General features: G+C 55.1%; 2 protein-coding genes, 1 long non-coding RNA gene and 1 other non-coding gene across 9 annotated transcripts; all 4 read right to left on the bottom strand.

Annotated features, from left to right (window-relative positions):
• Window positions 1-26,913: 26,913 nt before the first annotated feature.
• LOC142069733 (uncharacterized) lies at window positions 26,914-28,738 on the bottom strand. The gene is made up of 2 exons (XR_012665684.1): window positions 28,430-28,738; window positions 26,914-27,574 (listed from the first exon to the last, which is right to left on the bottom strand). It is a non-coding gene; the product is annotated as an uncharacterized LOC142069733 (long non-coding RNA).
• Window positions 28,739-47,264: 18,526 nt separating this feature from the next.
• KIF21B (kinesin family member 21B) lies at window positions 47,265-135,026 on the bottom strand. Of its 5 annotated transcripts, none has more exons than XM_075122023.1 (36): window positions 134,944-135,026; window positions 92,389-92,611; window positions 91,824-92,006; window positions 87,219-87,368; window positions 85,343-85,477; window positions 85,072-85,227; window positions 84,624-84,739; window positions 83,671-83,866; window positions 82,089-82,278; window positions 81,868-81,931; window positions 80,462-80,683; window positions 79,937-80,012; window positions 79,208-79,307; window positions 78,549-78,740; window positions 77,532-77,731; window positions 76,568-76,675; window positions 75,320-75,388; window positions 74,317-74,546; window positions 73,873-74,020; window positions 73,540-73,734; window positions 71,577-71,678; window positions 71,044-71,209; window positions 70,515-70,575; window positions 69,951-70,008; window positions 69,020-69,225; window positions 68,387-68,461; window positions 67,615-67,728; window positions 65,776-65,814; window positions 63,918-64,054; window positions 60,551-60,731; window positions 59,580-59,744; window positions 58,601-58,718; window positions 57,379-57,549; window positions 55,998-56,197; window positions 55,148-55,344; window positions 47,265-54,560 (listed from the first exon to the last, which is right to left on the bottom strand). In XM_075122023.1, exons 1-35 carry the CDS (start codon window positions 135,021-135,023, stop codon window positions 55,245-55,247), a joined length of 4,926 nt encoding a protein of 1,641 aa, XP_074978124.1. In that variant the 5' UTR covers window positions 135,024-135,026; the 3' UTR covers window positions 47,265-54,560; window positions 55,148-55,244. The 5 variants fall into 5 exon arrangements, with proteins under 5 accessions (XP_074978124.1, XP_074978125.1, XP_074978126.1 ...); XM_075122024.1 differs by lacking the exon at window positions 134,944-135,026 and adding an exon at window positions 134,349-134,635; XM_075122025.1 differs by lacking the exon at window positions 65,776-65,814.
• A 13,275-nt stretch (window positions 135,027-148,301) lies between these two features.
• Window positions 148,302-238,270, bottom strand: CACNA1S (calcium voltage-gated channel subunit alpha1 S). 2 transcript variants are annotated; one of them, XM_048826884.2, is made up of 43 exons: window positions 238,023-238,270; window positions 227,839-227,944; window positions 215,618-215,757; window positions 214,883-215,016; window positions 214,161-214,313; window positions 213,001-213,206; window positions 211,597-211,700; window positions 210,200-210,348; window positions 208,603-208,684; window positions 207,617-207,777; window positions 206,939-207,164; window positions 205,288-205,495; window positions 204,962-205,082; window positions 204,422-204,536; window positions 204,168-204,261; window positions 202,851-202,920; window positions 201,836-201,968; window positions 201,360-201,489; window positions 199,136-199,195; window positions 196,472-196,578; window positions 195,208-195,295; window positions 194,691-194,798; window positions 193,826-193,878; window positions 190,274-190,420; window positions 189,840-190,041; window positions 185,698-185,856; window positions 185,000-185,110; window positions 183,662-183,745; window positions 173,903-174,031; window positions 173,212-173,277; window positions 172,617-172,708; window positions 170,880-171,039; window positions 169,473-169,600; window positions 167,854-167,950; window positions 166,417-166,519; window positions 165,346-165,447; window positions 165,058-165,182; window positions 163,292-163,420; window positions 161,144-161,334; window positions 153,289-153,365; window positions 152,338-152,432; window positions 151,005-151,142; window positions 148,302-149,717 (listed from the first exon to the last, which is right to left on the bottom strand). In XM_048826884.2, the coding sequence occupies exons 1-43, from the start codon at window positions 238,181-238,183 to the stop codon at window positions 149,391-149,393; spliced, it is 5,571 nt and encodes a 1,856-aa protein (XP_048682841.2). In that variant the 5' UTR covers window positions 238,184-238,270; the 3' UTR covers window positions 148,302-149,390. The 2 variants fall into 2 exon arrangements, with proteins under 2 accessions (XP_048682841.2, XP_074978005.1); XM_075121904.1 differs by having other exon boundaries at window positions 151,005-151,172.
• TRNAE-CUC (transfer RNA glutamic acid (anticodon CUC)) lies at window positions 218,322-218,393 on the bottom strand. Its single transcript has one exon. It is a non-coding gene; the product is annotated as a tRNA-Glu (tRNA).
• Window positions 238,271-245,531: the final 7,261 nt, after the last annotated feature.

The raw sequence follows: 245,531 nt of genomic DNA on the forward strand, positions 1-245,531 counted from the left end.
ACGCCAAATGGGGAAACCAAGGCACAGAGACTTGCCCCAGGTTGCCCAGCAGGCCAGTGGCACAGCTGGCAACAGACCCGAGGCTTTCCGAGTGCACGTCCAGTGTTCTAGCCATCTGATTTCATTCATAACATGCAAGAGGGGAAGGGTCACGGTTCAGGGCAACTGCACCGGACTTTTTCCTCAGTCGTCCGGCGAAGACGCCCACGCTTAGGTTTCCAGGTCCCCTGTCCGTTACTGTTCTTGGTAGAGCCCTGGTGTCTCTCTCCCTTCCAACTGGGGTATAGCCAGGCTGAACAGGGTTTTGCTTTCACTGTGTTATTTTCAGCAGAGACAGGTTCCCCAAGCAGACCTGCTTGCTCTGTAGAGACCATTAACAGTGTGGCTGCCCACAGTTATAATTACTGCAGGGCTTTTTTTAATGCAAGCCTATTTTAAGGAAAAGCACTACAGAGAAAACCTATTAAAAGTAGTAAAAGAACCGACAGGTACGGTAATAAACTTACCAGAGCTCACCCCAGCCCTAGCATGGTCTCTGGCAGGAGTCATCCTTCAACACATCCCCTTTCCACAACAAGACGTACACAATTGCATTTGGAATACAATGGATCCCAAAGGTAACTAACCCTAATTCATTGTCAGAAAGTGCGATGGGATAGTCAGGTCTAGTGGTCAGAGCCATAATCAGGCAGCCAGAGTGGGCTTGGAGCAAGGCAAGAACAAGGCTGGAACAGACTAAAGCCAGGGGAGTCTGTTGTCACGATCAGGCGAGGCCAGGGGGAGAACCCTGAAGCAACCTTGAGCAGACTGAGTTACTGTTCCAGCCTCTTGTGAGGCTTATATACCTGCCCTGACAGTCACCAGACCAGGTCCTGGCTTGTGGATTGGCTGGAGCCTAGCACCGGAGTGACACATCAGTGCAGGTGCCTTAATCAGGCTCCCATTCGAGGAGGACTCATTACCTTGCAATAAATGAGGCAGAGTTCATCTAACTTTTGTAAGGCGTGTCCAGGGGATTGTCAGATTGTCACAGGTAGGTGTTCTCAGCCCAGTTCCTCTCTACCACAGGCGTTTATAGAGTACCATTGAAGTGCTGATCAACAGGTGTCCATGTCCCCAAAGAGCAGTTACCTTTGTCAGGAGCATTAGCCGAGAGGGGCCAAAGATGGAACGGGCCACAGGGGCTGAGCTTCCCTCTCAGAGGGGCTCTGGGGTGAGCGAGACTGGGCGGTGATGAGAGACCTTATCTAGGTTATAGATATTAAAATAGGAGACTTCACGCCCATCCTGGCCCTTCTCCCACTGCCCCACACAGCTGTTCAACAAGCCCTGCCCCTTCTCTGGGGGTGGGGCTTTGCCACCTGGGCAGGTGGGTGGTCAGATACGCCAGCAGCTTTTTCACCTGGGGGGTGCCACTCTGGTCCCTTCCCGCTGCATCTTTGACCTCACCCCAGCCGTGCACGTTTGCTTTGTGATGCCGTTATCGTTAACTCCTTTGGCTCCTCCCTTCAGGGGAGGGGGGGCGATCACTGGTGTTCCCGTAGGTGACCCCTTTCGAGGGCTATCCCTCCAACCCAGCTCAAACAGGCCTTTCCCCAGCGTGCATGTCGCTTTCAAATGCCACGGTTTAAAGAGGACTCGGCAAGTGCTCTCTGCCCTTCGATACTGCCTGCCTCAGCTGTTGCTGTCACTCCTGGAGCTGCCATCCCCCGATGCGGAGAAACCACAGCGCCCCTGAGCTCAGGCTTTGTCAAGCCAGTGAAAGGGCTCCAGATGTTGTACAGCCCCATTCTGTGGAATGTAACCTCTTCTGGTTCTTTTCTCACCCGCCTCTGCCGGGCTTCCAGCAATGATCATGTGGCTTCCTTCTTTCGCTCCCTCCTTCCCAGCCTCAGTCTCTTCCACCTCTCTTCGCCCCACCGGCCCTTACTCACCAACTCACATCTGTTGCCCTGTCTACTCACCATCCATTCATCCCTCCCTCGCCACTCACACCCGTCTCCCTCCCCCTTTATCCTCCAACACACTCATCTACTCTCCCTCCACCCACCTGCCCTGGCCTTATCCTGGGCTGTGTTCACCTCACCCATCCAGACAAAGGGGAGCTGCAGATGGTTTCATTTTAAAGGCCCATTCTTTCTCAGTTCTATTTCCACCAGAAGGATGGTGTCTGTGGTTAATATCAGTGATTTAGATCGGGGCAGTTCTTAGAACTGTGTTGTTTGGTTGTTTCATTATGTTCCTAATTTGAACAAGGCAAGCATCCTCAGTGCTCTTTACTTTATTAACCCTACACGCCTTCTTCTCGTCTCCCTGAGAACAGAAGCATGTCTGTCATTTCTGTCATGGGGTTGGGTAGGGAGGGGCCTTGTTTGCTCCTAGGGTGACCAGATGCCTCAATTTTATAGGGACGGTCCCGATTTTGGGGTCTTTTTCTTATATAGGCTCTTATTGCCCTCCACCCCCTGTCCCGATTTTTCAGATTTGCTGTCTGGTCACCCTACTTGCTCCCTTTGGAGGATCTGGGCCACAGGGCTACAGTTTTCAGCTGCAGGGGCTGAAGTAGGAAGTGGGAGCCCAGAGACCGGGGTGGTGGGGGCAGGGAAGTTTCATGGGAAAAACCGAGCCTGAACGGTGCCTGCTGGAGCACTGGGCTGTGAGCCAGTGGACGGCCTCTCCAATCTGGCTATCCCACCATTCTTCATCTCCCTCACCCTCCTACAGACGCTGGGGAGCACCACCCTCCCTCCATCGCAAAGCTCCCTCTCCTTAGCTGGTGCGTGGGCAGGGCAAGAGGGGAAGCAAAAGCAGCCGGATCCTCTCTGAGGCCCAGCTCTCCATGTACAACAGCCGAGGAGTTAACCCCCTATCTGACACAGCCTCGAGGCCTGCTCCTCTCCAGATTCAAACTCACTCTCCGGCTCCTTGGAGGATTCTGTGAGGCATCCCTGCTGAGTGGCAGCTGGGGCTGTTATATCAATTGCTGTTTAACGAGTGTGACTGATGCTTGACTCAGGATCTGAATTAAAATCTCCCCATCTATCTGGAAAGCCACTAAGCAGCTCAGAGCGGACGTCCAGGTTTGTCATGAGTTCTGAATGCTCTCCCACAACCCCAGCTCCATGTGTGCCTTGCAGATGATTTGGAGCAGTCAGCCAGACCAGGAAGTTCTTGCTACCCTCTTCCTGGGGCACTAATGCCCCTGTTTGCAGAACTGGGGCTCACCATTAGTAGGGTTACCACCTGGCTGGCATTTTTATGGATTTGCCAGTTGCCAGGTAAATAATTTAATCTGTTGGGGATTTTTTTACATGGATCTAAAGAGTTGCATGATTATCACAATGCACCGGGATATCTAATGCTAAAAGTTTCTGTGTCCAGCTAAAGAGGCTCCAGTGTTCCCACTTCCGCAGTTTAAGCGAGAACGGGTCAAAACTGTTGAAAATACAGCAGCCGTCTGCCCACCAACATGCAAGTGCACCGCGTGGGTGCGAGAGAGGGTCTGAGTCAGGCGAGAGCAAGGAGTGGCTGTTCGGGGGTTGTGGCGTTGCCTTGTGGTTGGGGTTGCAGTGGGCTTGCGTTGGGTGGGGCGGTAATTTTGCAGTTCAAAGGTGGTAACCCTCCGCTAGGGGCAGGATTTTTCAGCACTGCTCAGCTCAAAGGTTGGCCAGAAAAGGAGGATTCCGCTGGGTGCAAAATTTGGCAGTTTCAAATTTTGTTTTTGATCTGATGCAGAAGGAAAACGAGACCTTTCAAAGATGTTCATGGTAAAACATGAGAAAGAGGCTGCCAAGTAAAGCCAATAGCCCAGTGGTTAGGGCCCTCACTGAGCACATGTCAAGTCAAATCCGTGCCCTGAATCTAGTGCAGGAGGGACTTGGACCTGGGTCCTGAAATCAATGTCCTAACCAACGATCTATTCTGGGGTGGGTCTCTCTCTGCTTCTGCCCAGAAGTTCCATTGTGGACCTAGAAAATTTCAACAAAACCAACAATGCTGCTGTGAAAAGGTTTGGCTTCAACAAACTGACATTTTCCAGCACAAAAACATTGTATCAACCAATTCCTGATTCGCTCGACCCAGCTGCCAGATTGTCAGGCTTGCTCCTCACTTTGAGTGCTGCGCCCTTTGGAAAATTTGGCCTTTGTTTGGATGCCTAAATGGGAGGAGAGCTCTGGTGAAAGTCTAGGTTCAGTTGTGGATGGTGAGTGTTTGGATAGCTGGCCCCACATGATAGACATTAATAGCACGGCTCAAATTAGAACTGGAAAAATATCTGGCAGCTCACAATTGTTTCCTACTGTGCATCTGGATAGCGTTGTCTAGTGCAGGGTGCCAGGAGGCATGAATCTTTGATCCCTACTCTCAGTTCTGCCACATGTGAGACCTTGGGCAAATCACTTAGCCTTTGTGCTTCGATTTCTCCCATCTGTAAAATAGGTATAAACAGACGTCCCTACTTCTTCATATCTGAAGGGTCCTGAGGTGTGCCGACAGGGCAGCCACCTCCTAAGCATCGCCCCCACCAGGGCCAGCGGTGGCCCTACAAGCAGCAGCGCCCTGCCTCAGTCTCCCCACTTGGTTCTTCAAATAATCCAGACAGGGACTTTAACAAGTCCCATGGCAAAAGCCCTCCTTCGGGACTGGTTTATTAACTGAAAGTTCAAAATTAAACACACAAATCTTCCCTCCTGTCTTAAGCTAGGCACAGCCCTGGCGTCTCAGGGCCTGCCCTGCTTTAGCAGGTTACTCCCAGCCCTTCCTAGCTGGGGGAGCTCTCCTGGTCTCAGGGTTTTCCCTGCAGGACCCTGTTCTACACACTGCAATTTCCCAGGCTTCCCCATCACTCCACAGCTTCCTACTGCTTTATAGGTGAATCATCAGGGCCACCCCCACCCCCATACCTAGCTGTTTCTAATTAAACCCCACATCTCAGCCCAGATGTGGCAGACACGGCGAACTGTATGGTTCTGGTCAGCTCTAGGCTTTTAGCCCTTAAAGGGGCAGGGCATCCTGCTACAAGGTCCATGCATGTAAGGTCAGCATTTTATCACATTTCCTAGGTTGCAATCTTTTTTTTTTTTATGTAGCACCTCCCATGCTGAATGGCCCAAAATGTTTTACAAGAATCATTTCACCCACACACCCTCCGCTGAAATGCAGTAAACTCTGGGGTGGAACACAGGGGAAAGGTTGCATAACACCAAACAGCAGTAGGACGCTGCTGTCCAGGACAGGAAATGAAGACAAAATCCTGCATCTGCCGAAAGCTGTAGAAGGAATTCTAGGGCGGCAGAATGTGCTTCCTCAAACTCAAATCTAATCAGAACCCTGCTATCGTGAGACACATAGCCAGCTCTTTAATAAGTGCAAGTGATCAGGCCTCAAGGACTGCATAGCCTTTTACAATCTTATTTCTGTTTGTGATTGTTTATGCAATGCCAGCATCCTGTGCAGCTTATTGACATAGCAAACAAAGGAGGTGGCTACTCAGATATGCTCTTGGCATAGACTACGCAAGGCACCAAATTCTGCTCCCAGCTACGCCTGTGCAATCCCGTCACAGTCCCTCTGCATATAGCTGGGGTGAGGGAGTTCATAGGGGAACAACAGAAATGACCACCAGGGCTGGAGGGATTGATTTAAAAGGGGAGATTAGTAGCTCATTATGTCTCGCCTGGCTGGCCGATAGCTGGGTTAGATGGTCACTGTCCAGACATATCAGAAGAATGTAAACTCTTATAGAATCTTGGAGTCTAGTCCAACCCCCTGCTCTGAGGAGGGAGAGTCATTAGGAGTGGGGCCCTGGAGGTTTCACATTGAGAAATGGGATGAAATTCAGAGCCTGACCCAACTCCCACTTGAAGTCAATAGGAGTCTTTCATTGGCTAGGAGTCAGAGCAGACGTTCAGAAAAGGGAAACGGGCTGAGAATCAAGAAAAATGATGAGATTTCTCAGGCTGTGGAATACCTCCCCAAGGGAAAGGGCACGTAAGGCTTGGGTTGTCAAAGGAACTTCAGGGAGTTCGGCACCCAAATCCCATTCAGTGGGAATTTGAACTCCCTTTGACAATCCAGCCTTCCCGCAAGGCTGGAGAAAACACTTAAATACAGTGTTGGAAACAAACTGGCCTTGACTAAGGAGAGGTGGGCAGGCTAGATGACCTAAAATAGGAATTAGAGAGAGAACAATAAACGTATGATTAATAATTCCAGAGGAGGGACGTTTACCTTCACAGGCCAAGAAGACATCAGAGGATTAAGAATGGTTGATTAAGCATCTTCAAGAAATGACCCACTGCCCCTTTGAACCATTCCTTGCTCCAGGGCCTTTCAAGTTTCAGCTGAGAGTTATTTATTGGCAATGAATAATAGTATATCCTAGAGGGCAAACTCAGTTCTAACTGGAAAAGGAGTGATGTCCCTTAATTTCTGCAACAGATTATTTGCATATGGGAAGCAATTATGGGGGGGAAATCAGCCTGAGGAAAGCCTCATATCCCTTGGGGTTGCATCTGCTGGGGAAAAGGACCAACACATCTCTGCTTTCTCAACTTGGGTCCCATGAGGCTGAATCTGGCGGTATCCAGCAGTTGATGGTCTCTCTTGTTAAGAGTCCTGCATTAGTTCTGTGCAGTTGCACATTTGAGCCACAGCCCAGCGGAAGGCCTGGGGGGAGGATTCAGGTAGCTCAGAGCAGAGTCAGGTGATGAAAACACCTTAGCCCTGTTTACACTGACACTCCCTTTGCTGATGATGGGTCCTGTTTTGGCTAGTGAAGAGACAGCCTTGGCTAATGAGGGCTCTAGAGGGAAATTCCAGCTTCCATCTCCAGCATGGCCAACCCCATGTGTTCAAAATCAGGAGTCAGGCCCCCAAAAATCACGAGATTGGTTTAGAAATTGGGAGATTTTTTATGAGCTAGCAAAGGTGGAGTGCTTTCTATTTGGCTTCTGGGGCTTGTGTGCTCTGGAGTCACCTTGCCAAGCTTTTCTCGGCAACCAGAAACTTACTCTTTTCTTTTAAATGCAAGCTCATGTTCTCCTTTAATCACCTGATTCCAGCCGCTGGGGCTTGAAGGAACATGCCAAATATTGCGAGATTCGTGCTAAAGCCACAAGAGCTGGCAACACTGCACGATTTATTTGCTGCATTCTCTTCCCTCCGTGATACTGCAAGCCCTTGGCATTGCTCTTGTAGTCAGTTCAGTGTGGCAATCCTGCAACTTCCTGGGTACTCCCTGCCTGGTGCAGAGCACCTGATGGGAGCTGGGGGAGTGGGGGTGCCTCTGGGAGCCTGATACTGCCACTGAAATCAACAGAAGCTTTGACATTGATTTCAATGGGCAAAGGAGCAAGCCCTGAACAATCAGTGGCCTGAATCAGCTGTAGAAAGCCCAAGAAGTGCCAGAGTTTCTACGTATCCTTAGGCCCTGACAGCAAACATCCTGGTGGCTACAGTTGTCACACACTCACTCGAAAACAGCTCTGTTGCTGCTGTTTTGGTTTGTTTGCTCTCATCTCCAACGCGACGCAGGAATTGGCCTGCCGAAGGGGCCTGTTGCTCTGACGCTTAAAAAACAAAAAAGGGGGGGAGGAATTAATTTGATGCTAATTCCTCTCAAAAGAGAAAACCCGAGAAATGGAAACAGAGGAAAGTTTCCTATCTTGGGCTGCTGCACATCAGAGCTAACATATGAGAGAAGAGGGATTGATTTACTCCCCTAGAACTCAGGTTGCTGGGTATTAGAAATTGACCTGACGCACAGAATTCAGATCTAGATTTCAACCACCTCCCCATGTGCGCGTGCACATGCTCACAAAGCCCAGCATATTCGGATTTGGGTCTTGGGCCCGAAACATTTGTTATTAGTCAGGCTTCACCGGACTGTTCGGGCAAATAATGTCGAGTCCAGATGTTGTTCACAAAGCAAATTGCTTCAGCTGCCTGTGGTTTGTGTTATGTGAGTGGTCACCAAGTCATAGGGAGGTGATTAGGCTTCCTGATTGGATTGTCAGAAACTTTTAAAAACTGGAGAGCTGTGAGTAGTGGAAGAGGAGCAAATAATCCTTGTTGCTAAATATGGTGAAACTTTTGGGATCCGTGATCATTTTCCTCAATATCTGATGGCCATCCAAATCCTTGTGAATAACAAATAACACAACCCTATGAGTCACAGTCAATGGAACACAACACTTCAATTTGCAAAACTCTTGGTGAATCGACCTAGTTTACTATCCAACCAGCTCTGCCACAACATAACCTGGTCTTTCAATGTCATGGTGACCAGCCGCTGTTCTCCACTGAGGACATATGGTCATCCCGCAGGGACAAAATTGTTTCAGATTCTTATTTGGATAAGAGCTTGGGGTCTGTGGGTAGGAAGAAGCATGGAGCTCTGCCAAGAAAAGAAGAGCAAGTTTCCAAAATTCTTCAGAGTTTTTTTCCCACTACTCTTCTCCAAAAGCGTACACAAAACATTGCAAGGGAATCACCCGCCCACCCCATCAGTGGGTTGGGCAAATGATCTGGGGGACTCATGAAGCCTGCACAAGCTTCCAGGCCAATTTCTACTGCAAATAGCACATGGGAAGTAAAAATGTGGAGCCCAATCATAGAATCATAGAATATCAGGGTTGGAAGGGACCTCAGGAGGTCATCTAGTCCAACCCCCTGCTCAAAGCAGGACCAGTCCCCAACTAAATCATCACAGCCAGGGCTTTGTCAAGCCGGGCCTTAAAAACCTCAAAGGAAGGAGATTCCACCACCTCCCTAGGTAACGCAGTCCAGTGTTTCACCACCCTCCTAGTGAAAAAGTTTTTCCTAATATCCAACTTAACCCTCCTGCACTGCAACTTGAGACCATTACTCCTTGTTCTGTCATCTGGTACCACTGAGAACAGTTTAGATCCATCCTCTTTGGAACCCCCTTTCAGGTTGTTGAAAGCAAATCTGCCATCATTCGTCTCTTCTGCAGACTAAACCATCCCAGTTCCCTCAGCATCTCCTCATAAGTCATGTGTTCCAGTCCCTAATCATTTTTCTTGCCCTCCGCTGGATGCTTTCCAATTTTTCCACGTCCTTCTTGTAGTGTGGGGCCCAAAACTGGACCCAATACTCCAGATGAGGCCTCACCAATGTTGAATAGAGGGGAACGATCACGTCCCTCGATCTGCTGGCAATGCCCCTATTTATACAGCCCAAAATGCCATTAGCCTTCTTGGCAACAAGGGCACACTGTTGACTCATATCCAGCTTCTCGTCCACTGTAACCCCTAGGTCCTTTTCTGAAGAACTGCTGCCTAGCCATTCGGTCCCTAGTCTGTAGCGGTGCATGGGACTCGGGACTCTGCACTTGTCCTTGTTGAACCTCATCAGATTTCTTTTGGCCCATTCCTCGAATTTGTCTAGGCCCCTCTGTATCCTATTCCTACCCTCCAGCATATCTACCTCTTCTCCCAGTTTAGTGTCATCTGCAAACTTGCAGAGGGTGCAGTCCACGACATCCTCTAGATCATTAATGAAGATATTAAACAAAACCTGCCCCAAGACTGACCCTTGAGGCACTCCGCTTGATACCAGCTGCCAACTAGACATGGAGCCATTGATCACTACCCGTTGAGCCCGACAATCTAGCCAACTTTCTATCCACCTTATAATCCATTCATACAGCCCATACTTCTTTAACTTGCTGGCAAGAATACCGTGGGAGACCGTGTCAAAAGTTTTGCTAAAGTGAAGGAATAACACATCCACTGCTTCCCCCTCATCCACAGAGCCAGTTATCTCACCATAGAAGGCAATTAGATTAGTCAAGCATGACTTGCCCTTGGTGAATCCATGCTGACTGTTCCTGATCACTTTCCTCTCCTCTAAGTGCTTCAGAATTGATTCCTTGGGGACCTGCTCCATGATTTTTCCAGGGACTGAGGTGAGGCTGACTGGCCTGTAGTTCCCCGGATCCTTCTTCTTCTAAAGCCCTGACTCAGCTTTCACTCAGGCAGAATCCCCATCAAAGTTAACGATAGGGCTAGTCAAAAAATTTCCATTGACGTTCATTTATGACATTATGAACTTATTCATGAAGAGTAGCTGCTCTCCACAGAAAATGTCAATATTTTGATTCAGAAATGCTGCCGTGCCATCCCATTGGCATTATCGTTAGGTTGTCTCATGTCTCCATTCTCTTCTATGGGCCAGGCTCCCCAGACAGACTACAACTCCCATGATGCACCATGGCCAGGGATTCCTGTGATGCACCACCTCCCCTTGCCAAGAGGGAAAACTGTAGTTCATCATGGGATATGTAGTTTGACCAGACAACTTGGCCTATAGAGGAGAATGGGAGCATAGAATAATAGAATATCAGGGTTGGTAGGGACCTCAGGAGGACATCTAGTCCAACGCCCTGCTCAAAGCAGGACCAATCCCCAGTTTTTGCTGCAGATCCCTAAATGGCCCCCTCAAGGATTGAACTCCCAACCCTGGGTTTAGCAGGCTAATGCTCCAACCACTGAGCTATCCCTCCCCTCCCATGAGGCATCTGAACTACAACTCCCATGAGGCATCACCCAAATTGAAATATTTTGAGTTTCAGCCAAAATTTTTCAGTATTCAGATTTCTGCCAAGACATTGACATTTTCTGCAGGAAAAAAACCCCTCATTTTCAAGGAGCCTGAAAAAGGATCTGACCTACAGAAGTTAGAGATGGAAGATATGGCATGGTCATATGGCACGCTCTCTGGAGCTTTTTCAATTTAGTTTTAATCAACTCAAGCCACCTCCGGTACATCTTGAAAAATAAATGGTTTCCCAGGCCCGCCTGCTTTAATTCCTGGTCAAGATCGTACCCCGCATTTTAGGGGGCTGTGACATTGTCTAATTAAAATATAACCATGCAAATCGTTATTGCTACTACTGTTACATAATTGCAACGAATCTTATACAAAGTATAATACGTGGCCAGAAATGGTTAAACAACTTGCAGGCTGAGTGCCCCAGAGCTCACCTTTAAAGTCATGTTAGAAAGGTATGTGAATGGCAATGAGGGCCATTCCTGGTAAATAGACTAGAACTTTGAAATTCAAACCTAAATTGTTAGATGTAACACTAATTGCGTGCATTTTAAATGCTACCCCTGTAAACAGACCGTTCCTATCTGTCACTATAGCTATTAATTCAGAGATCAAAATGGAATATTAACATTGAGATGAATCTTGGGTGAAATAATGTCATTGTCTATATGTCTCTTTGAAGTTTGTGATAGACCGCCTAATGGATAAATTGCCCCCGTTAATTTGTGTAACTAATTACTGGAGGAGTTTAGAAAACAGAACGTTACATCCAAAGCATATTGTTTACTCAGGACTGTGTGGGCAAGTGGATGCTAGAACACTGTATAAAAGACCGCTGGGTCCTGATTCTGTCATCTCAGACCTGCTTAAGGTTGCATGCAGAAGAAGCCTAAGCCACAAGGACCGAGATCCCAGTTCTCACTGCATAGCCCTGAAATATAAGCATTGGACTGTAACCTATGGGCTATTTCTGACAGAACTCTTTGCAATTACAAAGCTCACCATCTCTGCTCTGAATCTGATCCTCAACGGATTGAACTCCTGTCTGTCTGTATATTGATCTTTTAACCATCCTCTCTCTTTTCTTTTTTAATAAATTTTAGTTTCGTTAATAAGAATCGGCTGTAGCGTGTATCTGGGTAAGATCTGGAATATCCAGTAACCTGGGAGATGACGTGTCCGATGATCCTTAGGGGTGGTAGAACCTGTTCTTTCATATAATAAAATAAGATTTTCAGAAATCTTAGGGACCTGGATGGAAACCTGAGCTTGGGTCATTTTAAGGGAACTATGTTGTTTGGACTTCTGAGTAACTGGTGTGGTAATAAAGAAGCTGCTTTATGCTGGGTTGGTAAATTTAAGTGTAGGAATATCCACCAGCTTTTTGGGGTTTGGTTGCCCCATTCTTTGCAGTTCACCCTAATTGAGTGACCACAGCTGGCCCCCCCGGGACCCTGGTCACACTGGCATAGTCTGGCTTGGATACACATTACCACAGGTTAACTGGGTTTGGGGATCAGAACCACATGCTTGTCAACAATTAATTTTGGTATTGGAGAGTTCAAGGGTTAAAAATGAGTTACAGAGGCTGACCACGGCTGGCCCCCACTGGGACCCTGGTTACGGGGCATGTTACAGACACTTTATGGACAGGCGTCTTTCATGCTGATTCACTGGAGAACACAGGTGCTAATGCTGTGATGATATGCTTCGTCTGCATCATGAAGATGGAGAAGCAGGGCTGTGTCTACATAGCCACTGAAAAATGCTTCAGTGTTGGAGCTCCCAGTCATGAGAGCCCCATCTTCCCTCACTGGTTCATGCCATGATTCAGGAAGCATCTCTAGTCAGGTCAGCCCTTAAGCCTGTGCTTAAATCCTATGGAAGTCAACAGGATTTAAACATGTGCTTAAAAGTTAAGCACATGCTTAACTACTTTCCTGAATCAAGATCTGAATCGAGATCTAAATCACCATCTTGGGCTCACTGACAGAGCCACAAAAAATAAGTTTTTTCCAGTTAAATTGCTTGGGTTTTTGCAGTCATGACATTTTCACCAAAATCTGGGGAAAAAAAATTCCAAACAAAGAAATGGCACCAAAACAGAAAGAACATCAAGGCAAATCTTTGTCTGGTTGCAATGGGTCATGTCATAGGTGCTGTTTTCCAGACCGTCCGAGCCTATCCCGTGGGGCAGAATCTGGAATAGAAGCCAGGAGTCCTAATCCCCAATCCCACACCCCTGTGTTTAATTTCTCAACAGAGCAAGCAAGGGCACTTTATAATGCCTCGAAAGAGGTGAACCCTTGTCCATATAGTGAAATGTTCTGACACACAAAGCCCTGCAGCAGGAAAGCCTGTTTGTTCCTGAACACCGCCACCAAGAAGAAAGAGACAGTTATTCTAAAGCTCCCTGCTGCCCTGCAATTAGGGCTGTAAGAGAATATCCCCGTCGCTCTCTCTTTCGCTCTGTGCTGTTCCTGCTGGTGACAATCAGTAGGTGATGTTTCTGTAGCACAAGGCAACAGTACTTTTGGACAAATGTCTTACCTAGAAGGTGGGCATGTTCTCCACCATGATTGGTGAATTACTGGCATATCCTCTGGTGCTTTGTTAATAAGCCCTCCATGATCTCTTATAGCCTGTGCTGGTCTCCTATAAGAAATACAGAGGGGTATGAGGAATATTAGCGGATTCCCCCTGCAGGGCAGGTGGTCTACTATTGAATAGCATTGGGCACCTGTTTAGAAAAAAATACTTTTCCTGCAGGACAGATGGAATCTTAAGGCCCCAAGCTTCTTCCACGGAAGAGATCAGCCTGAGGACACACTGCTGGCCTCTATGTGCATTCACACTTTGTCCTCTGCTAGCGGCTAATCTATTATAGTACCTCACACTGCACCAGTCCTGCTGGTTGTGGCTCACCTAGAGAGACCTAGCCGTGTTGTAAAGGCCACACTGTGCCAATGGTTACAGACCAGGCCATAACCAGTTTGTTCCCACGTGTTCATCTTCTGTAATTAACTAGATCTGTTTCCGATACCCTCCCTCAACCTCTGGTTGACTGGAAATCCCCTAACTAGCATGGGTTGTTTTGTTGATGCCATGGAGAAAGCGAGAGTTCCTATGGAAACTGCTTGCTCCTCTCCGCCCATCTCCAGCTGGGAGACACCAGTGCAAGGACCTCCCAATAGTTCCAGATGCCTCCCACTGGTGGTTTTTGAGGGTTAACACCCTTCAGCTTCAGATAAATTCATAGCCAGTGGCACACATCCTCCCAGCCCCGGTAAGGATGACTGCCCCATAACCATGCTGGACATAAAGTCATCAGATTAAGGAAAGAAGACAAAGTCAGTTGCTAGTCACTGCCTTGGTGAGTGAGTCAATTGCCCACCAGGGGATGAAGCCCTCACATCTCAAGGGTGCACTTGAACATAGATCTGGACTGGAGACAATTGCTTTCACAGAAGCTTCCTTTCTTCAAGCCCACTTGCCCTGGTAGGATAATTCGTGGGATAGCTCAGTGGTTTGAGCATTAGCCTGCTAAACCCAGCGTTGGGAGTTCAATCCTTGAGGGGGCCATTTAGGGATGGGGCAAAAATTGGGGATTGGTCCTGCTTTGAGCCAGGGGGTTGGACTAGATGACCTCCTGAGATCCCTTCCATCCCTGAGATTCTATGATAAGCCATGAAGCTTTGTGCCAGGATGAATGGAAGGCTCAGCTGCAAAAGGGAAAATAAAATAAACTCCCAGACTTTCATTATTCTTGCCTCTAGTGCAATCCTGGCTCCGGAGCCTGCTAAATGCTACATCTTTGTATTATTATGGGTTGGGTTAAGTCCTGTTGAAAGCACGGTGTGTAACTACTGCCCGCCATTTGGGATAAGTGTCAGAAAGAATTAAGCTTCTTTGTAGAGCCATGTATCTGAAACAATCGCAGCAGCTGTCATCATCTCTATTGTCTGTCACACAAGTGTGGTGGCCACCTTCCCAAGTGCCATCTCTCCAGCCTCTAGTAGTAGAAGGCTGCTACACAGCCACCCCTTGCATGTACCAAGCAACACAGCCATGTGGCCTGTGTTCTCAGTCCACTCTGCTGGCTCCCTGCCTGTCTCGGGATGCAGTTCCAAACTGTACCCAGCCTATAGTGTTTCCTGCCTTCCTTTCTCGCCCTTTCCTAGTTCCATCCAGTACGAGCTTGTTCTAGGTGTCATTTCCCAGTCTCATCATGCTGGGACCAAGACCAGCTCCTGCCACCTGGAACAACCTCCCTGCCCATCTCCATGCTCCTCTAAAACAGCCCGCTTTCTCCCAGCCCTCATTGCTTGTGGCTCTCAAACTGAGGTTTTCAAAGGGACCTAGGGAAATTAGCACCAAATCCAATTGATTTAGGCCTCCTTGAAAAAATCTCACCTTTAATTTTTCATTTCCTCGGCTATTTAATTGGACAACTATATTTTATTACAATACTGACCAAGACCAGATGCTATGCAAGCACATCCGTGCAGAGACTGGCTTAGTAAGAGCTTGTGAGCTTTGTTATCCTTGTTTTATAGGAGGGAGAGGCTTGCCCAAGGTCATACACCTCGGCAGAGTTAGGATTAGAACCCAGATCTCTATCCAGTACCTTAGCCATCCTTCCTCTGAGCCTGTACAGTCTTTTGGGATAGATATAGTTGAAAGACACCACAACAAACAAGCTGAGTTACACTGCATCACCACTGCTGTATGGACGATTTTCTTCTTGGTGGGACTGGCTAGGACCTGGGATTCAAGGGACAGAGTAGCTCATGGATGGGACAAAGCTACTGCAGGCAGCCTCTACAGTGACTGTCATCCAGGGCAGAGTTTGATTCTACTGGCCAAAAAGAATGGGGAATATCCAGCACTGAATAAACCTGGAGGCTACATTTCTCCTTGCATCCTGTAGGTACATGTTCAGTCTGAACCAGAGTTCAGGTTCAGTGGTAGAGTAGTGAGGGGAAAAAAATTAAGGCTGAAGAAAGATGGAGAGTCAATTCTTTTCCGCCCTCTCCTTAACAGAAGGCGATTCCTTCCAGGGGCAAGCAAAGGGGCATACTCCTTAATTTCCCAGCACTGATGCTGTAAGTGAGAAAGACTAATGGTCTTCTAATAAAAGCCACAGAGCTAAACTTCAGAACTGGTCCGCCCAGCTTCCTGCAGATTATAAAGAGGGTGAATCGGGAAGCAGTTAGTCATGGGCTGATGCGTGCAGGCAGGAATTCACGGATCCCATCAATATCCCCCCATCTGCGGAATGGAAGGAGCAGGGGGCAGACGATCCAGGCGGCACTCCCATGGGAAGGTGCTTGGGATGTGCAGTGAGACGCCCCAGCTCCACCGGTCTCTTAGCAGACCTCAGCCGCTCTGTCTCCTCGGCTAGATTGCTTGTACCACTTTCCATGCTGAATCCTTGTATTGGAACCTGCCCCCCGCCCCCCGGTGTCTTGACCTAAATCCTTCACCTGATGTGAACTCATGCCACTAACTAACTCAACTTGCTTGGCTGTGGTAGATCCTTGTGTCACTGCGATGTCTACGCACCACATAAATCCTGCTTATGCCTTTGGAACTCGCCCTTCACAAGACCCGACCATGAGCTCGAAGAACGCTGGCCCCACAGATGAAGAGCACCAATCTGGACTCCAGGGTAGCTGGAGGTGAGTGTAGCTAGACCTTGGCTGGACTGCAAGGACCATGGCGTAGACTACGCCATTGACAGGAAGAAATTAAGCCATGAAACAGCGAGCAATGCAGACAAACCACAGAGACACTTGGGCTTCCGGCTGGTTCCCAACATACAACCCCATTCACATCAACTGTTTATTGAAATACGACTGGAGGGAAGCAGGAAGCTGGGAGTGGAAATGCAGGACCCACAACTCTGTTTGGTTGTGGCTTTGTCTGTTTTTCTTTAAACAAAAATAAATCATTTTATGGAGACAAATCATGAAGGCTAATTGGAGCCAGCTGCTGTCTCCAGCGAGGCACCTGAAGTGGGAAGCTCCTGGTTGAGCCATGGGGAGGGAAGTCTCTCCCTGAAGCCATAGGAAGAAGTCAGAGGATTGGTAGCGTTGGTGGATTTCTGTCCAAGTATCGTGGTGTCCAGCCTGCTTTGCACTGTTCACTCACAGCAGCGGTGACCATCACAGTCCCCACCTTGTGCCTCCGTTAAGATGTTTTCACACGAAGGGACGGATTCTCTCCCGTGATGCACCCTCCAGGTCTCTCAGGATTCCCAGAATCATGGAAGTAAGATCACAGTTGTTACAACAGCCCTCGTACAAAGCTCCTCGTCTCACTCAGGGAGAGTGGAATTAGTGGGGAATAAAAGAACGAGGATGTACCCATGCCAGCCCTGGGGTAAGCAGCTGTAACTCCCATGGAAGTCAATAATTGGTGCCCCTGCTTACACCAGATCGGAGACCTTTCCTGGTGGTAACAGCAGTGACGGCAGGTGCTCAGCTGGTGTCAACTGGCCCAGAGCTGGTGAAGCTCCAGTAAAGTCAATGGACCTGCACCAACGTACCTCAACCCCAGGTCTGGCCCCACAGGCAGCATTGTCAACAGCACCAAAGTGATTTAGGAGCCTCAGGGTAGGTCTAATCTGCAAAAATAGACCTGCTAAAACTAGCTGGAGCTGGGACTCAAACCCAGGGAGAGGCAGTGGCCCTTAGACACTGGGCTCCAGCCCAAGTGTCTACACGGCTATTTTTAGCCCTGTAGCACAAGCCCAGGGAGCCCAAAGTTACCTGACCAGGCATCGACTCACTGCCCCAGGGCTTTTTTTGAAGCCTAGGCACAGCCTCAGTCCCTTTGGCTTTCAGTAGAACTCAGGACCCTCAATTACTTTAGCCCAGCTGTCTAAAGAACCCTACCCAGCCAACGAGCAGAGAGCCCCATACCTTCAGCAGTGTCTAGGAGCCGGCAGAAATTGGCTGTTGAGATGGGAGCGTTTGTAGAAGGACTGAGGTGCTTGCAGTGGGGATCCCTGGGATGGGGTCTTTGCCGCAGAGACCGCATTCCCAAGCGCTCAGCACCCACAGCTGGGGCTGTGTTCAAGGGTCCAGCTCCCATTTAGGCACCCAAATAAGAGTCCGATTTTCAAAAGAGCCTGGCTCCCATTGTGACCGGGCTGCGGAAGTTTTCACAAGAGCTTAACACCCAGCATGCTGAGGGCGTGCGGCGCTCGTCTGAAAATCTGGCCCTGATTGTGGGCGCTGAGTATTTGCAAAGGAGCGGCAGAGCAGGGGTGCTTGCAGAAGGGAGATTCCGGGGGTCTGGAAGGTGTAGAAGGTGCAAAGATCAGACAAGAAAGAGGCTAATTCGCTGCACCGGGATTTCAGGAGAGAAAGTGTGACTAAAACATGCCTCTAAATACTGAGTGTGTTCTTTGTAGCCAGGCTGGGGCGGGGGTAAGGAAGAGTGGCTTGATAGTGGTTGCTCCATGAAACACAAACTATCTCTTCAAATTTCAAGTAGGACAAGCCAAAGTTTTCTCTGGCTAATAACCTACGCAGTGTATCCCACCGACTGGGGCCTAAACCAACAGTGCATGTACCCGATAATGCCCGGCTTCTGCCTCCGGGCATCAGTTCCAGGAAATGCACAGGGAGCAAGAAAGAGGACTGGACAACACCCAAGGGACCTGGTTCAAGGGAACGAGGCCCCGGATCAGGGCAAGAGCCCTGGGGATTTAAGGGTGATGGAATGCAGGGCAGAGATTGTGAACAGCCACAGGGATTTCAGGGTCGCCGCGACTGCGGGGCTGGGCGTAGAGAGCCACACAGGGAAGAGGAGGGGTTTGATTCATAGTCGCTGGGCAGATTCCCCCCCAGAGCAGTGCCCTGATGAGCACTGCTGCATTCTAGTCCCTGCTGTGAACGTGGTTATTGCTGGATGCAACCCGATTTATTCCAGAGTCAGAGCGCCGACACGTTGCAGACAACCCACGGCGCTGAACACTGCCTGCACCTAACTTTCAGGGGTGCTGCCAAAGAACTCCCTCTCCCTCCCTCCCCAGCCCTGTACTCAACTGGGGCATGGCGGGGCTGGATCTTAACCCCTGAAGCCCCAAATCAGAGCCCCGCAGCAACCTTAGAGCCAGCTCTCAGTTGTCTGTCCTTTAGGAGTGGGGATAGGATGCTGCAGAGTGCAGGGAAGGGGGCACTGGAGGTCACATTGGCAGCACTGAGAAAGCAGGAAGGGATGGATCTCGGCACAGAGAACACTGTGGGTTCCTGGGGAGACCAGAGAGGCCTTTGGTTTGGGGGCATATTGCAAGGAACATCCACACCCAGAGAGTCCGGTAGTCTCTGCCCACTGCATCCAGTTCACCGGGTCAAAGGCTCTTAGCGGTTACAAATCAAGCCTACCCTCGTGTCCGACTATGAAAGGGTTAAGTGCCAGCACGTGTCTCCGTCAGAGCCGTGAAATGATGAGGAGTTGCTAGGGTTCCTCGGGACCCTGCAATTAGATTGCAGGTCTGGGTAACCGCTGCCCCGCGGTCAGCCTGCTGCTTCACCTCGGTGACGTGGGGACGGATACAGGCTTTGCTGACAGAGAGTCTGCGAGACCCTGCAAAACATACCAGTGGTTAGGCCCAGCTGGAAGATTTCCAGACTCTTCCCCAATGCCTGAAGCCACATCTGCGTCTAATCAGATGCCACTTCCCTGGCAGGGTTGGGATGGAGGTGCGGGGGAGTTGTTGGGGGGGGAGTCGGATGACCCAGGGCGGCTCTGCACCTGGAGGAGGGTGGTGCACCATTTACCATAACGGCCCCAAATCCTGCACAGAGGCTGGGGAAAGTTGCAGTGCCTAGGGCCATTGATGTAACTGACCATAGTGATGTGTGAATAATGCAGCCATGAGGGACAAGCAACCGCCCCAGTGCCCCCATGGGCATCAGCTGCAGGAGTGGTCCAGTTAGACCCCTAACCCAGCACCTCCTTTCCCCATGAGCCACACATCTGGTTCCTGTAATCCGTCTCCATTCCCTTTGGGCATAGCTCTGACACAAGCCCCACTGAATGGGCCTGATCCTGCAGGGTGCTGATCCCCCTTGCCTTCTGAGGGGCAGGGAGAGTGCTCAGCATCTCATTGTGGGCCCATAGCCACGGTCAGTAGTGGTGGAAGATCTCGCTGCTATGCCTCCACCCTGAGCAGACAGAGGAGCCTTGCACACACCGTACTGAGCCACCACAGGACAGCTGATAACCCTAATATGGAGTTACCGTGCCCTAGACAGCCAACTGATCTCCCCTACTCTGCCAGCCTTGGAGCAGAAAGGAGCCCAAGCCTTTAAGAATCATGAGATCAGCTGGAAAGTCATAAGATTTTGCAGAGAGTAATAAGCTGGGAAAATGTACTTTCTGATTTGTGAGCCTTTAGGGTGCACTCGGCTCTGGAGCGTTGTGGGAAATGGGTTTTCTGGCCCACAGCTATTAAAGCTGAATTTTTTTCTCCTGAAATCAGAACAAAAATTAAAAAAAAAAAAAATCTTGAAAATACTCAAACCAGAAAAAATTGGTTTTGCTTCAGGCCAATCAAAATGTTTTCAGACTTTCCCCCCTTCCCCTCCCCAGTCTAATTGTCTTAAATTTCAAAACAGAAATTGGAATTTTTCCTTACAAGAGTGTCAATGTTTCATTTCAACCATTTCTAATTTTCCCACTGGCAACATGTTTTTGAGCCGGAGCATTCGCTGAATCCAGCCCTGTGTCATGAACAGCTTTAGATTCAACAGATCAGGAATTCTTCCACAAATGGTTCTGTGTTGAAAAATGCCGACCAGCTCCACTTGAATCATGTTCAAGCATTTCTCTGCAGACACAAGGACTAGAGACTTACCGGTTTTCAAAAATGAAAGCCAACAGTCTCCAATCATCACCTGACTCCAGGAGCTGGGGCTTTAAGACCAGCACTAAACATCTTGCAAGTTGGAAGCATTGGGTATAGCAGATTGCTAGGACTTCAATTCCAGATCACAGTCTGTATCTTGTTCCAGATCCCCAGCTAATGCAAGTAAGCCTAGACCCCCAGAGATCTAACCCCTTCATGTTCCCAAGAATTATTCTGTCCCGCTTGGGACTTTTGGAAAAGTGAGCATCCACCCACATTTGTCTGGAGGTCATGGGAGATGGAACGGTACAAGAGGAAGCTGTAAAGGCAACGAAGCAGTGAGGAGGATATGAAAAAGACAAGCAATGTGAGGCTGGTGCAGGGGAGGATGGGGATTCAGGCTAGAGAGAAGTTAATAGGAAAATTAAACTAGGGAAACACCTCTTGAGTAGCAATGGTGAAATTTAATTTTAACTCAAGCTCAGGGCGGGGTGGAGAAAGGCCACGCAATTCTAGGCCAGGGTGGAAGGGCGCTGTATACAACGTAATCATTGCCATGTCAGTAAACAAACTGTTGTTTTACCTGAACTTAACTTCTCCCCTCTAACAGGGTCCCCAGTGTGCAGCCTGGGGCCGGCTGTTCAAAGCCTCCTGACCCACAGATCGAAGGAACAGAACTCTTAACCGCAATAAACAAATGGAGCCAATAGTGCACACGGAGAGTTTATCCAGCCTGCTGTCTCCAGCCAGCAGCTGATGTTCTCCTAGGAAAACTCCACCCTGAGCTCAGCTCCTGGCAACCTGACGGTGAGTTGTTGCTATTTCAAAAAAATAGCCTCTTGCAAGCAGAAAAGCCTAGCTGTCTGGATTCCTCTCGCCTTATAGTCCTCCTCACCATGTATCTGAGCCCCCACAACATGCGCAGGGGAGATCATCATCCCCCATCAAAGGGAAGCTGAGGCACAGAAAGAGCCCAGTTCACTGTTGCCCTGCAGCCCCTCTGGGCCAGGTATGCCAGTGCAAAGGGGACACAAAGCAGCACATGGGACCCCCTGCTCCAGAGATCCTCTGTAAGAAGCCCCAGTGCAGGCAGCATTCAGTGCGGGTGGCCAAAGCAGACCTGAACTCTGGGTGTTCCTCCAGCTGCTGTGAGGCCCAGAGAGGCCTTGTGCAGCCAGATACAGATACAGCCAGCAGTCGAATCTGCCCCTCGCTGCCCCAGAAGGAGGGCACAAGCTGCCTCCTCTCTGTGCCTGCGCATGGACAAAGATCAGGCCCAGAGAGATTAAGTGACTTGCCCAAGATCACACAGTGAGTCTGTGACAGAGCAAGGGGCACAATGAGGAGGGGTCAGCTCCCTTTCCCCACTTGGCCAAAGACATCAGTCAAGGTTCAGACTGCAACAGGTCCCCCTAACCCCGCCCGGGGCTTAAACCCTCTAGAGCCACATCCTCTAAGGGCTTGCAGAGAGCCCTACCCAGCAGCCCCCAGTTCCTCCCCTCCCTCTGGGCAGCTCCATGGAACAGGTGTTGTGTGCAGGATCAGGAGCTCCAGACTCCACATGGAGCCGCTGAGCAAGGCCAGGCTGCTGAGCTTCCCCCACTGCTGAGAGGGCAGCCGACTCCACAGCACAGCCCGGCTAGAGCCATGAGACAGCACCGGGACACCTGGCTGGGAGGGGTGGGAGGAGCCCAGGGCTGATGGGGACTCAAGGTAATTATGATCCCTGGAAGGCAAAACTCCCTGCTATACCTCTGTGCAATGGGGCCACCCTGTCATGTACTTGGCCCCAGGGACACCCCCCAAATCAGCATCCCCTGGGCCCCCTCCTTAGGAAAATTCTGGTTGTTCCTCTGGACAGAGGCAGAATTTGAACCCAGATCCCCTGAATCACAGTCCAGTTCCTTATCCACAGAGGGCTTGGGGCAACAGCTGACAAGGCCCAGGATATTTGCATGCTGCAATTGGTCTCTGCCGGTCCCTAGCAGGGGTTGGCTATTTCAGGAGCCATCTGGGAGCCGCGTGGGCAGCACCAGGGTCCAAAGCCCCAGGTATCACATTCCTGTATGACTAGGGCCCTGCTTTGGCTGCTGAGTGGTCAACTCTGGGGCAAAAACCCCAAAGTTTTCTTGAATCAAGCAGGTTAAAAAAAAAATGTGACAACAGAGTCTCCAGCAATAACAAACCCAGAGTCTCCTGCAATTGCCAAACATGGAATGAATCAGGATTTCGCAGCACGCCCTGGTCCTGACAGGAACCTTCTCAGCAGGGCTGTCAGCATTTAACCCCTGCTCTGCTGCTTTGTCCCTTTAGAGGCTCCCCAGCTATTCTGCTGCTACAAAGCTTCATTTCCCTCCTCTTTGCTCAGAAGTGCTTTCGTTTTAGATTTCCCCCAGGAGCCTGGCTGGGAGAAGGAACCTCAGGGCAGAGTTACTTCTACAGCTCAGTCTGCAAGGGGTGAGAGTCCCCAGCTCCCAGTGACCTCCCAGGAAGCACTGGGCATCTCAGACTGCCGTGCTTGAGGACAGCTGCAAACCTGAGCTGCAGATGGAAGCAGCCCATCCAAACGTGGACTGGCATCCCGGGCTCTGGACCCATCTACCAGGCCTAGCATTCAGCTGAATCCAAACACCCCTAAAGGGCTGCTTTCTGCTTCCAGGAACGTCCCCGCTCTGTGCCTCAGTTTCCCTAATCTATAAAAACAGGGGTAATGATATTGACCTTGCTTTTAGGCACTTTGGGTTCTATGGATAATCACTGAGTCTAAGGCCAGAAGGGACCACTGATCATCTAGTCTGACCTCCTGTGTAACAGGCCTCAAATAATTCCTAGTCTAGTAGAAAACACTTGATAAGAGCAACATATTATTTATACTCTATATTTGACTGTCTATCTCTCCCCTCTTTGTATACCGTTTGCCGGCTTGGACTATAAGATTTTTGGCACAGGGACCATGTGCAATTGCAATATAAATGTTAAATCACAGCTTACACAAACTAAAGCCAGTTCTTGTTTGGACAGAGGCGAGAGATGCTGATAATAATGAATTACCTACTGATAATCTATAGCTAGTGGGTGAAATCCTGGCTCCACTGGAGTCAATGATTTCAGCAGGACCAGGATTTCTGACTGTTGAGATCATCCACTGATCTCAAAGCCCTTTACAAACATTAAATAACCCCTCTTAGGTAAATATCATTAAACTAGAAAAGAAGTACTTGTGGCACCTTAGAGACTAAGGTGCCACAAGTACTCCTTTTCTTTTTGCTGATACAGACTAACACGGCTGCTATTCTGAAACCTATCATTAAACTAGTGTGACGGGGCAAGGTCAGATGGCCATAGAAAAGTAGTGGGAGATAGATATATTAGCTCCAGGCTAAACAAATCTCTGGTACCAGGTTAAGTGAAATGGAAGCTGCTCCAGCTTAAGACAATTAAGACACCTGGGGCCAATTAAAAACTTTCCAGAAGGCAGGGAGAACGCTAGGTTGATTGGGACACCTGAAGCCAAACAGGGGCTGGCTGAAACTAGTTAAAAGCCTCCCAGCCAGCCAGGTGGGTGGGCATGTCAGGAGCTGTGGGAGGAAGGTGCACTGTTGGAGAGGCTGAGTAGTACATACCATATCTGGCACAAGGAAGGAAGCCCTGAGGTAAGGGTGAAGTGGAGCTTGAGGAAGTGAGGGCTGCTGTGGGGGAAGTAGCCCAGGGAATTGTACATGTCATGTTTCTAAAAGGTCAGCTACCATAGCTGATACTATTAGGGTCCCTGGGCTGGAGCCCGGCGTAGAAGGTGGGCCTGGGCTCCCCCCCGCACCTTTGCCCCCTCATTAATCACTGAGACTGGGAAACAACAGAGACTGTGCAAGGAAGGATAACTTCTCCTCACCTCCCTTGCTGGCTTATGATGAAAATGGCTCAGTAGACTGTGACCTTTGTCTCTAGAGAAAGAAGGGTTACGTGGAGGGTCATAGTGAGCCTCTGAGGCTAGCAAAATCCGCCAGGAAACGCGGGACCCATGGAGGCAAGGACAGAGCTGTGTCACACTAGGCTGAATTGGTTTGCCAAAACACTTTGAAAAAGTTCCATGAGCTTTTTTTTTTTTTTTTGGTCATTTTGGTTGAAATTTTCCATTATTGCACCAAAAAATGATTTTTTCCCCCCAAAAGAGGTTTGATTTTCACTGAAAATGTTTGATTTTTTTAAAGCTACTTTGGCTTTAAAAGCTGGAAAATTTTTCTTGCAAAAAGGATTTAGGAGTCTCTATCTACCCTAAAATAATTGCTTTTTCTAGCCAGCTCTAATTGTCCCCAGTTTACAGATAAGTAACCTGAGGCACAAGGAGGGGAAGTGACTTGCTCTAGGCAATGCAGTCGGTCAATGCAGATTGAGAACAAGAATCCAGAAGTCTTTGCTACCCACCCCCCTGGTCTAATCATTATCCCTACTTCCTCTTAGGCACTGGGTTTTGCATAAAGTGGGGCTTTCTGGAGACTGGAGTGCATTTACAATAAAGCATCTTTTGTTAGTTTGGCCCTTACCTTCAGTCACTGGTGTCCAATGAGGCAGAAATCCAGTTCAGAAGAGACTACACTGATTCAGAACCAGAACCCCAGACGGTCTGAAACCAGGAAGTCTAGTTCTCTGCACTAGGCAATAGACTTGCAGACAGAGCCCACTGCCATATCAACAAGTCTCCCCCCAAGATTGGAGCTGCCCCAGGATAGCCACGGCTGCTGTGTGCTGGGTGGCTCAGTGACATGGAGAACAAGGGACAATGGTCTCAAGTCGCAGTGAGGGAGGTCTAGGGCCTTGTCTACACTGGCAGAGTTTCAGCACCGGCAGTTACAGCCCTGCTCAGAGAGTACTGAAGGGAAACCGCTGTTGTGTGTTCACACTTGCGGTATTCGGAACGGTGCACTCTGGGCAGCTCTCTCTCAGAGCACCTCTTCCTCTTCTGCCGCTAAGAATGGTGGGAAGACAGAGGGGGGTGTGGTGCATCACGGGTCCCGTCCCAATGCCCCGTCCCGCATTGCTTCACATCCCGGCAATCCCTGTGCATCTGTCCGCATTTGGAGCCATCTTTCAACGGTTTGTGTACTGCGCGCTCCGCCTCTTCGGGCTGCAGGAATGGATCCCGAGCCACTGACCAGAATGCTGCTCGCTCTGACTAACACGTCACAAGTGGCAGGGGAATTATTTCTTAAGCTACAAAGGTAAGAGGAGGGTTACGTTGATCTCGCCATGCGTACTATGACACAAGATTTCTTGTGGCATTCATGGAGGTGCTGACCACAGTGGAACACCGCTTCTGGGCTCGGGAAACAAGCACTGAGTGGTGGGATCACATCGTGATGCACGTCTGGGTTGACGAGCAGTGACTGCAGAATTTTGGATGAGGAAGTTTATGCGACTGTGTGCTGAGCTCGCCCCAGCCCTGCGGCGCAAGGACACGAGAATGAGAGCTGCCCTGGAGAAGCGTGTGGCAATTGCGCTATGGAAGCTGGCTACTCCAGACTGCTACCGATCGGTCACAAATCGGTTCAGAGTGGGGAAGTCGACCGTTGGACTCATGTTGATGGAATTTTGCAGGGCCATTAATCGCAACCTGCTCTGAAAGACCGTGACACTGGGCAATGTGCGTGACACTGTGGATGGCTTTGCACAAATGGGCTTCCCTAACTGTAGAGGGGCAATCGATGGCACGCATATTGCAGTTCTGGCACCAGAGCACCTAGCCACCAAGTACATTAATCGCAAGGGGTCTCTCTCAATGGTTCTCCAGGCGCTTGTGGATCACTGTGGGCGTTTCACAGACATTAACACAGGCTGGTCTGGAAAGGTGCATGATGCATGCATCTTTCGGGACACTGGCCTGTTCAGGAAGTTGCAAGCAGGGACTTTCTTCCAGACCAGATCACCTTAGGGGAAGTTGAAATGCTCATTGTGATCCTGGGAGAACCTGCCTACCCCTTAATGCCATGGCTTATGAAGCCATACACGGGGCAACTTGACAGCAGCAAAGAGCGGCTCAACAACATGAATGACTGTGGAGTGTGCTTTTGACCATTTAAAGGCCCACTGGCACTGCCTATGTGGGAAGCTGGACCTGGCCGATGACAATATTCCAATGCTAATAGCCGCGTGCTCTATGCTACATAATATTTGTGAAGGGATGGGTGAAAGCTTCTCTCAGGCCTAGATAGCTGAGGCTCAGCACCTGAAGGGCGAGTTTGAACAGCCAGAGACCAGGCCTATTAGAGGGGCTCAGGGCAGAGCCATAAGGATCAGGGACGCCTTGAGGAAGCAATTTGAAGCTGAAAGTCACTAATATTTGTTGCTACTCTTGGGAGTACAGGACTTGTAATGCTAGGAGGCGATTGTATTGTCTGCACCAAGCACAATATGAAGGTTTAACATAATTGTCTCTTGCTTTACAGGGATCTGTTTGCTTTCAATTAACATAATAAAGATGGTTTTCAAACCAATACAATTCTTTTATTGAAAAACAACAACCGGAGGAGAGAGACAAACAAAAGAACATATCAGCACCGAGGGGGATGGAAGTGTCCCAGGAGGAGGTGTGTTCCCAGAACAACTAAAGATTGGTGTATGTCCATATCCAACCTTCTCCTTTGGAGTACAATGCAGCGGGTTCTGTACTTCAGCAGGGCTAAACTGCAGAGGGACCGGTGTTGAGTGCAGTGGGTACTGGGAGTCCGCAGGCCTGAACTGTCACGGGGCAGGAGTGGAATGCAGTCGGTACAACCTGGAGCCAGGAGGTTGATAAGAGCGTGTTGGCGGTGTCTGGGGGGTGCATGGGAAACAGTTTTTTGACAACAGCTGCAGGGGAAGGCGGGTGCAGAGCTGCTCGGTTTGAAGAGCTCATATCACTTGGAGTGGGTCCGCTTGGCGCTCCATAACATTTAAGTGCCGCTCCGTGGCTTCATTCTGGCACGCCGCGTTCTCCTGTTGTTCCCTGTTCTCGCTGTCCCGCCACTCCTTCCATTCCTGTTTTTCGGCCGTGGAGTGAATCATAACGTCACGCAGAAAGTCCTCCTTAGTTCTTCATGGCCACTTTCTAATTCTGCGCAGCTGGCGACAACAAAGAGGGAGGCTGGGCTCCCACGGTCATCTCTGAAGTTTAAACGCAACATTTTACAGATGCAGTATTGTTTGCAACACACAGACCACTGATTCAGGGATTTAAAAAACAGCCAGTATTCACACACCTGTCACGAACCAGCTGACCCCAGGCAAGCACACATGAGCCCCAAGACCCCCAAAACGGCAAGTAGCCACAGGGGTAGGGTAAGTCAGTGTCCCTGGACCCTACTGTACACTGGGCACGTGGCTCTTGGGGAGCACCAGCACTGTCGTGCGGAGGAGGGGCTGATAATCATTCCTGTCCCCACATTTTCCACAGGATGTGATTATTATGGAAGATCTGGGAATCAAGGGAGGGTCTTCTCCAAGACCACGGCTTCCGCCCTGGCCCTTATGCAGCTCACCTGTGTGCAGCAATGGTTCTCTCGGTGGCACTACAGTCGTATGGGAAAGTTACCGTTAATGGGGCAAGAAACAAAGCAGCTCTGCCAAAGAGCCTGCGGCCACGGTTTGCCCAGTATCTCCATGAGAGTTTCCTGGAGATCTCAGAGGCAGATTCCTGTGAAGTGGAGGGGGGGGGAGGGATAGCTCAGTGGTTTGAGCATTGGCCTGCTAAACCCAGGGTTGTGAGTTCAATCCTTGAGGGGGCCATTTAGGGATCTGGGGCAGAAATTGGGGATTGGTCCTGCTTTGAGCAGGGAGTTGGACTAGATGACCTCCTGAGGTCCCTTCCAACCCTGATATTCTATGAGTCTATGAACAGCCTGTTCTACCGCTCAGACTGGGCATGTGTTGGTACGTGTGTCATACAGACACAAGCCTGCTTTCTGCAACCCTCCTACCCCCAACAACTCGCAGCAATTCCCAGAAATCAAAGCCACTTACCAGGGGCCTCCTCTCCTGTTTGCGCTTCGCCAGCATCCAACAGCTGTGACAGGCTGGGCTCCTCCGGGGTAGAAAAGAGCTCTTGGCTGCCTGCATCTCTGGCCTCAAAGTCGTCCTCTGCCTCTGGGTCCCCCTGCCCCTCCACATCCATGATTTCCTGCTCCTGGCTTGATCCACTCTCGACTGGCACGCGAGCCACCGAAGTATCCACCGTGGAGGTGGGGTCGCCGCCCAGTGTTGCGTCCTTTGTAGAACCGACAGCTCCTCGCGGGCGCAGCACCGGAGCGGCGGTTTGCCTCCCGCGGCCTGTGATCCTGCACGGCAGCGTGTCTCGGTCATGGCCCCTTTCTGTCATGCATTGTGAAATACGTCCGTAATGCCTACAGCTGGAGCGCAGCTGGGACTGCACAGCCTCCTCTCCCCAAATCCTGATGAGGTCCATCAGCTCGGTATAGCTCCACATGGGGGTTGCCTGGTGCATGGAGCAGGCCTGGCCACCTGGAAAGATGCGGCTAGACCATTGCATGCATCACCGAGCAAGCAGGAAGGGGACTTTCCTAATTCCAAAGGACTGTCCAGGGTGGGGCTCATGGCTGGTCACCTGAGGGCAGGGCAGTTGAGTTCAAACCGATGACCAGAGAGGCGAGAACAGGCTTTGTGGGACACCTCCTGGAGGCCGGTGGCAGTCCGTAGTCGCCCTCGGTGTCTACACCGGCACCGCGGCCCTGTAGCCCCGGCGCAGACAGCTGCACACCTCTCGGCGGGGTGGGTTTTGGTTACAATGCCGCAACGGTGCAGTTCCTGCACACTCAGGGGCTTGGCGGCGTGTGCACCTCGGGAGTTACAGTGCAGAGCTGCTTTACTGCGCAGAAACCTGCCAGTGTAGACAGGGCTTAGGTTGGGTATTAGGAAACACTGTTTCACGAGGAGGGTGGTGAAGCACTGGAATGGGTTCCCTAGGGAGGTGGTGGAATCTCCATCCTTAGAGGTTTTTAAGGCCTGGCTTGACAAAGTCCTGGCTGGGATGATTTAGTTGGGGATTGGTCCTGCGTTGAGCAGGGGGTTGGACTAGATACCTCCTGAGGTCTCTTCCAACCCTCATCGTCTATGATTCGATTACACTGCAGACTGGAAGGCTGGGAATGAAAAACCCAGACCAGGCTGCAGAGCTTAACTTGCATGTACAGGGCCTGTATGACACCACACAATCCTCCATCCACTCATCACCACCATCCCCTGGTGTCTCAGGCAGGGTGGGGACAGCCTGGCTCTCCTCCTCTCAGGCTTCAGCAGTGTCTCTGCGTAGAAAATGCCGAGACCTGGATTACATCTCAGGAGCATTGGCAGAGCTGCGTGAGGGGAGCCCAGGGCTGGGACGGCAGGGGGCTGCGGCGGGGCGGGATGCGGGGCCCTGGCAGAGCTGCGTGAGGGGAGCCCAGGGCTGGGACGGCAGGGAGCTGCGGCGGGGCGGGATGCAGGGCCCTGGCACAGCTGCGTGCGGGGAATTCCAGGACTGGAATAGCAGAGTCAGGCCATGCTCATGTGTCTACCTTGAAAGGCCCACTGGCCTCCAGCACACCATGTTGTTTGCCTTTGGTCTAACGGCTCCGGGGCTGAGTCACTTCCAGGCTGCAGCCAAAGGCTTTAATTACAGCGTGAGACACTTCTGTGAGCTCTCACCAAATCATGTCTAAGTGTTTACTAAACATCTCTCAGTGAGCCCTGGGCGGGCGCGGTGCCAGACCTCAGGCACTGGCTGGCCTGCAACAGTGAACCGTGGCAGCTGGACAGAGACTTTGAGCAACCAAACCTCCCATGTCGCTCCGGCACAAGCCCGTCACCTTCAGGCAGGCCCTGCTCTTTGGCTCTTCCCCTGCTGGGCTTCTCAAGAAGAGTGGCAGCTTTCACTGCTGCCCAGGGGAGTTTGCATCTGGGCCATGGAGGCCCTGTAGACTCCCTGAAAGTTCAGGCGGGTGCTGAGCTGGACCAGGATGTGGAGGGAGGGGGGCATGGAGCAGAAAGGTTAGTGTGGATGGTGGGGGAGCCATTTGTCTTATAGCCAGAAGGCAACAAATTTGAACCTTCAACTGCAGGACTCCAGCCATATTCAGCTGCCCCATGTTCCCAGAAAGTGGCGCCTTGAAGAGGAGTTAAGGCTCTTGCTCTCTGTGCCTCAATTCAAAGGGGGAGAGGAAACCCTCCCTTCCTTTGTCCTGACATTAAAGGCAGAGAAACAAGTCTCCCGCTGCTTGCAACAGCTCCCCCTGAAAGACACGACATTACAAAGCTAACCAGGACTTCCTAAGCATGTCTTCCAAGACGGTGTGCCACTCACACACCAAGAAAAGGAATTTCTAAGTCTACGTGGGACAGCGCCGCCTGCCATAACAGGAAGCATGGCCTGGCTCTGCTGCAGCATGACACACAAGGCCAAACGGCCCGTCCACCTTCCTACGGTTTGGGTTGATTTGGGCCAGCTGGGTCACGGCTGGTTAGACTTCTGACTCAAACTTTGCCTGGTTCCATCTCCAGGCCTTTTCTCTTCGGGAGGGAGGGGGGCAGCCAGGCATTCAGGGCAGGGGTGCCCGCTGGGCACAAGGCGGTGAAGGGCCAGGACGGGAGTCAGGTCCTTTGTAGGTTGAAGCTGCAGCTCAAGGTGCGAGTGGCGGCAATTTCCCTAGATTACAGCAACTTGCTTAATAACGCCAGGGGGAACAGCCACAAGGAGAGGAGGAAGCAAACCCACATGAAACGGCTGTGACGGCTCCCCCTTCCCAACTTTCCAGCCACAGGCCAGGATTGCAGAGCTCTGGCTCACTCCCCAAACCAACTTGGCCACAAGAATTCAGGGCTGCTTCCCAGCTCTCACCCCAAACCCTCTCCGACTCCCCTCTGCCTCTTTACAGTCCCTATCCCTTCCTCCTCCTGGTGTCCTGCACCCCCTTCTCCAGGCAGATCCCCTTCATGCCACTGGGATGGAGAGGATCCTCTAAATCAGTGCTTCTCAAGCTATCTGAAGTGGGGGACCGGCAGCCCGGCAGCCGTTGGCTCGCGAACCGGCACCGGTCCACGGACCACCACTTTGAGTAGCTCTGCTCTAAATCATGCACTGCCCACCCATCTCCCCTCCACTCCCAGCTCACGCTGAGCCTGGGAGTCTATGACCAAGCTGATAGTTGAGTAGAGGACCCCCCCGCAGCTCTTTTGTTGTCAGTGGCTTCCCAGAGGCCTGGCCAAGTCCCGGCTGCCCCTGTCCAGTGCTGAACAGTGTAGCTTCCCCATGCATGGAGGCGGGTGCAGGGACAGCAGACGTTTGAGGGGCAGGGGGAAAAAAATAATCATCCGCCAATCATGTGGGAACCTGCCTTCAGCCTAACCCAAGGGCCAGCCCCATCCCTGGCTTTGGCTGGCGAGAAGGGGCGACTAGGGCGCCCTTGTGAATGAAGCCCCCTCACCAGCCTGCATTGATGTGCCTCCGCTCTGAGCCCCTGAGACCCGCTGCCGAGGTCCCAGGGCAGTTCAGCCTCCACAGTCCTTGGGTCTCTCTGATGTCAGTGCCAACAGGAGTGCGGGGCCAGTTAGCACCAGTGGGAGCGTGTGTGGGAGGAAGCTATGCTCCAGCCACCCAGGCCCTGGGATCCAGGCTGAGCCCCCCGCATCCAGCTGTGCAAAGCCAGGGGGACACCCCATGAAATCACGCCCCCCAAACCTCCACCATTTCATTTCAGGCCTCTTGTAATGATGCTGTCCCCACCGAGCAGGAAGAACCCCCCCCCACCCAACAGCCTAGTCCTTATCGCTGGAGCCCTGGTCTAGTCAAGCCCCTCTGCTGGCTCTTAGACTGAGCCTTTTACTGCAGAGACGTGGGCAGCAGGCAGGGTCATGGGTACGTAGGGCAGGGGGTGCCAGGCTCTGGGACCTCAGCTTGCCTTTGTGGGTCAAAGCAGCAGCACAAGACGTGCAAGACATCCAAGTCAAGGGAGGCTGTTAAGCGGGCACTGAATGCGTGCCGCCGATATTGCCCAACCTCTCCGAAAGAGACTGTTACACAAAGTGTTGGTTAAATATCCCTGGACCCAAGGAAAACATTTCCTAAGAGCCCCGGGCACAAGTCCAAAGGAAACAGTTAGCTGCCCAGAAGGATGCCTCAGCATATCCTGGATCCATCCCCACATGAATTCCAGTGCCATTTGCTTCCCCGCCTGCCGAGTGAATTGGCCAGCACGCTCAGATATTGCAGAGGATCCCCACGCTGGCGAAAGCCGGCATTCTCTTCCCAGTACTGGCCTTCCCTCCATGCACCGTGCTCCCCCCTCTCACACCATGCTGATCCCAGGGCCCAGAGAGAATGAAAGGGGGAGACAGATACAGCCGGGCTGAGCAAGCATCACCTCAACCAACTACCTCAGCCCAGCTCTGCGGATTCCCCAAAAGCATGACCCGCCACCCACGGCTATCCCAACCTAGGTTCCCTCTGAGCTCTGCCCGTGCTCCTCAATCCCTATCCACACCACAGCCCCAGAGTCTCCCCACACACAGCTCTGACAATGCACCCACATCCTGACTCCATTGCCCCAGGGCCAGTTCTATTTAACCATTCCCCAGCCCCTTGCCATCCCGGTCTCCCCCAGACAACCACACGGTCTCTGACTGGCTTCCATTGCTCCATGTTTCACCAGAGCCCACCTCACCTCACATTATGAGTCAGTAATGCCCTGAAGCGGCCAGGATGTCATCGCGATGCTGGATAGGCAATGGAAATGCCTGTGGATCCCTGGTAGGACGAGCCAAGATGTCATCGCTTGCCAAGGAGGGCAGGTCACTCAAACTCTAGCATGTAGCAGGGAAACAGAAAATAAGTGTCCCTAGAAATAGACTGTCTCATGTCAGCCCTGGAGCTTCCAGCCATGTGACTGCCAAGTGCAATGGGGACAGATGGAGGAGGTCACTCCTCACAAGGAGGTTTGCTTTGGTAGAATATCCCATCCAGCCCATGTCCTTCCATGGGTGTTAAGAAGTTGGGACTAGACCCCCAGCGGGTGTAATTTAACAGAGCTTGGCTGCCTTCCATAGAGCCACCCCAGCTGAGGGTCTGGCCCTTGGATGCGGTCCTTCATCCCTCTCCTGGAGAAGGCGATCGCTTCCAAACCCCTGAATGCCACAGAAGGACATGGCTTGAGGAGCCACCAACAGTCTGTGGAGCCTCTTTCTCCCAAAGGGTGAAATGTGGCCCATGTTAGGTGGTACCAGAAGTTGCTACTTTGTGGTGACCCATACCTGAAATGAATTTGGTAGGACTCAGTGCAGTGGCCAGGCATCCCTACCATGGAACCACCTTCCAGAGAGGCCATGGACCAAATGGGCCTTGGAGACTTGAACTCCCCTCTCACCTGAGGAGAAGAGATGAGGCCAGCCCCAGTGTCGCTGCCAGGCCAAGCTGTGGAAGACCAGGGAGCTTTGGTCTCCAGGACTCTCACCCAGTTCCTTTTTACCAGTCCTAGAGCCACTTCATTAAAAGCTGCCCCCCCCCCCACACACACATACCCCAGCCCTCAGATCCCAAGTGTGGAGGAGTCAGTGGCCTGGAGACAGTGCGGGGTCTGGGAGGGAGGATCCGGAGGCTGCAGTGCTGACGCGGTCAGGGAGGGAGAGGAGGGCGCCGAGGCTCTGGCATGTGGTGATGGAAAAAAGAGTTTGCGAGACCAGGCCAGGAAATAGTCTGTCGCTCATGTTGGGTAAGAGAAGGAGGAATCCAGAGACCTGCCTGCCAACAGCGGGGTCATCAGCGGTCCTTTGGGCTCTTAGCCACAGCGGAGCCATGCTGGCCGGAGAGGAGTCAGTTCCGGCACCTCCTTCACTCCAGAGGACAGTCTCCTTGGTGGAGCCATTTCCCTGGGATGTGGAGGCGGCGGGAGGATGCACAGGCCCAAGTGGGGAACATCAATTCTGTCTTCGCGTCATGAAGCCCAGCTGCCTCCCTGGGTGGTCAAGGAGCCGCAGCAGCCCCTACCACTGCCCTGGGCTCTGCCACTTCCATAGGGAGCCTGCCAGTCCCTTCTGCCTGGCCAGCTGGGGTAGATGAGGTGTGTTTGGAACTGGGGCAGTGGGGAGGAAGTTAGGGGACAGTGGATGGGTTCCAGGTACACAGATGGGGAGGGGGCATCTGCCATCTGTCCCAGCCAGGCCATGGCAGAACACGAGTTTCATGGTCAGGGATGCAACCCCATGCTCCAGGTGTCCCTAAATCTCTAGCTGCCGGAAGCTGGGACTGGTTGACTGTGGATGGATCACTCAAAACTGGCCTGTTCTGTTCCCTCTCTCTCACCCACCTGGCATTGGCCACTGTCAGAGACAGGCGACTGGGCTAGACATTGGTCTGACCCAGTGTGGCCATTCTTCTGCCCAGGGATCTGTCCAGATGGATCAGTGACTCCCCAGCAACCTGGGGTTAAAGCCACCCAAGTCCCTGCCTGCATCTCTGCCCCGCCATACTCCCAGTCAGGTGGAGCTGCCCGGGTGGGGGCACACCAGCTCCATTTGCTAGTGCAGGGAGAGCACTAGCCGCCGCTGCCCTGCCCCCATGGCCCACCAACCTGCCCTCAGGCATTTCTCCCACATCCTCTCCCCCAGCTGCACCCCCAAACCCTTGCACAGCACACACAAACGCATGGCACAGGCCCCCCCTGATCAATGAGCACCATCACACCCAGCCCCTGGCTGGGACATCGTGCAGGGTCAGATGCATTGTCTAGACCAGCCTTTCTGCCCCAGGATCCTTTCCCAGCCACCGGCTGGGTTCAGCAGGACATGGCAGGTGCCGAGTGGGGGGAATCTACGACTGCCCCAGGCTGACAAAAGTAATGGAGTCACTTCTCCTACCCACCCACGGACTGCAAAAGCCTGGCGATATAGAACACTGTCTGGTGCATCCTTCTGTCGGACTCCCACCACTGCAGCCTCTGAGCACTTCCCAGCCAGCTAAAGATAGGGACAGCCATCTTTTCTCCATTCCCTGCCGAGAGAGGAGGGAGCCAGAGTCCTTAACAGAGCTCTTCTTGCTGGTTTGGGGGAGCGGTTGTGTGTCTCCATCCTTGCAAAGGAGTCAGCTGCTTCCTGTGCACCCCCCTCCCCATTTCTCCTTCCTTTGAGGGTTTTAAGGCCCGGCTTGACAAAGCCCTGGCGGGGATGATTTAGTTGGCGTTGGTCCTGCTTTGAGCAGGGGGTGGGACTAGGTGGCCTCCTGAGGTCCCTTCCAACCCTGAGATTCTATGCACAGGGTGCTCTGCTAACCGTTTCTCCCGCAAAGGGCGTCTGAAACAAACCTCACCCATGGGGTTCATGCCACTTCATCGCTCCTCCTTGGGCTTTGCGTGTATGCACATAAATAGAGCTCCAAAAATCAACCTCAAAGACCCCAAACACAGCCCCTTGGTTCTACCCTCATAGTAGGCCACACACAGGTGTTTCCTGCCTGGGGTCTCAGTAGAGAAACCCCCTATCTCAGGTGTTTCTGCCGGAGCCTGTTCGTGCTTAGCAATCTCCAATTCATCCTGCTCCCAGACCTTACCTGGCTGAAGCCTCTGATCTCTTGTTCCCTAAGCTTTTCCTTACACTATAGCCACCTGCAGCCCTTTATAGGGAATTATCCAGATCTCTCCCACGTGTGGCGCATTCTGTAATACGGGCTGGCTCATCCCAAGCCTTGCCGCTCTTAAGGGGCCAGCCACCCCATTATAGTCCTGTGTGTTTGCAAGCACTTGTGTCTGTGTGCATGCTTGTGCTATGATTGTGTGTGTGTGTGTGCGCACAAGCATCTGTCCGTCAACACATACCGCCGTGACTGGGAGGATGAGCAAAGAGGAGATGGGGTATTGTTTTGCTGGAAGGCATGCACGGATCCCATCAACCAGCTCTTTGCTCTCTAGACAATTGCAGCGATACTGGAGGCTGGGGTTGTGCCAAAGAGCTGGTAGAGGCTCCATGACCCCCATTCCCCCCCTTTCTGTTTCCCACCCAGATCAATCAGGTTCTGGCTGTGACTGCCTGGAACATTCCCCAGAACATGGGAATCGATTGGATGTGGTGTTCCAAATGCACTCTGTCCGCCGAACAACCAGAGACCATTCTGGGTGAGGCGAGGGCTCTATTTTACTTTATGGCGGTGCAATGCCTTGCCGTTAAATACCAGCAAGGCCAGGAGTGCAGGGAGATTCAGGAAAGGCTCCTTCTGCTTGATTCAGGGCATGAGCTGCCTTAGAATCATAAAAAGAACAGGAGTACTTGTGGCACCTTAGAGACTAACCAATTTATTTGAGCATCAGCTTTCGTGAGCTACAGCTCACTTCATCGGAATGCATTCCGATGAAGTGAGCTGTAGCTCACGAAAGCTTATGCTCAGATAAATGTGTTAGTCTCCAAGGTGCCACAAGTCCTCCTGTTCTTTTTGCGAATACAGACTAACACGGCTGCTACTGTGAAACCTTAGAATCCTAGAAGATCAGGGTTGGAAGGGACCTCAGGAGGTATCTAGTCCAATCTCCTGCTCAAAGCAGGACCAGTCCCCAACTAAATCATCCCAGCCAGGGCTATGTCAAGCCTGACCTTAAAAACCTCTAAGGAAGGAGATTCCACTCCTCCCTAGGTAACGCATTCCAGTGCTTCACCACCCTCCGAGTGAAAAAGTTTTTCCTAATATCCAACCTAAACCTCCCGCACTGCAACTTGAGACCATTACTCCTTGTTCTGCCTTCTATCGGACAGGAACAGTGGTGGTAGCTGAGGATTGTTAGAGCCACTAGTCAGGGTCTTTCCTTGAGCCCATCACTCACACAGTGCAGTGATTCAGAGACCCAGCACGCAGAAGCCGGGGTGAAGGCGAATGCCAGCCTGGTTTTCTGCTCACATAGACCCTTACCTCCTTGCTCTATGCCTCCTAGTGGCTACCCTGAGCGGTGGAGCTACCATCACAACTAAACTCACAGACACTGCTCCTAGGGACAGGTTATCTCAGCAGAGCATCAAGCCACGGAGCCTCCGCGAGCCAGGCCGGGCTAGAGCGATCAGCATTGCACCATTCCTAGGCTCAGCCCTGCAGCCCGCCTGGCCTTTGCAATGCTGCCCTGGGTGCAGGACGCTGGCAGGGCAGCGCGTCGAGCTCGGCCAGGCCCCCAGAGCAGCCTCAGAGCACCAGGTACCTACGTGAGGGTGCGGACGCATGTGGCCGAGTCCCGGATGTCCCACACCTCTGCAGTACTTGATTGGCACCCCATTGTTGGGGTGGCCCTTCAGCGAGGCGATTTCCTGGCCCGTCACCAGGTTCCACATTTTGCAGCTCCGATCTGCGGGAGGAGGCAGGAGCCCATGACACTGCGGGCCCCTTCCTGTTCTCAGCACAGGAACCCCATGGCTCCCTACCCTCCCACGCTGGCCCCCAGGGGTGCCCCAGGGACAAGAAGTGAGCTCAGTCCCTGTGGCCCATCCAGCCCCTGGCATCTCTGGCGGAACCACCGATGGGGGGAGGGTCTATCAGTGCCAGGTGGGCACCTGCCCACTAGGGGCTGGGCAGAGGCCCCAACAACTCCCTTCATGGATGTCACCACACAGCTGTTCAGCCCAAATGACTCGTGCAGCATTGCTACCCTCTACTGGGGGGATCCAGAACTGCACTGGCCTGTTGTGGCTTAGGGGGCTCTCAGGCAGGCTGGTGCCGTCGGAGCAGGAGGCTCGTGTCCTGTCCTCGCAGTTCGGGGCAGCTCAGCCCCTCCCCTGGGTAACAGGCTCACTCCCTAGCGATCACACCCAGAGCTCAGCAGCCAGCCCACCCCTGAGGTGTGCACCTTTGGATCCAGAGAAGAGCAGCTCGTCAGTGGCGTCCACTCAGAGAACGGGCTTGGAGTGTCCCTCCACCAGGGACCTGCATTGCAGCGGGCCATCTGGGCGCTCCTGGCACCGCCCACGGGGTTAATGAGGCCCCTTCGGTGGGGGAGAGAGAGCGCAAGGGGGACAGTCAAGACTGAATCCCAACTCTATCACTCCAAGTGCAGAAAGTGGGGGCCCGCAAGGATTTAAAAAATTCTTACTGGCCACTCCAGGCTTGTATTAAACTCCCACGGTTACAGCTTTTCTCCAACCTTGGCTTGGTAAACGCTGCCACCATCCAAGTGCAAAAAAACCCCCTTTGAACGCAGGAAGGAGCACTTGGGAATTCCTCCCTGTGGGATGCCCTCAAGCCCTTTCACCCCCCCTCCAGGGAAGAGCTGAGAAAGAAAACAAAGGAGATTAGCTGTGGCTACCAGCTAATCAAACAACAAGCACAAGCCTCTTAGGACACCAAAAATCCAATCCTGTTCTTAAAAAGGGTAAATTTTATTAAAAAAAAACAAACCACATTTAGAACTTAGGCTTCTGTTAGATTTTAAAAGAGCAATTCCAAAAATCAAGCACCCAAAATAGCTTCTTGGGGGTTCAGCTTAAAGTTTACAAGCAAACAAAAGCATCTGGAGTTAGCACAGAGGAGTCCACAAGCCCATAAGAAATAAAAGAAATAACCCTGATCGCGTCTAGCTAAACATTCTGATCTACTTACACATTTGGAGTTCAGATAAGTGGTTCTAGACATGATCTCATGATTTATGATCATGCCAGGCTTAAGTTGCTTATAGCATGGCTGCTCTGTCCCTCCAGCCCAGAGAACAACAGACAAAGGGAAAGTTTTTTTCCCCATCTTAAAAAGTTCGAGCGTCCCCATTGGCTCTTTTGGTCAGGTGCCCACTTTTCTTTTTCTTTACCTGGGGGACTTTTTAACCTTTTACAGGTAAAGCAAGTAAAGAACAGCTACCAAGAGGGATTTTACAGCTAAGTGGCTGGCTGGGTGTCCATCGAAGAGAGCTATCCCCCCACTTTCTTTATCACATTCCCCCCAAATCACAGACGGTGCTGGCCAGCCTGGTTCAGGTCGGGTCCGCACTGGCTGAGATTTCTTCCTGGAGGCTTAGGAAACAGAGTTAATAAGATACATGCACCACTAATTTTATTAATAATTACATGAAGAATTAAACAGTACTTTTTACATTTTAGGGACTACAATGACTTAGAATACAGGGACATTTTTACCCGGCTGATTCTGGGAAATGTTCCTGGGAGAGTGCATTAGCCACTTTATTAGAGGCTCCTGGAATGTGTTGTATTTCAAATTAAAGTCTTGCAGAGCTAAACTCCACCAAAGAAGTTTTTTGTTAGTTTCTCTGCCTGTGTGAAGCCACTTCAATGTAGCATGGTCAGTTTGCAGGTGGAAAGGCCGTTCCCAAATGTATGGGCATAGCTTCTCCAGAGCATACAAAATGGCGTAACATTCTCTTTCTGAGACTGACCCGTGGCTTTCCCTCTCAGAAAGTTTTTTGCTGAGAAACACGACAGGATGGAATTATTGATCTGGTCCTTCCTGCATTGAAACTGCTCCTACACCATGCTTGGATGCATCTGTGGTTACGATGAACGGTTGGTTGAAGTCCGGAGCCCTCAGTACAGGGTCAGACGTAAGGGCCGCCTTAAGCTGGTTAAAGGCTTTCTGACACTTCTCAGTCCACTGAACTGCATTTGGCTGTTTTTTCCTGGTCAGGTCTGTCAGTGGGGTGTCAATTCGGCAGTAGTGTGGTACAAATCGTCAGTAATAGCCAGCCAAGCCCAAGAAGGTCTCAAGTTGCAGTGGGGGAGGTTTAGGTTGGATATTAGGAAAAACTTTTTCACTAGGAGGGTGGTGAAACACTGGAATGGGTTCCCTAGGGAGGTGGTGGACTCTCCTTCCTTAGATATTTTTAAGGTCAGGCTTGACAAAGCCCTGGCTGGGATGATTTAGTTGGGGATTGGTCCTGCTTTGAGCAGGGGGTTGGACTAGATGACCTCCTGAGGTCCCTTCCAACCCTGATATTCTATGATTCTATGACCTGCTTCTTTGACTTAGGGACAGGCCAATTTTGGATACCATTTACTTTAGCCTGCAGGGGCTTGATAGTACCTTGGCCCACCTGGTGTCCAAGGTACGTTACCCTATTAAGGCCAAAAAGTGTCAAATAGGCCTAAATGGTTAATCCTGCCCCCTTATGTGCTGGAAGACAGCTTGGAGGTGTTCCAGGTGTTCTGCCCATGAATCTGAGACTATAACCACATCGTTGAGGTAGGCGACTACAAATTCCCCAAATCCAGCCAGCAGGTTATCTACCAGTCTCTGGAAGGTGGTGGGTGCATTTCACAGTCCAAAAGGGAGCACATTAAATTCATACAGCCCTACATGGGTGATGAAGGCTGACCTTTCCTTGGTGGGGTCAAGTATCCCTTGGTTAAGTCTAAGGTGGAGATGAACTGGGCACGTCCCAGTCTCTCCAATAGCTCATCTGTGCATGGCATTGGATAGTTCTCTGGGCGAGTTACAGCATTTAGCTTATGGTCGCCCACACAAAAACAGATTTCCCTGTCTGGTTTGGGAACCAGAACCACTGGAGAGGCCCATGCATTCTCAGAGGGGTGGATGACACCCATCTGTAACATGTCCTTGATCTCCCTTTCTATTGGGGTTTTGGCTTGAGGAGCCATCTGGTAGGGTAGGGCTTTAATTGGGCGAGCATCTCCCGTGTCAATGGAGTGGTACGCCCATTCTGTCCGTCCTGGGGTGGCTGAAAACATTGGCGCGAAGCTGGTGCACAGCTCCCGGATTTGCTGTCACTGCTTACGCCCAAGGGTCATGGAAAGGCTCACCTCTTCTACATCACCGTCGCTTTTTCCTTCATGGTATACTCCTTCAGGCCACTCAGTGTCGTCTCTCTCCTGGGCTGTAAACTGGAGAACTTTGATTTCTCAGGAATAAAAGGGCTTTAGAGAATTAACATAGTATACTTTAGGTTTTAGGGTAGCGTCTGGGAACGCTATGAGGTAATTAACAGCTCCCAGGCATTCTCGGACCATAAATGGCCCCTCCCACGACGCTTCCATCTTATTGGCCTGGAGCGCTTTTAGGACCATGACTTGGTCACCTACTCTGAAGGGATGCTATCTGGCATGTTTATCATACCCGGCCTTTTGCTCTTGCTGAGCATCCTGTCGGTTTTCCCGAGCAAAGGCTAGAGAGTCTTTGTGGGTGTTTTGCAGATTGGTTACAAAGTCCAAAATGTTAGTTCCTGGAGACGATGTAACCCCCTCCCATTGCTGCTTCACCAACTGTAATGGCCCCTTAACTTTGTGGCCATAAACGTATTCAAAGGGTGAAAATCCCAAATTGGGATGTGGTACAGCCCTGTAGGCAAAGAGCAACTGCTGCAACACTAGGTCCCAATCTTTGGAGTACTCATTCACAAATTTACATATCATGGCCCCCAAAGGCCCATTAAACTTCTCCTCTAGGCCATTCATTTGATGGTGGTAAGGGGTAGCAACCAAGTGGTTCACCCCATCAGCTTCCCAAAGACATTTCATGGCGCCTGCCAGGAAGTTAGTTCCCAAATCTGTAAGGATGTTGGAGGACCAACCTACCCTAGCAAGAATGTCTGTCAATGCCTGGCTCACGCTTTTAGCCCTGGTGTTGCTTAGAACTACTGCTTCCAGCCATTGGGTGGCAAAATCCATGAAAGTCAGTCTGTATTGCTTTCCTCTGGGTGTCTTCTTAGGGAAAGGATCCAGAATATCCACAGCTACTCGCTGAAATGGAACCTCAATGATGGGAAGTGGCTGGAGAGGGGCCTTGACCCTGTCTTGGGGCTTTCCCAGCCCCTGGCACACCTCACAAGGCCGGACATAGGTAGAAATGTCCTTGCCCATTCCCTCCCAGTGAAATGACTTCTCCAAATGGGCTTTGGTCCTGTTCACCCCAGCATGGCCACTAGGGCAGTGGTTCCCAAACTTGGTTCACAGTTTGTTCAGGGTAAGCCTCTGGCAGGCCACGAGAAGCTTTATTTACCTGAGTGTCTGCAGGTACGGCAGCTTGCAGCTCTCAGTGGCCGTGGTTCGCCATTTCCCTTGTGTGACCCCGGCCCATCAATTAGGAACCATTTTTTCCAGCAAACTCCCTTTTAAAGCCTTGTAGGTTTTAACTGTTGACGTCACGGCTCTGTCCCGCAGCACTCGCTCCTCTGAAGAGCTCGAGAAGAGCCTTTTGCTGATAAGACCTCCTAACCAGTTTGATTCACACAGTCTGGTGAAGGCAGAGAAAACCCTTGGGACTTAAATACACAGATCTGGCAGCCTGGACAAAGACAAGACAATCGGAAGGCAACTCTCGCTAATGACAATTTACTTACCCTCAGAATAGCGGGTCAGTCCGGTTTATTAAACCTGGACTATGAATAGATCAAACATGGAGAGGGCGTGACTGTAATTCTCTTTGCTATACACCATTGCCGTCGTTCCATGTGCCTCAGCCTGGTTTTCACTTGCTTGTGTTTCATTTTGCCTTCCGGAACCGGTTAGCCTGTGTTGGACACATTTTTCCCCCGATGCCGGTTGAGATTTTGTGGGGCTGTCTTTGAAAGGTTCAAAAACCAAATACAGAAATTTGAATCTGGCTTTTAGTAACAGACCAACCCTAGAACTCATGTGCAAAATCGGCTCCCTCCCCTAGGCTGGGCTGTAACGTTGTTTTAGAAATGGCTTGTTGGGTCACTGGAGGAGTTTCGTAAAGCAGCTCCTCGTTTCACGCAGGTGGGGAAACTCCAGCATCTGCTGCCAGACATCCAGAAGTGGCTACACGAGGCAGACAGGGACGTCATCGCCAAGGCCATCACTGACCTGAACCTCATCTTCACTGGCACGGACAGGGAGAGCACCAGCCCCGCAGCTGTGCAAGTGGCTGAGAAACTCCTGCCATTCTTTGATGATGTAAGGCCTGGCGGCCCGTGGGAGACCCTTCAAGCCGTGGACGTGTGAGTGGGGGCTGGCAGGTGGGCTAGCAGGGCCTGTGCTATGGTCCTAGCCAAAAAAAGGATTGTCATAAATGATGTGAGCCCATTCCCACCTTCCTCTGCTACCCCACTCTCCATCAGAGCATATGGCAGTAAGGGTGTGTCAGAGTTCCCTCCCCTCTCTGAACTCAAGGGTACAGATGTGGGGACCTACATGAAAGACCCCCTAAGCTTATTCAACCAGCATAGGTTAAAAACTTCCCCAAGGCGCAAATTCTTCCTTGTCCTTGGACGGTATCGCTGCCACCACCAAGTGAGTTAGACAAAGATTCAGGAAAAGGACCATTTGGAGTTCCTGTTTCCCCAAAATATCCCCCCAAGCCCCTTCACCCCCTTTCCTGGGGAGGCTTGAGAATAATATACCAACCAAATAGGTAAACAAGGTGAGCACAGACCAGATCCGTGGGTTTTTAGGACACTAAAACCCAATCAGATTCTTAAAAACAGAACTTTATAATAAAGAAAAAAGTAAAAGAAGCACCTCAGTACAATCAGGATGGAAGGTAATTTTACAGGGTAATAAGATTTAAAACACAGAGTTTTGTAGGCAAAACTTCAAAGTTACAAAAAACAGGAATAAACCTCCCTCTTAGCATAGGGAAAATTCACAAGCTAAAACCAAAGATAATCTAACGCATCCTCGCTATTACTTACAATTTGTAATCTTAGATGCTTATTTCAGGTAGGGTTTTAGGAGATGTGTTTTTCCTGCCCTGGTCTCTCTGTGTCCTGGAGAGAACAACAAAGAGACACAACCAAAACCTTCCCCCACAGATTTGAAAGTATCTTCTTCCCTTATTGGTCCTTTTGGTCAGGTGCCAACCAGGGTATTTGAGCTTCTTAACCCCTTACAGGGAAAGGAGGGGTTTTGGTTTTATGCTACCCTTAGTTGTATGTTTATGACAGGGTGGGAACCCTGGTGTCCTGCAGGCCTGGTGAGAAGGATCAGGGCAGCCTGGGGATGAGGCTCCCCTTGGGGAAGGACATGCATTCCTGAGCCTGCATGCAGCAAGGGGGCCCCTGCAGCACAGGGTGCTGCAATGCTCTTGCTGGCTTCCAGGTGATGGTACCCTGGTGAAAATCGTGCCCCTCCTTCCCCACCCCTCCGGCCAGGAATCCAGCAGCTGGCCTGTCAGCTCCATAAGGAAACAGCTCCCTTTGTAGGTTCTGCAGCTACTGCCCTTTCCTCTCCCCTTCGTTTTCAGGGCAGGGCAGCGTCAAAGGAGGGGCTAGTTCTCCCCAGGCCTTTCGTAACCACAGACTAGCCCCCGCCGGTGCGCTCACCAGATTGATGTTCACTCCCCCACCGGACAGCGAGATCCAGCAAAGCGGGCGGGAGGAAGGGACCCATCCATTACTGCCTTCCAGGGGTAACGCCCCAGTGGGGGCTCCTAGAGGGACCACCCAGCTCCCACAATGCTAAATCCTACCCGCAGCCCTCCCCAACTCTGCTGGGACCCGGCCGCTCTTTATTTAGCAATGGCACAGGGCCGGCTAAAGCTGTTCCCAGGGTCTCCTGGATCCCCAGCTGACCGATGGGACAGGGCAGCCCAGACCGAGGATGCAGGATCTCGCCCTGGGGTGAGCCCTTTAAACCAAACCCCTCTCGAGCCCGGGGGGAACAGAACAGGTTCGTTATGTGGGTGGGGGGGGGCGTTAAATCCAAACAGTGTTAATGAACACAACGCCCCCCACCAGGGAAAGGCAAACAGGCCTCAACAACTGGAGGGAAAAGCAGAGGTGCCAATTCAACACCGGCCTGTGCTGGCCCCCAGAGCCCTCCCCTGCCCGCTGCTCTGAGCTGGCACCGGGGGCGGGGCGGCTGGCTAGTAAGAGTGGCATGGGATGGAGTCGAGCGGACAAGCCAGGCTGCCTCTGTTATGGCACGTTACCCTGTATTATACTGTTCAGCGATGAGGGGAGGCTGGGTAAAATACCTTCTTTAAATGAACCTCAAATGTACCCGGCCGAGCATTAACGGGTCTTGTGATGAACCCATCTGCAGTGCTCAGCGTGTGCCAGGGCCGAGCCCCGGCACCTCTGGGCCTGGCAGATCGGAGCCCCGGCACCTCTGGGCTTGCTGCATCAGTTAGGAATGTAAAAAAATTGCTTGAGCCCCTGCACTGCCCATCTGGTGTGTGTAAGCAAGCTCCGTAGCCAGTCCATACCTGGTCCAGAAACATGATATGGTGTCCCACCTGCGCCCACCCGGAGAGTGTCATTGAATATTCCAAGCAAGACTATAGAGTTTAAAATTAACAAGAGCTGATGTCTCAGTCATCTCAGCAGGGACTTAATATCACCGTCAACCCCTCCCAGCCTTCCTGTGACACAGCTCTGACCCTCCCTGAAGGGATCCCGAACTGCGTGGGCCAGTTCATCACCGAACCAATTTACAAAGACAAAAACTTTGCGTTCAGTGTGTAGGGGATCAAAGACCAACAACCTTCTCAGCTGTAGGGTGGGAGCCATAATGGGCCGAGTGAGAAAGATGCAAGAACTTGAGGATCTGATGCTACTGGGCTTTTGAAAGGTGATCTAGCCCAAATTAACTTAAGAGGCAATGCTGAACCAGTGAACAACCACCTCTACAAGAGAGAGGCCTGGGAAGGGACTAGCTGCAGATTTTTGTGAATTCAGAGGACAGCAGTGCCAGGACATTGTGGACTATTCTTCCAGCTATATGGACATAATGTACTTGAAAGACATAACATGTTGCGGTGCTATTGAGAAACTGAAGTGCACGTTTGCTCACTTCGGTATGCAGAACTAGTGATGGACAATGGCCCACAATTCACTGCAGCAGAATTTAAGTCAGCCTGAATGGAATTTGATTTTGCTCAGAGGGGTAGCCATGTTCGTCTGTATTCACAAAAACAATGAGGAGTCCGGTGGCACCTTTAAGTCTAGCAGATTTATTTAAGAAACCCACTTCTTCAGATGCATGGAGTGAAAATTACAGCCTCCTCACTCCTGGAGTAGGTTCACAGCTGGGCATCCCAGCTGGAGCTAGATAAGGGCTGAGCTCCCTGGGCAGGCTGGGCTTAGCGCATGCCCCCTCCTTGGCATTTCTGGGGGGAAGGGGGGCGCACAGCATGCTGGCCTCCAGGGATCCTTGGGTGGCAGCAGGAGGGCACCTACAGTTAGGCACAGCCGGACAACACCCAAGCCCCCTTTGTGGATTTCCCTCCCTGTGGGCCTAAGTGCCCATCTGTCCACTGGGGGGAGGGGGGCAAAGGGAGGGTATGTAACCCACACACCTCCTGGGTGTGATGTTCTGTCCCATCTAGTGGCACTGAGCCCACTGGCGGGGGGAAGGGGGAAATGAGTCTGCTCTACAGTCTTGGTTAACAGTTGGCTTTTAGCTCATACTGTAGAGGTTCATGCACTAAGCTCTAGAGGTCCCCGGTTCAATCCTGGACAAGCCCCCACTTGTAACGCCGACAGACCCCAGTCGTCGGCAGGCGGGATCGAACCTGGGACCTGTGGAGCTCAGTGCATGGCTCTTAGCTAAGGCTGTAGAGCAGACTCATTCTCTCTCTTTAAGTGGTCTCAGTGCCGCTAGATGGGACAGACCACCACACCCAGGAGGTGGGGAGGTTACACGTAAATACAGGCAGGGATACTGCAGTCTAGGGGGAGTCCTATAAATAGTGGGTGAACGGGGTTTATTGTGACTTCGTGACTGTGTCTGGAGGCCCCCCCTCCAGCTGGTGAGCCAGCCTCCCTCCTTTGGGGCTTTGTGCCCCGGCACCTGCTTGAGCGGGGTGAAACTCTTGGTGTCTACGGGGGAGGCTCTTCCCACCATCCCAAACCCTGGCTTCTCGCCCATCGGCCACCTGCCCTTCCCTATGCAATCCCTCCTCATACAGAGCAGCCCCACTCCTCGGTTTCATTTTGGTGCGTTTATTTACGAAGACAGCGCAAGGAACAGACACATCCATCGGGAAAAACCATGTACAGCTTGAGGCTTCAACAACCCCATTTACAGTGATACATCGAGGTATAAAATATATACACACCTTGTCCTATACACAGAACACAGACCGCCCCGCTGGATCACACAACCCAGAGAGAGAAAAGCCTTAGCAAGCGTTGACAGCTCCAAAAACATCCCAGGGCAAGAAAAGGCACCGGCTGTTTGCAACACTTGTACAGTATTGACACAGGGTGAGGGCTAAACTAAGTGACCAGTGTTAGGTCTGCTCCGTCTCTACTGGCTGAGGCTCCATACACAGCTGCTCACGCTCACAATGCAGGGCAGGAGTAAGGTTACTATCCCATCACCAAAAGAACCTCAGTGTAAAGCAGTGCTCCTTCCTGCCCCAGGGGGTGGGGGAGAAATCACACAGACGACTACACCAAAGGCCAGGCATCGTCCCAGGGTAAAGCAGGGCTGTAGTGTAAGGTGGAGGAGCCCCCGGACGAATGCAGCTAAGAGTTGCAAGGCTGGGCACCGGAAGAATCTCCTGGTGGAACTGTGGGGAGGGGTGGAAGGATCCCTGCGCGGGGTCAATCCCAGTGCCAATGGCCCACTGCCTTTGCAGAGGCACAAGGCCACTGATGAAGGCCGTTCGTCCTACCCTGCTGGGTCTCGCAACTCAGCTCCCCCAGGAGAGAAGCTTTGCCCAGCGGCTTTGTTGTTAGGGCTGAAAGGGGTGAGAAGGGAAGGGGAGACGCTGACCATGGGATGGCACCAGTCAGCTCAGAAAGAAATCTGACCCTTGTGCTCTTTGGGGGAATCGTACCTGAAACGGGGGTCAGCGGGAAGCAGGATGGGAATACGGCCAGCAGTGTGTGGGGGTGGGGGGGGTGGGGGGAAGGGCTGAGAGTAAAGGACCAGGAAGGAATCAGGGTCCTGGGAGAGGATCAGTGCCAGGACACATCCTGGTGCTCATGAGAATCCACCTTCCAGTAGGGCGGCCCCAGGTTTGTAACCCTTACGCTGGGGAGCTCTTCCAAGTGAAGGCCCCTGCCTCAGGGACCCATCCCTGCCCAACATAAGGGCTGAGAATGGAGCCCCCAGCAGGGGGGTTACTCCTAGGTCCTGAGGAGCACGAGGGATGGGAGGGACCCCTCAGGACGACAGGCTTCCCCCAGGGCTTTTGGGGGCTAAAGGAGTCTCTGTTCCTGGACTGGACATGCCAGGTCACCAGCGATTAGAGGGAATGGGGCTAGCAGCGGCTCTGCGGTGCTAACAGCTAACTGGGGGCCTGAAAGGGGTGAGCCGTGGGGTGCTAAATCTTAATCAGCCCTGCCCCTACAGCACAAACAGCAGCAGATGGGACAGAGCGAGTCCCAGCTCCAGGAGGGTACCACAGCCAGTGCAGTGAACGGAGCTGTATGGCCCGCACGGTCGGGAGAGGACAAGGGTGGAGCAGTTGGGGTGGGAAGCCTGGCAGGAATCTAGAGAAAGCAGAGCAAATAGCGCAGAAACAGAGCTGCAGCAACCATGAGTTCAGCTGTCTCCATCGTCAGTTAGGGCATCCTCCCTGGGTCTGGCCCCCCAGAGAGGTTTGCATGAGCAGGGTCTGCACAGACAGCAGGTAAAGGAACAGGGCCCGTGGGTGCCACGCTAGGGGTACATGCAGTGCCCTGCAGCATAAACACAAAAAAAGTCATTCCAGGCAGCTCAGACTTGTAACTTCCATCGTCTTCCCCCCGGGTCAATTTCACCACCGGTCTGCAGGAGGCACCATTGCTGCAGCGGCCTTGAGGGCTCCCGGCACTGACCTGTCCCCCCGCGCGGAGCCACTCCCTGAATTCAATCCCCCTTCATGTGCAGTGGGTAGGGGAAGGTAGCCACTGGCCTGTCGAGTCTTGGATGGTTTCAGGGCCAGAAAGGGGGATGGAGGGAGAAGTGGCAGGAGCAGGGTGGGGAGAGGTTGGGGGTCAAATGCAGATGCCATTCATAAGGGTGGAGGTTACGCAGCTGTAAATGAGTGTGTGCCGACGGGCCTGACTCATGGCCCCACAGACACTGCAGTGACAGGGCAAGATCAGAATCAGGGCTCGGGAGACGCAGCTCACTGCCGCTCCCAGGCCCTCATCCACCTTGGGCTCCTTTCAGCCCCGAGTTACTGGGCTACAGCCTGCCCCGGGCGCTGCTGCAAACGCCAAGGAGACTTGTGGGGGTGAATTTATCTCCTGAGCCCTCGCTGTCCTGCCCCGTTACCTGCTTCCCATCACAGACACACCAATTAAACTCTCCCAGATCACACACGGTCACGGTTACCTTCACTCGTTGCCCCTGCATGGAGGCATTTGTTCCCCATCTCCCCACCTTACATGGTAACATCAGGGATGACTGCACCCAAAGGGACCTCTTGATTTGTGCCGTCCTCTTCCCTGTCCTGCTGCCTGAAAGTACAATCACGTGCAATCACTAGCAGGCAGATTTTGAAGACAAGGAACAAATAGGACTCCTTAGTTCTTCCAAGAGGCTAACGTGCCCAGCTACTAATGACAGCAGGGGTACGTTGGGGGTGTGCTTTGAGTTACTGGCCCCCAGAAGAGGTGCAGCATATATATTTTAGGGGAATGGGCTTCCCCTTTGATTGTACATTACAAAGCTGCCCCTTATTCCCAAGATTAAGCGGCATTGTGCTTTCAGCTGGGGCTCTTCCAGGATTTGTTCCCTGGCTAAGAGGAAGGATAGTCTTGTGCCTAAAAGTCCAGGGAACAGATCCTCAGCTGGTGTAAACCATCCTAGCTCCATTGATGAAGCTGTGACCATTTTCACCAGCTGAGGATCTGGCCCGAGATAAGGGAGGGCATTAGGATTCAGAAAGAGATGGACATTAATCCGAACGCTGGGAAAGAGTCCCTGTTAGGGGAAGTTTCAGCCAAACACAAGCTGTATACAACATGAGCTCAGGGGAAACTCCATAACCCTGCTCTTACATGGGTCCTGAATATGATGCCAAAGGAGGCTCTTGTTAAATTAGGGTTAAGTGCAGCCAGATCATGGTAAAATCAGTCACTGCATGGTTCCAGATAAGGAGCCATTCCCAGGTGGCCACGGCCAGAGTCAGGACCAGGAGGGTCGGGGGGCGCGTACTGGTTTCACTAAAATGCAGAGGGCCCCACTTCGGGTGAAGTGGAAGACCTGGGAATCAGCGTCAGGCTGTCAGTGCTTTCAAGAACAGGCAGCTGGGGGGTTGGCATGGACCCTTCTCGGCTCGCAGCAGGACTATTGTGGGCTCGAGAGGCATTCCGATGTCCGCCTGGCACACGCTGGCTCAGGGTGGCATTCGGAGCTCCTCTCGACAACCTGCAGACAGGGCCTCCATGTAAGAGTCAGGGTCATGATTTTCAAGAGCGGCTAGTTGTTTCAGGGGCCCAGTCCATGACCCCTTAAAGAGAAAGCCGTGAGCACCCCCTGTCTGGAGATCAGACCCCTTTCAAGTGTCAAGTTGGGCCCTCCAACAATCAGAGGTCCTTTTTTAAAGGCTAAGGGGGGCATTTTTCAAGCAGAGCAAGGGTGCGGTAGGTCACCCTGCAACGCTAAGGCAGGACAAGCCCCCAGGACCCGAGCGGCTCAGCAACGCAAGTGGTGATTCCAGGACAAATTCAAGTTTCAAAATCATAAAAAAAAAAGTTTTAAAAATGGCTCAGACCATGAGGTAGCTTAACCTAAAGAACCCCCCTCAAATGACACCCCTCCCAATGAAAAAGAGACCGTCCGCACACACACAGAGCTACAGTACAACACAGCCCCCGCCTGCTCTCCCTTCCACACAGGGAGAGGAGCCGGCAGGGGCACCTCAAGGGAAGGGCTGTGCCCAGCACATGGGAGCGGACAGTGGACACACGCCAGGTGCCCGGTACTGGATCATCTTTTGCCAGCTGGCTGGGCGGCCTCAGGACAACTTGTGAGGAAATTTCCATCTTTCAACCTGCTTGTTCCTATTGACCTCCTGTGGGGTTTTGCCGGCCGGGAACGCCACGAGATGCAGTCGCTCGGTGCGAGACAGAACGAGGCCCAGCCGCCACGAGCGCTCGGTCTTGCAACGTGCTGGGGTCACTGGAGCAGAGCTGCCTGGGATTAGCCCCGAGGCAAAGAACCAGGGAATTCCAACAGGTGGCTACTGGGCTACATGCAGGTGAAATCTTCCCCTCTCATGCAGCGACCCGCACTGAATCCCTGATCCAAAATCCATGGAGGTCAATGGGAGACGTTCTGCTGGCTTCGGATCAGGCTCTTAAAGATCAGATGAAGCCCCACTGAAGCAGACACACTGCTGCCCTGGCTCCCTCCTGCCCCCAGAGCCATTCACACCTGCCAGGGCGGAGCGGGTGTCAGGTGTTACATTCAACAGCCGTTGTGACAAGCAGAGACTCAGGCAACATCCGCCAGGGTATAGGCCACCCACCCACGTCTCAGAGCCCCTAGCTCAGATCCTTCATTTCAGACCATTCACGTTTGCTTGTCCCTCGTTGCCAACTGGAAAAATCCAACTTTTCTCTCCCAGACAGTTTAATCCTGTCCCATCGGGGGGGGGGGGGGGGGGGGGGGGGGGGGGGGGGAAAGAGGGGATCTTGGATATAATCCACTCTCTCTTGGTGGCTGGAAGGCATCACTTCAACCTGCGTTCCCTTCCCCCAGGCCATCGGCAGAGCCCTGGGGACACTTCTCCTTTCGTTGGTGGCAGCAGTGGGAGAATGATGGGTGGGTGTAATGCGTAGCTGAGCAAACCAAGTCACTGTGTTTGGGTCCCACCAGAGCCAGCACCCTGGCAGGACTTCAGAGCTCCCCATCCCGGTCAGTATCCAGATGCTCAGAGGCTTGATGGAAATGAACAATTTTTCCCATCTCAGAACCACTCCAGAGCAGCAGCGACTGGAGGCCATTTTGCTTTGTGCAGCAGGGGGCGATCACTGGTTTGGCAGGGCTCGCTACTGCAAGACAGGGCAGCCGGATTATCAAAAGGCAAAACAAATGAACGAAGAGGCTGGTGCTGTTTACGAAGTGGAAACGTTTCCTGTCCAATGTATCAGTTTCAAAGGAGGTCAAATCTGGGGTAAGAACCCCTTGGTGTTCTCCTTCGATCTGCCGGGTAGAAGGAAACCCGGGGCAATCCCCTGTTAACCAAGGACACCAAAAGTCTTGCATCCTAGAGAACACACAATCCATTGCTGATGGGGTTAGCTGAAGATCAATCAATAAAACCAGAGTCCGGCCGCTGCTTCTTATGTGACGGGCGGAGCGACGCAAGAAACATACCCAGGGGAAAGGGCCAGCCTGCTGCCGTTCCCTCAGGTCCATTTCGCAGCAAGCTCTGCACCCCAAGGGCGTTACATAGCAGTGAGAAGCTGTCTGACGAAGGTTCTGGCTGCACTGGGTGTTGGCTGCGTGGGACTGGGACTCCTTAGCCAGTCATTAGGGGAGGAGAGAGCGAAAGACCCCAGTGACAGCGAGTCCATGTGCTTTGGGGAGTGTAGTGCTGTGGGGTGCCCACGTGGCTCTGGACGCTGCAGGCACTTGGCCGTGGATGCCCCAGAGGAAGCGGGGCACCCAAGCATGGTGGGGGAGATGGTGGCAAGAGACCTTATGCAATTTTGACCTTTGTAAAACTGAAATCTGGGGTGACCGTGGTGATTTAGTGTCTTGTGCCATACTGGCCGTGCAGGTGGGTGGCAAGCAGAGCATGGGCAGGCCATGGGCAACCCCTCATTGCCCCCCAGCTCTGCTAATGCACCTCAAGTCTCATGTGGGCCCCTCCCGCTACCCCCATCTTTCCCTTCATCCAGCTCCATTCTAGCCCTGCCCCACTCCCTGCTGCAGATCCCATCCAGAGCACCCCACGCCCTCCGCCTTTGCCAAAGCGCCTCTCTCCTGACCATAACACCACCGCCCGCCCTGCCCTTCCACCCACTACTCTAGTCCCAGACCTCTCCCAGGCCAGGCCCCACAGGCTGGCAGGCAGGAATCTGTCCCAAGCAAACCTAAACCCTTCCTGTGAGATGGTGCGGAGAGCTTACCCCTTTTCCCAGCATTAAAGCCTTTCGCAGCTATTAAAAATCCCCAGGTCCCAATCCATTCTCAAGGGTGCTTAAAAAATTCTTTGAAACCCCACTATAAAAGCTTCAATCCCTTCCCGCAGCAGCTGGGAATGAGCTACTCCCATGCTCAGCAGAGATGGCACCAAGCCGGATGTCCAAATGGGCAGTGGGGACCACAGGGAACAGCGAACAGACCAGTGCGCGATGAAGGCTCAGTCGGATGTGTGAGGGGGTGCCCAAAGAGAACAGATCCAGAAATTCCGCTTTTCCCTGGAGACGCCCACAGGGATTTTCCCCGATGTGCCAGCTGCCTTCTCTCCACCCCTGGGGCAAAAGGGGGGATGCCCTGGCTCAGAATGAGGTGGGTCAGGTGCAGAGGTCGACATTTGCCAGACAGCATGCGGATTTGGTCCAGCGACACAGCAATGGAGCTGCTGCCGGAGCTCCTTGCAAGGAGCCCTAGTGCAGCGCCGGGGCTGGGAGGCCGTCTCCGGGAGTGGGTCGTTCCCCAGCAGTGCTCCATGCACCCTGCTGGTGCCAGGCTGGGGTAGGCTCTGAGCGCGGCCCTGGGGCGATCTTCGGGCAGCACACAAGCCCTCTCTGTATTTCAGTACTGGCCGGCAGAACCCAGCTCTGCTGAACGATGAGGTGTAGAGAGGGGCGCCTGCAGCCGCTTCCAGGGGGAGACCCCAGGCACCAGGGCGGTGCGGAGGCCAGCAGCAGGGTGCAGGTTGCGGGATCCTTCATGCACATCCAGGCTCCGGGGTGTGGGGGCACTGAATAGGCTGTGGGGCAGACTGGAACGATCCCGTTGAGTGTCTCAGCTCAGGGTCCTCCCCAGGGCTGGCAAGGCCATGTCCTGAAGCACTGCCTGGCTACGCCCCAGTCAGCAGAAAGCCCTATGCATGCTGGAAACCCAGCGTGGGGCTGGACGGCAACGACGCCCCCTAGCCGTGGGAGCTGGCAGTGCACAAAGACCCAGCCGAGACACCATCACCCCAGAGTCCTGGGAACTGGGGCACATGCAGGCCAGGCCGCTCCCACCTCTTCATGGCCGGGGAGAGGGGCTGGGGCCTGGGCCTGCCAGGGAGCCTGCCAGTCGCCCTGGCTCCGGCCTTCCCAGCCCCTAGGTCGGGCCATTTAGGAATCGTCTCCTGCTCCAGAGCTTCACTGTCATGTCACTGGGGAAGGAAGAGAGATAGAGAGGAAGTGAGGCCGGGGGGCTGCCCCCACCTGAGCCCCGCCCCAGCTAAAGAGAGGAAGCACAGCGAATACAATCAGCTGTGGGCCACGCCCTGCCCGCAACTCCCCCGCTCCCAAAGGCATCATGCTGCCGCCCAGGAGAGCCAGGCCGCTGTGCACCAGCGCAAGGAGGGAGCAGATGCGCCCAGATGCCTGCCAGCGGGGTAATCCCCAGAGCGCCAGTAACGGGGCACTGGGCCAGAGCGCAGGCTCAGCCAGTGGCATCTGACTGGCAGTGGCCAGGGACGTGGATCCCCCCAGCAGTGGCCCAAGAGGAGCAGTAGTCAGAGGGGCAAACCCCATGCAGCACCGAGCCAACTGCTGGAGCCAATCACCCCTTCACGGAGGTTTGGAGGGGCCGGGGGAGCTGCCAGCCCTGGCCCCCCTTCCCTACTGCTACAAGGGGGCAGGCAGCCCGCCCCAGGGCAAAGGCATAGAGCAACCTGGGGGGCAGGGAGGGGCCAAGAGGACAGTCTCCTCTTGCAAAGAACTCTACGTGGGGGGAAAATCCAAAAGAATCTCATACCGTTAGGAAGCAGCTGAGACCAGAGCGGAGAGGGGAAGAGAGAGAGAGAGAGAGAGAGAGAGAGAGAGCGCGCAGGCCAGAGAGAGCAGGAGGAGGGTCAAGGCAGGCTAGTGGCACGCCCCTTTATGGCAAGGACGCGGCGAGGAAGGCAGGGGGTGAGCCCAGGCACGTAAGTCCATAGCTTTACCCGGCAGTCACTGCGGCACAGAGAGAAACAGAGGGAGGAAGAGAGGAAAAGAAAGGAAAGGAGAAAAGGGAAATGGTCGGAAAAGAGGAGATCAGAGACAGTGCCGGAGACATCGCCAAGGGGCGGGCGTGAGCCCGGGGACCCTCTCTGGGGGCCAGGGCTGTGCACAGAGGCTGGGGACCGGAGGGAGGGGGCCGTGGTGCTCTCATTGGAGATGCACAAGGTGCCCTCGAGGAGGAGCTGGTGCCCGGCAGGCAGGAAGCCCGTTCTCTGCGCCGAGGGTGGCAGGACCAGCGGCACCAGACCTGGCAAGCAGCATCCCAAAAGCATGGCAGGGCAGGGCAGGACCAGTGCTCGGCATAACGGGATGGGGCAGAGGAGCCTCGCTGTGGGGCGGGCTGACAATGGCTGAGAGATGGAGGAGAGAGGCTAGATGGTTGCAGGGCCCCCAGCGCGCTCCCCCCGCCCCGCCTGCTGCCCCACACTAAACCCGCTTGCAGCCGGCTCCCGTCCCTCGCTCCCTGTACCATTCCGGGCCCCGCTATCTGGGGGGCGCAACAGTGGGTTTGGAGAGCTCCTGCGGCTCTGCTGCACTGGGGTGAGCTGGGGGTCAGACCTCCCTCCCCCATGCCGCAGGGGCCTAGCCCCGCCCACGCCCCTCACCTGGAAGCAGTGAATATGTGCTTGGAATTGGTGCAGACGGCATTGATGGGGCTGTCGTGGCCCTTGATCTCCCCAACGGGAGTGAAGTTCTCCACGTTCCAGACCTTCACCATGCCCCCACGGCAGGCACTCAGCAGCATGGGGCGGCCGGGGACGAAGGCCAGGGCGCAGACCCAGTCCTTGTGTGCGTTGGGGATTTGCTGGCAGGCACAGAGACAGGGCAGAGCCAGTGAGCGCCCTCGGGCCAACAGCGCCCGACCCATGCTGCCAGCTGGGACCATCAAGACCCAAACCGCCCCCCTGAGCTCTGGGGCAGGGTCAGACCAGCAGCCAGAGCCAGATCCTGGGTTTGCAGCTGGCTGCTGTTTCTAGAATGGGCTGAGGCAAACACCCCACATCTGCACAGTGGCTGAGAGCTAGAGCTGGAATTATAAAGCTCTGCTCAATTTCTCATCAAGCAGCAGCCGAGGATTCGAATTCAAGACAACAGGACTCTGGTGAGCTACAGAAGGCTCAGCAGGAGAGAAGAGGGCTACGCCCCATGAGACAATTGCTCATTGGGACTGGCCAGAGGATCTCCAAGCTCCGATTAATTCACGGCGACCATGATATGACCCCAGAATATGAGACACACAAGGCGAGCGAGGGAATCTCTTTGATTGGACCAATTTCTGTGGTGGGGGAAGGGACAAGTCTGCAAACTCACAGAGCACTTCTTCTGGGGTGGGGCTTGAAAGTTTGTCCCGTCCACCCACAGAAGCTGGCCCAATAAGAGAGATTCCCCCCCCGTCCGCTTTGGCTGCTGCTCTATCCCCGACCCACGGAGCCGCCGAAGGCCGTCCCGGCAATGCTGAGCTCCCCGACTGAACTGGGGAACCAGGCACTGCGGCATGTGGGGCCCAGAGACCAGAGAGCCACACTCACGGGGATCCAAAATAGGGAAAACGCCGAGCGCTATCTACCCGCAGATCAACCTGTCCCCCTTCTCCATAGGCCACTGAGCCCTTTAGCCGTAACAGGTGGGGCACAGCCCTATAGAACTGGCTACCATGCATTGCCCACGGCTGTAAACTGCCTTCAGGACCCACCATGCCAGCCACTGTGGTTTGCAACCCCCAGGGCTCTTCCATTGCCCGGAGGCCCTGTGTGCAATGTAGGGATGGGGTCCCTGCGTCTGCCCTCTGGTCCTCTACCCCCAGCATGGCGGGAGCACGCTCCAGATTGTACAGTGACACTCCAGCAGGTTCTACATCCTTGCTCCAGCCCCTGGCACCGGCCCTCACCCTCCAGCACACGAAATGGCACACTGCGGGTCTAGGCCCATCTAAATGCTGCCCCCCGAGCCCAGCAGCAGGGCCTTCCTGCTCACCCCACTCCATACCTGGAGGAGCTCCTGCTGCTCCAGGTCCCACTTCTTGATCCCGTTGTCCCTGGAGCCGCTGAAGAGCACATCGCCTTGGATGGCCAGACACTCGATGCCGTCGTAGTGCGGGGGCTCGAAGTTATGGGTGGGGCCAACGTTCCCCACCACGCTGTCCGCGATCTCAAACATCTGCAAGGCAACAGCCCGGAGGGCAGCCACTGTGAACCCCGGTGGCTAAGGAGACCAGCCGCTCTCGGGTCATCTGGCCAGCAACAGCCCTTCCCGCAAGGCAGGGGTACGGCTAATGCATCCGACCACACAGCTCCCACTGGATGCTGAGCCAGGGCCCGGCGCAATGAGACAGGGATGGATTGGCAGCGGCGGGGTTCTGCCTGCTTACGCCAGGCCACGATCCTTGCGGGGAGGCCATGTGGAGACATGATGGCTCAGTGCTGGGACACAGGTCACTGGTTTGAACCTCGCCCGGCTCAGCTGGGACTGGAAATCTCCACCTCCTACAATGGTTTGGCGGCCGACGTGCGGGCGCAGATCAGCGCCTGGCTGGCAGGGGGCCACGTTGCAAAGACAAAATACCCCCTGGGAGACAGGTCCAGCAGAGGCCACAGAGGGCAGGCTGAGGCCGGTTCCACCTTCGCAGGAGGCACGTTGGCAGGGGGCGTGGAGGGAAGGCCTGGGCCGGGCACCTGGAATTCCGGTCTCCAGGGCTGGCGAGCGGCCCGGCACTTTGAGACACGGCAGCTCCTCCAGCATTTCCCGGATCTGGGTTCCAAGACGCTCTTAGGGGCAGTGCACAGATCCTGCTCCCTGTGACCCACAGAGGCACCTGGCAGACGGGGGGGACAGGAAGGCTGGCCAGCTGCAAAGCTGCCAGGTCTTTCAGGCCACGAGTCCTGGGGGGCTCATGGCATTTCTCAGACCCTGGCGGGATTTGCAGATGTGCTCAGCGCTGGCCTCCCTCTGCTCCCGCTGAGGTTAACAGAACGGCTCCCTCCCGCCCACCGTGAGAGCAGAGTTAGGCCGACACCAAGCGCTCTGGACAACCCCACCCAGCGTGTCCCCTCCTCGCCAGGCCTTTGGTGGGCAGCGAGCCCCTGTATCTGGCACCTACAGGAGATCGGCTATGCACGGGGCTGGGGAGGGCTGGTGCGAGCAGCGGGTCTTGGGCTCAAAGGCCCCTTGTGCTGCCCGTGAGCGGGAGGGAGGGAGGGTCCCAGGGTACCTTGACGTAGTGATCCTTGGAGCCGGTGATGACCAGGTCGTGGTTGCTCGTGGTCTGGTTCACAGTCAGACACATCACGGGCCCGATGTGGCCAGTCAGCTTCCCGATGGGCTGCAACCTACAAGCAGGAGCCGGGGCCGTCAGGGTGTGGGGCGTGCTCAGCAGAAGACGCTCGTTCCTGCAGGCCCTTCGCTGGCCCCGTCTCCAAGGCTCTCAGCAGGGATCCTTCCAGCCCCGGGCCCCTCTCCACCATCCCGAGCAGAAGTGGGGACCTCGGGCTCCAGGGCGCAGAGCACGGAGCACCCTTGGCGATACCATGTCCCTCAGCACCGTGGGCCGTGATCCTGGCCTCAGGCTAGGGGTGGGGAGCTGTGTTCAAGTGCAGTGCCAGGGGGTGATCAGCTTGTCTGCTGAGCCCCTAAGGCGGGGTGGGGAAACCTACGGCCTGCAGGCTGGATCCAGCCCGCTGGTTAATTTCATCCGGCCCGTGGCGCCCTCTCCGACCCCCCACCCCCTGTGGGGCTGGAGCTGCTAGCACCGGCTTGCCCCACTGCAGGGGAAGCCCCAAGCCCCTGCACCCCTAGAGGCAGGGGAGTGGCCTGTGATTGATTTTTTTTGTGGGTCAATGGCCCGTGACAGAAAAAAGATTCCCCAACCCCGCCCTAAGGGCTGCAGCTGGGAGAGGAGCGCGGGGTCCTGCTTTCAGCCACCCCTGGGCCTGATCATCGGCCCCAGCAGCTGCTGCAGTGCAAAGCCCCAGGGCAGACAGGCCAAGCTGCTCCACGCTGGGGTTTGTGCCTGTGCAGCTGCCCCCGGTGCCAAGTCCAAATCTGCCCCGCCTCAATAACAGCTTCCAGGCAGGAGGGAGCGGGCCCCAGCCCAGCCCAGCACGGCGGCTCCCTCTGCCTGGGCAGCACCCGGCTCCCGCCCCACAAGAGCTGCCCTCGCCTGGGGGCCCGAGTCCCGGTGCTGCCCTGACCTATTGAGCTCCCAGATGCGGACGGAGTTCCCGGCCGCGGCGTAGAGCATGGTGCCGGCGGGGTTGAGCGCGATCTGGTTGATCTGGTGCTCGCCCTGCACGCTGGCGATGGTGCGGGTCGTGGTCCCGGCACAGGCGTCCCCGGAGATCACCTGACCCGAAGAGCTAAGCCAAAGAGACAGCAAGAGGTGAGCCTCAGGGCAGAGACCCTCGTGGGGCGGGGGGCAGGTGAAATGCGGGGGGGAGGGAGGATTTACACAATGTGCAATGGAAGATCTGGTCCATTGCGGACTGATTAGAAGGCTGGGGACAGACACTAGAGGGCAAAGCAATGGCACTTCCTGGCCCCATGCAGTGCCAGTGGTGCCAGGATGAGACCCCCCCTCAGCCCCACGTCCCCTCAAACCAGGAGCAAAGGCACAGCAAGGGTGACCCAGGCAGCAGCTCTCGGGGGGCGGCCCCAAGGGAGGTGCCTTGCCGAGCAGCCAGCCAGACCCAGGCCCAGGGGCGGAGCAACACAAACCCCGCCCCTTGCCTGGAGTTGATGGTGACAGGCAGCCCAGGCCCGTTCCCGCCAGTCTGATTTTAGGTCTGGGGAAGGACTGCAGGCAAGGAGACGTCTCAGTCGGTGGCTGGGCACCAGAGAGAGGGGCTGATTCGCTGGGGTCTGGAAACGGTGCTGGCAGCTGCAGATGGGTCATTACCCATCCCTGATCAAAGCAATCGTAGGCAGTAGGGTGCACGGGGCCCCCTGAAACAGACTAAAGGAGCAACTGCCTTGAGAGCAGAGCACCAAGCCACAGAGCCTCCACGAGCCAGGCCGGGCTAGAGCGACCAGCATTGCACCGTTCCTAGGCTCAGCCCTGCAGCCTGCCTGGCCTTTGCTATGCTGCCCTGGGTGCGGGACGCTGGCAGGGCAGCGCGTCGAGCTCGGCCAGGCCCCCAGAGCAGCCTCAGCGCCAGGTACCTACGTGAGGGTGCGGACGCACTTGGCCGAGTCCCGGATGTCCCACACCTTGATGTAGGAGGTAGAGACGGTGAACACCAGCCCCGAGTGGCTGCAGTACTTGATGGACACCACATTGTTGGGGTGGCCCTTCAGCGAGGCGATTTCCTGGCCCGTCACCAAGTTCCACATTTTACAGCTCCGATCTGCGGGAGGAGGCGGGAGCCCATGACACTGTGGCCCCTTCCTGTCCTCAGCACAGGAACCCCATGGCTCCCTACCCTCCCACGCTGGCCCCCAGGGGTGCCCCAGAGGCGAGGAGCGAGCTCTGTCCCTGTGGCCCATTCAGCCTCCTGGTACCTCCACCAGAACTGCAGACAGGGGGAGGGTCTATAAGTGCCGGGTGGGAGGTGACACCCAGCCACTAGGGGCTGGGCAGAGGCCCCAACAACTCGCTTCATGGATGTCATGGGGAGGGATAGCTCAGTGGTTTGAGCATTGGCCTGCTAAACCCAGGCTTGTGAGTTCAATCCTTGAGGGGGCCATTTAGGGATCTGGGGCAAAAAACTGGGGATTGGTCCTGCTTTGAGCAGGGGGTTGGACTAGATGACCTCCTGAGGTCCCTTCCAACTCTGATATTCCATGAGTCCATGTCACCACACAGCTGTTCAGCCGTAATGACTTGTGAAGCATTACTGCACTCTACTGGGGGGACCCAGAACTGCACTGGCCTGCTGTGGCTTAGTTTTCAGATTTCAGAGGAACAGCTGTGTTAGTCTGTATTCGCAAAAAGAAAAGGAGTACTTGTGGCACCTTAGAGACTAACCAATTTATTTGAGCATGAGCTTTCGTGAGCTACAGCTCACTTCATCAGATGTTTACCGTGGAAACTGCAGCAGACTTTATATACACACAGAGAATATGATTAAACAATACCTCCTCCCACCCCACTGTCCTGCTGGTAATAGCTTATCTAAAATGATCAACAGGTGGGCCATTTCCAGCACAAATCCAGGTTTTCTCACCCTCCACCCCCCCACACAAATTCACTCTCCTGCTGGTGCTAGCCCATCCAAAGTGACAACTCTTTACATAATCAAGTCGGGCTATTTCCTGCATAGATCAAGGTTTTCTCACATCCCCCCCACCCCCATACACACACAAACTCACTCTCCTGCTGGTAATAGCTCATCTAAACTGACCACTCTCCAAGTTTAAATCCAAGTTAAACCAGAACATCTGGGGGGGGGGGGGGGGGTAGGAAAAAACAAGAGGAAACAGGCTACCTTGCATAATGACTTAGCCACTCCCAGTCTCTATTTAAGCCTAAATTAATAGTATCCAATTTGCAAATGAATTCCAATTCAGCAGTTTCTCGCTGGAGTCTGGATTTGAAGTTTTTTTGTTTTAAGATAGCGACCTTCATGTCTGTGATTGCGTGACCAGAGAGATTGAAGTGTTCTCCGACTGGTTTATGAATGTGATAATTCTTGACATCTGATTTGTGTCCATTTATTCTTTTACGTAGAGACTGTCCAGTTTGACCAATGTACATGGCAGAGGGGCATTGCTGGCACATGATGGCATATATCACATTGGTGGATGTGCAGGTGAACGAGCCTCTGATAGTGTGGCTGATGTTATTAGGCCCTGTGATGGTGTCCCCTGAATAGATATGTGGGCACAATTGGACCACTAACCCAGGAACTTATCCTTGCAACAAAGCCCGTTGCCAATTGTGCCCACATATCTATTCAGGGGACACCATCACAGGGCCTAATAACATAAGTCATTATGCAAGGTAGCCTGTTTCCTCTTGTTTTTTCCTACCCCCCCCCCCCCCCCAGATGTTCTGGTTTAACTTGGATTTAAACTTGGAGAGTGGTCAGTTTAGATGAGCTATTACCAGCAGGAGAGTGAGTTTGTGTGTGTATGGGGGTGGGGGGGGATGTGAGAAAACCTTGATCTATGCAGGAAATAGCCCGACTTGATTATGTAAAGAGTTGTCACTTTGGATGGGCTAGCACCAGCAGGAGAGTGAATTTGTGTGGGGGGGTGGAGGGTGAGAAAACCTGGATTTGTGCTGGAAATGGCCCACCTGTTGATCAATTTAGATTAGCTATTACCAGCAGGACAGTGGGGTGGGAGGAGGTATTGTTTCATATTCTCTGTGTGTATATAAAGTCTGCTGCAGTTTCCACGGTAAACATCTGATGAAGTGAGCTGTAGCTCACGAAAGCTCATGCTCAAATAAATTGGTTAGTCTCTAAGGTGCCACAAGTACTCCTTTTCTTTTTAGTTTTCAGAGTAGCAGCCATGTTAGTCTGTATCCGCAAAAAGAACAGGAGGACTTGTGGCGCCTTAGAGACTAACCAATTTATTTGAGCATAAGCTTTCGTGAGCTACAGCTCACTTCATCGGATGCATTCAGTGGAAAATACAGTGGGGAGATTGTATATACACAGAGAACATGAAACAATGGGTGTTACCATACAGGCTGTAACAAGAGCATCTATTCAGGGGACACCATCACAGGGCCTAATCACATCAGCCACACTATCAGAGGCTCGTTCACCTGCACATCTACCAATGTGATATATGCCATCTTGTGCCAGCAATGCCCCTCTGCCATGTACATTGGCCAAACTGGACTGTCTCTATGTAAAAGAATAAATGGACACAATCAGACGTCAAGAATTATAGCATTCAAAAACCAGTCGGAGAACACTTCAATCTCTTTGGTCACTCGTTTACAGACCTAAAAGTGGCAATTCTGCAACAAAAAAACTTCAGAAACAGACTCCAACGAGAGACTGCTGAATTGGAATTAATTTGCAAACTGGATACAATTAACTAAGGCTTGAATAAAGACTGGGAGTGGATGTGTCATTACACAAAGTAAAAACTATTTCCCCATGTTTATCCCCCCCTACTGTTCCTCACACGTTCTTATCAACTGTTGGATATGGCCCACCTTGATTATCACTACAAAAGGTTCCTCCCCTCCACCCCCACCCATGCCGCTCTCCTGCTGGTAATAGCTCACCTTACCTGATCACTCTGGTTACAGTGTGTATGGTAACACCCATTGTTTCATGTTCTCTGTGTATATAAAATCTCCCCACTGTATTTTCCACTGAATGCAACTGATGAAGTGAGCTGTAGCTTAGGCCTACAGAAATTTGTTAGTCTCTAAGGTGCCACAAGTACTCCTTTTCTTGTTGTGGCTTAGGGGGCTCTCAGGCAGGCTGGTGCCGTCCGACCAGGAGGCTCGTGTCCTGTCCTTGCAGTTCGGGGCGGCTCAGCCACTCCCCTGGGTAACAGGCTCACTCCCCAGCGATCACACCCAGCGCTCAGCAGCCAGCCCACCCCTGCACCCCTGAGGTGTGCACCTTTGGATCCAGAGAAGAGCAGCTCGTCGGTGGCGTCCACACAGAGAACAGGTTTGGAGTGTCCCTCCGCCATGGATATGCACTGCAGCGGGGCTGTCCGAGCGCTCCTGGCACTGCCCACGGGGTTAATGAGGCCCCTTCCGTGAGAGAGAAAGAGAGCAAGGGCGTCAGCAAGGGGGCACTGGCTGGGTGACCTAGGACGGAGCAGGGGCAGGCTGGCTCCGGACCCAACCCCCAGAACCTCCAAGCTTGAACAAACTGGGGCCTGGCTCCAGCTGTGCTGTGGGGCATAAAAGAGCACCATGGCCAGCATGGGGAAGCGCCCTCTCTCCATCTGACCCACTCCGGTTTCCCAATGAGCTGCACCCCGGTTTGGCAGATGCGGAAGGGACTTTTAAAAGGTCACATGGCAAATCAATGGCAGAGCTGGGAACGGAGCCCAGGGAGTTTTCGATCCCCCCAGAACAGGGAGAGAACTCAGGAGTTCTGGCTCCTGAGCCAGGAGACAATCCTGTCTCAAACCAGTTCTAGGCTGGCTCCTGAGCCAGGAGACAATCCTGTCTCAAACCAGTTCTAGGCTTTGCCCCAACAACAGCCAATGGGGCTGTGAGGGGAGTTCAGAGGGAGGTTCCAGAGTGCTGAGCACATGAGACTCGACATCCCTGAGGAAAGAGCCCAGGTGGAAGAGCCCGTCATGGAGGGAATCAATATCTCCAGAGCAGCTTCCCAGCCAGGATCTCAAAGCACCTCCCCTCCTCCCAGCGGGGTTGGATTAAGGTGGGGACAGGGAGGGGAAAGGGCTAGCCCAGGGTCACACGGTATATTTGTGGCATGGCTGGAATCGATTTTTCGAGGGGCGCGGAGTACCCTCTACTCCAGCTGATGGTGCTGAGGGTGTCAGAGTCAGGCCCACGGTGTCTCAGAGAGGCACCCAAACGCCAGTGGGGAGATGCTCCTCTGCCAGCCTGGCCCTTTTGATGTGCAGGGCATGGGGGAGGGAGAGTTGTCTTCCTTGGGCTAGTGTAATTGGTTCTGTGTTGCTCATGTTGCCAACCCAAGCATGCTGGGGGCAGGGCCAGGGCCTTAGCGCACCCCATTAGGGGAACTCTGGGCTGTGGCACAGTCAGCAAGCAGCCCCTTGGGAGGTTGCAGTGAGTTAGAGCAACCCCAAGGCTGCTCTAATATATGTGGGAGGCTGCATAGGCCTCAGCAGCAGCCATAGGATCCTCAGTGCCAAGAGGCTGCACCCCAGGTGTTTAATCATTGTGCCTCAGTTTCCCCATCTGCGAGACAGGGATAACAATCTTGACCAGCCTCGCCATGGGTGTTGGGAGGCTGAAGCCCCGTTTGTCAAGCGTTTGAGATGTTTGAATTGAAGGTGCGAGAGAAGGACAAAACATCATAGTCTGGACCCCCCCAAACATCCACCAACTCCAACAGCTGGACTGCCCTGCCTCTTGGAGCTAGGCTAGACACAGCGCAAGTTATCATCCCTACCCGCCCTGCCCTCGAGGCAGAATAGAGCATGCAGCTGGCCCCATCCAGTCAAAGCACCGTACGCTATTTGCTTAAACACCCAGCACCGCATTTCAAGACAATGGCTCAGACCTTAAGGCTCTGGAGACCAGAGGCAGAAAGGGACTTCCACAGCCGGACACGGCATGCCAGGGCCATGCGGGGCAGCAGAGAGAAGGAAAGAGGGACACACAACAAGCAAGAGCCACACCACGACAGAGTCCCAATAGATTTAGCAAAGAAGCAAGGCCCAGAGATTGGCCAGCACAGATTCAGCATGCAGGGCAACGGGAGGGAAATGCAAGAAGCAGGAGAGTTCTCATCAACAGAAAGTTGTATGTACCTCAGCACCTCCGAGACAGAGGAATCGCTGTCGTCAGACCTAGGGACAGAAAATTAGCAGGATTACGGGAGAAAAAAATCCCGGATGAGAGAGGCAGTAGCAGAGTCAGAGAGTGGAGCGTTGTTATTGCATCCAAGCTAGCGGGGTAGAGAGGGAGGAGCGGACACAGAAAACCAGAGAGAGGAAAGGGGCAGAGGAGCAGGAAGGGACACGTGGCTCGGACACAAGATCTTTCTGGCTGGGCTGGAGTCGTTCAGCCAGAAGGGACTGTTACAATCACCCAGTCTGACTTGTACAAGGCCTCGCCCGGGGATTCCTGCATCGAGTCCTCATTTCATCTCCCATGGTCCCCCCTGTCCCATCACTGCCACCAGCGATCCAACCTAGCCCCCCCGGTTTCGGGGTCCAGCCGGGGCGTTCTGACACAGACCTGCTCTGCGCTATCGTGCAGTTTGCTAGCAGACGGGATGGGGACGGGGGGCTATTCCTGAGCTGCAGGCAGCACCATGGGCTCCCCCCCCAGGTTACAACGTCACCTTCAAACTGGGATTCTGCAAGGAGGCAGATGGGAGGTGGCTGCTGCCTGCTCCCCTAGGGCCAGGCCCTCAGGGGCTGTAAATCAAAGCAGCTCCGCTACCCCCACGGCAGCTAGGCCAATTTGCACCCACTGAGGGGCTGGCCTGTGACTGTCAAAGGCGGTCCTAAGGTGGACTCGATCTTCCGTGGAAACCCAGACTCCCACGGGAGAGCGCACGCCCCCAACCACCAAAGGGTCACATCCCCTGGCACCAGGAGCAATCAGGGAGCACCGACGGGACCCTGGTGGAAAGTTCGCCCCACACAGAGCAGCCATATCACCTCCTGAGGGGGCCCGGGGCCTGCGAGCAGCCGGTGTCTCCCCACTGAACACAGCGGGAGGGAGAGCACGGCCCCGAAGGGGCAGGTGCGATGGCATAGCCGGTGCCCCCAGAACCAGGGGTGGGGCCAGCTGGGAAATAGCTTCCCCACCGCCTGGGGACCCCTGCCAAGCCCAGCGCCAACGAGCCCCACGCTTTGGCGGGGACAGGATGGCGGCTCAGCGTCCTCAGCTAACAGCCCCCTGGGCCCACCTCACCCGCTTTAGAACTGCGGCCAAACCCACCCAGCGGCGTCACTGCGGGTGAAATTCCCCCTCTGATGGCCGCCAGCGTGACGGCTGCCATCTTGGCCAAGACACCGGGGCCCTCCAGAGCTACCAGCAGGACCTGAGGAGCCCAGGGCCGCTAGCGGGGCCTGCGACTGCCCCAGCCCCCCAGGGGATCCCCACGGGCCCAGCAGGGGCCCTGGCACTGCCATGTGTGCGCGCACAGCGCCAAGGCCGGGGCACCGCGTCGGGCCTGGCCTGAGGGCTCTGGCAGTGCAACGTAACGACGAGCCTCTGGCGGGAGCGTCTGCAGGGAGGGCACCTGCCGCCCCAGGCTCGCAACAGCAGCTGCTTCTGCCCGAGCGAAAGGCCCAGGCTTGGCCGCTCAGGGGCAGCCCCGAGACAAGGTCCAGCCAGTAGAGGGGGGCCAAAGACCCCCGCCCCCCATATCAGTGGGGTTATACACAGGCCTGGCATAGGGCTCCTGCCCAGGGAGACGCTGCCCCGTGTGAGGTTTTAGTGCACCAGGATTGCAGCTCTCTGCCTTCGCTCGGGTCAATTCACGAGCCCGGGGCAGACTCCGGCTGGGACTGCCGGGCCCCGGGGATGGTATCGGGGGCAGCCATGGGAGTCACCATCTGCCATTCACTGCTCTTGGGCTGGGCTTCCCCGGAGATTCACGCCCCCACCCACTCCTTGCCCCGTGAGACTCTTACTTGTCCAGCGCGGAGCCCTGGCTCTGGTTGCTGGTGAGGCGGGAGAAGACATTGCGGTCGTTGCGCGGCCTGGTGGGAGGGGACGAGGGAGGCGTAAAGCCAACGTCTGAAGTCCTGAGCCGGGGTGTTCAGAAAGAGACCCACGATTACAAACCTACCCCCTTGCCCTATTCCCCCCACCCCTCCACTCAGCACAGGGAGGCCTGCAGTGCCAGCCCATGGTGAAGTGATTACTCCCCTCTATTCGGCACTGGTGAGGTCACATCTGGAGTATTGCGTCCAGTTTTCGGCCCCCCACTACAGAAAGGATATAGACAAATTGCAGAGAGTCCAGCGGAGGGCAACGGAAACGATTAGAGGACTGTTCTCTAATCGGCTGTTCAGTGGTGGCAGATGACAGAACAAGGGGCCATGGTCTCAAGTTGCAGTGGGGGAGGTCTAGGTTGGATATTAGGAAACACTATTTCACGAGGAGGGCAGTGAAGCACTGGAATGGGTTCCCTAGGGAGGTGGTGGAATCTCCATCCTTAGAGGTTTTTAAGGCCTGGCTTGACAAAGCCCTGGCTGGGATGACTTAGTTGGTGTTGGTCCTGCTTTGAGCAGGGGGTTGGACTAGATGACCTCCTGAGGTCTCTTCCAACCCTGATCTTCTAGGATTCTATGGTACAGCTGGATCCAGCACTGAGCTCTGTGCCAGGGCGCTGCCGATTGCACAGGCCGGTCCCCGACGGGGAGCTAGGCCCATGTGCTCTCCAGCTGCTCCCCAGCTCACCTGGTCGGCTGCCCCCGGTCGTAGGATTTCCTCCGGGTCAGAGGCGAGGTGTCTGAGCCACGGGACTGCCTAGGGCTAGAACAGAGCAAGACCTGGTCAGCAATCGCCCCTCCTTGGGCCCTAGGCCCTTCAGCACCGAACAAGCCTACCGCAGAGCAAGCGAGCCAAGAGCCCTGGGGCAGCACGCAGATCCACCTCCCGAACCAGGGGCCCAGCAGGCTGGATCAGGCCCCGGCAGGGCCCAAGGTCAGGCCAGTGGCCCCGGCTAAGGGTTTGTGTTTTGACTGCAGGTCCTGTTGGCTTCATCACCGAGACTCTGCTGCCGGACAAGGCAGCTCCATGCCTTTGATAAGAAGGCCATGGAGACTGGACGCCCAACTCTGTCCCACAGCGGAACCCAATTTGTCCCACCTTCCCCAGTTCCCGTCCGCCCGACTGCCAGTGCCACAAACTGTCCATCCAAGATGGGAGAGCAAGCCAGGAGAGCTGGCCCCACCCCTGCATGCTGGGGACAGGCTGGGTTGACCAAGAGGAGTCCACACTCAAGGCTCCAAGGGCAGAATATGATGGCCCAGCCCACCTCGCCCTCCAAGAGCCTGTAAGCATGTGGAGCCCACGCTTGCCAGGGCTTACAAGGTGCTGCCGCGGGTGGGCAGGCTGATGGTGCGGGAGACCTTATCCTTGTAATAGGAATCTCGGATGGAAAAACCGATTCCGTCTTCTTTGATCTCCATAAGGGATACCAAGGACTTGGTGATGTTCTTGGTGGAGATGTCCAGCGTGGGTCCCAGGCACTCGGCCGACACAGCCTTCATCTGGCCTGACAGCTTGGGTTCCCCCTATGGCAGGGCAGAGGGAGAGGAAGTCTGAGAGGGGAGGAGTTCACTGCCCCAAGGGTAGCACATGGAGTGAGTCTGGCACCCCTTGGCCACTCAGTTCAAAGAAGACCCTGGGCCGAGCACTCAGCAGTGGCGGATGTAGGAAGACCTTTCAGTTGGGCCCTGGTTGCCAGCATTAACACTTCATACACACATTAGTGAGGGCAACAGGAAGTACCCACCCCGTGCTAGGCTAGAACATGCCCTGTATGGCCAGGGCACTGGAGCAGCTCTCCCAGGAAGATTCGGCACATGGAGGGACTGGTCCAGTCAATTAACTGCTGGAAAGGGTGCACAGCACCAGGGTATCGTGTGGGTTTTATTTGCTCCCAGAGGAGGGGTAGGCAGCACGAGGACACCTTCCCTGGATTCAGGGAAGCCCAGTACAGCCCAATGATGTGACACTTGGGGGTTTCAAGTGGGGTCTACCACTCAAGGAGCCATTTATAGGGCCAAAGTAACACGCCAGGCACAGACGCCACCAGGAGACCAGACCCCAGGCTATTTCAGTTCCAGACCCAGCTCCTCAAGGCATTCCAGCCATGGAGAAGACACCAGCCAGGGGCCACCACCCAGCTGTGAGCACAAAGGGAGAGGGGGTACAATGGACCGAGGACCCCACACCCACATCCAGCCGCGGCCACCTGGACTATGTTAAACGGCCCCATCTGTGGCCGTGAACTGACCTTGAACTTGAAGTCATCCTGGCTGGCCGAGCCCTTCATGGTGAAAGACTGGGAGAAGCTGTAGGGAACAAATGGTTCAATGGCCGACTCCCTTAAAGGTTTTACCTAAAGCTAAAGGAAGAAACCATTGCCCATCACCCCCACCCCATAACACCCTATCATCAGCCTGGCTACGGTTCCTCCTCCCATTCCCTGAGGTACAGCCCATCCCCTGGTCCCTTTCGGGGCCCTCTCCACTCTCAGCTCCATCTTGCCCCTGGTCCTCAAGAGGAATGATTGCTGGGATGGTTCTGTACAGCCCCTGCACGCCTGGGTTTGAGCAAGGCCAGTCATCGTGTGTGGGTAGCGTGTGCACTGTCCGGTCACATGTAGGAACTCTGAGGGGCTGGAGCATGCTCAGTACAGACAGAAGCTGGAAAATTTAGCTGCCAAGCTCTAACGGGTCTCTCTTGCCAACAAGTGCCACAGAGATGTGACTCCCTCCCCTAGCCTTGCTCACTCCATAGATCCGGCTGCTCAGGGGCACACGAGGCTGGGACACTGCATGCTCCCTGGTGCGCTCACCTCCCCTCCGAGGCCAGGCTGAACTCCGAGATCTCCTCGTCCGTGCTGGCGTAGCCATTCTCTGCACAAGGAACAGCCAACAAGGGGGCGTCAACGCGACAGAGGGTGGGAGGGCACTGCGCTGGGCCAGTCCAATCAGAGCCAGGCAGCAGGTGGTTGCCGATCAGCGTGTGGCCCTTTAGGTCCTTGGGACACCCCCCAGACCACTGCTATCGTATCATTAACTCTATGCCACCAAAGCACCATCAGTGCATCCTCACGGCTGGACAGGCTGTGACCACATGGGCGGATACGTCTGGAAGAAGCGGGCCCATCACTCCTGCCCACGGAGTCAGAGCAATGCCAAGAGCCCTGGGGTGGGCTCCATCTGTCCCAATGGGCAGACGTGCCATCTGTAGGGGGCAGGGAAACACCCCGAGCCTTCCCAGCTGCTGCCAGCCCCTGGTCCCACATCAGTGCTGCCGGCTCCCTTGCCAGCCAGTGCCCCATACCCACGGGGGTGCCCAGGAGGGAAGAGCCCAGCACCCACCTTGCTGCACGTTGTGGATGAGTGCCTGCAGCTCAGGGTGGGACTCCGCTTTCTCCCGCAGGGCATCCAGGATGACGTGGTTCTGGGAGGAGCCGGTCACGTCCGTTTGTCTCAGGCGCCCTTCCAACAGGCGGATCTGGGCTTCTTTCTGAGCCACCTGCAGCCCCTGTTTGGCGGGAGCAGGAGGTTAGCCTCCGTCCCGCACACAGGATGGGCCAGCGGGTGGGTCGGGGAAATCGGCTCCTGGCTTCAATCCCCATCCCTGGGCACAGACGCAGGTTCCACACCAGCCTCACTCAGATGCTGCTTGCAACCCATTCCCCTCCCTGGGACCAGCAGCATACAGCCTGGGCCAGCCTCTCAGTCTCCCTCACCCGCGCAAAGAGGATGCCCCAGACCCAGCCAAATAGCCCCGGCTCCAAACCTGCCCTGCAGCGACTGCGATCCCACCCCAACAGGGGGCTTCCTGGGATCCCATGCTCTGCGACCCGCCCCCCGGAGCTGCACCTCCCCGCCCCAGACGGGTGCCTGACCTTATCGATGGAAGCCTTGAGGAAGTTGTCCAGCAGGAGGCGCGCCTCAGCCAAGGAGCAGGAGCTGATCACCACGGAGGTGTCGGTGGAGTCCAGCTCCTCCTACGGTGCAGGAGACACCCCGAGGGAGGGGAATTAGAACAGCGCTGGGGGCGGGGTGAAGGGCAGAAAGAAGAGGGCCAGCAGAGACACCGGCGCCAGGTAACTGGGGGGTTCCCTTGACTGGCTGATGATGGTGGGGACGACGACTTGCACGCCAATACTGTGCGTGAGAACTCACAGTCAGGGGCCCATTGCACCCCGTGCACTGGATGCACGCCTGGATCCAGGCCCCCAATTGGGCCGTCTGTGGGCACCGAACCACACACCTGCGGGATCTCAAGAAGATGAGCTTCTACTGCCTGGACGGCAGGAGCTGCTCATTAGTCAGGTGACCAGAGCAGACCCAGGGCAGGTTTACACTGGGAGCTTAAACCAGCATAGCTATGTCTCTCCAGGGTGTGACAATCCTGCCCCGCCCCAGAGAGAAGTAGCTATGCGGACCGAACTAAACAGCCACCTCCTTGGGAGGTGGATTAGCTACTCCGACGGGGAGCGTCTACACCAAGCACTAAAGCCTTGCAGCGGTAGCCGTTGAAGCATAGACGTATACTAATAAACTGATTTACGTACGCCCGCCGCTGGAGGGGAGCAGAGAGGGACACTGTGCTAACCTGGATCAGAGCCCGCATGTCATTAACAGTATGTTCACACAGCAAAGAAAAACCCACGGCAGCGAGTCTCAGAGCCCAGGCCAATGGTTCTGGGCTTGCGCTACGGGGCTAAAAGTAGCAGCGTAGACGTTCCTGCCCAGGCTGGAGCCTGGGCTCTGAGACCCCTCCCCTGGCCAGGTTACAGAGCCCAGGCTCCAGCCCCAGTGTGAGTGTCTACCCTCTTATTTTTAACCCTGCAGCCCGAGCCCTGTGAGCCGAAGGCAATGGATCCAGGCTCCGAGACGGGCTGTGGGGTTTTCCTTGCAGCACCGACACATGCTACAGGTGCCAGGGAGAAAGGCCTCATTATTAGGGCTACTGTTCCGCATTTCTCGGTGGAAATATTGGATGAAAAATGGCTTTTTGATTAAACAAAAATTTCCTTTTTGCTCAAAATCCCTCCACCCCGTTTACAAAAATTTGACATCAGAAGACTCTTAATGTTTGAAAACAGCTTTCAGCAGAAGTTTGCAGTTTCTCAGAAGGGAAACTCTTTCCCAAGTCCCCCAATTATTTGTCTTAATCAAAACGGATTTTCAAAAACGACAAAAAATTCCAGTTTCTCATGGGGGTGGGGTGGGGGGAAGAGAGAGATTTTCCCCTGTACGGACGGGGCTTCCACTGATTCCAGCGGGTGCAGAACTCCCATCAGGGCTGTTGGGCCTAGTGGCTGGTGGTGGACGTCATGGTCTCAGCAGCTGTCCATCCAGCACTGATGGAGACCCTGATGGACCAACATATAAGGGCCTTCCTAAATCCTGGCCCCAGCCGTGAAGACCTGCCCTCTTCGTGCAGCCGAAGAGGGCAGATTCGTGGCCTCTGCTGGTCCAAGCCAAGCCGCAGCCACGTCCGTTAGCCTGGCGCCTGCGGGCCTACGGCAGCCCATTGCACCAGCCCCGCCAGGGCTCAGGCACCTGCTGAATTGGGCCTTGTACAGCCGTCCTCAGCGACCACGAACAGAGAAAGCAGCCAGACTGCAAACCTGCCTCCTGCAACCCTTACGCTTAAACTGCCTAGAGGAAGAGTCCAGCCAGCCAGCCTCCTGCCCACGCCCAGCCCCATCTATCGGCCAGCCCCCAGCGCACCCCCTTTCCCTTACAGCACACAATGCCCGGCTGTGATCTCCCTCCCATCCCCGCCCCCGTGAGACCATCTCCCCATACACAGACCCCTGCGCCTCGCCCCCGCCCGCAGGCCCCCTCCCCCGGCACCTTGGTCTCCTCCAGCTGCATGATGGTGGCCTGGCAGTCGGCGATGCTGTCGTTGATGTAGTCGATGTTGGCGGTCAGCACCTCGATCTCCTCGTTCAGCTCCTGCAGGCCCTTCTGCTCCTCCGGGCTCCCCGCCTGCAGCTTTCCCCTCTTCCCCTGCAGCGCCTCCTGCAGCAATGCCAGCTCCTCGCGTTTCTGGGGGGGCGGGTGGGAGGGGAACGCCTCAGCCGGCGCCGTCCAGGTGCCAGCAGCCTCCCAGCCCTCCGTCATGCTCAGGCCACCCAATCCCCCCCCCCACGCCCACCGGGGCGCTGCCCACCTCCCCCACCTCACCTTGATCAGCCGCTCCATGTCCGCCTCCAGGTTGACGATGGTCATCCTCTGCATGACGACGTCGAAGATGCGCCGCTCCAGCGACTGCCACTTGAGCCGGGCCGCCTTGCTGAAGGACTGGCTCACCCCCTTCTTCGGGAACTTCTTCCTGCAGTGGGACGGGACGCGGTCAGGGGGCTCCCGCCGGGTGGGCGCTCGGCTAGTGCTCGGGACGGGGGGGGCATTTACACATCGGGGCTGCCTCCAGCCAATGGGGGCAGAGTCACCCACTCTGCCTCCTGTCAAACCACGGGGCAGAGTCACCCACGACGATAGAGCAATCGTCTCCCGCGTGCCTCCTGGCCACAGAACTCCGCTCCCGGCTAACACCCAGGAGCCCGGGGGCTGAGGACCAAGCAGGGAACGGGGCGGCGGGGGACATGGATTTGGAAGCGCTGGTCTGACCTGACGGGCCGAGCCCCATTCACGGAGGGCAAAGGGTCTCCGAGGAAGTGGTCGATTTTCCGGTTCCACTGACGCACGATGCTGGAGACCGAGCGAGAGCCGGACTCCGGTTCCGAGGAGGTGGTGCTGGCGGACACCTCCGCGCCCGAGTCCAGCATGGCCGGCTTCTGACTCAGCCTCCCAGAGACCCGGTCCGACATGGGCTTGGCCAGGCGGCGCAGAGCGGAGACCTGGGCGAGAGCAGTGCCGGAGGGTTGGGCCTCCTGGGGAACACCCGCAGGGGGCATTGCCCTCCAGCCATCCCAGTGGCAGAGCGACTCCAACCCGTCTCAGGTGGCACAGAGAGCCCGGGAGCGGCTGAGCACCTTTCAAGAGAGCTGAGCCTATCTGGGCTGGGTGGAGGTCCGGTACCCTTGGAGAGCCATTTCCCAGAATGCATCAGGAGGGGCTGGGGACCCGTCCAGATTACCGATCCCGAGACGGGATCGAAGCACCGTCCCGCAAGCTGTACGGGCGCTGGGGCGGGAGGCAGCCTGGACGAATCACCCGACCGACTCAGCTGCCAGGACCCAGAGGGGGCTGGTGTTGACTGGATCAGAGAAGGGCCAGGATCCAGCCCCAGGAAGGGAGGAGGGGGGCACAGCCTGTTGTGCACACTCCCACATGGCATGCAGAGAATTCCTCCTTCCTGACTCCAGATCAGCTGCCCCTGGAGGCAGGTGTTTCCTCCCCCCCCCGGCCCCGATCGCGGTCATCTCCTGCCTGGTTACTCCTGGCCATAAAACCGCCAGGCTCTGTGGGAAATCCACCCCACCCAGGGCCAGCGTCTTGGGAACAACCCAGCATTGGCTGAGTACGACCCACCGGGATGGCAGAGGGGACTGGAGAGGCCCCAGGCCCTGCCCTGCTCAGGGCCCCATCCAGCAGCCAGGCCTCAGCGCCCATCCGGTCACAGCCGCGAGCAGCTCTCCAGACTCCCGCAGGTGCAGGGGCTGGTACTCACCTCCTGGGTTTTCCTTCGCAGCACGATTTCCTGCTGCCGCTTCTGAGACTCCAGCGCCCGGATCTGAAACTGCGCGGGAGAGAAGCCAAGCCTCAGGTGAGTCCTGAGCGGGCGTGAGCTGCTAAAGAGGAACCCGGGCTCTGGGGTAGAACCCATGGCAGGAATGGGGGAAGGGGAGAGGACCCCAGGCTCCCACACCCCCTTGCGTGAGGCCAGCATGTGGGATGTTCTCAGTGCAGGCCATGGGCCAGATTCTGATCTCACCAGCAGCGGTGTAAAACCTGGAACAACTGTGGCATTTGCACCTGCCCTGAGCAACAACCAGAGATGCAGGAGGAAGCAATCACCTCCTCTGACCGTGGGGAGGAACCTGCCACCCGACCAGGTGCTGATCTCAGGGGATGGATGGACAGACTGACACATGGTCAGGGGAGGGGACGTGTTGTCCTTTCAATAGGGGGAGGAGGGTGCCGGATGCTGTTTGAGTCCCCAGATAGACGGTGGGGCGGCTGGCTTCACAGACCCTCCCCCGATGCAGATTCAGCCTGCAGGCCTTGGCGGGCCAGTGGCCCATCACAGGCTCTGAGAGGAGCGGGCCTGGGGGCCAAGCCGGGCACTGATTCCAGGGGCTGGGCACGCGGGAGAGCTCTAGCACCCTGTCAAGCAGAGGCAGGGCAGAGCTGACCACGGAACGTCCTTGATGCAGGCGACGGCTGGATTCACATCTCCGCGGCAGCGGTGTAAATCTGGAGCGACTCCGTCAATGCAGTTACTCCGGATTTACAACCAGCGTCATGGAGAGCGGAATCTAGTCCTCTACTGGTACAGCGCTTGCTCCAGATTTCCCAGCGCCTTGCTCAGTCATCCCCGCGGCTCAGCCCAGCTTTGCAGGGCTTCCCTGCTGCCCCCACATCCCAAATGGCTCCACCCCCTGGCTCAGCCCTGCCCGATCACAGGGGCACCCCTGTCCCCGCCGCACCCTGCGTCAGGGGCTCTGGTCTCACACAGGTAACTGCTCCCCTGCGCACAGGGGAGGGGACCTGACATCATGCATCAGCAAGGGCTCTTCAGCACCCTCCCCATCCGGCCCCAAGGAGCCTGGCTTGGGGCATCTCAGACCCCTTGGAGAACCCGCATTCCCCCTGCACCCCAGCCAGCTGGTGCGGGAGCTCAAAGCCGAGCGAGGGGTGCAGGCCCCAGCCGGAGCTGCCGGGCCTGCAGGGCCCTGGCAAGGTCCTGGGCTCTCACCTCTTGCCTGCGTTGCTCCTTCTTCAGCTGGGCGATCTCCCGGTTCCGCTTGGTCTCTGCCAGCCGTCTACGTTGCTGCTCCTCCCGCATCTGCTTCATCAGTGCCACCTGTGGGCCCGATGTGACGAAGCGGGACTGTTCTTAATGCTTCCTCCGAATAGTGTGGGGCTGCCTCAGTTTCCCCTAGGCAGTTCTTAAGTCTCTAGGGGGTGGGATAAGGGTGTGATATCCTTGCAGAGCCCTAGAGGGCAGGTGTGTGCAGGGATCTGCACACAGAGAATGGCCGACACCCTGTTTCCTGGCAACTGATGGCCAGGGCCCTTCCCCCCTGCAAGGTGAGAGCTAAAGGGTTGGAGAACAAAGGAATCTGGTGACCTCCTGGCCCGGGAAAGGGACAAAGCCCAGAGGAGGAGGGGCTGAGGGAGTTTCAGTTGGGGGCTGGCTGGGGACATGGAGTGAAGGACGTGGTTGTCTGGCTCACTGCCCCCCAAAATGGACCCGGCTGAGGGGTCCTGTTCTCTGCACCTGCAAGCTCTGTGTTAGACCATGTTCCTGTCATCTAATAAACCTTCTGTTTTACTGGCTGGCTGGCTGAGAGTCATGTCTGTCTGCAGAGTTGGGGGGCAGGACCCTCTGGCTTCCGCAGGACCCCGTCTGGGTGGACTCGCAGGGGGAAGCGCATGGAGGGGCAGAGGATGCTGAATGCTCAGAGGTCAAACCCAGGAAGGTGGAAGCCGGGTGAGCTGACTGTCCTGCAGACAGGCTGCTCGCAGAAAGGCGACTGCCCCAGAGTCCTGCCTGGCTTCATGGGGAGCAGTTCCAGAGTATCGCCTGGGGACTCCGTGACACCCCCAACAGCCCACAGCCAGCATAAGGAGCGTGCCCAGTGGACCGTGCCCATCCACCGCCCCTGCCCTAGCGTGGAGAGCTGGCAAAAGAGGGCCATGCCCCTCCAGCCCAGTACCTTCGCTTTCTTCATCTCTGCCACCTCGGCCTGCAGCTTCTTGAGCTCCCGCTCATAGCGCGACTGGTTCTTGAGCAGGCGAGCGTGTTCCTTCTGGGCCGCCTGCAGCTTCTGCAGGTCCCGGTTCATCTCCTTCAGCCGCTTCTCGTAGTCCGCCTTGATCTTGTTGGCCTTCTCCTCCGTGTAGCATTCCATGGTGCCTGGAGAGGGTGGCGCAGGGACGCTCAGAGCGCCAGGCCAGGCCGAGCCCCTCATGCTCCATCCCACCCAGCCCTGAGGGAAAGCACCCTCATTGTGGGGCGCTTTAGATTAACTCTTGGCCTCCAGAGACAAGCCTGCCTGGTCCAGCAGCTCAGGAGACGTTCAATGGCTGAGTAGCCCAGACCAGTCATGGCCTGCAAGCCAGAACCCTGGGCCTATTTAAGACCAATAACCCTTGCAGCAGAGCAGTGCCAGGCGTGTGCCAGGGACTGCACCACTCCAGGGACTAGGCGTACACTGTTCTCCTCCAGGCAGCCATTGCCGTTCCACCCCAGAGGGGGATGCTGCTGAGATGAGTTTGGTGGGACTCAGCTGAGAGCAGGTGTCTCAATCACTAAAGTCTCAGGTATAGCATCAGCTGCCCCCCTCAGGGAAGATGCCCAGGACTGAAAAGCCCTGGAGACCGAGCTCTCTGCATGGCCCTACCTCCATTGTCTCTCCACGGCCTCCACAGGCCCTACCTCCGCTGTCTCTCCACGGCCAGTGGGCTGCCCAGCCCTGATCAAGAGGTGGGACAAGTGGCACGCTGCCGGGGGACCGTGGAGAGGGGTCAATCCCACGAGGTGGGAAGCCAGACACTGAGCAGCCAGCGGTAATCGCTGGGGACTGCAAGAGGGGCATGGAATGGAGTGGGGAGCGGCCCCAGTTTGGGTCTCATTGGGCGCCGGGAGAACCCCGGGGGTCTCCTGCCAGTGCTGGCTCAGAGGGCCCGTGTGGTGGGATGAGCCAGCGGGGTGGAAGGGGCACTGCCCGTACTGAGGTTCTGCAGCACCCGGTCCCTCTCCAGCTGGGTGTCGCGGATCTTGTTCTGCAGCAGGATCAGCTTCTCCTCATACTGGTGCTTGAGGGTCTGCAGGCGCCGCTGGCTGTTCTCCAGCTCGTCAATCAGCTTCTGCTTGATCTCGATCTCGCAGGTCAGGTCAGCCAGGTCAGCCTGGAAATTCACCACTAGCGGTGGGAAGAGAGTCAGTCAGCCAGGCAACCCCAGGGAGGTCAGGGGGAGAGTGCCAGGGAGCCCTGGGCTGGCCTGGAGACGGGAGGGGCAGTGCCTGGCTCATGGGTCCCCTGTGGACTCTGGCTTTGCAGGGGAAAAGGAGGCAGATGAGGCAGGACGCCGAGGGGATGGCATCTCGCTCCTGCAGTCTTAGCCCAGCCAAGCCAGTGGCGAATGCGGGGGGCTGAGGTGGGAAGGGGCACCAGCTTGGCAGCCAGGCCTGTGCCACTCAGCACCAGCTGAGCAGGCCCACCTCAGCACCCCGACTGGCACCTCGTGCACCTCCAGCCAAGACCTGCCCAGCTCACCCCACAGGCCCGCTGCAGCCCCCTACCACCTCCCCAAAGGGGGCATTGGCCCTGAGTCACTGCAGACGCCCCCAGCCCAAGCCTAGAGCCTGGCGCCGTGCTCTCCGAGTTACCCTTCTCCTCAGCGTCTGAGTCTGAGTCCACCAGGCTCTCCTCACTGCCCGAATCCTCGTCCTCATCCTCACAGCCACTCTCCTCCCGCTCCTCCTCCTCCTGGGAAACAAGCGCAGGGTTAGGGCAGAGATCAGGAGCCTTCGGCCCCTCTCCTATTGTCCCAGGGGCTCAGGCCTCTCTCCATCCGTCAGCCCCAAACATGGGTGAATTAAAGCGATTGCCTCAGAAACCAGTGCCAGGCAGAGGCAGGAGAGAGAGCGAGGGGCAGGGCTGATCCCGCACCATTCAGGATGTGGGGTGTGCAAAGGGAGCGGGCCATGTCTGAGGAACGCCCCCCACCCTCCCTGCTGAGATGGCAGCTGAATACGAAGGGCCTGATGGGGCAGACGGGACACGGTTCACGGGACAAAGCCCAGCTGCGCGGAAAGCCCTGTGGCTAGTTGCCCTGCCCCAATGTCGCCAGTGCGTCAGATGGCACAGGGCACTGCCAGGGGGCAGAGGGGATGGTCTTGCCCGCCATCCTCGGCCTGTGCCCAGCCCCCACTCCCCACACCTAGGTGGGGCCAAACAGCAGCCAACTGGCTGCCCTATGGGGGGGTGGTCATGGACTCTGCCCCTGCCTCCCAGACGCAGCTGCCCCAATGCCAGCGAGGCACAGAGAAGGCTGTTGCCATTCTGGCTAGCAATGGGGCTCCCACCCCCCACTCCACGGGGGAAGCCTCCCTCACCTCCTCATTCTCGTCCGTCTCCTCCCCGTTCTCCTGCTGTAGCTTTGGCCTCTTCTTAAAGGCCTCCTTCTCCGGGCTGCCAGGAAGAGAAGGGATGAGCCCTAGTGACGGGGGAGAACTAGCACATGGTCCCCTTAGAACACCCCCAACGTCCTCCATCTCAGAGCCCTTCATGAACCCAGCCCTCCGGAGAAACAGGCCAGGCAGTGTTAACAGATGGGGAGACTGAGGCACAAGGAGGGGAAGGGACTCACCCAAGGTCATGTGGCACATTGGAGGCAGAGCTGAGAAAAGAACCCAGGAGTCCTGATTCTCTGCTGTATGGTTTTGGCTTCCCCTAGGGATGGGGGAGCAGGATGTCTGGACCAGCAGGGCTGATGGGAGCTAGAGGGTGCCAGGGCTGGAAGCCCAGGGAGAAGTAGGCACCCCAATAACTATGGTCCTGCCATAACAACAAAGAGGCAGGCGTGGGCGCACCCAGAACAGCCCCCCGTCTGCCCGCCCAGCCAGGGAGTTGGCCATCACCTCTTCCTCCGCTGCCTGGTCTCCTTCTTCAGCCGCTCCAGATCCTGCTTGGCCCGCCGAAGAACTTCGGTGGCCTCCGCCTCCATGGAGACCACGGGGCTGCTGAGTGCCCCCAGGCCTGGCCCTGGAGACGAGCCCAGGGAGTATGGGGGCCTGGAGGAGACCCGTGACAGACTGCGGCGGAGTGACTCGTTCATGGCTTCGCTCTCCAAGAGCTTTGTCCTGGGGACCGGAGGGGCTTTTGGTCATGGAGATCTGCCACCCTGGGCAGATGTCCAAGAACCCCAGGGGAAAAGACACGCCCCCCCCCCCAACCTCTAAGGAGGGGTGACCGGGAGAGCGTGTCTGGAACCTAAACTGCCCTTGCTCAGATCGGTCCAAGGGGCTCAGGGCTCCGCTCCTAGGGAGGGGTGCTGCAGAAGGGCCACCACTAACCATCCTCATGCCTCTCATGAGAGCAAAGAGTCCCGTCAGATGCCACTTCCCGGATTTAGTGCCTTCACTTGGATGGCAATACAGCCCGGACCACGTCACAAAGGCGTCTCAGCCCAGGGCTTCCCATCAGGCCTGAACACTAACGGGAGAGAAGCAACCCTGGCCGACAGCCAGGTCTCAACAGCAATGGCGATTCACTGCCATAGCAGCCTAACGGTTAATCTTTAGCCGCTGGGCTAGACACGGAGGGTGCACCTCTGTTTTCTAGCATTACGGACAGGGGTCTGGATCCTCAGTGGGAGGGGGGTAAATCCACATTGCTCCATAGACCCCAGTGGGGCAATGCTGATTTTACAACAGCTGAGAATCTGGCACAGAATGAGCAAGGGGATTCCTGTCTCTGGGGTTGTCAGTTTCTCTGGAACAAAATCCACATTTATGAACAGCACTAGCTATCAGACTGCATCTCAACGTACCTCTCGGAGGCATTTAAGTCTGGATCAGCCAAGGCTCCAGAGAAGGCTTGGGAGCAAGGCGGCCGGACAGAACACCCTACAGGATGGGGACATTTCCCTCTCGAATGTGGGGCTTTTATTTATATTTCAGCAGCTCCAAGACACGAGATCAGGGCCCTGTTGTGCCGGGTGCTGCAAGCACCCGTGAGACAGTCGCTGCCCCAAAGCGCTGACAATCTAAATGGTCACGTCAGACCAATGGCAAGAGAGAGGGGAAGGGACTTGCCCACGGTCACCCAAGGTCATTGGCAGAGCTGCAATATCAGCCTACTACTTGAACTCAGTGCCCACAACATCAGTCACCCAGCCAGGAGCGGCAGAGCCAAGGAGGGATCTGGGCCTCCCAGGTCAGCGTCGCCCTGCTAGCCCGTGCTGCCCCTTTGTAGGTCCTCTCGAGCTGCACGCGATACGCGGCCCCCCGGATGGGCGGAAGGAGAGAACGTGGCTCGCGCCCACCTGAGCTCCTCGATCTCCCGGATGTAGTTCTGGATCAGGGCGCCGATGGCCTCATTGCCGTCACCTGGAGTGAGAGAATTAGAATCACGGACAAGATCAAAAACACCTGGGAACCGGGGTGCCACTCAACCACCCTGAGCTCTGGGGTGGCTGTAATTTTCATGGTACCGGTCCGTATTCCCCACCCCACATACACGTCCTCCAGGGGTGTCCATCCTCACCTGCCTTAGCCAGTATCAAATTGGCCTCCTGGCTCATCAGGTGGGTGACCCGGCTGTTGATGGCATCTATGGCCTCCTGCATGGCCTTCACCCTCATGCGCAAGGTGGCGTTCTCCTTCTGGAGCATGGCGTTCTCGTGGAACAAGTCGCTGTAGCCCTCGGAGCCGTCCTCCCCGATCACACGCTTGCCCTGGGGGGAGAGGATAAGGGGAGATGCAGAGAGGGCAAAGCCACAGCATCTGTCAGCACTGGCCGAACCCAGCCAGTCATGCACTCAATGTCTCCGCACAGAGGAAGATGGGTAGGGTGATCCTACATCCCTGTTTTGGCTGGGACAAGTCCCTTTTTTAAGGCATGTCCCGGGTGACCCGACTTTTTTGGCAAAAGTGGGCATGTGTCTCCAAGAGCAAACGGGACACTCACTTTTGTCAAGAAAGCGGGGTGCAGAGGAACGTGGGGAAGGAAGGGAGGGCTCGGGCCAGGCCTGCAGGGTGTTCCGTTTTCTCTTTGGGAAATGTGGTCCCCTTAAAGATGGGTCACAGCAAGAGGAGAAACGTGGAAAATCAAAAAATGGCAGGTGTGCCCATGGGGAGGCCGTGCTTGGGGGATGGCAGAAACGGGGAGCAGCTGACATGCTGTAAATGCCTTTTACAGCTAAGGTACTAATCTGAGCCCCATGATGGCAGGAGCTGAGCACCTCCCAGTTTCATGCATTTACCCTCATGCACCCCCAAGGGGAAGGGCAGTGCTCTTACCCCCGCTGGACAGATGGGGATTGCGGCCCTGAGGCTAAGGGAGTTGCCCAAGGTCACACAGGGAGTCTGTGGCAGAGCAAGGACTTGAACACAGGGCTCCCAAGTCCCAGGCCAGTGCCGTGGCCACTGGGCCATCCTTCCTCTCAGACTGGTGAGATACATGACTCAGCTCAATAGCAACCCTTGGCTGCCTAAGGGCTGGTGCTCGTGGGAAACCAGCCCAGACAAGCTCAGCACGAAGCAGGATGTCCGATATGCCACATGGGACAGGGATATAAAGCAGGAGATGCCTTCCCAGCTCCGAAAGATACTCTGAAGCCTTCTCCCTGTTCATAGCATGACGTACAGCCCTTTTACAGCCTACCTCACCATAGTCCCTTGCAGTCTACCCACAAACTACCGCGTCTCTGAAACTCAGCCATCTCTGGGATGGAGCCCAATGCCACAGCATATACCACACCCAGGAGGAGTGGTGCTGGCCAAGGCCAGCAGACGTGTAGCTGTACACACACCATGGGGCCAGGTCTGCGCAGGGGAGGCAGGAGTACTTTCCCCCCCGCCATTCGAGGCTGTGTTGGTGCAGCTGGGATTTGAACCGGTGACAGCAAAGAGTCTACGTGTTTCTATCATACCCAGGCTTTGTACATGGAAGTAGATCTCCCTCTAGCAGCCAGCCCCAGCAACTGCAAAAGCCTGCCACAAACCCAGTTAGGGGAGTTAGTCCGTTAGCCCAAGTGGCAGGCACAGAAAGTCCTGGGTTCGATCCGCGCTGGTGACCCGAGTGGGCCGTACATGCGCGAGGCTTCGCCCACTCAGCCGCCCCTTACCGCCTTGTACTCCATGAGCTCCATCTGGAGGCGGGCGATCTCGGCCCGCAGGGCACTGATCTGTTGGCTGGTTTTGTCCTGGTTCACCACCACCTTGTTCTTGATGTTGCGAGCCCGGTTGGCGTACTTGAGCGTGTTCAAGGTCTCCATGAAGTCCCGGTCAGAGGGGCTGATGCAGGCGATCATGATGGTTTGACTGGGGAGGACGGAGAGCCAGCGGGGTCAACCAGAGCAGCCATCGAACAACGCAACGGCTGGGCCACATCAGATCAGCCAATTCCAACCCTGGCACGTGGGGGCCCATTGGCAGCTCCAGCCACAACCCCCGTTGGCCTTTATTTACTTTATAACCAGGGTGCGATTGACGTCCAGGCCATGCCTTGGGTCCCTTCCACCCTGGGCCAGCACAGGCTTGGAGTGTGGCTAACGCAGCAGCCTGCTTCGTGCTGGCAAAGTGCCGACCTCCCCTGCTCATTACAAAGTGATGTTCAGGGAGTCGCCACCCAGGGCGGCCCACGGCAGGGCATCCGGGGCATCGCTGAGGCAGGAAGGATTAGAGCAATCTTGTGCTGGGAAACTCAGCTGCCAAGTCCCGGATCACGAAGGGCTCAGACACATTTTGCAAGAGCTAATTCCGAGAAAGCTGCCTAATTGCGTCTGGGGCTCGGGACTGAGAGAGCCGAGATAATTACATTGGAAAAGCCGCCACGGAGACACCACCGGATCCTTGGCAATGCGCCGCACCAGGAAACGCACACGGCACCCCAGATCCGTCCCTGAGCCAGAGCGGCCCTCCAGTTACTTGGAAATCTCCCACCCCCCGCAGATGACACACCCAGGGTGCAGACCCCAGACCCAGCAAGGGTACAGCTCTTCCATTCTGGGTCATGCACACCCAGCCGCAGCGGACACCCGCTGGGTGACCCCATGCCCTGGCTCAGGGTGCCTGGTACCTGTTCCCCCCAAGGGAGTCCTGGAGGAGCCGGGTCAGTTTGGAGTCTCGATAGGGTACGTGCACGGCTTTCTTGCTCTGGTCTCCAAGGGCGCTTATGACGTTTCCCAGGGCCAGCTGCCAACAAAACAGAAGGGCCTGAGTTCTCGCCCCATGCTGGGGAGGTCCCTTCCCTGCGGAAAACAAAGCTCAGGGTGATCGGAGCCACCTCTTTCCGGGGAGCAGGGGGCTCTGGACAAGATGCACTTGCAGCTATATCAGCCAGACTGTGCTGCCCCTCTCCTGCCTCCACTTTATTCCTGAGCCCCCAGATCCAGGAATCTACCCCTACTAGGGACGGCGCTGGATAGCGCAGCTAATGACCGAACCAGGACTCAGCGTGACCCCCCGGCAGCCCCTTTATATCCACTGCAGCCCGTCTCGACCTCCTCCGCCCGCTAAGCGTCTACCAGGCCGCAGTTGATGGAGATGCCCTCCTTGGCTCTCTCGCCCGTGGCTCCTGTCCGCTTCAGCCTCTCCGAACCGGCCAGGTCCACGAAGTGGAACTTGGCGGAGAGGGTCTCGTACTCGCCGGTGGCCTGGGATCCCTCGGGAAGGCCGGTCACCTGGCAAGCAGACACGCCGCAGCGTCAGCGCGTCCCACGGGGGAACGGGGCATTATCCCTCTGCGCTGATAGTTCCCAACCCGACCCCGCTCCGAGCATCCCGCTGCAGCCTCACCAGGTCCGGCCGGGCACAGACTCTCATCTGGCACAGGTGGATGGTGAAGATGGCATGGGAGCGGGAGCTCTGGACATTCATCTGGGTGCTGGCGGTTGTGCGGGACAGAGCTCCCTGCTTCAGGCACTGGATCAGCTGCAACGGCAAGGAAAGGGTTAAAAGGAAACTTCCACCCCATCCTGCTGGGAGGGGGCACAATGGCAGAGTGGGGAGGGCGCCCTAGGTCAATGGGCCATAGTCACCCTGGGATGCGGGCAGCCGAGCCCCTGCATGGCATGCAGGCCCAGGTGCCTGGGCCCCGCACTGGGAGATCCCTGCCCGGTGACACTGGGGAGCGTCTCCCATGGCCACAGGGAACGAGGGAGCAGGCGCTGCAGGGAGACCGCAGAACAGCCCTGCTCACGAGTTACCAGGAAAGCCAAACCTGAGACCAGGGCGGAGGCTCACTTAGGGTCTGTGTGCTCAGAGAAGGGAGTGGGAATCTGCCCATGCACAGCCATGGTGAGTAATGTAACACTCTACAGATCGAGGTCCCGGTGTGCTAGGTGCTGTACAAACGCAGTGAGAGCCAGCCCCAGCCCCACGGAGCTGACAGAGAAGGGACTTGCAAAGGTTACACAGCAGCAAGTGGCACGGTGGGTAACAAACTTGCTCTCCCAGGGCCCAGCCCAGAGTCCTAAGCACTGGTCCACGCTGCCCCCCATGATCTCTGCTGCACACAAAGTGTCTGGGGGCAACAGAGGAGGGATCTGACCTCCAGGTCCTGAGGGTCGTTTCTGCTATCCCCAGATGGCTGAGAGACGTTCCCGCTCACAGACAACGCACAGGGCAGGGGCTTCTCCAGGACCAACCCCCTCCATGCACTTGTGCCAGGAGATACCTGCTTGAGGCAGCAGGAGAGATGCGTCCCAGCATCACGCGCTCACAGTCCTGCCTTTGGCGCCTGACTTTTCTCCCCTGGGACCAGAGCCTCCTGCAGCGATGCCTGGTTAACTAATGGCTCTCACTGCCTGCTGGACGAGCGATTCCCTCGCCCCGGCGCTACAGGATGGGGGCTGCGTTTCCACCCCCCCTTCGCCCTAGGATGCTGCTCCCATGGGAGACAGGTACCGCATGCCAACAACACGGGGGAGTAAGGGAGGGCTGGGCATGGAACCCAGACTCCTGCCCTCGGATAACAAAGGAGAAGCACATGAGCACTGAGGATGCTAGGGGACCACTCTCCCTAGGCCCTGCACCACATGGCACAGAGGGGAGGAGCAGGGGGCCTGGCGAGAAGGAAGGATCCAAGCACATAGAGTGAAGAGGCGGGGAGTGGATTTAAAAAGCCTCCTTTCTGGGGGCTGGCAAGGAGAGGGTTAACCCTGTCCAAGCTGGGTCCCCTCTTGCTGCAAGGGGGGCTGTTGAGTGTGGGGAAGAAGAGAGGGCTGGGATCGGCAGGGGGACAATTCCCCTTCGAGGGGGGGCTAGTAGAGCAGGTGGGGGGGGAGGGAAAAATCCATTCACAGCCCATCCCCCTCTGCCGCCCCCCAGGTTTGGGACCAGGGAGCACGGTCGTAGGAAAATGCAAAGGGCTCGTATCCTGGTGCGGTGCCCTCATGCCACCCAGGGGCACATCAGCCGGCCATGTGTCAACGCCACACCCTGACCGTGGCTGTCCCAGGCCAGCAGCAGCCAAAGCCTCCCAGGGCTGGCTAGGACAGCCTGCAGGAGAGCTTCCGCCCTGGGACTCTGGCGGGCTAGTGCCCGACGCCCCTCGTCGTCACGGGGGCTCTGCCCCGCACAGCACCCGGCCCCTCCATTCTGCCCATGTCCGCTCTCCGGCGACCCAGAGCAGCCAACCCACGGCAGCAGCCAGGCCCCGGGCGTCGCCCACCTCGTCCTGGGAGCTGATGAGGCGGGAGGTGACGCCCGTGGTGTAGATGCTGCCGCTGGCGTCCTCGTGGATTTTGATGTTGGACTTGCGGTGGCGGGAGTCGGGGTCCCGGGCGCTGTCGAACAGGTCCAGGATCTCCTCGTTGTAGAGCTGCGGGGGAGGGAGACACGGGAGCAGGTTACTGGGCGGCACGGGGCCCGCGGCAGAGCCCAGCGCTTGGCTTCACAGCTAATCTCCCGCCACTGCAGGGTGAACAGGGGCCGTGCTGCGCTGGAGGAGGGAGTATCCTAGAGAGAGTCCACGCAGACCACCGCGAAACTCCCGTTGTCGTTTGCCAGTGGGTCCCAGCTGGCTACTGGATCTGCTGGCCCCACACAGGCCGCCACATGGACTAAGATACTCTAATGGCACCTGCTGGAACAGCTGGTAGAGCCCCCTGCTCTCTGGGGCTCCCCTGGCTGGTCACACGCCAACCTTCCAGCCGGGAGCTTGCTTCAAGGAAGAACTGAAATCGATTTGGGAAGATTTGGCTGGCATTAGGCTCGGCACGCAGTTCATTGCAACAATCCCAGCTCATGGGCTAGCAGGAAAGCACTGCTGAGCGGCTCTGAAGCTAAAGGCTAATCTGTTCCACTCTGCCCCTGGAGGAAGTTAGCTCCAGCCCAGTAAAGCCTCCCTCTAATGAACCTGCCTGGAGAGGGCAGAGGTCCCAGGACACAGCTAGGAACACAGCGGTAACAGCAGCCGCCTGTCACCTTGCATGCTGGAGCTTTAATGGACCCACAAGGTCACCCTCCAACGAGGGCACCTTTTATTCCAGCTGTGCACACCACGGCGCGGAGATGCAGCCACCTCTGGGGTGGAGGGTAGCCATCAGCACACCCCACTAGGGGAAGAGGGGACACTGGGGCAAACCATTTCCCACAGGGCCACGCTGCCCTGCTGGGTTTGCGGGGAGCGTGGGTGTTCAGCGCTGAGAGGGCAGGAGCTATAGGCCAGCTGAGCCGGGCTCTGCATGCGTCAGGCCAAGCAGGCAGCTAACGAAGCCATCCCCTGCTGACTGGCTGCAGCTGCACAGGAGCAGACAGTGTGGTCTAGTGGCTAGAGAACTGAGCTAGGCCTCCAGAGACCTGGGTCTTGTCTGTTCCCAGCTCTGCCACTGACTTGCCGGGTGAGTGACTTCCCCTCTCGGTGCCTCAGTTTGCCCATCTGTAAAATGGGGATCAAGATACTGATCTTCCTTTGTAAAGCACCTTGAGCTCTCCTGAGGCAAAGTGCTAGGTACCAGCTGGCTCTAGATGATGCGACGGTAAAGCCTGAGCTCTGCCTACACTAGCGCCTTCGCCGTCACCGTGATTCTGCGGATCGCCTGGTCTGAGCCAGGCTGGGCACAGGGCACTACGAATGGGCGACTCTGAAATAGACCAGAGGGGTTTGTCTGGAGGAAACTCCTGCCTCACGCTGGGACTGGATGCTTCAGTAGCCCAGACATCTGAGTCTCTGAAACTATTTAACAGGCAAAAATATCCTGACCGGAAAACAGACAGGACACAAACTCAGAACTCGGCAGGCAGTCCCTGGCAGTCATTAACCCTGGCAGTGCTGGAGTCTCAGCAGCCTCCGGGCTTGGTCAAAGCTTCTCTATAGCCAAGAAGCTAGCATCTGCCAGCCCTGCCGTCGGACAGGACGGCTTCTGGTGCTGAACCTACAGATCAGGAGCAAGGCCAAGGTGAAGGGTTTTCAGATGTAGCTCCTCTTAGCCTAGGGGGGATGGTTCAGGCCATGTAAAGGGTCCACGGCGTTGGCCAAGTTCGCACATACTCTCCACATGCCAGCGCAGTGGGGCCAGATCCTCAGCTGGCGTCAGTCAGACACAGCTTCATTGAAGTCAGTGGAGTTATCCCAGCCCGTAAAGTCTAACAGGGTGTTCCCAAAGGGGATGTCGCTGGGAGGAAAGGGATTGAGCAAAGGGAAACATAGGCTGAATAGCAGGAGGTTTCCCTGACAGTGAGATCTACTGTGGCAACGTACCCGGTGGGAGTCCCAGCACACTGTGGCATTCACAAGCTGGCCTGGCTCTGGGGAAGATGTTATAGGAGGCAACCCTGCCGCAGCAGGGAGCAAAGGCTAGATGGGATCTTGCAGGATTCACTGCAGTACTTGTGTCGGATCCTATAGCTCATGCCCAGGGCTGGGCAGTCACACAACACTGCGGGCAGAGGGGCACTCCCAGCCGTGCTGTCCTGCTGGCGTACTGAACAAGAAGCAGGGTTAACCACCACTCGGAATAGCCTCGCCCCGACAAAGGGATTTCAAAGGAGGGGACAATGAGCAGGAAGGCCTCCCGCGTCCTGCTTCCATGCCAGGTCACGGGCGCTCACAGAAGAGCCAAAGCCCTGCCAAGGCTAGAGATCTTTGGGAACACGGTCACGCTTCCCACTTCTTCAGATCTGGGGCAGAAGAGATGAGGAGCGCGTCATAGAAGGGAAGGTTTCCTAAGCTGCAATATGGGGGTAACTTACCCAGCCAGGTACGGTGGTCTGAAGCCATATGGGTCTCAAATCTTTGCCCAGATGGAGAAAATGGAGCTCAGACTTTCCAGGGGAACTCTGTGCTGTAGTGGTTTGGGCCTGATCATCTGGAGATGTGCAATCCACTTCTGTTTCTGACCCAGGCTCGCTTGATCTTTGGCAAGTCACTATCTGTACCTCCATTGTAAAATGGACCATTGGTATTTATCTAATTCATAGATATTTAGGTCAGACGGGACCATTATGATCATCTAGTCTGACCTCCTGCACAACGCAGGCCACAGAATTTCACCTACCACTGCTGCGAAAAACCTCTCACCTATTCTGAGCTATTGAAGTCCTCAAATCGTGGTTTAAAGATTTCAAGGAGCAGAGAATCCTCCAGCAAGTGCCCCTTGACCCATGCTACAGAGGAAGGCGAAAAACCTCCAGGGCCTCTGCCAATCTGCCCTGGAGGAAAATTCCTTCCCGACTCCAAATATGGCGATCAGCTAGACCCTGAGCATATGGGCAAGATTCACCAGCCAGATACTACAGAAAATTCTTTCCTGGGTAACTTAGATCCCACCCCATCTAATATCCCATCACAGGCCATTGGGCCTATTTACCATGAATAGTTACAGATCAATTAATTGCCAAAAACATGTCATCCTATCATACCATCTCCTCCATAAACTTATCGAGTTTAATCTTAAAGCCAAATAGATCTTTTGCCCCCACTGCTTCCCTTGGAAGGCTATTCCAAAACTTCACTCCTCTGATGGTTAGAAACCTTCGTCTAATTTCAAGTCTAAACTTCCTGGTGGCTAGTTTATATCCATTCATCAAGGTGTTGTGAAGCCCAAGAAAATATGCCTCTGAAGGGATAGATATACAAGGATCATTGAGGGCATGGAGTGTTAGCAGTGGGATTAGAACTCAGGACCTCCCCGCTCCCAGTCTTTCAGTCCTTTCTAGGCTAGATACACAGCAAATGCTTTCTCCTCTCCATTTTTCCAACAGAGGGGGCATTTCTATGTTGGAGTGTGACTAGTTTTCAGATCACTTGAGATTTTGCACGTTCTAAAAAAAGCTGAAGTTTCAGGATTCCATGAAATTATGCAAAACTCATTTGGTAAAATAATGTCACAGTGGTTTTCAGTAATTTCACAAAACTCTCTCCCACCCAGCTATACACAGTATAATAATCTAGTCACTATACACAAGAATGGCATAGTCTGGATCAATTATATCACAGCATACATTTCTCTGTCAACATAATCTAAAAGTAAAATGCAAAGCCAACCCTTTAAAGATCTCCTGGCTTTTTCATATGCCTTTTGACATTACCAAAATAGAAATTTTGTCAGAACAGCGGGGCTAGCTATATACAGCCTTCCTGCATTCGCCCAGAGAAGGCATTCTAAACCCATTCCAGTCCTGAACTGCTGATTGATGCTGCATTTGGCTTTTTCACATTCCACCCCAGAACTAGCTGCATGTGCGGAAGAACTGAAGTGGTCAAAAAGTACACGCAGTCTGCAAGGCACGATGGGATCATTCTAGATGAAAGGCGCAATAGGAAAGATTTGGATTCAGGCTCTAGGGACTAAAAAACAGGGCAAAGGGGTGGCAAGGGCCAGTATGTTACTTTCAAGGTGATCATTTCAGTTGGTGAGAAAGCTGGAAGTAATAGATGGGGTGGAAGGAGCCATAGACTTCCTGCTTAGCCCCTGAATTGGGGAAGGCTGGGAAAACCTGCATCCTTTGTACAGCTACTGGACTTTGGGCCAAATCCGAATGTCGGCAAGTGGGTGCAGAGTACACTGTCTGCAGTCGAGCCACCCTCCAGCTCCCAGACACAGAGGGACCACAGATAACCAGCACCATGGCCTCCCCGAGAAGCCAGAACATAAGTTGTCAGCTCTGTTTTATGTAGGGCCCATCGCACATGCCCCCCTGCTGCAGCGTGTGAGCAGCTGTGGTTTGTGGCCGCTGGGGCGGACACCCCTGCCCATGCCCTGTTCCGGGGTGTGGGAATGGCAGCTCCGAGCACTCCCCAGCCCCAGCTCGTCCCCTGCTCGCTCACACGCACCTCCAGGAACTGGGCGCTGACTTTGAACTCCGGCACGGCTGCGCCATGCTCCTGTGCCGCCCGCTTGCGCTGCTCGATGCCACTGAAGAGGTGGGAGATGGCCCGCGGGATAATCCCATGCTCCTCCTCCGAGATGTTTGTGTCAAAGCCGGTGCCCATGGTGTACGTCTTCCCAGCTCCGGTCTGAAAGGGCACAGGACAGGTGTTTAGACAGCCCCACGGCGCATCAGTCTAAGAGCAGCCCCCTGCAGCTCCAGCCCTGGGCTGCCAAACCCAACCTGCAGCCACCCCTCCCTGACTGTTCCCCAACAGCGCTGCTGATGCCCCAAAATCCCAACCCGCAGCCCCCCCCACCCCCCAACTTTCCAGCCCTGGGCCTCTGCCTCTGCACCCCACCAACGAGCCTCAACTCCGACCTGCAGGTCCAGCCCACCACCCTCGGCATGGCTTCGCTGGCGCAGCACTCAGTGCCCAGCCAGATAGCCCCAACGGCTAACACCCGAGCCTGGCATCAGTGCAATGGCCCAGGTTTACCGCCGAGGCCCAGGACGGGGACAGCCGGTACCTGGCCATACGCCAGCACGGTGGCATTGTAGCCTTCGAAGCAGCCCTCTATGAGTTTGCTGACGCAGGTGGTGTAGATCCGCTCCTGCCACGTGTCCAAGTCGAAGACAAAGTCGTAGGTGAATGCCTTGTCCTTTCCCAGTAGCACCTGGGGCTCCCCGGGGGTCACCGAAGTGCAGATATGGCATCCCTCAATCTTCTCCTTTGACAGCTGGGGACGGATCCTGCCAGTGGGAGAAGACAGACAACTGAGGACACAGCAATCTTACCTCTCCCAGAGCACTCTGCATCCCTGCAGCAAGGGGGATCACCCTACCCAACAGTGAAATGCAGCCACCTCTGGGCTGCAACATGGCAGCAGCTGCTTAAGCACACAAAGTAACAGTCTGGAACAGGAATACCACACCCAGGTGAAACTGCAGGATGCAGGCTTTAGAAAGGCAGCTGGAATTTGGCCAGGGTGACCCCTCCCGACTCCTCTGACTAATGCAATGAGATATTAGAGACCACACAAAGGGTTGGGACCGTGGTGTTGACTGTCACCTCAATATTGCTCGTTCAGATCCCCCCGTCAGTACTTACTGACAGCAATTCCCATGTGATGGCTGCTTGGCCCATAGCAAGCGAGATTGGTGGGACCCAGTGATCACTGCCACCAACCTGACAGTCTATCCCTTAATCATTCTTGTGGCTCTTCTCTGAGCCCTCTTCAATTTATCAACATCCTTCTGCAATTGTGGGCACCCAAACTGGATGCAGTATTCCAGTAGTGGTCACATCCATGCCAAATACAGAGGTAAAATAACTTCTCTATTCCTATTCAAGGTTCCCCGTTTATGCATTAGCTCTTCTGGCCACAGCATTACACTGGGAGCTTGTGTTCAGCTGATTATCCACCACAACACCCAAATCTTTTTCAGAGTCACTGCTTCCCAGGATAGAGTCCTCCTTTCTATAAGTATGGCCTAAATTTTTTGTCCCTAGATTTATACATTTAGCTGTATTAAAACACATATTGTTTGTTTGGCCCCAGTTTATCAAGAGATTCGGATCACTCGGTATCAGTGACCTGTCCTCTTCATTATTTACCAATCCCCCAATGTTGGGGTCATCTGAAAACTTTATCAGTGATGATTTTACATTTTCTTCTTGGTCATTGATAAAAATGTTAGCTAGTGAAGGGCCAAGAACCAATCCCTACAGGATCCCACTGGAAACAGACCTGCTGAAGGACTATTCCATGTTTACAGTTACATTTTGAGACCTATCAGTTAGCCAGTTTTTAATCCATTTAATGTGTGGCACACTAAAAAACAAAATATAAAATTAATCAAAGTATACTGTGATATCAAGTCAAACACCTTACGAGAAGTTTAAGTATATTACATCAATGCTATTACCTTTATCAACCAAACCTGTAATTGTATAAAATATATCTATCTATATCTATATCAGGTTAGTTGGACAGGATCTATTTTCCATAAACCATGTTGATTTGCATTACTTATATTTTCCTCCTTTAATTAATCAAATCCCATATCAGCCGCTCCATTATCTTGCTCAGGATCGATGTCAGACTGTCAGACCTATAATTACCAGGTCATCCCATTTTCCCTTATTAAAAATTGGCACATTAGCTGTCTTCCAGTCTTCTGGAACTTCCCCAGTGCTTCAAGACTTATTGAAAATCAACATTAACCGTCCAGTGAGTGCCTCAGTCAGCTCTTTTAAAACTCTTGGATGTAAGTTATCTGGTCTGGCTAATTTAAAAATGTTTAACTTTAGTAGCTTCTCTAACATCTTCCAGAGATACAAGGGTAATGGAAAGAGTGTTATCACCATATGATGCGACTGAATCATTCATTTTTTGCCCCCAAATACCACTTCTACATCTGACCATTTCTGCATTATTATTAATAATTCTACCATTTCCAGCTACTAACTAAAGGGCCAATACTATTGTCCAGATTCTTTTGGTTCCAAATATATTTTTTAAAACTCCGTATTGTCCTTACTCTGCTGGCCATCAATTTCTCCCTGTGTTTCTTAGCTTCCCTGATCAATTTTCTACAATTCTTAACTTCTGATTTATATTCATTACTACCTAGTTACCCTTTCTTCCATTCTTAAAATTTTGTATAGCTTCCTTCACTTCCCCTCTAAACCTGGGTGGTTTTTTAAACAGTGCAGCCTTCTTCCTGAATTGTGGCTTTTTGGGCATCTAGTAAGGAGTTCTTAAATAATTCCCAATTATCATTCACATTTTTCTGTTTAAATTCTTTCTCCCAGCAGCTTTGGCTCATACTTGTTTTCAGCTTTGTGAAATTGGACCTATTAAAGCACCAAGTATCTATATCACTGGTCTGCACTTTATTCTGATTGCACATTATAAATGTGATCAAGTCATGATACTTGTTCCTAGGCTACCATTACATTTTAGTTCTGTGAGCAGTTGCTCTTTACCTGTAAGAACAAAGTCCAGTACAGAATCCCCCTGGGTTGGCTGCACCACCTTTTGAGTTAAGAAATTGTCATCTATAATAATATTTAGAAATTCAGAGGATGTTTGAGTACCGGCAGCAGGAGACCTCCAGCAGTCACTCCAATTGAAGTCTCCCATCATCACACAGGGTTCTTTCCCCCTACACGTCATAGATCGGTACATAAGGAGCTGGTCATCCAATTCCCTAGTGTGATTTGGGGCTCTGTAGCAGACACCAAATAAGTCCCCACCTTGTGCTTTCTCTGTTAGCACATTGATCTGTGAGCATTCAAGATCATTTTCTTCCAAGTTATCAGTGACTTGGAAACAGGTGATGCCATTTTGGACCTAGAGTGCCCCTCCCCCACCCTTTTGCCCATTCAGTCCTTCCGAAATAGATTAGAACCATTGCTTTTAACGTTCCAATTGTGCAAATCATCCCACCGGGTTTCAGGAATACCAAGTAGACCGAATTAATGCTCATAGATAAGCAATTTACCCAGCTGTAAGTGACTGCACAAGCCAGAAGGCACTGGGGGAATTGGGCCCTTTCTGAAGGGACTATATTTAGTGCTGGAGATGAACTTACTCTATGAGAACTTCGGCTCCTTTTGAAAGACACTTTGCTTATAGAATTAGAGAGAGAGGTGACTCACCGGGATGCCTGACGCTAGCAAACTGGAGTTACACTTACGAAAACCGTTTAAGAGCAGATTATTCTCAAGCCTCTGGAGAATCCCAGAGGATCATTCCCACAAAAGCATCACGCAAGCTGATTGAGAAAGCAGATTCCCAGCCCCAGTCCCCCAAGTAAATCAATCAGTCCAAAAAGGAAATTGTTCATTTTTGTCAACTATTCTCTACAAAATTATAAGAAGGACTTGTGGCACCTTAGAGACTAACCAATTTATTTGAGCATAAGCTTTCGTGAGCCACAGCTCACTTCATCAGATGCATAAAGTGGAAAATACAGTGATGAGATTTATATACACACAGACCATGAAAAAATACACATTGTAAGGAAAACGATCACTTAAGAGAAATTATGTTGCTTTTTTGACCAAACCCCAGACATTTGAAAAAATGTCACTTTTAGTAAAAACAAAACAAAACAAAAAAAGGGATTTTCTGTCAGAAAAAAACATGATGGAAATATCCCCCAAGCAGCTCTCCCTGCTAGAGCAGGAAGCTGCAAAGGGGGACACATTAGTGAGGACTTGGGCCTTGTGTTTTCAACCTCTGGAGCAGTTCACACCAGTAGCCTCAGTGCGTAATTTGTTGCATCAGAGGTGCCGGGGCTCAGCTCAGGCAAGTCCTGGCACAAATTAAAACACTGAGTAGCCCTTCCCTCCCATGGCACTGCCTGGCCTGGCCTAGGTTTGGTACATTTTCTGGTGTTTTGAAGAGGATGCATGTGCGCGTGCGTACGTGTGTGCATTATATATGAGGGACAGTAAATTGTAGGGGAAGGTTTATGGGAAATATCCTTCCGCTATTACAAAAATAGTTCCTTATTATTATTGGTCTTGCAGTAGCTCATCGGAGCCCAAGTTATGGATCATGACCCCGTGGTGCCAGGCGCTGTACAAACACAGAACAAGAAGACGGTCCCTGCCCCAAAGAGCTGATGATCAACTGTGAGAGACCACAAGTGGCTGCTGACAGACGACGAGCACAAGAAAACATGGCCCTGCTAAAGGCTAACTAAAGTCTTAGAAGCACCTTTCCTATTTATGAATGGCTCCCTGGCCTAGTCAGATGCCAGTCTCTCTCCTCCTCCTCACCCCATTCTGCTAGAAAAAGAGTAAGGCCCATGTTTTCAGCAGTGGCCTCTGATTCTGGAGGCTTCTCTTTCTGGGAAGCCCATTTTGAGACAATTGGGGCCCAATTCCCAGAGGTACTGATTGTCCCACGGCTCCCACTGACTTCAGCTGGATTTCCTTTTGTTCAAACCTTTGGGGGGGGGGGAACCAAGCCCCATTCCGTCTCATGCTGGCCCCCCCAGAAGCAGAGGCACCCCAAATCCGTGGCTGATATTGAAAGTTTGTATTGACCAGCTCCCATTTTCGTTTGCACAATAAGTGGGTCAGGTCAGAAGATGCTGGATGGTCCTAAAAGACTGCTCCTAGGGGCAAGTTGGGGCCTCGGGTGGATTATTTCTCCTTCCAGACTTCTCTCCCACTCCTTTACTGCTTGCAACCCCTCACCCCACTAAATACGTAGGGGTCCCAGCTGCTAATTTATGGCAGTCGGTGCATCAGAGTCCTAACTGGAATACAGGTTTGGATGGCCTGGGCATATACAAACTACTAGGACACGTAACACCTGGTTTAGACAAGCAGATCCTCAATCTGCAAGGCATATGTAGGTAGGCCCCCACATCTGCGCACAGCCCCAAACTGCACGCCCAATTCAGGGATATAGAAGAATGCACGCTCGCTCATTTAAAATGCTGTTTATCAATACCTAGATTTCAAGGCCAGGAGGGGCCATTCTGATCATGCCGTCTCGTCTCCGGCATAACACCGTCTTTCCCCAGTAACTTCGGAATCAATCCCATGACACGTGGTTGAGCTAAAGCAGATGTATTAGAGATGCACATTCTTGATTTCAAAGCTTCAAGGGATGGAGCATCCACCGCAGCCCTGTGTAAATGGTTCTGGGGTCTATTTGCCCACACTGTTCAAATAAAACACAAACCTGTACTTTATTTCCGGTCTGAATTCACCCGTCAGCTCCCAGCCGCTAGACTCATTGTTCCTTTGTCAGATAGACTACTGCAGTGCACATGCTCAATCCACACCATTAAAAGCTCCCTTGACAGTTTCCCATCCTACCAATTCGAGGCTTAAACATTTTTGCCCCAAATCAGTCATTAAAAATAAACCCCAAATATTGCTAATCAAAACTGACAAGGCAAAGGGACAGTACAAACCCTACATGAGCGAGACTGGCGAAGCCAGAGATGAAAACCAACACAATCTGAGCCAGGAAGGTAAGAGCTCTGCTAGGGGTCTTTTCAGTACTCAAGTTCTTGCTTACCGCCTAAATCCCAGCGCGGAAGGCCAGAAGAGACCATGAGCCAATCTGACCTCTGTAGCTCACAGGCCATGAACACCACCCTAGCATCTGCACAACCCAAAAACCCAAATCAGATCAATTAGTCGGAATTTCACACGCACCCCCATCTAAAATCCTGCTGTTACACAGCAATCAACTAATAGAAATGTACTGCTAACAAAATGACCTGCAGCTTTGCTTGGTAAGACAGCTGCATTTGTTGAGATTTTAAAGTCTCCTGTTTTCAGGGGATTGGCCTGGCAGCTCTGAAGCTGGCTTGCCTGGGAAGAATCAGGGAGAAGAGACAACATGACACCAAAGACCCTGATAAAAACGCTTTTTGGAGACTTCATGACAAAACAACTCCCCTCACTGGCTGTTTTATAAATATTTATATTAATTCCTTTAAAACCATGGAAGCCAGGAGAATGGACCACATGCTTAATACCACCACCAGCCCCCTCTCACTAAAGTGGGGCTTATCAAATAGAGTCCAATATTATCCTCAGCTACTGTTTAATGTACTTTAGCCATGGGCGAAGCAAATCCTGTATGGCCACTGTGCCTCAGTTTCCCTATCTGTAAAGCAGGGATAATGATATCAAATACCTGTGTAAAGCTCTTTGAAATCTCTGGATGAAAGACACTGTGTAAGAGCTAGGTGTTAAAGATTCAGACTTTAAGGCCAGAAGGGGCCCTCGTGATCATCTCATCTGGCCTCCCACACATCACAGGCTGCAAAACCTCACCCCCCACCCCCACTCCTGTAACAGACCCGTAACCTCTGGCTGAGTTACTGAAGTCCTCAAATCATGGTTTAAATACTTCAAGGTAGAGAATCCACTATTCACACTAGTTTAAACCTGCACGTGCCCCATGCCCCATGTTCCAGAGGAAGGCGAAAGCCCCCCCAGGGTCTCTGCCAATCTGACCTGGGGAAAATTCCCTCTAGACCCCAAATCTGGTGAGCAGGTAGACCCTGAGCATGTGGGCAAGACACCTGGGAAAGAATCCTCTGTAGTTTGTGCATCACTGAAGGACGGAAAGGGAGGTCAGCTTATGCCAGCACAAAAGTCTCACTAAGTGGGGGCTTTTCCCCAGGGTTCCCAAGCTGGCACTTGGTTTAAAGCGTACAAACAGAATCAAACAGCCCAAGGCTCAACTGGGCCCTTTGGGCCCAAATTTCCAGAGAGAGCTCAGCGACAACAGCAAGGTTCAGAGTTTCAGAAGGGCTCAGCACTGGGGCCGCTCAGGTTTCTTCTCCCCAAAGACATTTCCTTCCCTGTCCCCTTGGGCAAAAAAATGGCTTTTTGACAAAAACGGGGTGTGTGTGTGTAAGTAAAACGCAGCGCTTTGTTGTGGACCAGAAAAACCTTTTTGTTGTGGACCAGAAAAACCTTTTTTGGTCAAAATTTTCATTGTTTCTTGGGGGGAAGAGGGGAGTAAAATGTTTTCAAATATTTCCTGCAAAAAGAATGGATATTTTTCAACATAAGAATGGCCAGGCTGGGTCAGACCAAAGGTCCATCCAGCCCAGTATCCTGTCTGCCGACAGTGGCCAATGCCAGGTGCCCCAGAGGGAGTCAACCTAACAGATAATGATCAAGTGATCTCTCTCCTGCCATCCATCTCCACCCTCTGACAAACAGACTAGGGACACTATTCCTTACCCATCCTGGCTAATAGCCATTAATGAATCATAGACTTTAAAGGTCAGAAGGGACCCTTATGATCATCTAGTCTGACCTCCTGCACAACGCAGGCCACAGAATCTCATCCACCCACTCCTGTAACAAACCCGACCTATGTCTGAGCTACTGAAGTCCTCAAATTGTGGTTTAAAGATTTCACGGTGCAGAGAATCCTCCAGCAAGTGACCCGTGCCCCATGCTGCAGAGGAAGGCGAAAAAACCCCAGGGCCTCTGCCAATCTGCCCTGGAGCAAAATTCCTTCCCGACCCCAAATATGGTAATCGGCTGAACCCTGAGCACGTGGGCAAGACTCACCAGCCCGACACCCAGGAAAGAATTCTCTGTAGTAACTCAGATCCTGGATTTAACCTCCATGAATTTCTCCAGTTCTCTTTTAAACCCTGTTATCGTTCCAGCCTTCACAACCTCCTCAGGCAAGAAGCCAGCACCCGACATGCACAGCTCGCATGAAAGCCTGGCTGCAAGTGTCACACTGGGAGCAGCAGGAATAGGTAGCCCCAGCTGGGGCTGCTGAGCCCTTCTGAATGCTCTGGCCCACTGCAACTGTGCGTGGACAGCTGCACCCTCCCTGAGATCTCTCCCCTCTGAGTCACAAGAAGCTACTGTTAAATGCTTTGGCTTTCACCCTAATGCCCAATAGCACCCTGCTGTCCCCCCTCCCCTCTCCCCTGCCCTGCTTCCCTATGCCACCCCGTACAGCTGGGAGAGCCGGCACCCTGCCTGCCGTTCGCTGCTCTGCTTCTGTGCTAAGGGAGGCAAACAGAACCCACAGCGTCGCAGGGCCCATGCTTAGACCAATAAGCAGAGCCAGAGGGTCTGAGCTAGGCAAGGTATTCCTGGCTGAGCCTTCAGACCTGATCCCACCAGACACCCAACCACTCAGAGTCCTGCCTCAGGCCAATGCCTGGTGTCCTCTAACACTGAAGTTCTGGGAGTGCATGGAGGTACAAGTCAGGATAGAGGCCCTATAGCGACAGAAGAGTTGCCACCTTTTTCATGGCTGGTAACTGGACCCTTGAGGCTTCGCCTCTTCCCTGAGGCCCCACCCCCTGCTCTGCCTCTTCCCCAGATTTTAAGGAAAAAAAAAAAAAAAAGACATCAGGGCTTGTCAAATGGCACCCAGACACAGGAGCCAAGTGGCAGGTTCTGTACACCTTCACCAGGCAAATGCCCAGAGCACAGCACCCCATGCCCGAGATCTTTTAAACCATGGGGACCTGAAGGGTGGTGCAAAATGAAGAGGCAGGAGATGTGTTCAGTGCGACATGGAAGGATGGGGCAGGAGAGCTAGGAGCACTGGGATAGAACTGAGCAAAGGAAATCAAGACTGAACATCAGGAAATGCAGAACAAAAGTCATGAAGAATATAACGAAGAGAATAATCCTTTATTACCCAGCACAGAGTTAGCAATGAGTTCCACAGGCTATCACATAGCCCAGTTGCCAAGAGCTTAGTTGGACTCAAGAGGGCTGGATATTTTACAAAGATAATGAGAACCTGAGAAGGTTATTTTTAAAAAGTTGTACATCCTCATGCTTCAGGGCATGAGCCGACTTCTAAGCAATGAGGGTCAGGAAGAAATTTTCTGTGGGCAGATTATTCCTTAATTTTCCATGGGGGCGGGGGGGGGTTCTTGTACCTTTCCCTGAAGCAGCTGCCCCCTATTGGAAAGTGGGCTATGCCAGTTCCTAAACCTGGCTGCTGGCCAGGGAGCAGGCAGATGGACGGGACCGGACCTACCGGCATTAGAGACGGAAGAAACCTCCAGGAGGGTTAGTAGAGCACAGATTTGTCCACCTTGCAGAGCCCCCATGATGCTCGCTCCATGCCTTGTCTCGGCTGCATTCCCAATAACAAATTAGAGACGGAAATAGCCACACGATTACCCTGTATAACTAACGAACTTGCCTGATCATGTGTCTAATGGTTACAATATTACAGCACTAATGAGGCCAGACAGATGGTGCTGTTCTAGTCAGTTACTGTCATGCCTGAGGTGGGTAGGATAAGGCACGGCAGGTCTATGTTCACAGAAGATTAAAATAAAGCCCAGGACAAGACTAGACCCTTACAAATCGAAACTCAGGGTTGTAATCCCAGATCTGCCACTGACCCATCATGTGACCTTGCCTCAACCTCACTATGCCTCAGTTTCCCCACCTACTCAGTGGGGCTAATCACACTGATTAGCCTCACACAGAGCCAGGAAATTGGATCCAGCCGTGATCGCAAAGCACAGCGAGAGCCCAGGCCGGGAAAGTGTTCGTAATGAAAGCAGTGAAGTTGCACCAGGGTGCATTTGGCCCCTGGAGGTCAGCGTGGCGGGAGGCCTCCCTGCGGCTCCCTCTCGGTTATTAAGCTGTGCTGAGGAGTGGCGGGACACTGCAGACGTTGGAGGCGTCCCGTCAGAATCCATGTAGCCCAAACAGCAAAGCGGGGCGTGGACTTTGCTCCCAACCTGATCCCAAACCCACGGGAGCCAGTGCCAAGACTCCCGGTAACTCCAGGGGCTGCTCCAAAGTGCATCAAGCATCGCACTTGTCCACCCAGATGCCTAAGTCCATTTGGCAGTTAGGGAGTTACCCACTGGTCATGGAGTGGCAGCTCAAACAGACCAGGGCTTCAGAGGCCAGGAAATCATTCATCACACCGGATACGAGGCAGACTCCCGCAGGCACTGCCTGGAAAGGATCGAACCCGAGCCCCATCTGCACGAGGAAGTGCAGGACAGGGCTTGTTCCAGCCACACGAGCCGCTTCCAGTCTCCATTTCAGGGGGAAAACGTCTGCCAGCCACTTTTCTAGGGTAGAGGGGGCTTGAAAGTTCCCACTGAGCCCTGTTAGGAGTAGGGTGTGCGCCCCAGCCCTGGCTCAGCACCCGCTCCCTCCTACGGACAGCCCCACAGGAGACACGACACCAACAGCATCCCGGGGGCACTGGCAAGGCATTCTGGGAGTACAGCCACCCTCGGGGCTGGGTGCAGTCAGACTGGCCGACAAGCCCAGAGACAGGATCATCGCGAGATCATCGGCGCCGGGGGTTCCCCAGATGGGGGTGCAGGGAGGGGGAGAGGGAAAGGACACGAAGGACCGCACAGTGTTCACTGTTAGCAAACAGCCCTGCAAGATGCTCCGGCTGGAGCCTTCCTGACCCTCCGGAGGGAGGAGGTGGGGGTGTGACAGATGCCACAGCTGGGTGCAAGAGGAGTTGGGGGGGGAGGGACAAGAGTCCCCCGCCCTACTAAGGCGCATCCAGCTGGCTGAGCTGTTTGGAGTCGTGGGTGGTGGGAAAGCAGCAAATAGATCTGGTCCGAGCAAGGACCATTGGAGCCCCTGGGCTGATTGACACGGGCGGCCGGAGCTGCAGATCCTTCCTGCAGGGCCAGTCTATTCGCAGACCTGGGCCTGGCCAGCTGACAGAGCCAGCAACACACAAGGCACAAACGCCGCAGGCCGACAGACACACTGGTAGAGACAGAGACACGGGCAGGGGGAGAGATCTTGCCCTTTCCAACTGGGAGCTCTCGCTGGGCCGATGACGGACAGTGCTGGGCCCCCGGAGCCAGGAGGCCCCTGTGTGCCAGGGAGCCCCTATCCTGCATCCGGGCTGCGCGGGAGCCAGACTTGACTAGGAAAGAGAGACAGAGCAGTTTGTAAAGCAATAGAGGCTTTACAGGGGGGCTCCCCAACTGGGAGCCTCTCGGTCTTTTCTTTCTTTGCTGGCAGGATGTGAAAGCAGCCGTCACCATGGCAAGATTGTCATGGCAACCAAGCATCTGCAGGGAGGGGAAGAGGGAGCCGGACACTGAACCCGAAGGGTGAAAAGCTTTCACACACACACGCTTATAAAAATCCCCAGCCAATTTCTCCAGTGGCCCTGAGCCGCACAATGGCTGGCTTGTTCAGCTCCGTCACCGTAAGCCAACATTTACAGAGGGGGAACCAATTGGGCTGGCGTCCAAAGTATTGAATGGGCACCGGCCTAAGAGCGAGTCCGCAGTCCCCACGCCGGCAGCGAGTGATTCAAGGAGCCTTCCCCCGCCTTGCTTCCTTCTAGTAAGAGGCCTCAGTGACCCACTGCACAGAAAGAGCTGGTCCAGAAAGATGCTACAATTCCACAGAACCCTGCCAGACGGGTCCCAGGCTCCCTGTGACAGTATGGAAGATCAAGGGTTCATTCCCCCAATGTTCTGTATGGCACCCACCACTCCAGGTATCAATCAATAACCCAACTGCACCATGGACCAGACAGGAAGGGAAACCAGCTTTTTAAAAAAGGGGATGTCCCCTTGTCCCGGCCTACACAGCTCATCAAGGGCCCCTAAGAAGCATTTGATTACATAAGAGTCTTTTGAAGCCGTGTTCACACACGGCCTCATTGCAGATGAAGTCCGCGCAACTCAGACCCGAGGACTTGGTTCCCCTGAAGCTCAGGGCACAAACCCAGATTTGCTCAAGTTCTAGAGAGGGTGCTGTCCGGTCACCTCTGCTGTGTTTCCCCTTCCATTGCTAAATTATCTCGGTGGGAATATTTTACATCGATCAAACTCCATTCTGTCCACAGCACTTTGCCAAGTAATACTTGAACAGCCCAGCACAGACCCTAACCTGGCCTTGGCTTTCAAGAGATCTCAGCTCCCCACAGCCCCCACCACCCACTGAGCTGCTGGGAGCTGAGCAGTTTTGAAAATCCAGCACTAAATTAAATCTCCAGTGCTTCCCCCTCCCTCCCCCCCCACCCCCAGCACGGTAAGTGTACAGCAACACTGAAATGCAGCCACTTCTGGGGCAGAGGCATGCAGTAGAAACGGGGGAAGAGAAAAACAACCTTGGACACTTGGGAAAACCCTCTGCTCTTATGAGAAGTGGGGGCCCGCAGGGATTCTAAAAATTAATACTGACCACTCCAGGCTTGTATTAAACTCCCAAGGTTACAGCTTCTCTCTGACCTCGGATGGGTAGATGCTGTCATCACCCAAGTGCAAAAACCACCTTTTGGAACCCAGAAAGGTGCACTTGGAAATTCCTTCCTGTGGGGTACCCTCAAGCCCTGTCACCCCCTCTCCAGGGAAGAGCTGAGGAAGAAAAAGGAAATCAGCTGTTGCCACTAGCTAATTAAACAACGTGTGCACAATCCTCTTAGGACACAAAAATCCAATCCTGTTCGGGGGAAAAAAATAAATACATTTGGAACCTACGCTTTTTGCTAGATTTAAAAAAAAAAAAAGGCAATTACAAGGATTAAGCATCAAGAATAGCTCTCTGAGGTCCAGCTTAAAGGTTACAAGCAAAACAAAGGCACCTGGGGTTAGCCCAGAGAAGTCCACAAGCCATAAAGAAATAAAAAGAGATAAACCTATTCACGTCTTCCTGGACATTCCCTGATCTACTGACATAGCTGGGGTTTCAAATGAGTAGTTTCTAGGTATGACCTGGTGATTTTCCTACCTGGTCCACAGCTTTTTACAGCATAGCTCCAGCCCTGTGTCTGCTCTGTCCCCTCTCCCCAGAGAGCAGACAGACAGAAAAAAGGGAAAAAAATTTCCCCAATTTTAAAAAGTTCTAGCCCTCCCATTGGCTCTTTTGGTCAGGTGCCCACTCCCTTCCTTTTACCTCTGGAATTTTTTAACCCTTTACAGGTAAAGCAAGTAGAGAACAGCTACTAACAGGGATTTTATAGCTGGCTGGCTGTTCATAAAAGGGAGCTACTCCCCCTCCCCCATTCATTTATCACAGGGGGAAAGAATTCTTTATCACCCACGCTAAGCAGACAGTTTTTAACATCTCATCCCCAAACCCTCCGAGACACCCACCGAGTTGTGCCCAGGAGTAGCAGGAGAGTTTGCTATGCTGTCTGATCAATTAGGGGCTTGGTAACCTGTAGCTCATGCTAGGGCCTGCTGCTGCTGTCTGCACAGTTGCCCAGAGCAGCTGCTGAATGGATGTGGCTGTAGAGGTCAAAGGGTCACCCCACACTGGACAGCAGGGTCTTGCAGGCTGCAGGGACAGACAGCTGCAGGCAGGCAGGGGGATATAATCATTAAATAAAAACAATGCAAACTCTCGGGGCTGCGATGCACCGGACCAGGGAACTCTCCCCTCAGTGGCTCAAGACACACACACACACACACTCTAGGGAGTTTTCACACAAAACACTTGACTGATGAACAATCAATGGTCTGGAGGCAAGAAAATCTCTCTGCTCAATGCAAGTCAGTATCCAGGCCAAAGATTACCTTGACAGACAGAAGATTCTGACATAAAATGGGGGGGGAAGAGATCCCCCACATGGTGGGGCAGGAAGCCCTACATTCAGGAAGGATAGAAATGTCTCTTTGGTACACTCATCTCTGGGATCCTAGAAGGCAGCCAGCAGCTGGCTTAGACAGAGGGTTTTCTTGTTTAACCCAGCTAGCTCCCCTTTTCAAAGGGATTAGACTAGTTGAGTGGACAGGCTGCTCAGAGTCCTTGGGGGCTTCTACCCTTGTGCCACTCAAACGTGGCTTTTCGTTGGCCCCGCTGGAATACGGATGGGGTGTTACTGCTATGTTAGCACCATCTGCCCCTGGCAGAGACCTCAGAGGTCAGGTCTGCAAACACAGCTGTAGCTCGCTATGGGCGGGGTGAGGGTCACAAGCGTGAGAGGTACCACCTTGGCCAATGCACCAGGGACGCTCACAGCTAGAAGCAAGAGCGAGAGAGAGCGAACAGTCTCAGACTCGTGTCCTCTATGGATCAGCCCAGAGGGGACCTGCAACACACACTGGCCATGGGGTTGCACAGGGAAGCTGAAGGAGGTCAAAGCAACTTGAAGGAATCCAGTCCTGCTTCTAGCCACATGTCCCAGCCTCCGTTTATCTACCTTGGAAGGGCGGAGCAGATCCTGCCTCACGTGTAACCTACATCTGCTCCCCTGCAGCTCCGGCTCCTGTCACCTCGTGGACAGCAGAGGCCGTGCTGGTCTATTTCTGCAGCAGCCGCGCCTGGATGACTCACTCAATCCATCACCCGCTCCAATCCCCCTGAGCTTTTGATGTGGTGCGACTGCCTGCCTAGCCAGTCCCCTCCATTCTCATTGGGCTTCTGATCGGCTCTCCCCACACAAACCATGCTAGTGGGGGACACTGTTCCAGCCTGCATCTCCAGTGCTGCTGCTCAGCCCCATGCATCCTCCCCAGCTTAGGGGTCGCTCCTGATTCTCGAGTGCACCCGGATACTATTTGCGGGCAGCATAAGTGCCTAGGTCAAGCTTGTTGGCCACCAGCGTGATGAATATTCTCCACGTCGCTAATTAAAAATATTGACGAGGACTGGACCCAGTATCGCCCCCCAAACGCTTTGGCCCATAGGCTGCTACTCTTGTAAGTGCACCATATCTGTAGGAACACAATAGCCATGACCCATTTTGGCCACTGCTTTGCCATTCTCCCAGGACCCAGAGAGACTGGGATGGAGGACCCTGTTTCACAGGTTGGTCCCTTGTCCACTGCAGAAAGGATGCAAGAGATTCCAAGGAGACGGGGCGCTCGCCTCTCAAACAGCAAGAGAGCGAGGCCTCTTGTTCTGGCACTGGTAAGATCGATCCAGAGCGACTCTCCCACAGCACAAGGTCCAGATCCACAGTGTTGAGCAGGTGCAAGTGCCCACACAGACCGACTCCCTTGGGACATACCCAGGAGAGCTGTTGCTGCGACCCAGAGACCACAGTGAAAGGCCCTGATCCCCGCCTCCCTCATGTCACCACGTGCCCTGGATCACTGGTAGCATTTCACCTCGCCGTACATGGTGGCACAAGGCATGAGGTGGGGAGAATCAGGCTAATGTGCATGCCGTGGCTCTGATCACGGTAACATCCGGCCAGCAGAGGACTAAGCCTCTGGCTACAGCAAGAGAGGGCTGCCAGCCTCCCGGGGCGGGAGGGGGGGGGGGGGGGAGAGGCGCAGTGGACATGTTCAGATGAGTTCTCTCCAAGGTATTTACACAGCCCCCATTCCTGGGGTATGCTCAGCGACCAATGCACTGACCCTCAACCCCCCACAGCGCTTTGCTATTACCCCATTGTACTGAGGGGAACTGAGGCCCAGAGGAGCTATGTGAGGCTGAGGGACTTGCCCAAGGCCATACGGAGTGTCTGTGGCAGAGGGGGAACTTGAACCCAGGTCCCCAGAGTCCCAGGCTAGCGCCCTATCCACAGGCCATTCTTCCTCTGCTGCGACAACCAGCTCAGCCAAGCCTCCACTCCAGATCTGGGGCGTTCCCTGTGGGGCAGGGGAGAGATGCTGGGTCTGCTTTGTCCTCTGGAGGGAAGGGGCCAAGTTCCCACATTGCGGGAGGAGGAGGAGGAGAAGTTGTCACTGGCTTGGCTCTGGGTTCGGCCGGGCCCTGCACATGCGGAGAGAGTTTGCTGTCTGCACATGGGGCTCTCTGGTTGGTCAAGCCAAAGTGAAGCATTTAATTACAGAAGCCGGAAGGCAGCTCAGGTGACTGGAGAAAATCAAATGAGGCTCCCGCAGGACTGTCGAGCCTGATCAGCCAGCGCTCTCCCCTATGGCGCAGATTAAAAGACACCATTAGTCACCTTCCAGCAGGGCGTTCGCTTGGTCCTCAGCGCGCCTGCCTGCAGCGGGTACTGGACGCGCCAGGCACTTGCAGCCTCTGGCCATTGAGCTTTGTGCAGAGCTTCTAGGGAGACCCCCCCAGCAGCAAGCAAAGCCCACGACCGGACAGAATGGCCTAGCTTCTGGGGCACTAAATTGGGACTCGGCAGAGCTGGGCTCAATTCCTGGCTTTGCCACAGAGTTCTCGTGTGACCTTGGGCAAGTCCCGTAATCCATATTGTGCCTCAGTTTCCCAATCTGTGCTCTGGGGTAACAGCACTGCGCTGCCACAGGGGAGCATACATGATTGGCTGCGAGGGGTGCAGATACCCCAGAGGTGGGGGCCAGATAAGGGAGGCTCAATGTGTTTAATTTAACCAAAGGGTTAAGGGGTGACTTGATCCCAGTCTACAAAGACCTCCCCAGGGAACCCGCGGCTGATAATAACAAGCTCTTCCGCCTTGCAGAGGAAGGTCTAATGAGATCCAGCTGCTGGAACTTGACACTAGACAAACTCAAACAAGGAGGGTCTTTAACCCTTGGAACAATCTCCCAGTGGCTAGGGTGGATTCTCCAGCATTGGCAAGTATTAAATCGGGACGGGCGGGTTTGCTCCAAGTGCTCCTCTAGTTCCACCAGGAATTAAAGCAGGGGAGCCCTGTGGCCTGGGTTACACAGGACAGACTGGAGGGATCCCTCAGCCCAGAGCAGGTCCTCTCTTGTTACTGTGCACGGGGTTGCACAAGTGCCCCCGCCCCCCCTTACCAGGATTGTCTCCAGCATGGCACTCCATACAAGTTCAGTCTGGCCACGGGATCCTGTAAGAATGGAGCCTTTGCCCATCAGGAGCAATCCTTCCAGTGGACACTCCCTGCCCTGCCCTCCACAAGGGCCACATTCAAGTCCTTCCCTTGTCCCTAGGGAGCAGCCCAGGAAACACCCGAGCTCCCCGCAGAGGCTGGGGATTGCTCACCTCCCTCCCCCCAACCCCTCCAGCCATTCAGGAGCCACACTGATGGGCTCTGCTGGGGGCCCAGGGCCCGCCCCCGTCTTCCACTCGAGCCCCGTTGTCCAGAATGCATGGCTCATAAAGAGCTGGCTCCCTGGCCCCTATAATCCCAGTCTCTGGGCTTTCCCGGGTTTAGGGAAGCCTTTTAAATCAGGCATCAGGCAGCCAACATATGCAGCTCGTTAGCTCTGGCGTAGCACACCTGTGCCGAGCCACGCCATCTGCCCTGCGTGTTTCATAGCAGCAGGCTCTGGGTGGGTTTTCAGAGAGGAACGAACACACAGGGTTTAAACCAGAGAAGGCATCGGAGAAGGGAAGCCCCAACCTCAGGGGCCCAACCAAAACCCCAGCAGAGAAAAAACAAGGGGCAAACATTAGCATCCAGTGCTCCACCTTATTTTAAGTTAGCCTCACGCTGGGCTGGGGGGCTGGCAGGCCAGCTATAGGATTCTGCCGTCGGGTTTCTCAGCAGAGTCTCGAATAGCATCACACAAAGCCGTCCCTATTGGTGCTGGATTCTAGAGCCACACACTAACGAAGCTTAGAAAAACAATAATAAAAAAAAAAAACCACCAACCCGTCCCTGCAAAGAAGAATCGCGCTGACGTGCCCTTTGCAGCTCCCCTCTGATCACTCGGCTTGTCTGTTCTAACCAGGGCCGGCTCCAGCTTTTTTGCTGCCCCAAGTGGACGGGGATGGGGACGGGGGGGGACAAAAACCACACACCACACCGACTGAGCTGCCGCCGAATTGCTGCCAAAGAGGAAGAGAGGGAATGAAGGACTCACGGCCAAATTCCCGGACGTGCCGCCCCAATAACGCACCGAGTGCCGCCCCTTTCTATTGGCCACTCCAGGCACCTGCTTCCTTCGCTGGTGCCTGGAGCCGGCCCTGGTTCTAGCAGCTGAGTGGCCGCTTGTCTCTTACTGTGTGCTCGTACAGCCCCTAACACAATGCGGCCCTGAGCTAGGCTGGTGCCTAAGCACTGCCCTCTCCTGGGTATTTCCACCCTCCCAGAGACGGGCAGGATTCTGATCAGGAGCCGCCCTCCACGCTCTTTGGGGAGATTCTGGGCCCCCACCCCTACCAGCCACTGAACTATTAGTGCGAAAGCAGCGGCTGGCCAACGCTCGGTCATAGCGGCAACACCGTAGAGGAATTCCGCTTTCATTCCAGCCCCATACCTGTGCCGCGGGCCCTAGGCTTCCGCCTCCCTGACCCCTGCCTTCAAATGGGCCGTGTGACGATGGCTGGCTGACTTATCCTGTGCACGGGCCTAGGGGGTCTTGGAGTATTTCACATCCTTGCCGAAATTGGAGCGGCTTATTACACGGAGTGTAAGTTCCTTGGGGGGGCCTTTTGCTCAGTGTTTATCCAGGGCCTACACAATGGGGACCCGGTCCATGACTGGGGTGGTGGGTAGGCACTACTACTGGTGATGACTGAGGGGGGACGGGGGCCAGGCGGATCCAGAGGGAAAGGCACCTCCTACTGGGTCGCCAGCACCCTCTCCTGCAGCCTCTCGGCATTCCTCTCCGTGTCCCATCCACGACTGAACCTGCCTCCGCCTGCTTAGCTTGAGAACCACGAGAACTGGAGGGTACAGCGCTGCAGCGGCAGGGCTCCCTCTCGCCTCGCTCTCTTCTGCTCGCGGCCCTGAATGCTGCTGCCACTTTGATCCTCTTTGATGGATGCGCAGAAACGAACGGTGTCCTGGAAAACCAGATGCCACAGCATAGTAACACCAGAGCCCCGGCTCGAACTTCTCTCACGGCAAGTCCACCAAACAGAGCAGTGCGATGCGAGCTAGGGGCACAGGACAACACGGGGGCGGGGCAGAAGGTATGCAGGGTCCAGGGGGTGAGACAATGCAGCACCCGGAGGGGCAGGAAGGTGGGAGAAGGGGCTGGTGGATTTTTTGCTTTTCCACAGCGAGAAGCTTTAAAGGCTTGTCTTCCCTGAGCCCAGGTTCTCAGAGTTCCTGGCTCTCCGAGAGCTCGTTCCCCTCTCCAGGCTGCCCCCTGGATCAGCCATGCGGGGCAGGGACGCTGGAGCAGTGCAGGAGGGCAGGGCTGGGCGGAGACGAATACAGCTGGGATGCTTTATTGAGGCTCCTGGACACAGACTGACCCCGCGGTTCTCTCGGGCTCCCTGGCCGACGGATGCCATGGGCACTGCCCAGAGTCAACACAAGGTCTCCCAGAATCCTGGCCTGGAACCCGAACCCATGGACGGGGTCGACCCCACTGCATCCCTGGGTGAAAACAAGGCCCTGCCCCAGCACTGTGAATGGGGAGGGGAACGAGTCCTTTGTTCAGTGGGTCAGAATCCCTAGGCCCGGTGTAACCCACACACCTTCTGGGTGTGGTGCTCTGTCCCGTGCAGTGGCATTGAGACGACTTAGAGATTAATGAGGCTGCTACAGCGTTAGCGAAGAGCCGTGTGGCTTTTAGCTCAAGCAGTAGAGACTTATGCATTAAGCTCCAGAGGTCCCAGGTTTGAGCCCACTCGCTGTCCCAGAATAAATCAGTGCAGGACAGAGCAAGGAAGCCATCGGGGGATATTACCATGAGATATAGATGAGCAGAGATTCCGGCAATGATGGCCCAGAGGGGCCCATTTGTCCTAACAAACCAGCTCTGCTCAGCTGCAGACACAGCGGGGAGCTGGGGCCATTGGAGCCCAAGCGTAGAAGGTGGGGGTTCCCTATTTTCTGGGCTGACCTCCCCCGTCCATTCCCCCACAAGAGAATGGGAAGAGCTCTCACTCTGTTGTGCATGGGATAAGAAACTCCGCTCACACCCCCGCCCCCTACATCAGCATTTCCAGCTATGCAAAACAAGCGCAAATGGCATTCTCCTCTCATGTTGGTGCAAGCCAAATCACACTATTATAATGTGTTACTATTTAGATCACAAGAGCCCCTCTGTGCCCCAGTCACAGACCAGGACCCCACGGTGCTAGGCGCTGGACAAACAACACAGTCACGGTCCCTGCCCCAAAGAGCTTCCCATCTAAGCAGCATTTCACTCTGCATGTGGTGGGGATACAGGAGACACTGCAAGGAGCAACCCTAAGGAGCTTGTAAGTTACACAATCCCATTCCAGCCAAGCAAGGCAGGAAACGGGCGATCGCCCTGCAGGGAACATCTGCCCTGCTGCCGGGAGCGACTCTCCCAGGCCAGGTGGGCGGACAAGACTCGCTCTAACACGCTAAATACAGCGGCGTGGACATTTCGGCACAAACTCTCCAGCCTAGGGGACCGGGGAGGCTTCGGAGCCTGAGCCGCAATGGCCACATTGTTAGTCAGCTGGCGCACGTCTGTCTGCCCAGGCCGGAGCCGGACCTTCCGTCCGAGTGCCTGCCGCTCCCAGCGGAGAGGGAGGAGTGGAGAGAGAGAGAGCTATTTGCTTTGAGAGCATTAACAACACCCCCCCCCCCCCCCCAGCCAGTGCAGACCCACGGGCAGACATCAACCCACACACACTTTGAGCAAGCCGCCCCCCCGACACACCACCCTAGGAGCTGCAGGTCAGGAGTTCTGGGAACTGAAAACCGGACAGCCCCCGGCACATACACACAGCTCACCGCCAGGGTATTTCATCCTCAAGAAGCAGAGTTCACTGCTAGAGGCCAGTATTTGGCTGGTCGCAGCCTGGTCCAGTTTGCACTCCTGAGCCCCTGATGTCACCCCAAACTAGGCCCTCCTGGATTCTGACCCTGTTCCGCTTATCTTACTACAGCTGATAGCAGGAACCCCCAGCCGTAGGGCAAGTATCCGCCTGGTTTTTAACACGCCCCATCTGATTCATGCAGAAATCTGCCAGGACAATAAAGTGCATTATCCCCATTGCCTTTGCTACACGACCTGCCGTTCTCAGCTGCCTCACCGGGCCATCCTAACCTGCCCATCCCATTCGGAGCGCGGTGGTGAGGGCCGGCAGCTGGCCGTCATCCCAACCCCTCTCCACTTCTTTGAGCCCATGCTAAGAACTCCAGCTGCTGCGGTCCAAGCCCCGGTGCCCTGGCTGAATTGGTCCTTTCTGGACCGTGCTTCCTCTCTGGTCGGAGAAGGCGTTGGGCCTGACAGAGGAGAAACAAGGTCGGACCAAGAGTCCTGTAGCCAGCTGCCTTCTCAGCCACACACAAGGCCAAGGCTACGTTCTCTAGGGTCTCATTCCCTCAGTGACTACAGCACCCTGCACACATGCTTTGCTTGATGGGGCAGCAGGTTTGCAAGAGGCTGCCCTCAGAGGGAGGAAGGAAGCATGTCCTATTAAACCGCAGCCACAGGGGGTGCTGCAGGGCACGAGGCTCTGAGGCCTGCCGGCCCAGCTGCCAGGGAAGGAAGCGTCAATGGGGTAGGGAAACAGCGGCTCACTGGACTGTAAATCCTTTTCTGCCATATATTTAAACACTCCATAGGAGCAGGGGCAGGAATACAGCCAGTTAAGAGCTTCAGTGGGACACCTCGGTCCCTCTTCCCTCCCGGTGTCACCTGGCAGGTTTCTGTGCACTGTCAAACAGCTGCTACCTCCCACCCCAGAGGTGGCTGCACTTCCCCGTTTGGGCGAGGCGATTGCCACGCGTACGACTTGCTGTCTGAGCTTTCACAAGTGCCGGATTCACTTCTGGATGAATCTCGGCGAGCACCGCCGCAGTCCTGTTTCACCGAAAGCACACCCCCCCCTCGGTCGCAGGCTTTGGGATGGAAAGGCTTATATCAGTCAGATGACTGACAGCAAGCTCGTTGGGGCAGGGCCTCCCTTTTTGTTATGCAAGCATGCAGTGCCCAGAACTAAGGGGCCATGGCTGTCTGTCTCTGGCCTCCATCAGCAGAGTCTCGGAGCACCTCCCAGTCTTCATTGTATTTATCCTCACCCCCCATGAGACAGGGCAGGGCTGTCCCCTCCATTGGGCAAATGGGGATGGAGCCCCAGAGAGATTTACTCGCTCACGGTCAGGCAGGACATCAGGGTACTGAACCCAGGGTACTGAACCCAGGTCTCTGGCGAGCGCCCTGACCACTGAGCCATCCTTCCAGCCCTGAGCTGCAGTGGCTTCTCCAGCCCTGGCAATTTTTAAATCCAGGTGGGAAGGTTTTTCTGAGAGATCTGCTCTCGGGTTCATTGTGGGGCAGGTCTCCACCCTGCACTATGTAGTGGGTCAGACTGAACGGTCAGGGCTCCCTTCTGGCCACGGACTCTGAAAAACCGCAGTACACACAAGCGCCGCCTGGCAAAAGGTTCAGCTAGATTCAGACTCAGGAACGGCTATGGAGATGGATTGGCACCTTCCCATTTGAACTGCGGGTCTATGGAGGTAGCCCCTAGTTGCCTGGGCCTCATAGTGGTAGGTGCTGTACAGACACAGAATATTTCACTGTCCCTGCGCTGAAGAGCTCCCACCCTACGTACAGACTTACACGGTGGGGATCACCACCAGGGTGATGCCTACACAAGCCAAGAAGGAATGGGGGAGTTAGAGCTTTGGCAGGGGCCCTTTAAAAATGGTCACCCACAGTTCCGTTGGGCAGGACACACGTACCTAAGGGATACGAACCTTCATGTTTCAGGGCATGCACCAGCCATTGACTGACAGGGGTCAGGAAGAAGCTTCCCCCGTTGGCAGGTTATTCCATCATTGTCCACTAGGGGGCACTTCTTGTTCCTCGCTCTGAAGCCCCTAAATACCTTTGAGGTCCAGAGCCCTAGGGTGGCTAATACAGACACAAGCCCCGACCACAGGGGTGTTTGATCACGGCCCCCGGGTGCGAGAGTTAAGAGCTCTCTCTCATCACCCAGGCTCCCCTCCATCCAGCTCTTCCCGTTGCCACCACCCGCACCGCACAGCTGGCTCGGGGAGGGGGCTGGCCCGGGCGCTCTGAGCTCGGACACACACAGGGGTGGATTCATTCTGTGCCCGCCAGACCCAGACGTGGGCCTCAGGCTGCTCCAGGCGAGAAAGGAGAAGAGGCCCAGTGGGGGCCATAACGGGAGGCTTTGTCCCTCGGTGGTAAAGGTCAGGACATTGAGGGATAGCGCTCCCTCGGGAACCTCTCTCCAAGGGAGGGGAGAGAGGGGCCCATGACAAGTTAACAGCTGCCCCGCTCCCTTCCTGCAGCGGAGCCCGGCTGTAAGAGAGGCCGGGGTCCTTCACTCATCGATCTGCTGGGGGCTCGGGGCTGGAGTTTGCAGTCGCTGTCCCATGTCTACACATTACCCATGCTGTTTGAAAGCGACACCACCCCAGGCTTGCGGCTGGGGCCTTTCCAGAGAGGAAAATTCATGGGGAGAGCAGTCAGGGTGGGGCAGGGGCTGCCGCCAGCAAGCCCTGGCCAGGGGATGCGGAGACTCGTGCTGCCCCACCGTAGCCTTGGGAGAGAAGAAGCACTGCACGCCAGTGAAAAACCCCTGTGGCCCACAAGGACCTACCCGATGGCCCCTGGGTTTCCTTCAGGGAGACTCTCCTGGACTAGGTCAGCCCCATGGCAGGGACCCGCTGGATGGCCAGGCAGGCAGTAGTGCCACACTGAAGGGAGCCAGGCCACCAGCAAGCGAGCGGTAGATGCCAGTGCAGGGTTAGCCAGAGAGCGCGGGTCAGAGCGAGCCGAGCAGGGTGAGAACCACAGGGCCTGCTCCCAGCCAAGGTGCCTGTGACATCCATGGGCGCTTTGCCCCTTGGGGACTACAGCAGAGCTGGGGGAAGAATTGAACATTTGGTTTGGCAGCAGCTTCCCCCACCCCAAAAAAATAAAATGAATATTCTGTTCATGTTGAACAGACTCTGAAGCTTTTGGGACATTTCAGTGAATTGAAAATGTCCATTTGGGGTCTGTTCCAGAGCAGGGATTTGAACCTGGGTCTTCCACACCCCAGCTGAGTGCCCAATCACCTGGCTAAAGGTTAGTAGGGGCGGAAAAGGGAGGCTGGGACGGCACCTTCTCCTTTGGCCATTTTGTGAAGGGCCAAAATTATTCACGTCAACTATGTGCATCGTCTTGGGTTGGCCGAAACCGCATTGGCCATCAACCCCCCCGCATGACACATTTCACCGCACTCTAGCCCACAAGGCGAGGCTTGGAAATGGACAACGGCGGCAGAAAAGTCTCACCCAGAAGAGGCTCCTGCCAACACGTTCTTGTGTCATAGGGCGAGGGGCAGACGGGAAGCGCGGCGTGACAGACTCAGGGCTGTATCAGAGGTGGGCAAAGCCTGGGGTGGGGTCAGAAGCTGGGTACTGCCGTTGCACAAAGACCAGCCGGCCCGAATGACCTTCCGCTTGGGTCGAGGGGAAGCAAAATGAGAAAAAGGAGGAAGGATGGCCCAGGGTCAGGGATTGGGGGGAGGCATAGCTCAGTGGTTTGAGCATTGGCCTGCTAAACCCAGGGTTGTGAGTTCAATCCTTGAGGGGGCCATTTAGGGATCTGGGGCAAAAATTGGGGATTGGTCCTACTTTGAGCAGGGGGTGGGACTAGACGACCTCCTGAGGTCCCTTCCAACCCTAAGATTCTCTGATTCTAAACAGGGTCAGGGCGCTAGCCTGGAACTCCCGAGACGCAGGTTCAGAGTCCTGCTCCACCTCCGACTCCCCGTGTGACTTGAGCAAGTCACTCAGGGCTTGTCTACACAGGGAAATGAATCCAGATTAAGGCAGGGTGTAAATTTAAGCCAGAAAAAGACACTCTTATTCCAGAACCAGAGTGTCCACATGTGGAGCTGTTCCAGCCAATTTCCCTATGTGGACAAAACCCTTTAGTCTCTGTGCCTCAGTTTCCCCTGCTGTAAAATGGGAACAATGAAACTTGACCTCCTTTGTCAAGTGCTTTGAGATCTATGGATGACAAGTGCTCGAGAAGAGCTAGATGTTATCTGCACAATAGAGATAACAGTACCACCCTACCTTGCAGGGCTGCCTGAGGATAAAGACAGTAAAAGCCCTGCTGGGCTCAGATACTACACAACGGAGGGCCAGAGAAGTGCAAGAGACAGATCACAGGCTGCACTCGCCATTACTGTCCCTAGAGATAAGCAGCCGAGTCCTTGCAGGTTTAAAGGGACAGCCCGCAGAAAACAAAAACATCATGGTTACAAAGGGAACTGCACCCCCAGGGTCGGCGCCCCAATTCACAGACAGCCTGGCAGACAAGCAGCTGGGTCTGAGCCCCACCTTCTCGGGCAGCAGAAAGAAACAGCAGGGTTTGATTTTTGCTCCCAACACATTAACTCCAGTGAAAGCGGGATGCTGGGAATAAACCTACCATGCCTGCTGTGTGCAGAAGGGAAGCCTGACAGACAGCAGCCGATCTGCTCAATGGGCCGAGTGCCCACATATCCAACCCATTCAAGTCATGGAAAAGGAGCCGTCCCGGGAAAGCAACCCCCAGCACCTGCCTAGTGCGAGCCACGCGCCTGCTAAGAGAATCACCAGGGTATGGCAAGGTCACATGCTTAACCTCCAATGAGAAACTGTGGAGAGGGCAGAAACCTGCTAGCACTTAACACAGGCGGAAACCACCCAGTTGCCCACAGTCCTCCCCCCACTGCGCACCTCCCAACAGGGAGGCCTCTGTGGCAGAGCCCTGCATGACCTCCTGGTGCAATCAGGCAGGTCCCAAGCCTCTCGGCTGTTTAATCTAACAACACGTTCGTATTTTGACAGCCTCTGGTAGGGGATATCCCCTCCGGGACCAAAAAGGCCTGCCTGACAAATGGGGAAAACAAGAAGCTTGCCTGCTTTTCAATTAGCACCAGGGACCACTGGGAGAAGTGCCCTCCCTCCGGCTGATGTGTTGGATTCTTATTTTGAGCAGGTTGGGGTTTTGGGATTTATTTTTTTTTTAGAGCTTTGCCTTCCGTCATTTTCTCCCACAACCTCCACCCTAATTATGCTGCTTGACCATAATTAAACATTGCTAAACCACCAGGTCAGAGCTGCCACAGCCCAACTGTCCCGTAGCCTTAAAATCTCCCCTGATCCCCATTTTCCACCTCGCAGGGTGCATCCCCTGGAACAACACTGTTCTCCATGGGGGGCTCCTTTTCCAGGCGAGATCCAAGCCCAGGAAAAGGAGGAGGAAAACACACACACACACACCTCATATGCAGAACTCTTTCATTCTTCGTATAAAATTAAGGTTATTCAGATGGGAATTACCTCGTTCTTCTTATGTAAGGCTGGAAGGCACAGAATAGGAATAGCTAAGTGTGTCTTGTCCCCTCTACTAGTTGGTCCACATAGAGGATAAGAATCTACTACTGCTGTCAGTTACTGAAGTTACTTCGGAAGTGTCGGGGTAATGGTCTATGCTCTGGATCTGGAGGTGCTGGGTACAGAGATGGGACGGGGGATATTCATTGTGCGGAGACAGAGCATTGCAAACAGAACCTGCCCCACGTAATGCTGTAAATGCACCGTGAAAGAGTGAGTCTAGAGAACGTGGAGGCATTTCCACGTGGGCTACATGCGGTGGGCAAAAGCACCAAAGGGACTTAGATGCCTAAATCCCACTGACTTTCAGTGAGCCCCTAAATCACTTTTGAACATACGAATCGCACAGCCAGCGAAGGACACCGGTCAGGCCTGGGAAGAGGCTCCTAGAGCTTGGAATATTCTTCTTGTTTAAATCAAAGGGGCACGGACGGGTATTTTAGCCACAAAAATGTAGACTGAGCAAAACCCAATACCAACGAGATATTTGATCTACGTTCTTCACGTCAGTTCGAAAAATGCGGCGGATAGAAGCCAGCTTTGTAAAACTCCAGCTCAGCCACACATCTAAGGCAAGAGACTGTTTACAAAGCAAGTCAGTTGCACTTTATTTCTCCAGGATCTTTGCACAGCCCCGGAATGAGTCACCCAACGCTCTCCGAGCCGACAGCGGAAAGGGTGAGTGACTCGATGTCGCGCCTGCCCTGGGGAGTTCCTGTGACCATTTTAAGCGGCTGATTTAAACCACTTCTCTGCGGCAATGGATGCCAAACACACAACAGCGCCCTGCTAGGGCATGGGAACCCGGAAGTGAAACTGACTAGCTATGAAAAAGAAACTGACAGGTCTAGTGACTGACTGGTCTGCCTAGTTGCCTGGTGCCCTCTGACCCAGACAATTCCCATCAGACTCCCCTGCAGTTTAGCTACTGGGGTAGGTCTCCCCTTGCTGTATGCATGCACCTGAAAGGGGAAGCTGCAGCTGCCTTTCCATGCCTCACATGGCTAGATCCCCCAAAACGCGCTGTACAGGACCCCACGGGATCTGGGGTTTCACGAGGTTTCTGCTCCACGAGGTCACACCTCTCCAGACTTCAGCCCTCAGCCACGCAAAGATTTGCTACCTCCTATGGTGGAGATTACCGCGGTTCCAGCCCTAGCCACGGCCCCCCCGGGAACTGGAGCTCCGTTCTCTTTACGGTGGTTTGGAGTTAGGGGAATAGATACTGGGTGAACCTGAGTGCTCATGAAAATGCAAAGCCGAACAGCAGTGGCTGGAGCGGAGCAAAGCCTTGGCTAAAGCTCCCTCTCCACTCGGTGCTGACCCACAGCCACATGCTTGTTCTAGCTCTGGGCTGCCCCACACAGCTCCACCGATGCGTCATTTCTGAACTGCTGCCTCCTGTCCGGCAACTCTCCTGAACAGAAGCCGACTGGCAGGGAGCCCAGTGGCCAGAGACCCCCTGGGGACGAGGCAAAGATCACCCAGCTCCTTTCCCCTATGCCTGTCACAGGCCCAAATCCTCTCTAGAGAGAAGCTGGGCCAGCTGATCCTTCACACTACTGAGCTCCCTGAAACCCTGCAGCTGCCACACCCAACCCCCTGGGCCAGCGGTCCCGAGCATGAGACCGGACACTGCTTTCTCCCGCAGAGCCCCCACCCACTCCCCTGAAGATTGGATCTCCTGCAGCCATTCACCCCAATCACACCTGTTTATCTCCCTCTACGTCCATCTCATGTGCGCACCTGGGTCCCATCCTCATAACCCACAGCCCCCCGCCAAGACACTGGCTGCTTTCGCCTTCCTGGGGACTGGGGCCACCCAGGGCAGGTGGTGGCTGGGGGGATGCACCGGCCAACCCAGATTCAAAAAGAGGTCTGAGCCAGCAGTGGGGGAGCGGGGGCAGGGCCGAGGGGGATTGCAGCTGCTTGCAAGAGGAAATAGCCAGAAGCCCATTGAGAGCATCAGGGTTCACTTCCCCCACTGGAGCCAACACTAGGCCAGGTGGGGCAGCGACCTCCCACCCATCCCCCCATCTCTGCAGGCGGGAGCCCAGGCCCTGGGGCCCCTGCCATTGGCTGGAACAGTTACATTTTCCAAGGAGCTTTTACTGAGTCTCCTGCATTTTCCTTCCAGCCTGTCCAGCCCATGTCACCTCATCCCCCACCGCCTGCATCCCCATCCCCAGTGGTTTTGTAGCGTGAAGAGCATCACGGCACGTCCCCTCCTCTCTGCCCCAGCAGGAAGATGGGGGCTGGGGGTGCTCCTGGTCTGCCATGCCCAGTGCTCACACCACGCCAGGTTGAGAACCAAGGACCACAGCTCGAGCCAGTCTCTGAGGGGCTTCATTTCAGCCCTGCCAAGGGGGAATCTCCCCGATTGGTTGCCTCCCCCACTTCTCGGCCCCTGGAGAAGAGCAGCCAGTCAGGGTGCCACAGACGCAGCTCGGAGTGGCTCTATTCTCTTCTCCCCCCTCCCATCCTTGGTGTAATGGGGTGTGCCCCCCAACACAGGGAGCCTGGCTGCAGCTCCCCCAGGCCTGGGAGGACAGAACCGAAAAGGGCCCACAGTGGGTCTGGAGGGGGCAGACCAGATGTGGGCTGGGGAGGACAGGCAGATGGGACGTCACTTTCATTTCCGTAGCCAACAACAGACACACACACTTTTTCAGCCTACTTTAGCTCTCGCCCTGCCAGGCTGCAGGTGCCTTGTTCTCAGCCTCACTCGCACCGTCCCGAGAGGGCCGTGCCCCGAGCCGCAGCAGGGCAGCCTGCTCTCCCCCGTGGCCACTGCCTGACTTCCTAAGGCCGCGGTGACAACGGACGTCAGCCCATTAGGGCTTTGTATCTTACCGGACAGGGCAGGAGGCCACATAAACCCCACCGACAGGGAACCAGACCAGAGAGGCCCATCAGATCAAGGACGACCCCTTCCCACCTATTCGGAGAGCCGACCGGCTCGGATCCCAAACCACAAGAGACTGATTCTTCCAGAGCTGCTCAGATGCAGCAAATGGGCTGCTCACATGAGATCTGGGCACAAGACCGGAGTCGCCTTGGGTCCAGCTTGGATCAGGATGCTGGAGACTATTTTAGGTAGCTAGAAAATCTGTTGGATTATCTAAGGTATTTATATGCCCCCTCCCCCCATCACTGTATGCCTCACAAAACATGTTTATCCTCTCCCCCCCGTACACACACACACACACTGCTCTTATCCCCATGGTACAGACGGGGAACAAAGCCACAGAGAACCCATGTGACTTGCCCAAGGTCACACACAGAGTCTGTGGCAGAGCAGAGAATTGAACCCGGGTCTAAGTGCCAGGCACGCACCTTAAGCTCTGGGCCACCCATCCCTATTTAGGTGCAGGCCCCATTGAACAGGGGCTTTTACTCCCGCCTTTGGAAGACTCTCCGTTCCAGCTATGTGGCCTTCAAGACACGCTCCCACCCCAGGAAGGCCCATGAGATCCCCACCCCAAGGAGCATTCTGTCAAGGGTTAATACTAGGAACGCGCTGAACCCAGGGGTTGTAATATGAACCCCTGGCTCCAGGCACCGAAGGACTTGAAACCCGAGGTTAGGGAAACTGTGGGGGTTAGTTTGAAGTCAGTTAAACCCACGAGTGCACAAAAAGCCATTCATTGCTCTCTTCCGGGAGCTTCCCCATTTATTTCCATCCATGCAGACGGACAGGAGACGGCATCAAGCTCCTACCCATTTCTCCTCCCCCAGCCCTGCAGAGCATTCCCCAGGGTTTGAAATACGGACCAGCAACGGAGGGTGTGCAACCAGGGCCAGCCTGACAATTCTCGAGCACCACCTGAACTGCCTGCTCCAATCCCTGCATCTGGGGGATAAACCGAGCTGCAGTGAACTTCTCCAAGAGCAGACAGGACGTCCCACCTGCCCCAGCTCCCAGAGACCTGACTATCCCCCCTCCCCCCGGATTCAGATTCCCATCTGAAGCAGCTGCCACCTCCCCAGCAGCTCCCTGAGCAGCTAATTCTACTTGTAATTTGAGTAAACGATTAGCTAATTACTGCGGGAAAGCTTCCTCCCCACAGGATTCTGCACCTTCCCCACGCTGCAGAGGCAAATGGGGATCTAAGCAGCATGACACTAAGCCCACTATGGACCCCAAATGGAGGAGGCAGGGGGGCAACAGATTAGCTGCAGCTGCACTGAATTCCCTTCCGTGTAGAGAGCAGGGTGAAGAGCCCTGCAGAGAGAACCCTCAGCCAGTCTAGCAGTGAGGGTCACAGTGCAGCTCTGGGGTCTAGAGCCCTGTGCCCAGTTCTGGTCAGCCCATCTCCAAGGGGGCAGAGTAGAGGGAGATGCGGGTCAGAGACAGCCCACAAGAGCCACTCATCTGAGGGCCTGGGGCTGGTGAGCATAGAGAGGGGACATGAGGCGAATGTCCACAACAACGAATGGGGTACAGAAGGCTGGTCAGACCCTGCTATTCAGCCCATCTCCTAGTGGAAGGACGAGGGGACAGTCAATGGACTGAAAAAGCAGCATGTTTCAAAGAGATGGAAATACATATTTTTCACACCCACACCCGTGGAACTCACTGCCACAAGATTTCACTGAGTCCCAAAGCTTAGTGGGATTCACAATAGTCAGGCATTCCTACAGATGGCGAAACCCACCAGCATTCTAGTGACAATTAAAGAGGCGGCAGATGTTGCCCCATGTCATGGCACAGGGGCCAGCTAGGGGCTTCGGGATGCTCCCCAACTGGAGGATTTGCAACATGGGCAGCCTGCCTGCATGTTTCAGCTGTCACCTGTGGCCACTTCAGAGCTGCCCTCCATGGTCACGAAGGCCTCCCACCATGATCATCTTCCTGGGCTTCCGTCAGTGCCCGCACTGCACTCCCACCACCCTCCCCAGATACAGGCTCAGAGCAGGTGCTTTCCGTTGGTAATGCACCAGGGCCGGCTCTGAAACAGGGATCCCAGCCTGCCGCCTCTCGGCCCAGAAAGAGGCTTTGCCCATACGTCAGTGCTAGGATCCTCCAAGGGCTATCACCCACTCAGGAGCCAGTTTCCACCACTGCTCCCAGTTTAAAAATCCTGGGATCATCACTGGTGTCCATGTTCATACTGGTCTGGTATCTTTGTTTAAAAAAATTATTATTCATTCAGCTGTTTCAATCTTTTTTTCTTATAACAAACCAAACAAATTCTAGATGCCAACATCTACAATGAGTACGAAGACCAAGATCCTGGCCTCTCCCACACAATCCCAAGTCATCTTCCCTGCCCTGGGGGCACCCAGTGGCAGGGTCCTTCTAACACAGCAGTTCGCCAATTCTCGTTCCACCACCTACACCAAAATTGGCAGTAAGTGGAGCTGGAACTGCATTCAACTCCCCTGCTGCCTTGAAAAGCCAAGAACCTCTTTGGTTTGCCAGCCAGCCTCCTAGGAGATCTCAGACAGCAGAGACAGCCAAGCCAAGGACCTAATTCTGTCCCCCCCACTCCGGCCCCCGTGCACAAACACACGCAGCCAATCTCTGCTGGTAACGTTAGCACCACCTGTTTGACAGCAGAGAAGCCAACGCCCCATCCTGGGCAGGCCTGGTTGCTCCCTTCCCCCAGAAACCCTGCTCCAAGGGGACATATGTTCTCAGTACAGCCCTGGCTCTTGCTCAGCATCACCCAGGGCCAGCGGGAGGGGCTGCAATCAGCATGCACTCTGTTGAAGGAAAAGGCCCAGGTAGGGACCATCGAATTGTGGAGGTAAATGTGTGGTTACGCAGGTGATGTTGGAGAGAGGGCTTTGGATTCTTCGACCAAGGGACGTTGTTCCAGGAAGGAGAATTGCTAGGAAGAGATGGGATCCACCTAACGAAGAGAGGGAAGAGCATTTTTGGAAGCAGCCTTGCTAACCTAGTGAGGAGGGCTTTAAACTAGGTTCGCTGGAGGATGGAGACTGAAGCCTTGAGGTAAGCGGGGAAGTGGGATACCAGGAGGAGGGTGCAACAGGGGAGGCCTCCTGATTCATACTGAGAAAGCAGGGCAATCGGCTAGTTATCTTAGGTGCCTGTACACGAACAAAAGAAGCCAGGGAAAGAAGCAGGAAGAATTGGAAGTCCTGGCACAGTCAAGGAACCATGAAGTGATTGGAACAACAGACTTGGTGGGGTAACTCAGATGACTGGAGCATTCTCATGGATGGGTGTCAACTGTTCATGAAGGACAGGCCGGGGAGAAAAGGTGGGGGAGTTGCACTGTATGTAAGGGAGAGTAGGATTGCTCAGAGCTCCAGTAAGAAACTGGAGAAAAGCCTGTTGAGAGTCTTTGGGTTAAGTTTAGAGGCGAGAGCAACAAGGGTGATGTCATGGTGGGCGTCTGCTACAGACCACCAGACCAGGGGGATGAGGTAAACGAGGCTTTCTTTGGACAACTAACAGAAGTTTCCAGAGCACAGTCCCTGGTTCTCATGGGGGACTTCAATCACCCTGACATCTGCTGGGAGAGCAATACAACAGTGCACTGACAATCCAGGAAGTTTTTGGAGAGAGTTGGGGACAACTTCCTGGAGCAAGTGCTGGAGGAACCAACCAGGGGCCGTCGTCCTCTTGACCTGCTGCTCACAAACAGGGAAGAATTGGTAGCGGAAGTAGACGTGGGTGGCAACCTGGGCAGCAGTGACCATGAAATGGTCGAGTTCAGGACCCTGACAAAAGACAGAAAGGAGAGCAGCAGGAAACAGACCTTGGACTTCAGAAAAGCAGACTGACTCCCTCAGGGAACTGATGGGCAGGATCCCCTGGGAGGCTAATATGAAGGGGAAAGGAGTCCAGGAGAGTTGGCTGTATTTAAAAGCAGCCTTCTTGAGGGCACAGGAACAAACCATCCCGACGTGCAGAAAGAAAAGCAAATATAGCAGGCGACCAGCTTGGCTTAACAGAGAAATCTTCGGTGAACTTAAACACAGAAAGGAAACTTACAAGAAGTAGAAGCTTGGACAGATGACTAGGGAGGACTACAAAAATATTCTTGAGCATGGAGGGGTGTAATCAGGAAGGCCAAAGCACACCTGGAGTTGCAGCTAGCAGGGGATGTGAAGGGGAACAAGAAGGTTTCTACAGGTATGTTAGCAACAAGGTGGTGGTCAGGGAAAGTGTGGGCCCCTTACTGAATGGGGGAGGCAACCTAGTGACAGAGGATGTGGAAAAAGCTGAAGTACTCAATGCTTTTTTTGCCTCAGCCTTCACAGACAAGGTCAGCTCCCAGACTGCTGCACTGGGCAGCACAGCATGGGGAGGAGGTGACCAGCCCTCTGTGGAGAAAGAAGTGGTTCGGGACTATTTAGAAAAGCTGGACATGCACAAGTCCATGGGTCCAGATCTAATGCATCTGAGGGTGTTGGGGGAGTTGGCTGATGTGATTGCAGAGCAACTGGCCATTATCTTTGAAACTTGTGGCAATCAGGGGAGGTCCTGGACAACTGGAAAAGGGCAAATATAGTGCCCATCTTTAAAAAAGGGAAGAAGGAGAACTACAGATCGGTCAGCCTCACCTCAGTCCCTGGAAAAATCATGGAGCAAGTCCTCAAGGAATCCATTTTGAAGCACTTGGAGGAGAGGAAGGTGATCAGGAACAGTGAACATGTATTCACCAAGGGCAAGTCAAGCCTGACCAACCTGTTTGCCTTCTATGAGGAGATAACTGGCTCTGTGGATATGGGAAAAGCAGTGGATCTGATATACCTTGACTTTAGCAAAGCTTTTGATACAGTCTCCCACAGTATTCTTGCCAGCAAGTTAAAAAAGTGTGGATTGGACGAATGGACTATAAGGTGGATAGAAAGCTGGCTAGATCGTCGGACTCAACGGGTAGTGAACAATGGCTCCATGTCTAGTTGGCAGCTGGTATCAAGCGGAGTGCCCCAACAGTTGGTCCTGGGGCTGGTTTTGTTCAATATCTTCATTAATGATCTGGAGGATGGTGTGGGTGGCACCCTCAGCAAGTTCGCAGATGACACTAAGCTGGGAGGAGAGGTAGATACACGGGAGGGTAGGGATAGGATACAAAGTGACCTAGACAAATTGGAAGATTGGGCCAAAAGAAATCTGATGAGGTTCAACAAAGACAAGTGCAGAGTCCTGCACTTAGGACGGAAGAATCCCATGCACCGCGACAGACTAGGGACCAAATGGCTTGGCAGCAGTTCTGCGGAAAAGGACCTAGGGGTGACAGTGGATGAGAAGCTGGATATGAGTCAGCAGTGTGCCCTTGTTGCCAAGAAGGCTAACCGCATATTGGGCTGCATTAGTAGGAGCATTGCCAGCAGATCAAGGGAAGTGATTATTCCCTTCTATTCAGCACTGGTGAGGTCACATCTGGAGTATTGCGTCCAGTTTTCAGCCCCCCACTACAGAAGGGATGTGGACAATTTGGAGAGAGCCCAGCGGAGGACAACAAAAACGATCAGGGGGCTGAGGCACATGACTTATGAGGAGAGGTTGAGGGAACTGGGATTGTTTAGTCTGCAGAAGAGAAGAGTGAGGGGGGATTTGATAGCTGCTTTCAGCTACCTGAAAGGGGGTTCCAAAGAGGATGGATCTAGACTGTTCTCAGTGGTGGCAGATGACAGAACAAGGAGCAATGGTCTCAAGTTGGAGTGTGGGAGGTCTAGGTTGGATATTAGGAAACACTGTTTCACTAGGAGGGTGGTGAAGCACTGGAATGGGTTAGCTACGGAGGTGGTGGAATCTCCATCCTTAGAGGTTTTTAAGGTCAGGCTTGACAAAACCCTGGCTGGGATGATTTAGTTGGGGTCGGTCCTGCTTTGAGCAGGGGGTTGGACTAAATGACCTCCTGAGGTCTCTTCTAATCCTAATCTTCTATGATTCTATGCACCCCCACAAGACCCAAGCTGTTCCCTCTGGCTACACAGGTCTCTCCACCCCACTTGCAAAACTAGTGCCAAATTCGAACCTGAGCCAGCCCCCATGGCTGGAGGGGGTGTGCACCCTCCCCACTTGACAGGGCAGAGGGGAGCAGCCCCAGCAGCTTTGGGGATAACAGGCGCTCGGCCTGGCCACGAGCGAATCAGCAGCCTGGTTAGGGGAAGGCTGCGTGTTTCAGCAGTGTGTTTAGAAGAGAGCCTGAGGTCTGGAGGTTGCAGGGTTTAAATAAACTTGAAATCTGACTCGACTTCCTTCCCCAATTTCACAAGCTCCATTTCCTGGCCCTTCTCGGGCATGCTCAGCTGCTGCAGGAAACGTGGGCTAGGGACTTTGAGGGTAGTTTTGTATTTATTTTATATTTGAAAAGTTCTTTGAAACCCAGCACAGACGCTTTTGTGAAGAACTCCCCCAACCCCTACCCCAAAGCAGCTCTAGGAGGGCCCAATCCCATCCCCCCATCCCCCCAGCCTCCCCAACCCTCCAATCAAACCCTGGGCACACACAGAAACAATAGCGCTCAGTGGGCTCTCTATTGACACAAACAAGCCTGGAGGGCCAGCCTGGCCATGGGAGAGGGAGCCAGGGTCTGCTCCCATGAGCCCAGTGGGGCCTGGAGTCTGTCCACCATCAGCCGCATCGCCAGCCCTGTTCCGACAACATCAGAACCAGCTGAAGTTCGGACCTGTGGCGGAGTCTGTGAAGCCGGCAGTTGGGACGGGGCGAATGGGAGGCTAAATTAAGAAAGTCTTCTGGAATTGAGAACAGGAAACGCAGAGTGCTCGCTGTCTAGTTACATGCAAAGACACTTAACTTGTGACGGCCACAGCCTGGAGGTCACCTATGAGAAGGAAAAACAACAAGGGGCATGTTCTCTTCCCCCATCTTCAGTAAAGAAAGACTACTCGATTTTTTAAACTTTAGGACTATCAGGAATAAAGTCTTCAGCCCTGTCTATGATTAGCGTTGCACTGTTTAACTAACAGTGTGATTTTAAACTAGTTCAGTTAAACCAGTGTAAACACAGGGAACAATCCATTTAGTTCCAGCACAGTTTAATCTCCATTTTTCTTAACTCATTTCCCCATCAATCCAAACAAGACTGAAAGCAAATTAAGAGCATCCACACAGGGATTTGCACCAGTTTAACAAAAGCTGTTTTGAAACTGACTAAACAAGAGCAGTTTATATTTAAACAAGGCCTTACCTTTCCTCTTTCTGCCAGAGGTCTCCCTGGAGGACCAGAGAACTGGAGTGGAAGCTTTCACTGCCCTTAATTGAAAGGGCAAACATGTTACATATTGAACAAAGAGCTTTTCTCCCATTTGATTGTCGGGTGTTTGAGTTGAAGTGGTGTTAAAGACAAGAAGTTCAAAACAGTCTAATTTTGGTGTAAATCCACAGATGCAATTTTGCTGGTGCAGCTTACCCTGCTTTGAAAACCTGGTGTAAACTGTATATTAGGACTTTGGTCTGGCACATGTACATCCGTGGCTAAAAATCCAGCGTAAGGTTTTTATTTAGACCTTGCTATTCTCTTGCCAGTGTTATGTTTCATGGCCCACACACAGAGGAGTTAGATCAAAACAGATGCACTTGCCAGAAGGTTGTAATGTAACTATTCCTTAGAATCCAGAACCCGAACACACAAGGATCCAAACACACACACACACACAGAGAGAAAAAACAGGCTGCTCCCTAAACTAGAGAGGCACAATTCACCCCACCTTATTCTAAGCATCTGCTGACTGCTGCTGGGCCCAGATTGCACATTTCCCTCCAGAGCCCCCTAATCTGCAGGCCGGATCAAAAACAAACCAAACCAAAAAACACACCCTTGAAATTTAAAGCGACAGCCTACAATTTTAACAGCATTTTCAATACATCATAATGAGTTGCTCAGTTTGAAGTTCTATGGGACTTGTGATGTCATAAACCTAGTCGTTCTGCAGCCATACACAGAGTCATCCAGGGAAGAGAGACAGCCTCACTCTCGGCAGTAAAAGAAGTAGGAAAACAGTCAAGAAAACAAAAATAGCATTTTCTAGGCTTTCCTCCTACTGCACATCATGAGATGAACCAAAAAAGGGGCCTAAACCCCATGGGTTGTTCGCCCTTCTGCCCTCAAGTTTCCAGGACAGGCCTGGCTCCATCTCTGTAGCAGAGCAGATGGGCAGTCCAGCCCTTGGGCAGTGTAAACGGAAAGGGGTTTGTTTGTTTGTTTGCTTGCATTATCATGAGAGAAGATTAAAAAGGCATCTGAATAAGCAGCAAGCTGGGGAGCCAACAGGGCCAGCTCAGCCACATGAGCAGAAGCTGGCCACATCACTGCCTGTCATAGGTAGGTAATAAAAGCACATCCCAGCACACCTTGCTGGCAGGTCTGTGCCTTGAACCAGCAGCCATTCAAGGAAGAGCCACTGTCTTCGCTGATTTTGCTATGAAGTGCATCTATTTAACAGACTCGCCTCTCTCCCTGTTGCTTTTGCAGGCTCGGCTCTTTGATCCAGAAGCAGGTATTTGGTATTGTGTTGGTTTTTTTTTTTTTTTTTAAGGGTTTTACTGCATTTCTGCAGATGGTGCTGGGATTCCCCTCCCCAATGCATTGAAAACTCAATTCCACAGGTCTCGACTTTCCAAGCAGGTGCTGGAGCAGGTTCTGTGCTGTCCCATCCAGGCATTGCACAGCCTGACAGATCCTCCCTACAGGGCCAGTCTGCAAAGTCCCTTCCTCCCCTCAGGGAGCCCTGGCTCCAGCACGGACCCTCACAAGGAACTGCTCACCAGGGGCATAAGGGGTTAATAGCCTGGTCCTAACCAGAACCATGGGCTCCTTCTCCCATGGTGCCGCAGCTCCCACCCCCATGTGACAGCCACACTCAGGCAGCTCCTGGGAGCAGTGTTCTTGGGAGGCCACCATGTGGAGGGACATATAAGCACCTCCATAGCTGTGTGGCCCCAGGATCCTCGGGAACTGGCGGGGCACGCAGCACAGCAGAAGCCAGGGGTACCCCAAAGATTCCTGTGAATTCTGGGTCAGGGTGGATCCATGGAACGAGGTGCAGGGTCTGAGCGCTCGACTGCAAGTCCTGAAGGTCATGGGTTCAAGTCTCGCTCAATCTCACCCTGAAAGGCCACCTCCAGTTCACCCAGCTGCATACCGGGTACCTGATCCATTGGGGCAGGACAGCCAAAGGCAGTTGGACCGGATGCTGGCCACATGGTTCTCCTGCCATAGCTATGAAACTGACCTGCCTCGATCGCACCAGTCCGATGAGCCATTGGCTGGGCAAATTTTGACATTGTGCATCTAAGGGGGAGGGTAAAACCTCTGGCCATCGCCTCACCTTCCTTCCCAAGCCAAAGGTGGCTTTTCAAACCCCTCTGCTTCTCTGCCTTCCATGGAGCCAGAACCTCCCAGATCGGGTCACGCTGCAGAGCTGCGACTCCCCACTTCTGCGCACGCAGGCACCTGGTCACGCACAGAGGGGTGCGCACACCCCAGGCGTGCCAGAGTCCAGCTGCTCCTGCTGGCTGGGCAAGGGCGGTTTGGTATCATTCCAAAGGCGGCAATCCCACAGCCTGATTGAAAATGGGGTTAAAGCTCTCGACCCCCCAGGGCAGAGTCATTCGTGTCTGTCTGGGTCTTAGCAGATAACGCGCTACAGATTTCCAAGTGCCCAGCACGCTCGGGCCTGGGTTTGCAGGGGAGTTGGACAGGCAACCCCCTCCCCCTTCCAACACACTGGAAGTCCTAGCGCTGTATCGGAAACAGCCAAAAAGCGCGAGGCCCTTCCACAGCCCGGGCTGGTGTTTGGGACCCTTTCTGTACTGTTCCAGCCCAGTGCTGCAATCCTGCCTTGCTGTCCCATTGGCCACCACTGGCCTCATTATTACCATTTATTTCTAAACCCCCTCCTTTGTCCTGCCAATTCACCTTCCGCTTCCAATGCATGCGCCCTGTTCTTCCTCCCCCCACCCCAAACCAGCTTTCATTGGCCAGATCAGCTGCAAACAGCCTCGCCCCGAACCAATATCTGGAGCTAGGAGAGGCTCTAAAGACAATGGAGCACAGGGCAGATTGGGTAAGGATCAGCCTGAGAACCCACAGAGCGCACATGCTCCCACATACACACCCTTCCCTCTGCTGATCTCATCCTCCACCATCCGAGCTAAGCCGCAGCCAAACACCGTCGCTGACGCTCTCCAGAACGCACGATTCGGAGACTGATACCCTCTCTCCCTCCCCCAGCCCTTCTGCTCACCCTTGGGCCACCGAGGGCTTTCAAAAGCTGCTCGCCAGCAATGCACCACGTGAGCCTGAGAATCCCTCTAGTAGACACAGGCTAATGGGGATTAGCTGGGAGCAAGGCACCGCCGATTATAAAGGCCCACAATAGTCCTTCACCAGAACTACAGCCATCCTTTCACCTCAGAAAGGGGGAGCCTCCAGCAGCCCAGACTGGGGGCTTTTGTTAGAGGATCTGTCCTGAAAGAAATGCAAGATGAATGACGGGTGGGTCTCCAACCAGTGGGAAACCCCTGTGCTTGGGCACACACAGAGGGTTGGGGCACCAGTGCAAACCCCCATGGGAGACAATTTAAACCCATGCAACACAGTAACTGTGCAGGTTACCTGAGCTAATATCCCGGAGCAGACAAGGTCTCCTAGCAGTACCCGCTCCTCCCCCTGACGTCAGGGGCTTGGCTGCTCCACTTAAGGGGTTCTTAGTGGGTCAGTGCAGACTCCATTGACTTCACTCCAGATTTACACCAGCTCAAGCCAAATCAGAATCTGGGCCACCGGGGCCATCCTCTCCTGAGCCGGGGGTGCGGGGGGGAAGGACGAGTTGCCTCCCAGGTAAAGACATAGGAGATCTGAGTGAGCTGGGGCGCAGGGCAGCTCCCGTTGATGGCCATTTCTCAGACACACACAGGCCTGCTTCAAATGCTGCATTTAAAATAGTCTCTTGCATCATCAGTCTAGCACTAGCTGCCCCCCACCTCCCGGAGGGGTCTGCAGCACTCCCACAGGCAGAGATCCCACCGCTCACCCCCATCACAGAAGACAATGGAAAACAAGAGAGGTTACCACTATAACGAAGGCAGGGAGAAGAATTTGGAGAGACTATTAGGCCCTGTCTACACAGCCTGGGCCAATCAGATTCAAAACTGATTCAGCTGGACCATATTTCAGAGAATTTCCATAGAGACCAACTCCCCAGAAACACCAGGTTTAAACAACAGGGCCTCTAATCCTGCCTCCGTTAGACCCCCCAAGTCCCTCGGTGCTTTCAGTGTAAGCACTCTGGCTTTAAGAGGGCCCAGGCCAGGGTCACTTGAACTGGGTGATCCAGCAGATAGGCTCCCGGGTTTGGTGACCACTCAACACGGGGCAGACGGTCACCTCTGTGCAGGCGGAGCCAAAGGGGAAGTGCTGCCCAGGGCCAGAAGTCAAAGCCCGTCCTCCACGCTGGGACAGTGGCTCAGTCTGCAACAGACTTGCTTACCTCCCCTCCCACCTGCCCCAGCGCCGACGGTAGCTCAATAAGGTGCGCTTATGCAGCAGGGTCTCCCCTCCCTCACCCCACCGCTCCTTTCTTGGCAACGAGCCGCAACGAAAATGACAGTCGGCTCCAGGATCCTAGTGGCTGCACTCAGAATACACCCAGCCCTGCGGCTTCAACAAAGAACCCCCGAATCTGACAAGGGCTCTGCAATCCTCCTTGAGACCCAGTGCCAATACCTTACTAGAAATCTTGCCTCAGTTTCTCCCCTAATGCCCCATGCACCCTACCACCACCTAGAGACACACAGCACAGCTCACAGTAGTCCCATTAACTGCAAACAGATTAGATGCCATTTACAGATCCTTTATTAAAAAAAATGCAAGTGCAAAATCTTTCCCCTATTGTTCCCAGGCCAGGAGGAAGCACAAAGGATGCCGAGATGAGGCAGTGTCTCCGACCTTCCCACTGAAGCAGGAGACTCACACCTTCGGGGAGGATAAAGGGACTGCTGCAGCCACATTTGTCACCGATTGCATTTAAAACACACACAAAATGGCCATGAAACAAGCACATTTGATGAGGGAAAGCTGCAAAGCGGAAACCCACAAGGGAGAACGGAGGTAAAGCAGCATTGACGTTCAACAAGGACATTTGGGATGTTCTCCCACACACCTGGAAGGCCACTCAGACCAAGGGGAGAGGAGAGTCCTGGTTACAACAGATTAACACCAAATTACAACAGAAAGGAGCAGCTCTTGCCAAACCAAACCCCCCCCCCCCAAACTGTCAGGCCAGGAAACGGATTTTTGGTGGCTGGAGATAAAGGGGGGTCATCCAGGCCTCAGGGACACACACAGCTCTTTCATTGTACGACCCGGGGCTTTGTTGGGCTACAAAAATATAACGAAAATAAATGGAGCGCACGCCAGGCGGGGAGGAAACCCAGCAAACTGCTAGGCTAGTGTGCGAAATACAGGATTTCCTCACTGGTTATCTTTCAGAGCGGTCAGCGCCGGCCGGATTCAGAGAGAGAGGCAGAGAGCAGCCCAGTGTTGTCTCAGAAGACAGAACAATATTGATCTGTGCCTCAGAAACACACATCCTAGACAACACACACACCCCCCTAGGCAAAAACCAGAACAACATCGAGCTGCGGAGGCGCACAGCCCCCATCCTGATCTGTGCCCATCCAGGCTCCAGATAAAGCTCACACAACCCACCCCCCCTGCAAGGCACGCAACCCACCAGTATTGATCTGCACACCCAGCCCCCCGCCCCCATGCAGCCCCCCCCCCCGAATTCTGCACCTCTGTTTAACCCCATGGACCCCCCAGCAGCAGGAGGAAGGGGGCGAGCCGCAGAAGGGGCTGGACCAACGCACGTTACCTTTGTCTGCCCCCAAAGCCCATCACCCCACTTCCCGGCGCCAGCCCCTCACCGCGGCCGCTTACCTGACCGCCACCTGGACGCAGCAGTCCCCGGGGGCCGCCATGCCCGCGGCCTCTCGCCACCCCGGCGTGTCTTGCGGGGGGGCGGGGGGGGCTACAGCTCATGGGAGGCGAGGCGGGGCCGGGGATCCCGGGGCCGGAGCCGCCCCGGTTCAGCTGGGGACGGAGGCAGCCAGGGGCGGGGGGCGGCGGCAGGGGGCGCGGGCATGCCGGGCGCGGGGCTGAGCGGGGCGCTGCTCCATCCGCCCCCCGCGGAGCGATGCGGAGCCGGGGCCGGGGCCGCGCAAGCTCCGCGGTGAAACTGACAAGCCTGAAGCGGAGCCGGGCGCCCGAGCCAGCCCCGCCGCGGAGCGTGGGGCCGGGCCAATCCGGGCCGGGGAGGGCGGGGCCGGGCCGGCTTTAAAGGGCTGGGCACGAGGGTGGGGGTGAGCCCGTGTGCGTGACACCCCCGCCGGGAGGCGCCCTGCCCTGCCCTGCCCTTGCAGCGCCGGGCGACCCGACAGCAAGCGAGGGGTAATAGGTGCCACCCTATTAAAAAACCCCAAATGTCAGGACTGGCCCTATAAAATCAAGACATCTGGTCACCCTAGTTCAGTACCAGAGCAGAAGCTGGTCCAGTAAAAGCGATTCCCTCACCCCCCTGGGCTCCCTGGTGAGTGTGAGAGGGACCCCCCCCATTCCCCTCCCGTGGGGGGCGGGGGAGCCAGGCGGGCCGTACACAAAGGGGCGTGCGAGAGACACACACGCGCAGCTGGGGTCTAAATCCGTGGTCCTCAAAGACCAGGCTCTGGACCCTGAGATCTCCCTGACACTGCTGAGGAAGGCAGCAAGCCGGGCCCTGCGATCAAAAGAGTAGAAACGTGAGACCCCCCCCCCCCCACCCGAGACACCCCAGAAGTGTAAATCAGCGCCGGGGACTGTGAACTAGCTCCCAGGACTGTGCATCAGCCAGCGGGCGGTGGCCTCAGTCAGGCCGGGAGCTGTGTGTCAGCTCCCAACACAAACACAACCCAGCGCCCACCTTTGTGACAGACCTGCCCCCGGGGGGGCGGTGTATTGAGGATGCTGGTGTGTCGGAGCCGCACCACTGCCCCCTGCTGGCTGCAGGGTTTTCGCCCTGCTCATGGGAGCAGCATCTCCTGTGGGGTGAGGCCGGGGCCCTTGAGCTCTCCAGCTGCGCCGGGAAACTGAGTTCTCACCCAGCCCGTTTTCCTTTAACTCCAGAGGCTCGTAGGTCCTGGGCTATGGGTGCCGGGGACCAGCTTGTTACACCCGCATCGGCCCTGAAGTTAGTGCGAGGCTACGCGGAGATCCGCCTTCCTGCACAGTGGCCCCAGACTCCCACCCCACCACACACATTTGCTGCATACGTGTCACGCCCGCTGCATGGTACGTCATGGCTGCAGAGCGACTGATGCTTCCAGAGCAAAGGTCCTGAGTCCCACCGCTGTAAGGCGGTGGGTGGGGGGACTGCCAGGATCGGCGGTGGGAAGAGAATAGGCTAGTTTGGTGCCACGGCTGCACACAGCACATATGCTAGCAGCTGCATTGGGAGGGGCACATGGGGCAGAGAGGAGCAGGGCCTAAAGAGGGATCAGGCTCACAGACAAACCCACCCCCGCGAGGCCAGGATACTCCCCGGCCTGTTTGCCAATGAGCAGACCGCCAGTGGCACCCGGGCCTGTGGACCCTGCTCTCCACCGGCACCTTTGTTAACTGCATTGAGCACACCCATGGGACATACAGTGCTGGCCACACCTGCCCAGCTGTGCTGAGTGGGGACACTGCTGCCCGTGAGCTGAGGCCCCAGCCCTGCTGAGCTTCTTGGTCTTGTATCAGGTGGGCACCCTCTAGAATAGGGCACGATCCTCCTCTCCCCATCACTGATTTTAGCCCGTTGGTTCACACCAGGATGAGAGGGGTCAGGCCCTGCGACTCCCAGTGAGAGAGACCACCACCAGGTTTCATTGTCGTTGCTTACAGGGCCGGTCTCCATTCCCTCAGGGAAGCCATAGGACCAGCCTGGTCTCTGGTGTAAATACCTTGTCTTGTGGCAGTAGCTTGTGGCCCGACTTCATCCCTGCTGTATGTTCTATTTTGTTTTGGTTTTGTTTTTTTAAGGAGGGAGTGGTATGATCGAATAGTTAAGGGAGGGGACTAGGCATCTGGACTCCTGCGTTCTGCTCTGCTGCTGTCTTGTGGCATTTCCCTTCCCAGTGCCTCAGCTTCCCACATCAGTAAAATGGGGGCAAACTGTGTTGCTCCTTCTTGGTGGGCCTGGGCTGAAAAGGGCTCGGTACAAGGGTGAATGTTATTTTTTGAGGATTAATTATTAGCAATACTTATTTCACTCTCATTTCTATGGCAACCAGAGGTATAGCAGAAAGCCGATAAATCATTTGGAAAGGCAGGTGTGTGCCTGGTTTCTAACCCTGCAAATAGTGCCCCCCTGATGAGCGTGTGTTACAGTGAGGCCCCCTCTGTGCCAATCCAAGCCCAGACCTGGAGAAGAGCTCGGGGCAGCTCGAAAGCTTGTCTCTTTCACGAGCAGAAGTTGGTCCATCACCACACCCACTGGCTCATATCCTGGGACCAAAACAGCTGCAACAAAGCAGCAAACAAACCTGGGCTTGGTCTATTGCAGCTACAGCCGCAGAAGCCTGGCTCTTTAGCTCAAGTTCTAGCCACTTGTTGCTTTTTGCTCTGGAGGGCCCCACATTCAATCCCTGGAGTGTCAGCCCCTAGAAGACAGTCCCCCCGTTCAATCCCTGGTGTGTCAGGCCCTAGAAGACAGTCATAGAAGTATCATAGAATATCAGGGTTGGAAGGGACCTCAGGAGGTCATCTAGTCCAACCCCCTGCTCAAAGCAGGACCAATCCTCAATTTTTGCCCCAGATCCCTAAATGGCCCCCTCAAGGATTGAACTCACAACCCTGGGTTTAGCAGGCCAATGCTCAAACCACTGAGCTATCCCTCCCTCGCCCCTGCCCTGGAGGACCCCGTAGGACAGAGAGGAGAGTTTATTCTCCCTCTGTCCAGTCCTTGACCTCTCAGTGTAGGTTTGTGTTTGTTGCTCCCCCAGGGGCATCAGGGGCATTATTACAGGTTACTGAATTAAAGAACAATGGGGAGACAAACTAGTGCCCGCCAAGAATGGAGACCCCAGCAAACCCATTTCACAAAGAGAGCATCGCCCCTGATAATGCCGTCCAGCCCCCAGCCCCAGGGGAGCATTGGAACCAGGGACCTGGAAGGGAGCCGCTCCACAGCCCGCCGGGTTCCTTACTCTGGCCCCACCACCTGGCCCCAAAGGCAGGACAGAGCAACAGGAGAGACACGGTGCGGGCGGTGGGGGACAGAACCTCAGCAGATGTGGACCGGTGCAGCTGCCTTGAAGTCCTTGATGCGATGGATCTGGCCCAGTAGCTGCGAGGGTTGTGTATAGAAGCCCCAGCCACCGACTCAAGTCAAGGAGAGGGCCAGGGCAGGGAAGAGCGTGCTGAGCTCCCTCCTGCTTTAGTCAAACACCACTCTTGGGGCTTAATCCAGGGGCGAGGGGGTGAAACCCTCTGGGCTGGGCTGCATACGAGGTCAGACTCGATGACAGAATGGTGCCATCTGGCCTTAAAATCTGTGACTTTCTGAATCCCCCCCCCCCCCAGCCCCGCATTGCAGTGCAGCCACTGCTAGGCTGGAATGCGGCAGCTGTTTAAGGAGAACATGTGACCCCTGTTCCACGGGTCCTGCAGGAGGGGATGTTGAGAATCACGACTCCAACAGGCCAAAGGTTGCCAGGGAATTTTAGTTAGACTTCCTCTTGGTTCAACCAGTGCACTGGCCCTAGATCTTGACTCTTCTTTCAGAGGGGCCCTGGTTCTGTGTTCCCCAGAAAGGGCTCTGTGGCTCCCAGCAGTGGTTGATGGGACCAATCACCAATGCAAAAAACAGCAGCTGGTGGCACCCCGTTCAATCCCTGGAGTGTCAGCCCCCAGAAGAAAAGGAGTACTTGTGGCACCTTAGAGACTAACCAATTTATTTGAGCATGAGCTTTTGTGAGCTACAGCTCACTTCATCGGATGCATACCGTGGAAACTGCAGCAGACATTATATACACACAGAGATCATGAAACAATACCTCCTCCCACCCCACTGTCCTGCTGGTAATAGCTTATCTAAAGTGATCAACAGGTGGGCCATTTCCAGCACAAATCCAGGTTTTCTCACCCTCCACCCCCCCCACACAAATTCACTCTCCTGCTGGTGCTAGCCCATCCAAAGTGACAACTCTTTACATAATCAAGTCGGGCTATTTCCTGCACAAATCCAGGTTTTCTCACATCCCCCCACCCCCATACACACACAAACTCACTCTCTTGCTGGTAATAGCTCATCCAAACTGACCACTCTCCAAGTTTAAATCCAAGTTAAACCAGAACATCGGGGGGGGGGGGGGGGTAGGAAAAAACAAGAGGAAACAGGCTATCTTGCATAATGACTTAGCCACTCCCAGTCTCTATTTAAGCCTAAATTAATAGTATCCAATTTGCAAATGAATTCCAATTCAGCAGTTTCTCGCTGGAGTCTGGATTTGAAGTTTTTTTGTTTTAAGATAGCGACCTTCATGTCTGTGATTGCGTGACCAGAGAGATTGAAGTGTTCTCCGACTGGTTTATGAATGTGATAATTCTTGACATCTGATTTGTGTCCATTTATTCTTTTACGTAGAGACTGTCCAGTTTGACCAATGTACATGGCAGAGGGGCATTGCTGGCACATGATGGCATATATCACATTGGTGGATGTGCAGGTGAACGAGCCTCTGATAGTGTGGCTGATGTTATTAGGCCCTGTGATGGTGTCCCCTGAATAGATATGTGGGCACAATTGGCAACGGGCTTTGTTGCAAGGATAAGTTCCTGGGTTAGTGGTTCTGTTGTGTGGTATGTGGTTGTTGGTGAGTATTTGCTTCAGGTTGCGGGGCTGTCTGTAGGCAAGGACTGGCCTGTCTCCCAAGACTTGTGAGAGTGTTGGGTCATCCTTTAGGATAGGTTGTAGATCCTTAATAATGCGTTGGAGGGGTTTTAGTTGGGGGCTGAAGGTGACCGCTAGTGGTGTTCTGTTATTTTCTTTGTTAGGCCTGTCCTGTAGTAGGTAACTTCTGGGAACTCTTCTGGCTCTATCAATCTGTTTTACTTCTGCAGGTGGGTATTGTAGTTGTAAGAAAGCTTGACAGAGATCTTGTAGGTGTTTGTCTCTGTCTGAGGGGTTGGAGCAAATGCGGTTGTATTGCAGAGCTTGGCTGTAGACGATGGATCGTGTGGTGTGGTCAGGGTGAAAGCTGGAGGCATGCAGGTAGGAATAGCGGTCAGTAGGTTTCCGGTATAGGGTGGTGTTTATGTGACCATTGTTTATTAGCACTGTAGTGTCCAGGAAGCTCATGCTCAAATAAATTGGTTAGTCTCTAAGGTGCCACAAGTACTCCTTTTCTTTTTGCGAATACAGACTAACACGGCTGTTACTCTGAAGCCCCCAGAAGACAGTCCCACCCGTTCAATCCCTGGTGTGTCAGCCCCTAGAAGACAGTCCCCCCGTTCAATCCCTGGTGTGTCAGCCCCTAGAAGACAGTCCCCCCGTTCAATCCCTGGAGTGTCAGCCCCTAGAAGACAGTCCCCCCCGTTCAAATCCTGGTGTGTCAGCCCCTAGAAGACAGTCCCCCTGTTCAATCCCTGGTGTGTCAGCCCCTAGAAGACAGTCCCCCCCCGTTCAATCCCTGGAGTGTCAGCCCCTAGAAGACAGTCCCCCCTGTTCAATCCCTGGTGTGTCAGCCCCAGAAGACAGTCCCCCCGTTCAATCCCTGGTGTGTCAGCCCCTAGAAGACAGTTCCCCCCGTTCAATCCCTGGTATGTCAGCCCCAGAAGACAGTCCCCCCCGTTCAATCCCTGGTGTGTCAGCCCCAGAAGACAGTCCCCCCGTTCAATCCCTGGTGTGTCAGCCCCAGAAGACAGTTCCACTCCTTCTTGAAGCTGACCCTTGGAAACCAAATTCATTAGCTCTTCTCCACACAGGCAGCTGTTGATCTCTGCAGGCGTCGCTCATCAACAGCAAACACTGCTCCCTCCTCATTAGCCAGCTGTGGGGCTGTGGCGGGTGCCACCAGGCCAGCTCAGAAAGGGCCCAATGTAGCGTGCGCCGGATCAGCGATACGTGAACTTCATCGCTATGCCTCCTCCCCTCGCAAAACCCTCTGACCGAGACGTGGTGGGGTGGATTCCCCCGCTCTGTTATCACACACTCATTTGCTTGGGCAGGCCGATCAGCTGCACGTCGCTCCAAACCTGCCCAGGAAGCAATCATGGCTGGTCGGGGTTCCCCAGCTGCTTATGTAGCCAGTACATGTAATGACTGCAGCCTGCACACCCAGGAATTGGGCCATCTCCCAGGAGACTGGCTGCACGTCTAGTGACTGTGAACGGGAACAACGGCTGATCAGGTGAAATAGATTGCGGGGGGGGAGGATAAAACCTCTTAATCAGAATGCCTTTGGCTAGCTCCAGGGGGTTAACCAGGTGTGAAATCCAAACTCTGCCCTTTTAATCCTGAAGCTGCCACAGAAAAATTACGAGAAGAAAGGACGGTGGAAGGCAGCGCAGACCCTGTGATTATCATTTACTGTCTGTATTGCAGTGGCATCCAGGAACTCAGAGCTGGGCCAGGCCCCGTGGCGCAGACCCCAAGAGTTTCCAATCTAAGTACAGGAGTTTAAATCGCTTCCTCTAGCCAATAGTCCAATACAGGGGTCGGCAACCTATGGCAGACGTGCCAAAGGCGGCACGCGAGCGGACTTTCCGTGACACTCACACGGCCCGGGTCCTGGCCACCGGGCCGGGGGGCTCTGCATTTTCATGTAATTTTAAATGAAGCTTCTTAAACATTTTAAAAACCTTATTTACTTTACGTACAACAATAGGTTAGTTCTATATTATAGACTTAAAGAAAGAGACCTTCTAAAAACGATAAAATGTATTACCAGCACGCGAAACCTTAAAAGAGAGGGAATTAATGAAGACTCAGCACACCACTTCTGAAAGGTTGCCGACCCCTGGTCTAATAGATGAACCGTGGCTCTCACTTACTTGGTATCCAGTGAAGAACAGGCTCCTGTAAAAATAGCCTTTAACGGTTGCCACACCACAGACAGTAGTTCACCTTTTCACGCTTACACGTGCAAGGCTAATTCCCTGCACTCCTGAAATGCAGCCCCCTCTGGGTGGAAGCCAGCAGCTGTTTAGCAATGGACTGTAAGAAGCTAAGAGGCAGTGAAGAACGCCATGGCTAGTTGAACTAGCAGGGGACTCTAGGTAGGCAGAATGCAATTATCCACAGTGGACTGTAGTTGGGATCGCCAAGTCTTGTGCAAATCGCCTCGGGATCCTTACTGACTAAACGAGGTCAAGGCTTCTCTTTTAGAGCTCCTCTAAAATATGGTTCTTTCTGTAGCACAGCACCCCCTACTGCCCCTTGGCTGGAACTGACTCCAGGGATAGATCACCCCCTGCTGGCTTACCACCTCTCTTCTTGCAGCAATCTTGCAACACTTCAAGCAAGCGTACCTCGGTGGCGTCCCACCCAGTTGTTGGCATGGCCTACTGCTGCTTAGCTTGGGAAAGGTGGTGGAATGCCAGGGGCCTGATCCTGCCTGTTGAATGCCTACTGCTGATGACGGGCATTTGAAGTGCAGTGGGATCCCAGGCTGGGGCCCTAAGGACACTCAGCACCGGACTGTGCTGCAGGCCTGGCCTGAAATAGTGCTGTGAGGGAGCAAACACAACCTCTGCAAGAGCAGCAAGGGATGCACAGCATCCCACTGCCCGGGCCCACGGAGCTGGGTGGATCCCCTCTGTCCTGGGTGCTGGGCACAGAACAATAATAACTCAGTGAGACCAGGCAGTCGCGGCGCTGCTAAGGACAAGGCCACTGGTGCCATTTCACACACGCCTTAGCCAGTCGCCTCTCACCCTGCATGAACCTGCAGCTTCAAACAGGGGCCCTGGCGCCTGTGAACTCCAGCGGTGTGACCTGGATCTTCATGGGGGGCAAGAGCCAGCACAATGCCCCCTTCTCCCCAAAGGGCTGCGGGAGAGACTGGCCTGGCTGAGGCAGCTCTCCCATTACACACCCAAGTGACTCCCCCACCCCGCCTGGAGCATGGATTTAATGGGGAAATAGGCTCTTCCCCATAAGAAATTCCATCCCCGCTCTGGAGTCTTTCCCAGCTCTCAGATGTCTCCCCTCTTTTCCAGCACACTCCCACCCCAGCCCCTTGTTGTAGCCACCAACTTCCAGGCAGGACAGACTGTGCCGGGGGAGGAAAAGGTTCTGGGCCTCACAAGGGATCTTACCCAGAGACCCTTCCGGCTGGTCCCATACGGGGACCTGGAAATGTCCCCCACAGCAACTGCTCCTCCGAAAGCAGAGTAGGGGCCCGGGCTTTTCTGAGGCTGGGTCTCGGGCCAGCTGGCTTCCTCCTTGGCGCGAGCGGTTGGTGCTCCCCCTCTACTGCAGGCTGGCTGCAGACTCAGGCAGACGTTGATTCACGGTTACCCTCAGCAGTACGGCTAGCAGGAAGGCTAGCAACGAAACACAGTGAAAGCTGAGACACTGGCATCGCCACATGGACAGGGTGGGGAGAGGCGGCACCTTGTCCTGGGCCTCTCTGCCTTAACCCGGCCAGGGGACAAGCACTTGTCTGGCCATCTATCGCTGTTTGAGGGCACCCTTCGCTGGAGCTTCTCAGCCCCGGCTGGGCACAGAAAGCCCCTGCTGCTGTTCTCCTCCCAGGGGTGGCTCTGCAGACTCCATCCCAGGGCAGGCAAAGGAATCCAGGCCACGATCTCCCCCCCTGCCCCCCTGAGCCCCATGGGCAGCCCAAGGAAGACGTGTGCTGTCAGACAGGAGACAATCCCAGAGGGGATTTTGTTGGTGGGGGGGATCCAGAGCCCACAGCTTGTTTCTCACAGAATGTAAAGCCTCCTGCTTCATGGTTTAAGCCATTCTAACTCGTAGGGAGAGGGCCGTTTAGGATCGTCTGGAGGCCCTGGGCCTGGCCCAACTGGGCAGCGTCTATGTTCCTAACAGTGGGCATGCACTGCCCTAGTGAATGGGAGCTGCTCCCCGCCCCCCGTCCTGCCCCAGCCATGCCTGTGTGGTTCCAAAGCCCTTTCCACATGCACAGCTCCGTCACCGCCCGGGCCATCCCGTTCACACGGCGGCACGATGCACCCGGGCCAGCTGGTGAAAAGTGACCATGAGAGACCGCCGGGCTCGGAACAAAAAATAAACCAGTAACTCAGATGTTACGGAGAATCCGGAGGCGAAAACAGGAGAAAGCGCGACAGCTGGAGAGATCAAAGCGCCCTTCCCGGCGGCCTCGGGGTCTCCACTGCAGAGCCGCTGCCCTGCTCCTGACCCGTTCTCTCACTCCAGTGCAAGAGAGAGAAGCCGAGTGAATGAGGATAAGGGGGTGTCTGCAGGGGAGTAGCCCCCTGTGGCATGTGCGTGGTGCTCAGCCCCCCCCCCCCCCCGAGGTGGCTGCATTTCGCAGCTGCCAGCTGTACACAGGGTAGTTGGAAAACATTGTGTGAGCCTATGTTTATAGAGCACCCAAAGAGCTGCCGTGCGTTGAGCCAGCACCCCTGGAGGGCAGCCAAGAGGACAGCGGAGAAGGGGGATTTTTGGGTTCGGGTTTAGGGCAGCGGACAGGAAAGGGTTAGTTCTGTTGCTGGAGTGCTGTGAATGGTGGTCACTTGCCTTGCTTTTGACCCAAGAGATGGATGCAGAAGGAGGAGAAGAGACAGGGTAGTAAAGGGGCAATATGGCTTTCCATCGCCTTCTCAGGATACAAGCCACTGGCTGACACCTGGGCAGGCAGGTCGGCCTCCCCCTGGCTGCGGTGTCATCTGGCTGGTCTGGTCCCCCTCCTTTGCTGGCAGCGCAGAGCTGCGGGGTCTGTCTCCTCCTGGCACGCTGGCGTTGGGCCGTGCCGATGGTCTCGGATCAGGTGAAGAGCCGAGAGAGAGAGAGCGAGGACAGGAGGAAGACGGTGGTGGGGAGAAAGGAAGGAAGGGGAAAGCCGAGCAGGCTCTCCCCTGTATTAGGTGTGGTCCTCGCTGTCCAGCGGCAACGGGCAGGCTGCCGCGGATGTCCCGACGATCGAGGCTCACCTGCTTATCACAAGGGAGCTCCTGCCACGCCGGCTGGGGCCACGCGACAAAGCTCGAGGGCTTGTGCAGCGGAGTTTTTAATGGTCCTGCAGCGCAGACATGATCTGGCCTCATTTGAAGGATCCCTTGCCCGGAAAACTTTAGCCGGGAGTCTGTTTCTCCAGCACGTCTCTGGCAGGGGAAGCCAACCGGCGCGTGTATCGCGCATTTCACATGGCCCCAGCCGGCGCCTCCTGCTGGGCTTGGGGTGGGTTTGATTTCTGGGCCCAGGCCCCTTACTATGACCCAATCTCTTGAGACCCCATCGGAGTGCTCTCGGGGTCTGGCTGTGTCCAGCAGCCTCAGCGGAGGGTCTCCTGTGCATCCATGACAGGCCAGCCCGGTCTCTCCCCTGCCCCGAGGGTCACAGCGGGGCCAGGCGGTTGGCACCGATAGGTGAGTGTCGGCTTAGACTTGAGCTGGGCCCGAACCAAGAGCTGAGTCCAGGCACGCAGAGCGTGGGAAGCTTTTTCCTCCCCACTGACCAGCACTAGTGGGGAACGCACTAGACTAGGCTGGAGGCCAGCGACCCCCTGAGCCACCCATCACCCACCTCCCCCACTGGGTCACAGCCAGTCCCCAGGGCAGTGCCAGCCCTTTGATGTCCCTGGGCGGAGGCTGATCCCCTTGGTCACAGGAGCCCAGTGAGGAGGTGGAAGCCCTGACAAAGCCCCATTGTGGGGCAGGAAGTGGGAATGGCCTGTCGGACAGGGGGAGGGGGTTGTCTGGCTGCACAGAGAGAGACGTTCCTGGGAGTCAGCTGGAATGAGATCAGCAGGTCGCGGGTGTACAGCAAAGCTTGTGCTATGGGGTGAGCCAAGGGGAGACTAGGCGGCTGGAAGCTGAAGCTAGAGACATTCAGACTAAACATAAGAGGCCCGATTTTCACCGGTAAAAGGCCCTTCGCCAGTGGCACCGTGCACCAGGGCGGGGTGGGTTCACCATCACTTGGAATCTTACACGGGGATCGACTGGGGCGGGCTAAGAAGCAGGCGCCAACTCTGCCAGGAGTTATGGGCTGGAGGCAGGAATCACTGGGGGACGTTCTCCATCCGGGGCGATGCAGGAGGCCAGACTGGCTGGTCACCCTGGTCCCTTCTGGCCTGAAGCTCTAGGAACCAGTTTCCTGCCCCGTGGGACCTGCCCCTCCCCAAGTTCTGGGTTAACTCCTGAGCAAAAGGGAGGGGTAAGACTTGGAGTTGGACAGCCGGCCCCCTTTAATGAGGATACGTCTGAATTACAGCCCAGATGTCCCATCCACAAACATGGGCTAGTTCACCTCACTCCCCATGGATAGGTCAGGTGGGGAAACTGAGGCACAAAGCGATTGAGGCCTCGTTAATATGTGTATTTCACCGAGGGGTACAGCTACACTGAAACCCCTCCTCCCCCCATGATAGTAAGTCTCTGAGCCTGGGACTATGGGCTCAGGCTTGTGGGGGTCACACTCTGGGGCTAACAGCAGCAGTGTGGACGTTCCCACTCAGGCTGGAGCCCTCCCCTCTCGCTGGGTCTTCGGGCCTGGCTCCCACCCGAGCGGGAACGTCTGCCCTGCTGTTAGCCCCATAGCCTGAGCCTGAGTCAGCTGACCGGGGCTCTGAGACGCATGGTGTGTGGTGTTTTCACTGCAGAGCAGCTGTGCCCTTGGGGACCCCAGCCGAGAGTGGGGCCCTGCCGTGCTGGACGCATAGGTCCTGCCTGGAAGAGCTAAGAGCCCGCCTCAACGAGACCACCCTCAGTTTGGGAGCCCAGCCTGAGGCCCCTGGGGCAGGGCTTTCCCGGGGTGCTGAGCCCCTGCAATGCCCATTGAGTGCAGCTTGAGCAGCGGGCGCGTGACACTTCCTCACGATCAGGCCTCAAGTGTCTCCAACTGGGGCTCCCCAGAATGAAGGCCCTGGCAGTCAGTGGCGAGTGGCTGGTCCGAGGTCACGCAATAAGGCAGAAGTGGAACCCAGGCGTCCTGGCTCAGTCCACTAGCCTCCAGCTCTCCCTTCTGCCACTCGAGGGAGACCCTGGCACCATCTCGTGTATCATAGAATCAGAGAGTATCAGGGTTGGAAGGGACCTCAGGAGGTATCTAGTCCAACCCCCTGCTGAAAGCAGGACCAACCCCAACTAAATCATCCCACCAGGGCTTTGTCAAGCTGGGACTTAAAAACCTCTAAGGATGGAGATTCCACCACCTCCCTAGGGAACCCATTCCAGTGCTTCACCACCCTCCTAATGAAACAGTGTTTCCTAATATCCAACCTAGACCCTCCCTCAGCCACACACCTGTAAGGTCTTTGGCTGGATCATGATAAATGAAGCTTCACAACTCCCCTGCGAGGCAGATGGGTACCATTATCCCCACAATACAGAGAGGGAAACTGAGGCACAGAACAGGGCAAGTGATTTGCCTGTGGGCACACAGTGTGCCAGAGCTGGGAACAGACTCTAGGAGGCCTGGCCCACGGTCCCCAGTTCCAACCACTAGACAACGCTCAGTTCCTATAGCTTGTGGCTGATTAAACACTGCGCAGAGGGGGGCCAGCCACTCCTTAAACCCCCAGGGACGCCCCCTGACTTCTGGGGGGAGACCCTGGAGTTCCATCTGAGCACGGGCCTCGTTTCCCCTGCCAACTCCCCGGCTCTCCATCTGCAGAGAGCCTCTGACCGCCTGGCTCCTTTCCCCTCCCTCACTCCCCGGGGGGAACCCCCTGCTGTCACTCGCCAGGGCTTGGCCGCAGATGGTCCCTGCGACAGCCACTTCCCGTTTATTAAGTTAACAAATAAACGCCAGGGCCGAGAGCAGACGGGCTCTATTGATTCAGCGCGTCCCGTGGGACCCATCATTTCTCTGCATTTTAATCTAGATTAGCCGGGGACTGGGCCAGCGATGGGCTTGTGCTGCTTCAAAACAGAGCGTGCAGCCCGGGGGCCAGAGGGGAGGAGAAGCATTGTCCAGCAGGGGGTGCTATGCAGCCCCACCCCCACCGCTCACCATGACAGAAGTGCCGTCCTGGCAGCACTGGCTGGTCTCTGCCCCTCCTGGGCAATGCTGTCTTGGCTGGGGTGTCTCCGGCCTTGTCCCAGATCACTCCACGTTGGCAGGACAGCACGGACCCCTGGGCGTCACGGCGGGCCAGACTCTCCCAAGAGCCCCGTCCCTGGCGTCGGGCTCCTTGGGCAATTTTGCACAGTGAGGGAGAGGACGAATTCAGCAGATCAGCCGTTGGCTACAAATCCCAGCCCCGGCACATCTGCTCCCTCCGCGACTTTCAAGCCCTATCTGGTTCCTTTCGTGGGACGCATGAATTTGGCTCTGGTTCATCGCCGTAGAAGGAACAGGGCTGGATTATCAGCGAATGACAGAGAAGCCACATCCTCAGCTGCCACAGCTCCATTGACAGCAATGGCACGATGCTGATTTACGCCAGCAGGGACCCCTGCGCTCCCCTCGTCTGACCTCCTGTCTAACGCAGGCTGGAGAATTTCAACCCGTTGTTCCTGTGTCAAGCCCCTGCCTTGTGGTGGAGCTAGGGCACATTTTTGGAAGGAGGCATCCAAATGCAGCAGAATCCAGCCCACTCAGAATGTTGTTCTAATTGTTAATTTACACACACACACACCACACACACAGAATGGGTGTTGTATCTGAGCTAGATTTGACCCAGAGCACTTATTCCTGCTTGGAACAAAGCGAGGCAGCCCCACTTTTGAACCCAGCCTGGGAAATTTAACACAAAAGGCACCAAATCTGCTCTTTATTAGGCTGATTAGAACAAAACACACGTGTGATTTTACTCATCGGCCAGAAATGCCACCTGTCCTGGCTGAAGACAATGCGAGAAGGGAGATTGACCCAGGGCTTTCGTGGTGAGCCAGCCCCTTAGGGCACGGACCTTCTTTCTGTCCTGCGTTGGCACAGGCCCGAGCATCACGACGGGGGCTCCTAGGCACTAGGGTAACAGCAATAATAAATCACTGCAGGGCAAGCTGCCCCTCCAAGCTCAGGGTCCAAGCCAAGGGCAGGTTCAGCCAGTGGCTCCCGGACAGACAGAGGAAGCGGGGGCTTGTGGTTAAGGCTCGGGCTGGGACTCAGATGTGGGTTCAGTTCCCACGCTGGCCACAGACCCCCCCCCCCCGTGACCTTCGGCCAGTCACCCTGGCATTGATTTGCAAAGGCTCACATGACAATGAGAGGTGAGGCCTCTCGGTATGTCACAGGGAGCGAGATAAATAGTGAAAATCTCCCCCTTCCCCTCGCTGGCCCTCATCCCTCACCTGTAGCACGTGCCTGGTCTAGATGGCAAGGGCCGGCTCTGGCTATTTGCATTCAGCCCCATGGTTGGAAAGCGGCCGCTCATTCGGCAGGCCTGACTGGAGACCCTTGGGGGGCCTGGCGTTCAGAGGGATGGGCATCCACTGGCGTTGGCTGGAGCTGCGGGTGCTCAGCACCGCTGGAAAGCAGGCCCCCAAGGGTCTCCGCTGGACCCCCTCTGATTGAAGACCAGAGCCCAGAAGGACAGAGCGGAGCAGCGAGATCGCAGTGCCAGGGATTTAATGACCCGTCCGGTGCACACGTTTCAGCTCTTGGGAGGGCAGGGGGCACACCCAGCCCACGCAGCGCCAGACACACCGGTAGGAAATGCCCCCGGAGATCAGGCCCTCGCAGCTCCTCCACAAACAGCCGGGCGAGTCCTTCTCTGCTCCCATCTGCCTGGCCCGGGGCAGAGAGCAACCAGTCAGGGCTGGGCGTGGGAGGGGATGGTGCTGTGTTCCCATGGTGCTGTGTTTTCCCTCTCAAAGCCCACAAATGGGTGGCACCTCCCGGCTGGCACCGTTGGCAAGGGGGATCCCCAGCGGCGTCTCACTGGTGGGGGCTGGAGATGGCCTCTGGGAGCCAGGCGTGTTGGGCCCCCGGGAGCTATGCAGGGATGTGGCCAAGGTGTGTCGGCGGGTGGAACCGGCCTCTGCTCCCACCGGGCTTTCCCTTCCCCTCAGCAACTCGGCCGCGGCCTCTTCCATCACCACCATCTCCAGCTGGCAGGTGGCCGCCCTCTCGGCCCCCACGGCCATCACAAAGGATGGGTCGCGGGCCAGAGCGCCGAGGCCCCCCGAGAGAAGAGCCTGCCGCAGAAGAAAGGGATCAGCACGGCCCGGCTGCTCAGGCTGTGCAGAAACCACCCCTGAGCTCAGGGCGGCTGACGCCTGCGTTTCCCAGCGGGGAACAAACATGTGGAGCTGGGAGCGTTCACGCTCGGGAGAGAACTGGGCCCAGAGCCAAGTGTGAGCAGGAGCTCGGCAAATTCTCCACCTGCAGCTCCGCCGGTGCCCCTCAGTCCCGACCCGCAGCCCCTGCTAGCCCAGCCCTGGGCTCCCCCAGCTCCGCCGGTGCCCCTCAGTCCTGACCCGCAGCCCCTGCTAGCCCAGCCCTGGGCTCCCCCAGCTCCGCCGGTGCCCCTCAATCCCGACCTGCAGCCCCCTCAATCCCAGCCCTGGGCTCCTCACACACACACCTCCGCCTGTGCCCCTCAATCCCGACCCGCAGCCCCTGCTAGCCCAGGCCTGGGCTCCCCCAGCTCCGCCGGTGCCCCTCAATCCCGACCCGCAGCCCCTGCTAGCCCAGCCCTGGGCTCCCCCAGCTCCGCCCGTGCCCCTCAATCCCGACCCGCAGCCCCTGCTAGCCCAGCCCTGGGCTCCCCCAGCTCCGCCCGTGCCCCTCAATCCCGACCCGCAGCCCCTGCTAGCCCAGCCCTGGGCTCCCCCAGCTCGGCTGGTGCCCCTCAATCCCGACCCGCAGCCCCCAGCTATCCCAGCCCTGGGCTCCCCCAGCTCCGCCCGTGCCCCTCAATCCCGACCCGCAGCCTCTGCTAGCCCAGCCCTGGGCTCCCCCAGCTCCGCCCGTGCCCCTCAATCCCGACCCGCAGCCCCCCGCTATCCCAGCCCTGGGCTCCCCCAGCTCCGCCGGTGCCCCTCAATCCCGACCCGCAGCCCCCAGCTATCCCAGCCCTGGGCTCCCCCAGCTCCGCCGGTGCCCCTCAATCCCGACCCGCGGCCCCCTTCCTGCGTCTATCCCACAGCTGGCTTTCTGCCCTCCATACCCCTGTGCCAGCACCGTTACTGATCTCCACTTTTACCCCATTCCGGTCCCCTCCGTGTCCCCCCATTGCCTCTACTTCACCACCCTGTCGATGACCTTCGACCCCTCTAACCGGGGCTGAGCTCCGCTCCCCATCCCATCCGGAGGCTCAGGGCTGGCAACTCCCCCTGTCCCATCCTGCCTCTGCCCCCTTGCCTCACCCCGTCCCCCTCCAGGAGCTGTGGCTCCTCTCCTCCTTTCACCGCTCCCCCAGGAACAGTCTCTCCAGCCCCCCCCCCAGCCAGTCCCCCCGCAGGGTCCTGCCCCAGTTCTACCTCCTGGATGAGTAAATTGGTGGGCGGGGTAGAGGCGGCAGCATCTCCCTCCCCGTTCGCCTCATGGCCACCATCCAGCTGGCGCTCGGAGCTCAGCTCTGCTCCCCGCTCCCGGGCAACCGCCTCCTCTCTAGGCAGCTGGGCGGAGAAGCAGCCAAGAGTCACATCCTGGGGGGTGAGCAATTCTGAACCTGCTGCAACAGCCTCGGCGGGTGGGCGAGGTGGGTGCTGCTCCGTGGAATCGCCCAGGGACCACCCCCCCCCCCGGGCTTGCTGAGCAGCCAGGGCGACACAATCGCCCGCTCGGATCCCTCTCGCCTGCCGTGGCGTCCGCTAGTCGCCCGGTGGCACCCCTTTGGAGGAAGAGCGCAGCCTCTTCCGGGGCAATGCCTCTGCACTCGGACAACGCTACCTTCGCCTGCCCTGCTCCCCGCTGGGCTCCGGGAAGAGCCGGGCGCCCCGGTTAGTTTAAGGAGAGGCGGCGATCGTTGGCGAGGGCACAGAACCCGAGGGCCAGTCCAACAACAGCTGCCGAGCTGACCACGCTCTGAGCTGCAGGATACAGCCCAGTTACCGGGGCCCGCGGCGTCGCTCTGTGCCCAGGCAGGGGAATAGCAATGTCACCCGATCCTCGCCCCGGGGACGGGGGGCTGGGGCCATGTTCCCACAGGGCCCTGGCCTCCAGCACAAGGCAGGGGAAGTGCTAGCAGTGGGGGTTATGTAACCGCTTGAGCTCAGCTCCTGTCAAGCCAATGGCCAACTCCCCCAGGCTAGCAACAGCCCCCTGTCCATAGCCCCAGGGGCCTTCTCCTTTTCTCTGGAGCGCAGGGCAGAAAAGGCCGGGGAATGGGCAGAGAAGGGGAAAGGCTACAGAGCCTCATCTCCTTATACAGTGGAGCCACGATTACCTGGTTATAACAAGGCATGACCCCCGCTCCAGTCCTCCATTCCCCGGTACGCCCATCCCCACTCCTGGCCACCGGTGGCCCCGGCAGAGGCTCCAGGCCTGTGGGCCGTTCCAGTGGCCATTGGGAAGAGGGCAGGGGTGCTCTTTGCGCCCGAGACATTCGGGTGGCTCGTGGCTGGTCACCGGGACATCCCCAGCCTCCCCCAGCCCCGTGGCCGCGTCTCTGCTGCGGATGGGCCAGGAGCGCGGGCTCCGTCCCGCTTCCCAGGGGCCAACCGGCCTGGGGCGGATGCCACGCTGGGATCTCCTGCCAGCTGGCCCCAGCGGGCCAGGTGCCTCCAGTGCACAATTGTCTTGGCCAGCCCAAAATGGGAGGGGGACTAGCCCCCCCCCAGATGAGCCACATGATACCCCAGCCCCATTTACCTGCAGCCCGCACCCCGGGCATCCGCCGACACTGGCTGCCCGCCTCCTGTCCAGCTGCCGCTGCAGCTTCTCCAGGCGGAAGGAGCGGTTGTGGCCTGAGGGGAAGGGAAGGGGGGTGTCACGTGGGGAGCCCACGGGAAGGACACTGCTGGGGCCCTGGGGCATTTGGGGTGCCAGCTGGGAAGGGATTGACTAGTGCGGGGGCAGCAGAGCTCCAGCCAGCCCTGGGCCAGCCCCCTCCCCTGGTGACCCCCCGAGAGGGGCAGAGGGAACCAGATGCTCCCCTAGCTCACAGGGAAAGAGCTTCGCTGTATTAGCAGAGCACGGGCCTGCCCTCGGCCTTACACCCAGCCCGCCTCTGCCCCCAGCGCATGGGGAGGGGAAACCGGAGATCCCGGGTGCCCCCTCCTGGAAACCACCGCGACCTCCCATCTCTGCCGGCTGAGGGTGGACTCGGCCTGCAGCACCCCAGGAAAACCAGCCTCCTGCTTCACCTCCCTTTGAGGGCCATGGCGCCTGGGGAAAGGACCCCACCCCAGAACTGGCACCCCCAGGGAAGGAGGTTATCTGCATTCGCTACTGCAGGGAATTACAGTATCGGCTTCTCTTTCTATTGCTTAGCTCGTCCTTAGGGCCATGAAGAAACAGCCTCTGTTCCACCATAAAAGGGGGCTCCCGGTTGCCTTGGTGAAAAATGGAGTCCCACCCCCACATAAAAGGGGGCCCCTCCCTCCCACGCCTTATGGGGTCCCCCCAATCAAAGGGTGTCCTCCTTCCCAACCCTCTAACAAAAGAGGGTCCATCCTCCAGGCCACTTGGTGAAACATGGGATCCCACCCCATGCCCGTCTGGCAAGCCGGGAGTTTCCCCAGGCCATGTCACTGCCCACCCAGGACACCCCTCCCGGTAAGGCCAGGACGTGCCCGGTGCGACGATGCTGCGGGTACTGACCCAGGGCAGAGTGCGGCCATGGCTGGCAGGATGCCGGCAGCATCCTCTCTCCCTGCAGCTCATTCTCGTACTGCACCCTGTCAGGGACAGGAAAGAGCATCAGTCTGGCGCAGGGACCACCCCCCAGCCACCCCTCCAAGGGCTTCCATTCGCAAGCATCAGTCACCATGCAAAACCCTCACCGCCTCCTGCCTTCTGTCCACCACAGCTCCCTCCTCGCCCCCCCATCCTCTTCTTCAGCACCTCTGGGCTCATCCCTTCCCCTCCGGCTTGACACCCCCCTCCCAATCATATTAATAAAAACAGCACAAACTCCACTTGTATTAGAGAGAGAAACAATGACTGGACAGATAGACACCCTAGGTACTGAATGGATGGCTGTGTAAGGAGATGGACAGATGGATGGATACATTATTATAAGGTGATAACAGTCAGCAGAACAGATTGTGTCAAACCAACCGGATAGCTTTCTTTGACCGGGCAACAAGCCTTGTGGATGGGGAAGAAGCGGTAGACATGATGTATCTCGACTTTAGTAAAGCTTTTGATACTGTCTCACTTGATCTTCTCACACACAAACTGGGGAAAAACAACCTAGATGGAACTACTATAAGGTGGGTGCAAAACTGGTTGGAAAACTGTTCCCAGAGAGCTGTTATCAGTGGTTCACAGTCATGCTGGAAGGACCTAACAAGTGGGGTCCTGCAGAGATCGGTTCTGGGTCCGGTTCTGTTCAAAATCTTCATCAATGATTTAGATAATGGCATAGAGAGTACACTGATAAAGTTTGTGGACGATACCAAGCTGGGGGGGTTGCAAGTGCTTTGGAGGATAGGATTAAAATTCAAAATGATCTGGACAAACTGGAGAAATGGTCTGAAGTAAACAGGATGAAATTCAATAAGAATTCCACTTAGGAAGGAACAATCGGTTGCACACATACAATACAATGTGGGCAATGACTGCCTAGGAAGGAGTGCTGCGGAAAGAGATCTGGGGGTCATAGTGGATCAGCAGCTAAATATGAGTCAACAGTGTAAGGCTGTTGCAAAAAAAGCAAACATCATTCTGGGATGTATTAGTAGGAGTGTCGTAAGCAAGACACGAGAAGTAATTCTTCCGCTCTACTCCGCGCTGATTAGGCCTCAACTGGAGAATTGTGTCCAGTTCTGGGTGCCACATTTCAGGAAAGATGTGGACAAACTGGAGAAAGTGCAGAGAAGAGCAACAAAAATGATGGAAGGTCTAGAAAACATGACCTGTGAGGGAGATTGAAAAGATTGGGTTTGTTTAGTCTGGAGAAGAGAAGACTGAGAGGGGACATGAGAACAGTTTTCAAGTACATAAAAGGTTGTTACGAGGAGGAGGGAGAAAAATTGTTCTTCTTAACCTCTGAGGACAGAACAAGAAGCAACGGGCTTAACTTGCCGCAAGGGCGGTTTAGGTTGGACATCAGGAAAAAGCTTCCGAACGGTCAGAGTGGTTAAGCACTGGAATAAATTGCCCAGGGAGGTTGTGGAATCTCCATCATTGGGGATTTTTAAGAGCAGGTTGGACAAACACCTGTCAGGGACGGTCTAGCTAATACTTCGTCCTGCCTTGAGTGCAGGGGACTGGAGTAGATGCTCCCTCGAGGTCTGTTCCAGTTCTATGATTCCATGATTCTATGATAGAAGGGTCTGTCTCGGGATAGACAGAGGAGGTGAATGGGGACAGACAGAGAGGACAGCATCACTAAGTGTGAAGAGGGGGAGGTGACTTACCCTGGGTGCTTTGAGATGTTCTGGCCGATGGGTGCTTCACCACAGGATTTGCACGGGCCGGTGCACTTTTGATCGGAGACTACAGTCGTGTGGCACTGCACAGAGTCACACCTTGGGCTCTGAAGGAGGGATACAGGGCAACGTGAGCCTGCCACCGCTCAGCGCCTTCTCAGCTGTGAAGCCAGACCTGCCGCAGCGGAGGGGAAGGAGACCGGGGGTCAGGGTGTGGAGCACCCATAGGAACGAAGCATCTCAAAGAACTCAAGTTACGTAAGGTAAGTCACCGTCCCTTCTTCGTCGAGCGTACGTCCCTGTGGCCGCAGGACACTCCAGAGCAGTAACTCAGAGAGGAAGGGGGATGCCACAGAGGTGAGTCAAGGACTGTTCGGAGAACGATATCACCAAAGGCAGTGCCCTCTCTGGAAACAGGAGAGATGGCACATGCTTGGCACAGGCTAGCACAAGACCAAGTCGCAGTCCTGCAGATTTCTGCTATGGGCACGTACTGGATGTGGACTGAGCTCCAGTGGAATGCGCTGTCACCGTGGGGGGGAACACCCCCCTTCTGTCATAACAGGTTAAAATACAACCTGCAACACACAGACAACCCCTGGCTGGACTGGAAACAGGTCCTTCATTCATTCTGTTCACGACACAAGTAGCCTGGGAGAGGCCCGCAAGGACCTAGTCCTGTCCACAGAGAAGGCAAGGGCCCATTGAACATCCAGCGAATGAAGGCTTGAGACCTCTCTGGAGGCCTGAGGATGTGGGTAGAACACTGGCAGGCGAATCTCCTGGTTAATGTGATCTTCCAAGAACATTCCTACAACCTTAGGAAGAAAACAGGGACGGGGACACAGTAGAATCTTGTCCCTATGAAAGGGGGGGATATGGTGTGTCAGCCAGGAGTGACCCCGCTCTCCGATTCATCTTGCTGAAGTAATGGCGCCCAGGAATGAAGTTTTGAAGGAGATGTGGAGGAGACAGCAGGTGGCCGTTGGTTCAACAGAGGCTTTCCTTGGAGCATTAAGAAGCAGGTTGAGGTCCCACTGGGTCCCAAACAGGAGGAAACCAGTTGTATAGACACTGGAGGAATCTGGCTGTGACAGGGCGAGCAAAAACCAAGAAGCCCTGGATGAGTGACTGGAAAACTGTGAGAGCAACCACCTGCACTCTAACAGAGTGCACGGAGAGACCCTGTATCTTTAATTCCAGCAGGTGGTCAAGTATTTTGGAAAGGGGAACTTCTGGGGCTTGGGAAGAAGAAAGAGAGCATCAAGAGTGAAGGCGTTTCCATTCTGGAGATAAGTGTTGCCGGTACTGGGCTTTCTGCCAGGCAAACAAATTGACTGAACTGCAGCCAAGCGAGTTAACTCCATGGTTGAGAGCCATTTGGGATCCATGCCCTGGGGTTCAGAGAGGAAGCATCTGTCATGAGGATCTTTGATGGTGTGCAATGCAAGAATGGGGTTCTCACACAGACTCTCTGTGGGTCTTTCTGTCATGTAAGGGAATCCAACACCTTCTGAAGCACTGTGACCCGTTTGGACAGGTGGTGTCTGTCTGGGATATTTACTGTTCTAAATCTTGGAGACATCTGAGATGGAGTCTCACATAGGAAGTCATGAACATGCAGGAAGATGTGTGTCCCAAGAGCTGAAGACAAGCCCTCATGCTTGTTTATGGGCTGAACTGTAGCACTGAGATTAGGCCAGGTAGGGTGGAAGATGTCTCCCAGAAAACATAGGCTCTTGCTGTTGTGGGCTCCCGAGTAGTTCCTATGCAGTTTATCCTTTACATTGGAGTTAGGATCGATTTTTTGTGATTGATGCAATGTCTTAGAGATTGGAATAAAGTTAACGCCTTGGCCATGGCTGATTGGACCTCTTGGAGCGATCAACTCCTGATCAACCAGGTGTCCAAATATGGGAATACCGAGATCCCCCATTGACAGAGACCAGCTGCTGCTGCCAAGAGGAACTTCGTGAACACCCTCTGCACCGTGGAGAGTCCAGAAGGGAGAACTCGATGTCGATCGTGGTCTGTTCCGATTACAAAGCAAAGCAAACACTTGTGGTGATGGGCGTCCTGTAGGTCGAGGGCAATGAGCCAGTGTCCTGGATCCAACAATGGGAGAATGGGAGCTAGTGTCACCCTGATGAACTGCTGTGCTAGAACTTAGTTGCTCAAATTTCTGAGGTTGAGAATCAGCCTCCCCCTTTGTCTCTCGCGGGAACTAGGAAGTAGTTGGAATAGAATCCTTTCCTGGTGAGTGCTGTTGGAACCAGCTCGACTGCCCCCAGCAGGAGGCGGGACAGGACCTCCATAATGCTGGTCTCTCTGGTCTCATGGCAGATGTTCAATGAAGTGTGTATGTTCTGAGTAAGTGGTAAAGTCCCATTTCATCACCCAGGCCCGTAACTGGCAGTACGGAATTGAAGAGCAGCTGATAAGTAGCTCTTTCTGCCCCATACATCCAGTCTCTTGGATTCATTGTCTATTGGAGAGGGTCTAGATCGAGTCTGATGGCTCCTTTCATTGGCTGCTACGGAATTAGGACGAGGGTGGGAAAAGAAGCGTTCCCTCCGCTTTGGTGGGATGTAGTACTTCTTATCACTTCTCTTTCAGGTGGGTGGAATCGTGGCCAGTGCTTGCCACAGAGTGCGAGCTGGGCACAGCAGTGCCTCATTACTGGGCAGAGCAATCTTTCCTCGGGGATTGATATTCACCAAAGAACGTTATGACTCTTGGACTTCCTCAAGCGGGATTTGGAGAGAGTCCACTGGCCTCTTCATGAGCTCCTGGAACATTTCGAACTCATCGGCAGAGGAGGGCGGGGGTGGCATTACTGCCTTGTCCACAGATGAAGAGGACTCAGCTGAAGGAGGTGAGACCTCCTCAGGTGGAGGCGCTGACTCCTGCTGCATATCGTCTGGTACCGAAGAAGTGCATGGTACCAGGGGACAGACAGCTGCTTGCCATGGATGGAATGGGACCAGTGGGTGCCTGTAATCTCTTCTTGGCATCCTGTAGAACTGGTCACCAAAATGGCCCCCAGGACTCCCATTGACGGGGGGAGGGAACAGGGAGAGTGTCCCCAATGACAGTCATCATCTCTGGGTCTGCGATGCCTGTCTGGTTCTCTAGGGTCCTCCTTGGTACAGGGACCCCTGGGAGCTGGATGGTATGGCACCAGGATGGATTCCTGTACCGGGACCTCAGAGGCTACGTGATGGCTCAGCTAGTGTGGCTGGTGCTGACTGCTGGAGGCTTGGGTGGGTTTTGGCCTGCAGGTGCCTAGGCTGTACCGGCGAGGGGGCTCTGACAGATCCCACCGCAACGGAGTCGGGCTCATCCGAAATGATGAGATCGTCAGACAACGGGGGCCTGGAAGGAGCCGGAGGGTGCTGACAGCCGCTGGCAGCTGGAGGTGAAAATGTGGACTCTGAGATGGAGACTGCTGCAGTACTGAGGTGGACGCAGGGTCCTGTCTCACTTCAGAGCTGGGGTCAGAAGCCGGTGCCAAGGGATGAGTGGTAGCCCCATGCGTATCATGGTGCCATGGAGGGTCAGGTACGCGGTACCGATGCCTCGACACCAGGCTCAGTCGGCCCCTTTACGGTACCCCTGAAGGGACATGAGGGCTCCTGCGAGTGGGTCTTACGAGGTGAGCTACCCCTTTTCGCCACGTCTCTGGATGGGGAGGAGTGCTTTCTCCTCTTCGAAGGCTTCACCTCCGTGGTCCCAGCTGCGGCTGGGCTGATGACTGAAGGAGCCAATGCTAATGCCTGGGGGGAAGCGGCCCTCTCCGGAGCGAGAGCATGTCCCATTAACAGGACTGCTAGTCTCATCTCCTTGTTGTTTTGGTCCTGCCCTTAAACTCCAGACAGATCGCACGCTCTGGGGGGGACGGGGGAGTTCCCCAAACACCGCAGGCAACTTCAATGTCCATCGCGGTTGGAAAAAGACCTGTGGCAAGTCTGGCAGGGCTTAACCCCTGGGGCGTTAGGCACAACAGATTGATCGGCACAGAAAAAGGTCCAGGAGTAGGTGGGGAACCCCCACCCCCTCCAAGAGCACAGAAACGTGCCAAATGAAATAAAAATGAACATAAAATATAGGGCAGGAAAACAAATGAGAAACGAAAATACGCAATAAAAGTCTTTCCGGAGGTGAGAGAAAGGCAGGACGCAGAACGCAGCGATCTGCGGAAAACTCGGTCCTGAGCCTCAGGCAGCTGAGAAGGAGCTGAGTGGCGGCAGGCTCTCGCCTCCCTGGGTTGGGGGCCCTGCCCCACACCCCCATATCCCTGTATCCCGTTGCTCGGAGCCGGCGCAGGCCACCAGCACGACGGCACAGGCTCCAGTCCAGGGCACACGCCTCCTACGGTGGAGCCCCCACCGGGACGGATAGCAGAAGAACTAATGAGGACAGCCCCGTTATGTTTGTGGGGTAACCCTCGTCCCCCCATTTCACTGCCCTCCTGTGTTGTTTTGTCCAGGGGTCCGGACCCCAGGCTAGCACCGTGCTGCAGCCTATTGCCCCCTTCTGGCTGGACCATGCAAAGACATTCCTGGACCTGCTGCTGCCGAGCTACCAGCCTTACTCCTTCAATTCAAGCAGTAGCAGCCGACGCGTTCAGATCCGAGGTTCCCCTGTCCAGCCAAGCCCTGTGGATGACCCTGCCAGGGGCATGTCATGCTTCAATTACAAGCGCTCTGGGCGGTCGCTGTGTCTTTTCTGTAGTCTCTGGAGCTGTCTGACTACATAACATCACCGCCAGGGCCAGAGGGAGCGAAGAAGGGCTTGGGAAACCGAGAGCCACGTACAGATGGGCACAACTGGGCTCAGGCCAAAGGAGTCACGCTGCGCACGCCAGTCCAAGGTCCTTGCAGCGTCCATATGGATAACAGTCACAGGGGCAGCCTCAGAGGGTTGGCGGGGCAGTCTGCCAGCTGGCGTCATTCATTGCACCTGCAGCTGTCCAGGGCTTCACAAAAGGGGCACGTCTGCGTAGAGAACTAGCCCCAGTGACCAGAGCTTTAGCCTGGGTGCCTGAAATCACGCGGCCCGATTTGCAGTGGGGCCGAGCCCCCCGGCCTTGTCTGGTGTCAGAGCGGCTCTGCTCACCGCTGCTCTAAATTGGTCTCTGCCCTGTTCTAGACCCTAAAGTGCCGCACCGATAATCTGGGGCCAGATCTTCCTCTGGGGTAAAACAGCCCGGCAGCTGCCAGGTGCCTGTTGCTGGGATTAGTCTGACACCTGCTGGTGTAAACAGGATCTGCAGCCCGCTCAGCTGTGTGATAAAGGCCGCAGGGCAAGCTCTGGGTCCAAGCAACCGGCTGCCACCCACCCTGGCACGCGGCGGGCTCTGGGTCCCCGCACAGTGCGGTCCTGACAGCGTCCAAGGTCGGGGTCCTGGCTGCACCCCAACCCTGCAGAGTGGGAGTTGGGTTGGGGTCCCCACACGGCGGGTGTTGGGGTTAGGGATCCCTGCACAGCAGGGTGCAGGGTCGGAGTCCCTGCCCCACGCCCCACAGCCAGTTCTCTGCTTCTGCCCCCTCTCTGTGGAGGGGTGTGTGGGCAGAGAGCACTGAGCATAGGGGCTTGTGGGGGGGTTAGGTGGGCACCCCACAATGATAAATAGGTTGAGAACCGCTGGGGTAGAAAGGGGTGAAGCTGCCAGGCCATGGGGAGGCGTGTGCCATGCTCTGTAAACGAGACCTGGGCAAGGCGGGCATCTGGTTTTGCCTGAGACCTGAAGGCAGAAACTGCACCCCCCCTTCCCCCCCCAGTTAACGGGGCGGGAGGCGGCCAGTGTCTGCCCCCGCACACACAAGCGTCAACATATACACGCGTACACAAGCTCACACACACACACGTGCACGCACGTGAGCATCCGCCGCTGCACCCGTTCACCCACGCTCACGGTCCCCGAGCGCCAAGCTCCCCGAGTCACAGCAGCTGTGCAGTCGAGGGATATGAATGGGTCCCTCTCTTATGGAGAATGCACCATTTACACAGACAGCATAACCCCTTGCGGTCCCCCCCCCCCCCCCGGCCGCCACGCGCCCTGGGGGGCTGTCTCCGACCGTGCAGCTGCATTGCTGTTGTTGGTGTTGGGGTTCCTGTCCGGCGGGAAGTCATCCAGGAAGACGGGGGAGTCCACGTCTTCGCTCCCCACTTCAGTGAACTGCAGGGGTCTCTGGCTGGTCACGTGGGGCTGCAGGGGGCTGTTCCGCTCCATGAAGGAGTCCACATGGCCAAACAAGCCACCCGTCCTCTGGAACCAAGAGGGGAGAGGTCAGAGCGGGCCTTGACCGTGGCGCTTCTTGAGGCCTCCCAGCCTGTGGAGCACGCCGCCCGACGGTCCGGATGGGTTTGGGCCCACGGTGGGACGGCAAAGGCCAGTAATGGCAACTGAATTTAAGGTCATGCACAGCAGGGCAGCAGTAATAACAGCCCCAGTTCTTACAGAGGCTCTTTATAAATAGGGGGCTCAGCTCCCCACCTCACAGCGGGGGAAACTGAGGCACAAGTGACTTGCCTTAGGTCACCCAGTAGGTCCATGGCAGAGCTGGGAATAGAACCCAGGTCTCCTGAGTTGCAGCCCAGTCCCAGCCCATCCACTAGGCAGCGCTGCCTCTCCTACCAGATAAACCCTTCCACACTCACAGGCAGCTCTGAACGCGAGGGATTCCCTGAGGAGCAAGACGGGGCAGGACGCTGTCACAGACTGCTGGTACCTTGGTTGCCATGGCTATCATTACACCACAGCCAGCTGGAAGCTCCCAGCATAGGGAGTGCAGAGGGAATCTCTGTCAGCAGTGTTGGGTCTGTGACACATAGCTGTGCACCGGGCAGAGGTGCCGATACACACTAGCCAGTCCATCCCAGGAATGAGCACTCTTCCAGCATGTTAACTGGTTAATATCCACTTCGCGGTCCGGGGGAGTCACTACAGTTAGCCCCATTGTACAGGGGAGGGGGAAGGGACAGCCAGGGCGATAACACCAGTGCTGGGATTAGAACCCAGAGATCTCTGAGCTCAGGTCACCAGCCCGCAGCTCCACCTAACGCAGGGGTGGGCAAACTACTGCCCACAGGCTGGATCCGGCCCACCAGGCATTTTAATCCAGCCCTCGAGTTCCTCTGGGGAGCGGGGTTTGGGGCTTGCCCCGCTCCAGCCAGGGACAGGGTCAGGGGCCACTCTGTGCGGTTCCTGGAAGCAGCGGCAGGTCCCTGCTCCGGCTCCTATGCGTAGGGGCAGCTAGAGGACTCTGCTCCGCATGCTGCCCCCGCCCCAAGCACCGCCCGGCAGCTCCCATTGGTTGGGAACCACGGCCAATGGGATCTGCAGGGGCGGCGCCTGCGGATGGGGCAGCATGCAGCATAGACGCCTGGTCGCGCCTCCACATAGGAGCCGGAGGGGGGACATGCTGCTGCTTCTGGGAGCTGCTTGAGATAAGCGCCACCTGGAGCCTGCACCCCTGAGCCCTTCCCTCACCCCAACCCCCTGCCGCAGCCCTGATCCCCCTCCCGCCCTCCGAACCCCTCAGTCCCAGCCCGGAGCACCCTCCTGCATACCCAACCCCTCCCCTCATCCCCAGACCCACCCTAGAGCCTGCACACGCAGCCGGAGCTCCCACCCACCCCGCACCCCACCCCCCCGCCCCAGCCCAGAGCCCCCTCCAGCACTCTGAACTCCTCATTTCTGCCCCTCCCCAGAGCCCGCACCCCCAGCCAGCGCCCTCACCTCGTCCTGCACCCCAACCCCAATACTGTGAGCATTCAGGGCCCGCCATACAATTTTATACCCAGATGTGGCTCTCAGGCCAAAAAGTTTGCTCACCCCTGACCTAACGCCTGGGAACAGAGGAGACGGTGACAGCGACTTAGCCAGTCGGTGACGTGGTTTCTTGTTACTGACCCTCTCCTCTGTGATCAGACCCATTTCCACAGACTGTGGCATCTCCCATGCTTGTGGCTTCGTGCCACGCCCGCCGGCTCACGTGCTCACACAGAGCTGGGTCCTGCCCAAGTGTTTGGCACCAAGCGGCCATGACAATGTGACTGATCTCGGGCATCATCACTCACCCCTGGCACCTTCTGGGGGGCCCCTACCCTGTCTGCAGCAGTCACCGCTCAGCACACGATGCTCCGCATGGGACACCGGCGGTGGGGCTGGTACGTGCGGGGAGGGTGTGGGGAGAGTGGGTGGTACCTCTCGCTGTGCTCACCCGGTATATCCCTTCCTCTATCGCTGCCTCCATCATGGCCCTCTCCAGCTCCTCCTCGGAGGTCAGGTCCCCAGAGATCGTTCGGTGGATCTCGGGTGCGGCTTCCTCTTCGATGCTTCTCAGGCCGGCCTGGTTGGACGGACAGAGATGGGGAAGGTCACTCACGGGGCTGCTGGTGGCAGGGCGAGCGCTTCCTCCCCAGGCAAGGGGAGAGGGAGGCTCAGCAAAGCCCGGTTACCCGGCAGCTCCAGCTTCCTTCCCCGAACCCGCAGCCCTGCCCCCCAGCTGCCTCCACCGAGCCCAGGCTGCCTTGCCTACTTCCCAAAGGGGGGGCTCTGGTGTCTGCTGGTTCAGCAGCCTCTCCCCCGGCGCTAGCTCTGTGCACTGGGTGGGGAGGAAAGGGGGACACAGAGAAGTGACTTCACGCAATGGGGCTGGAAGAGGGTAAATGAGCTGAGTCATGGGGCCAGGGGGCGGGGGGTCTGTCTAGGGCATCGGCATCTCTGCCCCTCCTGCAGGGCCATGGGGGCTGGCACATCTCACCTTGCACATGTTGGAACTGGATTTGACACCCAGGGACCGATGTTCCTACACCCCAGGGGGAGGTCAGGGGAGCCCTGAGACATGGCTGCATTCCAGGTTGGACAAGAGAAATACCTGCATCTCTCCAGGGGGGGAGTCCTCTTTGCTCGGGACATGCCCCCCAGGACCTCTGACACAGGGAGCCTGGACTCCAGTTGAAACTCTTGTGTGGGGCTGTTCGTTCCATCAGCCAGAAGGGGGGCAGGGAGTGACATGAGCCTCAGACCTTCCCCTTGTCCCTGCCTCTTTGTCCCCATTTCATGGGTGGGGAAACCAAGGCAGACAGGAGGGAAGTGACTTGCCCAAGGCTACACAATGAGTCAGTGGCAGAGTGGGGAAAGAACCCAGGCGCCTTGCTGCTCTCCACCGTGCTTACTCCTCTAGATCGCGCTGCCTGTAGAGACTGACCCTGGGTCATGGTGGAAGGAGCAGGGCTGCAGGAAGGGTGGTGTGGGGGCACCAGCTCTGAGATTCCATCACGGGAAGCCCTTGAAAGCCCAGAGCTCGGTCCAGGCACCAGTCCAAGCTGTGTGCAGCGGAGACCAACTGCCAGGCCCCGAGGAGGCAGCCACCAAGTTGTCCCTTAGGCTGGGCCAGCCTCCTCCACTTCAGGACTGTTCCTCTTAACGTGGGGTCCCATCCCTTACACACTGAGATCTGTTTGGGCTCTCCTGTCTCATCCACCAGCTCTCCTGTGGAGCCCCATTTCCAGTGTTCTAAGGGGCAGAGCTTCCACCCACAGCCCATTCCCCTGTCTCCATGTCCCTTTGTTCAGCTCTGTCCCAGGACTTCCCCTCCGGCCACCCTCGAGAATTCCTCTGCCAGCCTAGTACCGACACCTTCAAATACTTAGGCCTCCTTCCCACCTTGCCCGGCACATAATAACACCACCACCTCGCTCTTGTGGAGCACTTTTCATGAGGCGATCTCAATGTGCTTTACCACTGAGGTCAGTGTCACTATCCCAATTTTACAGCTGGGGAAACTGAGGCACAGAGAGGGGAAATGACTTGCCCAGCGGCGCTGGTGGCAGAGCCCGGGTCTCTCGAGTCCCAGGCCAGTGTTCTATCCAATAGGCAACTCTGCCTCCTGAGCCCTGCCCTGCCTTTGTGCAGCAGGGACAAGCTGGCTGCTTTATCCAGGCAAGAGGAGCAGCTGGGATCCCCAGACCTGTTGGCACTGACCTGGATAGCAATGGCGTTCTTTTTGGGCCGATACCCATAATATTCCTCCTGGCGCTTCATAAACTTCCGGAAGTGCTCCTGGATGAGGAAGGTGGCGTAGAACTTGCCCACGGTCACCTCGTCCTCTGGAGGGGAGAAAGCCAAGTGAGTGTAACACTGCCCAGCGGCTATACCCAGCCCCCCTCCGAGCGGCGTGGGGCGGCTGGGGGGCGGGCAGAGGGTGCCAGGGAGAAATAAGCCAGGGAGGATGGCAAACACAGTCTCTGGATCACCCATGGGAAGACGCACCTCCAATCGGCGGAATGACCTGGTCCAGGAGTTTCATGCTAGTTCTCTTCCAGATCTTCTTGATAATGGCTCTCAGCTCCTCGTTGGCCTGCTCAAAGTTACCTGTGGGGAGACAAACCACCAATCCATTCGTTCTTCCCCTAGGGAACACCGCTGGCTGGACGGAGAGCTCCATCATGGGGATCCTAAGTTGACTCTCCAGGAGTTTTTAGATCTGCTTTTAAAAGCTGAGCAGACCTTGGAGCTGGCTGGAATTGTAGGCGTGTCCCAGACAGCGGATACGCTGGGAATGTCTGTCGCTGACAGGGGTTGATTCCCAGTGGGAAAGGCAGCGCTTGCATCCCAGGAATCCTGGCACACCAGGTGGATGACAATCCCCAAGGCAAACCCCTCTGGGTGTGGGGGGGAGGAAAAAAGGGCCTATTGAGTAGAACCTCCCCAAGTTAACGGAAGAGGGACAATTATAAAATAAAGAAGAGAGGCAAGTAAACGAAACTAAACCTTGAACTGAGAACTCGAGGCTAAGCTGAAGCGGGCAAGCTTGACGCTCTGTCTCAGGCCAGCGGGTGGTTGAGAAGGAACCAAGGGCCATTTGCCTGTGCAGCTCTACATACCCGCAGCACGGGGCCCGGGGACGCCGGGAATGCATGCACGGGACGCACGGGCACTGCTACTAAACATCTCCAATCGCAGGTGGGGGGTGCTACTCGAAGAAGAAGGCAGCATTCTGCGGAAGGGTGAAAGGATCCCTGCACAACCCTCCCCTACCGCACAACTGGCGTTGCGAGGCTAAAGTATAACGGGCCAAGTTCCCAGCAGGTGTAAATAGGCTTAACTCCTTTGAAGTCACATCGTGCTGATTTGCAGCAGCAAAGGATCTGGCCCTAGGTCCCCAGACGAAAGGCACCAGGGTAGCCGATATTACTCACAGCTCATGCTGGTGCTGGGGAGGGACCCCTGCATGGGTGGAGCTAGGGAAGCATTTTGGAGGCAGTCTCTATAGATGCACCAGCCAGCGCCGTGCTGGCAGGGCAGGGCAGGGCACCAAAGCAGACAGAGCGCGTCCCTCACCTTCCGTCTTGATCTTGAGGGCTGTCCGCACCAGAGCGAAGAGAGTGGCGTTGAAGGTGACGGTTCCGTCGCTGTTCAGAGGCATGTTCATGCACACCAGCCGCTGCGCAACAAACGACAACCGCGTTCACCCCCAGCCCGGAGTGCACTTCCCACGCCCAGGCCCGGCAGCAGACCCCGGCAGGACTGCTCAGGCCAGGCCTCAGGGAGATGCGGTGCCTTGACAATGGCAACACAGTCTGAGAGCCAGGGAACCAGAGAGACCCTCCCGGTCCATCTGTGTCCAGCAGCCCCCTTAGAGAGAGTCCCCCTTATATTCATGACAACGGAGATCCGTCTCTATTGCACGGCACTTGTGCAAAGGACACTCTCCAGAGCACAGCTCACCAGGCAGCAAAGACTGACCACGGAGGCCTTGGCTGCATGGGAACGGTCAGGTTAAAGGTTACAACTCTACGGACGGGTTGGGTTAAGCAGCAGGCTGCGTATGGCGGGAGTGGCCTCACCAGTGAAGATGTTGAAGGTGAGGGAATTGGGAAGACATCCTTCTATCAGGGATGGGATGGGATCAATGAAATCCATCCAACCACAAAGGCAGCGGGGTGCACTAGAGGATCCACTAGAGAGCCCGTCCAACCCAAAGGATTCCGGGATCAGACCCCATGGCCTCTTGATAACATACAATTTCACCCAATGGTCCAGAATCCACAGCTGGTTTAAAATGGCAAAGCTGCCTTAAGCTCCAACCCAGGAACTGGGTGGCTTTGTTAACGCTTTGATGGCGTGAGTCAGAAACGTCTCCCATGCTCTGTGGAGAATGAGCGGGTGCAGGAAGAAGTGCCAGATGCCTAGGGAACAACAGCCACGCCGTCCACTCTCCCTGCTCCCTCTGCAGCCTCGGCTTTTGGAGAGCTGCCCCCTGCGGGCAACAGGACACGTTCCCCACTGAGGAGTTCGGACTCCCGCCATCAGCTTTCACGCAGCCACAATGTGACCCACCAAAGCCGAAGAAGGGCCTGGACCCCAACCCCAGACCCAAACACGGGGACACTAGAGCTGAGTGGTGCAGCTTGGACCCATCTCTAGCTGAGATTTGTGTCTGACCAAGAGCTTCGGAGTGTTCTCAGTGGTGGGGTTCTCCGCCTTGATTTGGACTGACTGTACCATGGGAGATTATCATTCAGGAAACCTGAAGTGTGTCAGCCTCCGCCCGTTTAAATTGTCTCGCTCCCCCAAAAAGCCTCCTTCTCCATTAAACCCTTGATATCAGATCATGAGGATACTCAAAACCAACTCTGGATTTGTCCCCAGCTCCTTTCAGTGGGAGCTGGGGAACCCAGAGGCTGCAGGGGGTGCTGGAGGGAGGGGTTGGGATGGGGAGGTTAGCCGTCCGGCATGTTAATAATGGAACCTTTCCCTTTGCAAAGGGCTTATTACCTTGCAAGCTACGCGGTGTGGACAGAACTTCCCAAAGCCCAGGGGAGGCTGGATGCGTCTCAGCAGGGTCACCACATCCAGATGTTTGATTCTTCCCCTGCAGGAGTCAAGAGACAGCTGTGGTAGAATTGCAAACGCTGGGGGTGGGGGTGGGGTTAATTGGCTTGCGGGGGCAGAAGCGCTGGATCTCTGGCTCAGCCACTGACTGCCTGTGTGACCTTGGGGAAGTCACTTAGGCCCAGATTTTAACGGTATCAGACGCTGCTACGCTGAGTGATGCAACACCAAACTGATCCAGGTGTCAAAGTCTCGTTTCCAAAGGGATATAGGTGCTGGCAATGGGATTTTTGGCTCTTCAGTGCCTAAATCTCTTTTGAAAATGAACCTTAGGCTCCTAAATCAGTGAGGCATTAAAAAACTCAGTGCAGCAGTGCCAAAAGCCTTGAAAAATCTGGGCTTTACGTCTGTTTGTACTTCAGTTTCTCCATCTCCAACATGGACACTTCCCTGCTGCACAGACTGTTGCGAGGGTAAATTCATTAATGTAGGCGAGGCCCCCAGGCACTACAGAGATGGGGGGCACAGAAGTATGTAGGTAGGCAGATAATTTTGAAACCGATGGGATTTCATATTGCAGGCCATTGTAGAATGACACTACAGTACTGACATATTATGTCACTGGGGACTGGATGCTTCAGGGGACAGGAAAGCTCCCAGGTCTAGAATCCAGCTGGGGGTAGTTTGGGGGCCTGCGTTAAATGAGTTGCTGTTTCTCAGGCCAGTTCTTAAAAGGTCTCAGAAAGCCACCACTATAATTAGCACCTTGGATGATCATCTCAGCCGGGCTTTAGAGCCATAGACCAAAAGAGCCCCCTGTGCTCATCCAGTCTGACCTCCTTGTAGGTTACGTAATATATAGCAGGTATATTTTTGGTGTTGGGACATTGTCTGGCAGGGAGGGAGAACAGCTGGGTGAAAAGATGAGCCAGCAACCTGATCTGCTTAACAACTGGGTCAGCAGTCCAACCAGGTGATCATCTTGGTCAGCAACCTGATCAGGTAAACAACGGAGTTAGCAAACTAATCTCCGCTAAGCAGGAAAGTGTTTATACACTATATAATGAATAACTTTGTAACAGTGTATTCAAGGCAAGCATCTGAACCTGGGGGTGCGCTTGGATTTAGCCCTGTTGGGCCCTGTTTCGGCAGACTGATCGCTCACTGAAGCAGTGAAGAAATGACATTCTTCTTCAAGCTCAAGGCTCTGCCTGTGAACAAGTGCGTTCTGGGTAGCAGGGAACAGAACCGGTCAATGCTCCTGTACAACACAGGCCAGAGAACTTGCCCCGAATAATTCCTTTTGAACTAATGCACATCTTGAAAAACATACAGGCTTGATTTAAAAGTTGCCAGCACTGGAGAGTCTGTCATAGCCCTTGGTATTGACGCTATCCATGCTATGGCGGAGCTGTGGATAAATAGGGGACTTCAGTCCCACAGGCTGCCAATCCAGCACCTTCCAGCTGTGCTAACTTCTCTTAGCCTTTTAAGGAAATAATCCGCAGGCCTCCCTGGCTGCCACTCAGACCCAGGCCAGCCATAGACCAGCGCTCACTCACTTGGCTTCCGGGTCATATTCTGCCCAGATTCTTTTGAATTCGTCCAGGTGGTGCGGACCCAGGATGGACCAGTCCCGCGTGAGGTAGTCAAAGTTGTCCATGATGACGGCGACAAAGAGGTTGATAATCTGGCAAGAGATAAGCATACGTGAAGGGGACCAGATGCGGAGCCAGATCCTCAGCTAGTGCAAAGCAGCTCCCATTGAAGTCTGCTGAGTGTCTGTCCCACAAAGCCCTGGAGAGGGCAGGACATGGGGTCTCCAAATGTGAAGGGCTTATATAAAATGACAGCAGGGCACTGGGCCGCACGCTATCTTCCCTGTGCTCTAAACTGCCACCGGTTGGTCTCCTCTAACAAATTACACACTTAGTACAAAATTCCCCTCTCCAGCCTGCCTGCTAGATCTCAACTCCGATATCCTGGCTCAGACATTCTCTGTCTTCGCCCTGGGGGACCCATCATGCAGGGACCAGGCCTGCCCTGTGGATTCAGGAACATTTTGTCCTTACAGCAGTACGCGATGGGCAGCCAATCCAAGCTGGAGAGCGTTTCCCAGCCTGTCTAGCGCAACTACTGCATGGAGAATACACGAGAGGGTCGTTTTTATGTGCCTCGCTCTCACCAGAGCAAGACCCAACCCGGGAGCCATATGCCCCACAGGATCCCAGGCTGAAAAAAGAGAGGGAAAAGAGGCAGTGGATGGATCCCCTCACGCAAGGGCTGAGAGAGGGCCAGGCAGAGAGGGTTTCCTGAAGCCAGCAGAGTCTGCTGCTATCGTCGGGCAGGGAACAGACCATAGCACCCTGGAAATATTTCATACCCAGCTGGTAAAACCTGTGACAACCACAGGCGAGTCCTGCCCTCGCCCCCGCAAGACGAATACTGACATTTGTCCTCAATCCGCATGGCAGCCCGTTCATTTCAACCCCTCCTGAGTGACTGTGGGTGGCCCAGTGGCTTGACAGCATTGCCATGGGTTGCCCCCTGGGAGACCAGAGTCCAGGAGCCATGAGCAGGGCTCTCTGGCTTTCTGGAGCTCAAGTTTACCATGGGGTGGGCTCTGGAGGGTGGAGGACTTCACCTCCTGGTGACTAGTTCTGGAGCAGCACTGGGGTTTTTCTTCCCAGCCTTCCTTCTGCCACTGGCGAATGAAGCGTGCTGTGCCCTCAGCCTCGCAGAAAGGGGGACGGCAGCTGCACAATGCAGAACACGCTGAACCCTTCGGACCCTGTCTGGACTGCTCTGGGGCTGCCCAGGACCTGGGGTGCCACGGGAGAGCTCATGGGAGAAAGCCTTGGCATTAGCTCTCTGGTTGGTCCCCGGCCTCCACTTTCACCCTTCTCCCGTCCAGGACAACGAAGGGGCCGGGAGCTGAACACAAGGGGATCTGGAATCAGGGACCGTACCAGGAAGGCGCAGAGCATGTAGAAGCTGATGAAGTAGAAGTAGGCGAAGCCCGTGCCACAGGTGTACTCCTCCCCTGGGGCGTAGTCAGACTCGGGGTCACACAGTTTCCCATAGCTGCAGGCCAGCAGGATCTCCTGCCAGGCCTCGCCTGTCGCACACCTAGGGAGAAAGGGAGAATGCCACTTAGGCTCTGCAGGGAAGGGCTGCCCTGCCCAGGAAGTATGGGATGAGATTTGCAGGAAGGGAGCAGGATCTAGTGGTTACAGCAGGGGCCGAGAATCAATATTATTGGGTTCTAGTCCCAGCGGTGGGCGGGCAGGGGACTAGGCGTCAGGACTCCTGGGTGCTAGCCCCCACTTGGGGAGGGGAGTACAATGCAGCAGTTAAAACAGGGTACTGAGTCAGGACTCCTGGGTCCAATCCCTGGATTTGGGAAGAGAGTGAAGTCTAGCAGTTAGAACAGAAGAGTGGCAGTCAGGGCTCCTATTCCCGGCCCTGCCACTGGCTCTCCATGCAACAGTAGAAGTCACGTCCCCATCTGTGAAATGGGCACAGTGATAACTCACAAAGGGGAGGGGGCTTTACAAGCGATGTTTATCAAACACTCCTGAGATGGTTGGACTGAAAAAAACCAGAGACCATATTTGTTATTCTTATCCCTTCTTAGCACTGGTAAGAAACCAGTTTCCTTCCAATGGGGAATGCTGACACTTCCTTTTATACCAATTCCAGAGGGGAAAAAAATCCACATTTTGAAATTTACAGCGGAATGGAAATTCAAAAGTATTTCATTTCTGAAACATCAAATGTTAGCGCACCATTTAATTTCCACAATGTGGAAACATGAAGCATAGAAACACAGCCTAAGCTTAGGAGGAATTAAACATGTTTAAAGTTTTGATTTGAATCGTTTGGAAACGTTGCCATCAGGACTGCTGTTGAAATAAACGCGGTCCCACAAAGCTTTTCAATTTCAGCCCAACAGCGTCTTTGGGTGGTGGAAAACTCAAGCTTGGCCTTGCATTCAGCACCAAGCCCAGCTGACCTGAGAGTCAGGCACCACTGATGGGCTGCAGGTCTGCGGGCACCCCCAACAGGGCTCATGCGTCTTCTTGGGGAAGTTCTGGGGAGCCCAGTGTGGGCCCCAAGGCACACGCAGGCCACAACCTGACCCCACGGTGTATTTTCCCTGCAACCTGTTGCAACCGTAACCGGCTGGTCAGCGAGCCATGCTTCCCCCTCTGTGCCCGGTCCCCAGCGGCGAGGACGAGCCTGTGCCAGCTGCCAGCTGAGGGACTTACACCCAGATCCTCAAAGGTATTTCGATGCCACTGATTTCAGGGGCCTAAATATCTTTGAGGCTCTGGATCGTGGCCCTGCAGAACAAGCTAGTGCAGCTCCATGTTCAGCTCTGGAGGTGCCGGGTTCAACGCCTGGGGATGGCCAGGACGACAGTGCCATGATGGGTACACCTCACTGTTGCTTCCGTGTATGGAGACCCAGGTCCTTGTGTTGCACTTGGACTTGTGCATTGTGATCCGGTGCAACCTCTTGGCACGCACGAGGGGCCCTTTCCTGACCTGTGGGAGTGAGGGGCTAGCCTGGGGTCTTTGCTCCTCGGGGAGTCAGGCTGGCTTCCCCCAGCAGTGGCTCCCGGCTGGCTGTACCAGGCACACCGAGGGGGTGGAATGGAAAGGGATGCGGTGGGATGAGGAAGGGGCGGGGCCTGCACAGACCTGAAGAGCAGCAGCACGGCTTGTGGGAAAGTCTGGAAGTTGTTGTTCCGGTTGATTTCGGTTCCATCCACCAGGGCGATTTTCCCAAACATCTGTGAACGACATGCTCAGATCCCAGCTGCCCTGGCAGAGGAACCACTGCCACAGGCATCTGTGGCTACCCTCCACCCCACGCGCCCGCTCCTGGCCTCACCACTGCTCCCGATGGCTCCTTTCCAGCCAACAGCCCGGAACCACAGGGAAAGGGCTGGCCTGGCAGGATGACCTTGTGGACTGGGCACAGCGCGGGAAGTCAGGGGTCCGGGGTGTGTTCCCAGTTCTGCCACCGATTGGCTGTGTGAAGCAGAGGGAGTTTGACAGCTCCGTGCCTCAGTTTCCCCATCAGATAACAGTGACCTCCCCCTGGCAGGGAGGCTGCTGGGGCTTGATTCACTAGTGACTGCAGAGCACTCTGAGACCCCCGCCCCCGACGGAAAGGCAGCAGGGTTGTATCCGTTGTGCGGCAGGAGCTCCTGAGGGGTGACCCGTGCTCCCTGGATCCTGACTCTCCCACACCCCGCCAGCCGGGGCCCCAGCACTGTCCCTACCTCCTTACCTGCATCCCGATCACAGCATAGATGAAGAACAGCATCACGATCAGCAACGCCACGTAGGGCAGGGCCTGTGAGACAAAGGGTCCAGGGCTCATGTGGGAGTGGAGCTGAGAGGGAGCGGCCTATCCCCGCTGTGGATCCCACCTGCTTTAGGGGTAGGAAGTCTCTGGGCCGGAGCTACCAAGCTCTGGTGCCAGCCAGGGGTCCAGCAGGGCAGCTGGCAAGAGAGTGAGGCTGTCTGCTGCTGGAAGCTGCCATTAAAAACACCCGGTCTCCAGCGTTCCTGCAGCTGTCGCTCACTCCACAGCCTGCTGCACAGGGAGCTCCCAGCACTGGGGGGGGGGGGGGGGGGGCAGGGAGAAAGGGACATGCACAGTCTCCGCACAAACAGGTGCCCACGACTGAGGTGCTGGAGAGCACCCCCAGGGTCCCTCCAGTCCTGAAGCTCCTGCCCAAGGGAGCTGGCAATCTTACTGGTCTGGGGAATATGGGGTCAACTGAGGCTCTGAGACATGCTGACACCAGTATGAATGAGCATCTGGGAAGCCCTTCTTGGCTCCTCCTGAACTCCCAGATGCTTGGGTAACCTACATGTCAAGTGTGTGCCAGTTAGTGACCGGTCCATATCGAGGTTAACAGCCTGCTGCGTCTACGGGCTAATGGAGCTCTTGCTGGGGATTGGTCCACACACACCTGGAAGGACTTGATGAAGGTCCAGAGCAGGGTCCTGACTCCTTCCCCCCGGCTCAACAGCTTCACCAACCTCATCACCCGGAAAAGTCGGAAGAAGGTGATGGAGACGCGGGAATTGTCTGTAGAATCCTGCAGGCAAAGCAGGCCCCTTAGCCGCTCAGTAGGAACAGAAGCCCCAGGGAGGGGAGGGCGGGAACAAGCCCAGGAGACCTGCTGGGCTCTTCCGGGCTGCTTGGCCATGGGGAGGAGCCACCGCTGTGCAGGACTGGTGGCGTTTCCCCCACTGTTCACCGCTGCAGCCCAGGTATATCTCGGTTCTGCAGCCCCGCTCAGGGCTCTCCTGCAGCTTGGGTGTTCTGTGTGGTGGAGTAAGCCCACGCGCTGGGCCGGCTGCATGCTCTAGTGAGGGTCGAGGGGTGCTACCAAATCAGTACATGCCAGCGAGGAGGATCCAGAAGAGAGGCTCCCTCCCCCATGCTCAGCTCCACCAGCAAGGGTTACATGATGGGCTCCGGTCCCCCCTGCTTCACTTGGGGCTCTGGTTCCCACCACCCTAGGCCTGAGAGCCACCTGGCTGCAGCAGGTCTATGGCAGGGGGCAAAGGGTTGGAGCTCGCTGTGCACATTCGGTTTGGGGCCATGGAGCGGGGTTGACCGGGGTGGGGTGGGAGGGAGGGAAGGAATAGGGTGGGTTAGGGTGGGGGAGACCTTCAAAAGATGATATTGCGGCCCCCAGTCCCTGTGAGTCCCTCCCTGTCTGGAGGGAAGCGGGGATCGGAGCCCTCCCAAGGGGGACGTGCAGCAAAGGAGACTGTCCAGAGAGAAAAGCTCTTGGCAAGGGTGGGAACTCTCCGCTCCGCAACAGCGGCCCAGACACACAAGTGACAGTGCGACACCTGCTTGAGTAGCCAAACGCTGCTTGGCGGGTGCATCCCTGGGCCTGGGACCTGCAGTAATAACACCTCCTAGCTCTTCTCGTCAGCAGGTCTCAAAGCAGTTCACAGATCACAGTCTTCACACCCGCCGCGTGGTAGGGCAGGGCTAGGTTCCGACGGGCATCTGAGGCCCAGCATGACTTGCCCCAGGGAGCCTGGGGCAGGGAATTGAAGCTGGACCGTCTGTCTCCTAAACTGGAACCCTAACCCCGTCTTCCCTGTAGCTCACACACTGCCTTCCCCACCAGGAGCCCCAGGTGTCTGCATCTTATCAAAGGCTCCCAATAACTTTTGGAACAAGCTGAGCAAACGCTCCATAGTGCTGATCAGCCAGGATCACAGCTTGTGGGGCAAATCCCTCCCCCTCTTTGTCTTGTCTCACTGCACCATGTCTTGTTCGGTAGCGTTCGCTGGGGAGGAGCCAGGAGCCGCGGTGGCTGGCACATTGACTCACAGGGCGGCGTGGGGCAGAGGGAGGATCAGAGACCTGACCTGCCTGTATGTACAGCTCCTTGGATTCAGCTGAGGGGATGTGCCAGGCACATGATCAGATGATCATAACACAAGGTTCCACTCCCCATAAGGCAGCTGTGGCCTAATGCTTGATGGGAGGAGTCAGGAGTCCTGGATTCTAATCCTGACTCCACCAGCAACTTGCTGGATGACCTTGGGCCAGTCACTGACCGTCTCCCTGCCTCAGTTTCCCCAGCTGCCCAATGGGGATAGCAACATTTGGTTACCAGGCCTTAACACCTCAGTGGTTCTGGTGCCAGAGGCAGCTGTCCAGCAAAAACAGCAGGGTCATCTCCAGCTGCCCCTCTTGATAGCCCAGGGGCTGGCTCGCTATGGGGGACCTCTGCAAAGGAGAGAGTGGGTTCATCCAGGGGGCTCAGTGAAGTGTCCCTAATTCTGCTCTCCAAAGCGTTCCTAGTCTGAAAAATCAGTCCCTGCCCCAGCTCCATCTCGGCCCCAAATCACATCCCAGCTTCCATCGTCCCACGGCTAGTGCAACTGCCCTCTCTGGCCTCCTGAGGCTGCCTCTCCTCACACTCCTGCATGCTGCTGCCCACCCCAGCAGTATCAGCACCAGCAGCAAAAGCTCTGCCAGGTCTCTGGGCACCACCCTCTGCTTTAAAACGCCCCCACTTGCTCCAGCTGAACTGATGGCGTTTGTTTCGCTCTGTTGGCTCAGACAACCCGCCCGGGGACCTGCGGTGGGAGGAGTGCCCCGCCGGCCCCAACCTAGCCCAGCCCCCAACCTGCCGCAGGGCCGGGGCGCCCAAACCCGGCCCGGACCTAGCCATGGCCAGGGCGCCCCTACCCCAGCCCCGACCCAGCCGCGGCCCAGACCTGCCAGGGCTGTGGCATCGCCCCCACCCGAATCCTCTGCCCCAGCCCTAAATCCCTCATCCCCAGCCCCACCCCAGAGCCCGCACTCCCAGCCGGAGCCCTCACACCCCTTCACCCCAGCCCTCTGCCCCAGCCCTGAGCCCCTTCCCACGCTCCGAACCCCTCAACCCCACCCCCACCGCATGGATTTTGTTAAGTGCACCAATATGAAGGTGATGTGTCACACCTCCCTTCCATATTGGTGCACATAACAAAATTCATTGTTATGTGCTTCTGGGACTCGTGACTTTTATCCATCACCAGGAGATCAGTTACCACCGAAACCAGCACAGGCTCTGTACCATACACAGCTGAACAGGGATTGAGGGAACCCAGAGCCCAAGGCCATGTCAGGCCAGGAGGGAAACTAACCTTCCGCAGAGAATGGAAGTGTCGAGAAACGTATCCCTGCAATTGCACCAAATCACATTGTAAGAAGCTGTGTGCACACAGCTGGGGGGAGAGACCTTAGAATCATAGAATATCAGGGTTGGAAGGGACCTCAGGAGGACATCTAGTCCAACCCCCTGCTCAAAGCAGGACCAATCCCCAACCTTTACAAAATAACGTTGCATTAGATGATACAATGACCAGGTAGAGCACCAGTCCTGTCTGTACAACAGCCGGATGCAACCTTAGTTAGATGGCTCTGTCTCTAGCTGAGTTTTGCTGTATTTCATGGATGAAGGATGGACGGATAGAAGAAAAATGCAATATGGATGGATGGGTCAGTGAGGGGATAGGGAGGCGTGGATGGATAGAAGAAAAGTGCAATATGGATGGATAGGTCAGTGCGGGGATAGGGAGGGGTGGATGGATAGAACAACAGTGCAATATGGATGGATGGGTCAGTGGGGGGATAGGGAGGGGTGGATGGATAAATAGATGGATGGAGATCACATTTCAGTGTGAGGTGAGAAGATCTCCTAGAGGTTGGGTGTGTTTCGCTCCCAAACCATTGGTGTTTTTAGCTCCTACCCCCACTCCGAATGGGAGAGTCACCCTGTGCATTTGCAGAGCAGCCCCCTGGATTCACACCATGCAATCCAGGCAAACACAGCAGCTGAGTGCAGCAGAGAAACAACTAGGAGAAGAAAAATAAATAGACCCACTGCAAGCACATGCAGCTGATATTTACAATGCCATTACAGCCTCCGCTTAGGCAGTACAGTCCGCCACTGGAAGCAAGAAACGTCTGTCGAGAGAACAAGAGTGTCAGCAAGAGAAACTGTCAGAGAGGCAGGAAACAAAAGAGAGACAGAGGGAGAAAGACAGAAAGGCGGCTGGAGGGAAGAGCAAGCTGGGAAACAGAGAGAGGAAGAGACACAGAAAGAAGACAGGGTAGGATGGCCCAAAAACTAACGCACAGAATAAGGCAGATCTGAATCCAGGCTCATCCCCAGGGCAGGTTGAAGGAAATATCAAGCTGGGTAAGACTGGAAGAGAAATGTTCGGACTTGGGAACCTAAAGATAGGCACTAGGGGAAACATCTGCAAAAGTACCAGAGCAACTGAAAGGCCGAAGCCCCTAGCGACGTTCAATGAGACACCAGCCCTGTCTACACTAGAAAGTTGTTCCACTTGAACTATTCCGGGGTAGTTAGAGCAATACAACCTGCCCCAGTGTGGACGCAGTTACACTGGTGTAGAAGGTGCTTTATACAGGGATAGCTATTCCCATATGGGAACGGGAATACCAGTATATTGCAGCTTTATATGGGCACTGGTATACCTACATATTGGTAAAAAATTCATGCCTCTAGCCAACATACACAACAGTTACATTTTCAAGTGTAGAGCAGGTCTTACGCTACGAGGTGTCTAAGCCACTTTTGAAAATAAGACTTAAGCTCCTAAGTCACTTAGGGTTCGTCTTCCCTACCAAGTTAATGCAGGCTCTTTCTCAGGTGTTGCCCTGAGCCCGGCTCGCGTCCACACACAAAACCTTCTCGCCCAAGTGTACTGAATTTGTTAATTCCTAGAGTGTAGCTATTCCTAGAGCCCAGCACGGATACAAAATTTGTATCCACATCCGATCCACAAAAATGGTGCATGGATAGAAAGCAGATATCCGCAGATCTAACTATTCCATTCCCTGGCTAGGGCGCTCCATTTGGGTGCAATTCTCCCCTATGCTGGGAATACAGCTACAAGGCATATGCACCACTTACATCGTCACACCAGGCCTAAGTGGTGTCTAGCCCTTGTGCTGGCCCTGTGTGCAGGAGTGAATTTCACTCGTAAGGCCTTACCCCCAGTGCAGTGATGTCAACGAGTGTATTTCGATTGACTTAGTGGGCTTGGGATCACGGTCACAGGGCATGATCCAGCAACGGTGCTTTATTTTTAGTCCCATTGAAGTCAATGGGACTGCTTGCATGTGCTTAAATGTTTTGCTGGATCAGGGCCTGAGTGACTTAGGAAAGGGCTTCAAATACCAAGGCCTTCTCCGCCCCATCTTGCATGTGTCAATGACCAGCAGAAACAGGAGAGAGAAAGGAAGGAGAGAGAAAGCAAGAGAGGACAGACTTTGCAAACCAGCGTTAAAATTTTTCTGGGAGAAAACAACCACCAGGAATGGCTTTGTTATTGGCGAACTTTCCCCTTGCCCCAGAACACGAGGGCGGCCCATCCCAGTGGCACCGCTGGGACGCACTTGGCACAGTTTTGTGAGAGTGCGGTCTCCCTAAAACACGGCGCTCCCGGGCTCTGTGCGCTTGGGCAGGAAGCAGCATTCCAGAGCCAGAGGCAGTGCTAGACCATTGGACTAAGCAGGAACATTTCGAGGAGCCCCCACACGGCACATACGAAAAAAGCCAATAGGGAGCCCTGTCATAAATATAAAGGGAAGGGTAAACACCTTTAAAATCCCTCCTGGCCATAGGAAAAACCCTTTCACCTGTAAAGAGTTAAGAAGCTAGGATAACCTCGTTGGCACCTGACCAAAATGACCAATGAGGAGACAAGATACTTTCAAAGCTGGAGTGGGGGAGAAACAAAGGTTCTTTCTGTCTGTGTGTTGTTGTTTTTTTGTTTTGTTTTTTTTTTTGCTGGGAACAGGAAAGGAATGGAGTCTTAGAACTTAGTAAGTAATCTAGCTAGATATGGAGTACTTGTGGCACCTTAGAGACTAACCAATTTATTTGAGCATGAGCTTTCGTGAGCTACAGCTCACTTCATCAGATGCATACCGTGGAAACTGCAGCAGACTTTATATACACACAGAAATCATGAAACAATACCTCCTCCCACCCCACTGTCCTGCTGGTAATAGCTTATCTAAAGTGATCAACAGGTGGGCCATTTCCAGCACAAATCCAGGTTTTCTCACCCTCCACCCCCCCCCCACACAAATTCACTCTCCTGCTGGTGCTAGCCCATCCAAAGTGACAACTCTTTACATAATCAAGTCGGGCTCTGTATGCAGGAAATAGCCCGACTTGATTATGTAAAGAGTTGTCACTTTGGATGGGCTAGCACCAGCAGGAGAGTGAATTTGTGTGTGGGGGGGGTGGAGGGTGAGAAAACCTGGATTTGTGCTGGAAATGGCCCACCTGTTGATCACTTTAGATAAGCTATTACCAGCAGGACAGTGGGGTGGGAGGAGGTATTGTTTCATGATTTCTGTGTGTATATAAAGTCTGCTGCAGTTTCCACGGTAAACATCTGATGAAGTGAGCTGTAGCTCACGAAAGCTCATGCTCAAATAAATTGGTTAGTCTCTAAGGTGCCACAAGTACTCCTTTTCTTTTTGCGAATACAGACTAACACGGCTGTTCCTCTGAAACCTAGCTAGATATGCGTTAGATTTTGTTTTGTTTAAATGGCTGATAAAATAAGCTATGCTGAATGGAATGGATATTCCTGTTTTTGTGTCTTTTTGTAACTTAAGGTTTTGCCTAGAGGAATTCTGTATGTTTTGAATCTGATTACCCTGTAAGGTATTTACCATCCTGATTTTACAGAGGTGATTCTTTTACTTTTTCTTCAATTAAAATTCTTCTTTTAAGAACCTGATTGCTTTTTCATTGTTCTTAAGATCCAAGGGTTTGGGTCTGTGTTCACCTGTGCAAATTGGTGAGGATTTTTATCAAGCCTTCCTCAGGAAAAGGGGTGTAGGGTTTGGGGAGGATTTTGGGGGGAAAGACGTTTCCAAGCGGGCTCTTTCCCTGTTATATATTTGTTAGATGCTTGGTGGTGGCAGCAATAAAATCCAAGGGCAAAAGGTAAAATAGTTTGTACCTTTGGGAAGTTTTAACCTAATCTGGTAAAAATAAACTTAGGGGGTTTTCATGCAGGTCCCCATGTCTGTACCCTAGAGTTCAGAGAGGGGAAGGAACCTTGACATGGTGGCAGAGCGGTGGGATTAACTTGAAATCATTTTGAGATCAATTTGAGATTTTTTAAACAAGAAGCACAGATTTTAAAAAGGACATTTTTTTTCCCCTTTGGGCTCCTGGAAAGCAGGTTTTCAGCTGAAAGCAGTTAGAGCTTTTTTTGTCTCTGCTTGGGGGCCAGAGCAGAGACAAAAGGGAATTGTCTTTTGTGAGCTAGAGTTTTCTCTACCTAAAGGCAGGGTAGTTAACCTCCTGCAGAGAAATTCACAAGTCTTCACAGACCTGAAGAAGTTTGGTCTTTTTACCTAGCAACTAGAGGGGTTTTCTGTCTATTTGCCTGGAGACAAAGGTGTTAGGTTTCTTTTTAAGGATTTTTCTGTAGGCTGACAATCACTATCAGAGAACATAGGTATGCGGTTACAGCACAGCAAAATTTTACAAGCCAAGTTTTTTGTTTGTTTTATTTCTAACTCTTGGGTGTAAAGTTAGTTAAAAACAGAGAGGCAAACATGACAGAAACCAAGGCACAACACAAATTGGAGTTAACCAGACTGGAGGCAGCGAAAGAGGCAGAAAAAGCCGTAGAGGCTGCCCATAGGAGAGCTATGGAGGCAAAGGACAAAGAAATGGAGGCAGCGAAAGAGGCAGAAAAAAAACCACACAGACAGAGAGAAACTTTTTTTCTCGCCCCCTCCAGCTTTGAAAGTATCTTGTCTCCTCATTGGTCATTTTGGTCAGGTGCCAGCGAGGTTATCGTAGCTTCTTAACCCTTTACAGGTGAAAGGGTTTTCCCTCTGGCCAAGAGGGATTTTAAATGTGTTTACCCTTCCCTTTATATTTATGACAAGCCCCCATCAGCTGCTTGGAGCCCTAAGCAATCGCTCAATCTCCTTATGCTTCATGCCAGCACTGTCCAGAGCAGACAAGGCTACAGACTCCAGGTGAGACAGGTGCAAACACATACCCTGATGGGCAATGACTCAGAAACTCCAGCTGCCAATGGCGGGCAGAGAGGAATACTTACCAAGTGGGGTTGATGTTCTCCAGCTACATGCCCAGCTTCACTGAGCCTAGTTCCCCCCAACCAAAATCTCCAGCACGGTCCCTAGAACTCAGTTCTCCTCTTGGTCCCTTAGCTCCTGGTGGCCAGAGAGAAGATCTCCCCTCATCCCTGGATCTTCAATTGTGGCCATGAGGGGGGTTGTCAAGGTGCGCGCGTGGGAGCGATGTCAAAGGGGAAAACGAGGAGGGGGGATCTTGGGGTGGCCAAGTGAACCCTCTGGAAAGAGACCAAAAAACAGCCCTGATGTCTCTTGTTGGAGGAGGGGACGTGGGGTGATTTGGGCAACATGCCCAACCCGTTCGTGTTTCTCAATACCCACTGAATGCAAAGCTCTTTCCAGGGGGAGCCCAGAGCTCCAGTAACTCCCTTCCCAAGCAACAATGGGATCTGAAGCCCAGGTGCCCTCGCAGCTGAGTACTGCTGGGAAGGACACAGCAGCCCAGGAAGTGTTTCAAGGCCCCACTCAATGGCAGCTCAGTGACTGGGGAAAGGGGCTGGCAGCTGCTGCTCTGCCTGGAACTCCTGACAGGAGCTGGCAACTGCCCAAATTAGCAGGCATTTGGGGACCTCTGCAAGCTCCCTAATGGGTTTCTCCTTCGTGCTGGCTAGGAATGGTGAAAAAACAGAGGGGCTGCCATGGTGCTGGTCACTAAAGCCATCTCTGTCCGGGGCGGCAGTCCTGCTCAGGGGGGCTTTTGGTTTCCGTTAGCTGGTGGTGACATGGGAATGGAGCCAATGACCCAATACCCGGTCAGGGGAAGCTCCGAGGAGTCCTGTTCCCTGGAGTTCGGCACCTCGCTCACTGAGGAGACAGCCAGTGCGGTCGCCCCAGGAGAATGGAGCCAGCCAGAGAGCTCCTCTGGGCTGCAGAGATGGCAATCCACCTTGCGGGACCGGTGTGCACTGGGGCTGGGAAGCTGTGCCCGAGAACAGGAGAGGATGACACTTCATCTCCTCCGGGCCGGACCTCCTTGCCGATGGTTCACTCTCAGATGCGGGGGAATGGCTAAGTGCTACTCTGGGACACAGCACAGAGAGCGGGGACACGCTGCAGTGACTACTGGATGGGCCTTTTTATTAGTGAGGACGTGTCAACCCCACTGGAGTGCTCACTTCTCAAGCTACTTCTACAACTACAGCTGGGTTCACGGTACGCACCGCACACCCGATGTGTTTCCGTGCCACGTGCTAGCAACCGGGCCCACAGCTCCCAGCAATGCTTCGTGCAGTTCCAGCACGCCTCTTGGACAATGCTCCTGTATGCAGGCTGCCCGGTACACACACACTGCAGCGTACACGTGTGGTATCATGTAGGCGGTATATCCCGAATATACTCCAGTGTATATTGGATATACAGGCACACATATACAGAGTAGGCACCGGGTATATGTGGCAATCATCATACACGATGACACACTCCAAGCACACCCAGCAAGTCACTGAAATGACGCCTGACCCGCACAAAGCGCAGGGCAGAAACTTCTTATAGGGACCATGAGGCAAGGGGAACTCTTTCAGCCATCGCTATGGTGATCTCAGGCCAAGTGAGCTGATTGCTAGCCATCTGGGCATGTGGTTAAAGAACATGGGCAGGGCATGGCGGGGGTGCAGCCTCTGGAGAGCACTGGCATATGTCACTATGGAGTCAGCTTGAGGTTCTGGTTCTGTCCCAGGACAAGGGCAGTTTCCACAGGGTACCTCTGCAGGCAGATTCAGGAGGAGGGGTGGGGTGAGGGCCACTGAGGCTGGGGGGGGGGGCACGTCCACCGGGGCTATGTAATGGCTGAGGAGAGAGCCTGTCAGCACCAGCTCTTAAACAGAGAGAAGAAGGTTAACCCACGTGCCCAAGCCCCTGCCCCAGTCTCCTCCTGCCCAGCCCAGGTCGCTCCGCCAGGTGCCCCGCGCAGTCCTGCAGGAACCCAGGCCTCCCACGTGACAGTGGGATGCTGGCAGCCTGCCAAGGTCGTCACTGCCGTGACATCACCATCCTGCCCATGCTCTCGGACACGTTCCCGCCCCCCCACCGCGGCACTTACATCGATCTCGCTCAGGATGACGTCAATGATGCTCCCGATGACAATGAGGAAATCAAAGACGTTCCAGGGGTCACCGAAATAGCCCTGAGATTGGAGAGAGCAATCACGGGGGAACGACAGGGGGGCGGAACAGGGGGAAAGAAAAGGAAGGAGCTGAGGGTCAGGCAGGGGAGATTCCTCTTGGGGGTTATCAACTCCCTGCGGCGGAGACTTGCCATTCCTGAGCGAGGCGCGCTTTGTCCCTTGCAAACAGCTGACCCACTCACCGCACCAAAGGGAGGGTCTCCATTTGCCCACATAAAATACAGCCAGCGGGGGGAGGCTGCCCCCCATGCCCCGAGATGGAGAGAGCACTGCGGAGCTTGGATTCAGATCGCCCTCCCTATGGATACCGTGCCGAGCACGGTGCTAAGTAGGGGTTTGACCCTGAGCTAATTCCATGTCCACTCTTATCCGCTGGCATGGCAGAACCCAGCACCCACTTAGCTCCTGGGGTCAGACCTTCCCAGCTGATTGGTGCCGATGCTTATTCTGGGCACATCGACGGGGACCACGGAGGTGAGCGGCCGTCTCTCAGTGGGCATCGGGGACACACCTGCAGGGCAGGGCAGAGGGGGGCTCTGCCTCGCCTCTCACCTGGCTCAGTGGCTGCGGTGGCGGGAGGCTCAGGGGCTCTCACAGGGCCGCTCACACTTAAGCCTGGTTTGATGAGGGGTCAGAAGAGCTGCAGGGAGGGCCACTAGCCTCCCACCCCCATTGGAGAGACACCCAGGACAGGGAGAGCAGCGGGGTTTGGGCGGGGGTGTTGGGCGAGCAGGTAGCTGGAGGAAGGGCTCCCCCTTGTGGCCTGCATTGTCCCTGCTCCTCCCCTCAGGAGCTGCCAGGTCCTCAGCCCCAGGCTCCGAGGGGATTGTGTTCCCGGGACGCTGCGTGGGGAGGAAATGCCATGCCCTCCTCCAGAGTCACACCCCCGGGACCCTATCCAGACTCGCACCCCCACCCAAGTCAGGAATCGGGGCCTGCAGCAGAGCCAGCCTCCAGGCAACCCAACGAGCAGCAGGCTGCTGACGGATACCGCGCCCGGGAGGTGGGAAGAGCCAGCGGACAGGCTCCTAAGCCCAGCGGCAGTAGCCCAGTGGCTACTCAAAGCATTTGCCCACGGCTGTGACAGCTCCTGCCTTGTCTTACCCCAGGTAACTCGGTTCTGACCCTTGGGATCTGACTCCTGGCTACCAACTCCTGCTCCAACCACTGGGCACGGCTGCCCACATCCCGGTCACGTTATGCACCCCCACCCCTCTCCAGACTCATGCCCCCCAGACTCCCCCTCACACTCGCCTTGGCTTTAAAGGCCAGGAGCTTGAGGAACATCTCCACGGTGAAGAGGATGGTGAAGACCACGTTCAAGTTGTCCGAAATGTAGTTCATCTCAGCTGACTGATTGTAGTGCTGGGGAGCCAGGAAGAGGCACAGGTTAGCTCACTGGGCCACGGGGAGCAGGTATGGGGCTGGGGTCTCAGATTCTGGACCAGATGCGAGAGCCTGGGACCGACATACAAACCTAGAGCTCTGTCAGGGTAGGAATGTGAGCAGAAGTTGTGATGCTTTCCCCCATTCCACAAACAGCTCTGCCAATGCGTCTAAGTCCTGCCCCATAGCCCCCTCCCTGTTCCAGCCCTGGGTCCTGCCCCACAGCTCCATAGATGTTCCTGATTCCTGATCCGCAGCCCCGGGCGTTCCCACACCCATGCACAGCTGTGCCACGGTCCCTCCCGCCTCACCTACAGCACCCCCGGCTTTTCCATAGGAGGGGCCTCCCTGGAGCAGTGTTGCTGAACTGCATGACGTATCCCAAGCCAAGATCCAAACCCAGATATCCAAGGGCACCAGACCAGTGGCAAAGCCTGAGTCTCACTTTGATGGCTTGCTAGCCTGCTGCCAAGAGCCGGGTGGTCTCGGACACCCCCCCGCCCCATGGACAGCGGATCAAAGGTTCCCACCCTACAGCGAGGGTGTTCGCTTTGCTCCATCCTCACCTGCATGCCCAGGCAGATGGTGTTCAGCATGATCAGGAAGAACATGAGGTACTCGAAGTAGGAGGAGGTCACCACATACCAGATCTGGTACTGATAGGGGTTCTTAGGGATGTAGCGTCTCAGCGGGCGGGCTTTCAGCGCATACTGGACACACTGTCGCTGCGGGCGAGAGGAGGGAAACGGTCGAGCGTTGATGCCCGTGAAGCAGAGGTGGTACCGTGGGCAATCACAAAACACTCCCAGCTGTAAAACCTCCAGCCCCGCTCCCAGCCCCTCCTCGCTGCCGAGCCAGGCCAGACCAGATTTCGCTCATTGCGCAGGAAATCCTGTGATTTTGAGCATTCCCCCCCCCCCGCGTTCTGAAAACAAAAAAAATTTGAAAGTTCCCGTGAAACGCAAGTTTCGTTTTGGGGCCCATCGAAACGTTTTGCTCTGAGAAAACAGGAATGTTTCCCGCCGCCGTCGAGCTTCGTGGGCTTCAATCGATAGTTTGTTTCAAAATGAAAAATCAAACCCCCAAAGATTCCATTCAGAAAATGGCTGAATGGCTGACGTGAGCACAACCCTGCATTGCGGGAGTGGGGTTCTAAATGATATTTCATCAAAATGGACATGTTTTCAACATCAGCATTTTCCATAGGACAGTTGTTGTGCTGAAACATTTCTGCCCCTGTCAGGGTAGGAATGTGAGCAGAAGTTGTGATGCTTTCCCCCATTCCACAAACAGCTCTGCCAATGCGTCTAAGTCCTGCCCCATAGCCCCCTCCCTGTTCCAGCCCTGGTGCACGGTTACCAGCAATCGCTTCGGCGTTCTGCTTTTGGCCCCTTCTGGCCCAGGTCACCTGTTCTTGTACATTGGGCCATGAGACCCATAACAACCCCGGGTGCTCAGGACCTGGGACCCACGCATCCGTCTGAGAAGCTGGACCACAAGTCCTTAGGGCCATTTATGATCATGGAACCACTTGACCCGGTAACCTTTTGATTGCAGCTGCCAGAATCCCTCAAGTTCCATTGTTCCACATCTCCCTCCTGAAACCTTTCACCGAGAACCCCTTCCCACACCACACTACTCCTCCCCCTCCGCCAATAACTGGGCAGGGCCAAGAGGAATGCATGGGCCAGCAGCTTCAAGACTCCCGTCGAGTCCAGGGACGACTCCAACAGCTGAGTGATGGGGAGGGATGTGGCCTAGAAGAACATTTGCGGGAATCCCTGGAATACGTCCATGTCCTGGACCTCCTGTGGGTTCCCCAAGAAACCCGGCCCAAGGGCTCCAGGGAGGCGACCCTAAAAGAAGCGGGGTGCTGTCAGGGATCAGACCAGCTAGGACCCGCGGCTGGCCTGCTCCCTGACTAACTTCGCTGCAAAGCAATCAGTGAGCCTAGCTGCACTAGCTTGGAACTGACAGAGAGGTCACAGCCCCTGACGGGTCTAAGCCCGGCCCCCACAGCAGGTCAGGGGCTGTTGGGCAGGTACCAGGCCCACAGCAGCACTTGCTCTTGTTCCAGTCCCTGCTCCCCTCCAGCTTCATATTTCTGGCTTCGATCCCCAGCTCTGCCTGTGGCTTACAATGCCAGTTTACCCTTCGACTCTGGCATTTGGCTTCTGACTCTCGGCTCCTTTCCTGGACTTTGCCCTCCCCAGACCCAGCTCTAACTGGTAGGACGAACTCTCGCTGCCACCACTAGGCCTGACCGCCCGCGGCCCCGTCGGTGGCAGTTGCTTACAGGTGGCTGTCACAAGCCAATGTCTCTGCTGAGTCCATGATTTCAGTGTTTAGCAAAGCGATGAATTGAAGCTCCCAGGTTTGTCTGTGGAAGGTGCGGTGCAGGTTTCCTTAGGACGAGGACAGAGAGGTCTGAGACGCAGGGTTTGCTTTGTGAGAGGGGCTCGCCTGCAGGTCTCTGGCTGTTTCCGTCTTGGCTCGGTGCAAGTTCATTCAAGAGCGAAGTGACTGTCTGGTTTCGCCCGCAGTCCATGTAGGAAGCCTGAGCCCCTTGCAGGAATGGGCCATATAGGGCCATATTCTAGCTTTCCTTGCGGGGGTGGGGGGGAGAGGGCACAGGGGGCAGCGTGAATCCCGCATGACAGTCGTGGCGGGGACTAGCACCATCAGAAAAGCCGGATGTCCCTCATGGGGTGTGGCTGGGGCCCAGCTGCTAGGCCACCGTGCAATGGTGGGAGCATTTTCTGCACCTTTTTAAAGGGAGCAGCAAGTCCCACTCCCGAGGGGGCTCCCCAGCCCACCGCCACCCCTTGTTGGCAGGCCACCACCAGTCACTGACTTGTAGGGTGACCAGATCGCAAGAGTAAAATATCAGGACACATGGTGGGGACACACAGGGGAGGGGGGTGCACAGCCCTAGGAAGCTGCGAGAGAGGTGCACATCCTTGGCTCCGGCCCCCTCTGCAAGCTGCAGGTCGGGGGCGCATGGCCCCCGCCACAAGAGATGGTCACAGGGCTGGTGCATGGGGTAGAGTGCAGGAGGGGGATTCGGGGTGCTGACTCTGGGACGGAGTTTGGATGTGGGAGGGGGCTCAGGGCTGGGGCAGGAGTGTGGGCTCCGGGCGGCACCTACCAGAGGCGGCTCCCCACAAGTGACAATATCTCCCTCTGGCTCCTAGGCAAAGGCGCGGCTAGGTGGCTCTCTGCACTGCCTCGCCCACAGGTGCCACCCCAGCAGCTCCTATTGGCCGCAGTTCCCAGCCAATGGGAGCTGCAGAGCCGGCGCTCATGGCCGGGGCAGTGCGAAGAGCCCCCCTGGCCGTCCCTGCACCTAGGACCCAGAGGGAGATGTTACCACTAGCCGTCTGGGTAGGGAGCCTGCCAGCTCTGCACCAACCGGAGGCCTGGCAGCCCTACAATACTGGGACAAATGGGGTCCCCATCATACATCAGTCGGGACGCGGGACAGAGAGTTAAATATCGGGACAGTCCCGGTTTTATCGGAACGTCTGGTCACCCCACTGTCTTGGGGCAGGCCCCCACTGCAGCCCAAAGGGGCGATTCTGTGTCGCTCCCACATAGCCAATACACTAGTGTGGTGGGGCAGCTGCCCCACACAGGGAGGAAGGGTTAAAGCAGGCCAGAGGGAGCCTGCCCAGAACCCGCCCATTAGAGGAGGGCTCACTAAGCGAGCCAATCGGGAGTTGGCTTGATGCAGTGGCCAATCAGGGCCAGCAGGGGCCATATATAAAGGGCTGCTCAAGAGAGCAGAGGGCAGTCTCTCCCTGGCCTGCTAGGGAGAAGGACTGGCTGCCTAGGAGCACCGTGGCTAGAACAGTGCTGGGTAGCGGAGCGGAGCAGAAGGAGCTTCTGGCTGACCACGGCCAGACTGAGGCCCTGGAGGAATGGCAAACAAGGTGTGAGGGCTACCCCTCACTTGCCCTGAGGGAAGTGGCCCGCACCGACTGCAGTTTGCCCCTGGACCAAGGGACTAGACTGGTGACTGCAGCAGGCCACTGAGGTGAGTGGCTGGGCTATAGACTGCCAGTCCCCCCGAAAGTGGGGGGAGACAGGGGCCCAGCCAGCGGGCTGTGCCCAGAAGAGGACGCTGTGGTCCGGGGAGCGACGCAGGTCAGAGTGCAGCAAAGCGGGAGTAACAGCGAGCAAGACACCACCGGAGGAGGCTGCCCCGTGGAAGGACTTGAGGTAATTCCAGAACGGCCAGCAGGAGGCGCCACGGTGGTGAGTCTCACTCCGTCATAGCTAGTCAGTGGCCGGTGCAGCCCAGCTTAGGGGAACCATCCTGGGCTCCTGGCCTGGTGGCCAAGCCTGGATGTGTCAATGCAGGTGTCCGAGAGCACAGAGAGAGGCACAGAAGAACTGGGGATCTCATCTTTCACCTCTGCAGCTTGGACGCACCCTCGTGCCTGGGCTTCCGGCCTCACCTGCCTGGGGTCCCCTGCACCTCGGTCTTGCCTAGCTCACACCCAGCTTGGGCTCTTGTCCGGCTGGCATTCATCCCGCACGCTCAGCCACGTACGGGCCCTGGCACCTAGCTTGGGTACAACTGGCTCCTTGCCCCCAGAGCCTGGGCATCCCTGGAACCTGGGGATACCCAGGTCATGGGGGTTGGGGTGGGAGGAGACTGGGGCCTCAGGGGGAGGTTCCGTGGGGGGGATTCCATGGGGAGTACCTGGTTCTTGTCCAGCTCGCAGTTCTTGTACTCGCTCTCGCCCTGCTCCTGGAAGGTGACGATGACGAAGCCGACGAAGATGTTCATCATGAAGAAGGCGATGAGGATGATGTAGATGATGAAGAAGATGGCGATCTCCACCCGGTAGTTGTAGATGGGGCCCATGTCCTCAGTGTGGGTGTCGATGGCCTTGTACAGCAGCCTGTGGGGAGCAGCAGAGAGAACGGGGTGGGGCCTCCATTCAGCTGAGCTAAGGCAGAGCGGTCAGGACATCCCAGACAGCTGCAGCCCCTTCGACTGCACTGACCCCTCTCTCCACCATCAGGAGAAGTCCCCTCACGTGGCATTCCCCAGCTGGGCAGCAGCGCCAGAGGGGCGCTGGGATCTCCCCAGTGCAGCCCCCATGCTGCGCGCTCCCCCCGTGGTGGACTCACTGCGGCCAGCCCTCGAAGGTGGAGACGGTGAAGAGCGACATCATGGCTGAGAGGACGTTGTCGAAGTGGAAGTCGTTGTGTACCCACTCGCGTGGGCGCAGCTCTAGCTGTGTGGGGCTGCCGTCCACGTACAGGATGAAGTAGCCTCTGAAACGAGAGCCGACGCCACATTTACAGACAAGGGGTGAGCGAGAGGGGAACTGGGCCCAGAAACGCTCCAGTCCCCTTGCCCATGACACACACACACGCCCACCTGCTGAAGACTCCCTACTGCTCAGAGCACGGTGCTATCTCACCAAATCAACCTGGGGAACTCACAGCTGCAGGAGGCCAGAGGCCAGTGCGGGTGGCCACAAGCGCCATGGCCGAGTATGCGAGTGCTGACAATAACAGGAATCAGCACTCATGCAATCAGGGTGTGCTGAGGAAGGATCACTTGCAGACGCCAGGGCTACAACACATCTACGACCCGCCCAGTATCCTCACCAAGATCCACCCTTAGTGCCTCTCCCCGGAGTACCTGGGATTAGTTGGCAAATCCCATCACATGCTCCTGCCATTCAGGATGAGCTCTGCCCTTCCACAGCCAGGGAGACTCGTGCCCCAGGGCAGCACCTTCCCAGCCCCCTATACACCCAGACACATACTCCACCCGCCAAGGTGCCCAAAAGGGGACCAGCAAAGGTGACAAACACCTGAGGGCATGGGTGGCGTGTGACTCCACCGTTGGGGGAGGCTGCGTGTGCCCAGACTGTGGCCCCGCCCCTGCCCCACTCGTCCCCCTCCCCGCCCCTGCCCCACTCATCCCCCTCCCCACCCATGCCTCTTCGCCCCCTCCCCTGGGGTCCCCCTGCCTGCCCGCCGGCTTCTGGCAGCTCACCCCTCACGCGTGCACGTGTCTCTTCACCCCCTCCCGCGAGGCTCCCATGCAAGTGGACCGGGGACAGGAAGAGGCAGAGCCTCGAGGGAAGAGGATGAGCGGGAGCTCGGGGTAGAGTGCGGGCAGGGCCATGGCTGGGGCGCCCACCCTTCTGGCGGCGGTGCGTTCCAAAGGTGGTGGGCCGGCTGTCTGGGGAGGTTTAGCCCCCTCTGGCCTCTTATACCCACCACCCATGCCTGGGGGCTGCCATCTTCTGCTCCTGCTTTTGAGGATGAGTGAAGAAGACCTGAAAGAGCTTTTCCAGGTCGTTCCATAAACCACAAGACAGGTCCAAGCTTAGGGCTGCCAACTTTCCAGTCACACAAAACCGAACAGCCCGGCCCTGCCCCGGCCCCTGCTCACTCCCTCTGTCACTTGCTCTCACTCTCTCGCTCATTTCACCAGGCTGGAGTAGGGGTGCAAGAGGGGGTGAGGGCTCTGGCTGGGGATGCGGGTTCTGGGGTGGGGCCAGAAATGAGGGGTTTGAGATGCAGGAGGGGCTCCGGGCTGGGGGATGGAGCCGAGGGGTTCAGAGTATGGGAGGGGGTTGTGGGTTGAGGCTGGAGGGCGGGAGGGGGTATGGGCTCTGGGTTGGGGGTGTGTGTTCTGGGGTGGGGCCAGAAATGAGAGGTTCAAGGTGCGGGAGGGGGCTCTGGGCAGGGGGTTTGAGGGCTCTGGCTGGGGATGCAGACTCTGGGGTGGAGCTGGGTCTGAGGGGTTGGGGGTGCAGGAGGGTGCTCTGGGCTGGAACTGAGGAGTTTGGAGGGCGCGAGGGGGATCAGGGCTGGGGTGGGGGTTAGGGCACGGGAGGGGATCAGGGGTTCTGGCTCCGGGCAGTGCTTACCTCAAGGAACTCCCAGAAGCAGCTGCATGTCCCCACTCTGGCTCCTATGTGGAGGCGTGGCCAGAGGGCTCTGCACACTGCCCCATCCGCAGGCACCGCCCCTGCAGCTCCCATTGGCCATGGTTTCCAGCCAGTGGGAGCTGCAGAGCTGGCACTTGGGGCAGGGTCAGCATGCAGAGCTGCCTGGCTGCCCCTACACGCAGGAGCCGAAGGGAGAATATGCCACTGCTTCCAGGAGCCAAAGCAGGCAGGGAGCCTGACTTAGAATCATAGAATATCAGGGTTGGAAGGGACCCCAGAAGGTCATCTAGTCCAACCCCCTGCTCGAAGCAGGACCAATTCCCAATTAAATCATCCCAGCCAGGGCTTTGTCAAGCCTGACCTTAAAAACCTCTAAGGAAGGAGATTCTACCACCTCCCTAGGTAACGCATTCCAGTGTTTCACCACCCTCTTCGTGAAAAAGTTTTTCCTAATATCCAACCTAAACCTCCCCCACTGCAACTTGAGACCATTACTCCTCGTTCTGTCATCTGCTACCATTGAGAACAGTCTAGAGCCATCCTCTTTGGAACCCCCTTTCAGGTAGTTGAAAGCAGCTATCAAATCCCCCCTCATTCTTCTCTTCTGCAGGCTAAACAATCCCAGCTCCCTCAGCCTCTCCTCATAAGTCATGTGTTCCAGACCCCTAATCATTTTTGTTGCCCTTCGCTGGACTCTCTCCAATTTATCCACATCCTTCTTGAAGTGTGGGGCCCAAAACTGGACACAGTACTCCAGATGAGGCCTCACCAATGTCAAATAGAGGGGAACGATCACGTCCCTCGATCTGCTCGCTATGCCCCTACTTATACATCCCAAAATGCCATTGGCCTTCTTGGCAACAAGGGCACACTGCTGACTCATATCCAGCTTCTCGTCCACTGTCACCCCTAGGTCCTTTTCCGCAGAACTGCTGCCTAGCCATTCGGTCCCTAGTCTGTAGCTGTGCATTGGGTTCTTCCGTCCTAAGTGCAGGACCCTGCACTTATCCTAATTGAACCTCATCAGATTTCTTTTGGCCCAATCCTCCAATTTGTCTAGGTCCTTCTGTATCCTATCCCTCCTCTCCAGCGTATCTACCACTCCTCCCAGTTTAGTATCATCCGCAAATTTGCTGAGAGTGCAATCCACACCATCCTCCAGATCATTTATGAAGATATTGAACAAAACCGGCCCCAGGACCGACCCTTGGGGCACTCCACTTGATACCGGCTGCCAACTAGACATGGAGCCATTGATCACTACCCGTTGAGCCCGACAATCTAGCCAGCTTTCTACCCACCTTATAGTGCATTCATCCAGCCCATACTTCCTTAACTTGCTGACAAGAATACTTATCCCCATTGTGCCGCTGACCGGACTTTTAATGGCCTGCTCGGCCGTACTGACCGGAGCTGCCAGGGTCCCTTGTCAACCAGGCGCTCCAGTCGAAAACTGGACACCTGGCAACGCTGCTAGTGCCTAACTGTTGGCCTGGCCTTCCTCTGGCTTACGAGCCCAACCCCTCCTTCGCCCTGGCCATTCAACACTACCCTCGGCTCTCTGCCCCCTACAGCAAACTGCCCTAGACCACAGGCTTTGCTCTGCATAGAGACCCATGCCTGGCCTCCCCTGCTCAGCAGACTCACAAGAGACAACAAACGAGGACTGTTTCCTCACCTTCCCTACCAGTTCCCCCTTCTGCAACGATACCCCCGGTCCCTGCGCTCTGGCTGCGATGTGCATGCAGTGACGACACGGGGTGCCTACCTGCATTCCTCTTCTGTCATCTTGGCCGGATCCGTACAGCTGCTAAACTTCCCCTAGGTTTAAGCAGAGAGCAGAAGAATCAGGGATTGTGCTGTGAACCCCAGGGGGCCTGACTGATAGACCTGGGGAGCAAGGACAAGGGCAGCTGCTGGCAATTGCCATGCATCCTGGCCTGACCCCACGGCTTGGCCCTGACCCAGTGGGCAGCGTCTCCAGCCTCAAAGGGGGCTGGTTAGTGCCGGTCGTGAGAGCCTGGGCCCCACCCCAGAGTCCGGCCAGATATGCCAGCCCTCAACTCTCCCTGCGCAGTGAGCAGCACCGATGACCCCTAGGAGCCCTGCAGGGCCCGAAGGCCAGACCACTGCTGCAGCGACCCGTGGCACTTCCAGCCGAAGAGTCACAGCGACTTCATCCGTTCGCACAATAGCACAAGCACAGACCTGCCTGCAGAGCCATGGGTGGTCAGGAGGAAACACCTGTGATCCTTGCAACACAGTGGGGAGCTGGAGCGGGCGAGGGAGAAACCGAGTCACGGGTGGGGAAGGGACTCACCCAAGGCCACCCAGCTGGTCAGCGGCAAAGCTGGGAAGAGATCCCAAATTGGCTGACTCCCATGGGGCCATGGAGCTGCCTTGCTTGGGCATAGACTATGCATACACTGCCCTGTTCTGCCTGCAGCATGCTGGTATGCCCAAGGGTGCTGGTGGCAGGGGATGGTCCTTGGCCTCCCTCTGAATTTCTGACATGGGAAACGAAGGGGAGCCACTTCCTGGTGCTTCCCTGAGCTCAGCTCCACCCCGCTCTCCCCAGGACAGGGAGGGTTGGGGAGTACCAGCGCTGGGTTCTGGCCGGGAGGGGCTCTCACCTTGAAGAGCTGCACCCCGATGCAGGCGAACATGAACTGCAGTAGGGTGGTGACAATCACAATGTTGCCGATGGTCTTGATGGCCACGAACACGCACTGGACTACGTGCTAGAGAGAGAGAGAGAGAGGCCAATGCTGAGATAGGCCGGGCCTGCAGCACCATGACCTGCTGTGGGTACCGGCCGTGCCTGGTGTGCAGGGGAAGTGGCCGTCCCAGACCCGGACGGGGGACCCGGCACCTCACCGGCATGCGGGGGAAGTGGCTGTTCCAGATGCAGCTGGGGGACCTAGTACAATACCAATGGGCTGCCTCCCAGCTGCCCACAGACACCTAACGAAACAGCCAGGTGAGAGTGAAATCAGGTCGCCTGAGCCCTGGGATCCTGCTCAGATGGCCCATGATCTGGCAGGCCCTGGATTCCTGTTGCCGATCTGAGGGGGGCCGTGGCCGCCCCCAACGGAGGGCCCTTGTCCCGTGACACGTGCCGCGAGCGCCCTCTCCCCGCCTGGCTCTCACCTTCAGCCCCTTCGCTCGGTTAATGGCCCGCAGCGGCCGCAGGACTCTCAGCACCCTCAGGATTTTCACCACGGAGATGGCGCTGGACCTGGGGTGGGCAGGGGGAGACGGGGTGACTCAGCCAGCTTGGGGTCTGGCCAGACAAATCAGCTCCCACACACCGTCGGGAGCCAGACCTGCCGGCAGCAATGCATCGGGGGAGAGCCGACACCTGTGCCCCTGTAACATGGGCAGGGGAGCTGTACCTGCCAGGGGCAGGAGGGAGTGTCCGGAGGGGGGGCAGGCTGGGGGTGTGCTGCACGGGCAGGCTGGGGGTTGCAGAGCGGCAGGGACAGGAGGGGGCATCTGGTGGGGGGCAGGCTGGGGGTGTGCTGCACAGGGCAGGCCAGGGGGTGCAGAGCAGCAGGGGCAGGAGGGGGCGTCCGGTGGGGGGGCAGGCTGGGGGTGTGCTGCACGGGCAGGCTGGGGGGGTGCAGAGCGGCAGGGGCAGGAGGGGGCATCGGGGGGAGGGCCGAGAGGCAGGCCAGAGGGTGCAGAGCGGCAAGGGCAGGAGAACAGGCCTGGAGCCAGGCTCTGGCAGGGACAGGCTGGCACGTGTCCTAGGCGGGCAGAGCAATCCAGCTCGGTTTGAAAGAGCTCCCCAAGGAGCAGCACTTCTGGGCCCTTCCCACCATTCCTGTAAGGGGCTGGCAGGTGCACAGCACCTCCGTAGCAGAATTGGGCCTGGACCCCAGGATCGCTGACGTCCCTGTCCTGAGCCCTCGCCCCTAGGCCACATTCCCACCCACCGTGAGGAACAGAGCCCAGGAGTCCTGAAGGAACTTGGGGGAGGAGGAAGGCAATTCCAGATTGAAGTGGGTGCCTGCCCACAAAACCCTTGCGTGTCCAATTCGTGGCATACGCCTCTCCTCCCCATTCTCACGGGTTGTTTATTTCCTTACTCCCAACAGTGCGGCTGGATGACTTTGTGGCACCGAACAGTGTATGAATGCTGGTGCAAGGGGAATCACCCAACTCACATGCTTCTGGGCACGGGCTGATTGTCACAGGGATCAGGAGGGAATTACTCCCCGCCCTCCATCTCCAGCCCTGCGTCTGCCCAGGTGCACCCCTACCATCTGCAGCATCAGTTACTGGTCGTTGCTGGAGGCACGACACAACGGCCTAACCCGTTCTACGTCTCTATTTCCAACGTCGATGGCAGCACTGCAGATGCCCTAGCCTCGGCTGAATGGGCAGACCTGTTGCTACAACAGGTGCTTACTCAATTCCCATGGAGATGAGGGAGACGGCAACCACCAGCAGATCCAGGATGTTGAAGTAGTTCCGGCAGAAGGACCCCTTGTGAAGGAATGCGCCGTATGCCGTCATCTGAAGGGGAGCAGAGGAGAGTTAATGGGAAGGGGGCAGATCCCCTCTGATCCCCTTTCTTTTTAGTGACTGCTGCTCATGAAAGAAGCCAGACTGGAGCCCTGGAGACTTAGGTCCTCTCTGGATCCTCAGAATAGGCCCAGCAAAGGAAGCTTATCATGTACCACCGAGACTCGGCCCCACCCCACAGGAGTCTCTCCAGGGAGTTCCTTCTCCACAGCCTGTTCTTGGCCCAGCTGCCGACTGTGATGGTGGTTTTCTCACACAGACACCTGTGGCCAGGGAACTGGGCTGAGAGCCATTAAACAAATGCTTCCCTGGGGCTACCAACCAGCCACAGTATAGCATGGCCAGCAGTGCCTTCTCCGACTGCTCCATCTAGGGCGGGACTCAGGAGCAGAGCGGGTCAAAACTCGGCATTTCTGTTTCATGGGAAATTTCAACGCATCATCATTTGGTTTTGTTCCCGACTGGAACCAAAAAAAAATTTTCAAAATATACCATGAAATGGGAATTTTGAAAAATGTTGGTTTTGGAACATGTTGAAATTTTGTTTTATTTTATTTTATTTCTTTTTTCTGTTTAATATTTTTATTTTTATATTATTTCATGACATGTCTGTAGCATGCACCACGACTACTAGTGTGGTAAAATGACAATCGTTTAATTAGTCTATTGTTTTCATTTTAACTATTTAATAACGGATGCTTCAATCTAGCAGAGAAAGGCATAATATAGTCCCATAGCTGGAAGTTGAAACTAGACTAATTCAGATTGGAAATAAGGTGTAAATTTTTTACAGTGAAGGTAATTAACCATGGAAGCAATTGACCCAAGGTCATGGTGGAGTCTTCATCACTGACAATTTTTAAATCAAGAGGGGATGTTTTTCTTAAGGCCTTCTCGATGTTCTACGGTTTGTGTCACATAGTAGGTCAAACCAGACGATCGTAATGGTCTCTTCTGGCCTTGGAATCTATTAATCTGTCCATTTTTAAAGCACTTAAGGACAGCTGCTACTTAGCACTCATTGAAACATCTTCTCTTCTCTTCTAGATCAAAACGTCTCCTGTTTGCATTGTAACTCCCGTGTCAAACTATTTCATTACAACACAAACAGGAGACACTTTGATCTAAAAGAAAAGAGAAGATGTTTCAATCCACGCTAAGTGGCAGCTACCCTTAAGGAGTTTTAAAATGAAAATATTGAAATGATATTGCTACTAGGGCTGCCAAGCGATTAAAAAAAACTAATTGCGATTAATCGCACTGTTAAACAATCATAGAAGACCATTTGTTTAAATAGTTTTGGATGTTTTCTACATTTTCAAATATATTGATTTCAAGTGCAACACAGAATACAAAGTGTACAGTGCTCACTTTATATTTATTTTTGATTACAAATATTTGCAGTGTAAAAAACAAATGAAACAGTATTTTTCAATTCACCTCATACAAGTACTGTAGTGCAATCTCTTTATCATGAAAGTTGAACTTCAAAATGTAGAATTATGTACAAAAAATAACTGCATTCAAAAATAAAACAATGTACAACTTTAGAGCCTACAAGTCCACTCAGTCCTACTTCTTGTTCAGCCAATCGCTCACACAAACAAGCTTGTTTACATTTGCAAGAGATAATGCTGCCCGCTTCTTGTTCACCGTGTCACCTGAAAGTGAGAACAAGTGTTCTCATGGCACTGTTGCAGCCGGCATCACCAAAAAAAATCTACATTTGTAAGTTGCATTTTCACAATAAAGAGATTGCACTATCGTACTTGTATGAGGTAAACTGAAAAATACTAGTTCTTTTATTTATCATTTTTACAGTGCAAATATTTGTAATAAAAAATAATATAAAGTGAGCAGTGTCCACTTTGTATTCTGTGTTGTAACTGAAATCAGTATATTTGAAACTGTAGAAAAACATCCACAAATATTTCATAAATGTCAATTGGCATTCGAGTGATTAACAGTGCGATTAAACCTGCGATTGATCACGATTCTTTTTTTTTTATTTAATCGTGTGCGTTAGTGGCGATTAATCGACAGCCCTAATTTCTACTATTATATTATGACTTGTCACAGTAATAGGGCATATTATGGGCCTTCATGAGTGGTAGTTGCTGGTTTGTATTGATGGAAACATATTATGCACTATTACTCCTGCCATGGTATGAAATAATGTAAAAATGAAAAAAGAAAGGACATCAACTTCTAAACAACATTTTTAAAAACTCCAAACTTCTTTTTTTGGGGGGGGCAGGAATTGTTGTCAAAATCGACACAAGTTCATGACAGATTTCAGTTTTGGTGAAACTAACAAAAAACGTTTTGAGGAAAATGTTCCAGCTGTACTTAGGAGGCCCCCCAAGCGGTGACAGTAAGTGGCACAGGCTGGCCAGCGAACCCCCCAGTGTCTGTCTGTGTGCAGCGGCAGCCTCAATCAAAGATTCCCCATTCACTGCAGCCACTGCTGGCTCCTGCCGCTGCTCCGGCCCGATCAGCAGTTTCCCATCGCTGCACACGGTTTCCAGGCAGATGGGGTGTGACTCACCTTCAGGACTATTTCAACTGTGAACACGGAGGTGAAGCCGATGTCAAAATATCCCAGAACCTGAAGATAAAAATCAAACAGAGGTTTTGGTAACTCAGGAGACAGGATGTTATTGGAACGTCCTACAACCGGGGGCTCTGGCAGACAGAGGGCACGCTGCCCCGCTGAATCGAAACTGCACCCCTGGTGCTATTCATAAATACAACAATAATACATACATGCTTTGCACTGTGACTGCTCCTTTCGCGCCAGCATCTTTATGACACTAATGAATTAAGCCTCCCAGCCCCCACAGCAGTTAGGAAAGGTCTATCCTTGGCAGAGCACAGCAGTCCAGTGGTTAGAGCCCAGGAGCCAGGATTCCTAGCTACTGTTCCCAGCTTTGGGAGGGGAGAGTGTTCATAGAATCGTAGAATATCAGGGTTACAAGAGACCTCAGGAGGTCATCTAGTCCAACCCCCTGCTCAAAGCAGGACCAACCCCAACTAAATCATCCCAGCCAGGGCTTTGTCAACCCAGGCCTTAAAAACCTCTAAGGAAGGAGATTCCACCACCTCCCTAGGTAACGCATTCCAGTGCTTTACCACCCTCCTAGTGAAATAGGTTTTCCTAATATCCAGCCTAGACCTCCCCAATGCAACTTGAGACCATTGCTCCTTGTTCTGTCATCTTCCACCACTGAGAACAGCCGAGCTCCATCCTCTTTGGAACCCCCTTTCAGGTAGTTGAAGGCCTCTATCAAATCCCCCCTCACTCTTCTCTTCTGCAGACTAAACAAGCCCAGTTCCCTCAGCATCTCCTTGTAAGTCATGTGCCCCAGCCCCCTAATCATTTTTGATGCCCTCCACTGGACTCTCTCCAATTTGTCCACATCCCTTCTGTAGTGGGGGGCCCAAAACTGGACACGATACTGCAGATGTGGCCTCACCAGTCAGTGTTCTAGTGGTTAATGCTGGTGATTTAGGGTCAGGACTCCTGGGTTCAATTCCTGGTTCTGGGAAAGGACCATGGCCTAAGGTGTCAGGATTTCTGGGTTCTTTTCCCAGCTCTGTAAGCATCTAGCTGGGTGACCTTGGGCAATTTCCCCTCTCCGGGCTGCAGTTTCCCTATGAGTAAAACAAGGTTAGTGATAGTGCTTTGGGGTCCTCAGATGAAAGGCGCTACACGTCCAAAGTATTACAATCCAAGACAATTTAAAGGTGGGGAAACTGAGGCAGCGCTAGGGACAGAAGCCAGGAGTCCTAATTCCAGTTTTTTAGAGCAGTCCTAGTTTACCTCCATGGAAACCTGAGCTGGCAGTCCAGAGGCAGGGAGTTGTTTTATTGAGACATACCCCAGCTGGTTCTTGCAAGTGAGCTGTGCCCCAGAGGAAAGCAAAACCACCCAGTCCCAAGATGCCAGCTGGTGTGAGCTGGGGGAAAACTCCTTCCTGACCTCAAGTATGGTGATCGGTTGGATCCTGATCACGTGAACAAGAACCAGCCAGCCAAGCACCTGAGAGAGCGGATCCTTGGTGGCACTTCGGCACCCTGCCCAATGGCCCACCTCCAGCTGTGGAGTTCTGATGAATAACTCCATCCACACTTGCGGGGTCTCCGAGTGCTTCACAGGGCAATGTACTGCTCTGTGGGCATCCCGACCACTCCCCGCACCACAGGGGCCGAGCAGCTCCCAGCGGGGAATGAATTTAACCTCACGGGGTAGCTTTATTATCCCTCTGCTACAGACGGGGATGGTGAAGCACAGAGAGGAAGTGACTTGCCCAAGGCCACAAAGTAAAGTTAGTGCCAGGGCTGGAATGAGAACTCAGAATCCCCTGCTGTAGCCATGGAACAGGCTTTCCTTCCAGAGCCAGGAAAAGAACCCAGGCCTCCTGATTCCTTATCCCCCGCACTAAACTCTCCTTGGACACAGGCATGCTGAACCGTTGTTCTAGAACTCCACAACTCTCCTGGCAGAGCCAAGAACAGAACCCAGGAGTCCCGACTCAGAATTTCCTCCTCTAACCATAAGCCAGGAATAGACCCAGGGGTTCCGTCTCCCAATCCCCTGATCTAACCACTAGACAACGCTTCCCTCTCAGAGCCAGGAAGAGAACCCAGCTGTCCTGATTCCCAGGCCGCTGTTCCAAACTCTCCCTGGGCACAAGGCAATAGCCTGGCAAGCAGCTCCCCTGAAGCTGCACGTTTCTGGTGGCTCAAACTGCTTTCCCCATCCTGGCCACCTGGTTCCTGAAGGACTCGGGCCGGATGGGATCCTCAGCCGCCAGGGAGACGCTGCTGAGCAGAATGAAGAGCAGGATGAAGTTGGTGAACCAGGTGGCGTTGACGATTCGGTGGCACAGCACTCGGATCCTGGGGAAGGGAGAGAGGGGAGGCAGGCTGAGACTCCGCTCCTGTGCTGGCAAAGCAGCAGTCAAAGCATTGTCAGCTCCAAGGGGGCTAAGGGACAGCCCAGGCTAGAGCTCGGGGAGTGGTGCACCTGGGGAGATCCCCGCGTGAGTCTCGGGGGTGGCACCCCTCACTCTGTGGGCCCGGCACGCTTGTACCCCGGGACAGCTTGTGGGCACAGATGGCTCCAGAGGCTCTAACAGCCCGCAATAGCTAAAGGAATTGCTGTAGCTCCCTCGGGAGGTCCCAGGTTCTATGCTCGCTGATCACTGCTGGGTTTCGGACAGATGGGAGGAGAAGCAGCACCTACTTGTTGGTGGGGCTGAAGATGAAGAAGGCGCTGGCTTCGGGCATGGGCACTGCTTTCTCCTTGAGCTGCAGCTCTGCCAGGGGGCGCGGCCGAGGGCTCAGGGGGATTTCGGGCTCATCTTCCTCGTCGTCACCTGTGGAACAGCCAGAAAGTGGGAAACATAGTCAGGGGAGCTCGCATGTTGGGGTCCTTCACTTAGCAGCAGCCAAAAACAAAAAACTTAGCAGACGCTGAAACTTAGAGGTAGAGAAGGTTCCCTTGGCCCCTGTCCGTCCTGGGCAGCCAATGAGGGATTGTTCTCGTAACCATCCAGAGTCCGGAGTTGGGGATGATGAGACCGCCGTGGTCCAGCAGCAGGGTGAGTCCGCAGAACAGCTCTGACCCTCCATGCAGGGATCAGGAACATGGCATCTGGCCATGTTTCCTTTTATGCCAGGCAGAGAGAGTGTGGCCACCACAGTTAGATGAAGGGCTGTGGCTCCCCTCGCATCCCACAGCCCCTGGGGTACTCACAATCCCACTGTGGAGCAAGATGCTGCTTGCCATTAGAGACCCAACGTCCTGACTTCAAACCCTCCTGGCCAAAACCAGCTTCCGGCTCCCATTGCTCTCAGTGTGTATGTGGGGGAGGGGGGTCCCCCATCTTATGCCTCCTATTGCGCCCCCTAGCGGGCAGTGGGACATGACCCTCAGTGAAGCAAGTAACACCCCACAAGCAATGGAAGAGGCATGTGCAGAGTCTGGTATCCCCCCCAGAGAGAGCTAGAACTCCCTGATCACACCCCCACCCACATTCACAGACCAAGCGCTGCAGAGAACTGCACCGAGTTTATTCCAGCTCGGCGTCCGCTGGAAACAAACCATGTGGCTTTCTGCATCATAATAAGCCACTAGCTGAGCTGCACTCTTGGGACCAGAGCCCTCGAATGGGATTTCTCTCTGCCAGCCACCCCAACCCTTTCCATCGCTCTCTCCACCTCTCCGGCTGGAGGCAAGGATCAAGCCAGAGCCTTACCTGGGAAGTCCGCAGAAGGGTAGGGGTCTTTGATCTCATTAACGTTTGATTCAAACTCATCCACTTTTAACTGAGAAGGAGAGAGAGCGGTGAGTAGCTGAGCATCCCGGAGAAACCACCCGTGGCACTGCCTTCCCCAGGCCAGCGGGACAATGCTGCACAGCGAGAGGCAGGGAGACCTCCCCCCATGTCCCATTGGGGCAGGCGCCATCTGTTTGTTCTGTGTCTGTACAGTGCCTGGCACAATGGGGCACCGACCTACCACGGAGGCTCCTAGGCAGAGGCGGATTAAGGTTCCCTGGGGCCTTGGGCCAGAGCAAGTGGGGGGCCCCTCCGCACCCCTTCCGCCTGTGGCCCCACCCACAGCCCCACCCCTTTCTGCCCCTTCCCCCGGGACCCGCCCCTGTTCTACCCAGAGTCCTCCCCCCCCACTGCAGCCCCGCAACCCCTTTTGCTCCTTTCTGCCCCTCCCCCCCACCCCCCACTGCAGCCCCAAGACCAGAAAAGCTCTGTCCCCTGCCACGGCTCTGGGGCCACAGCGGGGCGTGAGAGCTCCTTCAGTCCCAGGGCCGTAGCTGGGGTCTGGATGCTGGGACTTCCCCCGCCATGCCCTGTGCTTCTGCGTGGGACCAGGGTCTGGCCGCTGTGGGGGGGGGGACGTCCCCCGCCCATGGGGCTTCCCCAGCCCCACCCGCCGGCGGCTGCAGCTCCAGGCTTTCACCACCAAGAACAGATTTTTTCCGGGGACCCCCCACCCCCGTTGGCTGGGGCCCCAGGCCCAGTGGCTAATCCACCACTGCTCCTATTGCTACCACAATACAAATAATTAATAATAAACACCCGAGGCAGGGGAGCCAGGATCACTGGACAAGGGCCTCTGACGGGCCCTATGTGTGTGTGTGCGTCTGTGAACCCGGGTGTGTAGAAAGACCTTGAGTGGAAACTCCACCGAGACAGCCCCTTGGTAGAGGACCTTTGATCCTGGGCCTGTACCCCCTGAGTCTCCGTCCCCCCCCCGCATTCTGGGAGGGGGCAGGGAAAGCAGGCTTTCTCGTCAGAGGAATGATCCGGGCCTGCAGGGCATACAGAATGGACGTCTTGCTACAAGTCTCCGGAGATGCGTCTGCTGGAGCTCAGGACTTTGCCCCCAGCCCTTCCGTGGGCCCCGGGGAATCCCCCTCCCTCCCCACATGGCTATCCACCTTTCATGCGCGACAGGGCGAATAATGGGAAACCATTAGTGCTCGGGAATGTACGCCTCAACTGACGGGGAAAGTTCCCCTAGACCTTTGGCCAGACGAGCTCAGCGGCACCGACCTTGGCTGTGGTGGGGATTCCTTCAGCCTTGGCTTTCTGCTCCAGCTTCTTGGCCAGCAGGAGCTTTTCCTCTTCTGATTTCTCTGGGTAACTTCTGGACGGGGGGAACCGAAAAGGAGAGGTGGGGAGTGAGGCCACGGCAGAGACCCAACGAATGCTGCTGAGATGATGCCCGAGGCCAGCAGCTCGCATTGATTTGTAAGCCCTGAGCCCTTGGGGGTTCCTGCTTTTGAGCAGCAGGGAGCAACACTGACCTGGACATTTTCCTCCGCTTCCTCTCCTCGGCTTTGGCTTTCTGGGCAGACGTCAGGCTCTCAGCCTCGGCCAGATTGTCCACAGCGATGGCCAGGAAGACATTGAGCAGGATATCTGAGAGGGGATGGGGCTAAGGAAGCTTCAGGAGCATACACATATGTGGGGGTTGCCTCTTGTGAGGAATGAGTCCCTTCCATGGTCGGGGCTTAGCGAGAGCCTGTGCGGTGACACTAAGCAATGTATGCAGGCAGCAGGCTCAGGAACGAGCCCTCTGTGTACCCATGACAGCTGCCTCTTGGCTGTCACCAGTGAACCTCCATTGGTGTCAGGAGTGGGATCCGAAGCCATGAGACCAAGAGAGCTACCCAACTGATTTTTTCATCCCTTTTAACCCCCACTCCTGGTACTATGATGTCTGAACATACCATACCCAGCCCCATAGCCCTTCCCCGATGTGTACTTGAACCTAGGCGTGACTGTGCTGGACAAGACAAGAAAACGCCCAGCTATTAAGCCCCTACTGGCTAGAGAGAGGATACAGTTCCCACAGACGAAGAGGATGATGAAGTAAATGCAGACCAGCATGCCGGGGAAGGAGGGCCCTCCATAAGCCATGATCCCGTTGTACATGATTGAATTCCAGTCTTCTCCAGTCAGGATCTGGGAGACAGGGTGAGTGAGAGAACAGGTCAGGTAGAATCATTCCACTGACCACTGGACAGTCCTGACTCCTTGTTTCCTGCTCTAACCACTAAGTCACCCTGTCCCCCAGAGCCCAAAAAAGAACCCAGGTATCCTGACTCCAGCCCCTCCTCTATGCGTTAGACCAGCCAGCTTGATGCCCGCTGCACCCCATGCCCCGTACCTGGAAGACACTGATGAGCGCCTGGGGGAAGTTATCGAAAGTGCTACGCAGCACCTCCACGTCTTCAAAGTCGTACTTCCCGCCGAAGAGCTGCATCCCCAGCAGGGAGAAGATGATGATGAAGAGGAAGAGGAGGAGGAGCAGGGAGGCGATGGAGCGGACCGAGTTCAGCAGGGACGCCACCAGGTTGCTCAGAGAGGTCCAGTACCTAGTGCGAGGAGAGGCACACAGGCTGCTTACGGCGCAGGGCACCGCTGGGGCACACAAGCAGAAATGGGGGGCAGGGTGTGCCCTGCTCATTTTGAGAGGGACACGCCATCATCTCATCCCCGCTTGGCCGGGGGAGGCCCTCACCAAATGTCTCCTGTGTGGTCCTGGGGCCAGGCGTTAGACAGGAGATGAGAAGAATAATGCCTAACTCTTCTGTAGAGCTTTTCATCTGTGCTGTAGATCTCAAAGTGCTTTGGAAAGAAGGCCAGATTCATTGTCCCCACCTCACAGGTGGGGAAACTGAGGCACTGGGCAGGGACATGACTTGCCCCAGGTCCCCCAGCAGACCAGTGGCAGAGGTGGGAATAGATGCCAGGTCTCCTGATTCCCATTCAAGAGGGCTCTCCACTAGGAAACACATCCTAGTGCTCAGTTCCTGGCTTCACCACAGATGTCTCATGCGACCACGGGCCTGGCACTTAGCCCCTCCATGCCTCCGTTCCCCATGTGTGAAACAGGGATAAGGATGCTGACCTGCCGCACAGGGGGCATGAGGAGGAATCCATTGCTGGGAGGCACTCTGATGTTATGGTGGTGGGGGCAGATAAGTACCTACCTAGACAGGTCTGGGGAGCCAGGTGAACCCCATGCCCCGCTCCCGCCCCCCATTTTCATTATTGCCACCAAATACCCCAACCTAGGGAAGTGAGGTTAATGAATCCCGTGGCATTCTCAGCTCTGTTGTGTCTCCGGGACCCCTCTGGCAGAGTGGGCTCCTGCCCCTGCTCCGGGTAGCTGTGAGGAGCCTCAGTGGGTCCCAAAGGACAGGCTGAGCTGTTGGTTTGTCTCATGGCAGGAGGGCTCAGACCCTGCACTCTCTACGCCTTCCTTCCAGCAGGGCCGCAGGTAATGACTCAGAGCGCGGTATGCCCCTCCACTCACAGGGCAGCCTGATCAGCTGGGGGCTGATGGCGGTGAGTCAGTGTCAGATTAGAGCCCCGAAGTTCTGCGTCCAAGCCCCTCTCCTCCCCTTGCTTTGACGTGCTAGACCCCATTCCCCTCCCAGAGCCGGGGACAGAACCCAGGAGTCCTGGCTCCCCGCCTCCTGCTTTGACCCACTAGACCCCACTCCCCTCACAGAGCTGGGGAGAGAACCCAGGAGTCCTGGCTCCCAGCTCCCTACTCTGACCTACTTGACCCCATTCCTCTCCCAGCGCTGGGGAAAGAACCCAGGAGTCCTGGCTCCCAGGCTCCCTGCTCTAACCACTAGACCCCACTCCCCTCCCGGAGCTGTAAACAGACACTAGGTATCCTGAACCCGGCAGCTCATAGTTGTGGTCATGCCTGAGGCCTCAGAAGGGGTAAGGATAGCCCAGCCTCCCCGTGCAAGCCCCCCTGCCCGTACCGCCTGACCCCAGGCCGTGGGGACAGGTGTCCCCACCTGGTTATCTTGAAGATCCTCAGCAGGCGAATGCACCGCAGGACGGAGATGCCCAGGGGCGACATGACGTCGATCTCCACCAGGATAACCTCCAGGATGCCGACGCACACCACGAAGCAGTCGAAGCGGTTGAAGAGGGACATGAAGTACTGGTGCGGGCCCAGGGCGTACATCTTCAGCAGCATCTCGGCCGCAAAGAGCGACAGAAGCACCCGGTTGGCGCTGTCTGCAGGCAGTGAACCCGGGCGGTCAGCGCTCTGGACCGAGGCGGCAGATCCCCCCGGTGGCCACTAGCGGCTGCTGGTGAGACCACCTCCGCCGCCTCCCTCTCACTCCGCCCCCCTGCTGCCTCCCTGTCCCCCAGCCTACGATCCCGGGGCAGCGCAGCCGGGAGGAGGAGGAGGCTGACTCACACTTACCTGCCCAGCTCCTAGCCCTGAGCAGCGGAGGGGAAACACAAGACCGGGAGGAAACTACCCGTGCACGCCGGCACGCTTGTGCGTGTGCACGGTTGCACGGGTGTGGTGCGCAGGTGCATGCATGCGTGTGCATTGGTGTGTGTGTATCTATGTGGGTGTTCACGCCTGGGCAGGCGGGCACACCCCCCCCCCGTGCGTGCAGCTGCACTGACCTGGCAGTGTCCTCGGGGGCTCACCGGCACCGGGCCGCCCTGCTCACCTTGCACGCGGGTCAGCCACTCGGGCTGCCAGTGATGCTCGGAGGCGATTGACAGGGTGTTCAGCGAGATGAGCAGAATCACCAGCCAATAGAAAAACTTGGACTTCACCACTTCGCGGCACTTCCTGCGGAACAGGCGGTTCCATCGCCTCCACTGCCGGCTGGAGAGACGGGCCAAGAAGGGTGACTTTGGGGCTCCCTGCCCCCCAGCCCCAGAGGGCAGAGCCATTGCAAAGCGCCCTGCCCACTGGCTCCTAGGGACCCACGCGAACGCATAGGAGAGGGGTTCTGCAGGCAGGGTTATCGCTTCGCCCCATCTAGCATCTTTCCTCCATCCCAATCTATTACCGGCACGGGGTCAAAGTCCCCACTTAATCGCCACGATGGCAAATGGGGATGCACCAGGGTAACAGAGGAGATGCTGGTGCGTTAATGAACAACTTGTCTCAAAGCCCTTGGGAAGCGTGCTTCATTTATCCCCATTTTACAGGTGGTGAAACTAAGGCACTTGCCCAGGGAATAGAACCCAGGTGTCCTGGCTGCTCGCCCAGCGCAGTATGCATGAGATGCCTTCCCTTCCGCATGGCAGCCGGCCCTGTGCGTGCTCTGGAGAGGACGCTGTCCCGCCCTTACAGAGTGCACTGGCATCACCTGTTCATCAGTCGGCATGACCTCTGATTGCCTGACACCACTCACGCAGTTCCCAGAGACCTGGGATGTGCTGGGTGGGAGGAGGGACTGGGGAAAGGAGCTTGACGCACGGTCCCCCAAAAGAAGAGGCCGGATACCACCTGCACTAGCCTTTTTCCGGAGCCAGACATAGCAAAATCCACCTTTGCATGGGCTGCACTGATCATGGTGTATCCCCCCCCTAACAAAAACACCAGCTCTTCTCATAGGGGATCTTACAACGGGATTGATTCCGAGAGCAGGAGAGTCGGGGTCCGGCAGAGACAGAGACAAAGAGTGTGTGTGCGTGTACTCACAAGAAGAGAATCCATTTGTTCATGCCCTCAATTTCATACAGGCTCTCTGTCTCTGAGCCCCCTTCCTCTGACGGCAGCATCCCTATGAAAGAGAGAGATCTTCAGTGAGCTGGGAAACCCCTCACGAGAATGGATTCCCCCTGGAGAGCCTTCCAGAAGCACATCTGGAAGGGGAACTCTAAGGCTATGTCATCACTGCAATCGGAGGTGTGATCGCAGCTTGTGTAGACTCACCCGAGCTAACTTTAATCTAGCTAGCTCAGATGCTGGAGTGGTGAAATCAGTACGTAATTACTCACGGGGTTATTGCAGCTTCACCTGCTCTGGTAACCGAGCTGGCTAGATTAAAGTGATTGCACTGCAGATACCCCCTGAGAAGCAAATCTGCAAAGGAAGGGCTCCCCTCTAATAACTCCCTAAGAGACACAAACCTCCCCAAGAGACATGTCCACACTCAACAGAACAAGTTTGGGAAGGAGGGGTCTTTTGGCATCGTAATGTGCAAAGAAACGGAGAGACACTAGACACCATGGGAGTGTAACCAGTGGCAATAGAGAGCAGGGAACCAGCGAGGGAGTTCAGAATTGTTATTACATATAGCTCCACAGCTGTGTAAAATGCTCCTGTCACGGAGTGTGGGGGAGTCCAGGCCCTGCACCCCTCTTCCTGGGATCCACTGAGACTCTCAGCCAGCCAGTAAAACAGAAGGTTTATTGGACAACAGGAACACAGTCCACAACAGAGCTTGTGGGTACAACCAGGACCCCTCAATCACGTCCTTCTGGGGGAGCAGGGAGCTTAGACCCCAGCCCTGGGGTTCCCTGTGTTCCTCTCCCCAGCCCCAAACTGCCCACCAAACTCACCCAGCAGGTTCCCTGCTGCAGCCTCTGTTCACATTCCTGGGCAGAGGTGTTACCCCCCCCCTCCCCCCCTGGCTCAGGTGACAGGCTCTCAGGTCTCCCATCCCCAGGGCACATTCCCAGGTCAACACTCCCCCCTCCCTGCTGAGTCACATCGTCACAGCTCCACAGAGTAAACAAAGAGCCAAGGGATTATATCCAAGCAGACAACAGCACCCCAGGAGGTAATGGGGAAGGGGAGTTTGCCAATAACGCTTTTCTATAGCGACTTCCACTTAAGGCTCTCAAAGCCCTTAGCAAATGTGAATAATTTCAGCCCAAAATGGGCAAGTATTAGTACATCCCACTACGCATGGGGAAACTGAGGCACATATTGGTGAAGTGACTTGCCCAAGGTCACCCAGTAAGTCAGTGGCAGAGCCAGGAACAGATTCCAGATTTCCCAAGGCCTTGGCCTGTCCTGTGCCATAAGACTGTCTTTCCTCTCCAAAAACTCTTCCTCTCTGGCAGGTCTGAAGCAACTTCTAATCCTTAAACCTGGATAATGTCAAGGGAGGGCAGCCTCCCCCAATGAGTAAACTAAGAGCCAGTGCACACCTCCCCCCCCGCCCCCCTTTGCTCCTCCCACAGACACACCCCACCCCCACCCCAGTGGAAGATTTAACTATTCTCCAGAAGCGAGAGGGAAGCCAGGCCCGGGCGTGTCCTGCCTGGCTTTGCCCAGGTGAGGATGATACCTTCTCCCCTGGCCCGGTGGCTGTCCATGACTTCGGCATGGGTGATCCAGTCCATGTAGCCCTTCAGATCCTCCTCCAGCTGCTGCTTCTCCCGCAGCTTCTGGAACGTGCCCCGTGACTTGGCCTTCTCACGCTCCTTGGTGAACTCCCTGGAACAAACCCAGATGGCTGGCATGAGGCAAATGGAGAGAGGGCGGCTTCAAGCCAGACCTTGCTCACGGGACACGCTCATCAAGTGTGTGCCACGTCCCATTCTAGTGGCTGGTCCCCAGAGAGGATAAGAGCCTACTACTGCTGCCAGCTAGTGGAATTACTCCTTTAACACAACTAAAGACTGAGAATGGATCAGTCCTGCCTTTTACCTTTGTAATATAATACAAAATTGGAGGAGGAGGAAGAGGAATACAGACCTAATAACAGGAAATGCTTCCCTATTCCTCATTTTTTATTATCATCCTGTGGAACTCCTTGCCACAGGACACCACAGAACCAGCTACTATAGCTAGATTGTAAAGAGGGCAGGTTAACATTAGGAGTGCTAATGGCTGTCCCCACTGCTGCTGTTGAGGCACACAGGATGATCCAATACTGGAAAGCCTTGAGGAAATCATACAGAGGGTCAGAGCTAAAGGGGAAGCTCACACAGCTGGAGGGTGCAGAGAGATTGCCAGCTGTAGCCCACTTTCCCACGCTCTCCATAGTAAAGGTGACCTGTCAAGGGCGAATAACATCAGGCTTGGCTTTTTTTTACTCCATTCTGGGGGATAAAGCCGGCCTGGAAAGGACGGGTGGGTTTGTTTTCAGTGGCATTTTACCCGCTTGCTTTAATCAATGTCTTGTCTATGCTGGAAGACTTGAGGACTAGTAGGATTGTGACACTGCAGGGACCAAGACGTGACAGCTGGTTAACTGAGAAGGGAAGGGAGTTTTACAGGGAATATTTAAAATAGCCGTTGGGGCAGGGACTGTCTTTTTATTCTGTGTTTGCACATCACCTAACACCAGGGGTCCTGGGCCAGGATGGGGCCTGCTAGGTGCTACCACAATACAAATGAATAATTACAATGTGTTCATTGTCTGGCTTTGTTAAGGCTAGGGAGAAAAGCTCTCTGTATTAAGAATTCCACCGTCCTGTCCCTTCAATTAAGGGCTGAGAGCGTCACCGCTCCACATTCCTGAGTCCTCCAAAGAGTCCTCCAAGAGAAAAGGGAAGACAAGGCTTGATAGCCAAGGTACCAAGGAAGAGGGGAAGAAGAAAACAGAAGAAAAAGGTAAAAACCCCTTTCAGGCTTTCTGTTCATATCCCCAAACTCAAGAAGGGCCCAGCCCCTCCCTCGGGGCAGAGATCTGCTGGGACCAAGAGATAAGAGGGCAGCACCGCTGCCCATGTGCCTTACCCACTGAGCACACCCAGAACCAGGTTGAGAACGAAGAAAGAGCCCAGCAGAATGAGGCTGACGAAATAGATCCAGGGCCACTCGTTCCCGATGGCGTCGTTCACCTGAGCAGGACAGAGGCAGATGAAGGTCCAGGGGGAGAATCAAATCCACCTGGCTCAGGTAAGCCCGTTATTGGAGTAGCTGAGCGCCTCACAGTCTTTCCGCACAAGGAACTAAGACACAGAACGAATAAGAGACTTGCCCAAGGTCACACTGGGAGCCTGTGGCAGAGCAGGGAATCGAACCTGGCTCTCCCAGGTTTCAGATTTGTCCCTACCCATCGACCAGCCTTCCTCCCAGGAACCCCTAGGAGGAAGAAGGGCCCAGTGGTTAGGGCACTAGTTTAAGGCTTTGAAGACCCAACTCTCTACTCTGCCACAGCCTCCTTGTGTGACCTTGGGCAAGTCACTTAGCCTCTGGGCCTCAGCTCCCCATCTATGCAATGGGAATAATAGCACTGTCCAGCCGCCCTTCCGGGCATATGTGTATGTGGGTGTGGGTGTGTGGGGGGGTAACAACGATGAAATGCTTTGAGATCTAATGGTGAAAAGCACTGCATAAGAGCATGCATCCGATGAAGTGAGCTGTAACTCACAAAAGCTTATGCTCAAATAAATTGGTTAGTCTCTAAGGTGCCACAAGTCCTCCTGTTCTTTTCCTTTTCATGGCTGCTACTCTGAAACCAGAGCTAGGTGGTGTTATTATTAAAAGCCACCAGATACAACATCAGACGCTGGCCCAGCACCCTGTGTCTCAAGCTGCCCTCACCTCATGCTCCTGGGAACAAAGGATGCCCAGAAGGGTAACACACCAAGCACTCTCCAGAGGCAGAGCCGGGACTGGAACTCAGCTCTGCAATTCCCAGACTGTCCCTGAGCTGTCACCCCATCCTTTCTCCCCTTCCATGCTTCGTGGCTTGGAGGGCAAGTTTAAAGTCACTTATACCTGAGCTCCAGAGTTGAGGAGCTGCCCAAGGACTCGCTCCCACCATGCAAGGGTGGGGTAAGTTTGAGAGTCTCAGCGGTACTTGGATAGAGACAGTCTCTCGGGTAGGCAGGGCTCAAACCATTTGGGGCTCTGCCGGGGAAAGCCAGCACCTTGCACTCCACCCGACGGCTGCGTGGCAGCCAGCCCACTCTGCTGCACTGGCGGGCGTCACCTTCTCCCCGGGGGGGCATCGCTCGGTGGCTACATTCTCCAGTAGCTGCAGAGACTGGGGGGGCTCGCTGCCCCGACAGGGATTTCCACCCTTTGGGAAGCCTGGCCAGCCCAATCCGCTTAGTGCCACGTTCTTGTTCAAAGAGCGGGCCATCGTCTCCTCACCCCGCAGCCAGCAGGCTCAGGCCTGAGGCCCGCACCTACCCAGTAGAGGACTTCTGTCCAGCCCTCCATGGTGATGCACTGGTACACGGTCAGCATGGCGAAGCCAAAATTATCAAAGTGGGTGATGCCGTTGTTGGGCCCCGGCCACCCGCTCCTGCACTCGGTGCCGTTGATGGTGCAGTGATGCCCGTGGCCGGTGCTGGCGCATGGGGATGGCTTCTCCGTTTCCACGGTGGCAAGAACATCTGAGGGTGAAACCGAAGCACAGAAGGACAGGCTGAGCAGAGGACAGAAGGACAGCTACCTGCCTGCTGCTGCCTATAACTCAGTCCCCGGCCCCACCCAGAGGAGGGTTTTGGAGCAGTGCAATATACCTCCTAAACACACCATATAGCCTTGTAACACTCCCAGCCAGGCCATATAACGCCTCCAGCCGGGCCATACACCTCCCCGCCATGCCACATAGCCATATAACGCCCCCAGCCATGTCATACACCTCCCCGCCATGCCATATAGCCATATAACGCCCCCAGCCATGCCATATAATGCCCCCATCCAGGCCATACACCTCCCTGCCATGCCATATAGCCATATAACGCCCCCAGCCATGCCATATAACGCCCCCAGCCATGCCATACACCTCCCAGCCATGCCATATAGCCATATAACGCCCCCAGCCATGGCATACATCTCCCCACCATGCCAGATAGCCATATAACACTCATAACCATGTCATACACCTCCCAACCATGCCATATAGCCATATAACGCCCCCAACCATGTCATACACCTCCCCGCCATACCATACACCTCCCAGCCATGCCATATAGCCTTATAATGCCCGCAGCCATGCCATATACCTCCCCGCTATGCCATATAGCCATATAACGCCCCCAGCCATGGCATACATCTCCCCACCATGCCAGATAGCCATATAACACTCATAACCATGTCATACACCTCCCAACCATGCCATATAGCCATATAACGCCCCCAACCATGCCATACACCTCTCCGCCATGCCATATAGCCATGCCCTGTTCCTGTGCCGGCAGAGCCAGTGATGACACTCAGGGCTGGGCTTCCCGATGCCACTGATGGATTTACTCCACAGACACACCCCACAGTAGCAGTGCCACGTTCCTCTTTCCCCGCTCTGCCCCCCGCCAGCTGGTGGGAGGGTCACCCACGTTCCAGACCTGTCCCGATGTAGTAGCAAGTCTTGTGCATCTTGCCCTTGAACAGCTCCTGCCCAACGATGGCGTAGATGATGATCATGAAGAGGACCAGCAGGGCGATGTGGAGCAGGGGCACCATGGCCTTAATGATGGAGTTCAAGACCACCTGCAGGCCTGCAGCCCAGGGAGAGAGAAGGGGAACAGGTCACGCCCCCTCCCCACCTGATCGGCAGCACTGCAGCATCACGAAGGGATGGAGGGACCTAGGCCCAGCTCTCACCAGTGTCTTAACCACTCGGCCATCCTTCCTCCCCAGCATGTGTCCCTCCATGTCCCAGGAGTGTGTGTGAAAGAAGGAAAGCCCTGGTGACTCTCTCAATCCCATTACAGGCAGCAGCAGCTCCAGGCCCCCTCATGCCACCCCAGAGGGATCGGGGAAGGTCGAATCCCCGCAGTCCATCTCCTTGGGAGATGGTCTCAGGATGGGGACATCTGCTCCTAGACACCCACCAGCTCCTTTCACAACAGGCTATGGTGGGATTGGCACATGCTGGGTCCTGGTGGGTTATGTCTCAGCAAGGGGCACGACACGGGGACTATCTCGACTTTGCTGGTCGGCTGGAATTCCACCGAGACCCAGCTGGGGGCTGGCCACAGACCCGTGCGAAGGGGAAGCCTACTGCAGCTGCCGTGACCCTAGCTTCCCGCCAGAGCCGCCTGCCGTACGGGCAGCTTTCACCCACTTGGCACTCCCGACACCAGGCGCAGGGGTCTCAGCACGCGGAAGGCTCGCAGGGCTTTGACGTCAAAGCCGCCCTTCCCCGTCAGCGGTGCACCCTGCATCACGTTGATCTGCTCCACAACCACCGTGACCAGCCTGCCAGAGTCGGTGAGGAAGGGAGTGGGACAGAGAAGAGAGGGGAAAGGGGAGGAGAAGAGCAAGAGAAGGAACATGGAGGGGGAGGAGAAGGGAGGAAGGAGACAGGAAAAAAAATCCAAGCAAGGAAAGTCAATCTCACCCTGTACAGGCAGGGACGGGGAAGTTCCCACTTCGGCCCCTGCCAGCACAGCTAAACCCTAACCTCATCTCAGACCGAGCCCAGATGGTTCGGTACGGCTTTTTTTCCGTTTTTCGGCACGGCCAGTGAATCAAAAGATCGGTGATTCTCGCAGCTCTGATTTAAAGCCAGCCCGTGTGCGGAACCTGTAGGTCTCGAAGGAGGACTTAAAAGTGGGGAGGGCGTGTGGGCGAGATCGTGGAAGTTGTATCAGGCAGAAGGGTGCCGTGTGGGAAAAGGCGCGAGAACTACGTAAGTGAGCCTCATCCAACTGGAGTCACTAGAAACCGGCTTCAGTGGGCTTCGGATCAAACTCCAGGCGTCGGGCGTGTTCACACTGTCCCTCCCGTGGTCTCACAACCCACTCCAACAAACACCAGGACATTTTCTAAGAAGCCTTCTGCTCCCCCCCTCCTTTACCCCAAAGAGACAATGGCGAAGTCCAGCACGTTCCAGCCGTTTCGGAGGTAGGCGTCCGTGTGGAGTAGAAACCCATAGGCGATGATCTTGAGTGTGGCTTCAATGGTAAAGATGATCAGGAAGACGTATTCGATCTTCTCCTGCGAGAGACCAAGGACAGAAGGGAACCAGTAGCGAGGTGGGTAACAGACACAGTGAGGGGGAATGACACCGCAGCCCTGGGACCCCCCACAGCAATCATACAGCAAAGTGCAGCTTGTTTATTGCCGTATTGCCAATGCTTGTGATTTTATAGTGAGTGGCGGGATTTCAGGGAGGTCTGGAGCCTGTCGGGCACTGATGCAAGAAGCTGAAGCCCCCTTGAGAAGCTCGGTCCTGCGGGAAGCCGACAAAGCCAGCACAGCTTCCTTTCCCTCCTCCCATCCTGTGAGAAACATGGACAGGGCAGCATCTCTGCTCTTTGCCCCTCCAGCGCCTGGCCTGGGAAGGGACAGAGGGAGCCATCCCTAACCCCCCAGCCTGGGAAAGGGGAGATGAGAGGGGACCCCACTAAATGCCCCCCCCAGGCCTGGGAAAGGGGGTGAGGAAACCTAGGAGGAGCAGAGGTGAGGCTCCGGGGGCTGGACTGAGGGGTTGGGGACTGATGGGGAGGCTGGAGTAATGGGGAGGCTGCGAAAGAGAAGAATATTTAAAATAAAAAATGATTTATTTTTAGTTATTTGGACAATTATTAATTAAAAACCAAATTATTCATTGTAATTACTGGATCATGTATATATGTATGTAGTTATCAAAATTATACAACAACAGCAGACGGTTTAAATGATTTTTGAAATGCTTTGAATGTGACCGAATTGATTTTGTTTTAGGGATTATGAATGTAATTACTGCACTGAGCTAAGGAAAGCTCTGAAAGGGGTTTGATGATGTAAAGGTATTCTTATGTGTCAAGAGCTCTGCAGCTCACCTCGTTATTCAAAAACCATCGGAAAACGTGCTGCACAGAGAGAACGCTTTGTTTCTCGGCCGTTCATTGCTCATTTGCCGGCTCCATCTTACAAGCCTTGTTCAGTCTATTTCTACATGTGTGTGAATTAGGTTTTTCTATCATGTTGTCACTTTGTCACAGGACAGAGCTCTCCACTGAGTACTGAGGTTACACCTGTGTACAAGAACTTCCCATTCATCCTTCCCTTTTTCCAACCAGCATGGATGCCTTCCCTCTACCGCATCTCTCCATTTGGGAATGGATACTTTTGAGGGGCTATCCATCCTCATGAGGAGATACCATTAACAGAAGCACGACTATTATACTGAAATGAATCTCTTGCTACTGAGGACTAGCCCAAATGCAACATCTTCTGCATCTTCTCCTCTCGAATTCTCCTGAAGTATGTCTGTCTACTTGCAGCCTCCATTCAAGCAGCCACATGTGCATTAAAGGTTGACTTGTCAGCCGGACATTATCACTCACACACTGACAGAAGAGCAGAGGAGAATTTGAAAGGCAAAAGACAGATTGAAAAACAGAGTTTGATGGTTTTCCTTTTTTATTTTTTTTAAATCTCACTGATTGTGGGGCCAATCACATGATTTTAGAGGAGCTGAATCATGGTCCTGTTTTGAGCAGGGGGTTGGACTGGATGATCTCCTGAGGTCTCTTCCAACCCTGATATTCTAAGATTCTATGATTCTTGATCTCTTGGGGTTAGCAATACTGCTATTGGGTGAGAATGTCTAATTCACGTATACCCTGTTGTTAAGAGGGGAAACGGAGCAAACCAGTTTAATACTCTTTGAGAGAAGCCTAGGGTGACCAGATGTCCCGATTTTATAGGGACAGTCCCAATTTGGGGGTCTTTTTCTTATATAGGCTCCTATTACCCCCCACCCCCGTCCCGATTTTTCACATTTTCTGTCTGGTCTCCCGAGAGAAGCCCCCCACTCTCTCACTAAGTGACTCCCAACTCCCAGCTCACCTCCACAGCTGCTGCCCCTGCTCACACACAGCCTCTTACTCCTTGGGGGAACTGCACGCAATGCGCCATGCAATGCAGAATTTTGCAGAATTCCTGGTTTCCCCTGCGGAATTTCTGGCCGCCACTAGGGGCCGCTGGGCACTGCAGAGCCCAGCTCGCAGTGAGCGGAGCACTTTGATCCTCATTCTCCCGGGGGATGGGGAGGGCCTTGGAGACCCAGCCAGCTCTGGTAAAGGATGAGGAAGGGCAGGGCTGCCCCACACCATGTCCCCTAGTGGGACAGTAAAGAAGCTGGGGAGAGTAAAGGTGCTGGGGGTGCTGGTGTCTGCCCTGCGACTGGGATCTGCGGGGAGGGGGCTGCTGGTGTCTGGGCTGGAGGATGCTGCATGGCTCAGCTCTGGGGGGATGGGAGTGCAGGTGTCTGGTCTCTGGGGGGCCCCACACAACTCCCTCCAGCCCCCCTCAACTGGAACTGGGTTGTCATAGAGGTTTCTTTAACTCTCTACTCCTGGGGGAAATCTTTTTAGCTGTTGACTGTAGAATCATAGAATATCAGTGTTGGAAGGGACCTCAGGAGGTCACCTAGTCCAACCCCCTGCTCAAAGCAGGACCAATCCCCAATTTTTGCCCCAGAGCCCTAAATGGCCCCCTCAACCATTGAACTCATAACCTTGGGTTTAGCAGGCCAGTGCTCAAACCACTGAGCTATCCCGCCCCAAAATTCCTTCCCTGACCGGGAATCTAACCCAGGCCACGGCAGTGAGAGTGCCGAATCCTAACCACTAGACCACCAGGGAGGTGATATTGTTGATGTACTTGTTGACAGGTATTTTGAAATAAATTACCAAAATAATTGAAACTGAAGTGATTATATTGTGTTATTTTGACAAATAAAATATGCAGAATTTCGCAGAATTTTTAAAATTTTGGCACAGGATTTTTAAATTTTTGGTGCAGAATCCCCCCAGAAGTAGCCTCTGTTTCCCTCCTGAGCCCAGCCCCCTCTGATCCATTCCACCGTGATCCTGTCCCTCTTTATTAAGTACAGTTGAATATGACTTCTGAGCCCCACACCCCCACTGTGGCCAGTCCCCACAGCTGGGTCCCTCACCCCCACTGTGGCCAGCCCCTCCAGCTGCTCTCAGCCCCACTGAGGCCAATTCCCGCATCTGGGCCCTCCCCCCTCCGGCCAGCCCCCCCAGCAGAGCTCTTTTCCCCATCAGTGGGGCCCCTTGCTCCCGTCAAAACCCAAACCGAGCCCCGGTTTTGCTCACGGCTGTCCTCAATGGGTTCCAGCTCCCTTTGTGCTGTGAGCCCCTCTTGCCGCTCGTGGCAGGAAACTGAGGTTTGACAAACCAGGGGAAGGGGACCCCTATACTCCATTTGGGCAGAAAGGATGCTGCCCCCCCCCCCCTCCTGCCTTCGTCCAGAGGCTTTGCTGTCTGGCTCTTTGGCTGACTCAGTGCAGCTGCCTGCGGCCATCAGGGCCCAGAATAGTCACTGCGTTTTGCACCGGGCACAGCAGTAGCTGCCAGCTGTCCATCACCCCCGCTGACGCTAATCACTGCCTGTTGCTAGGGCCTCTTCCAGGTCAGGATTTAAATACTTTAGAGCCAGCCAGATATTTGGGGGGGAGGATATTTATATTTATGTATTTACATTCACACCCCACAATAACAGCCCCTTCAGGGAAGCCGCCACTGCTGCAGGACAGGGAGATTCCCCACTTTCGGTTTGCTCTGAAATCCTGACCCAGCCTGGAATTACACCCTGAATGCTCTTCGGGGCCAGACTCTAATACAGATGCCCATCTCCTGCTGCCACCAATAGGGGTGTTTGGCCCACACATATCTTCCTAAGTATTCATTTGACTGGTAGAGCAGAAAATGCCAGAACTGAAAGAGTGAATTCACCCTAACAGGGGATGGGACCCAGAATTGAAATCTCCCGCCTCTAGGTGCTGGGCAAGAAATCAGGCCAAAGCCCACGTAGCTCCCTTTTCACCTGCACGCAGACAGCAAACATGCCAGGTATGACTGGATAGCTAGCAGCCTCATTCCATATTGTGACCCGAGAACCTATTAATGCCAACCAACAAGGAGGTACATAGGGGTACAGGTATACCCTGAGGCCAGTATGCACCATCTCATTCACCCAAGACTGTCATGAGAGGTCTCCACTGAAAGCCGGTGGCACATGGGTTATTAATATCATTGTGAGATGTATGTATTGATACTATGGAAGGATTTCTGTATAGATACTGAAAACATGGACTGGATTACGATGTTAGTCATCACAGAGGTGAAAAACCAGGTTTTCTGTCAGACAAGAGATATTTATTCTCCGCTCTCTGTGTCAGGTTGTAATTCAAGCATTGTAAGATAACACAATGGCTGCCCATTTACACATGAAGTCAAACGCCAAGGAAGAGATGTGAAGCCAACAGGCAAGCAGCACACAGGAGAAACAAGCCTCCGGTGGCTATGCTGTGTGGGAGCAAGGACAGTGAACAATATCTGGAAGGCAAAGATGACACCCCATCGTCCTACGCCCAAGAAGTAAATGGAAAGCATGTTCGCATTGATAAGCAAGTCTGGCAGGCCAGGTCAACTGACTGGGGCTTGCGCTACAGGGCTAAGCTAGCAGTGTAGACATTCGGGCTGAAGCTGGAGCCCAGGCTCTGAGACCCTCCCCCCTCGCCGGGTTTCCGAGCCCAGGTTCCAGCCCAAGCCCGAGTGTTACCCCCTGTAAACCCGAGATGGTTGAACCAGGCTCTGAGACTTGCTGACGCAGGTCCTTTTTTGCAGTGTAGACGTACCGTTTGAGGACCTAGGCCTTAACCTTTTGTGCTTCAGTTTACTCACTAAAAATGGTTTTTTCTTTGGAGCACATTCTGTGATATCTGAGCTGTAGATAAGAGATCTCTTGGTGTGTTTGGGGTGGTTATTGGATCTGTGGAAGTAAGTGTGGGGATCTGTGGATTTCTTGTAACTAGCTGTCTGTAGGGTTCCAATGCTGAAGCTGATTGTGGTGTCTAAGAAGTTGATGCTGATGCAGGAGTGTTCTAGAAAGAGTTTGACAGATGGATGGTGGTTGTTGAAGGTGTGGTAGAAATCTATGAAGTCCGGGCTACAAACTTAAAACTGCCTTCACCAAACACGGGCACTCCACCAGAGAAACAGATCACATCAAGGAACGACCCCACACTGGAACCCATATCGGACATCATCGACCAGTTACAACCTACACTCTGTGGGGACCACATCCTGAAAGATCTTTCCTAAACCGTTTCTTCTGGCCTTCCAACAACCCCCCATCCTCTCCAAACTCATCCACAGACCAGGACACACTCACTCAAAGTGGCACCAGAACTGCCAGAACACAGATGTAAAACCTGCAGGCATAGCTCCACCGCTGCGATGACCAACACCCCACACAGCACACCTTTCAAGATCCATGGGTCCTACACGTGCCTATCACAACAAGTGGTGTACCTCACCCCGTGCATTAAGCGCCCAACAACAACTATGTGGGTGAACCCAAACACTCTCGAATGGGCTTGCACAGTTAAATGATAAAAAACAAAAACACCCAATCACCTGTGGGCGAACACTTTCCACCGAACGACCGCTCCATGTCTGACCTCTCAGTTCTCGGCTGCAAAGGAAACCTGCACGACGCTTTCAAAAGACGAGCCTGGGAGCTTAAATTCATAACGTTGCTAGACACCAAAAATCACCATCTTAATAAAGACACTGGATTTATGGCTTATTACAACAAACTGTAACCCACTAACCCCCTTTGTTTGTCCCATGACTTCAGAGGTGGTAATGGGCCACTTCACTTTGAATGGTCCCTTAGAATATGTGAGAGACTATGTGGGTGAATGTGTTAACTACTTATGCTACATAATCTGTTCCACCTAGGGTGACCAGATAGCAAGTGTAAAAAATCGGGACAAGGGGTGGGGGGGTAATAAGTGCCTATATAAGAAAAAGCCCCCAAAATCGGGACTGTCCCGAAACAATCGGGACATCTGGTCACCCTAGTTCCACCTTGTATTTAGTACAGAGTACCTTTCCCAGACCCGAAGAAGAGCTCTGTGTAGTGTCGTGTTCTCTCTCTCACCAACAGTTGGTCCAATAAAAGATATTTCCTCACCCACCTTGTCGCTACAGACTTTTTAAACAGAGCAGAGTCCCCTCCCCACTCCCCGGGCCTGCTTTTTACAAGTCTCATTGGGTCTGTACCGCAGCCCATATACTCCACACAGCCTTACAGACCAACACTGCATGTGTGCAGGGCTGGATTAACCTTTTGTGGGCCTGACGCCAAACATATTTGTGGGCCCCCATGGGGGCAATGGAGCCTGGCGAGGGGAGGTCGGTCCCCAGACCCAGGGGCCAGCCAGGGGCAATGGGGCATGGCATGACAGGGGTGGTCCGGCTCCACCCAGCCCGGTGCGAGGGCACTATTTGCAACCCAGCAATTGCAAGACGCACAGTGGCCCTGTGATGCCAGCGTGCCCCGTCCCCTCGGGGGGCGGGCCCATGCCACGCCACAGAGCCCCCCACCCAACACCAACTTCCTCCTGACTTCCTATGGCCAGAGACCCCCTGGACCCACTATGCCCAGCGCCTCCGCAGACCTCCCCCAGAAATGCACAGCGCCCTGCACAACACCACCCCTGCCCACAGCCCCACCACAACTGCCCAGCACCCCCCACAGAGAACCCCCACTCCCTAGTGCCCCAACACACACAGATCCTCCCGCCCCCAGACTCCCCACAGACCCCCTCCCGCAGGCCCTGCCTCCCAGCCGCACTCACCGGCCCTGCTGGGAGGCGACTGTGTCTGCCGGGCTGAAATACCAGTGCAGCCAGGACTGTCCCAGGGCTGGGGATCGCTCCAGCCCCTCGGAAGTGGCGTGATCAGCCAGGCCAGGACCTGCCCTGGCCGGGCTCCCTCAAGACGCACTTACCTGGAGGGGCCCAGCCAAGCCCCCCACACTTTTCCCCACCCCCCCAACCGGCCAAGACTGGCCAGGCTTCTGCGCCAGTCCCAGGCGGCTCGGCTCCGGGGAGACCCCACAGGTGGTGGGAAGCAGAGACTGAGCAGAGCCGGAGGTGCCCTGGGGTCTGGCCAGGGGGCTGAGAGGAGCAGGGGGGTGGGGCAGGGGGTGGAGAGGAGCCCTTGGCCAGCCGGCGGGCAGGCCGAGAGAAGCAAGTGGTGGGCAGGGGGAGCCAGCAGGGTCTCGGGGCGCAGTTCAAGCGGAGCAGGCCGGGGCCCCTTCTGAGCCTGGACCAGGCTCCATGGAGCCACTGTAAACCCGGCACTGCATGTGTTTGTCTCATAGCTGTCCAGTAGGACACCCATCCTACTGCCAGCGCGTTACTCTTCCCTCTGCCACAGGATTCGTGCTGGTAACACATAGGGGACAAGGCAGGGGAGCAGGTGACGCTGCAGGCACCAGGGTTTCCAGGGTAGGATGTATGTAAGGAATTGCTCATACGTGGGCCATGGGCCAGTTAAATCCGACATCCACAGTGCTACGAGGGACTCTGCTGCGGGTGCCCTTCCTACCACCGAGCTGACCTGCAGGATCCAGACATGCATGGGTAGGATAGACCCTCACGCCTATGTGCCAAGTACACAGGGTAAGCACCCCTCCTGCCAGGCTAACATGCCCCCTGGGTGGGCGAGTCAATGCCAACCTGCCAGTCCGTGCCAGGCACCTCAGCTCACAATGCCCCTCTAGCAGGGACGCCAGTTCAGGTATTGGGGAGGAGTGTGAATTCCGGTCCCCGCTCATCCCTTTCCCTCCTCATGCAGGGACCCTGGGTCTCCCTCAGCTGGGAAGTCTCCCCACACAGTGTATGAGCCGGTGCTGCCAGGGGTCAAGTTCCTGGGGGACGCCCCTGTGTTCCACGGCACAGCAACAGATGCCCTGTGTGCCAGGTCACAACGCCATCTCTCAATACAGAGGGGCAGCGGGCCAGCGCAGTGAATGGTGTTGCAACCCCCAGGTTGCCCAAGGGCATCCAGCAGCGCAGTGGCAGAGCTGGGTCTCCTCACACCCAGCCCAGTGCCTCACCCATTGGACCACACTGCCTCTTGGGCACCTAGTGCTGTAGAGACTGATGCTTTGGAGGATAGAAACGCCTGTGGACAGCATGGTCCTGTGCTCCTTACTCAGCCCCCTGTCAATCAGGAGTGACACCAATGGGATTATGCCAGTGTGAATGGGGAGCGAGAGTAGAACCAGGCCCTGGCTTCTTTTCCTGGAGCCACAGCACCCAGGGCTGGGAGGGGATCCCATCAGGTCTCACTTGCAAAGCTAAGGCAGGCCCTGGAGAGGAGACCCTCAGGGACTTTACAGAATCAGGATAAAGAAAGGGCCCCTCAGCCCAGCTGTCAGGGGCCAGTGGCCCACAGTGGACAGAGTGGTCGAGAAGATGGGCCACTGCGTTTCCCAGCTACATCCTCCTCTCTGCTCCTGACAAATGCCCTCCAGCCCTGCTCACGTCCATGCAGATGTCACCTCCAAGCCCGTGGCTTTGGCCATCTCGTCCCTGTCTTTGCCTCCCTTGTCCCTGCTGCATCGAACATATGCTAGCTGTCTTCACTGGCAATGGCCCCAGGGCCTCTCCCCACCCTCCCTCTCACCCACTCCAGAGATTCCAGACGGCGACTCCTGCCTCCGGCTGGACCATGACGGCCACCTCCATTGCCCTCCTGTTACATTTTCCGTGCTTTCCCCTCCCGCTGGGGCAGAGCTCCCTGCAAACACCCGCAAAGCTCCCTCTTCTCTTCCTTCACATCCCTCTGCACCAAGTTCCTTTGCCAGGATGCCTGCAAAAAAACCTAACAGCTAGGCTGAAATCCCTGCCTACCATGCTGGCCAGGGTGGATTCATTGTTCCCTTGTACTGTACTGTCTGTCCATGTCCACCTATTGTCTCTTCTCTTAAATTGTCAGCTCTCCGGAGCACAGAGTCTCTTTCTGTTCTGTGTTTGTACAGCGCCAAGCACAGTGGGGTCCTGGGCCACGACTTGGGTTCGTAGGTGCTACGGTAATCCAGATAATAAATAACAACAACAGCTGTGAGAGGCTAGTGGGGGATGCAAGCCTTGGGATCAGACACTCACTCTAAAACTCCTCCGGATTTGCACCTCCTGGGATTGCTGTGGGCCCTCGCTGATCCATTCTCCGGGGCTGGGGACTCAGACTAGGGTCCTGGGCTTGCCTCTGCCTCTGCAAACGCTCTGCAGGGCATTGCGACTGGAACGCTGGGCGGGCATGAGGATACCCATGAAATAACCCACCTGACAAGCACTGTCAGTGTGTCAGGGCCACGTATTGGCTGAATAGGCAGCTGAGGAGATGACCAAGGGCCCCCCAAATTATTTGCCGAATAACTCATGTGGCGAACCCAACAAGAGCTGTATACTGGACGGACCTGCAGCTACAGTACCGCTCCCGGTCTGGCATTGCCAAGGGGCCGTGGGTGATGGGACCAGGGACTCCCGCGCCAGCCAGCGCAGAGCTGGCTCACTATACAGGCTCTGCTCTCAGCTCCCCATGGCCCAGCGGGGGGGGGGGGGGGATATGGAGCATGTCGGGAGGGGGGTGACGGGACAAAAAGCATTGCACTAGAGCTGTTCTCTGCTTCCCTGAGCTCATAGGGAGGCATTAGGAGCAGAATGCAAGTCCAAGGAGCCCTGAGATTGCTCTCAGTTCCACTGGGAGCCGGGATGGCTCCTGAGAACCCAACGAGTTTCAACCCCCTGCTCCGACTGCAGGAATGGAAGCACCAGGCATTAGGCCCAGAGCACGTGGCGGACGATTTTCCAACGGTGCCCGGGGGGGAGGGTGGGTATTTCCAACCCAAACAGCCTCTCGACGTCAGGAGACCCTGGCTGGAAGGCTGCCTGTTCGAACGGCTCCCTACGCAGATCAGGGGGGTACTCGGAGAGGAATGCATACAGGGGGCGGGGAAGGAGAGGGTATGGATGGGAAACGCATAGGAAACAGCTGAGGATCGGTTCCTGGCTTGCACGCTCAGCTTTGCCCAGAGCTCCAGCCCCCACACCCACTGCTCCTCTCCTCCCATAAACAAGTGACGGGGCTTGTTTGATGAATCCCAGGGCTCCCGAGACAGGCTGCAAAGCAGCAATAACTCTCCCTGGGAGCTGAGCGAATGGAGGTGACACTTCCTACAAGGAGCCTTTCCCTTTATGGACTCCTTAGCTCCCGCTCATAAACCTTGCCGCTTTTCTCCATCAGGGCTGGCCTCTGTAACCCTGCCAGCAGGGCCTTAACTCTGGGACCTACACGGGACCCCAGCCATAACTTAGCCGCCCACTCAGATCCCCGCGGTATTGTCAGCTACCAGTTATTTATTCACTTGAAAAGCAGCAATCGCAGACCCTGCACATGCTCCTGGCTCTGACACTCTATCATCTCCGGGGAGGTCTGAGCAGACAGAGGCGTGTGCAGATTCCTTTCTTTGTTTCAAGGTTCATGGGAATGTAGCGGCTGGATTGAGATCCCTGGGGATTTCGCTCTTCTGTAGCCACACAGCAGTTGCAGCAAACTTCCCTCTCAGTTTGTGTGTGAGCGAGAGAGACCACTGCCCTCTACTGGATGCAATCAGAACTGCTCAACTGTGTGCCAAAGGCCCTACTCTGCTTACAGCTAATGGAGATTTTCATTTTGCTCTGATAGTAGGGACCTGGGCTTTCTGGAGCAAAATGATCTGAATTAGGAGCCCGCTGTCACTCTGAAATTCTAACCGCTCACGGTGTGAAACAGATGGACAACTCTGCAATTCTTAAGTGGCCAAAGGCTTGTTACAATGCCCTGAAAGAGGGTGTTTTGGGGGGCTTTCCAGCCTAACCGAATGAGGAAGGAACAGAAATTACAGGCACTCTCATGATTTCCAGCTCAGTCTCACAGATCCGAGCTCTTTGGGTAAGGCTCAAATGAGCCTGTGAACTTTGGGTGCTTGTTTGAAGCAAACCTCGAGACGGCAGCACTAACTGTCCCCAGAGATCATGGCACTTGGACTTGGGAGACCCAGTGCTTTCCCTGCCTCTTCCACTGGGTGAGCTTGGGCAAGACACGGCCCCTCTTTGGGCCTCAGTTTCCCCTCCCACCCTTTGTCTGTCTTGTCTATTCATGTTGTAAGCTTCTGGGGCAGGGCCTGTCTCTTATTACATGTGTGTGCAGCACCCAACACAATGGGGCCCTGATCTCTGTTGTGGCCTTTCAGTACCACTGTCATGGACCTAATAATGATAAAATCCTACTCCTTTCTAATCACCTTTCTTTTTTCTGAATACAAACCCTTGAGGATACAGAACACACCGTATGTTAGAGCCAGCTGGTTGTCAGCCCCCGAGGTGAGGTCAGTAAGGACAGTAAGCATAAATGACAGAATGACAAGGACAGGCTATCATCAGTTCTCAGACTGTGGGTCAGAACCCCAAAGTGGGGCGCGACCAGATTTTAATGGGGTTGCCAGGGCTGGCGTTAGACTTGCTGGGGCCCGGGGCCAAAGCTAAAGTCCGAGCCCCACCCCCCGGGGCCAAAGCTTCAACTTTTGCTTCCCCACCCAGTGCGGCAGGGCTCAGGCTTCGGTCCCCCCACCTGGGGTCCTGGGGCACATGTCTTACAAGGAGTAAAGCAGGACTCTACAAGGAAGGGACAAACACACCAGACCATCTCAGATTCCATCGTCAATTTCTGCTCCCGGCTGGACAACCCGCAAGGCCCCAGAATTTGAGTAGCTGCTCGGGTCAAAGGGGATAATGGAGCAGTTTAATGCTGCTAACAGGCAACAGAGATGTTTTTTTAACATCTTGTCACTTGTGGGGCCAGCCACTCCCTCCCCAACCTAACAGGGAGCAGAGGCCTGTATCTTGGTGTTGTGGGTCCCAGCTTCCCTTCCTGCTCATGGACTCAGACGCGCAGGTGTAAATTTCACGAATACATAACTGGAGACCATGCAGCTCACGTGCCGGTGTCTCGGAGGGTGAAATTTCAGTGCCAGGCAGGTGCTAACATTAGTGAGCAAGGGGCTCAGCCCCTTAATGCTGCCTCGACTTGATGCCCCTGCTATTTATAAAAGGTTAGTTTGGAGCACAGGTGAAGGAAAAATGATTGCCTCGGGGGCTTTGCAGCGAGCAAGACGGTGCCGGGGGGCGGTATTGTAGAACACGAGGATGAGGCTGTCTCTTACCAGGCTGGAGTTTGAAGCGTTGGTATCATCCTCCGGCATGGGCAGGTAGACGGCCAACGCCACGCAGTTGGCAAAGATGGTCATCAGGATAATGATCTCGAAGGGTCTGTGGGTGGGCATTAAGGAGAAGCACAGAGCCGAGGTGCAGTCCTTGCGTATGCACCAATTAATGGTAACGACCTCATAAGCTGATCTAATGCCAGGGCACTGGCCACATTTACACAGGAGAGACCCAGGAATGGACTAGCCAGGGGTGCTGCAGCTCAGGACTTGAGGGGCACTGGCAGAGTTTGGGGGGAGGACCCAGGGCTGCAATAACACGGGGTGCGGTTGCCATCAGACCAGCCAACACTCCCACAGTTTCAGAGCCTCTTACAGATCTGGGGCACAGCCCATCAGTCTAGGGGGAAATCAGCCTCTGATTGGCTGCCTTCCCCACTGCCCCACCTCTTGGGGAAGGTGCCCCTTCTCCTCTCCTGTGAACGGGGATGGGTTCCTGCCTCTGCTTCTCCCCATCTTCCTCCCACCCTAGGGTTGCCAACTTTCTACTCACACAAAACCGAACACCGTTGCCCCACCTCGTGCCCCACCCACCTCCAAGGCCCTGCCCCCACTCATTCCATCCCTTGCTCCCTCTGTTGCTCGCTCTCCCCACCCTCACTCACTCATTTTCACTAGGCTGGCTCAGGGGGTGAGGGCTCCAGCTGGGGGTGCAAGTTCTGGGATTGGGCCAGAAATGAGGGGTTCAGGGTGCGGGAGGGGGCTCTGGGCTGGGGCAGAGGGTTGTGGTGCGGGAGGGTGAGGGCTCTGGCTGGGGGTGCAAACTATGGGGTGGGGCTGGGAATGAGGGGTTTGGGGTTTAGTAGGGTGCTCCGGGCTGGGACCGAAGGGTTTGGAGGGCAGGAGGGGGATCAGGGCTGGAGCAGGGGATCAGGGCTGGGGAGTGGGTCAGGGGTGCAGGCTCCGGGTGGTGCTTACCTCAAGCGGCTCCCAGAAGCAGCAGCATGTCCTCCCTCTGGCTCCTATGCAGAGGCACGACCAGGCGGCTCTACATGCTGCCCCATCCACAGGCGCCGCTCCCATTGGCTGTGGTTCCCAGCCAATGGGAGCTGTGGGGGCAGCTTGCAGAGCCCCCTAGCTACCCCTAAGCATAGGAGCCAGAGAGGGGACATGCTGGCTGCTTCCCGGGAGCCATGCAGCCCGGAGGTTGCAGGGAGCCTACCAGCCCCACTGTGCTGCTCCGCCAACCGGACAGTGAATGGCCCGGTCAGAGGTGCAAGCTGCCAGGATCCCTTTTCAACCAGGTGTCCGAAATCCAGACACCTGGCCACCCTATCCCACCCGGCCTAGGAATGGGGGGGGGGGGGGGATGAAGAATCTCTGCATAAGGAGCCGAGGGACATGGGGAGCCAGGGGCAGATGTGGGGCTTGGGGAGGGACTCAGCAGTGAGGGGGAGCTGGGGAAGATTGGGCAGCTAGAGGAGCACAAGATTGATGGGGAGACACAGAGCTGATGTGGGGAAATGTGGGAACACATTCGTAATTGCTGTGGGGCTGTTGTGACCCAGTGACTTCTTGATGCCAACTGGCACAGCAGGTGCAGGGGGTTTTCCAGGGATCTCCTGGGTCAGCTCTGTGCGTGTTAGTACTCCAGAAGATGGTCTCCACCAAAAGCCTGTAGCCCGCTGGTCGTCACAATCATTTTGAAATGTAAGCATGGATAATATTTAAGGAATTATGTCTCTCTACTGAAAATTACGTTCTTAAAGCCTCGGAGCTGAGGCAGGTAACCAGGAGGGGACATATCTCAGACAGGTTCCTTTCAGGAAGGGGTTACAGACACTTATCTCCACATCTGGTCCTTGTGTGTGGTCCCTTCACAGTGGGAGTCGAGTTGCATAGGGAGCCACAAACTCATCTAGATTACAAAATTGACAAGAGATTGCAAAATCTACAGGGCAGAGCAATTAGCACCATGGGGTCTGGGTTAGGAATAAAGATCAAAGGACTGTTTTGAGATAGCCCGTGCTGCAAAAGAGACACTGGGGGCTCCTTTACTTAGGAGGCAAGCTGCCAGCATGACTTGTCTCATGAAACAAGGATCACAGGCTGTAAAAAGCTGGCAGGACTTTGGGGCGAACTTTGCTGTGTACGACATGAAAGTAGCGAGTCTAGGTTGTAGAACGTGTGCTCTGATTTTATTTTGTATGTAACCGTTGGTTTCCAGTACACGCCCTCCACAGCACGTCTCCCATGCTGGGTGACAAGCCAGGACGGCTAACACAGCAGTTCAGACAATAGAGCAGAGACCCCCCCCACCCGGCCAGGACTGTGACAAGGACCACGAGCCCTTGGCCATGCGGGAGGCCACCCTGCGGCCGTCCAGGGAGCCCTCTGCGGTCCCACTATCATGACCGTGGAGCTGCAGGGGGCTCCCAGTCCCAGCACTGCGGCAGGGCCGTGACAGCTGATCCCTGCAGGCGCAAGGAAGACTGCGTTCCTGGAAGGGCAGAGCAGGGTCCTGGCCTCGGGGGTTGTCTCTGCTCTGCTCCGCCAAAACCGCAGCCTCCCCCCGTCACCGGCCCCATGGCAGCTCCTCTGTTGCCCTGCGGTCAGGGGAGCGACCCCCGGCCAGGACTGCGAGGAGGAGGAGAAAGACAAGCCCTGCCACCCGGCTGCTGAGTGGCTCCTGCCCGCTAGATTATTCCAATAAAATCCGTGCCCCGCCTGCTGTTCGGCTAACGGGGAGCGTCCTGTACGTGCTACCAGCGCAATCTCAGCTCCGCATCAAATAAACTGCTGCACGCGCCCCTCGGGACACACCCAGCGTGTGCGAAGCCATCGGAGGCGGGACTGGGGGGGGGGGGGGCGTGTACGACTGCTGTGGGTGCCGCGAATCTGGGAACACTCTGTGGGTGAGCAATCGGCGCACTCCAACCTCCGCTGTCCCCTGGAGGGCCCAGTGTCCCCCTGGCATGTGCCAACTGCTAACCCTTCAGTGACAGCAGAGGCCTAGAGGGTAGGGCCTGGGGTGCCGGTGGAGGTGAGGAGCTGACCCCCGGTGGGCAGAGACAAGGCTCCCACATGCAAAGGGCAGGTGGTAGTGAGGTGCCTCCCCACCCCAGGTACCCCGGCTGTGAAGCGTCACAGCTGGGCACAGAATTCATTCCTTTGCATTTAGGGAGTGGCTGGAAGCGTCCCCACCCCAGGGAGTATTTCATGCACATTTGCCCAAGTTTGTGAAAATTCAAACTCTGCTGCTTTTTGGCCCCAAGGCGTTGGCAAGTCTGGGGGCTGCAGGTCAGGACTGAGGGGCAGTGGCAGAGCTGTGTTTGGGGAGCTGGAGGACAGGGCTGGGTGTGTGGGGTTTGCCTTGCACCTACCTGCCCCCTGGTTGGCCCGGGACTCCTCTCCGCTCTCTTGTGACAGAGACAGGAAAAGCAAAACGAAAGCAGGCTCTTGAATCAACATCTCCACTTGCTCCTCTGCCAAGGCAGGACCCAGAGCCCCGGGAAGCGGGGAGGGCCAGGAAGTGATGCTCGCTGGGCAATTTTACAAGGGAAACAATCCAAATGCTCTCCAGCCATTTAGCAGATCCAGTCACCCCTCTGCTCAACAGCCCGGGGGACGGTGCTGGGGAGAGCCTATCCTGTGCCCGCCGTGTATGTGGAGGTGGATCGGAGATAGGGGGGGAGGTTGGGGAGGAGGTGTCACAGGTCACACAGCTTGTGTCTCTCTGTCATCCCACCCATGGAGCATGCTGGGTTTCCTTTCATGGGGCCAGGCTGAAAACAAGACGGCAAAGATTCCATCCAGGGGAAGCAGCGTGGCCTGGCTAGGGGATGGGGCAAAGGCCTAAGACACGTCAGCTGCTGCAGACAGTGACAGCCGGAGTGGCCCAGCCATTAGGCTAAAGATCACATCACACCTGTTGCCACTGCACGGCTGGGGACCATCCACAGTGATGACAGGCTGGGCCCCGACGGCCACGCTGCTCCTGGGACACTCACCCTGCAGGGGAGTTTAGCGGGCAACTGATCCTCAGAGTGGGGCTCCCCGGGGCCAGACCCCCAACAAGGCACTCCTCCCCTCCCTGGAATTCAACTGGGCCCACCCGAGTCTCTGCCTGCCAGGGCATGGTGCAAACCACCCGTTTGCTCAAGCATCTGCCTGATGAGGGCTGTGGGGACAGGGAGGGATTGATAGGAGTCATCTTTCAATTACCGCATGCTGGCCCATTCTGCAGCATTGTCCCACGCGCTTCCGCACCCGGGGGGAACAGCATAAAGCAGAAGCAGCGCAGAGGACAAGGTCTGATGCCTCCGTCCTTAGTCCCTTCCCTCTGAGCTCCATTTATTATCCCAACAACCACAAACTCACCCAAGGAAAACAAAACTGATCCAGTTGGAGCTTTCTACCCAGCCACAGTGCCTGGGGCTTCTCTCCAGCGGCTCCTGCCAGCAACTGTCCTTTGCTGCAACATCTCTCTGCAGACCCCACGTCCCTGCCCCTCCTTAGAGTGAACTAAGCACCTGTCTCCCCTCGGCTAGATCTTATTAGTGAACAGGGCCAGCTGGTCACAGGCCTCCAGCCCTTAAAGGGGCAGGCAGCCCTGTTACACAGGCCAAACGAAACACCTGCGGCTCTTTAGATATCTTTGGTAAAGAGAGCCATGTATGTCCGTGATGATGTCTTTCCACAAAGAACCAGCCCCTTCGCCCCGTGGATTAAATCTCCCGGCCCTTCAGCGTCTGCCTGCTGCCTAGACCTGCCGTAATCAGCTGACAAGGAGGCCACTGGCTGCTAAAGATGATCCTCTACTGCCTTAATTTTAGTCACGTGCCCAAGGTGGACATGCTGGCAGTCTGTATATTTCACCCCACACTTTACTGTCAATCACCATCAGCAGCCTCCGGTAGCCCTTCCGTCCCAGGCTCTCAGGGCTTTAAAAACTCAAGTCCCTTCCCCACCGTCTCGTTTCCCTCATTTGCTCCCTGGAAATAATGATGTGCCTGTCTCTGCCCAGCGTGTGAAGATCTGCAGAGGGAAAGCGCTCGTGAGTTGTTACAACGAATGAAACCTCCCCTTCCCTCGGGTTAGTCTCCCCTTCTCCGGAAGAGTTAAAGGAGGGACACAGGGATCGAGCGACCCACCTGAAGTCACACCCAAAGTCAGTGGCAGAAATGGAAACAGAACCCAGGAATTCCTGGTCCCCTGCTTCGCCCACTGCATGGGCTGCCTTTTGTCCCGCAAGGACGGAAGGAGCCTGGGACCGTTCTCTGTGCCTCTGCTATTTGGGGATTTACTCTATATAGTTCCCTCTCAGATACTTCTCTAGGGAGTATTACCTACTGGCTGGAGCAGGGGCCTAGGAGCCAGGATCTCTGTTCCTGATTCTGGACCTAACCTACTGCATGTCCGGGTCTTAACCCCTCTGCGGCTGAAGTGCCGAGGGGTGCCAGCCTGGCCCCTTTCGCTAGCAGCAAATGCACCCAAGTTAAACCAGTACAGACGCTTGGGATCCTGTGGGGGGAGGTTTCCCTCCTGGCTTCTCTCCATTTATGACTCCGGTAAAGCCCTTTGAGAGCATCACCTCTGCCCTGGCAGCAGCAGCAGCCCGCATCATAAACCTGTCTCTAGCTGCAGCCTAAATCACACCAGGCCTGGAAATTTGCTGGCTTTTATGGCCAGGTTCTCTAGGGCATGACAGGGAGCAAGCTCCACCAGGCACCAGATAAGTAACCTGCCTTCTGAGCACTGGGAAGCGAGGGTGGCATCCAGGTGCCATGTATACCAGCAATGGGGCACATGTCCCCACACCGCTGCCCCCAGCACCCCAACACTCACAAACTCCACTCCATACACCCCCAGAACGCTCACAAAGCTCGGTTACAATTAACCCCCTACCAAGCAACTGGCCTGATCTTTGAGCAAATGCTACCTTGAGTGGGCCAAAACTAGGCCACTTCCTCTCATTGCAACCCCCAAAGCAATAAACTAGGTGAACCAGGCGCATTGTGGGTATAAATAGTACCCAGTGCATTGTGGGTATAAATAGAACCTGCTGCATTGTGGGTACCAGTGTAACCTGATGCTGCAGAGGACTCTCTCTCACACACATGCTGTCCCCTACCCTGATTGCAGTGACTGCTTCTTTGACCTTCCTGCTGGTGCACCTGTCTCTTTCCTCCTTCCAGTCTAGAGCTCCCTGGACATAGCAGACCCATTCGCTCTCATGGCTACCAGGGTTCTGAGGTTACGGCAGTGACCTAAGGGTCATAGGTTCTAGTCCCAGATGTGCTGCTGATTTGCAGGCTGACCCTGAGCTAGTCACTTCTGCTTTCGGTGTCTCTTGTCCCATGTGCAGCTTCAGGGCACTACTCCCGTTACAGCCGCGTGGGCCAGTTGTGAGAATTAATTCATTAAATGTTTGTAAAGCAGTGAGACAGCCTTTGGCAAAGGCAGCCCAGAGCGTTATTATTAAAAGGATAAAAAAACAACAACACCAGGTCCCATAGCCCTTTGCATAGGGTAGGACAGGGATTGCTCACTCCCCACTGAAATGCAGCCACTTCTGGGGTGGAACACTGCATGGGAGGGAGGAGGAGTCAATAACAGCTATGATGCAGGAAGGATTTTAAGGAGTGTGATACAGCATGGCCAGAAGGCAGCAGGAGAGTGATCCTATTGGGATCCGGGAAAGGGGTGAAGCCGTCCACTGCTAAAGGATCCCCCCCAGCCTAAGAGGGGGGTCCACAGGACCTGGATACCAAATAAATCCGGGGGACAACTAATGAAATAACAGGGACAGGAGTGCAGTCAAAGGGTCAAACGAAGGGAACCGGACGGGGACACCGAGCAGAGAACCCCGGACAGCTCCCACTGCTCCTCAAAGGCATCAAGGGAGTCAGTGGACACCGCCCAGAGGAACTCTGCCCAGATACGTGCACGGACCGAGGATCGGAAAGGGGCCCCACAGTCACAGGAGACTCCATCGGCCAACCTCCTCACTCTGGTTTTATAGATGGCCATTTTAGCTAGCGCCAGAAGGAGGTTGACCAGGAGCCCCGTGACTTTGTGGGGCCGCGGATAGGGAGTGCATAAATAAGGAGGTGAAGGGAAAAGTGCAGCCAAAAATGTAATAAAATATTGGTGAGGAGACGGAATAGGGGCTGCAGCCTGGCACACTCCAGATATATGTGCACCAGGGTTTCCCTTACGCCACAAAAGGGGCAGGTGTCTGGGATAGGGGTGAACCGCACCAAGAACATGCCCATGCTCTCGGCTTCGTGAAGGAGCCGCCAACTGATATCCCCGGCGGGCCTCGGGACCAAGGTGGAATAGAGGCCGGCCCACTGGGGCTCCTCACCCTCCGAAGGTGGCAGGAGGTCCCGCCATTTTGTATCGGGGCAGGACACCAGGGTGACGGCGACAGCAGGAGAGTGATCTAGGAAAGAGATGTAAGTCCCAGGATGAGGAGAAGCCTTATTCCCTGTAGAGGGAAGAAAGGTTTCTATAGATTAATTAAAAGCACCTGAAGCCAGTCACCTGATAACCCCCACCCCCCACCCCGCTTCAATCAGCCAGGGGAAGGAGGTGGAGCAGAGTGGTTTGCAGTTGGAGCAGAGAGCAGTTTGGAGGAGCGGAAGTGGAGGAGAGTTTGGAGAAGTGCCGTGGCTGGCTAGAAGACCAAGACCCAGCCAAGACCAAGACCCGGGTAAAGAGACATCCGGCTTGTGCAGAAAGAGAGGGCAGGAAGCCCCACAAGCTGAAGAGCAGGAGAGGGAAGTAGCCCAGGGGAAGGAAGCACGAGTTCAAGTGGTTTACTGCTCACCCAAGGGCCCCTGGGCTGGGACCTGGAGTAGAGGGCAGGCCTGGGTCCCTCCCTCTCCACTACCCATCGCTGGGTTACTAGTGGGACAGTAAATACCCTAGTTCAGGGGCAGGAATCTGAGCCCTGAACTCCCCCTTCACCCCCCAAGAAGAGGAAGCGTGGGACCCATCATAATCGTACTGGCAATTTGCCACACGAGGCAAAACGTGGCAAACTGGAGCATACCCAAGACAAAGGCCCCGTGCGCCATTTCTTCCAAAAGGTACCACAAAGCCTTCGACGGACGTGCCCCACACTTCAGGTCTGATCCAGCAGCGTGGGGCACCCGGCTGGCACAGTGCTTCAGTACCGAGTCCGAGAGAGAAGACTGCAGCTCACAGTACAGGGACCCTGATGGCCAACCAGCCAGCGTGTGCCCATAGGACGACCCCGCCTCTCTCTTGTTACATTGATTTCCCCAGCAGTGGGATAGCGCCCTCAAGTCAAGAAAGGACCCATACGACATGCCTGATGGCCAGACTGCAGCCTAGTACACCTGGGGTGAATCTGGGCCCCTCGGGGTCCTAAAACCAACAGCCTCCGTCATTTGAGCGAATGGAGCAAGGCCCAGCTCGTTACATATATTCAGCGATGGACACGGTTGGAGGCAGAATGCCGCTGACTGCCAAGGAGATTGTGGCGCCCAGGTCCCTACTGAAAAGGATATGTAGGCTTCTGAGCACAGCAGTGCCTAAATCTCTTCCCAATTCCCGGCCTCGGGCTATTAGCAGGAAGCAGCCGCAGCTGCCCTGTAGCACTCTCTGCAGGCCACGCCTGGCACTGGAGACACTCCCTGCCTCCCTTTCCTCCTCTGAGGTGGCCCCCAACCTTCAGCCTTCCCCACACAGGCTGGAGGTGGCGATGGGGCCCAGCCTCCAGCCAAGTCTGTAACTACAATTTCACCCCTTCCAGGGTAACAAGAATCCAAACACACAAAAGGTTCTTCCGCCCCGCATGGGCTCCACTTCAGCCCCCCCAGGGCTTAGCTCCCAGCCCCTCTGAGCTGCCGTGCTCTCATCCCTGCTCCAGGGTCCAGATCTGAGGCCAGAAGGGCCCAATGGGGCCATGTGGTTTGACCCCCTGTATCACACAGGGCCTGAACTCATTCCTCTTTGAGTGAGAGCGAGCTTTTAGCAGAGCAGGGATCAGAGATAGGGGAGCCTAGGGGAGTGCTGGATGGAGAGGGCAAGGTGTGGGGGAAAGACAGAGCAAGAAGGAGAGAAAAAGGGAGAAGGAAAGAAAGAGGGAGAGAGAAGGGAATGGCGGAGGGGCAGGCAGAGCCATCCATCTGTGATGTCAGACAGCAGCTGCGGGCGAGCGGTCGACGCACTGGCTGAGCTATTCCAAGCAGCTCGCAGAGTCCCTCTCAGTCGCTCCCCCCGCCACACACTTTACTTTCCCGGCCTGACATTTTCTCCGCGACGCTCCGCTCCGGGCCTCCTCCACCTTTTCCCCTTTCCTGCCTCCCGAGCGAAGCGCATCCTCTCCCCACCACACCCCGATCCCTGCCCCGGCTTCTCCAATCACCCGGCACCTTCCTGCCACCGGCACGCAACGCACCCTTGGCACAGGTGCCCCCTGCCCCTGCGTGTCGGTTCTCTCCTCCTCGCATTCCTTCCCCAAGATGGTTTCTGCCTTCCTTGGATTCCCGCCAGCACCTTCCCTCCTGAAGTGAAAGCAATGTCTCCCCTTCTCCCTCCTCGCCTGGCTGCACAACGCATGGGAGAGGGGAACCCCTGCGATTATTTCCCATTGCCCCATCTTTGCTTGGTACCAAAGAGACTGAACAGAAGCCACAGTGTCCCTGATCCAAACCTCCTCCGTTTCTCTCACCCAAACAGCCCCCCTTCCACTGAGCACATCAATTACCATCTGCGACCTCGCCCCAAGAAAACACAGGCCAGATCCTGATCTCCCTGACTCCAGCTTTATGCCACTGAGTGCAGCGGAATCACAGAATCGGGCCCCTCATTCCTTCTCATGTATATTTAGCCTTTTCTTGGCCTCCCCTGCTCTTTCGCATCGCCAGCAAGACAGACTGTACAAACAGGCACTTCGTCAGCCGTCCGGAACAGGGGAACCAGATCTATCGCTCACCAAATGTAAAAACCTATCCACACCCACCAAATGGCCCCAAACATTCTCCCCCGTGCCTTGGGCACACACTTTCCTCTAGCTCGCCGCTGCATTGAGGCAGTCCCTCCGCACGCTTTCCAATGCCCCCTTCGCTTTGCCGGGTGTCGGCCTCCCGTGTTTCTAGACACCCCCACGCAGGTCCCGTCTCCCCTCCCCACCTGGACGGAAAGGATACTTCCATTCCACAATGCTGATGCAGGCTTTCCGCAGCGGGTGCTGAAGGGTTAAGCAGAACAGAGCCCTGGCTGGTCGGGGGGCTGCGGGTGGCACCGCTTTCTTCGACTTTTCTTTCTGTTGCTTTTTCTTCTGATCATCCTGGGCAGAAGCAGGCTCCATGATCTTCCTTCCCTAGCTGCCTCTTCTAGCCGTTCTCCCCCGTCCCCTCCTCCCACGGCTGAGACCCCCGTCCTCTGCCCGAAGCCCCTTCTGGTTCTCTTCTGCCGAGCCAGTCTCCTCGGTGCAGAGGGGGAGGGCGGGGGGGGGGGGAATGTGGCTGGAAAGTGTACTCACACATATACAAATGCACCAGGCATGAGTTTAAAATTAGACACCGTCCCCGCTCCCTGGTGCTGTCAGAGTTCCTGAGACAGCAAAAGAAGCCCAGCAGCTGTTGCTTATCCCAAAGCCGGTAACTGCTTCCCAAGCTTCAGCTCCAGGTTAGGAGTGGGGGTGAGGGACCCACTTCCAGAGGGAAATACCCCAAGAAAAACCCTCTTCATCCCACTTCAGCTCTCTCCCTGGCCCTCTGCCCCAGGAAATGGATTCGCCTCTCCCGTCTGGTGTTTGCTTTCCAGTGATCCTTCCAGCCAGTGTGTTTGTTAGGACAAACATTCCCCGTCAAAGCAAATGTTGTTATTAACCAGAATCAGGGAGTGTATGGAAACCCCACTCTGCTAGGCGCTGCATGTACATGAGAGAGAATCCCTGTCCCAACAAGCCTAGAATCTAACCAGACACGAGTGGGAGGAAGTTAGACTTCTGATCCCCATTTTGCAGAAGAGGAACAGAGTGGGGCAGGCCAGATCCTCGAAAGGATTCAGGCATCTGAGCTCAATGAGAATCAGGCACTTAACTTCCTTTGCAGATCTGGGTCAAAGTCCCACAGTAGCAGAGCCAGGAACAGAACACAGATCTCCCAAGCCCCGCGCCAGGGCGGGAACCCCGAAAGTCTCCTTCCGCACTGCAGAGTAGCCACAGAAAGCACATGCCGAACTTGGAGCATTTGCCCCTGGATCCTGACTGTAACTAGCAGGCACTTCTCCAAGGCCCGCCCAGCAGAGGGGCACAAAGGAGGGGGGGTCAGCAGTGCCGTTAGCCTCATCCAGAGCGAGGAACACAGCCCATGTCTCCTTCTGCCTCCGCTCGGCTGCCGGGGAAATTCAGTGCTTCCTAAGGGTGGTTAAGCTCTGGAGCAGGCTGCCAAGGGAGGTTGTGGAATCTCCATCATTGGGGATTTTTAAGAACAGGTTGAACACACACCTGCCAGGGCTGGTCTAGGTTTACTTGGCCCTGCCTCAGTGCAAGGGGCTGCACTTGATGACTTCCCAAGGTCCCTTCCAGCCCCACATTTCAAGGATTCTATAGGGCTTGTTCTGGATTTCACCCCCTAAAAGGGTCTAGGACTGGCTAGCACCAACACCCAACACCTTGTCTTACCCCTCCCTCCCATCGCTGAGTTTTACACTGTGTGATCTGCCTGCATGTCCCCTAGGGAAATGTCTACATACAAACAGTTAAATACTCCAGGAGATGAATTAAACTTTGCCCTGCTACAGGGGCCTTTACCCTGGATGTGTTTTAAGAACATTACTAGATAATAATACCGAGCACCTACAGAGAGCCTTGTATCTGCAGATTTCAAAGCTCCTTAGAAAGATGGGTCAGACGTATTATCCCCATTTCACAGGTGGGGAAACTGAGGCCTGGAGCGGCAACATGCTCAGAGTCATGCAGCAAATCCACAGCAGAGCTGACAAAACAGCCATCTCTCACGCTTCTATAGCGCTTATTAACTCTGCTCTGTGAGCACTTGACAAAGAAAGAACATGTCAGTGTCCCTATTTTACAAGCAGAGAAACTACAGCCCCACGCGATTTGGGGATTGGCCCCACATCAGCCAACAGGCCAGGGACAGAACCCCCTTTCCCTGCCTTGCAGCTGGAGGTGCTAACCACTCTGCTACCACCCTGCTGCTCTCAGAGTATCCCTGCTACAGCTTATACGATCTCAGGATCATGTCATCCACCATGGAACTGCCTGGCTTGGGAGCATCCCAATTCACGGGCCAGCAGCCCCGGTGCAACACAGTCCTGAAGGAGAATCCCATAGCTACAGGCCTGTTAACCAATGGGGGAGGGGAGACGCTGCAGCTGTTCCCGTCCATCGCTGCGTGCTCTGGGAGCATCAGCTCAGCTGTAAAGGGGTAAAATTAGCAACATTAATTCCACACACACACCCCCAATCATTTCCTGTATTTTAGGGTCAAATATTCCTTCCAACCCCTGACAAATGATGGGGTCCCTGGAGGCATCATGGGCTGCGTTCACCACATCTGACTGCAATCCTGAGTGGGACCCCATTTTGCCCTCTCTCCCTCCTTCTCCCACTAATCACTGTCCCCATGTCACTTGGGATTCAACCTATGAGCTCAGCTACGGCTGCAGCCCCGGCGGGGAGCTCTGAGCATCTCAGCCCTGTCCCCGTGCCACTAGCAGTTGTTTGTGCAAGGGAGGGTCTCTGGGGACATCTCGTGGCCAGCTGGGGTGTGGCGAGCAGCTTGGAATTAGAATCATAGCCCTGGCCTACACTAGGACTTTAGGTCGAATTTAGCAGCGTTAAATCGATGTAAACCTGCACCCGTCCACATGATGAAGCCCTTTATTTCGACTTAAAGGGCTCTTAAAATCGATTTCCTTACTCCACCCCTGACAAGTGGATTAGCGCTTAAATCGGCCTTGCCGGGTCAAATTTGGGGTACTGTGGACACAATTCGACGGTATTGGCCTCCGGGAGCTATCCCAGAGTGCTCCATTGTGACCGCTCTGGACAACACTCTCAACTCAGATGCACAGAAAAAGAACCGCAAACTTTTTAATCTCATTTCCCGTTTGGCCAGCGTGGCAAGCTGCAGGTGACCACGCAGAGCTCATCAGCAGAGGTGACCATGATGGAGTCCCAGAATCGCAAAAGAGCTCCAGCATGGACCAAACGGGAGGTACGGGATCTGATCGCTGTATGGGGAGAGGAATCCTTGCTACCAGAACTCCGTTCCAGTTTTCGAAATGCCAAAACCTTTGTCAAAATCTCCCAGGGCATGAAGGACAGAGGCCATAACAGGGACCCGAAGCAGTGCCACGTGAAACTTAAGGAGCTGAGGCAAGCCTACCAGAAAACCAGAGAGGCGAACGGCCGCTCCGGGTCAGAGCCCCAAACATGCCGCTTCTATGATGAGCTGCATGCCATTTTAGGGGGTTCAGCCACCACTACCCCAGCCGTGTTGTTTGACTCCTTCAATGGAGATGGAGGCAACACGGAAGCAGGTTTTGGGGATGAAGAAGATGAGGAGGAGGAGGTTGTAGATAGCTCACAGCAAGCAAGCGGAGAAACCGGTTTTCCCGACAGTCAGGAACTGTTTCTCACCCTGGACCTGGAGCCAGTACCCCCCGAACCCACCCAAGGCTGCTTCCTGGACCCGGCAGGCGGAGAAGGGACCTCCAGTGAGTGTACCTTTTAAAATACTATACATGGTTTAAAAGCAAGCATGTGAAAGGATTACTTTGCTCTGGCATTCGCGGCTCTCCTGGATGTACTCCCAAAGCCTTTGAAGATGGTGCAATATGACTGCTATCCATCCCCATCTCTTGCCTGCCCGGCAGAATATGGTACAGTACGACTGCTAGCAATCCATATCGCCTGCCTGCTCACCATAAGACAGTTCAATAGGACTGACTGCAGGACTAAAGAGAATGACCTGGTCGAGTCACTCCAAATTTAGTCCCTGCACCCATGTCTGTCCAGACACTCCCAGCCGACGCGGCCAGGAGCACCTCGGACATGACGATGACGGCTACCAGTCATATTGCACCGTCTGCTGCCAGAAGGCAATGGGTTGCTGCTACTGTGTAGCAATGCCGTACCGCCTCTGCCAGCACGCAGGAGACGTACTGTGATGGTTACCTGAGCGGGCTCCATGCTTGCCGTGGTATGGCGTCTGCACAGGTAACTCAGGAAAAAAGGCGCAAAACGATTGTCTGCTGCTGCTTTCATGGAGGGAGGGAGGGAACGGGGGCCTGACGATATGTACCCAGAACCACCCGTGACAATGTTTTAGCCCCATCAGGCATTGGGATCTCAACCCACAATTCCAATGGGCAGCGGAGACTGCGGGAACTGTGGGATAGCTACCCACAGTGCAATGCTCCGGAAGTCGACGCTTGCCTCTGTACTATGGAAGCACTCTGCCGAGTTAATGCACTTAATGCACTTAGAGCATTTTCTGTGGGGACACACACACTCGCATATATAAAACCGCTTTCTAAAAAACCGACTTCTATAAATTCAACTTGATTTCATAGTGTAGACATACCCATAGAAGATCAGGGTTGGAAGAGACCTCAGGAGGTCATCTAGTCCAACCCCCTGCTCAGAACAGGACCAACCCCAACTAAATCATCCCAGCCAGGGCTTTGTCAAGCCTGACCTTAAAAACTTCTAAGGAAGGAGATTCCACCACCTCCCTAGGGAACCCATTCCAGTGTTTCACCACCCTCCTAGTGAAATAGTGTTTCCTAATATCCAACCTAAACCTCCCCCACTGCAACTTGAGACCATGGCTCCTTGTTCTGTCATCTGCTACCACTGAGACCAGCCGAGCTCCATCCTCTTTGGACCCCCCTTCAGGTAGATGAAGGCTGCTATCAAATCCCCCCTCATTCTTCTCTTCCGCAGACTAAATAACCCCAATTCCCTCAGCCTCTCCTCATACCTCATGTGCCCCAGCCCCCTGATCATTTGCGTTGCCCTCCACTGGACTCTCTCCAATTTGTCCACATCCCTTCTGTAGTGGGTGGGCCCAAAACTGGACACAATACTCCAGGTGTGACCTCACCAGTGCCGAATAGAGGGGAATAATCACTTCCCTCAATCTGCTGGCAATGCTCCTACTAATACAGCCCAATACGCCATTGGCCTTCTTGGCAACAAGGGCACACTGCTGACTCATATCCAGCTTCTCATCCATTGTAATCCCCAGGTCCTTTTCTGCAGAACTGCTGCTGTACCAGAATTGGTACACACACCTTGACTGATGGTTTTCCTCCACCCCAGTCACAGCTGTAAGTAATTGCACACACTGACTGATCACTAACTAGGTGTGTGCTTTTAAAGGCAGAGATCCAGCAGTGTGTGAATGGAAGGCCTAAGGAAGGTCTGCTCCCTGCTCTGTGCCATCCCCTTGGCCAGGAAGGATTAACCACAGAGGACTGACATTGGTGGTGGCTCCTGGGGTTTTCTAAGGCTCTATGTGAAGAAATATCAGGCCTACATGGCAAATTCAGAGGTGATGTTTTCATCCGGCCCTGGCTAGACAGACTCTGCCTCTGGCAGGGATACTGCCAGCCTTAGAAGACACAAGATCATCCTGAATGGTACCATGGGACCATCACGGAGCTGGATTTGCAGGTGCCTTTTTGTGGTTCAAGAGTTTGCAGGCTTTGACTCAGCCCCAAACTGCCCCGTGTTAGGAGGCAACTCTGTGCCAGCCCCGAGTTGCACCTGGCTCCCAATCAAATCCACCAGTTGGCCCGCTCACTTTGGAGGCCTGAGAGTCCTCAGCAGAGCCCAGTGGGTACTGTGGCATTCAGAGATCCCACCCAGACCACAAAGGTGATCCTATTGATTTCAATGGAATTTAGAAGTCTAAATACCCTTGAGGATCTGGGCCTCGGTGCTGAAGGTGGTCACAAGCACTTCTGTGCCTAGTTTCAGCTGGCTGTGCAAAACAACAAGAGCTTCACGGCACCCTGCCCAGACTCTCTGTCTGGGAAGCTCAGCCCTTGAAGGCACAGCTCCCAATACCACATCTTCCCTTCCAAGCCAAAACTTAATAACAATAAAGCTTAAAACCCCAACATTAATACAATACACAATTACACATACTGATAACCAACGTAATAACTACACAACAAGGTTCAATTCGTCTGCGAGATGCCCTGCACTGTCGCTTAGACCTGGGAGGTGTAATGTCTTGGCCCACATACACAGAAGTTAGGGGGGAGAAATCCCATCAATGGCTCTTGCTGGATGATTGTTAACCACCAAACAAAACAGCCACATGCTGTTTACACACATTGCTATGCGCAGTGTCTACATTTAGTCATGGTTACTCCTTTGAGCTCTACTACTGTTTCCAAGAACGTTTTTGGACTTGTTCAGAACCTGTATACTTTCATCCACCCCGTAGTTACCACAGCTCCGTCTCTAAAAAACTACAGAAGGACACCATGACACAGACAGAAGGGACTTCAAGCATCAATGGCAACTAATACAGTGGTCAAGAGACACATCTTCCGGGTCCTCATGAAGTGCGCTGGTATTCACACTGCCGAGCTTTGCAGGTCCCAGATGAATAGTTTTCTGTTACTAGAGAAACTTTCATCAATACTCAGCAGAATGACAGCAAAGCAAGTGTGTCAGCAGAAGCAAAGGGGCTTGTGGTACAGATGGATTTCAAATTCACAACCTGCAGCTTGGTATTGTTGGCTGTGTGTATTATGCTATCCTTTCTTGCAGGGGGAAAACACTGATTTTGCCTGTGCAATAAATGCAATAGAGAGTTGCTGAAAACTTGCACAACCTGAGAATGGATGAGAAGTTGCACGGGTACTTCGTAAAAGTTGAACAGCAAGCTACTGAACTGAATCTGCAAATGCCAACTTACAGGAAAAGGCAACCAGCAAAAACTCTGGATCATTTTTACGGCAGTCACACCGCATCCTGCCGTTTGGAATCTTTAAAAGATAAAGTGGATTGCTTTTTCCCCTGCACTCAGGGCTGCAATAAGTGAAATCGCCGGACAATTTAATCCGCAAAGCTGTGGCCTATCTCAGTGCAAAAAAACGGAAAACTGTTAATATATCGAAAGGGAAACTGAACAAAGAATTTCAGTGCAGAGTTCCTGAGATGCAGTATGATTTATTAGTACACCACACTGAACCTATTTGAAAGGCTCAGGAACCAGACAATGGAATATCTTTTCTGGAACTCATGCAGGTCTGTACAGAACATGACCTGGAACTTTTGTATCCTGACGGATTTGACCTATTGGTGCTTTTGGCACCGTTACCTGTTACAGTTGCAACTGCAGAAAACGGTTTTAGTGCTAAAAAGTGCAAATTTCATAGACTTTGCAGCAGCCTGACAGAAGTTGGTTTTCAGCAACTGTGAATTCTTGCAGTAAAGACTGACTTAACCAACAGTGTGAACACAGAAGAGGCTGTGGATACCTGTATTCAGATGGCTCCCCGGTGCATGGATTTTCGTTGCAATGGTGAATGTACCACTGTTTATTTCTATGCAGATGGTAGGTGCGTGTGTTGATATGGTTTAATGTGTATATGTATTCAACTTGCCCCTCCAAAAGCGGTCAAATTGAAATTCCCACACATGCCCCTGCCCACCAGTGTCT

This window comes from Caretta caretta, chromosome 21 (assembly GCF_965140235.1).
Source record: "Caretta caretta isolate rCarCar2 chromosome 21, rCarCar1.hap1, whole genome shotgun sequence".
Lineage (NCBI taxonomy): Eukaryota > Metazoa > Chordata > Testudines > Cheloniidae > Caretta > Caretta caretta.

Excerpts from the sequence above, each read along its gene's own strand:
- KIF21B (XM_075122023.1), bottom strand. The coding sequence starts at position 135,023 with ATGGGGGGGGTCCCTCTCACACTCACCAGGGAGCCCAGGGGGGTGAGG. Across the intron at positions 82,279-83,670 it reads AGCTCATGGAGTACAAGGCG|GGCAAGCGTGTGATCGGGGA; the intron begins GTAAGGGGCGGC and ends CTCTCCCCCCAG. Across the intron at positions 79,308-79,936 it reads AGACGGACGAGAATGAGGAG|GAGGAGGAGGAGCGGGAGGA; the intron begins GTGAGGGAGGCT and ends CTTGTTTCCCAG.
- CACNA1S (XM_075121904.1), bottom strand. The coding sequence starts at position 238,183 with ATGGAGCCTGCTTCTGCCCAGGATGATCAGAAGAAAAAGCAACAGAAA. Across the intron at positions 210,349-211,596 it reads GTTCTGGGTGTGCTCAGTGG|GGAGTTCACCAAGGAGCGTG; the intron begins GTAAGGCACATG and ends GGTTTGTTCCAG. Across the intron at positions 174,032-183,661 it reads TCATCCTGAGCGAGATCGAT|GATTCTACAGACAATTCCCG; the intron begins GTAAGTGCCGCG and ends CTTTGCCTGCAG.